Source organism: Perognathus longimembris, chromosome 13 (genome assembly GCF_023159225.1).
Source record: "Perognathus longimembris pacificus isolate PPM17 chromosome 13, ASM2315922v1, whole genome shotgun sequence".
Taxonomy (NCBI): Eukaryota; Metazoa; Chordata; class Mammalia; order Rodentia; family Heteromyidae; genus Perognathus; species Perognathus longimembris.
This window is the reverse complement of record NC_063173.1, coordinates 62,646,666-62,907,263: the sequence shown is the minus strand read 5'-3', so window position 1 is coordinate 62,907,263 and position 260,598 is coordinate 62,646,666. Positions and strand designations below refer to the sequence as shown.

Sequence of the window (260,598 nt, the reverse complement as noted above, 5' to 3'; positions counted from 1 at the left end):
CCCGGCGGGGCCTGCCGGGGGAGGGGGACGGAGCCGGCGTCCGTGCGGGTCCCGTGACCCCCTCGCCACACCTCACCCGGCCACAGGCCGACCTCGGGGACGGATGCTGGCCTGTGGCCGGGCGGGGGTGGGGCCTCCCCGTGTGACCCTTGACCCTTGGCGGCGGGCCGGAGGCCCGGCCGATCCTGCAGGTCTGTGCCGGTGCTGGCCGGCCCCACTGGCCTCGCAGCTGCTCCCGGGGGCCCCCCAATGACGGCGCTGCCCCCTGGGGAGGATCGGGTGTCCCCCGGGGCCACCTCTTCCTCTCGGAGTAGGGTGACCCTGAAGTGGCTAATCCCCCGGCCCCGCCCAGGCCCCCAGCCCGCCACCACCCCACATCCCTGCCTGGAACTCGAGGGCTCACTGGCAGGAAGGAACCCGATCGCGGGCCCCGGGCTGGGCGGCCCCCGCCCTGGCCCCGCTGCAACCCCAGCCGGCTTACGCAAGGCGTTGTTTCTGGAAAGAGTCTCCGAGCCGCCTGGCACACGTGCCTCAGGGGTGCAGCCGCTGTCCTCGCAGGGGTCCTGACGCGGGAACGCCAAGGTGACCCGTCCCCCTGAGACACGAGGAGAGGCCTGCCCAGGGCCTGAGACTCCCAGGAAGCCCTCACCTCAGGAACCGCCTTGGGGAGCCACACACTCGAGTTGGGGGTCAAGGCTGGAGTGAGCCCCAGCCAGCCTGAAGCCCCAGGGTTCCTGGAGACGAGAACCACGTGGCGTGTGGGCCCAGGGAGCCCGCGGGTCCGGAGCATGGTGGGGCAGACAGCCTCTTCCTGACCTCTCACCCAGCTTAACCATGTGAGAACCTGCCAGGCGCAGGGAGCGAAGAGCGGGGTGCAGAGGCCCCTGGGGTCGCCCTGGGAGGGCGGGGCGGGGCGAGGCGGGGCAGGGAGGGGCTCCTGTCTGGGTGAGCAGGCAGGAGGAAGGCAGAGAAAAGCTTGGAGGGGAGGAAAAGCTTGGTTGGGTGCCTGGGGTGGGTGAGGGGGTCTCCCTGAAGCCACTGCTGCCAGACTGGAGCAGCCCACGGGGACGGTCAGCTCACGGGGACGCCCAGCCCACGGGGACGGTCAGCCCACGGGGACGCCCAGCCCACGGGGACAGTCAGCTCACGGGGACGGTCAGCCCACGGGGACGCCCAGCCCACGGGGACGGTCAGCCCACGGGGACGCCCAGCCCACGGGGACGGTCAGCCCATGGGGACAGTCAGCCCACGGGGACGGTCAGCCCACGGGGACGGTCAGCCCACGGGGACGGTCAGCTCACGGGGACGCCCAGCCCACGGGGACGGTCAGCCCACGGGGACGCCCAGCCCACGGGGACAGTCAGCTCACGGGGACGGTCAGCCCACGGGGACGCCCAGCCCACGGGGACGGTCAGCCCACGGGGACGCCCAGCCCACGGGGACGGTCAGCCCATGGGGACAGTCAGCCCACGGGGACGGTCAGCCCACGGGGACGGTCAGCCCACGGGGACGCCCAGCCCACGGGGACGGTCAGCCCACGGGGACGGTCAGCCCACGGGGACGCCCAGCCCACGGGGACGGTCAGCCCACGGGGACAGTCAGCCCACGGGGACGCCCAGCCCACGGGGACGGTCAGCCCACGGGGACGGCCAGCCCACGGGAACGCCCAGCCCACGGGGACAGTCAGCCCACGGGGACAGTCAGCCCACGGGGACGGTCAGCTCACGGGGACGGTCAGCCCACGGGGACAGTCAGCCCACGGGGACGCCCAGCCCACGGAGTCGGCCAGCCTACAGGAACAGTCAGCCCATGGGGATGGTCAGCCCACAGGGATGCCCAGCCCAGGGGACAGTCAGCCCACATCCCCAAGCCATGCACGCCGAGTCCTCGGCCCTGGGCTGGGGTGCCGGTGGCAGGCAGACCCAGAAAGGCCCAGAGAGGTCACAGGCGACACGCACTCCCGCCCCTCCTCCCAGGTAAACAGCTTGGGGCCCCAGGGCCGGGGGCCAGGCCGGCCAGCCAGCCCCTCCCCCAGGCCGGGGCCAAGCTTGGCATCGTCTCCTGCAGGAGCAGGCAGGGCCCCCGCCTTTGAGGCCTCCCACCTGTGGGTGGGAGGAAGCCAGGAGGGCCGTCAGGAGAGACCCCTCCACCCATCGCCTGGTCCACCCCACTCTCCCCCAGTCTGTCCCACCCAGCACCCCATCATCCAGCCCCTGTGCCCAGTCCCCCTACCACCCAGCCCCCAGTCCCCCCCACCCCCCCACCCAGCCCCCCTGCTCTCATTCATAGGAGGCCCAGCCGGGCCGAGTGAGCACCTGACTGGGTTTGCTCCAGGAGCCCACAGGGCTGGACACAGGTGGCAGGACCGGGCCTGGGCCCCTGACACCACCCCCTGTGGGCCACCGTGCTCAACCAGGGAGTCCCTGGTAGTTCCCCTGGGACTCAGTCCTAGTCCAGGACACGGAAGGAAGCTGGCCCTGGCTCACTGCCCCCCACGGGGCCTCCACGGGCCCACTGCCCCCCCCCCCATGGGGCCTCCACTGGGGCTCTGCAGCAGCAGCAAGGACCACTTTCCAAAGTCTTCTGCTCACTAGTGTGTGTGTGCGTGCATGTTCATTTGTGTGTGTGTGTGTGTGTGTGTGTGCGTTGCAGCTCCCGGCTTGATGTAAGATATGCACGTGGGCTCTGGCACCAGGCAGGCCCCGCCCTGCAGGAGAGCCCCCTCCCCTAGCTGCCACACTCCTCTTGGGGCCCCGACGGAGGGGACCTGGCAGGGGCTCTGAGCCGAGCACCCTGTGGAGCTCCGCGGTGTCCCCAGAGGCTGGGCCCGAGCAGAGCGGGGTGAGGAATCTCGCCCTTCGCCCTGGGTCCTGCCCCCCGCCCCACCCAGGTCCCTGGCTCTGGGGGAGAGTTCAGCCACCCACCGACCTCTGACCTCAGGCACCGTGCCCCTGTGTCCCCTGGAGTGTGGACTCGTGGCTGTGCTCCCCCCCTCTCTGAGCACTGACGGTCCCCTGGAGTGAGGAGATGCGGAGGACACCTGGGCATGAGCAGGGCGGAAGGGGGTCGCGCCTGGGCCTGTCCTCTGTGAGGGCATCCATGGGAGCTCTGTGCCCTGCCCACAGCACTGGGGTGTGTCCTGGGATGACTCAGTCATCGTGGGGGCCCCCAGGCCAGGGGGGCAGGCTCGGTGGGGGCCAGGCCCCAGGGGCTGGCGGCTGTAGCCCCTCTGCAAACCCTACGCGGGCGCTGAGTCAAGGGCAGTTCCTGGAGGGAAGGGAGGGCCTGTTTGTCCACTGGCCCTTGGCATCCCCACGCTGGGCCAGGACACCGTGGCCCAGCTCCTATTTGCTCTCTCTTGTGCTATCTAATCCTGAGCAAATGTGGCGGCCGGGGCTGCCTTTCCCCCCGGCCCCGGGGCTCCCGCCCTGCGTCCACGCTGGTGCCGAGCCAAGCCCGTACCGCCACTTAGAACGGCTGCACGGCCGCGGGCCTGCGCAGATGCGAGAGCGGGCACCGAGGGGTACCAGTCACCGTGGGGTCCAGGCCCCTGGAGCGCCCCCTCCCTGGGCCCCTTGCCAGCTGTGGCGGCTTGCTTTTCCTCCTGGCCCTTCTCCCCATCTCCCCGCTGGGCGCATCTAGGGGGGCTATGGTGGTGGCCCTCCCTGACCTCCTGCCAGTCCGTTCCTCGAGCCATAGCCAGCAGAGTCCTGAGTAACTGTCTGGAGACGATGCTCCATTTGCGGGGGAGTTGCAGGGATGGAGCAGGGAGTTCCCATGTGCCCTCCGCCAGGATCGCCAGCCCTGATTTTGGTCTGCGTGCGTCACTGCTTGCATTCTCTCTCTTTTCTGAACACTTGCATAGAGGAAACAAGGGCACGTGTCCCTGGAAACAGAGCAGGAATAACACCAGCTCTGTGTGTGTGTGTGAGTGTGTGAGTGTAACACTACAGCCCACTTGCGCGACCTGCCATCATGACCGCGGCTCTCAGAGCTGCTCTGGGCCCACTGGGTTGTTCCAGGACCCGCCATGGGGGAGGATCTCCTGGGTCTCTCCCACCTGCCATCGGTCCTTAGCCTCTCTGTTTCTCCATAGCCATCTTGTAGAGGGGTGCAGGCCGGTTACGGTAAGCAGCACCTCAAACCCAGACTGCCATGTTCACTTGGGGGCACAGACTGGCAGGAGTGTGCAGACAGGTCTGCCCAGAGGCATGTAACGCGAGGGAGCCGGGAGCGTGGACGTGTCGCCAAGGAGAGCCGGGAGCGTGGACGTGACGCCTGTGGAGCCGGGAGCGTGGACGTGACGCCCGTAGAGCCGGGAGCATGGACGGGACGCCCGTGGAGCCGGGAGCGTGGACGGGACCCCTGTGGAGCCGGGAGCGTGGACGTGACCCCTGTGGAGCCGGGAGCGTGGACGTGACGCCCATGGAGCCGGGAGTGTGGATGGGACACCAAGGAGAGCCGGGAGCGTGGACGTGACCCCTGTGGAGCCGGGAGCGTGGACGGGACCCCTGTGGAGCCGGGAGCGTGGACGTGACCCCTGTGGAGCCGGGAGCGTGGACGTGACGCCCGTGGAGCCGGGAGCGTGGACGTGACACCAAGGAGAGCCGGAAGCATGGACGGGACGCCCGTGGAGCCGGGAGCGTGGACGTGACCCCTGTGGAGCCGGGAGCGTGGACGGGACACCCGTGGAGCCGGGAGCGTGGACGTGACACCAAGGAGAGCCGGGAGTGTGGACGGGACGCCCGTGGAGCCGGGAGCGTGGACAGGCCCATGCCTGTGACGCTGGCAGTGCTGCTTTGGGAACACGGCCTCTGTCTCTTGTCCACTAGGAAGCTGCCATTGCCGCCTGGAGCTAGCAATTGTGGAGGGGCACCGGGAAGCCACGTACGTTCCCCTTCCCTCTCCCCCAGGCCTTCCACTGTGGCTGAGCTGCCTGGGTTTCCTCATACTTCCATTTTCCTGCTCTGCATTGAACTCCGTCTGGCAAAAGCTATGTCTCCCTTTCCATTGTCCACGTTGTTTTCTCAGTAGACTTTGTTTTCAGAATGGATCGTCTAAAAGCCAGAAAGCAGTGAGTGGAGTGGCCCACAGAGAGCTCCGCGCTCCTTTCCCCACAGAACCTCGGGGGCCTGGGGGTGGAGGCGGGTTCGCCTACAGGAGAAACGGCGAACGGCTTCGCGGGGCTCTGAGAAGCAGCCACCAAATCAAGGCCTGACCAGACAGCCCAGTGAACTGCCGCACGCGGCCTCCCCTCTGTGGCCCGTGGTCTCGCCCGTGGTGGCACATGGTCTTTCTTTGCGCCCTCTTCCTCAGGGCATCGAAGCATCGGTTCCTCTCCTCCATGGCCTAGAATGCATGGGAAGACCGTACCGGAAAAACGTTGTGTACATGGGTTCAGCTTGCTGGGTGGAAACTTCGTGGGCTGACACAGTCACCCACCTCTTAGGGGGAGTGGCGTGCATGGCTTGGGATTACAGATCCACAGAGTCCTGGGAGGAGAGAGGAGCTGGGGACGTCCAGCTAAAACACAGACCACCCAGGGCACTAGGCAGCCATGCATGGGGACTTAGAGGGCCAAGCCTGCCTGGGCAGGGCTGGCCTCGGGACAAAAGAGCTGCCTCAGAGCACAAGCCTGGGAGGGCTGTGGCGTCTGAGGAGACACTGTTACCTCACTAGTGGGGGACGGAGTCCTCGGTGATCGTATGTGATGAGGAAAAGTCTTTCCAAACGTGGGTTGGAAGCAGCTCAAAAAAAAAATTAGACTGCTATGGTCTCCAATAATGAGAGAGGAAAGGAAAAAGACGAGGAGGCTGGGGAAGCACGAGGAAGAGGACAAGAACGACTCCAACTTCCATAAGAGAGACAAGTCCCTGATTTTTAAGGCCAGTACAAAAGCCAATGTGGCTCATTCAAAGGAACAAAATGGACAGAAATCACCTTGAGCAAGTCCTACTGGACAAGGACTCACCAACAGAAGTCTTCAGCAGGCTCAAGCTTCAGAGCCAAGGAAAACACTGAAGAAAGCAAAAAGAAATCAGTAAAATAAATACATGTCCAAAGTGAGCCAACAAAGAGGGAGAAACCATTAGAAAGAAGAAGAACCAAACAGAGACTCAGAACTAAATAGCACGAAAGCACAATAACTGAGAGGAAAGAGTTAGTAGGGGAGTGCAAATGCATAGGTGAGCAGCAGGAGGAGGAGGACCTTGTGGATTTGAACACAGGACAAGTACAATAATCCAGTCTGACTAGAAGAAAGGAGAAAAGGCAGGGAAAGAGAGTGGCACTCAAAGGTACTAATACCTGGGGGTCGCATATGTACACGGAGAGTCCAAAAGAAGTGAAAGAGAAGGAAAATGGTTCCAAGAAACAAGAACCAAAACATCCTACACTCCATGGAAGGTACGAGCCCACAAATCCAGGAAGCAGGGTACAAATTCTGAGTAGGATAAGCTCAAAGATATCCACATTGCTGGACACATGGTGATCAAACTACTGGGAGACACAAGCCGAGGAGAATCTTGAAGGAAGAGATAGATCGGCTTCTTGTCCTGCTCAGGGGTCCCTGACCATCAGGAGCCTGGAGGCTGCAGAGACAGGCGAGGGTCTACTCAAAACAGAGAAAAGAAGCCTTGTACCCATGGTTGCACACCTGGAAAAACTGCCCTTTAAGAGGTGAGGAGAAGCCAAGACATCCTCCCATAAACAAGGGCTGAGGGTCCATTGTCAGAGACCTGCCCGACAAGAAATGCTGCAGGAAGTCCTCTAGATGGAAGAAAGGCTCACCAGACATGAGCTCAAGCTGGATGGAGAAATAAACATATCCAGTGAAACCAAATATGTGGGCAAATACAAAAGCTGAGATGGTTGTAATTTTGCTTTGTGACTCCACTTTTCTTCTCCACAGGTTTTGAAAGGCAAGTGCATAAATATAATTATAAATCCACCCTATTGGGTACAAGGTTACAAAGACATAATTGGTGAGCAAATTCTTAGGGATATTGATGGATAGACTTGTATGCATTTGAAGTCAAGTTGGTACTAACTCACATTAGACTGCCCTATCTTTAGAATTCATACGTAATCATAAAGAAAACACCTGGTAATTATTCACAAATGGAAAAGGAATCAAAATCTGTCCTTTAGAAAATTTGACTCAACACAAAAGAAGACTGGAAATGAAGGAACGAGGAAAAGAGAGGTTAGAAGACACAGAGAACATGGCAAATCACAGGGGTAAGTCCATTCTGTTGAAGGAATGGATATATTTTGAGATAGAGCCCCGTTATGTAGCACAGACTGACCTCACGGTTATCCCCCCAGGCTGGGAGTGTGGCTCAGCCGTAGAGGGCTCGCCTAGCATGCATGAAGCCCTGGGTTCAATTCCTCAGCACCACATACACAGAAAAAGCCACAAGTGGTGCTGTGGCTCAAGTGGTAGAGAGCTAGCCTTTGTTGGGGATTCATCTTGGCCTTAAGGGGGAAAGGGGAGGAGAGCGCTCCCGAGACGCCGCCCTTCCCCCAGCCCTGGAGCAGTGTGGAAGTGAGCCACACCTATCTCCTTCTGGGTCCGGAACCAGAAGGGGTAGCTTTGAGACCATCCCCCACCTTGCGCCAGCGAGCACACAGGGCGGTACTATGGGAAGTGACCTTAGCCCATGCGGGAGGTCCTTGGGAGCTGCTCTTGGATGGACAAGCTCGCCAGCCTATCGCCAGCTCATGTTCAATCCTTGTCATCACTACTATATTACTGTGAGCCCCTCCCGATTAAATTGGATTGCTCTCCGAAGTGTCTCCGAGATCCGTCTGTGCCTGGCTTCCTTGGTGGGTAAGGAGGGAGGAAAAGGGGATCTCGTTCGGCCGTGTGCACCTTAGGCTAGCCCGTGTCCCTCGCTCCACCTTGGCCGCCTGCTGGTCAGGCGCCCAGGGGAGAGGGTGAAAAGGGGAGCACTGATAAGGGAGTAAGCTTAGCATCCCCGCACAGGGGAGGTAAATCTAGCCCGGCAATTGGCGCCCAACGTGGGGCTCGAGTCCGCGGGAGGGAGTCCGGCAGATACCGGCAAGCCCTAAGGGAATTGGAGCAGAGTCTCCGGGACACATGGTTCTCCCATCAGGTCAGCAAAGACGATGGGACAGATTCAGAGTAGGTGGAATAATTCACCCCTTATTGATTAGGGCGAGAATTGGAAGGCAAGGAAGCAGAGTTGGGAGAGGAACTCCCCCTTGTGACCTTCCAGGCTATCAAGACCCTTAAGGCCTGCTTTTCCTCCGACCCAGGGGAGAGTCCCTAGACTCAGGAGAGGGCAGCAGGGGGGAACTTTGATTTGGAGAGGGCGATGCCCCACTCCGAGGGACCCAGGGAGGAGTGTGAGCCTGATCTCCAGGACCCCGGACTAGCTGCCATGGCCCCGAGGCATGTGGCGGAAGAACAATGTGCTCAGGAGCCACTTCGGCTCGCTACCCCTCCCCTACCAGAGGCCCCGCTCGGCGCCATACATATGCAGATTTAAGGAGCCCGGCTGAGCGGCAGCAGCAGCCCAGTGGCTGCAGCAGCGCACATTCACCGAGCTCAGACGACTCAGCACATCTCAACCTGGTAGCCATCTCAGCCTCGTGGCGGCCCCAGGAGATACAAGATTTCAGAGAATTCAGGAGAATAGTCCTCGAGGGAGGGGGACCAAACACCCGCTGCGGGGAGAGCCTACTCGAGGGCATGGCCCACCGGTTTTCTACCGCTCAGGAGTGGAGAAGCCTGGCCCGGTCACTGCTTGATAGAACAATGTATGAGGAGTGGTGTTCCCTTTTCAGATATGAGTGCTATGCTCAGGCAGAGAGAAATCAGGCCACCGATCTGCCCATCCCCATAACCTTTGGCATGCTGTTTGGATCCACCCGCCCCCAAAGGGCTGCCTTCCCTGCCCCCTCCCGGGAGCAGATACAGGCTGTGGGACTGGCCGCATGGCGAGGCTTGGGAGAGGGGTCCCTAGAGACCCCGGCAGTAAAAGCTACCCAAGGGACCAATGAGAGCCTTGCTGCCTTTGTTGGCCGAGTGAGGGACAATCTCCACCGACAGTTTCCTGGGTCCCAGATAAATCAATTTCTAAGGACCCTGGTGTGGGAAGGGATGACATAAGAATGCAGATTGGCTTGTGCAGGAGTAAAGGAGAGATCTGTGGACAGCTGGATTTACGCTTGTCGGGGCATCAGCGTGAGAGCCCGTCAGGCACAGCCGCTGACCACTCTGCTTACTGAGGAGCCTGCCCCTGCCCCCACCAGTGAGACAGGCAGGGAGCGCTGTTACCAATGTGGTGGCCAGGGCCACTTCAAGAGGGAGTGTCCTTCTGGTCTTGTAAGATCTGATGCCTCAAGAGGACAGCCCTCTGGCTGGACCAGGAGCTACCCACAAAACCTTGCCCCCCCCGCTGCAAAAAGGGATTTCATTGGCAAAAGGATTGTAAGTCCAGATTTGATGCTAAGGGGAGGCCTTTAAACTAGTAGTGGGGCACCCTCCAGCCCCGTCACCCAAAGGAGGCGATCAGTCCAGCCATCAGCCCAGTGACGGGCCTAATGACCAGCCTGAGGCTCTCTGGGAAGTCCCAATAATCCCAGAAATGAGGCCAAAGACAAAAATTATTATAGCTGGAAAGAAGTTCTGAGTCTTAGTTGATACCGGAGCAGATTGGACCGTATTAAAGAAGGAACTAGTGCCTCCATGGTGGGACCTAATCCCCGGCCCCCAGACATCGGGGGTGGGAGGTACAGCTGAGAGTGAAACAACCAGGGACTGGCTTCCCTGGGATGACATGAATGGTGGCAAGGGGGTAGTGCGCCCCTTAATAATGACAAACTCACCAGATAACCTGCTAGGACGGGATATCTTGGGGAAAGTTGAGGCCTCGATCATCACAGACCAGGGCCTGTCAGGTGGCCCTAGTGACTGTCAGAGACTGCCTCCTTCCGAGGCCTCGGGGCAGGAAGCTCCTGTTTCTTCTACAGGGCTTCACACCCAATTCTAAGGGCCACTGTTCCTGGTGTCCCTGCCATTTGATGGCTTCCGCGTCCCCCGGTGTGGGTGGAACAGTGGCCACTTCCCTCAAACAAGCTAGAAAGATTAAAGGAAATAATGTCAGAACAACTGTCCCTCGGGCATATTAGACCTTCACTGAGCCCTTGGAACAGCCCTGTATTTGTTGTACAAAAGGCCTCAGGTAAATGGAGGATGGTACAGGATCTAAGAAAGATTAATGAGCGGATAATCCCCACTGGCACTCCTCTACGGGGGCTGCCATGGATCCCCTCTATTCCTGGGGATCTTAATTTCATTATAATTGACATCAAGGACAGTTTCTTCTCCATTCCCCTTGACCCCCAGGACTGTGAAAAGTTTGCTTTCTCCATACCCCTCAGTTAACTACCAGGGGCCAGACCAGAGGTATGAGTGGGTAGTCTTACCTCAGGGCATGGTTAATAGTCCTGCCTTCTGCCAACATTATGTGTCACAAGTTCTTCAACCTCTTAGGAGCCAGTCAGATATTATTTTATATGTCTAGATGGATGACATTATTATTGGATCAGCAGATGTTCAAGTGCTAGACTTTGCCTATAGCAAGCTACAAACACTCCTACAAGTAGGAGGACTGCATATAGCCAGTGACAAGGTTCAGAAAGTATACCCCTTTAAGATCTTGGGGACAGAACTTAAACTAGACTCTGTGTGCCCCCTTAAACCCCAGTTATCCTTCCAGTCATCTTATACTCTGGTGGAGATGCAAAGACTGTTGGGGGAGATTAACTGGTTAAGACCCTGGCTTCACCTGCCTACAGAGGAGTTGCTTCTGCTCCATGACTCTTTGAAGGGCAAAGCACCCACTGATATTATTACAATAACTCCATCACTTCAAACAGCCTTCCAGAAAATCCAATGGCCTTAAATATGACACGGTTGGCCCGCTAAAAGCCTGAGTGCCCACTTTGTGTTTGCATCCTCCCCGGGTCTGAGCTTTCTTCAGCCGCTATTACCCAGTCAGGCGAGCCTCTTCAATGGGTGCACGCATCAGTGGGAGGAACTCTCAGGGTTTATTCCCAGCTAGACCAGCTAGCTGACTTGATAATCAAGGGCAGGGATACTTCCCTGAGGCATTATGGGAGGGATCCCGATGTGCTAACCATTCCCTACCAGTTGTCAGATTTTGAATGGGTCAGAAGGAATAACGCACGTGTGTCCAGTGCCCTGGAGGGCTTTGTGGGAAAGGTAGATTGCCATTATGGCACCTCGAGGTGGGTGACCTGTTTTTCCAGGCTACAATGGACACCTCATGTACTTTTCTCTACCAGGCCTCTTGTCAAGGCTGCCAATGTGTTTACAGATGGGGGAAGAGCAGGGTCTGCTGTGTCCTGCCAATGGGAAAGGAAACACCCATTACTTTGAGACAGTTACTGGATCTGCACAGTTTAAGGAACTGTACACAGTCGCCCTGGCACTGACACATGTCAAACAGCCGATGAACCTGTTTTCTGACAGTTTGTATGTGGTTAATTTGCTACCAAACCTGGTGTCCTCATAATTAAATTAAATGAAAACCCAATTACCCCTCTGATGATCCAAGTCAGGTCTCTGTTAAAAGAGCGGGCTGAGCCTATATTCTTACAGCACCTTCGCAGACACCAAGGACTGCCTGGGGACCTGGCACAAGGTAATCATATGGCCGACCAGCTGGCCACTAATGGGACTATTGTAGCTATGGTTATTGTACAACCTCAAAACCTTCAAATGGGGGCTGGGGATATAGCCTAGCAGCAAGAGTGCCTGCCTCGGATACACGAGGCCCTAGGTTCGATTCCCCAGCACCACATATACAGAAAACGGCCAGAAGCGGCACTGTGGCTCAAGTGGCAGAGTGCTAGCCTTGAGCGGGAAGAAGCCAGGGACAGTACTCAGGCCCTGAGTCCAAGGCCCAGGACTGGCCAAAAAAAAAACAAAAACAAAAACAAAAAAACCTTCAAATGGCCCAAGGACTCCATGAGTGTACACACTTAAACTGGAGAGGGTTGCATCAGAGATTTCCTTCAATCCCTATAAATGACTTTAAAAAGATTATAAGGACTTGCAAGTCATGTATGCCCTTTCTGCAAGTCCCTCCTCTGCAATCTCCTGGGGTTAACCCCAGAGGCCTAAAGCCTAATGTTATCTGGCAAACTGATGTAACCCACTACGCTCCTTTTGGAAGGCTAAAATATATATTTATGTCCATAGATACCCATTCTCATGCCTGCTGGGCCACAGCCCATTCAGGGGAAAGAGCCCGGCATGCTGAGAGCCACTTTCTACAATGTTTTGCTATCCTAGGGCTCCCATTACAGGTAAAGACAGATAATGGACCTTGTTTCATCAGCAAGCCTTTACAGGCCTTTTTCCAAAAGTGGAATATTAAACATACCACTGGAATACCATACAACCCAAAGGGTCAGGCCATAATTGAGAGGCATAATAAGACCCTGAAGGATCAATTATTAAAACAAAAAGGGGGGAAGCCCCCATGACCAGCTGAGGACAGCGATGTTTACACTGAATATTTTAAACTTCTCTAAGGACCAACCTCTGTCGGCTTTCCAGAGACACTGGACAAACCAAACACCCTACTTAAAGGTGGACGTCCATTGGAAGGACCCCCTCACAGTGCCATAGCGAGGCCCGGACCCACTTAGCAGTGCGGGAAGAGGCTTCGCATGCGTTTTAACAACTGGGAAACCAAATCCAATCTGGATACCAGCTAGAGACTTAAAATATTGTTCATCTGAATGACCACCCAAGGGCACCTGCCCTTGAGAGATGTCTCTCCTTATTTTCTATTCAGGAAAACAAAGACCGTGGTGGATTTTTCCATGGAGAAACGAGAAAGCCTGCCTGTACCGGCGATGGACCCAGTGTCGGCCCTGTTTCTTCCCTGGACCCTGCCTGACGCCCTTTGGAGTAACATTTGCTGTGGCAGCGTGGCCCACAGCGTTGCACAAGAACTAAAGGGAATTTTGCACACTGTTGTTCCTTCCTTTGCTCCTCCCTTTGCTGCTTATCTTAGGGGTCCCCCATTGGAGGGAAATAGGAGCTAAAGGGTTTGGACAACTTAATGTTTTATGATAAGCAAGGGATTTACAATAAGCAAGGGATTGGTACCTTGCTGCAATGTTTTCTATAAAGTGTTTACTAACTTCAATTGTTAAGTTACCAGCACCCTGGCTGCCAAATTTCCAGGACCTGAACCTGCCTTTACCTCACCATCGAGGGAAGGGAGAGCCATCTGCACTACCTTGAGTGACACTGAAATGGACCAGGACTCCTCTATCTCCTATGGACTGAGCCAGATAAGAGACCCTCCATTGCATTGTGGCTGTGTTATAATTGCTCATGTGTTACAGTTGCTCATGTTGCGTTTGCCTTGTGTTACGATTGCTTATGCTCATGTCTGCTTGATGCTTCCATTTGCATTATGTTTGCATTGCTCTGTACTAGACAAATTGGTCTCTTATATTGTGAGCAAAAAGCCAGAGCTGTCCAGACAACAAGTGGCCTTTGGCCTTTAGCCATTTAGGAACCCCATGAGGTTGGGCACACGCCCATTAGGACCCACTGCTCACTGAGGTCTGCTGGCATGAAAAAAAAATTAGCAGGGCTTTCTTTAAAGTGCCAATCCCACTCTCCCTAAGTCCCCTCATCGGGCTGGCCAGCCCGGCAGGCAGGTTGGCCTGAAGTGCTAGTGCGTTAGCCGAAGACGGGTAAGATCCCCCAAGGGGGGGGGGCAACTTAAGACATGGCACGCCCTCAAGTACGGCGCCTCCTGCTGTTCAAAAGAAAAAAAATAAAAGGGGCAGATGTTGGGGATTCATCTTGGCCTTAAGGGAGGAAGGGGAGGAGAGTGCTCCCAAGAAGCCGCCCTTCCCCCAGCCCTGGGGCAGTGTGGAAGTGAGCCACACCTATCTTCTTCTGGGTCCGGAACCAGAAGGGGTAGCTTTGAGACCATCCCCCACCTTGCGCCAGCGAGCACACAGGGCGGTACTATGGGAAGTGACGTTAGCCCATGCGGGAGGTCCTTGGTAGCTGCTCTTGGATGGACAAGCTCGCCAGCCTATCGCCAGCTCCTGCTCAATCCTCGTCATCACTACTATATTACTGTGAGCCCCTCCCGATTAAATTGGATTGCTCTCTGAAGCGTCTCCGAGATCCGTGTGCGCCTGGCTTCCTTGGTGGGTAAGGAGGGAGGAAAAGGGGATCTCGTTCGGCCGCATGCACCTTAGGCTAGCCCGTGTCCCTAGCTCCACCTTGGCCGCCCGCTGGTCGGGTGCCTAGGGGAGAGGGTGAAAAGGGGAGCACTGATAAGGGAGTAAGCTTAGCATCCCCGCACCGGGGGAGGTAAATCTAGCCCGGCAAGCCTTGAGCAAAATTAGCCCAAGGACAGTGTTCAGGCCCTGAGTTCAAGCCCTAGGACTGGCAAAAAGAAAGCAAGCCAGCAAAGTGTGAGTTTCCGGACTGCTGGAGTTATAGGTGTGTACCACTATGCTCGGCTTCCAAGAACGAATCGTGCAAGTGGTACAGCAGTAATGGCTTGTCACTCCGAACAGGTTCTCCAGAGGCCAGCCGCATCCTCACCGGGGGTGGGGAGGCCCGAAGGCGTCCTTGCCCTTCGCTACTCCAAATTCTCCAGTGAGGAGAAAGGGACAAAATGACTGAAAATGACAACAGAAACATGCCCTAACCATGCGGAGTGGGAAAGGAAAGGGCAGTCTGCAAGACTCTCTTTAGGATTAAGGACATAATTGGTTGCAAGTGGCAGAATGGGAGAGCTACGGAGGGAGAACTATAGCCAAAACAGGGCTGAGATGTCTGTGTATCAGACAAAACAACACACACAAAGTAAGTTAGCGAGAGATGGAGAGAGATACTCCGTCTCAACAAATGAGTCGATTCAACAGATACGACAACTGTCAACACCAAACCACGGAGCCCCCAAACGCAGAAAACAAATATTGACAGGATTAAGGCAGATACAGCTAGTTCTCAGATAACAATGGAAGACTTTGATATGACACGTTCACTGGTAGACTAGTGAGACACACCTGAACGACAGACACTCTACGCCGGCTAGGTCTAACGCACATACACCCAACAGCCCACCCAAAACAACACCCGGGGCACATGGTGCATTCTCTAGAACAAATTGTCCCAGAGACGATTCAACTTTGGGAGGCTGGGATCCAAAAGGGAATCTTGATAGATGTTAAAACATTGAAATGTAGTGGTACAGCACCAGACTTGAGCAAAAAAGCTAAAGGACAGCATCCAAGCCCCAAGTTCAAGCCCCAGTACACACACACACACACACACACACACACACACACACACACACACACACACACACACACACCTCTATAGTTTAACTGCTTTAAATGCCACAACCATTACCACCATTCCTCAAGCTCATAATTAACTAGAACTCCGCCCTCCGTTGACCTGCCTTGTCACTTTTGCTGTCTCAGTTCCAACCTCGGCAAGCGCCTTTGGGCCCATCCCTACCCCAGGGCCTTGGCACTGCTGGGCCCTTTCTGGTGTGGTGGTTTCCTGGCTTGCAGAGGGCACCCAGTTGCTCCCCTCCACCCACCCCACCCCCCTCCACCCCGAGCTATCATCTGCTCTTGGGTCCTGGAGCTCCATTTTGTCATAGGCCTTGAAGGCAGGATATCATTGTCCTGGTCCTCGCCAGGCCTCTGCCCAGCGCAGCTCCAGCAAGTTTGCAAGAGAGAGAGACAGCGGCCAGAGGGAGCACTGTGGTCCTCGGGGGGCGGGAGGGATCTCCGGAGTACGGGCGGGCCCCGGCCGCTCTGGGGAGGGTCACCCTGCTGCACCCTGGGTTCAGGTGGGGCTGCCTGGGGGGAGCTGGCGAGCCCCCCTCACAGCTGGGGGACCAAGCTGCTGGGGGCAGGGCGATCTGTCTGCCGGCTCCTGACGGCTGCTCCTGCCAGCAGCTCTGCCAGCTAGGATGTCAGTGGGTGGACCGGCGGGGAGCCTGGAACCGCAGGGCCCAAGGGGTGCTCTGGAGGGCACGGAGCCCCTCACTTCTGCGAGCAAGTCCACTGCAGGCTCTGCTGAGGGCGGGCCGGGTCATTCCCACGTAGCCCCACGCAGTTCCCTTTGTTCTGCCTGGCCCCGATTCAGCGGCCGGATTGAGGGCCCAGGGCCCGCCCGCTGGCCGGGCTCCGTGTGGAAGCCTGGGGCGGGTTCCTGGCACGGAGGCCCCCGCCCCCGGGGAAGCGGCTGGCCAGCCTTTCCCAGCCCTCGCTGGCTTCCCGCTCCCTCAACTGTGAAGAGGCCAGCTCCCCAGCGGGCTGAGCAAACAGGCCGGGCCGCGTGCATCCGGGATGTCACAACAGAGGCCGCCCCTCAGCCCGCGGCCCGGCCCGCGGACACCCAGCCCCAGCTGGAGGCAAGTCCAGGACAAAGGCGGGGGGCGGGGGGGGGCGGGAGGACTCGTGGCGTGTCCCCGCTGCAGGTCTTCCTGGGTGGGGCAGGAGGCAGGCAGTGACCACGGCCACGCGGGTGGACAAGGCAGGAGCGGGCGAGGGACTCTGCGGATGGTCAGCTGGGCGGTGGGCACACGCCGCTGTGGCGTGAGGGGCACTGCTGTCTGCCCAGCCTGTGAAAGCACAGCAGGCCTAGGAGAGGGGTCCACGGCCCTCCCTTTAGACTGTCCCCAGAGGTCCTGAGCTCCTCCACACATGTTGTTCAGCAAGGAGAACTTTGAGGACCCCCCCCCCCAAGCCCCAAACCCGGGACTTCTGACTATGGGAATGCCAGGCTTGGCGAGCCCGCCGCCCCGGCCCCGGCCCCGGGCAGCTTCTGGAGCGAAGGCCGGAGGCTACGCTGAGATCTAGGCCCAGGCCGGGCCCTGGCCAGCCCCTGCGTGGGAACCCAGGGCCCCCCCACACGGGCCAGTGCCACTCAGTTCCACCTGGGACAAGGGTGAGAGGAGGAGTCCAGTCCAGCCTCCCCCCCAGGGAACCCCGGAACCCCAGGCAGTAAGTGGGGCCATCAGTCATGTCGGGTGACCATCAGCCAAATGTGTCAAAAGCCTTTTGAAGCGATTATTGCGGTGGAATCTACGTGAACAAAAGCTAGCCCCTTAATCATGTGTAAGCACCTGGCTCAGGCCAGGAAGTAATCACGCTCACAGGGTTGTGCAACCATCGCCACCCACCGCTTCCAGAACTTTCCTTTTTCCCACACGGAAACTCTCTCCCCATTAAACACTGCGTCCCTCCCCAGCCCCTGGCACCACGCCCTCCCACCCTAGGGGTCTCGCAGGAGGAGAATCACCGAGGGTGGGCCTTGGTGCCGGGCTTGTGCTTGAACTCAGCGCCCTGTGTTAGCATGGATGAGAATCTCCTCCTTTTCGACGTCCCCGGACTGTCCTACCTCTTGCTTCTCCCTGCCTGCGCCCCAGACCCCCCCACCCCCCCGGGGCTGTTTCTATGGTCTGTGCGTGGACAGTCCTCTGGGTTGGGGTGCACTGTGCCTGAGTCTGCGTCCCATTCTCCGGTGCACTGGTCACATGTGGAACTGCGAGGCCATGTAGAAATGCTATTCATAACTTTTTGGGGGATCTTCCCCCTGACAGAACCCGGGTCTCAGGCTCCGTACCCTCCCAGCACTTGCTATTTTCACGGTGGTTTTTGTTGTTGTTGCTGCTGTTAAGTATCAGGCAGCCTACTGAACGGGAAGTGGTTCAAATGCTTTTAGAGCCAGATGCAGGGGCCTATAATTAATGCCTATACTCGGTTAGGCATTAATTACTCAGGAGGCTGGGGGGGGGGGGTAAGGGTTCGGGTCCAGCCAGGCAAAGTTCCCGAGACCCCATCCCAACCCGTGCAAAGCTGGGCGAGGTGGTGTGAGTCTGTCATCTCAGCCAGGAGAGGAAGCGCGAGAAAGAGGTCAGGGCCCAGGCCGCCCAGGCGTACGTGTGAGACCCTAAGTGAAAAACACGGGACGCAGACGGGGCCGGGGAGAGAGAGGGCTCCGTGTCAGAGCGCCCCACGGCGGGGGGCGGGCCTTGAGCCCACGCGGCCACTCTCAAGATGGGTTCCGCCCTGCTCACCGCAGCTCCCCGTCCAGGGTTCTAGGATCCCAGCCCCCGGGAGGGGCTCCCGGTGGGGCCCCGGGAGACGCCTAGATCGGTCCCGCCGGGCTGGCTCAAGCCGCATGGCCCCCAGACCCCCCACCCCGGTGCCTCCTGTACCCCATGGCCCTCTACACCCCAGTGCCTCCGATGCCCATAGTCCCCTATGCCTCAGTGCTCCTCATGCCCCATTGCCTCCCTTTGCCCCTCTATGCCCCATTGCCCCCATGCCCCGTTGCCCTCTATGCCCCGCTGCCCCCCCCCACCCCATCGCGCCCTCCGTCTGGGTGCATCTCAAAGAGTTCTGCACCGCACACGGTCCTGCGTGACCGGAAGGGGGGCCCTCGTCTCCAGTGCTCCCGCGGAGCCTCCCGGGCCTCCCCCCGCCGTTTGTGAAGGCTGCTCGCTCCCTGTGCCTGAGGGGGGGAACGTGGGCTGCGTGGGGTGGCCGAGAGCCCACGGTGTGGCCGGGGGACCCCCCAGGACCCCCATTACCACCACCGGCCTCGGCACGTTGCCACGCGCACGCAGACCCCGGGCAGTGCGCTAGCCTGGGCCTGGGTTTGACCAGCCGGCCCCGGGGGGGGGGGGGGGGTGGAGGCCTAGGGGAGCCGGGCCCAGAAGCCCCTGGCGTTGGCCAGGGTGGCTCTTGGGCCTCGGCTTGCCCTTGAGCTTGAACCTGGCCCCAGGGAGAAGCCCTGAGACCCGCCAGAGTCTGTGGGGAGCTCCGGTTCTCTCCACAGGGGTCTCTGAAGTGGGACCCCCCCCCAGGGCTGCAGGCCCCCACCCTGATACGTGGCTGAGTTGCCCTCCTCGGGGGCAGGGGCCCCGGGTTTCCGGCCCACGCGAGGCCGAGGCCCAGCCTCCTTTGCCGCCCCTGCCTAGGCCCTGGGGAAAAGGGCTGAGCTCCCTGCGGTCTGGGGCTGACGTGGGACGAGGCCCCGTTCCTCCACCTCCCCTGCTCCCCGCCAGGCTCCGGGGGGGCCGGGGGGATGTGGGCAGGTTGGTCTGAGAGGGGCCCAGGTCTTTGAATCCCGCCAGGCCAGCTCCACCTGGCCCGGGCAGCGGGCCCCGCCCCGCCCGCTCCCTCCCAGTTCTCAGAAGCTGCAGGGGGTGGGGGGCGTCCTGTCCTGCGTCGTCGCCACAAATCCTTCCTCGTCCAGGTCTCTTTCCTGCTGCAGCCCCTCCCCGAGAGCAAACACACGTGGCTGCCCGGGGAGTGGACAGTGCCCCTGTGTGGCCTAGGAGCTGGGCACGGGGCCAAGGCGTTCTGCTACATAAGCCCGGGCCCCCAGAGCCGGCGCGCCTTGCCCCGCTCCCTCTTTCCCGACCGCTGCGCCGCCCCCAGGATGGGCGCCAGGAGTGGGAGCCGGGTGCTGCTGTGGGCCCTCACGGCCCTGCTCGTGGTGGGGCCCGCAGGTAAGGCCAAGGCCCCCCCCCATTCCATCTGGGGGGGCGGCGGCGTGCCCTGGGGGCACGTCGAGGCAGGTCCCGTGGCCCCTGGTCCTGCCGTCCCGTGAGCTGTGCCCCATGCAGGGACTGACATAGAGACCAGGCTGGGATGGGGGTGGCACAGAGAAGGTGGGTCCCCCCCTTCAACCTAAGGCCCCTGAGGAGGCCCCAAGAGGCTCTCAACCTTGGGAAGGGATGAGAAAGGGCAACACTGGAGGACCCGAGGGGTTTCTCTGGGTCTGTGACTAGTGCTCACGGTACCCCCACCCTGCCACCCGGGGCCGGGAGCACTGTCCGTGGAGCAGCCCTCCACCCCCCTCCCCTGGGGAGGGGGCCATGGTCTCCAGGCGGGGGGGGGGGTGGGAACTGAGGCGGACAGGTAAGGTGCCCAGTGCTGCAGCTCCAACCCAGAGTGGACGCTGGGGTCGGTCCTGCACCTGCGGGCATCTGACGCCACGCGGCTGCATGGCCCTTCCAGCTGGGTGCGGACTGCCCTGCGGGAGGCAGGGAAAGACAGCCCCCCGGGGCCAGCCGACACCCGGCGGGGCGAACAGCGAGCAGACCGGGCTGGCCCAGACCCCCCAAACCCCGCTCTCCTGGGCTCCAGCTCTGGGCAAGGGGGGTCTCGGCCCCAGGCTCCCTCACCTATGAGATGGGCAAAGATGTCTCCCTAGAGCCCTCCCTTCTTTGGGGGCCAGACTCGGGGGAGGGTTCTGGCAGCACCTCCGAAGGGGGCTGGGGGACCCCCACGGCCCGGCCTGCTCCCAGCGGGCTCTCCCTGCGGCCCGAGGGCCGGCTGCTGAGTGGCGTCACCCTGCTCGCTGCGCATTTGGCTCCGGGACCAAGGCCACACGTGCCAGGACACATCAGATGCGCGGTGGAAAGCCCCACGCCGGCCACGCGTGGTGGGGGTCGCTGCCGGCCAGCGGGGGCTCTGGACAAGCAAGGCTGACCGGGAGGGCCTACGCTGGGCCGGCCCGAGGGATGGGAGGCGCCGTGGGGCCTGGGGGCCTCCCGGACCCTCATCCTCGCTGCTCCCAGGCAGCCTGAACCGAGCGTGGGCCGGGGGAGCGGCCGTGCTCCGGGAACGTCAGTCCCCGGGGCTCCGGGGTGGGGAGGTTCGCGAGTGGGCCAAGCCCGCCGCTCCCGGGCGCGGTGGACAGGGCTGGGGAAGCTCACCAGGACGCGGAGCGGCGGTGGCGCTGCGGTGGGCAGCCGACCTTGTCGAGCTCCGGCCTCCAGGCTGGGCACGGGGTCCCCCGTGAGCCGCCCGCTCTGCCTGAGCCGCCGACGGGGCCTCCGTGGCCGGGCCGGGAGGGAAACCTGTTCTTCTGGTCGTGGACAGTCCCGGCCACCCTGGACGGCCATCCCCCCGCCAAGAGCCACCCCCCGGCACCCTCCTGCCGCGAAGTCACGTCTGGGGCCCTCCACAATGCCCATCTTTGTCCTCCCGGTGACTCCAGGGACCGTGGCTGAGTCCCTTCCCCGAGCCGCTGCGGTCTGGGATCAGCTCCGCTTCCTGATTCCAGGTTCCTCCTTGAGCCAGCGGGGGCATCTGCCCTGCCTCTCCTGGGACGCGGTGCCACCTGGCTGGCAGACGAGCCACGACAGGGTCCCCGAGGGGCTGGCCGAGGCCACCTGGCTTCTAAGGCCCTGGGGTCGGGGGGCTCCAGCGGAGGTGGGGTCACCGGCTCCAGGGTAGTTGGGATCCCCGGGGCCGATGGGAGGGGACTTGACCTTGAACCACAGCCCGTTCCCACGCCTCAGGTAGGCTCTGACGGCTGGGGCGGCGGCCCGGTCCAGGGGGGCCGGTGCTTGTGCCCCCTCCCTCACGCCCTCCCCCTTCTCCACAGGGACCCAGGGCCAGGCAGAGCCGAGTCCGGGGGACCCGGAGCCCACCGCAGACAGCCGGCTAGTGAGCAGCGGTATGACGGACTGGTCCCGGGAGGGCGGACGGAGGCCAAGGCCTTTCACCGAGCCACCCCCCACCCCCCCCCAGCCTCTCCTGCGGGAGACGGTCCTGGGCAGCGGGGGGCTGGGTCTCGTGGGAGAAGGGGGTGCAGAGCAGAGGCCCCGCACCCGTGTGACACCGCGGGCAGCCGGGGCCGGCGGGGGGCCTGGGATGCAGGACGACCCCGGTGGCTCGCCAGCCCCGGCTCCCCGAGGTCCCCAGGGTGGGCGCTGGCGCGGGGGGAGGGGCCCGGAGGGGGCACCCGGCCCCACCCAGGCCGGCCACACGGGGCTCTCCTCCGGCAGCCCACCCCACGTCCTCGCCCGCCCGCCGCCTGAGCTTCATCCCACCCATGAGCATCTTCCCCATGAGCCGTAAGTGGAGGGCGGGGCCGGGGGCCGGGAGGGGGCGCGGTCAAGGCCTCGGGGAGGCCTCAGGGAGGACTCCCCCGGGGGCCGGGAGGGGGCGCGGGGCCGTCACCCGTCGGGGACGCCAGGCCGGTCGGCAGGCGGCTCGCCTCCTGGCTCCGGACGTGGGGCCCGGCCCGCCGGTGGGCAGCCGGCTTAGGGCGGCCGCCCCCCCCCCCCCGCGCTTCCCGCAGCCCTGAACCCCACGCACAACGGGCGGGTGTGCAGCACCTGGGGCGACTTCCACTACAAGACCTTCGACGGCCGCGTCTTCCGCTTCCCCGGCCTCTGCAACTACGTGTTCTCCGCGCACTGCGGCGCCGCCTACGAGGACTTCAACGTCCAGCTGCGCCGCGGCCTGGCGGGGCCCCGGCCGGCCATCGCCCGCGTGGTGCTCAAGGCCCAGGGGCTGGTGCTGGAGCTGTGGAACGACTCCGTCATGGTGGATGGGCACCGGTGAGCGGGACGCCGGCCGGGGAGGGCGCCGCGGGGCGTGGGCCGGGGTCTGTCGGAGCCCGCGGGAGGGCGCTGGGCGCTGGGACACCGGGGACTCTCTGCCTAGGGTGGAGCTGCCCTACAGCCGCGCCGGCCTCCTGGTGGAGCAGAGCAGCAGCTACGTCAAGGTCAACATCCGGCTGACCTTGACCTTTGTGTGGAACGGAGAAGACAGTGCCCTGGTAAGGGTGTCCCCCCCCGCCCCCCGCCGCCTCCCTGGTAGCCCACCGCCCCGCGCAGCCACCAGGCCGTGTCAGAAGGGCCCCACGGGGAGGTGGGCGGGAGAACCCCGGCCCCCGGGGCTGACGCCGCCGCTCTGCCTCCTCCCCAGCTGGAACTGGACCCCAAGTATATGAACCAGACCTGTGGGCTCTGCGGGGACTTCAACGGGCTCCCGGATGCCAATGAGTTCTACGGCCACAGTGAGTGACGCCCCAGGCCGGGGCGGGGTGGGGGTGGGCGGGCAGAGCGTGGGGAGGGGAGCAGGCGACGCCCACCCCGGGGCGTGGGGTCCGGGGCGTGGCGGGTGACGGTGCTTCCCCCACAGACGTCAGACTGACCCCGCTCCAGTTTGGGAACCTACAGAAGATGGATGGTCCCACGGAGCAGTGCCAGGACCCCCTGCCCTCCGCCGCTGACAACTGCACCCACGGGGTGAGCGCCTGCGCCGGCCAGGCCGGGGGGAGGGAGCGCGGGCCCAGGCCCTGCAGACAGGAACGGCCGCGGTGAGGCTCCGGCTAGGCCCAAAGGGGCCAGGCACGGCCAGCACCCCTCGACAGGCAGGATGAGCCCCGAGTGAGGTGAGCCCTGCAGGTGCAGCTCCATCCTAAGGTGTGGGCGCGTGGACCTCAGCCTCCCATGCGCCCACACCCGTGCCGGCCGGGCAACGCAGGCAGAGATGGCAGAGCCAGCGCCCCTCCATGAGCAGGGAGGCCCTTCCCTTTGAGTATGGCCTGGAAGCAGAGGATTCCCCAAACTAGCAGGATCCCCGAGCCCTAAGTTGTGACGGAGAATGCTGGGAAAGCTTGGGAGCCATCACCCCACACAGGCCCATCGATGGGCCCTACGCTGGGAGGACTTGGATCAAAAGGGAACACAGAGCCCACCTGGGCTTCCCAAGAGTAGAGGGCACGTCTGCCTCCCGTCCTCTGAGCCGCTAGCCAGGGACGAGGTCGGCATTCTTCTGGATGCTCGCACCATGGCAGGCACGTTCCGGAGAGCTGAGGGTGGCGTCCAGAGTCATGCGTCACTCCTCTAGCCTGGTAGATCTTTGCATCTAGGAGCAGCAAGTTCAGAGTGGATGGAGAGAAGGCTAGGTGGGTGGAGGGATGAATGATGGATAAATAGATGTGCAGATGGACAACTGAATAGAAGTACATACAGATGGAAAAATGAGTGGATGGATGGATGGATGGATTAATAGGTGGATGGGTAGGTAGATGGATGGGTAGATGGATGGATGGATGAGTGGGTGGGTCGATGGGTGGATGGATGGATGGGTAGGTGGATGGATGGATGAATGGGTGGATGGATGGATGGATGGATGGATAGGTAGGTGGATGGATGGATGGATGGATGGGCAGGTGGGTGGATGGATGGATGGATGGATGGGTGGATGAATGGGTGGGTGACAGTTGGATAAATGGATGGGTGGGTGGATGGGTAGGTGGGTGGGTGGATGGATGAGTAGATGAATGGGTAGATGAATGGATGGAAGGTTGGATGGATGGGTGGATGAATGGGTGGGTGGGCAGATGGATAAATGGATGGGTGGGTGCATGGATGGATGGGTAGGTGGGTGGGTGGGTGGGTAGGTGGGTGGGTGGATGGATGAGTAGGTGAATGGGTAGATGAATGGATGGAAGGTTGGACGGATGGATGGATGGGTGGGTGGGTGGGTGGTCGGAAACTAGAAAGGAAAAAGACGCTTCTCAGCTTGAACTGCCACGATGCTCTGCCTGGAGGAGAGAGGGTGCTCAGCCTCCCTGTGCCCCGCAGAAGGACATCTGCCGCTATACGCTGCTCGGCCCCGCCTTCATGGACTGCAACGCGCGGGTGGACCCCAGCGTGTACGTGAAAGCCTGCATGCAGGACCTGTGCCGCTGCCCCACGTGCCTGTGCGCCACCTTTGCCGAGTACTCCCGCCAGTGCGCCCACGCGGGGGGCCAGCCGCAGAACTGGAGGGAGCCCGACCTCTGCCGTGAGTGTCCTCACCAGGGCCCGGGCCGGGGGCTGGCTTGGGACCAGATAGGGGTGGAAATCAGAGGAAGCCACTCAAGGGTCACCATGAGAAGGTGGGCGGCAGGGGCTGGACGGTGGAGAGGACTGAGAGGAGGACGTGGTGCCTGCGGGTCCTGGGGGCCTGTTGGGCACCGCCGGAGGACTTAGCCCTGGGGACAATGAGAACACATTGCCCCAGAACCCCGGACAGGAGCGGGGTCTCCGGTGGCGCTGGGCTCTGCTTCTGCACTCACGGACATTGGAGGACAGGGAGTCAGGGACAGGTGCGGCTCTGTCCGCCGTGGTTCGAGGGGGTGCTTCTGTGTTTCAGCCCAGACGTGCCCCTTCAACATGCAGCACCAGGAGTGTGGCTCGCCCTGCATGGACACCTGCTCCAACCCCCAGCGCTCCCAGCTCTGCGAGGACCACTGCGTGGATGGCTGCCTCTGCCCTCCAGGTAGGCCCTGTGCCCCTGCCCCACCTTCGCGGCTGCCCGTGGGGTCCCTGTCTCCAGCACTGAGCCCTGGGGCACCCCCCCTGCTCACTCAGGAGTCCCACCAGGGCGGACACTGATCATCGGGGATCTGTGAAGGGAACAGAACCGGTGTCGTGGGCCCTGAGGAGCGGGAAGGGAGCCGGCTCCGCGGAGCTCGGCCCTCATTCCACGCAGCAGCCCCGTGTAGGAATCCCTCCCTGGCCCCGGGTTGGGGTCTCCTCGGAGCCTCCGCGTCCCCGGCCAGGCACCGGCGGGCGGCCGCTCACTGACGTTCTCCGCAGGCACGGTGCTGGACGACGTCACGCACTCGGGCTGCCTGCCCCTGAAGCAGTGTCACTGCACCCACGGGGGCCGCACCTACGCCCCCGGCTCCTCCTTCTCCACCAGCTGCAGATCCTGGTAGGCTAGGGGTCCCGCGCGGTGGCCCGTGGGCCGGGCTCGCCCTCGCCCTGCCCCCTCTGCTCACGGTCTCCCCCCGACAGCACCTGCTCCGGGGGCCTGTGGCAGTGCCAGGACCTGCCGTGCCCGGGCACCTGCTCCGTGCAGGGCGGATCCCACATCTCCACCTTCGACGAGAAGCTCTACGACGTGCACGGCGACTGCAACTACATTCTGTCCAAGGTGCGCCCGCGGGCGGGGCCGCGTCCCCGTACGGCCGCCAGGCCCGGGTGGGGCCGTGGGCCTCGGCCTCGCGGGGGACCCCGGAGTCCAGCGGAGGCCGTCCGTGTGGGCTGAGCCTGAGACAAACCGCCCAGAGGCGGCCGGGCTGCCCGAGGCCGTTCCCCCAAAGAACCACGCTGGCGCCTCCGGGTAGCGTGCGTGCGGGCAAAGCGCGCGTGGGCAGAGTGCCCGTGGAAAGAGCACACACACGCAGGACAGAGCACACACAGGCGGGGTGCCCACGTGGGCAGAGCACACACAGGCGGGCCAGGGCACCCCCGGGCGGGGCGCACGCAGGCAGCCCTGCCCGTGCTCAGCCCCGCACTTGGGGTTCCCCCACAGAAATGTGCCGGCAACACCTTCATCGTGCTGGCCGAGCTGCGCAAGTGCGGCCTGACGGACACGGAGAATTGCCTGAAGACGGTGACGCTGAGCATGCACGGCGGGGACACGGTGAGGCCCGGGCCCCGCCCCTGGTGCCCGCTGGGATGGGAGGAGTGGCCGCGGGGCGGGCGGGGGGGGGGGGGCCTGGGAGCGGAGGCCGCTCAGAGCGGACCTCGGCCCCCTCCCCGCCACCCAGCCCGGAGCGACGGGGCTGAACGGGAGCCCCGAGGGGGTGGCCGGGCCCGGCAGCCGCTGACCGGAGCCCTGTCCTTCCCACCAGGCCATCCAGATCCAGGCCAGTGGGGCCGTGTTCATCAACTCCATCTACACCCAGCTGCCGCTGTCCGCAGGTGCACGGCGGGGCGGGGCTGGGGCATGGGGGGGTTGGAGGGGGCTGTCAACTCCCAGAGGCGGGCGGGGTCTTGTGCGGTCCCGGCAGAGTTCTCAGTGCCCGCAGGCAGCTCCAGGGCGCCCGGTGTGCCCCCTGCACTCATTGTGACCTGCAGAACGGGCGTGGCAAGGGCCGCGCTCCCGGCCGGCCCGCCTCTCGGGGTGCTGGGGCCGCTCACCCCCACGAGCAGGCGGGAGCCCCGCGCCGTCTGGCCGGCCCGGCTCGCACACCTGACCCCTCTTCCCCCACAGCCGACATCACCATCTTCAGCCCCTCGTCCTTCTTCATCCTGGTGCAGACACAGCTCGGGCTGCAGCTGGAGGTGCAGCTTGTGCCCCTCATGCAGGTGTTCCTCAGGCTGGACCCCTCCCACCAAGGCCAGATGTGCGGTGAGGGCCTCCGGCGGGCTTCGGGGAGGCCCCCGGGCCCCGGGCAGGGCAGCCGCGGTCTGACCCGGCGCAGCCCTGCGGACGGCTCCGAAAGCCAGCCCGGGAGCGGCTGTGTGTCCTGTAGGCGGTGCCCGCGGGAGCAGGGGAGAGCCGGGCTCCGGCCCCGCTGACCCCCGTGCCTGCCTCCCAGGCCTGTGCGGGAACTTCAACCTGAACCAGGCCGACGACTTCACGGCCCTCAGCGGGGTGGTGGAGGGCACCGGGGCCGCCTTCGCCAACACCTGGAAGACCCAGGCCACCTGCCCCAACTCCAAGAGCATCTTCGAAGACCCCTGCTCGCTCAGCGTGGAGAATGGTAGCCTCTCTGTGGCCCTTGGCTGCTGGGTCGCCCTGCCTGGCCCTAGTCACGCGGCCCCTGGGGCGGGGAGGGCTCCCCTTAGACAGGGACGCAAGGGGGGGTACGGTGGGGGAGGGGGAGGGCGCCCGAGGGGAGGGGTACAGTGGGAAGGAGGGAGGGCGCAGGCTCCACGAGGCAGGAGAGGGCGGTACCTACACTCCACCCCCCCACCCCCACCCCCAGAAAACTACGCCCAGCACTGGTGCTCGCTGCTGACGGACCCCGCAGGCGTGTTCTCGGCCTGCCACTCCACCGTGAGCCCCGTGCCCTTCCACTCGGTGAGAGGCCGGCGAGAACGGGGGCCCCCCCGCCCCCCCGCCCCCGGGCCCGCTCGCTGCCTGGCCCGGGGTTATTGGTGGCGGCTACTGGAGGATCCTGACCAGGGGGCTAAAAACGAAGCCCGAGAGGCCCCGAGGGGCCCTTGACGGCCCTGGGGCCACTGGCCGGGCCCTCCGTGTCTTGAGCGGAGCCTCCCGGCCTCCCCTCCCTGAAGCCTGCCAGCTCCCCTGTCTCCTGCCGCCGGTGGGAGCGTGGGGGGGTGGGGAGGGGCCCCGAGGGACGGGGGGGGCCCTGACACCCCGAGCTCCACCCCCAGAACTGCGTGTTCGACACGTGCAACTGCGAGAAGAGCGAGGACTGCATGTGCGCGGCCCTGTCCTCCTACGTGCGCGCGTGCGCGGCCCAGGGCGTGCCGCTCAGCGGCTGGCGGGAGGGCGTCTGCAGTGAGTGCGGGCGCTCCGCGGGCAGGGAGGGGGGCGGGGGCCCGGGGGCGGGCCGGGAAGGGCGGGCGGAGCAAGGCCGGGCCGCCCACCCCCGCCCCCCTCCCGCCCCCCCTAGCCAAGTACACGGAGAGCTGCCCCAAGTCCCAGAGCTACGCGTACTGGGTGGACGGCTGCCAGCCCACCTGCCGCGGGCTGAGCGAGGCGGACGTCACCTGCGGCGTCTCCTTCGTGCCCGTGGACGGCTGCGCGTGCCCCGCGGGCACCTTCCTGGACGACGGTGGCTCCTGCGTGCCCGCCCGGGAGTGCCCCTGCTACTTCCAAGGCGCCGCGGTGGCTCCCGGAGAGGTGGTGCGGGACAACGGCGTGGTGTGGTGAGGAGGCCCGCCGGCGGGGGGGGGGGGGGGGCGCGGTTCACACCCGCACCCGGAGGGAGGGCAGCGGGGGGGGGGGGGGGGGGGGAGGCCGTGGTCCACACCCGCACCCGGAGGGAGGGCAGCGGGGGGGGGGGGCCACGGTCCACACCCGCACCCGGAGGGAGGGCACCCAGAAGCTCTACCGCACGCGCGCTCGTACATATGCACGCAGGCACCTACACGCAGGCACACATAAACATACGTACCTGCACACTCATGCAGACCAAAGCACGTATACACACACACCCATGCACATGCACACACGCACACACACACGCACTCGCACACATATCCATACACAGGCACGTGTCCTCCACCCCAGTGAGTGTGTATGTGTGCGTGTGTGCATGCGTGCGTATGTGTCTGTGCGTGTGTGCTCATTTGTGCATGTGCATGCAGGTGTATGGATATAGGCCACACCCCTGCGACCTCACCTCCCCCTTTAGGCCACACCCCTGCGACCTCACCTCCGCCCTTTAGGCCACACCCCTGCGACCTCACCTCCCCCTTTAGGCCACACCCCTGCGACCTCACCTCCGCCCTTTAGGCCACACCCCTGCGACCTCACCTCCCCCTTTAGGCCACACCCCTGCGACCTCACCTCCACCCTTTAGGCCACACCCCTGTGACCTCACCTCCGCCCTTTAGGCCACACCTCCTGAAGGCTTTACCTCCTCCCAGGAGGGGGTGAGCGGGGAACTCGGGGCACCTTGGAGACACAATGCGCAGCAAGGCCTGGGGCCACGCGTGCTGGCGAGCACGGCTGCCTTCCGCCCGTCCTAGCGACCCCGGCCGCAGGCGCTGTGCTGGTCTCGGGAGGGGCGGCCGGGGGGGGGGGGGGGGGCGCCAGGCCTGGCTGGGGCGGGGCGGCCGGGGAGGGGCGTGGGGCTCTGAGCAGGCGGCTTGTCTCGTCTGGCGCAGCTCGTGCACGAGTGGGAAGCTGGTCTGCCTGGGAGCCACACTGCAGAATAACACAGGTACGGCACTCGCCCCGCCCCAGCCGCCGTGCCGCGCCGCCGCGGGGGGGGGGGGGGCAGGCCACTCCGCTCTGTGCGCGCGGCCAGGGCGCCGGGGCGGGTCTGCAGAGCCGCCTCACCCGTGCCCCGCCTCCCCAGGCTGCGTCGCACCCATGGTGTACCTGGACTGCAGCAACGCCTCGGCGGGCACCCCCGGGGCCGAGTGCCTCCGGAGCTGCCACACCCTGGACGTGGGCTGCGTGAGTCCCCCAGGCAGGGCCCGGGCCCCTGGGCGGCCGGCGGGGGGGGGGAGGCCCCCCGCGCCCCCCGCACCCGGCCACCCTGGCACCGCGGGGAGGCCCGTGGCTTCGGCCTTGGCGCTCCACTCCCCACGTGGCCTCTGCCCGGGCGCTGCCGGGGTGGGAGGTGTCCACTTGCTCCGTGTCCCAGGACCCCGGACGGCGCTCCCGACCCTGACCCGGCCGCCTGTGCCCACAGTTCAGCACGCACTGCGTCTCGGGCTGTGTGTGCCCCCCGGGGCTGGTGGCAGATGGGCGTGGGGGCTGCATTGCCGAGGAAGACTGCCCGTGTGTGCACAACGAGGCCACGTACAAACGCGGGGAGGCCATCCGGGTGGACTGCAACACCTGGTACGTGGGCATCCACGCCGGGCGCCCGCGGGGAGACGACGGGGGCAGGCCGCCCCACTCGGGGGGCCTCGGGCCACGGGGGGCAGCCCGGTGAGCAGCTCCCCTCCCCCCCCCACAGCACCTGCAGCGACCGGCGATGGGTGTGCACCAACCGCCCCTGCCTGGGCTCCTGCGTGGCCTACGGGGACGGCCACTTCATCACCTTCGACGGGGAGCGCTACAGCTTCCAGGGCAGCTGCGAGTACGTGCTGGCCCAGGTGCGTGGCTCCGGCCGCTCCCGCGGCACCCAGGCATTCACCCCCCCCCCGCCCCCGTCACCCGCGCCCCCCTCGGCACCCGTGACCTTCGTCTCTTCCCGTCGCAGGACTACTGCGGGGGGGGCAGCGCCAACGGGACCTTCCGCGTGGTCACGGAGAACGTCCCCTGCGGGACCACAGGGACCACCTGCTCCAAAGCCATCAAGGTCTTCCTGGAGGTGAGCCGCGCACGGCAAGCCACACCGAGCCGCATCCACCCCCGAGGCCAGGAGGCCCCTCCCTGCCTTCCCCGGCCGGGCTCCCGGCCGCCCAGCTCCCTGCAGCGGCCGCCCGTGCCGCCCATGCCTCCCCCTGCAGAGCCACGAGCTGCTCCTCCACGAGAAGCGGGTCCAGGTGGTACACAGGGGGCAGGGCCGGACCCCGCCCTACAAGATCCGCTACATGGGCATCTTCCTGGTCATTGAGATGCGCAGCGGGATGGTTGTGTCCTGGGACCGCAAGACCAGCGTGTTCATCCGCCTGCCGCAGCATTACAAGGTAAGCGTGGCCGGCTGGGGCCCCGCACCCAGACCGTGGCAAAGGCTCTACCTAGAAGACGCGAGGCACGGCGTCAGGGCCCGAGGGGGGCGTGCCGAGGCCACACGGAGGTGCCCGGCCGGCCGCCCCGCCGCCGAGCTAACGGGAAGCTAGCTCTACGCGAGCAGGGGCTCTCCAGGGGTCTGCCGCAAGCCCTGCGTGGCACTGCGTCCCCTGCCCAGCAGGCCAGGCCTGTGCCGTCTCACCAGGCGGCCCGGGCTCTGTGCTCTTCCCGGGCTCCGCAGGGCCGGGTCTGCGGCCTGTGCGGGAACTTTGACGCCAACGCCATCAACGACTTCACCACGCGGAGCCGGTCCGTGGTGGGGGACGCTCTGGAGTTTGGCAACAGCTGGAAGTTCTCCCCGTCCTGCCCCGATGCCCTGGTACCCAAGGACCCCTGCACTGCCAACCCTTACCGCAAGTCCTGGGCCCAGAAGCAGTGCAGCATCATCAACAGCGAGACCTTCGCGGCCTGCCACCCCCAGGTGAGACCTGGGCTTGGGCTGGGTGGGTGGGGGCCTGCAGGGGTCAGGGATCTGCAGGGGTCAGGGATCTGCAGGGGTCAGGGGCCTGCAGGGGTCAGGAACCTGCAGGGGGTCAGGGATCTGCAGGGGGTCAGGGGCCTGCAGGGGTCAGGGGCCTGCAGGGGGTCAGGGATCTGCAGGGGTCAGGGGCCTGCAGGGGTCAGGGACCTGCAGGGGGTCAGGGATCTGCAGGGGGTCAGGGATCTGCAGGGGTCAGGGGCCTGCAGGGGTCAGGGACCTGCAGGGGGTCAGGGATCTGCAGGGGTCAGGGGCCTGCAGGGGTCAAGGGCCTGCAGGGGGTCAGGGATCTGCAGGGGGTCAGAGATCTGCAGGGGTCAGGGGCCTGCAGGGGTCAGGGATCTGCAGGGGGTCGGGTGCCTGCAGGGGGTCAGGGGCCTGCAGGGGGTCAGGGATCTGCAGGGGTCAGGGGCCTGCAGGGGTCAAGGGCCTGCAGGGGGTCAGGGATATGCAGGGGGTCAGGGGCCTGCAGGGGTCAGGGATCTGCAGGGGGTCGGGTGCCTGCAGGGGGTCAGGGGCCTGCAGGGGGTCAGGGATCTGCAGGGGTCAGGGGCCTGCAGGGTCAAGGGCCTGCAGGGGGTCAGGGATATGCAGGGGGTCAGGGGCCTGCAGGGGTCAGGGATCTGCAGGGGTCAGGGGCCTGCAGGGGTCAAGGGCCTGCAGGGGTCAGGGATCTGCAGGGGTCAGGGGCCTGCAGGGGTCAGGGATCTGCAGGGGGTCAGGGATCTGCAGGGGTCAGGGGCCTGCAGGGGTCAGGGATCTGCAGGGGGTCAGGGATCTGCAGGGGTCAAGGGCCTGCAGGGGTCAGGGGCCTTCAGGGGTCAGGGATCTGCAGGGGGTCAGGGATATGCAGGGGGTCGGGGGCCTGCAGGGGTCAGGGGCCTTCAGGGGTCAGGGGCCTGCAGGGGTCAGGGGCCTGCAGGGTCTTTGGCTATCTCATTCTGTGGGAGCAGAGCGTGGCCAGGCTCGGCACAACGCAGGCCTTGATCATAGGCTGGATCTTCCACAAGGCCGGTGCTCAGTCTCCGGCCCGGGACCATGGCCGCCGTCTTAGCCTCGGTCAGCGGCTCCCTGTGAGGGGTCCTGGCCGTGCTGTTAACGGCAGCCCCCAGGCCCGCCCAGTTGGTAGCACAGATGGGAAGGCCGGCCGGGCTCCCCTAGAGGGCTTGTAACACCTGTGCAGGTGGTTTTAATCAACACACGAGTGCCCACTTAGGGACACCCATTCCGAACTCGGGGCCCGAGGTGGTGATGAGAGGAGGTGACCGCACAGGGCCCCGGCAGCCGCCACCCGTCCCCTGTTCCGGGTGCCCCGGTCCTCCACAACTCGCCCTCCTGAGTGGGCGGCCACCCCGGACACCACCTTTATAAACACAATGAAGGCAAAAAAAGTAGGCATCCGGCGTGGCCCCGGGTGGGCCTCCTGCTTGGCTTGGGCAGGCCTCCTAGCCTGAGGGGGCTGCCGGCTGCCGGTAGCCGCTGCTGGGACGCGAGGGGGGGCAAGAGCTCGTGCGCTCCGGGTCTGCCCGGAGCAGCGTGAGGACCGGCGCGCCCCTGTGTGCCCAGACAGCACGGCTTGGCGTGGCTCCTGCACCCACCCGCCACCCAGGCCTCCCTCCAGACATGTTCTCTGGGGCTAGGGAGCCTGGAAGGTTCCGGGCTCCAGCTCACCCCGGGTAACAGGGAATAAATAGAGTATTCTTCGGGAGGGCTCTGGGCGGAGCAGCTCGAGCAGGGGCCCACGAAGCATCAGGCTGAGGAAGGGCGTCCGCCATGGAGGCAGAGCAAGGACAGGGCCAGAAGGCCCAACGGGGCAAGCCAGGGCACAAGGGCAGAGCGCCAGGGCCGGGGCCGGATGTCCTGGGTGGGTTTGGAACCCGTGGGCCACCTAACCGTCCTCACATCACAAGACGATCTGAGGAGCATGAGTGCAGGTGCGTGGGAGAGGGGGGTGCCGGGAGCCGCTCCCCCCGCCCCCGGGGACCCCCCGGGAAGCCCCTCGCAGGCCCGGGCCCCCAGGCCCCCGGTGTGGAGGCTGCGGGTGGCCGGCCGGAGGGACTCGTCCGGGCCCGGCCGTCGGCCGACCGGGGCCGCGGTGGGGCTCCTCCTCCCTGAGCGGCACCTCGGCCCTCCCGCCCCAGGTCGACTCCACCAAGTACTATGAGGCCTGCGTGAGCGACACCTGCGCCTGCGACTCGGGGGGCGACTGCGAGTGTTTCTGCACCGCCGTGGCGGCCTACGCCCAGGCCTGCCACGACGTGGGCGTGTGCGTGTCCTGGAGGACGCCCGACGTCTGCCGTGAGTGGGGCTCTGTCCGTGGTGCTGAATGAGGCCGGGGGCCGCGCGCGCCGCGCCTTCCTCCCGGGGCCCGGCTGGCGTGCGTGCGTGCGTGCGTGGTGTGCAGCGATAGGCTGGCCCTGGGCCCTGACGGGAGGGAGGCCCGGTGGGCGCCCGCTTAGCCTCCGCCCCCTTGCCCAGCTCTGTTCTGCGACTACTACAACCCCCACGGGGAATGTGAATGGCACTACCAGCCTGCGGGGCCCCCTGCCTGAAGACCTGCCGGAACCCCAGTGGCCGCTGCCTGGTTGACCTGCCCGGCATGGAAGGTGAGGAGCTCCGCGTGTCCCGGGCGGGGCCGGCGAGGGGAGGGGGAGGGGGCGGGGCGTGTCGGGGAGACGCCCGGGGAACCCGTCGGAGAGGGTGGAGGACCAGCCAGGCCCCCTGCCGCCCCAGGTTGCTACCCCAAGTGCCCGAGAGGCCAGCCCTTCTTCAGCGAGGACCAGATGAAGTGTGTGGTCCAGTGCGGCTGCTACGATGACGTGGGGACGTACTATGACGTCGACGCGCGGGTCCCCACCGCGGAGAACTGTCAGACCCTGGTGAGGGGCCGGGGGCGGGGGGGGGGGGGGGAGGGAGGGGGCGAAGGACGGTGCCGGGCGCAGGGAAGGGGCAGGGCCTGCCGTCCAGGACCTCAGCGCCCTCTGCCTCCCCCTCCCTCTCCCTGCAGCCAGTGCACCTCGGCCGGCCTCCAGTGCGCTTACGATCTCGGGTAAGGAGGGGCCCCCGGGCGGGGGCCGGGGCGCAGCTGGGGGGGCCCGGTGAGTGAGCCGGTGCCCGCTGCCCCCAGCCTGCCGGTGCACCTACGGGAACCGCACCTACGCCTACGAGGCCACCATCTACAACACCACGGACGGCCTCGGCGCCTGCCTGACGGCCACCTGCGGGGAAAACGGGACGATCATCCGGAGGACCGCGGAGTGTCCCGGCACGCTGCCCACCACCCCGTTCGCCTTCACTACCGTCTCAGCCCCTCCCTCCACCACAGGTAAGCGCGCCCGGCTCTCCGGAAGCCCCTCTCCGGGCCGCGGCCGGGCCGGGGGGAGGCTGAGCGGGGCCCTCTCGCGCTCCCCTGCAGGCTCGGCGTGGACTCCGCCGTCCACCGTGTGCGTCCGAAAGGTGTGCCGCTGGTCCAGCTGGCTGGACGGGGGTCGCCCCGGAGGCCGGCACGGTGGGCGGGGGACTTCGAAACCTTGGCGAGCCTGAGGCAGCGCGGGCACGCGGTGTGCCAGGCCCCCGCCGACATCGAGTGCCGCGCGGCGCGGTTCCCCCGACGTGCCGCTGCAGAAGCTGGGTCAGAAGGTGACCTGCGACCCGGCCCGGGGGCTGCTGTGCCTCAACGGCGAGCAGAGCCCCCCCGCTCTGCCCACAACTACGAGCTGCGGGTGCTGTGCTGCGACCCTCGTGCCGTGCGGGCCCTCCCGGCCCCCCTCGAGGTCCGCCCTCACCGCGGGCCCCGGCCGCCCCCACGCCTCCCCGTCCAGGCCCCCGTCGACCACAGCCGTCCCAGAGACCGCGCTCAGCTCCCGGCCACGACCCGCGGTCGGCGGCACCGCGACCTCGGGCGCCGCCGCCTGCCGGCCCCGCTGTCAGTGGACGAGATGGTTTGACACCGATTACCCCAAATCCGAGCTTGCGGGGGGAGACACGGAGACGTTCGACAGGATCCGGGCCACGGGGGCCGAGCTCTGCGAGCAGCCACGGGACGTCCAGTGCGAGGCCCAGAACTACCCCGGCTGGAGCCTGGACAGGCTGGGCCAGCGGGTGCACTGCGACGCCCGCCTCCGGCCTGGTGTGCCGCAACCAGGAGCAGGAGGGCCCCTTCCCCATGTGCTACAACTACATGATCCGCGTGCTGTGCTGCAGTCTCAGCCACTGCCAGGGCCCCGCCCCCACGCCGCCAGCCACGGCGCCCCACACCCCCGCCCCCCAAAGCCGCAGCCCACGAGGGCCCCCGTGGCCAGCACCTCCCCGGGAGCCACCGGCACCTCGCCAACGTCTCCCGGACACCCAGAGGCCACTACCGCCACCCCACAGAGAGTTCCCCAGCTCCTCCGGGTTCCACCAAGACCGCCACCCCCAAGAGCGGGCACATCGGCCCTCCCCACGAGGACGGTCACAGAGAGTTCCCCAGCTCCTCCGGGTTCCACCAAGACCCGCCACCCCAAGAGCGGGCACATCGGCCCTCCCCACGAGGACAGTCACAGAGAGTTCCCCAGCTCCTCCGGGTTCCACCAAGACTGCCACCACACGAGGGGGCACATCGGCCCTCCCCACCAGGACGGTCACAGAGAGTTCCCCAGCTCCTCCGGGTTCCACCAAGACTGCCACCCCCAAGAGCGGGCACATCGGCCCTCCCCACGAGGACGGTCACAGAGAGTTCCCCAGCTCCTCCGGGTTCCACCAAGACTGCCACCCCAAGAGGGGGCACATCGGCCCTCCCCACGAGGACGGTGCTGCCCAAGGCCACGGGGAGCGCCCCGCCGCCATCCACACTGGCCTCCACAACAGCGCCCGTGTCCACGGCCAGCTCCACGAGAGGGGGACACGGCGGCGCCTGGTCAGCGCCAGCTCCACAGGGCCCCTGACCACGAGCCTGCCACCGCGACCCACGTAAGCCAGCCGTCCACTTCCACACAGAGACCAGCAGACCAGGGACACGGAGGCCACCGGGCACCACAGCCCCGGTCACCTCCCGCCAAGGCCACAACCCCCTGCCTGCCCAGGTGCACCTGGACCGAATGGTTTGATGTGGACTTCCCGACCTCCGGGGTGGAGAGCGGGGGACATGGAGACCTACGAAAACATCAGGGCCGCGGGCGGCAAGCTGTGCCCGGCACCACAGGAGATAGAGTGTCGGGCCGAGAACTACCCCGCGGTGAGCATCGACAGCATCGGGCAGGTGCTGAGCTGCAGCCTGCAGGAGGGGCTGGTCTGCAGGAACAAGGACCAGACGGGAGAGTTCAACATGTGCTTCAACTACAACGTGCGCGTGCTGTGCTGCGAGGGACTACAGCCACTGCCCCGGCTCGGCCACCCCCCGCCACCCCCGCCCCCACCACCCCCGCCCCCACCACCCCCGCCACGCCACCCCCCGCCACCCACCCCTCCACCACCCCCGCTACCCCCCACCCCCGCCCCCCACAACCCCCTCCACGCCCACCCCCGCCACCCCCACCACCCCCACCCCCCACCCCCGCCACACCCTCCCCCGCCACCCACCCCTCCACCACCCCCGCCACCCACACCCCCGCCCCCCACCACCCCCCTCCACGCCCAACCCCGCCACCCCCACCACCCGCCACCCCCCACCACCCTCTCCCCCACCACTGTCACACCCCTCCGCCGCCACCCACCCCTCCACCACCCCCGCCACCCCCACCCCCGCCCCCACAACCCCCTCCACACCTACCCCCCGCCACCCCCACCAGCCCCTCCCCCACACCCTGTCACACCCTCCCCCCGCCACCCACCCCCTCCACCACCCCCGCCACCCCCCCCCACCCCCGCCCCCACCACCCCCTCCACGCCCACCCCCCGCCACCCCCCACCACCCCCCGCCTCCACCCCCGCCACACCCCTCCCCCGCCACCCACCCCTCCACCACGCTCATGCCTGCTCCCCACACAGGGACCCTCCCCACCACAGGAAAAAAGCCCACGGCCTGCAAGCCTCGGTGTGCCTGGACAGACTGGCTGGACACAAGCAAGCCCAGCCGGCCGCTTTGGGGGTGACATCGAAACCTACTACCACATCATGTCCTCGGGGGTGCAGCTGTGTAGGAAGCCGGTGGCCATCGAGTGTGAATCCGTGCTCTTCCCCCACACGCCCCCTCCGGCAGCTCGGCCAGGTGGTGCTCTGCAATGCCGACTACGGGCTCATCTGCCGGAACAGCAAGCAGGCGGGAGGCCAGACCTGCCTCAACTACCACATCCGTGTGCTCTGCTGTGAAAACCCCAGGCCCTGCAGCACGCCGCCCACGGCCGGCACCGCCCACGGACCGCGGGGCTTCCACGGTGCCGGGGCCCGCCACCTCAGGGAGGCCAAGCCCCGGGACTCAGACCGCAACCTCCAAGACCGCCCGGCCCAGCACGCCCCCCGACGGCAGGCCAGAGCACCTCCCTCACCCCCCCCCACACGAGGGTCCCCCGCCAGCAGACCCACCTCTCAGACCAGGCTCCCCTCCAGCACCCTGTCTCACAACCTCTGAGTCCACTGCAACCCACTCCTCCACCACAGGATCCACTCACCCACCCCCACCGCTGAACACCAGGACCACGTTACCCACATATACTGGATCCACTGCAACCCACTCCTCCACCACAGGATCCACTCACCCACCCCCCACCGCTGAACACCAGGACCACCTCACCCACAGACACTGGATCCACTGCAACCCACTCCTCCACCACAGGATCCACTCACCCACCCCCACCGCTGAACACCAGGACCACCTCACCCACAGACACTGGATCCACTGCAACCCACCTCCTCCACAACAGGATCCACTCACCCACCCCCACCACTGACCACCAGGACCACCTCACCCACAGACACTGGATCCACTGCAACCCACTCCTCCACAACAGGATCCACTCACCCACCCCCACCGCTGAACACCAGGACCACCTCACCCACATATACTGGATCCACTGCAACCCACTCCTCCACAACAGGATCCACTCACCCACCCCCACCGCTGACCACCAGGGCCACCTCACCCACATATACTGGATCCACTGCAACCCACTCCTCCACAACAGCAACCACTCACCCACCCCCAAAGCTTGACACCAGGACCACGTTACCCACAGACACTGGATCCACTGCAACCCACTCCTCCACAACAGGATCCACTCACCCACCCCCACCGCTGACCACCAGGACCCACCTCACCCACAGACACTGGATCCACTGCAACCCACTCCTCCACCACAGGATCCACTCACCCACCCCCACCGCTGACCACCAGGACCACCTCACCCACAGGCACTGGATCCACTGCAACCCACTCCTCACCACAGGATCCACTCACCCACCCCCACCGCTGACCACCAGGACCACGTTACCCACATATACTGGATCCACTGCAACCCACTCCTCCACAACAGCAACCACTCACCCACCCCACCGCTGACCACCAGGACCACCTCACCCACATATACTGGATCTACTGCAACCCAATCTTCCACAACAGGATCCACTCACCCACCCCCAAAGCTTGACACCAGGACCACGTTACCCACAGACACTGGATCCACTGCAACCCACTCCTCCACAACAGCAACCACTCACCCACCCCCAAAGCTTGACACCAGGACCACGTTACCCACATATACTGGATCCACTGCAACCCACTCATCCACAACAGGATCCACTCACCCACCCCCACCGCTGACCACCAGGACCACCTCACCCACATATACTGGATCTACTGCAACCCAATCTTCCACAACAGGATCCACTCACCCACCCCCAAAGCTTGACACCAGGACCACGTTACCCACAGACACTGGATCCACTGCAACCCACTCCTCCACAACAGCAACCACTCACCCACCCCCAAAGCTTGACACCAGGACCACGTTACCCACATATACTGGATCCACTGCAAACCCACTCATCCACAACAGGATCCACTCACCCACCCCCACCACTGACCACCAGGACCACGTTACCCACAGACACTGGATCCACTGCAACCCACTCCTCCACAACAGGATCCACTCACCCACCCCCACCGCTGACCACCAGGACCACGTTACCCACATATACTGGATCCACTGCAACCCACTCCTCCACAACAGGATCCACTCACCCACCCCCACCGCTGACCACCAGGACCACCTCACCCACATATACTAGATCCACTGCAACCCACTCCTCCACAACAACAACCCACTCACCCACCCCCACCGCTGAACACCAGGACCACCTCACCCACATATACTGGATCCACAATCCACTCCTCTACAACAGGATCCACTCACCCACCCCCACCGCTGACCACCAGGACCACCTCCCAAAGGATCTCACTGTCTACCCCCAATCCCCACTCTGGACCCAGTACCCAACATCCCTCAGCCATAGTCACCAGCACTACCCAGGTCACAAGACCACCCATGTCCACTTCTCAGGCCACATCCAAGCCCTCCAGCAGCACCACCGTCACAGTGTGGGCCACGTACAGTCCCCTCTGCTAGCACCAGGGCCAGTGAGCCAGTCCCCACCCATGAGAGCACCACCGTGAACCTCACCGCAGGACGCCTAGATTCGCCTTGGACATTGTCCATGCTGTCCATTGGCTCCACACTGACCCCCGGGCCCTCAGCAGCCAGGACCACCGCGTGCAGGCCCCGGTGTACCTGGACGGACTGGCTAGATGAGGACTACCCCCACTCCTGGTGCGAATGGGGGAGACTTTGAGACATTCCCAGTGCTCCGCATGGCTGGCCACGACTTCTGTGAACACCCGCAGGACATCCAGTGTCGCTCTGAGCAGGAGCCGGACCGACCCCTGCAGGCCCTGGACCAGGTGGTGACGTGCGACGTGCGCCTGGGGCTGGTGTGCAGAAACCTGGACCAGCCGGGGGCCCCTGAAGTACTGCCACAACTACCACGTGCGCGTGCTGTGCTGTGCTAACCGCAGCCAGTGTGACACTGTGGCCACTACCACGCCACCCACGGTGCTTTCCTCCCTCCACACCCAGGGTCCACCCACACGGCCCCAGGGCCGGGCCACCAGGACCGCCTCGCCTCCATCCACCGGCTCAGCTGTCAGCCCCCCGTTGACTCTGAGGACCACACACGCCCCGGGGGCTTCTCCCCAGAGCCCGCTGACCTTCAGTGTGTCTACCGCCGCTCCCCTCGGGCATCAGCACCCCTCAAGTCCACCGCAGTTTCCAATCTACCTTGTTTCTGCCATATATTTGGACAGCTGTTCTCGCCCGGTGAGTCTCTACTTCTCTCCTCACCAACCCGAGCTGTCCCGCTTCCCCTGCTGCCCGCTCTCTGTCCCTCTTGTTCCTAGCCAACCTCTCTCTACCTCACGGCTCCCCCCTCCATCCTGGCTTTTCCCTGGGCCCCGTGTTGTGCGTGGGCAGCTGAGGCGCGACCGTCCTCATCCGGTCTCCGTTTCTCAGGGGACATCATCTACAATAAGACGGACGGAGCCGGCTGCCGCTTCTATGCGGTCTGCAACCAGCGCTGCGCCATCGACCGCTACCAGGACGCCTGCCCCTCCTCCTCACCACCGGCGTCCATCAAGCCCACGCTCCCGCTCAACTCCTTCCCGGGCTGCGACAATGCCGTCCCTCCTCGGCAGGTAGCCTCCCTCCCCTCACCGCTCCCAGGTGTGACACGCCCGAGGACCCCCCCCCCCCGCCAGGGGGCCTCCGGCCGGGACCGCCATCTGGACTGAGCTAGGACCCACACCAGAGCCAGCACCCGAGCCCCCTTCCCTGCCGGCCGGCACAGGGAATCTGCATCCCACTCACCGCAGACTGGCTGCTCGGGGGCTCAGGGACGTGGAGGCCTCAGGCAGAGGGGGGGGCTGGGTCCCCACAAGCCCCCGGCCAGCACCTCGCACGATCCTCTGCCCCAGGTGAACGAGACCTGGACCCTGGACAACTGCACAGTGGCCAAGTGCGAGGGCCACAACCAGGTCATCCTCCTGAAACCAGAGCCGGTGGCCAACGTCAGCTGTGTGAATGAGCACCTGCCCGTCAAAGTGTGGGACCAGGACCAGCCCTGCCGCTTCCACTATGAATGCGAGTGTGAGCAGACACGGGGGCACACAGGGGGGACGGGCTGGACGCGGGGGGTGGGGACGGGCCGGACGCGGGGGGGGTGGGGACGGGCCGGACGCGGGGGGCGGGGGGAGGTGCAGGCAGGACAGTGTGGAGGGAGCTGGGGGGCGGTGCACCTGGAGACCCGTGGCTCCGGTGGCCTTGGGCAGCAACTGTACCTGCTCTCCTGGCCTGCGGGCCCCATGTCCGTGGGGAGGGCCGGACAATGGGCACTGCATGGGTGGGCAAGAGCCCGCCAAGGGTCATTTCCTGGGGTTCGGTGTCTGCTTTCCGGTACTGAGTGCCAAGGATGCTGCCGTGACCCAAAGCAGGCTTTGAAACACAGACACGGTCTCCCATCCCAGAGGCTGAAGTCCGCCACGGAAGCCATCTGGGGTCGAGGGGGGCCCTCCCTGCTTCCCCCAGCCCAGGGCTCCCCTCTCTGCGCCTGTCTCCGCGCGGCCTCTCCTTTGTCTTAAAAGGGCACGGTCCCACTTTAGCCCACTCAGGTCCCGGTGCGCACAGGGTCCGTGCGCGCCTCAATCCACCGCGCCCCTTTCCGAGCTGGGGCGGTGGGGCCCCGGGGTCCGCGCCGCCCGCCACGGAGGCCGCAGCCCGCTGTGCTCCGCAGGCTCCTGCAGCGGCTGGGGGCAGTCCCACTACAGGACCTTCGACGGCACCACCTACTCCTTCCGGGACAACTGCACCTACGTCCTCATGCGAGAGATCCGCCCGCGGCAGGGCAACCTCAGCGTCCTCATCCACAACCGCTACTGCGGGGCGGCCGCCAACGGCAGCTGCGCCCGGGCCCTGCAGGTGAACCTGGCCTCCGTGGAGATCATCCTCACCACCACCGCCGCCGCCGGCGGGAAGGAGGAGAGCCTGGTGAGTGGGCGGCGCGGAGGCCCCCGGGCCGAGCCGCAAACCCAGGGCAGGTGCGGTGCGGCCGGGGGCCGGGGCCGGGGCAGCCCCCGGGGCAGCCGAGGAAGAGCGGCCCCCGGCCGGGCCTCTGACGGCGCGTCTCCACGGCCCAGATCCTGTTCGACCGAGTGAAGCTGAGCGGCAGCTTCAGCAAGGACGGCGTGAGCGTGTCGCTGACCGGGGGCCACCACGATGGGCGTGGACATTCCCGCCATCGGCGCCGCCATCACCTTTGACGGCCGCATCTTCCACATCCGGCTGGCCTACGGCCGCTTCCACCACAACACCGAGGGCCAGTGCGGTGAGCGGGCCGGGCCCCGGGCTCCCGCCACCCTCCGCCCCGGGCCTCCACGGATGGCGAGGAGAGCGGGCAGGGGGAGGACACCGGGGACTGACGGGCCTCTCCCCCCCCCCCCCGCAGGAACCTGCACCAATGACCGGAGGGACGACTGCCGCCGCCCGGACGGCACCATGGCCGCCACCTGCCGGGACATGGCCCCGACCTGGCAGCTGCCCGGAGGCAGTCTCGACTGCCCCAGCGGCGGCCCCACGCCCGCCCCGTCCGGCGCGGTCACCTCCACCCAGTGCCCCCTCAAGCCCCTCTGCGAGGTGCTGCAGAGCCGGTGAGCGCCGGCCTGGGGGGTGGGGGGGCGGCGGGCGCGGCGGGCCTCGGGCTCCCCGGGGGCGCTGACCCCCCCCCGGCCCCCCCCGCCCCCGCAGGGTCTTCGCCGAGTGCCACGGCCTCATCCCACCCAGCGTCTTCCTTAACTTCTGCGTGCGTGAGATCTGCCGGGCCCGGGGCCGCGAGGTGCTCTGCCAGAGCCTGGAGGCCTACGCGGGGCTCTGCCGCGCCCGGGGGGTGTGCGTGGACTGGCGCAACGCCACCGGCGGGCAGTGCGGTGAGTCAGGTGGCCCCGGGACTCCAGCCTCGGGGACCCCTCGAGCACCTGGTGATCGCCGTCCCTGTGCCCACAGACTTGTCCTGCCCTCCCTCCAAGGTGTACAAGCCATGCGGCTCCTTGCAGCCCAAGTCCTGCAACTCCAGGTAGGCACCGGGGGGGGGGGGGGCACCGCTCGCCTCCCTGAAGGGCTGAGCGTGAGCCGAAGCCCTGTAGACGCCTGCACCCCGAGACTTCCTGCGCCCCGCTCCCAACCCTGCCTCCAAGCTCCGAGGGAGGCCCCTTCCGGGCCGAGCCCAGGAAAGACAGGACGCCTGCTCGCCCCAGCCTCAGGCTGCGGCTTGGCCCTGGGCTCAGGGTCCTCTCCCTTCCTGTCCTTCAGGATCCAGAGCCCTGTGAGCCAGGGGCTGGCTGAAGGCTGCTTCTGCCCCGAGGGCCAGGTCCTCTTCAGCTCCGGCATGGACATCTGCGTGCCCGAGTGCCGTAAGCGCCGCCCTCCCCCGGCTGGACACGGCCCCCTGGCCCCTTACAAGCCCGCCACACCCACGTGGCCAGGTTCCCCCCACCCCCCCCCCCGGCTGTCATGGGGCAGTCACAGCAAGGCCTCGGACCCCAGGCTCTGGAAACCTACTTTTGCTGTGGTTTGGCGCTGGCCAACGGGGCTCCTGGAACACTGGATTCTCCGTGTTCCCGCCCCAGCCCCGTCTCACTGGCCCAATGAACCAAAACTCCCAGGGGGTCTGCCAGGCGGGTGGGAGGACGGGGACCCCTCCTGGGGAGTCTGTGCCAGGCAGGAGGGAGGACAGGGACTCTTGCCTGGGGTATCGGGCAGCACAGCCTGGGGCACGGTCCCCTTGGCCTGTAGCCCTCTTTGCCAGGCCCGGCCTTTGACATCGTCAGCAACTCTTGTTTTTCTTCCAGCCTGCGTGGGTCCCGATGGGCTCCCCAGACACGTGAGTGGCTCTCTCTCCGCCATCTATCTGAGCAAAGGGAGGGAGGCAGGGAAGGGTGGCCGGCTCTGTCTGGTCCTTCTTGCCGCTGTCACCCTGGGCAGCAGAGGGCTTGAGCTCAAGAGGCCAAGGAAGGACTGTGTCCTGAGCCTGGTCCTGGCTCCTTGGGGGCCCTGCCTTGCTCTGTGCTGAGCCTGGTCCTGGCTCCTTGGGGGCCCTGCCCTGCTCTGTGCTGAGCCTGGTCCTGGCTCCTTGGGGGCCCTGCCCTGCTCTGTGCTGAGCCTGGTCCTGGCTCCTTGGGGGCCCTGCCCTGCTCTGTGCTGAGCCTGGTCCTGGCTCCTTGGGGGCCCTGTCCTGCTCTGTGCTGAGCCTGGTCCTGGCTCCTTGGGGGCCCTGCCCTGCTCTGTGCTGAGCCTGGTCCTGGCTCCTTGGGGGCCCTGCCTTGCTCTGTTCCAGCCGGGAGAGCAGTGGGTCAGCAACTGTCAGGTCTGCAAGTGCGAGGCGAGCTCGGTGTCGGTGCAGTGCAAGCCGCTGCCCTGTGAAGCCAAGGACCTCCCGGTGCAGTGTAGGCAGGCTGGCTTTGTGGCCTTGACCAGGCACGAGGCCAACGACTCGTGCTGCCCCGAGACACTGTGTGGTAAGCCCCATGGCAGGGGTCAGGGAGGGACAGGGCAGGGCCAGCACCTGCTAGCGGACGGAGGAGGCTGTGTCTGAGCCCAACCTGGGCTGGCCACCCCCGTGGAAAGGCCTCGAGGCCTTCCTACCTAAAACGGCCGGCCTCAGGGCCGGCCCGGGAGTTGGGGAGAAGGTCGGGGCGTGGTGGCGAGGGGCCTGCAGGGGAAACCAGAGGGGACGCGAGGCCCATCGGCCGCTGAGAAAATCCAGCAGGGCAGGAAAGACCCAGGGCGGCCGCGGGTGGACAGGCAGGCCCCTGACAAGGCACGTTCCCCACAGTGTGCAACACGACCACCTGTCCCCAGAGCCCACTTCAGTGTGGGCCTGACCAGGAGCTGATCAGAGTCCAGGAGGAGGGCAACTGCTGCCCCAGCTTCACCTGCAGTGAGCGGACGGGGGCGGGGCCCGGGCGGGCGGGGAGGGCGGGGCCGGGCACTACAGGCCCCTTGGATCGGACCTGGCTGGCTTCGAGTCTGAGGAGCACAGGGCCACCCTCAGCCCCACTTTTCTTCCAGAACCTAAGCTGTGTGAATACAATGGCACGGTCTATGGGGTGAGTAAGGGCTCATCCCGGGCCGTGGGGGTGGGGAGAGGGGGGCAGGAGGGAAGCCAGCACCCCTCTGAGAGGGGCCTCTCGTCCCAGCATTGCGGCGGGGGACGGGGGGGGGTGGGGCGGGTAGGGCGGGTCGGCGGATGGTTGGGGTGCAGGACAGCCGTCTGCCAGAGCCGGGCAGTGTGGGCCGTGAACCTGCCGCGTCGAGGGCCTCCTGGGGGGGCGGGGGGGTGAGGCCCTGCTCCCCCCGCCCGGCCCCTGCCAGCCCGCAGCCTGCTCGACCTGGGGCGTCTCGAGGCCCCGGGGGTGGGAAGCCCTGGCTCCGCGCCCGGCCCGGCTCCAGGAGGGGTCCCGGCCCTTCCCCAGCCGCTGGGGCTCAGCGCCGCCCTCCGCCCCAGGTCGGGGCCCGGTTCCCGGCCGTCGCTCCCTGCCACACCTGCACCTGCGTCTCCCGGGACGGCGCGGGCCCCGCCGTGCAGTGCGAGGAGGTGGCCTGCACCACCAGCTGCCCTGAGGTGAGCCCGGCCCGCGTCCCCCCCGGCACCGCCGCGGGCGGCTCCAGCCCGGCCTCGGGGGGCCCTGGGCCTTTAAGTCAGCAGGACGGGAAGAAGGCTGGGGTGGGGGCGGGGGGCCCGGCGAGGACCGGGCAGGGCGGCGGCTGACCGGCTCCCGTCCCCACAGGGCTTCAATTACTCCAGGGAGGCAGGGAAGTGCTGCGGGGTGTGCGTGCAAGCCGCCTGCCTCACCCCCAAGGGCCAGCCCGTGCAGGTAACCGGAGGGGGCTGGGGGTGGCCTCGGTCCCCCCACCCCGCTTCCTGGGGAGAACCTCCCTCCCCCCCGGAGCTCGGCCCTGGACTAATGCCCTCCGGGGCCCCGCCCTCCACCTTGCTTCGCAGCCCAACCAGACCTGGGTCCACAGACAGGTGAACAACTGCACCAAGTACCGCTGCCAGGAGGAGGGCGGTGTCTACATGCTCATCCCGCAGCCCATGCACTGCCCCGACGTGTCCAGCTGCAGGGTGCGTGGGGGGGAGCCCGCCCCCTGCCAGCCCGCCCCCGCCCTCCCCCGCCCGGCATCCTAACCGGGCCCCACTCCCACCCGTCCTCCACCCTGCAGGGGGTCCTCAGGAAAAGAGACTGCTGCTACTTCTGTGAGGAAGACCGTAAGTGGAGGCCCACTCCCCCCGGGGCCCCCAGCCCGCCACCACCCAGACTTCTCCCACGGGGGGTCAGCGGGGGGCGGGGGGCGTGCGGGCCGGGGTCCCTGCATCTGCCTCCTCTTCCCAGATTCATGTCACATCCACACCAACACGACCATCCTGCGGCACCGGGGCTGTGCGAGCGAGGCCACCATCAGCGTCACCTTCTGCGAGGGCTTCTGTCCGGGGCTGTCCAAGTGAGTGGGGCTGCCCCCGCCACCAGGGCCCCAGGCCAGGAGAGGGGCAGGGCTTCGGCGGGCCCCTCTCTCCGTGTCCACCCGCATGAACGCGGAGGGCCGGCCTCCCGGCCAGGCCAGAGGCAAGCCGGGCTCCGCCACACGGACAGGGTCGGTGGACCCGAGCCGAGGGCCCTTGGGTGCTGTGTCCACCCACAAAGCGCAGGCGGCCTGGGAGCCCTCCGCGGACCTGCAGGTGGCCCCAGGGCCTTGCCCACCGTGAGCCAGAGCGGCAGGAAGGCTGGAGCCCTGGGCCAGAAGAGGCAGGAGGCGGAGGCAGGCCCGCCCAAGCGCTCAGGAAGGTTCTGGGAGGAGAGGCTGCTCAGAGCCGGCGAGATAAAGGAGCGCGAGGGTCAGAGGGGAGGCAGGGCGGGTCCACGGCGGCTCCGAGTGCCCCGAGAGCCCGGGGAGGGGCGCCGTGTGCTCAGGGGGCGGACAGCGCGGGTGGCTGGGGTAGCCCAGGAACGGCCTCGGGCTGAGGGGCTGCCCTGCCCGCCCTGCTCCGTCCGCAGGTACTCGGCGGAGGCCCAGGGCATCCAGCACGTTTGTCCCTGCTGCCAAGAAAGCAGGTCCCACCAGGAGACGGTGGCCTTGCGCTGCCCGGACGGCTCCACCTTCTCCTACACCTACGACCACGTGGACGAGTGTAGCTGCTCCGTGGACTGCAGCTCTCAGCCCGGGGCCCCCGGGGCCACCTACACTTAGGGGCCGCTGCCCCGGCCCTCGTGCCCCTCCCGGAGCCAGGACACGCAGCGCGGACCCCGGAAACCTTCCGCGGGCTTGCTGCGCCTCCGTGGCTCCCACCGCCTCTGCCCCACCTTCGGCCCGCCCCTCGGTACAACCGCGCCCCGGTGGTGGCGGCCCGGAGAGATCTCGTGGGGACGGCCCCTCGGCCGCCCGCCCTGGGGGAGCCTGCGGCCTGTCTCCGTCACCTGCCGCCAGGACTCCTTAGAACAAAGCCCGGCTTCCCGCCGCAGGCCCCACGGAGCGCACGTCTGCCACACGGGCCAGCAAGGCCCTGTCCCCGCCGGGCCAGCTGCCAGAGAGCCGTGTCTGGCAGTGGCGGCCTACCACATCTGCTCCCCCCCACCCCTCCCCCACCCCACCCCCGCAGCCTGCTAGAGGAATCTGGGACTGGACTAGCTCGAGGGAGGGGCCAGCCCTCAGCACCCACCGCTCCCCCGGCCCCAAGCTGCAATAAACCCTAGCACTGTGTGCATCTCATCCTGGTGTCTCTTCCTGCCAATGCGGCCGCAGGTACCAGCGGCCAAGGATGGGGCTGGACACACAAGGCGGACGGCGGGTAGGAGGGCTCGGCCATCTGCAGGCCCTGGGCGCCTCGGGGGACAGGTCTCGGGCTGCGGGCCCCGCGCCCCCGCTCAGCCGTCCGTGAACATGGGCAGCGTAAGGAGGCTGGCTCCCACGCGCAGCCCAGGCCCGCCCGGGGGGCAGGTCCGTGCAGAGCTGCTGCCCTGGGCGGCGACAGGCGGGGAGACGCAGTGTGGCCCGGCACACAGCCCTGGCGTGTTTCCTGAGCACACCTGACCTGTCACGGTCGGCTCGCTGCACACACGGCCACCCTCGTCTCTGCCATTTCTCTCTATTCCTGAGAGTTCTCCACGGACGTGGCAGGGAGCCACAGAGGCTGAGGGACACGTGGGGCTCACTGGTTAGCGCTAGCGGTAGGTAGCAGGCACACAGAGACCCACTCACGCAGGACACAGAAGGTGCCCACACTTGGGTGTGGCTGTGCAGAAAGGGTGGGAAGGGAGCTCCGGGTGGGCAGGGAACGGCTGTGGGTGGCACGCAGACCCACGCCGACCACCCGCCGGGGGAGCGTCTGCGGGGAGGCGGGGGAGCTGGGAGGGCAGGGCTGCGGTGGGACCCTGCTCTCGGGGAGTGGGGACAAGGGTCTGACTCCCCCTCCTGGCCATGGTCAGTGCTCGGGCCTGTCTTTCCTGCCTGCCCAGTGAGGTCTGGCAGGCTACCTGGACGGGGGTGGACACGGTCCCAGGGCACAGGGTGCAGGGAGGGTGTGGGCTAGCAGCGGGCTCCAGGCCACCCCCCTGCCTGGGCCTTCCTTAAGCCACAAGCAAAGCATCTCCTTGACCTTGGTCACTCTCGGGGCGCCGTTGCTGAGGACGCAGGAATGGACCACTGGCTCATGGGCCGGGATCTCCCGTGTGCCATGGCCTTGCGCAGTGCGCTTCCACTGTGGGGCACAAGGCGCTCAGGATCTGCTCATGGAGGAGGCAAGGTGGGCTGCAGCCAGGCCAGTGGGCTCCGGCATGCTCCCAGCCGCCCGCGAAGCTCAGCCGCTGACCCCGGGGAGAGGCGGGGAAAACCAGACCGTATTACTTGACTCTCAGGATGCTTTAAGGACTTGTGTGCTGGGCACCGGCCAATCACACCTGGAACCCTAGCTACTCAGGAGGCCCAGATCTAAGGATCACAGTTTGAAGCCCGCCTAGGCAGAAAAGTCCCCATGAGACTTTTTTTTCCCTGCCTCAAACTGTGATACATGACATTTATTTCTGGTTATGTAAGCTCCATTAGTATTTGTTGTTCACTTTAGTTATCATTAGTTGATGGATCAGGGGCACAAAATATAATCTTATTTCCTTGGCCCCAAAAGACTAAAAATATACAGGCCCAACCCATCACAGGTATTCCACAAAATTAGTTCTTTCCTTCTAATAATCAGTATCAAAATCATCCTCACAACCATTTCCAGTGTATTATTGAGATAACAACTTTACCAACTTAAGGCTGATTGTTGAATATAACATGATTTCTAAACTTGGTATTATGTATAATGAACTCTTTCCTGCTGTAATATATCTAATAGTCTGTCATTCTGGGAGTAAATGCAAGATTTGCTTTTAACATTCCACCCTCTTTCTATATTTGTTCCCAAGTCTTGTTGAAATATAGCGGAAACACATTCGGAAGGTTTAAAACTATAGTGCTTCGTGACTAACCCATGAGACTCTGATCTCCAATGAACTTTCAAAAAGCCACAAGTAGAGCTGTGGCACAATTAGTAGAGTGCTAGCCTTGAGCAAAAAAAGCTCAGGGACAGTGCCCAGGCCCTGAGTTCAAGCCCCAGGCCAGGAAAAAAGAATGAAAGAATGAAAGAAGGAAGGAAGGAAGGAAGGAAGGAAAGAAAAAGAGAGAGAGAAGGAGGGAGGGAGGGAGGGAAGGAAGGAAGGAAGGAAGGAAGGAAGGAAGGAAGGAAGGAAGGAAGGAAGGAAGGAAGGAAGGAAGGGGGAGGGAGGGAAGGGAGGGAGGGAGGAAAAGAAAGTAAAAAAGGATTCTGGTTTCTACATGGAAAAGTCAGTGTCTCTTCCACAGACATCTGATAAAAGACAGTGACAAAACCACTGAAATTGCAGCTAAACAAACGACAGTATCATAAAAGCACATAGATGCCCTTTTTGAAAATGAAGCAACCGCAAACTAACGTGGAGACAGGAAGGCCCTGGGGAGGAGAGCCGGAGGCCCAGAGCCCTTCCTGACAGAAAACATGCAGGGCACGCAGCCCCCAATTGCCAAGTCCTCCAGGATCCCGAGCCAGCGCCTGGTAAACCAGAAGGTGGTAAAAGACCACACATCCAGACTCGCTGTACAACAGGATGGTCTTTCCTCTTTCCCTAAGATTTAGAGTTAAGATAGATCTGAAGTTTTAAATTAAAAAAATAATAAACAGTTCCAAAAGGCAGGCAAAAGCAGAATGAGAGCAAGAGCAAGAGGGGGGGGAGGGAGAGGGAGAGAGGAAGAGGAGAGGGAGAGTGCAAGCATGGGGGGCGGGCATTACCTGGGTTGATCGCCATACTCTCACAAAACGAAGGAGTGATGAGAGAGGAAAACCAGTACATCCATCCCAGGTGCTCAGGAAGGAGGCAGGCAGAGGTCAAGTCACAGCTGCAGCCCTGTCCTGGGGCAAGGAATGCGGTCACCGGGGGTATTTCCTGCAGCTCTGCCGCGTTTAACGTTCTGGATCCGCCAGAAGGGCAGCGCGTGGTATGACGCGGGATTCTGACCCTTGTGCTTCTTACGTGCGGGGAGAGCTGTCTTCTACCTGGAAGGACCTGGCCCTCGAGGCAGAGGTCAGCAAGGACACACCCGCTGACCCGGGCTGAGGCCCAGGCTCTATTCATCCCCACTGTGGAGTTGGTGCCACCTGCTGGCCACTCTATCTGTGGAGGCTGGCGCAGGAGGATCATGAGTTGGAGGCCAGGCTGTGGGCTACACAGTGAGACCATGTCCCAAACAGCAGCCAATAAAAAGGAGGAGCCTGCCTTGGGCTGTCCTCCATAAGCCTGCGGCCACTGCCTGCCAGACGCTGGCCAGACACCGGGCTGCTCAGGTCATCCACCTCAGCCAATGTCAGTGTGGAGGCCACGGGGAGCCAGCTCAGGGTCGCTGAGGAGAGAGGCTTTCCCACACACCTGCTTCCATGCTGGTACCCTTCGGCGTTTCAAGAAACCCTGGCTGCGGGCCCTGCTTCTACAAATATTGCTGGAAAGGTACCATTCACAGATGCTGTGAGTTATTGGTAAAAATACGAATTGCAGCAGGTGCCGGTGGTTCACACCTGCATCCAAGCAAAACTGAGATCTGAGGATCATGGTTCAAAGCCAGCCTGGGCAGAAAGTTTGTGAGCGTCTTACCTCCAATTAACCACCAAAAAGCTGCACGTGGAACTGTGGCTCAAGTAGTAGAGTGCTGGCCTTGAGCACAAAAGCTCTGGGATAGCGCCCAGGACTATAGTTCTGAGATCTGAGGATCATAGTTCAAAGTGAACCAGGGCAAGAAAGCCTGTGAGACTCCTATCTCCAATTAACCACTAAAAAGAAGCCAGAGTGGCACTGTGGCACTTTTGTGGTAAAACGCTAGCCCTGAGCAAAAAGAGCTCAGGGACAGCACCCAAACCCTCAGTTCAAGCTCTAGGACCCACATAAAACCAACCAACCAAATAAAAACCCTGCACGAAACAGGACCAACAGGGGTGGGTGCCGGTGGCCCACGCTGTTCAAGGCTTGGGGCTCAGGTGCTGGGGCTGCTTCTGCTGAGCCCCGCGAGGCTGCTTTGCTGTGGGCCCGTGTCAGGCAGGGCTGAGGGCAGGGGAATCCCGGGGCACTGTGGCTTGTGAGGAACAGGTGCTTCCGGGACCAAACCCAAAGCCAGGAGGAGGCGGGGCTGTGTGTGTTCTGCAGGCCCCTCTCCTTGTGGGTGGCTTGCCCCCCAGCGGGACCTGACAACACACCGGCTTTCCAGCCCTGCCCCCCCAGGCCTCCTCCCCACCCCCCAGGCCTCCCCCTCACCCACTCACAGATGCTCACACTAGATGTGCCAGTTGACATCCAGTCTGCCCACAACTGTGCCTTCCGGCAGTGTCTTCTCTCACACGACCTTGGAACAGGTTATTAGGGAGTGAGCTTATTATTGACTGTGCCTGCTTTGTCTTTTATAGCTTTTTTGTTTTTTTCCCAGAGCTGAGGACCGAACTCGGGGCCTTGCGCTCGCCAGGCAGGCGCTCTTCCCCTGAGCCAGATCCCCAGCCCCCTGCCTGGTTTGTTACTTCTGCATAGTGTGAGTCACATTTAACAAAAACAACAACTCAGAAACAAAAGTGGTAAACATTTCCTTAGAGGACTTTATTTTTATATGGACCACTTAAATTAGAAGGCTGAAAGGTAAAAATATATTTTACAATCAAGGAAAAATCTGGACATGGCTGCCTCCATGAAACCAGAGACACAAAGTTCTGAGAGTCGGCCCTGTTCCCACCACCCAGCACGCCCAGAGGACACGGCCGCCATGCGCCCCCCAGCCCACGGCCCTCACCAGACTCTTCACTCGGGGCGACAGAAGCCCACAGACATCGGACACCTCAGACTCTAACCAGCCAGCAACTGCCATGGAAACGCACCAGCCCCGACAGTGCAGACCCCTGCCCTCCATGGAAGAGGCTGACGGCGGCTCCCCTCCAACGTCCCACGCAGCTTTGTTAATGACGGCATCTTCCAACGTGGGCAGGAGAGGGCCGGCCCAGGGCGGGGAGCCGTCTGCGCCTGCCCCAGTCTGCTGGGGTCTCTGCCTTCCAGGTGTGACCATCTTTCATCCAAACCAGACACAGGACGGGAGCTGGCAAGCACCTCCCACCTCCCTTCCCAGGCCAGGCCAGGACAACACAAAACAAAGAAGAGTCTCACTGAATTAAAGGCCTTATAAAATGTGATCTTTCTCAATCTTAAAAAAATAAAGTGTTCATGAAAAAGGGAAGAGACTGTGGTAAGTTCCATCTGAAGTCTACCCTAAAGCAATCACTGTCTCATGCGGTGCCCACAGTGCTCCTTGGGGGTGCTCTCTCCGGGATGCTCCTCAGAACCAGGCTGAGACACGCGCAGGCACCCAGCGACATTAAGGCAGAGGCTGGCATTGCAGCCACACCAGGAACCTGGGGCTCCCTGCTGCGTCCGCCGGCGGCACTGCATGGACTGCCTGGAGAGGCCCGCCTCGCCGGACACGTCATCCGCTCCCAGCGGCCGGTGCTCGAGTGAGCACTCCAACTGACTTAACTCACATGGGTGTCTTTCCACTACCCACAGGGAAAGCAAAGCGCTCGGTACCACCACCCACACTCCTTCAGGGTTACAAAAATAAATATTTATGAATAATATATTTGACAAAAAAGCACCTCCACAGGTGGCTGAAAGCAGTATTTTCCAGCTGACATTAAAACCTGCCCTATGTTTTTAGGCGGGGAAAAGACTGGAATTCCAGTACTAACTTCCTCACTCTCATTCTTCCACAAGGTCCACACTGCTGGATTTCCCGGCCTGCTGATCAGTCCGCTTTGTCTCCAAAGGCTGGGATCAAACACTCAGAAGAACAAGAAGCAACTGCAATTTAATGAGGAACTACAACACAAACATGCATCAATGCTTGCCAGATTTTCCCTGGTGTGCGTATGTAATGCATCACTTGAGAAAGCTCTCAAGGTTCTGAGTCTCACAATGAGGTGTCTCCTGCGTTGTCCCTATACCTTGAGTGGGCAGCCAAGACATGGGTCCAAAGGGCTGATGCAGTGGCCAGGGTGTGGTGACCTGCAGTGAACGGGGGTCAGGGCGTGGGCACCTCTAGCCTCTGGAAAGTCTGAAGTGTGAGCCTGTGCTGGTTTCGGTCATCCAGACTGAGCTACATGTACGTGGCGGACAGCATCTCCTTACAGGGTCAGTAGTAGCTACAATGCCTGAACACTTTTAGGAAGCAAGGTGCTGCATCTGTCCCTTTGCCAGACTCCAGGCACTGTACCAAGAAGCCCTCCAGCTAACTCCAGAGAGATGGGAGGAAACAGCAGGAAGACAGGCAGCAGCCAGGTGGGGAAACAGGGGGCTCCTGCCCCAGGCTCCCTTCTCACGGCAGGTCTGGACTCATTCTGCATCATGGAAACTATGGCTGAGGCCTGGCTGACAGGGACAAGGTGAGCTGGGCAGGTAGGCCTGCTAGCCGTGGCTGGAAAGCACAGCTCCCTGGCCCAGAACCCAGTGAGGAAGTAGTCTATGTTCACAGAGAACACTAGGAAGGACATGAGCTCTCCACACAACCCACAAGTCAGTAAACAAACTCTGAGCGCCTTAGCCAGGTCTGTCCCAATTTGTTGAAATAACCCATGCCATTCAACCCAAAAGGACACTCTGTAACTTCTAACACCCTGGCAGAGGAAGCTGCTTTCCAACAGTGTGGAGAGGGGAGACACAGGTCCCCATGCAGCAGGAGCACAGGCCTGCAGTGATATGGCAGTGCCTCCATCACCCACCCAAGACGAGGGGGCCGCCTCACCCCACCAGTGGTCAAGACGAGGGGGGCCGCCTCACCCCACCAGTGGCCAAGACGAGGGGGGCCGCCTCACCCACCAGTGGTCAAGACGAGGGGGGCCGCCTCACCCCACCAGTGGTCAAGAGGAGGGGGGCCGCCTCACCCACCAGTGGTCAAGACGAGGGGGGCCGCCTCACCCACCAGTGGTCAAGACGAGGGGGGCCGCCTCACCCACCAGTGGTCAAGACGAGGGGGGCCGCCTCACCCCACCAGTGGCCAAGAGGACTGCTAGGAAGGGAAAACCCACATGCATCCCAAAACAGGGGAGGGGCGGCACAGATGTCCAAGGAAGGAGTACATAGGTGGTCTTTCATAGGAATCTTGGGGAGCTGACCCGGAGCCCTGGGATGGCAGGTCCAAAGGGCCGGTGGTGGGAGGCGTAGACAGAGGCAGGCCTAGGACTCCTCGCCCATCTGTAGCAGGGAGTTGATAGCAGCGCCCTTGTTCCCTCTCTGGGCTTCCAGCACAGAGCGGATCACCTCCTTGTCCATGTTGGGAAACATGTCCTGGATGGCCTTCAGGTCCTCCTCGTTACAGCGGGGCTGGGCGGTCACTGCTGGCGGGGGCATGGCCACGGGCACCATGCCAGGGCTGCACACCGCAGGCATTCCTGGAAACCCAAGATTGATTGTAAAAACAGCAGCGGGGGTGGTAACTCTGACGAAGGGAGGAGCACACCACCTGGCCGCCTGGAGAACACCCATCGTGTAGGCGCACCACGAAGCCAGGTGCTGGGAGGCCGCTGCAGGGGGTCGGGCCTCCTCCTGACACCATTCTCCAGGCACCCTTTCCAGCTCTTTCCAACCTCACCCCACGCAACTACCTGGTACAGGCCCTGGGATGAGAACGCAGTGACCACAGCTGATCCCTCAGAGCCGGGGACACACCCTGGACCTGAGCTGTCTCTGAAACTGGCCAGCCAGCGCAGGCTCATTCATCCCACACTTCAAAGCTAGAGTCTAACATCTTCAGACATTCCAGAACATACTGCCGCAGCAAAGCAAGGGTGCCACTACCACTATGGGCACACACACTGGTAAGAAGAAACCACAGCAAGGGCTCAGGCGGGCTGCACACTGACCTGCACAATAAATACAATACACATAGAAATAAATAAATAAATAGATAGATAAATACCACAACAAACTGCTCACAAAATCGCCAACAAGCCAGGCAGCACCAGTCTCCTTGGTGGGTCAAGAGCCACATGAGCGTGAATGGCCACAGGGCCCACAGGCCCAGCACGCGGGCCAGTGCAACAGGAACTCCCAGCAGAGCTCTGCACCGTGGGAGATGGGGACACACAGAGAGACACAGAACACACAAGCGACCAAGGAGGATTCTGACCACGCATGCACACACCCCTCAGCACCCAGAGAGAGCACAGGAAGTAAACCGTGAGCAACCAATAATCACACAATTCCTACTTAAATTCCTCCCTAAAAACATTCAGACACTACTTCCTGAAATTCATAAAGAGCACTCCAAATAAATGCGGCTCGGAGGGTTTCTCTCCTAAATCCAAGGGACACCATCGTCAAGGCCAGCCTAAAGTGAAATGGGAAAAAAAGGACCCAAAAGCCACTGGCACGGGGCGGATGGGTTGCAGCCAGCACCTCCCGTCCAGCTGCCTCCCTATGGGGAAGGGCTCACAAAAGCCACCAGCGCACAGTCCTCCTCCTCTGGCACCCATGCGCCCTGGCTGCCCTGAATCAGCTGTCACCGCACAGGAAGGGCACGTCACCACACTCCATGAGGCTAGGTCTTTCAGCAATGAAGAGAGGGACCACACTGTGGCCATGTGGTGTGGCTTCCTTTCACAGAGGACCACAGATAACATGCCGCTGGCCTAGGTCCTCAGAGCAGCAGCCTGTCCCCAGGTGGACATAGCGCCCACACACGAAAGCATCTACCCCAGCAGCTACTGCGTGAGGAGTGTTCACCTGTAGCCAGCCTATGCAGGTCCCTACAACCTGCCACACTCAGACTGCTTGCACAAACAAGGGCAGAGTGATGTGGCCCCCACTGCTTGGATTTACAATGACCTCACAGCAACTGCCCAGCACACACTCACATACACACAATGTGTGACTCTAACAGCTGAAGACCACGAAGCTGTTCCTGCACAGGAGACATGGCGCAGAGCAAAGTCCCGACACAGAACAAAGTCCACAAAGCATGCACGGGGCCACCCGGTGCTTCCTGAGCCCGGACTGTGTGGAGCTGAAAGGAATAAAGCTCATGATCATGTTACATTTCAGAGCTTTCAATCCAGTGGACTCACACACAGAGGAGCAAAAAGGAACGAGTGGGGCTGAGAATGTGGCTTAGCAATAGAGCGCCTGCCTAGCATGCACGAAGCCCTGGGTTCGATTCCTTAGCACCACATAAAACAGAAAAAGCTGGAAGTGACACTGTGGCTCAAGTAGTAGAGTGCTAGCCTTGAGCAAAAAGAAGCCAGGGGCAGTGCTCAGGCCCTGAGTTCAAGCCCCAGGACTGGCAAAAAAAAAAAGGAATGAGTTCTAAGCAAAGTTTGGAAAGTTAATTTAAAAAAAAAAAAAGCTTAAGAGACTAATAAAAACCTAGTGTTGCTTTCAATTATACCACTTCCATAGTTTAAAAGAGTGACATTTAGCCAGACGTGCCAATGGCTATCCATGCAGACCTCCTCCCCATGGATGCTGGTCACAGTGTAGAGGTCAGGGATGAAGGACTGGCCCTACTTTCCGCCTGTGAAAACATGACAGTTTGAGAGCCATCAGCCACAGGACATGAGCAACTGACTTCTGGGCAGAGGACAGCAGCTCTGTCCACTTGCCTAGCACAGATCACTGTACAAAGGCCTGTGGGTGGATGTTGTCCTGGGAAGTGGTCGAGTCCTCACATAGAAAACCCGCACCAGGAGCCGGGGGCAAGGGGAGATGGGGAGGAAAGGGGAGACTGGGCACCAGAGCCACAATCTTCAAAGGTTCTAGCAAATTCTCCTTTTCTCTCTTTGGAAATTTTTCTGTAAGTAGAGACTATTTCAAAACTTAATAATGTATGTCAAAAGAAAAGTTCAAAGTCTCCGTTTTTAAAGAAATCTTTCCTAAGACTCATATTCTAGGACAAACTTTAAAAGCATTTAGAAAATTAAGGACAGCAACCAGAAACAGGTCACAAGCTCTGTCTCTATGTGGAAGCTGACTATTAACCAAATTTTTTTGGTGTTCACAACTGAAGTGAACAGAACTGCGTACCCCAACAGGATAGGCTCAAATCCTGACCTCAGAGCCAGATCTGGGGGGGGGGGGGTGAGGGTGAGGGTGTGTGTGTGTGTGTATGTGTGTGTGTGTGTGTGTGTATGTGCGCGTGCCAAAACTGGGGCTTGAACTCAGGGCCTGGGCTCTATCCCTTAGCTTTTTCACTCACGGTTAGTCTTCTACCTGTTAGCCACAGCACCGCTTCCAGATGCCTTTACAGAAGCTGGGTGTTTGTGGAGACACTTATGCTAGGACAAGGCCATGCTGGAGCAGGGTGGGCCCTTGTCTCAGGACAGGAGAGGACAAAGACACACAAAAAAGGGGGATGACCCTATGGAAACAGAAACAAAGACTGGGGCAGTGTGGCCACAAGCCAAGAAATGCTAAAGGCTCCAGAATCAGAAGAGGCAAGAAGGATCACAACCCAGAGTTTCTGGAGGAACCACAGCATGGACACTTAATTTGGGCTTGGTCTCAGCAACCGAAGAATGCATTTCTGCTGATGTAAGCACCTGTCTATGGTCTTTTGTTCCGGCACTGCTGAGATACCATGATGCCGCTTCTTCCTTCAGGCCTCCACCTCAGGATAACCTACCAAACACCACATGACATGCTGAACACTGGCACTCTCAAGAGGACAACAAGGCTGTCCCAGAAGAAAACCCAGAAAACCACAGAGCTGTTCTCCAGGGACCCAGCCCCATCTGAATTCAAGAGCCTATCACTCCACCTGACAGGTCATAAACTTCTACTGGGGCATCAGGAGAGCACTATGCCCCTACTGGGGCCTCTCTCCACTGAGTAAGATCTTCTCCGGCACTCTGGATGGTCACACTGCTTTATGGTTCATAGGTCACCATGCCCTTCTCCATGAACTGGCCTTTTCTTGACCACAGACCACAGGGTCCAGACCCCAGGGGTCTGGTGATTTCCCAGTACTTCCCTCAGTGTAGTGCTACCATTGATGGCAGGCAGCTCCACAGACAGAAGACTACACATGGTAGGGCCTGAAGCAAGCTCCACTCACTCCAGTCCAGATCCTGACTTGCAGGCAGGGCCTCAGGGTGGAGGCACCAGATGATGAGCCTCCCCACTCCAAGCACCCATATTGGTAGGCCACCCAAAGTATCTGCCCTTCCCAGGCCTGGGAGGCACCAACACTCAGCAACTGTAGCCGGGGGGGCCACCGCTTATGACCACATACAACCCCTGCCCCCCAGATCTGCCCTCCCCAAGCCTGGGAGGCACCGACACTCAGCAACTGTAGCCGGGGGGGAGGGGGCACCGCTTATGACCACATACAACCCCTGCCCCCCAGATCTGCCCTCCCCAAGCCTGGGAGGCACCGACACTCAGCAACTGTAGCCGGGGGGGGGGGCACCGCTTATGACCACATACAACCCCTGCCCCCCAGATCTGCCCTCCCCAAGCCTGGGAGGCACCGACACTCAGCAACTGTAGCCGGGGGGGCCACCGCTTATGACCACATACAACCCCTGCTCCACAGATCTGGTCACTGCCCTGGCCTTTCTCCCCTTGGGGCATCAGAACCACCATGCTGAGGGGGACTCCAAGCTCCCTAGACCATGACAGAGAACTGTGGGTGACTGTAGACCTGCCCTGGCATCTACAGTCAAGGCCAATTTTCAGCTGGCTAATGCCTGAAAATACAACTACTTCAACCCATCTTATATGTGCCAACAATTAGGTATATGCATGAAAAACCAAAATGCAACAACTCTGCTTTTAGAAGAACCTTCCTGGGGGGTCAGATCCTTACAATTCTGCACTAGCCCAAGCCCCACAAGAATGCTGCATCCCCCTGCCGCCTTGGCGGGGCAGCACGCACCTGCGATGGGCACATAGCCGACGCCCTGCTGGTACACGGTTGGCATCAGGACCACAGGCTGGGGCGGCATCATCATGGCAGCTGGCAGGGACTGAAACACACAGAAGACAAGGACCCGCCACACGTCACAACCACATGACTCCTCGTCTCACCACACTGCCCCGGCCCGAGCCCAGACCCGAGGCAGTCCCCGGCACGGATCTGGTGGCTGCACCATCACACCACCCATATAGCCCCATACACCACCACCCCTCAGCTGGAAAACCCGAGTTGAAAGGTGGTGCGGAGAGGACCACAGCGACTGAAACGTGAGCACGAGCATGGAACTTAAGAACAGCGGCTCACGCCGAGAACCTCAGCTACAGGGGTGGGCCCTAACCATGAGGAGGAGGGAATCACTGTGAGAGGCCAATATTGGTAGGCAAAAAGTCAGTGAGATCCCATCTTAACAAGGAAGCCAGGGGTGGGGGTTTCTGCTCATTAATTCCAGCTACACAAAAGGCACAAGTAAGAGGATCCTAGCTCCAGGCTGGCCCTAGGAAAACATATGAGCCTCTTACCTGAAAAATAACTACGTAAAAAAGATGTACATTTAAAGTATACACTCTAAGGTCTATTCTAGGAGAAAATTGACTGGACATCGATGTTTCTTATAATAGTTTTAGATTTTAGTTCAAAGAATTTTTATTTGCAGACAAAGTAGCTGAGTCTGACAGCAGTTCTGGCTGCGCAGGAATGTCTGTCTGTTAAGGACAGGCAGTAATCCTTGGGGTGAAAACACAGATGCCCAGGACTTGCTCTGAACACTCGGCACAGAGAACAGGGAGGGATGGACTTGCAAAGGGCTCACCCCAAGAGGGGCTCAGCACACGCCCTCCATGCCCAGAGGATGACTTTTTTTTCTTTTTGCATACATTAGAGGATTTCATTGTGACATTTCTGCTCATGTTTACAATGTATTTCAAGTCAATCTCATCCTTTCACTCTCTTATCCTCTTCTCCACTTCATAAACCAATTTTAACACATTTCATGCTTCTATTTTTATACCTGCAAACAATCTACTTCAACCATAATCATCAGAGGCTTACATTCTTTAGTACTACAAGAAAAATCCCTGGCTACATAGAAAGATGATAGGAGTCCTGTCCCCAGTTGTGCCTCCCAATGACCTCCCCAAGAGCCCCAGAGCTGCAAGCCGCTCTGAAGACGGGTGGGTGGGAAGCAGACACCTGACACTAGGGCCCACTGCCTGGTGCAGCCAGGCTAATGTCAACAACCTTGAAGGCAGTAGGCCCCAAAGTTATGACCAGTGTCACCTCATGTCCAATCACTGCCTCAGGGGGCCCCAGAGCTTGGGTCACACAGTAACTGCTCTGCCTGCATCCCAGGCCCTGGCCAGCTGCCGGGTCACTGCCCTTTCCCAGCTCAAGCCCAAGGGCAGAGCCTGACAGTAGAGGAGCACCTTCCATGGAGGCCGGTGCCAGGGCAGGGCCTGCCCACCTTCCAGACAAATGGCAAGGGCTGGCACTCACCGTGTAGGACATGACCAGGTTGATCATGCCCTCCTTGTCATCACCCTGCCTCCCACTCAGGCTGTACCACTCATCCTCCACCTGGCCCTGCTTCAGAGACTCAGGGATGGTGATGTGGGTCCAGGCGATACGGTCGTCCATGGAGAAGGCTCGCTGGGAGGAAGAGGAAAGGAACAGTCACAGCCTGCAGTGTCCTGTCACAGTGATGTGCTCTGTGTCCCACCACCGCCTCAGCAGTACAGGTGCTCTCCTGTACTACTGCCAGCCTCCCTCAAGGAGCTCCCATGAAACCAAGGCCCCGGAGCATGTTGGTAGTCTACAAGAAACGGCCTCCTCCCACTGCGAACCCTCTGCAGTCACCACCGGAGACTGGTGGGCTGGGCCTGAGCACAGGAAAGAGAGAACTTCTGATGCTGCTGTCCTCACTTGCCCCTGCTCCAGCAATGTCCGCTTGCCCGCTGCTCCCTCCAGTCCTCACAGACACACTCCCGAGCCACCAGACTCCATCTCCTCAAGTACTAAGCACAGAAGGCACAAGATGAGAAGGAAGGAAACACAGGGAGCAGAGCCACCACAGCCCCAACATCCTCCTGTATGCTCCTATTCTCCCCCAAGGGCCACAGAAGGAAAGGGGAAGGGGGACAGCAAGAGGGAAATGGTGAGAAAGAGGCAAGGGAATGAGGGTAAGGCAAAGTTGTGTCCTCCTGGCCAGGGTGCTTAAGATCCTATCTGGCCCTGATGACCTTCTTCCTCCCAGCTCGCACTCAGGCCTCAAAAGACATGCGATGCCCAAACCCAGCTTCCCAAGAGCCTCCTAGCCTCCTGACCATCCAACAGCCCCTCAGAAATGCTTCCCAGCCACTGCTGATAAGCAGGGCACTGCTGGTAGGCCTGTGGCTCATGCTAGCAAGAACACTGTTCTCACCAATCCGACTTGCTTGAAATTGAACCTATCCATGAACAGCAGCCAGGGGCACATCCATTCTCTAGGCACAGAGTTCTCAGATTTTGTGTCACCTGTGATGCTTCCAAATGGAGGCTGTCAGAACTGAGAGCAAGGGGGGAGTGGCCCTGGATCACACAACCAGAACTAAACAAGGTGGGGGGAGGGGCGCTCACATAACCAGTACCATGCAAAGCACAAGCAGGTCCAAGCCCAGCAAGCGGCCTCCTACTACTGTCTACTACTGTCAGGTGGGGTCCGCTGAGCTCACACACAGCCTCCAAGACACTGAAGTGTCCCTCACCTCATCAAAGATCTCAAGGTAGAAGGAGTCCACGCCAGGGGGCACTGTGCACTGGATGACTTTGTTCCAGCGAGGGTTCTTGGCACCATTGTGGGCTGTGGGCGTCTCGTACACTGCGTAACCTAGGCGCAGGCGGCAATAGGGGTCCATACGAGTCATGCCATAATTCTTCGCCAACTTTGCCTGAAATAAAGAGACCAACGAGGTGCCTACCACCAGAGGGAAGGCCGAGCACTCACCAAAGCTGCCTGTCTCCTTGAGCCATTCACTGCCATTTCCCAGGGCGTGAATCAGTCACTGTGCTCCAGGACGAGGGAACCAGAATCACTGGTAGACCACACAGCTCTGGGAGGCAGTGCCAGACCCACCTTGACAGTGCACAGCTGAGACAAAGCACTTCAGTGTGGCAGTGCACTTCGTTTTCACACAGTTGTCAGCATGAAGTTGTTGGGGTATGCGAGTGGGTAGGACCACGGCCCACCTGGCCAGTGCTGCGCACTTGGCCCTGGGCAGTGCCAGTATCCTCAGCAGCCACAAGAGCCACGGAACCCATCCTTACGTAGGAACAAGGCCCAGCATGGAGTTCACGCCCACCAACACTCATTGCAATTATTTTAGGCAGATCCCTGGGAAATCAGGACTATATTTCACACATTCCTTTTTAGCATGAGACATTCTGGGCAAAACTAGAATCATTCGGGCTGGGAATATGGCCTAGTGGCAAGAGTGCTTGCCTCGTATACATGAAGCCCTGGGTTCGATTCCCCAGCACCACGTATATAGAAAATGGCCAGAGGTGGCACTGTGACTCAAGTGGCAGAGTGCTAGCCTTGAGCAAAAAGAAGCCAGGGACAGTGCTCAGGCTCCGAGTTCAGCCCCAGGACTGGCCCAAAAAAAAAAAAAAAACCTGGAATCATTCATCCGCATGGGGAAACTTGCTGTACTAGATGAAATGCACACTCGCTGCCTGAGCAAAGGCTGCCTCCGCTCCTCCCAGCCATGCCCACCCCCACAGGAAAGGGAGTCTGACCCTCACCTGCACCACAGTGATGCTGAGGCGGCCCACAGTCCCCACTGCCCCTCCGTACTGCAGCTGCTGGGCTGCCTGGGCATCCAGCTGGATCTGCTGCTGCTGCTGTGTGGGAGTGATGCGGAGAAAGTCCTGGGGGAGCTCGCCGATGTACACCTTCAGGCAGGGAGCGGAGACAGGGTAAGTGCCAGAGCAGAGACTCGGCAAGAGCTAAGTAACCCATGGCACCCCCAGCACACCTAAGACCAGTGCCTGCCAGAGCCCAGTCACCCTTCCCTCCTTCCACCCCACCCCCAGGTCCTCACCAGGACCAGACCAGTCTGCCTCTCCAAAAATCAGAAAGGCCAGGAGACACGGAATTCTGTCCCCACATAGGAACTTTCTCACTCGCGGTGTTCAAAGGCAAACCAGAGTCCTGGAAAGCTTAGCACACTAAAACCCATGACCATCCCTCAGAAAGGCTTGCTACGGTGGTTTGTCAGGGCCCATCATCCATCCATGTTTCTTTGGACCACAACTGTGAACTGCAAATCACTGGGTCAAATGGGTAAATGAGACCAGAACCCTGAATCTAAAGTTATCGGTATGAAACTGTAACCCCTCTGTACAGCACTTTGACAATAAAGAAATGAAAAAAAACTTATCTGGCAAGTACTCTGTCCTGGTAATCTTCAAAATGCAGCTCAAGCCCAAGAGTGCCTCAGAAGAATGTAAGAAGCAAACAGATTCAAAGAACTTCATTGGTCCTTTTTTGCCTCCCACCTAACCCAGCCTGTCCAACCTTGAGGGAGTACAGAGGGACACCTAAAAGGCTGGGCCCAGAACTGGAGACAGACAGTCCTCAGAGCAAGCCCCAGAGCAGGAATCTTGTGAGATTCCTCAAAGATTCTGAGAAAAGCTTAAAAAAAAAAAAACAGAAAGTGACCAAAGCCAAGGGTATGCCAAGACTCCTAGTGGTGACTCTAGCCAAAGCTCCTGTCCCAGACCAGCAGCACACACCAGGGAGTGTGACCACACAGACGGGCAGAGCCCACACCAGGGAGTGTGACCACACAGACGGACAGAGCCCACACCAGGGAGTGTGACCACACAGACGGGCAGAGCCCACACCAGGGAGTGTGACCACACAGATGGGCAGAGCCCACACCAGGGAGTGTGACCACACAGACAGACAGAGCCCACACAAGGGAGTGTGACCACACAGACGGGCAGAGCCCACACCAGGGAGTGTGACCACACAGACGGGCAGAGCCCACACCAGGGAGTGTGACCACACAGATGGGCAGAGCCCACACCAGGGAGTGTGACCACACAGACAGACAGAGCCCACACCAGGGAGTGTGACCACACAGACGGACAGAGCCCACACCAGGGAGTGTGACCACACAGACGGGCAGAGCCCACACCAGGGAGTGTGACCACACAGACAGAGCCCACACCAGGGAGTGTGACCACACAGACGGGCAGAGCCCACACCAGGGAGTGTGACCACACAGACAGACAGCCCACACCAGGGAGTGTGACCACACAGACGGACAGAGCCCACACCAGGGAGTGTGACCACACAGACGGGCAGAGCCCACACCAGGGAGTGTGACCACACAGACAGAGCCCACACCAGGGAGTGTGACCACACAGACGGGCAGAGCCCACACCAGGGAGTGTGACCACACAGACAGGCAGAGCCCACACCAGGGAGTGTGACCACACAGATGGGCAGAGCCCACACCAGGGAGTGTGACCACACAGACAGACAGCCCACACCAGGGAGTGTGACCACACAGACGGGCAGAGCCCACACCAGGGAGTGTGACCACACAGATGGGCACAGCCCACACCAGGGAGTGTGACTACACAGACAGGCAGAGCCCACACCAGGGAGACAGGCAGAGCCCACACCAGGGAGTGTGACCACACAGGCGGGCAGAGCCCACACCAGGGAGTGTGACCACACAGACAGACAGAGCCCACACCAGGGAGTGTGACCACACAGATGGGCACAGCCCACACCAGGGAGTGTGACTACACAGACAGGCAGAGCCCACACCAGGGAGACAGGCAGAGCCCACACCAGGGAGTGTGACCACACAGACGGGCAGAGCCCACACCAGGGAGTGTGACCACACAGACGGGCAGAGCCCACACCAGGGAGTGTGACCACACAGATGGGCAGAGCCCAACAGGGAGTGCACTTACACATACAGGTGCCAAATCATGGTACCCAATAGCTTTGGGGCAAAGCAGCCCTACTGGAAACAGCACACTTGTCTGGGAACCAAGGCTGGAGGGCCAAGGACTCAAGGGTCAATTAAGGACTCCCTGAGAATGAGCAACTGCCTGCAGCTCCCAGGAGGCTGGCCCAAAAGGAGGTACCTGGAGGGCTGCTCTTTGTGTCAAGTACAGGACTAGGAGATCATGTATAGGACAGGACATGTTCACACCAGAAACAGCTGATTAACTCTGCCTGTCCAAAACACCCCAGCAGGAGTGTCTGGCTGCTGCAGGCCTGGCCACGCCACCTGCAGCATGTTCACGCGTACCTACCTTTACACCTTGAGGGAAACTCGGCGGCATGGATGTGAGCTGTGGAAGGGCCCTGACTGAAAGCTGCGGCAGGAACACGCAAGTGCCTAGGTGCTGTGATCCCTAGCCGCCTCCACTTACTCCCCTAGGCTTCTGATGGAAGCCAGGCAGGCTTCCAGAAAGCTCTACAGGTTGTTTGGCTCCCAACATGCCTAGGAGGCTCCTGTCCCCAGGCACTACTCAGTCGTGCTTTCAAGGCTCCTCTCCATCTTGCCACCTGTGCATCTGGTTCTGAGAACATTCACACCCCTCACACCTCTGAGGCGTCTCACAGGCAGAAGCTGGGAGGGGTCCAGCCCTCACTTACAGATGCCTCTGGGAAAAGTGCAGCTGTGAGGCTGCAGTTGCCAGGCTAGGGCCCAGCAGCCTCGGGGCAAGTACCTCCTCAGCGGTGTCACACAGGCTGCCTGTCCACGTGAGGAGCCTTGGGAAGGGGCTGACACAAGATGCCAAATGCCAGCTCCTGCATCACATGAGAAAACACCGGGATCCCTCCTAACGGGTACTGGCCTCACATGGGCCTCACATGGGTCTGCAGTGCTCACACACCACCAGAGACATTCTCATGTCAACAAGGTCTTAGGGTTAACACACAAATCACATTCTCACTCATTTAACCAAGAAACAAATACCTGCACCCGACATGCCACGCACGACAGCTCTGGGGGTACAGAGGAGAACCTCCTAGGGCACACTCAGCGGTTTCTCAGTGAGGGTTCAGAGGCTGCTGTAGCTGTGGGCTCAGGAAAGACTGATGGAGGAAGCCATGGCTGATCTTTGCCCCTGTGAGAATACAGCCTCTAGGCAACAGGCTTACAGTTCAGAGAATGGACGCCACTTTTTAATGGGGGCAAATTCTATCAGAAGATCAAACGTGTTATATATCAACAAGAATTTAGCCATAAGGCTACAAATAGGAAAGTCTAACAATGTGAGCTAAAGAATGACTAAGGAGGAAACCACACAACTGTGGAGAAGGCCAGCTCACACTTCCTTGGACATATGACAGGCCCGCACCCAAGCCAGGGATACGCTACAACACCCAACCCGTGTGCTGTCACATCCCTCAAAAGGACACCTGGGAGATGGCCCCAGGTGGGAGGAGCAAATGCAAGGGAGGAGGGTGAAACAGGAGGAACAAGCAAAAATCTGGAGCTAGCAGCCAGCTGTGACAAAATGAGAGATACGGGGGAAAGGAGTTCTTTGGCAGCTTTTTCTTAAATATAGAATTATTCTCAGATCAGTAGGAGAAAAAATTTCACTCTAACTTAAAGGGCAGAGGAAGCCGATACAGCCAGAAGCAAACCATAACAAACTTGTTATGCAACCAACACACAGTTTCAGCAGGAGGAAAAAGACAAGTCTGCCTGCTGTTGCAAGTCCCAGAAGATTTCTCAACTTGAGACTCAATTTGTCCAAATGAGGACACGTTTCTACACTTCAAAAGCAAACACTGTTAACAAAATAAAATAATGCCTCACAAGCCACAGCAGAATACCGGTTAGGACGCCTTCCTATGATGTCAGTGACAGCATCTGAAAAGGTCACTGATGATCAACAGGTATTTTTAAAATTCAATGCTAATTCTAAAATATTTGTTTTTGTCATAATGAAAGAAATGTTGGGCTCTGTGAAGAAAACATTCTTTATCATGGATCAAAAACAGGAACCAGGGGCTGGGAATATGGCCTAGTGGCAAGAGTGCTTGCCTTATATACATGAAGCCCTGGGTTTGATTCCCCAGCACCACATATATAGAAAACGGTCAGAAATGGCGCTGTGGCTCAAGTGGCAGAGTGCTAGCCTTGAGCAAAAAGAAGCCAGGGACAGTGCTCAGGCCCTGAGTCCAAAAAAAAAAAAAAACCAGGAACCTAGCTGGGCACCAGTAGCTCACACCTGTAATTCTAGCTATTCAAGAGGCTGAGATCTAAGGATCGTAGCTCAGTCATCCTGGGCAGGAAGGTCCATGAGGGTCTTATCCCCAACTTACTACCCAAAAGCCAGAAGTGGAGCTATGGCTCAAGTGGTAGAATGCTAACTTTGAGCACAAAAGTTCAGGGTCAGTGTCCAGGCCCTGAGTTCAAGCCCAAAGACACTTACACACACATACAAAACCAGGTGAATAAAAAGAAAATAAAAATCTTGATAAGAGATACATAGGAATGTTTCTTAAGAGTTCTGCTTGAAGATGAACTTGGCCAATACCAGCAAAAGATTTATGCACTTGTTAAAGCCCAACAATTCCATTTCCAGGCACCACCACTCTTGTAGAAACACCCAGAAGTAGCCAAGCACAGTGGCTCCTATCTATAATCCCAGCTACTTCAGAAGACTCCATCTCAATTAATAAAAAGTTGGGCAAGGTTGCATGTGCCATCATTCCAGCTATGCAGGAATCTTAAGAGGATCTCAGTCCAGGCTGGCCACAGGCAAAAAGTGAGGCCCTATCCGGATCTCAGTCCAGGCTGGCCACAGGCAAAAAGTGAGGCCCTATCCAGAAAACACCTAAAGCAAAGGGATAGGCAATGTGGTTCAAAGTGGTAGAGTATTTGCCTAGCCAGTACAAGGTCCCCTGAGCTCAAACCCCAAACACACGCGCACACACGCACACACACACACGCACGCACACACGCATGCACGCCAGGCACATATAATCCTAGTTATTCAGGAGGCTGAGATCTGGTTCAGAGCCAGACCAGGAAGCAAAAGTCCAGGAGCCTCTCATTTCCAATTAACCACTAAGAACCCAGATGTGGAGCTGTGGTGATAGAATGCTATCCTTAAGGGAAAAAACTAAGGGACTATGCCCAGTCAGTCCGTGAGCACTGGCACTCAAAGGTATGTGAGGTAAGAATACTTGTGGCCTCACTGCCTGGGAAGAGGAACAGCCACCAAGCAGCTCCTGCTCCCCCAGGCAGGTACAACTGCATGACACAGACCCATGAAGCCCTGAAAAGGATAAGACACAAGGATGCTCCCAGGACCCTCAACCAGGGCAAGGGCCAAGGAGGCAGGGGACTCAGCCTGGCACTGGACTACACCTAAGAGCAAGCACAGGAGGGAGAGATATCGCAGGATCCCAATCTTGGACATGCTTAGAAGGCAGAGTCTGCAGGACTTCCTAATGGGGGTGAGGGACCAACATGGTCATCAGAAGGCTTTTGGCCTGTGAAACATGAAGGAAGGACTTGTCTGTGTGTCTGGAACATTCCACAGAAAGGGAAGGTGCTGCTGGATGAGTCTAGAACAAAGAAAAGAGATAGGAGGGGATGGTCACTATTGCTGTGGCAATGTAAAGCTGTGGCACCAATGACAGTCCAGAGGGGAAAAGAGAGAAGCCAGCGGAGCAGCAGCAGGTGGCTGAGCAGAGACAGGGCCTGCTGCATGGGTGCCAGGGCCAGAGCTCACCGGCATCACTGCAGAGTTGCTGCTACCTCCACAACAACCCTTCCCTGCCTCCAGGGGTTCCCGGCATACATGTATCTTCCCTGCACACAGCAACACTGCACAGCTGTCATCAAAGCCAAAACTGGTACAGAAACCTAGCCATAGGGACAGCCACAATCTGTGAGAAATGAAAATAATTCATAAAGACCCAGAAGCACAACCGGTTCATGGTATTTTCCATGGGCCAGGCCTGGGGCAATCACTTTCTACACATAAATTTAGCCCATCCTCAACGTGAGCCCCAAGGATGGCTTTACGAACTGTGACAGCCCCAAAACTAGAGAGCTATCACTACACTTGAAGTCTCACATAATGTACACCAGAAACTGAAGTGGAAGCAAAGTAATGACATTGGAGACACGCCAGAAAAGGGTTCCAAAGGCAGGAGGAAAATGGCAGGGCAGACCTTCAGTGGACAGAGAAACAGATGCCAAACAAAATTCCATACACGGCCCCGACAGCCCTCAGGAGCTTCAGTAAGGCATGTGCAATGAAGAACTGAGTGTGTGAAGCACCAAGAGTCTTAACAGAAGAACTTAAGTGGACCTGAGACATGGAAGAGTAACACAGGAAAGCAAATCCAAGCAAGCACTGACTGCACAGAAACAACACTGATCCTTGTAGAAGCCTCCAAAGGAGGCAGGAGCTCCCATACCCGGTGATACCCAGCAGGAAGATGTGACCCAAAGGTCTCCAGGCTTGCATTACCCAGCGAGACAAGTCCAGTGACTTCCTTCAGATCTTCATAATGCCAAATTTAAACAAAAGAAAAAGAATACACCAAGCATTTCCCAAACCAGTAGAAAATACTCTAACACAAACTGAGTTTCTTAAATCTATGTTTAATAAATTCAAAAGGCAAGAGAAAAAAAATAGGAAAATAAAAGCACACAAATGATAAACACATATATGTGACTATAACTACAAAAAGGGGCAAACTAACGTTTCAGTAGTAAAAGAACAAAAACTAGAACTTCTTAGATTTTTTTTTTTTTTTGCCAGTTCTGGGGCTTGGACTCAGGGCCTGAGCACTGCCCCTGGCTTCTTTTTGCTCAAGGCTAGCACTCTACCTCGAGCCACTTCTGGCTTTTTCTGTTTATGTGGTGCTGAGGAATCGAACCCAGGGCTAGGATCCTGCATGCTAGGCAAGCATTCTAACACTAAGCCACATTCTCAGCCCCTTGACTTTTTTTTTTTTAATGTAGTTACAAGCTGTTGATGATGGATCTTAAACACAAATGTTAAGCAAAATGTAAAGAGAAATCACCACCAGATAAACACTCTAAAAGGAAGATAGAGAAACGATAATAGTATCTGACAAAGTAAAAAGTGGGAGGCCCATGAGGTAACCATTTGGTGGCCAGTCTTATTTACAGGAAGGTGCAGCAATGCTAAGCTTGTATGCACAACACACAAGTAGCGTGGCCTCAGAATCCAGCACAGACCTTCACAGACTGACTCCAGCCCAGGGGCCAGCTGGTGGGCAACCCATCTGCCTGTGAACATATCAGCAGGCCCAGGGCTGAGATGGGGCTGACTCACATGGAAGGTCCACAAGGGCACTCCAAAAGAGAAAGCCAACAACAAAAGAAAATCAACTCTTACTGTTTAGTAAAGAGCATGTATGTTACTCTACCTTACAAAGTGTGAGTCAGGACCAGCAAACAGCTCTGCTGATGGCAGGAAAGCCTATCTTCACCCACGGTCTCAGCAAATTACCCTTTGCCATCCCACCTGCCCAACTCCACAGAACACACATTTATGAAGGAGGCCAGCTGGAAAAGCTGCCCTGCCCTTGACACAGACTTTAGCCACAGGACAATCTCCTGCATGTGTCTATTTCCAAGTTTCCCCAGAGAAGCAGGGGCTCTGAGTCACGTACCATAGGAATCCAATAGGTGCTTTTTTTTTTTTTTTTTTTTGGCCAGTCTTGGGCCTTGGACTCAGGGCCTGAGCACTGTCCCTGGCTTCTTCCCGCTCAAGGCTAGCACTCTGCCACTTGAGCCACAGCGCCGCTTCTGGCCGTTTTCTGTATATGTGGTGCTGGGGAATCGAACCTAGGGCCTCGTGTATCCGAGGCAGGCACTCTTGCCACTAGGCTATATCCCCAGCCCCCAATAGGTGCTTTTTAAAAAAAAATCAGTGAACTAGATAGGAAAGGGTGGTACTGTTTATCTCAGTGCTGCCACAGTCCCATGAATGGAACAGAAAAAGCAAGAATACAGTACTTCTTATCACACTCTAGCAAAATTAAGAGTTCTACTATACCCTAACAAATTGGCCAAAAAAAGTTTTTGCAAGTTTTGGTGAGCTTAGAGGGCTATGGGCGGATCCATCTGGGTGAAGCAGCTAGTGGAATAACTAGAAACTGAAGTGGGTGTGCAAAAAACATCAAAACCTGTCCTGACCACAGAAAGCCAAGGGCCATAAGAAATGTATGCATTGCCTTATGTATGAAACTGTAACCCCTCTTCTGTACATCACTTTGACAAATAAATAAATAATCTTTAAAAAAGAAAGCCCAAGACGAGATCCAGCTGCACAAAGCCCGAGGCCCTTCTATCTGTAAGACACACCCACCGCAGCCCAAGGAGTCTTCCTTCCTCTCCGCCTCACCGCCCATCCCACATTCTCATTCCCTTCCAAGTCTGTTTGAATGCTCTGCCTCAACGAGATTTAGCCAACCCAGGCAACACTCCCACAGCACCCAATCCTTGAATGAAGACCACAGACCTGATAGTGACTGTCACTGTGAGCACATCTGAGTTGTCACGTGCAGCCCTTGGTACCCTGTGCTATACACCTGTGGTTTACTGTGTCACAGCTGCTGACCTATCATGGTCATTCACCCTCATGAACGGCCACGTCACACAGAGCCCAAGCAGAACTGGAGGTCTGGTCCCTGATGACACAGCCTTAGAGCCCAGGCCCAAGGCTACTGTACTGAGCATACTCCTGAAAACCCTTGTCTGCCTAGAATGTAGGTGGGCGACTATGTGATCCCTACACCTCAGATCCTACCAGTCCGAATATCACCTGACACTCCCAATAACTCATCGCAGCGGGAAGGTTATTCCGGCTCTGCATAGGCACAGCACCAGTTTCTCTCAGCAACAGGAAAGGCTTAGCTTAGTGGATTGCTCAATTCACGCCAAACACTTAGCTCACTATGGTGTGAGTTTAAACTCGGTCTCATACCACAGTGGTTCCAGATTAGAAAGGCGGGGGACAGGTAGGGGGATGAATTCCTAGGCCACCCAGCTGGGTGGGAGGGGGCTATCCTGCCTGGGCACTGCTTTGTGGAGGACATGTCACAGGAAAGTGGTCTCCCTGTTCTCTGGGGTGGAGTGGAGATGGAGAGGGGCACCCCAGGCGCTGGAGGCAGCATAGGCTCTGGGGAGCCCACACCGAGTGTATCCGGACGCGGCCGTGTGGGCTTCACATTCAGGGTAGGTCTACGCGGAGGGGTCCTGTCGGGTGGGGGGAGGTGTGGAGTGAGGGGCCCGGCCCAGCCGACGAGTTCTCGGCTCCCACCCCCGGCTACGAGGCCAACGGGCTGTGGCGAGCGAGGCGGGGGGGGGGGGGCGGCTAACCGGGCGGCGTCGGGAGGGAGAGGGAGGGAGTCTCATCTCGGGGCCGAGTTTGGGGTCCACTCGGGGCCTCGCCGCCGCTCCGCCGGGGGAGCCTCGGCCTGCGGGACCCGACGCTGGGCGCCCCGACCTTCCGCGCCGCCCGGGGCCAAGTGGGTCCCGCCTCCCCGCAGCCCCGCCCCGGCCCCGGCCCCCGCCGCGGACGCCCGGCCCCCGCCGCGGACGCTCAACCCGGCCCCGGCCCCCGCCGCGGACGCCCAACCCGGCCCCGGCCCCGGCCCCGGCCCCGGCCCCGGCCCCCGCCGCGGACGCCCAACCCGGCCCCGGCCCCCGCCGCGGACGCCCAACCCGGCCCCGGCCCCCGCCGCGGACGCCCAACCCGGCCCCGGCCCCCGCCGCGGACGCCCAACCCGGCCCCGGCCCCCGCCGCGGACGCTCAACCCGGCCCCGGCCCCGGCCCCGGCCCCGGCCCCCGCCGCGGACGCCCAACCCGGCCCCGGCCCCCGCCGCGGACGCTCAACCCGGCCCCGGCCCCCGCCGCGGACGCTCAACCCGGCCCCGGCCCCGGCCCCGGCCCCGGCCCCCGCCGCGGACGCCCGGGCGCGGCCCGCAGGGCTGAGGGGTCGGCGCCGGCCGGCCCGCCCGCCCCGAAGGCCTCACCGGGCCGCGCTGCGTGCTGACGGTGGTCGCCATGGTGCCGCGGCGGCTCCCGGGCCTCGCCGACCCCTCCGCGCCCCGCCGGAAGAGCTCTTCCGCCCCCGCCGGAGCTGCCGCGCCGACGTCGGTCTCCGGGAAGCTGCGCCGCCTCGGTCAGCTGACAGCCGCCCCGGTCCGCCCCGGCGCATGCGCGCCACCCGCCTCCGCCCGTCTCGCGCACGCGCGCTCCGGGCTCCCGGGGCGGGGCCAGGACCCTCGGCGGGCGCCTGCGCCGTCGCACTCTTCAGGACCCGGGCGTTTCGGCGAGGCGGCGCCGGGCCCGGTGTCTGCGCGTGCGCAGACGCGCCGCGGCCAGGAGCCCGGGCTGGGCCGCGGAGCCCGGCCGGCCGGAGCGCTGCAGCCCCGCGGGCAGCGCAGCGGGAGGCGGGAGGCGGCGGCGCGGCGGCGGGCTCGGCCAGCACGCCCCCAGCCCTGGGTTCGACTCCTCAGCCTCATCCACAGAAGGAGCGCGAGTGGCGCCCAGACGGGGCCCAGGGCCGCCCTGGAGCAGAAGAAGGAAGCCGGGGGACGGCGCCCCGGGCCGGAGCTCGAGCCCCAGCACCGGCGGGAAGGAGACAGGTGGGGGCGGGCCGGAGCTCCCCGCGGCCCCGAGGCCTGGGGTTCGGACTGAAGGCCGGGGGAGCTGGACGGCACCCCGTGCCCCTGCCCCGTCCCCTCCCCTATCCATCCCCGTCCCTCCCACCCCGCCCTCTGCCCCCTTCCCTGCCCCTCCCCATCCCCCGTCCCCTCCCCTACTCCTGTCCCTCCCCTGCCCCGCCCCTGCCTCACCCCCTGTTCCCCCCCCACCCTGCCCCTCTCCTGCCCCACCCTCTGCCCCCTCCACTGCCCCATCCCCTGCCCCTCTCCTCCCCTGTCCCTCCCCGGCCCCTGCCCCTCCCGCCTCCCCAGAAGAAGTGTAAGAGAAAGGAGGGGGTGGTTTTTTTCCTTTTGCTTTTTTTGCCAGTCCTGGGCGCTACCCTGCACGGTTTTCTGTTTTTTTTTTTTTTTTTTTTTTGCTTTTTTGTTTGTTTGTTTTTGCTCAAGGCCAGCACTCTACCACTGGAGCCACAAAGCCACTTCTGGCTTTTTCTGTGTATGTGGTGCTGAGGAATCGAACCCAGGGCCTCATGCATGCTAGGCAAGCACTCTACCAGGAAGCCACCTTCCTGCCCCGAGAAACTGTGTTTACTCCAAGTCCTGACTTCAGCCGGCTCTGCAAATCCTCTGCCTCCATTTTGCATCTGCCACCCAGGCTGTCAGACCTCAGTCTTCTGGATTCCATCTGAGACAGCACTTACAGCTAAACATCCGCGACAAGTGTCTGGAGGTTTTCCAACCCACTCAAATGCTGTGCCTTCCAGAGGACTTGAAACTAAACCAAGAGCTGACCAATCCTGAGATAATAAGCAACCAGAAGATGCTTGGCCACAGCTCTGACCAGACTGTTTACCTGTACCTCTTGCCCTCTGCCCCTGGGCTTCCTCTGGTTAAGCAAAGGCGCCTGTCTAACTGGAACATGGGCTGAACTGCTTACCTGTCTTCACATGTCTTTCCCTGCCCTTCACACACTGCGTGTCTCTCTGGCATCTTGGGGCAAGTGGCTGGACTTGACATGCCCTAGAAGTCCAGTTATGGGAGGTCCTCCTGCCAATCAGACCACTTAGCCCCAGCCACCGTCCACTGAAAACTCATGTCTAGAGGTCAGCAGCTCTCTCTGTGTTGGTCAATTCTCAGTTTCCCTCTTAGTATGCTGCAGTACACCTGACCCCTTGGACATTCCTCCTAGAACTGTTCTTCACAACCACTTGCAATGTCACAGTCTCTCATTTCCTTCTCTGTTACCACTCCACTCCTGGGTGTCCTTGGTGGAAATGCAGCAGGGTTCCCCAGACTCCTGTCCACCCCCGTTCTCAGTGATCTCCAGATCTGCTGCATCGAGGGCCGTCTGTGTGCCGACCACCTCTCCTGCCAGGACCTCTTCGGAACACCAGATGCTGTACCTGCCCTGCGGGGGTCTTCGCCCCCACCTTCTGGTGTCCAAGTCCTTTTGCAGTCCTTTCTTCAGGAGTGTGGACAGGACCTGTTGCTTGCTTCTAAATACCAGAATGTGGCAGATGTGGCCGGATGTCACTCAGATGATTACCGTAGATTGTGTAAAGTCCCATCTGGCTGGAGTGTCTCACAATTGACTACTTTGAAGAAACAAGCTGCCAGATGGGCTATGATATCAAGGAAGGCAAGTCTGCCGGTAATCAGAGGCTGAGTCCTACCACAGCCAAACCTCCAGGGGGGACTTACTTCTAAGAACCTGCCGAGACAAATGCCACCAAACATCTGTCCTACAGAAACTGGGTGCTGTTTTAAGCCACTAAACTTACAGTAGCATTAGGGGGTGTAAATAATGTACCCCTACGTAGCCATGTGGCCCAGCCCGATGCCAACCATTTTTCCTCAGTGAGGACTTAGCTGAGCACCCTACTTAAAAACCACAGTCTCCCCTTGGCCCTCATGAGTGCTCTCTGCCTTGCTGCTTCGCGCCAGGTGGCAAGAAGCACTTCCCCACAGAACCGATATCTTCTAGCAGAATTTTTTACATTTCTGTGTCGGTCAATTTTCTGTTCTCCTGACAAGTGCCTGAGGCTACCCACTTCTATGAAGGAAAGGTTTGTTTAGCGCACGGTGGGGCGGTTCTGCCCGGGACTGTTAGCCCCATCACCGGAGCCTGTGGTGAGGCAGTACATCATGGCAGGGAGCATGTGGCAGGGCGAAAGAGAAGCAAGGGGATAGAGTGGGCCTCCGCCTCCCCTTTCGAGGCCAGGCCTGCTCGGTGTCCACTCCATACAGGCCATTCCAGTACCCAGCCGTCCTCACTCCGTGGGCCTTCGGGGGACAGCCATATCAAACCTGTAGCGGTCACCTAAGATCCCACCAGCCTTCCTCACGCCAGCACGTACTTTACCAAAAACCCAACCACCTGTGTACTTAGATCTGTGCACTTCGATATACACAGACTTTCTGTCCATAAGAATGAGGTAGTGCCTGGCACAGTGGCCCAAACCTTTCATCCATAGGAGGCAGAGAACATGGGATCGTGGCTTGAGGTCAGCCTAGGCAGGAAGAAAGGTTTTTGTTGTTGTTGTTGCTGTTTTATCAGTTGTGGGGCTTGAACTCACGGCCGAGGCATTGTCCCCGAGCTCTTCCGCGCAAGGCTAGCACCCTACCACTTTGAGCCACAACGCCACTTCTGGTTTTCTGAGTAGTTTATTGGAGACAAGAGTCTGGTGGGGACTTTTCTGCTCTGGCTGGCTTCAAACTGTGATCCTCAGATCTCAGCCTCCTGAGTAGCTAAGAATACAGGAGTGAGCCACTGTGCCCAAGCAAAAAGAAGTTTCTGAGACTCCATCTCAGCCAATGGCTGGGTGAGAAGGAGCAGGCCTCTTGTTCCAGCTTCCACAGAAGCACGTACAGGAACATCACATCCAGGTCAGCCTAGTCGTCAAGCAAGACCTTGCCTTGGAAATAACCAGTGCAAAAGTGGGACTAGAGGCTCAGCTCAAGTAGTAGAGCACCTACCTAGCAAGTGCAAGGCCCTGAATTCAATCCCCAGTAACATCAAAAAAGAGGCCAACAGAAAACGTCTTCAATTTACATGACAAAATAGCTAGAGACAATTTGCTAAAATGTCTCACAAATTTATAGGGAAAAGACCCCACCAAAACAGTAGGGCAAAGGAAGAAACGACTTGTAATTCATGTGATTGTCCACTTAGAAGACCCCTGCAAAAAAAAAAAAAAAAAAAACATCAGAAGTAAGAATTCAGAGTTGAGACAGAGATGTCACACTTTGAAGAGCAGTTAAAAGTATTTCAATGGACTTATGTAACTGTAACCCCTCAGTACATCATCTTTATAAGAACAATTTTAAGAAAAGAAAAAAAAAGGTATTTTAATGATTGTTTAGAAGGACATATGTGGAATTAAAAGCACTTGAAAGAGGCAAGCACTTCCATCCTGAGCCCAAGGGAGCTAGGCCAGAAGGTTGCTAGCAGAACCCAAGGAACGCCGGGTCTGGGGCACGAAGACACCGCCGCTGGCCGACTGCAGATTCAGCAGGCAAGGGGAAGGAACGAATCTCTCTGGGCAACGCCCTCCCGTCCCTTGTCAGTGGAGCCCATTGGCTGAGCACCACGGGATGCGGAGAGTAGAGGAATCCCAGTGGTGTAGCCTGTGAGGACGTCCCAGCTCAGATCAGCATGGAAAAGGGGGTGGGAGGATATCATTTTATATCATTTCCCTTTTTTTCTTTTCTGGCCATAGGGCTTGAACTCGGGGCCTCCGTACTGTCCCTCAGCTCTTTTGCTCAAGGCTAGCACTCTGCCACTTTAAACCACAGCCCCGTTTCTGGTTTTCTGGTAGTTAATTGGAGATAAGAGTCTCTCAGACTTTCTTGCCCAGGCTGGCTTTGAACCACGATCCTCTTGAGTAGCTAGAATTGCAGGCTTGAGCCACTGGAGTCTAGCTAGTGGTATCATTTTCTTTTCTTTGTAGCAAGCCGCCTCAAATTTGGTAGTTTAAAGCAACAGGCATCCATGTGGTTTGCCATTCTGCTGGGCAGTTCTGGTTTGGTATGGGTTGGGTTCTTTTCAGGGTCTCATCTGCATATTCAGTTTGTTTGATGGACTCGGCGGAGTCTGGATACTCCCCGAGAGCCTGGGCTGTGGTCAAGAGCGCATGGCCCGGGTGTCCCGCGCCCTCCAGCGGCCCAGCCTGTTCCCAAGGGCAGCGGGACATGGCGTCCCAGGGTGCCAGCATTTGGGCCTCCTCCTGTGGCACAGCTGCTCGTGTCACATGGCCGAAACACCTCACCTAGCCGGCTGGGTTCAAGGGGTGATCCAGCCAGGCCGGCTGCTCCTGGTGGGGAAAATGGCCAGACATTGTGCAACCTACTGCAGTTGGGGAGTGCAAGTGGAAAACAGCTCGCACTCTTCCCTCCTCCCCTCGCCTCTCATTCTCCATCCAGGTCAACAAGCCTTGTCTGGGCTCCCAGCAGAGAACACGTCCGAGCTGCAACCCACCGCTATCTTCCTGAACGAGGCGGTGGCCGGCTGCAGCAGGACTGGGCGCACTGGCTGCCAGCGGTGCTTTGTCAGGAGAAAGAACCATGAACAGCCGGTGGCGTTCTCCACTCTTGCACCTGCAACGAGACCTAGCGATCTTCACAGCTTCCTCATGCCATGATCCCCTTGTCCTCTGCCACGCTCCTGGGCTGTGTCTGCCCCGGTGCTAGTGGGGAGAGGAGATCCCTGCAAAGTCCTCTCTGGGCTTGCTCACTTTCTACCCGAGGAAGAGGTAGAAATCCTGACTTGCTGCTAGGCTGTGGTGTTCTCCTGAGCATTACCAATTCAGCCGAACCATAACATCCAGCACTGTGTCCGGCGCCGGTGGGGTGCTTGGCCACAAGGCATGAGGGAGCTCAACCGCTGTGTGATCAGTGTGAATCCTGTCCAGGCCACGTGACCAAGCGGCTCCCACCCAGTTGGTTACTGACTCAGCATCAGACTAGTCTTCCTCCTCCTAGATAAGACTTATCTGGGCTTCTCATTAGCGCCAAACCCAGAGCAAAGGCCCATCATCATGCACAGAAGCCGGGATCGAATGCCCTTTTACTAACCTGCCCTGCGGCTCCCCACACGGCCCTTCGCTTTGACGAGCCGTCCCCTAATGTGCTGGACTGCAAGTGTGTTCCCGGTGGGCGTTGGCTGGAGGATGGGGCGGCCCTGTCTCCTGCAGACACTGTCGGAGGACATCCGAAGGAAGTAGCCAGCACACTCCTTAGGCTTCTTGTCACAGCAACCAAGCGTCAGCTGTTTGCTTGTGTAGTGCCACGTGCCACCATTGGGAAAGCACAGTCTCTGCGTGACAGGGACTCCCAGAGTTCCACTTGCCCTTGGCAAGGAACGGGTCCGCGTGCTCACCAACAGTGTGAGAGATACCACCCCATGACCCCACCGAAGGGTCAGCCTGCTAGGACCCCTTCTGGTTCCAATTATTATGGTGGCATTCGGGATCCCAATAGGGAGCAGATGACACTTGGCAAAGATAATTCATGGAGACACTCTGTCCTAACAGCAAGTAAAAAGCAGAAAGCAAAACAGAAGTGTCAGTAATTAATTCTTAGACCTATCCGAGAAGCGAGGCTGTGGGCAAGCTGGCCCAGCACTACAGGAACGGACAGGTGCAGACAGACTCACGACTCACTGGAGCAGAAACCCACCTCACAGACCTCCGGCAGGACCCATCCTGAGAGCCCAGTGCTGGTGACGTTGGCCTCCAGACGCTCTGCCCCATTCTCCCAGCGAAGACCCACTTGGGCATCCGGCCGGGGCAGGAGAAGGGGCTACTGTGGGCTATGCTATACCGTTCTATTCTGTTTGGTGTTTTGAGACAGGGTTTTCTTATCGAGGCCAAGCTGGCTTTGAACTTGTGAACCTCCTGCCTCACTCTCTCACTGCTGTGGAGCTATAGGTTTGTAGCACCACACCTGTTCAGAGTATGATTTAAAAGCACTGTTAAGAAGGCCCATCTTCAAGAGAAAATAACTTACTGGCACTTGCCCGGCAGGAGTCTAGCAGAGCCCACAGGCCTGAGGGAACAGCACTGTCTGAACCCAGCTCTCTCTTGCTTCCTGAGGGAAGCTCCAGCCTCTTTTATCCATTCCATGCACTGGTGGTGAACACCTTTGGGGACGGTCACAGCCCAGACTCACTGCGGTCCAAACCTGAGACACTGTCTAGAAGGATGCCCCTCTTTCCCACACCTGAGCACGCACCGCCAAAGGCCTCCTCCTGACGGGTCCTTTCACCTCCCACGTCAGACCTTCCAACAAAACCACCTTCCCACAAAACATGACAGGCCATACAAAATGGCAGAAAACCAACGAATACCTCAGCAAGGCCCAGATTCACTAGGAATGCTGGGTGGGAACAAGAGGACTATGGTTAATAGGCTCAAGAATCCAGTGGAAAAAGCAGAAAACACAGGAAAATGCACAAGATGAGAAAAAAATCGAAAGGAAATGCTGGAGGTAAAAGTAGTGCTATGGGGCCAGGTGCCACACCTGTAATCCTAACTACTTAGGAGGCTGAGATCTGTGTGTGGTGGTTCAAAATCAGCCCAGACAGACAGGTTTCTGAGGCTCTTATCTCCAATTAACTACCAAAAAGCAAGAGCTAGAGCTATGGCTCAAGTGCTGGAGTGCCAGCCTTGAGTGAAAAAGCTCAGGGACAACACCCTGTCCTTGAATTAAAGCCCCTAGACCAGCACACACACACACACACACACACACACACACACACACACACACTGTACTATTATAAAGACTGTCTTGAGTGGACTCAAGAAATGGCGGAAGAGCTGGGTGCTGGTGGCTCATGCCTGTTATCTTAGCTATTCAGGGGACTGAAATCTGAGGATCATGACTTGAAGCCAGCCCAGGCAGGAAAATTCCTAAGACTCTTGTCTCCAATTAACCAGCAAAAAGCTGGAAGTGGGGTTGTGGCTCAAGTGGTGGTAGAGTGCTAGCCTTGAGCACAAAATCTCAGGGACAGCACCCAGGCACTGAGTTCAAGGGACTGAGTTCACCCCAGAGCTGGTGGCATGCCCCACCCCCCACATACAGAAGGAAATTCCAAATGCTTGACAGATCTATCAAAGGGCTCTGATACATACAAATAAATGAAACAATATTGAGATACCACTTTATACTTGTCTGAATAAAAAGAATTAGAGAAAGAGGATGCCAAGTCTGGGCGGCTCAGCAGAGGACTCTGAAGCACAATGAAAGGCATGTTTAGTGATGCTAACAATGCCCATGAGCCCTCTCCAAGAGTCTGTTCTGTAAACACATTCATGTGAACTCACAAGGGAGCACACTCAAGGTTGTTTGTTGCAGTTGTTTATGTAGCAGAAGTGGGTAGCCTAATTATTCCTCTTTAGAGGAATGAATAAGTAAAACGTGATGGATATTCACCATGGAATACTATGCAGTAGGGAGAAGCAACAAAGTAGATATTTATAGAACAACTTCCATCCCTCTTCTGAATCCAGGAAACACAATATGAAGCAGCAGTTTTCAGAACGTAGCACATCAGGCAATGAAGGTCAGCTGTCACTGAGAGATGAGAAATAAACGAAGGGATTGTCTCTGTTCACGCTGAGGATGGGGCGGGGGGAACAGAGGTGAAGATCAGATCTCTCTGAGCTCAGGAGGCCAGGAAAACTTGAGTTGTAAGGACCAGGGAGGAAACCACAGAAGCTCTCCTGAGTCTCCACCAGAGGATGCACAAGAAACACCCAAAAGACCTGTGAAATCATGCCGTGAGCTCACACAACCTCCTACCCCACCCAACAGAGCAACCGATCACACATCTGATAGGGAAGAGCGGAGTACCCCACAGGGCTTTGCCTTTCACTGTCAGATAAATGGGTCCTTTTTATAATGAGATAACTATAATAACAAGGCATAAAAGTCCTGGAAGTTACACCCAGTTACAGAGCTTCAAAATACTTGGAGCAAAAAGAGAGAACCATAGAAAACAACAGACAAATCTATAGCTAGAGTTGAAGAATTCAACACCTCTAAAAACATTGAATAGAATAAACAGAGGCTGGGAATGTGGCTTAGTGGTAGAGTGCTTGCCTAGCATGCATGATACCCTGAGTTCAATTCCTCAGCACCACATAAACAGAAAAAGCCAGAAATGGTGCTGTGGCTCAATGAGCAAAAGAAGCTCAGGGACAGTGCCCAGGCCCCGAGTTCAAGCCCCAGGACTGGCACACACACACACACACACACACACACACACACACACACACAGAATAAACAGAAACATAGTAAGGGATCCAAGCACTAAAAGAGTCCCATCTAATATCTGGTTGATATTTATAGAAAATGTCCATTTGTGGATAACTACCCAACAACAGAAGAATAAAGTACATAGTGAACATTTACCAAGACAGACCACTTTCTAGACCAGAAAACAAGTCTAAAATGATTTAGTTAATGAAAAGTATGTTCATTGATTAAAATGGAATCAAATTAGAAATCAGTAATAAAAAGATAGTTGGGACCTCCTCACAATGTTGGAAAATTAAATAACATATAATTAAATAACCCAGGCTCCAAAGAAGAAGTAAAAAAAAAAAAGAAGACTACACCGAACACTGTACTGAATAAAGATTAAAACATAATCTGCTTTGTAGAATGCAGGTAAAGCGGTGTTTTGAGAGAAGTTCACAGCACAAACTGGCTACACAGATAGAAAGATACTAAGAATAGCAAATTAATTACTAATTGAGCAATCTAACAATACATTAAAAAGGCCATACACCATGGTCAACTTTGTTTCATGCCAGGGATACAAGGGTGTTTCAACGTACACAAATCAATAAATGTAACACGCCTCTTAAACAGAATCAAGAACCCAAACCATATGATCATCTCAATAGACGTAGGAAGTGTGTTTGGCAAAATTCGACATCCTTCCACGATAAAAGCGCTGAAGAAACTAGGAATAGAAAGGCCATATCTCAACATAGTAAAGGATATATATCTCAAGTCTATAGCTAATGTCATTCAAAATGGGAAATACCAAAAATCATTTCCTCTATCGTCAGAAATGCACAAAGGTGTCTGTTCTCCCCACTCTTATTCAATATAGAACAGGAATTCCTAGCCAGAACAATAAGGCAAAAGAGCATTCAAATAGGGATGTAAAAAGTCAACCTATCCTTATTTTCAGGTGATCTTTTTCTAAAGACCCTAAAAATTCCACGGACACAAACCTCTTAGATCTCATAAACACTCTCAGTAAAGTGGCAAGATAAAAAAAAAAAAATCAATGCACAAAAACCAGCACCCATGGGGCTGGGGAGGTGGCTTAGCGGTAGAGTGCTTGCCTAGCACGCCTGAAGTCCTGGGTTCCATTCATTCCCCAGCACCACATACACAGAAAAAGCCACAGTGGTGCTGTGGCTCAAGTGGTAGGGCGCTCGCCTTGAGTAAAAGACGCTCAAGGACAGCACCCAGTTCCTGAGTTCAAGTCCTAGGACTGGCCAAACAACAACAACAAAACTGTATCCAATATACAGTAGTGTCAGTATACAATATATAAAAATCCGGTGCAGTTTGAGTTGAGAAAGACACCAGGGAAACAGACTCATTCGCAGTAGTAATTTAACTAAGGAAGTGAAAGACCTCTACAATGACAACTGCAAATCACTGGAGAAAGGGAAGAAGACGAGAAGATGGAAAGACCTGTCGTGGTTATGGATGGGCAGGGTCAACACTGCAAAAACGGCCACTCTGCAGAATGCAGCCTATATTTCCCACGCAATCCCCCCTAAAAGTCCAATGGGACCCTTCAGAGAGACAGAAAAGTCTCCATCCCCACCCCACCCCAGGCCCCGCCCAAGCCCCGCCCCCAGGCCCCAGAGCCTGCCAACCAGGCCACCAGGCCCCGCCCAAGCCCGCCCCCAGAACCCAGAGCCTGCCAACCAGGCCGCCAGGCCCCGCCCAAGACCCGCCCCCCGCCCCCAGAGGCCGCCAGGCCCCGCCCAAGCCCCGCCCCCGGGCCCCAGAGCCTGCCAACCAGGCCACCAGGCCCCGCCCAAAGCTCCATCCCGGGCCACTGAATCCGACCACTAGGGTTCCTTGCTCCGCCCTCTGGCTCCGCCCCAGGCCCCGCCCCCGGGCGGCAGGGCTCGCCCTCCAGGGCTCCAGGCCCCGCCCGCCCAGGCTCCGCCTCCGGCCGCCCCTGCCTGGAAGGAAGCGGGAGGCAGCCGGGAACCGCCCCGCGCCTTCCTCCGCCGCGGAGCCTCGGCCGCCCCCTGCCGGCCGCTCGCCGGACGGGAGGAGGAGGGCGGTGGCTCCGGACCCGCGTGCAGACCGAGGGCCGACCCGGGCCTTCGCCCGCTGATCGCCGCGGTCCCACTCGCGTGGGGGATGCGCCTCGATTTCCAGCTCTGTGGGGCTCCGTGTCCCCCTCCCTCCGTCCTCCCCGGGCCCTGTCCCCCTCCCTCCATGCCCTGTCCTCCCTGCAGGCCCTGTCCCGTCCCTCCACCCTCCCCGTGCCCTGTCCCTCCCTCCAGGCCCTGTCCCCCCTCCAGGCCCTGTCTCCCATCCATGTCCTGTCCCCCCTCCATGCCCTGTCTCCCATCCATGCCCTGTCTCCCATCCATGCCCTGTCCCCCCTCCAGGCCCTGACCCCCCTCCCTCTGCCCCCTCCCTCCACCCTCCTCATGCCCTGTCCCCCCTCCATGCCCTGTCCTCCCTCCTGGAGTCTCTCAGCCCCTTTCCATCTCCCTGTCTCCCCCTCCTGAGTTTCTTACCTCTCGGCCCATGCTGCTGGTCCTCCTGGCCTCCTCTGCCCCTGGCTTCACCACCACAGCGAGAGGCAGCCATCTCCTGCTCTCGCCGCCCTGGCCAGCATCTCGTCCCACGGCCCCGCCTCGCGTGGCCAGCAGGTTCCCGTCACTGAGACTCCCTCAGTGCCCACTGGCCACGTCAGCTCCCGTGGCTTTGGATGGCCACCTGGCCCTGGCACCTCCAGGCTTGAGGGACAGGACACAGGCAGAACAGGGGGCTGTGCCCCGTAGTGCAGGCTGACCGAGTGTGTGTGCATCCAAAGGGCTCATGGTTATGTGTGTGTGTCTGCACTGTGCATGCGTGTGCAAGTGTGTTGAGGTGTGTGGTAGAGCGTGGTAGAGCGTACGCTGTGTTAGTGTGCACTTGCTTGCAGGGTCAGGCGGGCATTGTGTGGACAGGTGCAGGTGCACACATGTGTAGGTGGCATCTACATAGGAATTTCAAACCTAGCACAAGGGGGCCTGTTATTCTGGAGACAACCCAGGCGGATGCCACGGTGGTGGGCCTTCCCCGGGTGCAGAAGAGGGTTCAGAGCGTAATGCGTGGGCCGCGCGGGTCTTATCACATGCCACGCCTGTTCTAAGTGGTGTCGATGGTAAACGGAGCCCAGGATGGCCCCACTTCGGAGGTGAACGGAGGTGGAAGTGGGCCCCAGCCTCCGCGGGCATCTTTCAGGAAGGTGCTCTTCTTACAGGGCATATGAAGACTTAAGCCGGGCACCAATGGTTCACACCTATAGTCCTAGCTACTCAGGAGGCCGAGATCTGAAGAGTATAGTGTGCAGTCAGCCTAGCCAGGAAAATGCATGAGGTTCTTATCTTCAATTAACCAGCAAAAAGCCAGAAATGGAGCTGTGGCTCAAGTGGTAGAGCAGTACTCTTCAGTGAAAAGGTTAAGGGACAGTGCCCAGGCCCTGAATTCAACCCTCAGTACTGGCACATAATTTTAAAGGCGCTTAAGAGAGGCTACCAGAAAAATAGAAGTAGGATATAGATCTTCCAACCCACCATTTAGACCAAAAGCAAAACAAAGACAACTCTGCCAATACAGTGAAAGGGGGAAAGAGAGACAAAGCCCAGGTAGGCAGGAAGCAGGAGACGTGGGGACAGGTGCAAAGCCTTCATCAGTGAGTGCAGGGGAGAGCACAAGGCCCAGTTCCCACTGAGAAGCTTCTGGATTTGAAGTGGGAAGGACCATTAGCCAAGATGCCAATCAAAACGGGCACAAAAGGAGCAGGGTGCCAAAGACTCCTTCACGTAGGGGAATAAATGACGGAGATCTGGCAGCCAGGCAGCAAATAGAAAACGCCACGGTAAACAGCACGTGAGTACGCGCTCATTAAGGCAGAACTCAGATGGGCAGGAGTCAAGAGACGCAGCAGTCATGATGCGCACGGCCCAACGCTTCTGAAACTTAGAAGGCAAAACCCCCAGGCGTGGGCCCACAATCCCTCAGAGACCAGCGGAGTAGACAAAAACAAGCACGCATGCACCCGAGGACTGAGTTAGCCACTCCGCACACGTGAAATACCTGAACACAGCCAGCTTGCACGGAGGAAAAGGTGTATTGTGGTTCCACGCCATGGTCTCATTGCTCAGGCCTGTGGTGGCACTTTAGGGTGTGGCATGTGGGGCACTCCTGTTGCTCCCTTCCAGGGCACACACACACACACACACACACACACACACACACACACACACACACACACCAGTGACCTAACTTCTTCCCATTAGACCCAGACTCTAAGCCTCATCATCTCCCAACAGCACCAGAGCGGACACCAGTCCCTGAGCACCTGGGCCATCCTGGAGAGGGCGTCCAAGGTCCACACGTCAGATGGAGCCTGAGGGTGGCTATGTCAAAGGAGGGGGGGGGGGAATCCACACAGCACCCAGTCTCCTCTGGCAGGAAACTCGGTGCCCCCGTTGAGGCTCATCAAAAACCTTCATGAGAGCTGCCAAGCAGAAGACACCCAAAGGCCTCGGCACACGTGCGGTAAACCTGAAATCAGCATTGTTGACGTTTGAGAGACACCTCTGCCTTCCCAGCGAGGTGTGCGCGTGAGCACCCAACGGGGCTGCAAGCTGTCTGGTGGGTTCTGGGTGCGAGACCGGCGAGCTGGCCGGGAGGGAGCCGGGGAGGCTCGAGGCAGGCCAGAAACAGCACTGAGGCCAGGACAAGGGTCCAGCGGACACTCCAGCGAAGGAGAGGGATGGAATGACAACAGGCAGGACAGACAGCCAAAACAGAAGATTTAAAAAGCAGATTCACCCAATGAAGCCTAAAGATGGACTTGGAATTGAGTTAATCAAAATAAATAGAAAAGGCAATGCATGGACAGGCGGCTTTTTGCCTTTATCTCAGCTACTCCGGGGGCAGAGATCAAGAGGAGAATTGTTTTGGGCTAGCCTGGGTAAAAAGTCAGAGAGATCCCATCTTAACAAGACAGCTGGGTGCACTGGCACATCTCCTCAGAGGTGTGGGAAATGTGAGAGGATTGTGGTCCCAAGGCTGGTGTGGGGCAAATGCAAGACCATGTCTGAAAAATAAATCAAAAAGATCTGGGCGTGTGACTAGCAAGCTCCAGTCTCAGAGAGAGAGAGAGAGAGAAAACCAGCCAGGTGTGAGACACATGTCTATAATTCCAGCACTCCAGAGGCAGGAGAGGAGGGTCTAAAGTTCAGGGTTAGCCTGGGCTGCAAAGCAAGAAAAAGACAAAAGGAAGAGGAGAGGAAATTATGGAAGAAAATATTTTGCACCACGAGTTTATACCAATACATTTGAAATTATTGATGAAATGGACTTCTCTCTTCCCCCCACCCCCCATTAAACTTGTATCACGTCAATGAAATGGCCCACTTCTAAGGCAATACAGGATAAAATGGATCCGGTCACTAACTCATTCGTTCTACCCATATTTGAGGGCCCCTTCCGGGAGCCAGACTGGCATGAGAGCTGGGGCCCCACCCTGGGTGCCAACGTTCTAACAGCACCCAGAGAGACAGAAAACCAGGACAGAGCATGACCGGGACAAGGTGACCGTTACCTGTCCCTGACTCTGTGGGGGATCTGACGTGGACACAAAGACACTCCACGTGGTTACCCACAAACAAAAGGACACGTAGTAATCCACAGGCACATTCCCACGGCGGCACACAGCCCCCATGCTACCTAGGCATGAAGGAATAACAGGAAAGAATCACAGGACAGGACAAAAGGACACAGAGGCAATGCCTGCTCAAGTTCATTTCAGTTACGTGAACCATCCGTACACGAAGCACACAGAGCATGCTCCCGGCTCCCCTGTTCACCGAGTGTGGAACTTTGCAGAGCTGCTTCTGTGCTTCCTAAATAAAGCCCCGGCGAGCCCGCTTCGGCAGCAGATGAAAATAGCAGGTCCTCGAGGCGGGAAGCGGGTGGGTCTCAGCACGGGGGCGCTCCACGTCAAAGTCTATTCGTGCTCCAACATGCCCAGGCGCGAGGTGGGGAGGCCTAGCCAGGAACCCGAGACAGCAGCCTTCCGGCACCAGGCGACGATCAGAACTCCTGCCCGTGTGCGTCCCGTCTCCCGTGTCACCGGGGGCTCCGTCCTACAGGATGGGGGCCACCCAGGGGGTCTCCCTGTCACCTCCTGGTAAGGAGACCCGTCTCTCTGTGAGTACATGTCACAGGGGAAGCTGTCACTGTGACTCAGCACCAGCACTGAGCGCAAGCCCGTCCCAGGCCCAGCCTTGCCCCCGACGCCAAGGGCAGCTCACTGGGATAGTGACGCGAAGCTTCTCTCCAGCCCTTGCTGGCAAGGGCTTTTTATTAAATCGCGAGGCAAGGTGAGGCCTTACGCAAGCCTTTTCTGCATCTACTGAGGACGCCATGCCTTTTCTTCTCCGTGCGCACGGGTTGCCACGGGGGTGAGACACTGAGGTCCTTTGTGCCTTGGTGCTCCTAGCCCTGCTTGGCTGCGACACCCGGGGTGGGGGGGGGGCGGTGGAGGGGCCGGGGCTCTGCCGTGGTCGTGACTGGAGCTACAGCACAGCCCATAGAACATGATCGCAGGACGGTGTGGAGGAGGACTTGGCTCCTGGCTCGGGGCTCCGCCTTCCAGGGAGAACCTTCTGGTACGCCCGGGGCCGTGCACGCAGGTGGGTGTCGGTCACTTAGATGCACGGCTTGGCGCTGCCAGAGGCCACCGTCATGAGCCCAAGGTCACCTTCAGGCACCCCAAAGCCACCAGAGCCGTTTGGGCAAATGGGGAGGACTAAACTTGCCCTACAGTCATTTACAAGTAAGTGTAGAGCAGACCCGGAAACCTTCACACACCAAGTCCGAGAGTCGGCTGCGCTGACGCGGTGGTTCTCACAGCAAAGCACCTGCGTAAGAATAGCTGCGGCAAAAATAACCAAACCCCAACAACCGACCACCTACAAGGGGCCCCCACCGTGCAGGCAGGCGTGGGATGGCCTGGACAGCTCTGTGTGTCGCAGGTGCCGGGGAATGCACACCCCACGCGGCCGTGCCTGGTAAGGGCTCTCATGAGTCGCAGGGCAAAGATGGGCGTCTAGCCGGCAGTGGTGGGTAAGTCCTAGCGATGTGGAAAGAGAAGATGCAGACCTGCTCGGGGCGGGGTGGGGGCTGGGGCTGGGGTCTGGGGCTGGGGCTGGGGGCTGGGGCGGGGCTGGGGGCTGGGGACCGGCCCGGGGTGGGGTCTGCATCAGCAGGTGCTGCACAGACACAGACCTGAGATCTGTGAGGTGGAAGGCATCCTGGATCTGAGGCGGACTTTTCCAGGAACAGGGATGGGGGGGTCGAATGGACACGTATGGGGTCACACGCCTGCCACCAGCTCCGCCTGTCTCTCCAAGGTTGACCTGCTCACGTTTTTAAAACGAGGTCTTGCCTCGTACAGTTGCCTTCTGTGTCCGTGGAGGACTGGTCCAGGAACCCCGAAGATGCCGGAACTTCTGCCTGGGTTTTTGGCACGGATCTGCGGTTTATAAAGCATCATGGTGGCTGTCCACACACAGGGAAACCTGTCGTGGCTCCTGATCTCTGAAGTGTGAGGTTTTGTGCCGCGGAACTGTGCTCAGGATTGATGAGGCCACGCAGGCGTGCCAGGGGTAGGGCTGGCGTGTAACTGTCCTCGCGACGTGAGCTCTTACCAGCCTTATGACAGTTACTAATAAGTGCCATTAACTTCCGACGGGGGTCTCTGGCTGAGCGTGCCCCGGGCCCCAGGTAACCCTCCCTGCAGGAGCATCCTGAAGAGCGCTAAGGACGGCTGTGACGTCTCCTCCCTCCCGCATCACATCCGGTGAGCGTCTGGGGCCCCGCGGGGCCACATGGCACCCGGTCTATTCCTGCTGATGAGGCCTTGTGTGCTCTTGTGGCCAACAATCCCAGGTCACCCCAGGGCCTAGAGGAAGCTTCCTCCCAGCCCGGCGCCCTCCCTCCTCATCCAGGGCCCGCCCTGCTCAGCCAGCGGCCTTCCCAGCACCGCAGTCCTACGGTGCTCCCGGAGGAAAGGCCAGTCCCGGTGCCCCTCCTCCCCACCCCACGGAAGCAGGCACACGGGTCCTGAGTGAGTAGCTGCCCTACAGGACACAGACACAGCCCAGCCGCACCCTAGGGTGGGGTCGCTGCACCCACCACCAGCTACAAGGCACCTGAAACTCACCAGCACACAGGCCGGCAGAGGAAGGGCTTATGAGATGCAGCAGCCTCTGTACTGGGAGTGAGCCCCGAAGACAGCCGGTCCCCACAGGAAAGCCTTCGCTCCGTGTCTACACTGGGAGTGAGCCCCGAAGACAGCCGGTCCCCACAGGAAAGCCTTGGTTCCCTGTCTGAAAGTATACGGGCAGTTTGAGGATTTCCTGTGGCAGGCTGCCAATTCAATCCATGAAGGCTCCCGAGAGCTTCCCTGAGCTTTCTTGGGAAGATGGCCTCCCGGAGCCCAGTTCTGTGGGCCTGGGATCCTGGCTGAATGGAGGCCCCAGGAAAGCCCCCGCCCCAGCCCCCTTCCTTATTAGAATTCAAATGAGGGCTCTTCCGTGTGATGGATGATTTGTGGCAGACCCCGGGCTGGCGGCACAAAGCCCCGTCCCCGAGGGCCTCCCCGCTCCATCTGGCCTGATGCGGGGAGGCGGGCTGCCCCCCGTGGGGCCCGGCCCGCTGCCCAGCTGCCGCCCCAGTCCCTTTGTCCCTCCCGCCCCTGCCCCCGGCTGTGGGCTTCCCCTCCGCGGGCCCGTAGGAGCCCCGCAATGACCTCGAGAGCTGGCTGGTGGGATGGGTCACCTGCCCAAATCTCCGGGGCCTGTGCAAGCCCCGGCGAGGGCTTTGTCCCCTGCCCGCCCTCTCCCGCCTGTCCCTGGCCTCCCACGCAGGACAAAGCTGCTGTCCCCTTGTCGGGTCCGCTGATTAGTCAGCTCAGGGGGGTGGGTGTCACCTGAGGGGCTGGCAGGACCACTCTAGGGTGGCCATGGCAGGGTCCCCATGCCAGGAGGCGGGGGACGGGTCCTGCCCAGACCCTGGCTCGGGAAGCGTGGAGCTGGAGCTGGCTCGTCTGCCCTCCGGCCCCACCCGCCATCAGTGAGCAAGCCTCAGCCTCCTTCCACCCTGGAAGGAAGAGAGGAAGACAGGCGGAGCTTTGAAGCCAGAGCTCGGCGTGGGGTCTGGACGTGAAGTCACCCCAGATCGAGGCCCCCCTACATCCAATGGTAGCACCCTTCCCACACCGAGGAGGCCACAAGCACGAGAGCAGCCACGAGGCAGGGACCCCAGGAGCCCACGGAGCTGGGCGTGGGGTGGGCGGGACATCCCCTCCTCGGACCTCCTGGGGGAAGCCTGGCCCGGTCGCACCTTTTGAATTTCTTACTTTAAACCGACAGCTTCGGAGCGCCTCCCCGCCTCGAGGCTCTAGGGGTGTCCTGGGCCCCTCTACCCTTGCGCAGGCATCTTCTCAGAGACCGGGATGAGGACATTTCCTGGGCTCCGAGGAGGAGCCCGGAGCCGGTGGCCACCTGGTGGCTGGGCAGTGCAAGGGCTCTGGGTTGACGCCCTGGGTGCCCTGTGTTGGCAGAACCGGGGGGGGGGGGGGGGCGGCGATCTGCAATCTGCAGATGGGTTATAATCAGCCTCCGCAAGGAAAGCCACCGCCAAGTGCCTTGGGGCTCACGCCTGTCATCCTAGCTACGCGGGAGGCGGAGATCTGGAGATCTCGCTCTGAAGTCAGCCTGGACAGACAAGTCCGAGAGACGCTTATCCACCAGCTACCAGCAAAAAGCCAGAAGCGCTATGGCTCAAGTGGCAGGACACCAACCTTGAGCGAAATCTAAGTGAGAGTGCAGGACCCTGAGGCTAAGCCCCTGTACTAGTGTCTGCGCACACACGCATGCACACACGTGGAAACTCTGACACAAGCAACAGCTACCGCAGAGTAAGCCAGACGAGACAGGCGGCATCTTGCGTGCTTAGGAGGCCCTGGGGTTGTCAACTCCAGACAGAAGCTAGGACAGGGTGCCAGGCCCAGGGGAAGAGGCTGGGCAGCCCGTGTCTAACCGGGGCAGGATTCGGACTTGGGAAGGTGGGAACCTTCTGGAGAAGAATGATAGTGATAGGTCTTAATCGTGAGTGTATTTGGCTGCGATTTTAAACATCAGGTTTACTGGGGAAGGGGAGTCATGCCTGTGTGGGCCTATCACCCATCCGGACTTCGGTCAGACTTCCGGAAAGCTCTGACACAGCTGTGAGGATGCCCAGAGCCTTGTCACCTGGGGGAGGAAAGCCAGTCACCGGAGCATGTGCCGTTTGATTTCGTTCTGGGGACTTTAAGAGCAGGCACACTGGGTCAGCTGTGACAGAAATGACCAAAGCGCCTGTCTATGCAGTGGGCGCCCAGGAGCCCTGAGTGGGCTTCCGGCTGGACCTGGAGACATTTTTTTTTAATCTCCCCTGAGACAAGGAACCGGCTCCAAAGCCTGGAGCCTTTGGTGCCTTTACCAAAAACCCACTCAACTGCCCTCTCTCTCTGTGATTCTTGCCTCCCAGTTTAAAAGCAAACTCCAACCCACTAAATGGACAAGAGGACAAACCCTTCTCTACGGTTGGAGATCTAGGTCCTCTTCCCTCGGGAAATCATCCAGCCGAACGAGAACTTGGTGGCGATAGAAGTTTGAGTCTCATCATAAACACTCCCTCCCAGAAATGTCATTGCCAGAGGCCCCTTTCCATTAAGTAGCTGGTTCAGAAAGATGCCCCAGCCGGACGAGATGTCGTATGGCTGTAATCCCAGCTACTCGGGAGGTGAAGGCAGGACGATCAAGGTTGGAGGCTAATCTAAGCCATTGTGACACAGCCTATCTGAAAACGAATAAAGCAAAGAGACGGAGGCAGGGCTCAAGGGCTAAGAGCTAAGTGCTCTTAGAGCCAGAAGGAAAGTGGGGGGCGGGGGGTGCCTGGTACTGGGAGCCACAGGTGAGACAGAAGTCTGTGTGGTCAGAAGAGTCGCCTGGGCATTGTTAGAGCACAGGAGATGGATGACTAGGAAGCGTGGCCACAGGCCTAGAGAGCGTGAGGGACAGGAGGAAGCTGGCCGTGCTGGGGACCTGGGGGCCGGGGGGCCCGTGGTGAGGAGAGGGGAGGGGAAGGGGGAGGGGGTCCCCACTCCCAAGAGACTGTGGCTGGCGTGGCACAGCACGTCCTCCATCGGTAGCTCGTGCCTGGAATCCCGGCCACTGGAAGGCCGAGGCTGGAAGGCCGGCGGGCGTAGAACATTCCTGAGCCCCTCCCCTTCTCAACCGAGAGCCGCCGGTGTTTCACCGGCTCAGCGCCCCTGGTGGCCTCCCACCGGCTGACCTGTGTTAGGAGGGGCTCTGGGCCGGGGCGGAGCCCTTCTCTCCCTGCCTCCCCCAGGGTCTGGGGCCTCCTCGGTTCCGTCCCGTCCCGTGCCGGGACAGTGGCAGACAGCAGCGGCCGAGGACCTAGCTGGGGCTCCACAGGCCACGGGCCTCCCTGGCCCCCCAGCTCTGGTCCCCGAGGGGGGCTAGAACCCAGGCCCTGAGTCAGCGTCATCTGGGTCACGGGGCCGTCGTGGAAACTGGATTCTGATCTTAAGGGAGATGGTGCTTGAAGATGAATGAGGGCTCCGTCGGCCCCGTGACTCGCCACACACGGAGGCTGGGCCTCCCCATCCGCTGCCCGCTGCCCGGCCACGCCACACGCCAGGCCTCAGCCCCCTGCGGTCCTGGACACGGAGGCGCCGCCCCACGGCGGACGGGGGAGCGGGCAGCGAAGCGGCTCCCAGACCCCCACGCAGGAAGGGCCGGGGCGTCTGGGCCCCGGGGAGCCGCGGGCAACGCCGGGGCTTCCGGGGTCAACCGCGGGGCGGGGGCGCCTGCCTCCTCCACACCGGCCCCGCGGCCGGAAGAGGCACCCTGGCTGCAAGCCTGAGCACCGGGCGTCCTTGATTAGGGAAGCACAGCCTTGGACTTTGTATTTGAGGCATTCTAGCAAAGGTAAAATGCTCTCGCTCTCCCTCTCCCTCTCTCTGGCCCACTTTTCGTCTCTGCCTTGGGCAGGCTAGATACTTTTTGCTACTTGTAGCTGTGGGGGCTGGCAGTGGACCAGAACGGAGCGGTGCTGGAGCCTTTGCGGCGATGGTGTCTTGCCAGTGTCCTGGCGCAGTGGAGGGCAGGAGCCCCGCTCATTGGGGGGGGGGGGCAGGAGTGGATAAGGGGACTGGAGCTGCGGCTAGCCCCTCGGGCTCCAGGGCGGTGGTGCCCTGGGAGCCTGTATGTGCGCCTGGGGCCTCGGGGCGGAGGCCCAGCCTGCAGCTCAGTCACCGTGCACCTGTTACCCCTGGGGGCCGCCCGAGACCTGGCTCCTGGCTGCCTCTCGGTGGCCGGCTCTCGCCCCTCCACGCGTGCGGCATCGGCAGAGGGTCCTTGGGCCACCTCCAGCCCCGGTGCGGGGTGGGGCCCGTCGTAGAACCGGGTCCCGCCCTCGGCCCTCTGCTGGACCTGAGGTGTGCGGGGACTGGACGCGGCCGCCCAGGCGGCTCTGCAGACCCCTGTGGGAGGACCGGGGCAGAGGTCTGGGGAAAGGCTCGGCTCATGAGAGAGGGAGAGGGCCGGGGCAGGGACCCCAGGCTGCGGGGGTGAGGGGGTAGGGGCGACCTTGGCAGTGAGCGGCTCTCGGGCTCAGCTCTCCAGGTCAGGCTGGTGGGACTGGACCCCAGAGGGCGTCAGGGTCCTTCAACGGCCCTGCCACGGCGTCATACACTGGGGAGGAGAGGGGCTGTGTCTAGGGCCCCTCTGACAAGCCCTCGGGGAGGGGCGGGACTGGATCCAAGGACTAGGTCTCCCTCGTCCCCCCCCCCCCCCCGCACCCGAGCCTGTGGGAGCACGTGATGGAGTGGTGTGAAGAGCTCCCGGTAACCATGACAACTGCCGACAGCCCCCCACCCACGAGGGAAATGGTGGGGTCCATACCAAGTGAAGGAGTCCTATGAAGACGGGGGCGGGGAGGAGTGGAGGAGAGGGGAGCCCCGTGCACGACACACAGGAGCTCTGCGGAAAGGGAGGCCTTCCGGTGGTGTGGGAGGAGGACTCTGCACCGAGGGCTACCTGGTATGGGGCAGGCACATCGCAGGAGGCACGGACTCCACCACTGAGCTGCGATGCCTTTAATTATTAACATTTGCCGTCCTCGGGCTGGGGATATGGCCTAGTGGCAAGAGCGCTTGCCTCGTATACATGAGGCCCTGGGTTCAATTCCCCAGCACCACATATACAGAAAACGGCCAGAAGTGGCGCTGTGGCTCAAGTGGCAGAGTGCTAGCCTTGAGCAAAAAGAAGCCAGGGACAGTGCTCAGGCCCTGAGTCCAGGCCCTAGGACTGGCAAAAACAAAACAAAACAAAACATTTGCCGTCCTCTGGCATCCGCAGAACGCCGCGGAGTGGGGTGGGGGTGGGAGAGTGCTTGATGCACATCTCCCAGTTCTGAAAAGCAAACAGTAATAATAATAAACACCAAATGGAAGCCATACATCAACGGTCTCATTACAAGCAGGAGCAAACGGGCCGGAAGGCCGGGCAGGGCATTCTCCCCTGGCCGGGCAGCAGGTCCCTTCCAGAGACGGAGTCACCGTCGTAAAAGTCATCCCATTAAGCAAGTAAATACAAAGACAGTCGTGCTAAAAGTCCAGCGTCAAGGCACCACTCACGGGTGAGCGGATACCGTTCCGTCGCGATCCGCGGCCCCCTCGTGGCGGGGGGGGGGGGGGGTGTGCGGCGCCTATTCCGCTCAGTTGCCTGGAACACAGCTTCTCTCTGCGTCAATTCTTTGTGGCTGGCTCCAGACGGAGCCGGAGGAGCGGGAAACGCGCGTGCCGCCGGCGCTGACTGCGTTTGCTCACCACGGAGCCTCCTGCTTTTCTCCGGCGCCGGGAGGTGGGGGCCTGTCCTCAGCCTGCCTTTCACCTCTGGGTCCCCCGCAGATGGGGAGGCAGGGGAGAGCCGGGAGAGGGGGCCGTGGGGCCTCCTGGGAGTGGATGACGGTCCAAAAATGACCAGGGAGCCGCCAGTCCTGGGCTCCCGGTGGGTCTCCTGGCCCAGCAAGCAGAGGAGGAGAGGAACCTGTGAGTGGGAGGCGCAGAGGAAGTGCTGCCGGGACCCCAGGCCAAGGGCTCTGGAGACCCCAGGCGGAGCCCTGAAGCCGGCGTTGGCCCCACCCGGACACCTGGATGGCAGAGGGCTGGGGTGTCAGCCCCCAGATCCAAGCCTCCCTCCGGCAACCGTGCTCAGGGAGCAGGACTAGCAACCCCCCCGGGAAGCAAACGGCAGGCCTGAGCTGGCCCAGGGGTTGCCCCGCGGCCTGCTGGGGTGACACGGGCAGGCAGCTGGTTTGTCCACTTCCTGAAGGACGGCCTGGGAGGCTGCCAGACAGCTCTGGGGACCGAGCTCCCGCGTGTGAGCTTTCAGCCTCAGTCTTTTCTTTCAAAGTACAGCCCGCAGGAAGACCACTCTGGCCCCCGCAGGGTGAGGCTGCGGACGTTTCTGAGATAACCGGGAATGAAGACATCCCTTTGTCTCTTGCACTCATGGGTGGCCTGTGGCTCCCGATGGCACCCAGGAGCAAAGCAGGGCTCCACCTGGGGCTGTGAGCCCCGGGGTGAGATAATAAAAGGGAAGGGCAGAAGCTGGCGCTGAGATGGGGGCTGGCTGCTGTCTAAGAAAGGAGGCTGCGGCCTTGCTGAGAAACAATGGTGAGCCGAAGCATGTGCTCCAGAGTTCAGACGCTGACACCCCAAGCCCCCAAACCTCAGGCCGTCTTCAAGGAGGTGACAGAGGTAGAGTAAGAGCGCTACGGTGGCTCTGATCACGGCTGGCTGCGAAGAGAGGAGGACGCGGACGTGGCCGGCTGAAGCCACCGGAGAGGACGCCAGCCACAAGCCCCAGGGGAGGCCCCAGAGAAGCTGGCCCTGCCACACCTCCTCCTCAGGCTTCAGCCTCCGGAGGGCATGGCTGTGGCTGGTCCTTGGCTCTGGGGTCTGAGCAAATGAGCGTGCAGACCACAGAGTCAAAGCGTGCAGGCTGCGAGGGAGCCGGCGAGGTGTGTCTCTACGGGAGTGCCCGGCAGGCCCAGATCAGCAGTGGCGGGGCCTCGGGCAGGAGCGTGGCCAGCACTCGGGACCCTGCCGAGGGAACCTGGACAGCTGGAGTGAGGCCAGCAAGCGGGGTGTGTGTGTGCGTGTGTGTGTGTGTGTGTGCGCACGCGCGCGCGTGCGTGGGTTTGCTGTGAGTGAGGTCTGAGAGAGAGGGCCCGGGACCCCATGTCGGCCTCCACTCTGAGTGGAGAGGGACCCACCGGGTGTCAGAGAAGGGACAGGATCTGATTTGCATCTCAGAAGAGCCCTTGGCCTGTTGTGTTGACCTTGAAAGAGGCCAATGTCAAAGGCTGTAGAATTCTCTTGTAGCTACGAATATAAATGGTACAGCATTTAGATTAGCAACAAAATCGATTACTTAGTTGAAATGGACAAATTCCTAGAAAGACACAGGCCAACAAAATAGACTCAAGAAGAAACAGAAACAAACAAAAACACTTCAATGGATAACAAGAGATTCTGAGTAGGAAATTGTAAAGCCTCCTTAGTGCTGGCCCTAATGACTTCGTTGGTGAAATCTACTAAGAATTAAAGAAAAACGAATGACAATAGTTCACAAACGCTACCGAGAAACAAATGAAAAAGCAGAGACTACTTCCCAACCCATCCCTAGCCACGCTGACACCAAAACCAGACGAAAGCAAGACAAGAAAATAAACCCACAGACCCATGTCCTTTATGAATATAGGCACAAACCCCTCAACAAGCTGGGCACGGGGCCACATCTACAATCCCCGCGCTCAGGAGGCCGAGGCAGGAGGAGCGCCAGCCTGGGATAAACAATGAAATTCTGCCTCACAAAGGAAACAGGGAAGCAGCCTCCGAACCAAGACCTGGGGATGTAGCTCAGTGGTGGAGTGTTTGTTCCTCTGCTTGTACAAAGCCTTGCTTTTGATCCCCAGTAACGTGCATGCATTCACACACACATGCACACTCATGCTCACACACATACACAATCATGCACATGTGCATACATATGCATATACACACATCGATGAACTATTAGCAAACTGAGTCTGGGAACATCAACAGGATTATGCGCCACGACCAAATAGGATTTATCTCAGTCATGCAAGGTTGGCTTAATAAAAAAAAAAAAATCCATTAGGGCAAGCAGTTTGTCCTAATGGTAGAGTGCTTGCCTAGCATGCCTGAAGCCCTGGGTTCAATTCCTTGGTACCACATACACGGGAAAAAAAAAAGCCGGAAGTGACTCAGGTGGCAGAGTGCTATGAGCAAAAAGAGCTCAAGGACAGTGCTCAGGCCCTGAGTTCAGGCCCCAGGACTGGCAACAACAACAAAAAGAATAAGTTTAATAAAAGAAGTGCAAAACTTGACTGAAAACTATAAAACATTACTGAAAGACATTAAAGGAGCCTAAATAACTTGCAAGTACTGTAAGGATTAACACGGTGACGATTCTGGGTCCTAACACCCTAAATTGATCTGGGAATACAACAAACCTTTGCTCCAAAACCTCAGCTGCCTTTTGCAGAAATCAACAAGCGCATCCTCAAATTCATATAGACTTGAAAGGAACCCAAAGCGGCCAAAATAGCCATGACAAACAACAAGATTCACACGTCCCAACTTTAAAATGTATGTCATAGGCACTTACGGACTGCTTCTCCTTGGGGTATACCGGCTGGGCCAGGGCTAGGACAGTCTTTCATTCCCAGAGCCCGGTGACCCTCAGACAACTCCGAGGAATGAATGAATGATGTTCAGCGTCCACTCTCATGCCCCAGCCAGGAGCTGTTTGTTGACTCTGAGTCTTGGGTGTCGTCTGAGGTTAGAGATTGGCGAGGGGGTTTGCCGAGCAAGTGACCGATTTAGTAGCAGGCACAGCCCTGACGGTGCGTGACATCGGTACTCCTCTCAACCTGAGCTGTGTCGTTGCCCCCGACCTCTGACCACATGTTTTCCTGAGGGGCTGTGCTTGGTGCGGTGGGCATCAGAAATCAGACACGCCTCGGCTGGCAGCAGAGGGGGGCATCCTGGTGACGTCCCAGACTTTCCCCTTCCCTTGTCCTTTCTGAGGCTGTGCACGATGGACCAGTTACTGTCTACTCCCTGCCACGTCCTCAAGTGGCCTCGGGCTGCCCTCTGCGGGGAGCCTTCCCCACCTTCCCTACCCAAACCTCTGCCCCACTGGGATGTGGGGGGCCTTGTCATCGATGCTGCTCTGTGGGTCGCACACATCATGAAGAAAACGGATGGTCCCTGTCTGGACCCCTCAAGGTAGAACTCATGTTTTGCTAGTCATCTCTATTCAAGTAATATTTACGTGCAACAGAATGCACAGTATTAGGCCCAGGACTTGATGGATTTGGCAGGTGCTACCGTTGCGCAACCACTACAATCACGACACAGTGGGTGTGTGTCACGCCGGGAAGGGCCTTCATGCCCTCCCCCACGCTAGAACCACCACTACCTTCTGGGAGCCTAGCTCTCGTTCCTAAGATACCAGTGTTGCCTACAACGTTTTCCTTCCCGATTGTCGGGGCTTAGGTTTCCCTCGCCTGTTCCATGGGCTTGTCCTTCTGCACGCAGCTCAGATAGCAGCATGGACGGCCCTGCTTGCCCCGGCCTTAAGAAACTCACACCTCGGCCTGTGACGTCAGTGACTTTGGGGGGGGGGCCCTTTACAGGGCTGGCAGGGCTCCCTCTAGCTCTTATTTGCTAAGGTGTTGTGTATGAATCATGAATGAAAGCTGAATTTCGCCAAATAACTTCTTTCTTTTTTTGTTTCCCTCAGAATGATCAAGTGGCTTTTCTGTTCTGCCGATAGGGTAAATTGATTTAGAAACATGAACTAAGTTGGCCTTTCTGGAGCACACCCCGTCGGGTGTTATGCATTCTTCTTTTCATACCTCGCTAGACTCTGTTTTCTGGGTTCTGTGAAGGGCTTTTGTGTCTAGGCTCGTGAGAAACAGTGGGCTTCAACCTTCTTTTCTTGTCCTGTCCCTATCTGGTTTGGGTGCCAGGGAGAGGAAAGGATGGTTTCAGGAGAACCAGGAAGGCGCTGCCTGGGTGGGAGGGAGGGGCGTAGCATAGCGTGCTAACCCACTAGCAGGGCCTCTCCACCTGGACTCCCTTCTTCCTAGCAGCACTGCCTCCTCTGGGCTGCCATCCCCACTGTGTGGCCGTCCCGGGCCTCCACGGCCCGGAGTACTCCTCTGCTAGGCGCTCTTCTAAACACTGCGCGGTGGCGGGCCTCTGAGCCCCGCAGAAGGACGCCCGGCCCCGAGGGACAGTGTCTGTAACACAAGGAGGGACGGAGGAGACAGGGCATCTCCCACGAAGGCGCTGAGAGTTCGCGACAGGCACAGCAGTACAGGAACCACATTTGGGATCTAGCCCTGGGCTGGTGCTGGCAGCGGCCGGTCACAGATGCGCCCCCAAATCAAGGCTGAAGGCTCAGGAGAGACATGGCTGCCCTGGGAGAATACAGAAGGGCAGGAAGAGGGTCCCTGCCAGAGAGCAGGCAATGGCTCATGGGCGTGGGCTGCGCAGGCCGTGGGTACCAGAGAGGGAAGAGAGACCAAGGGCGGCGCGAGTGGGCATGGGCGCAGCCGACGGGGGAAGCGGGGTCCTGAAGGCACAAGCTCTGGTCAACAGTCCACGGGACAAAACCTGCTGAGGTCTCCAGGAAGGCCGGTGGGGGGCTGGGGAGGCCAGGTGACCAGAACAGTAAGCGCGGCTGTGGAGAGACTGCTTGGCAGTCCCTAGCGGGTCCCGTCCCTCTCCACGGCCCTCCTCCCGCTTCCCTTCGGTGCTCCCTGTCCACCTCGAGCCAGAACTCCAAGCCTAGGGACTCGGCTCACCCAAGATCCCCAGACTCTGCACGTTCAGCTCAAGTGCACCTCTGCCCCGGTGGCACCAGCAGGAGCCTTGGGCTGACCCTCTTTCTGTAGTCATCTGAGAAGCTCCTACCCACAGGTCCTTGGCTGGTATTGGCTTATCCCTGAGCCCCCCAGACTTAACATCTGAGGATACTAAACCCTCCACCTGTAGAGACGCAAGGGGCGTGGGCAGTTGCTTTGCGGGCTGCCTCCCCTCCCCTTCCTGGACGAGAAACACAACACACTCAAAACACATTCTCCACGGGCCAGGCTGCTCTGGGATGAAATGGCCCTTGGCAACGTTCACCCCACAACTGCCAGGGGTGAAGTTTCAGTATCCATCCGCTTGCCGGTCCCCGGGGAGTCCAGACGCCCCTTCCCAGACCTGCAGGGCTCTGGGCCAGGCCTGGCCATTTCCACACGTTTCAGACGCTTCTCTGGGCCTCGCACCCAGGGAGGAAGGGCCCCAGGAAAGGCCTGGAAGCGCTGCCCTGAGCGGCGGTGGAGGAGGACGGCAGCCGGGCACTGCCGGGGAGGGCAAGGGTGGGCCGGGCACTGAAGGGGAGGGCAAGGGTGGGCCGGGCACTGAAGGGGAGGGCAAGGGTGGGCCGGGCACTGAAGGGGAGGGCAAGAGTGGGCTGGGCACTGAAGGGGAGGGCAAGGGTGGGCTGGGCACTGAAGGGGAGGGCAAGGGTGGGCTGGGCACTGAAGGGGAGGGCAAGGGTGGGCTGGGCACTGAAGGGGAGGGCAAGGGTGGGCCGGGCACTGAAGGGGAGGGCAAGGGTGGGCTGGGCACTGAAGGGGAGGGCAAGAGTGGGCTGGGCACTGAAGGGGAGGGCAAGGGTGGGCTGGGCACTGAAGGGGAGGGCAAGGGTGGGCTGGGCACTGAAGGGGAGGGCAAGGGCGCGCCGGGCACTGCCGAGGAGGGCAAAGGTGGGCTGGGCACTGCAGGGGAGGGCAAGGGAGCTCCAGGCACTGCTGGGGAGGGCAAGGGCGTGCCGGGCACTGCAGGGGAGGGCAAGGGTGGACTGGGCACTGCAGGGGAGGGCAAGGGAGCTCCAGGCACTGCTGGGGAGGGCAAGGGCGGGCCAGGTACTGCCGGGGAGGGCAAGGGAGCACCGGGCACTTCAGGGGAGGGCAAGGGGGTGCCGGCCACTGCAGGGGAGGGCAAGGGAGCACGCACTTCAGGGGAGGGCAAGGGTGCGCTGGGCACTGCAGGGGAGGGCAAGGGCGCGCCGGGCACTGCAGGGGGGGAGGGCAGGAGGGCGCCGGACACTGCAGGGGGGAGGGCAGGAGGGCGCCGGGCACTGCCGGGGAGGACAGGGGAGAGCCGGGCCCTGCAGTGTGCACACCCTCCATGCACCACCCCGCAGAACCCTCGCCCACCGCACCCGGCCGGCGTGCAGAACCCCGGCCCGCATGCAGCACCCTACTCGGTGCACAACCCCCCCCCCCCCCAGAGTGCAAGCGTGCAGCCTCCCGCCGGCGTGACCGCCCCACCCTGCGCGAAGCACCTGAGCCCGCGTGCGGCGCCCCCGGGAAAGACGGAAAAGCCCTTCCGAACCCCGGCGGCCTCCGGTGCCCTCGCCCACAGCCCGCGGCCCGCGCGGTCCCGGCACCGGGCCCCAGGGCAGGTCGCGGGCCCGGCGAGCACCGCGGCGGGGCGGCCGGCGGGAGCCGCCCGGAGCCGCCCGGCCTCCGCCCGAGCCGCGCCCCGCCCCGCCCGGCCCGGCCCTCCGGGGGCGTTCGGGGCGGGGCGGGCGGGGGCGGGCGGCGCTGATTGGGCGGCGCCTGTGATTGGCGGGGGCGGGAGCCACTGGCCGCGGCCGCCGGCGCCGGCGGCGCTCGCCCCGGCTCGGCTCGGCTCGGCGCCCCTCGGCTGGGCTCGGCTGCGCGGCCGCGGACCGGCGTGCGCGACGCGGGGAGCGCGGGGGGCGCGGGGCGCGGGCCTCGGCGGCGGCGGCGGCGGCGGCGGCGGCGGCGGAGGAAGCCGAGGGCCCCCGCCCGCCCGGTGCTCTCGACGAGGCGGGGACGTCGCCGCGGCGGGGCCTCGGACGGGCGGCTCGCGGGGCGGCGGGGCGCGGCGGGGGCGCGGCGCGGCGCGGCCCGCCCGGGGGCGCTTCGGGCCCGGCCAGCGCGGGCGGCGCTCGGTGGACGCGGACGCGGACGCGGACGCACGGCTGGCCGGCCCCTCCCTGCCCGCGCGCCCGGGCGCCCACTCGCCGGCGCGGGGCCCGGGAGCGATGACATCGACGGGGAAGGACGGCGGCGGGGCGCAGCACGCGCAGTATGTGGGGCCCTACCGGCTGGAGAAGACGCTGGGCAAGGGGCAGACAGGTGCGTGCGCGCCGCGGGGCCGGGGCGCGGGGCGCGGGGCCGGGGCGCGGGCCGGGCTCGGCGGCGCCGGGGGGAGCCGGGGGCGGCCGCCGAGCCGCGGCGCCGCGGGCCGGGCCGGGCCGGGCCGGACGGCCGGGAACAATGGGCGGCCGGGCCGCGCCGTGCCGCCCGCGCCGCCGTGCGCGCCCGGGTCCCGCCGCGGAGCCCCGCAGGCCGCGCGGCTGCGGTCGGCCCGGGCGCGGCCCAAGGGCACGCGGCGCGGTCCGGGCCCCGCCGCAGGTGCGCCGCCGGCCGCATTGTGCGCCGCCGGGGCGTCGGGCCCATTGTGCCCCGGGAGGCGGGGGCCCAGCGGCCCCATCTGCCGTCTGCCGCGGCCGCGCTAATAGGCGAGCCGCCCGAGCAGCTGCGCCCCGGCCGCGCGACCCCCACCCCCGGGCGGCGGCCGCCTTCGCCCTCGCGCCGGCCCTGCCTCCCGGTGGGGGCGCGGGCGCCGGCCGGGCTGGCCGGCGGGCTGGACAGCGCCTGCCTTCCCCGGCGTGCGGCTCGGGTCTCAGTGTCCGCGACGCTGCCCTCCCCCGGGGAGGGAGAGGGGGACGGCCACCGGGCCGGCACGGCACCTCGGATGCCCGCCTGGCTCGGGGAACGGACTCGGGGCCTACAGAAGGACGGGCCTTCCTTCCCAGGGGGACTCGGCTGCCTTTCCCTGGACGGCTTAGGTCCTCCGGGGCCCATTCTGACGCCGGCGGCGAGCACCGGTAGATCTTGCATTTGGCCAACTTTCCCGGGGTCTGGCCAGCCCCCTCATCTGGTCAGCCAGGCGCATTCACACAGCCGTCTTTGTCGGAGGCTGAGCCTCAGCCATTTTCTTTCTTCTCCCAAGACTGGCCCGTCTCCCGGCTGCCTAGAGGTCCGATCGGCACCGGCTGCGTCTCCTTTCCCGTGGGGGAAGTTCCCCGGGACCGGGGCTTGCTGGGGAGTGGGGACCACCGGAGCCGGCCTGGGGGTGGGGGCCGGGAGCCCCCTCCGAAAAGGAGGCAGCGCTGGGAGGTGGTGGTGCTCGGAAAGAAAATGGGCCAAGACCGGCTCCTGGGGAGGCCGCCTCTGTGATGTAACCGAGAAGGAGGCAGGCGGCGTCTGGGCCGGGAGCTGAGTCTTCCCTCCCTGGAGGTGACCCCGGAGCCCCGGCGGGCAGCACCAGGCACAGGGCAGGGGACCCCGGCCGTACCTAGGGCCTCCGCCTGAGGGGAGTCTCAGACGCTGGTGCTGGTTGGGCTTGGGATGGGCAGGCTACCTGGGAAGGACTGTGGTTTGTGAGATTCTAGGCGGAGGGCGAAGGGCAGCCGGATGCAGGAGGCATTGAAATAATCTAATTATTGGACCAATAAAATGTTAGTAAAGGAACCCTCGGTGTGGAAGTGATGACAGCCCTGAGTTAGTGCAGGGCCGCAGGGGCTCCATGGCAGGGACTGGTCTCCCTTACACTGTTGTGCAGTTAATTACAGGAGGTTTCTACTGTGTGTGTGTGTGTGTGTGTACATGGCGTGCAGCGATGCGTGTGTGTCAACACTGCGTGCACTACAAGGTTTATTAAATCCTGGGCCTTCCTGAAGCCGCCCCTCTCCTGCATTGTGATGGTCACCGTGTGGAGGTGCAGTGTAGGGAGGTGACCCGTGGACCAGGCTCCTTCTCAGGCCCCCTTGGGCCCGAGACAGGTGCTGGGTCCTGCACCGAACGCCCAGCTGCCAAGGCCCGAGCCTGCGCTTTGGGAGGGCACACTTCCTGCAAGAGTCCGTGTGGGCGAGTGTGGTCCGGGCTTGCCCACCACCGCTGCCCCGTGTGTGGCTCCAGGCTGCCTTCTGCCGGGGTCTGGCTGTGGCGTGGCCACGGGGCAGCTGTGAAGGCCACCTGGATGGGCCCCTTGGCTTGGCCCTCAGCTCTTGCCCACTCCTTGTGCGTGGTCAGGAGACCGGCTCGGGCCGAGCCTCCTTTGTTCACCTCTGCTCAGGTCCTTCCCTGGGGAAGTTGCTCCTCGGGAGGTCTGGTGGCCCTGAGACTCTTGGAGCCCACCCCCCCCACCCCGGGGGGCACGATGGGCTTGCTGGGCCGCTGGCTTGGACGCTGCCTCGGGAGTGGGAGTTGGACGCGGGTGGGGTGCAGCCTCCCTCCACCTTTCAGGACTGCGGGGTCCAGCCTGCCCCTCCCTGGACCTTCCCGTGGGCTGCGGCTCCCAGCCCTGCCCGCGTGGCACAGGCTCCGTGAGTCACTCCTGTCACTTTGTGATGGTATTTGGCCCCCCACGGGGCTGATGTGGCGACTGTACGTGTCCTTTCGTGGCCTGGGGTGTCTCTTCTCCTGGCTAGACCACCTGAGCCAGGTGCCAACAAAGCCAGAGTGCTCAGCTGCCCCCCCCCACCCCGAGACTGCGGGAGAGAGGGGGGCCTTGCGGCAGGCGTTCCTGTGCCCGGGCTGGGTATCCCTAGGCAAGGGCTCTACCGAACCATTCTTCCGGTTCCAGACATGCTCATTCAGGCCCTTCCTGGGCTGGTGCCTGCAGAGACATAGGGGGTTTCTGCCATCGAGGGCCCCCATTGAGCCCCCCACCCCCCCGCCTCTGACTGGACTGGGAGGAAGAGTGGAAGACACTTCAAATCCAGGTGGTGCCTGCCAGCAGGGGTCCGGGAGGATGTGTGGCGTGGGCTGGGTGAGCTGTGCCCCTCTACCTGCTGGAGGACACAGCAGGACACCTTCCCACCAAGGCCAGAGCTCTGTGGACCCCAGCAACCCCCCACCATGACAACAAGGACAACAACAATGCAGACCCCTTGGCTTCCCTAGAGCTGGGTTCCTCCGAGACGAGGGCGTCCCTGGAAGGCCTCTCGTCTGACTGTGGGTCAGGAAGGAGGCTGGGGTCTACAAAACAGCCAGGCCAAAGAGCGGCGATGGCGTGCGTGGCTGGTGGGGGCCGCCGGGCAGCTCACCCGGCTAGGGACAGAGGCCGGTGGATGCGATGCCCGTCCAGGGGGCCTGGGTCCTCTCTTCCATGCTCCCGGGTGGGGCCGGTGAGCAGAGGGAAAGACAAGCAAAGGAAGAGACAGGTAGAGAAAGGGGGCGCCTGAGAGTGGGGCACCGATGGGAGGGGGGACGGGTGAGGGGGGAAAGACAAGTGGGGCACAGGCCCGGCAGACCCTGCGGTGACCCAGGTCCAGGGGCTGTAGGTGCCGCAGAGCGAGCCAAGGCGCACGCAGAGGCAGGTTACTTTTTGTACATCCGTTAGGAGCCAATAAACCATCAAGGGCACTGGGAGTGAGCCGGGCAGGAGTTGAGCCGAGCACAGGTGCCGTGCAGGGCAGACAGGGCCCCGGAGCCCCAGAGTGCTTGAGGTGGCGGCACGGTGTGTCCGCGGTCCCCCGCCCTGGCCGGTCCCCCTAGCCACCGGCCGGGAGCCCCTTTCCCCCAGCATCTTCTGGACAGCTGACCCAGTTGTATAACAAGGAAAAGCGAGGCTCAGACCCGGAGCTCTGCCGAGGACCGTGCTCCTGGAGGAGAGGGGAAAGTCCCTGCCTCCCCGTCTCCCCTCACGGAGTGGACTTCGGGGCTCGGGTGTCCAGCGGCGCGCAGCTGTAGGGGACGTGCCCGTCGGCCCGCCCACTTCCACCAGGGGCCCCTCAGCGCCCTGTGGGTGGGGAGCCGCACAGTGCGGACCCTGCTGAGAGCCGGCTTGTGGGGATTGTCCCGCACGGAGCCTTTGCACGGGGGCCCCTTGATCTGCCGGCGGCGTGCTGGGCAGCGGGGCCCGGCGTGGGGTCGTGCGGTGGTGGGATGTGTCCCGGGCAGAGCCTGCCCTGTGTGCTGGCGGACTCCCTGTGCACCGGGCTCTGCTCGAGGCCCGGCTCTGCCCCCGGACACGGGCACGGGGTGCCTGTGCAGGGCAGGCTTCCCGTGCCAGCAGCGGCCGCATCCCTGCCTGGCGGCACCCGTGCTGTCCGGTGGTTCTAGATAGTCCCCAGGGGCATTGAGCTCCATGTTGTCCCTCGGGCTGCACGTGGAGGCAGGGCCAGGCCTGGCCTCTGGTCCCCGGCTCGAAGGGGAATCTGCCGCGGCTGACGCAGGCTCAGGGGTATGATACCCCTGGAGCCAGCGGTCTGCGGCTCCGAGGGGCTCGCCCAGGGTGGGCAGGTACCCCGGGGGTAGCCGGGTACTCAGCGGTGTGGACTTCCTCAGTCCTCCTCCTGTGCCCACCCCTTCTCACTGGCCAGCCCCCTGTAGGACACTGTGAGGCTGGCGGGGACTGCCCGGAGGGGCTTCAGGACCACGGCTGCCCGCTCCAGCCACAGTGTCGGCCTGGGAGCCCTGTTCAGTGAGCACGCCCAGGGCCTGGCCCCGAAGTCTGTTTCTTTCCTGGTGTCTGGAGTTACCCCAGAGTGCTTCTCCATCCTCACCTCTGCCCCGGCACTCAGCTGGCAAGCGGCAAGCCCTCCCCCAGCCAGCCTGCCCCCGATGCTGAAGGTGGCCGCCTTGTCCGAGAGGCCTCTCGCCCGGGCTCCTGCGGCAGGAGGGAGAGCACTGGCATGGAGACTCGGTGGCTCTTTTTGAGGGCCCCAGGGAAGCTTCAGGCTGCCTCTGAAGTCAGCCCCCCCGTGGGCTGGATGGAGGACCAGGCCTGGGCCTGTGGGCCCATGTGGGCAGTTCCGTGGGGGCAGTTCCGTGTCGCTGGCCACGTGGTAGCAGAAAGACTGAGCTTCGAGCGCGATCTATAGAGTGAGGTGTCTCTGAGCTTTCGTGAAGCTCCAGGGCAGACCTGTCAGGGTTGGGGGGGGCGGTTCCAGTGGGGGGCCAGGAGCCCTCCTGCCCCCTTTGTACCTGGGGGGAGGGTCCTTGTGCTACCGTTCATTCTGCAAGAGCGAGTGGTGCCGCAGGAACGTCTCGGTGCTAGGAAAGACCCGGGCTCGGCTGCGGAGCTGGCTGGTGTGTCCGGCCGCACAGCAGCGGGTAGTGGACCTGGTCTCCAGCCTGGGGCCCGGCCTCGGCTGACCGGGCGACCGCAGGCTCCTCCACGGCCTCACCCGGGAAGGCCACTGAGCCCGCCTGCTCTGGGCTCTGGACAGCACAGAGGCCGGGCAGGGCCCGGGGCCGCGGGGACAAAGCAGAGATTGTGTGAGGCCGGCCACCGCCCGGGGCCCAGCCCGCCTGGCCCAGGCCTTGTTCTGCCGCCTCTGAGGGCCAGTGTTCTGGAGCCCAGCAGCTGGGAGCTGGCTCTGCCTGCAGGACAGTGTCCTGGAAGTCCAGCTGTTCAGGAGAAGCCTCCCCTTCCCCCGAGGCCACCCTGGCGTCCTGGCCTAGGGCTCCTCACGGAACCCAGGGTGCAGCTGCAGTCGGGAGAGTGTGAGAAGCAAGTGGGCTGTGATCAGGCCCTCACGGCCCTGGGGTCCCGGCCTGGGAGGACAGAGCTACCTTCCCGCTGTGGCCACCGCGGTCCGGGTTGGGCAGGTAGTGAGTGGCCTGGGTGGCTCTGGGCTGGCAGGGTCGAGTTTGGGGCTCCTCCTGAGGGCCGCCGGAGGCGGGAGCCCCTGGCCTGCCCGGGGATGGGGCCCCCTGGGGCGCTGCCCACCGTGGGCTGAGGGTCCCGGAGGGTGGAGGCGGGCGGGCGGCTCAGAGCTGCGGGCGGCTTGCGCGGGGGGCCTCTGAACGTGGCCTCCGAGGGGTGGCTTAGCCTGAGAGTGCTGGCTCGGCCAGATGCCGGGCAGCGGCGCGCCGTGGGGGTGGGTCCTCGGCGAGGAGCGAGGGCGGCTCCGGGGCTTGGGGTCAGAGCAGGGCTGCGTGGCGGGAGCCCACCTGGGTCCCGGGCGTCTGGTCTCAGCGCCCTGTGTCTGAGAGTTCTCCAGTTGGTTAGAAGTGACATCCTGCACCCTGCACACCGGGTCCTTGGCTACTGCTGGCCTGGTGGTGCTCGGATGGGGAGGCAGACCAGGCTACGGTGGGGTGTGTGTGTACGTGTGTGTGCGTGCGTGTGTGCATGTGTGTGCACGTGTGTGTGCATGCGTGTGTGCATGTGTGTGCACGTGTGTGCGTGTGTGTGCATGTGTGTGTGCGTGTACGTGTGTGTGTGTGTGTGTGTCTGGTGTCTGGTGTCTGGGATTGGAACTCAAGGCCTCGAGCCCGGTACTCTACCACTTGAGCCACGTCTCCTGTCCTTGTTCCTTTAGTTGTTGTTGGTTTTTTTTTTGCAAAGGATTTCCCGGTTTCACCTGGGGTTGGCATCAGAGTCCAGTCTCTGTACCTCTGCCCTGCACGCGTTTAGATTACAGGCACACACCACGCCTGGCTGGTTGGTTGAGAGCCGGTCCTGCCACCTGGACTCCTCCTAATCCCCACCTTCCGGGTCGCTGGGATTGCAGATCTGCTGTGCCCGGCTGGAAGCTGAGTTCTTAATGTTCTTCCTGTTCAGCATCCTCCCGCGCTGCGGACGCCCCCACCCTCACGCGCCCCTCTGTGGGTCCCGGCACCTGGGCCTCCAGCCACGAGCAAGGGGCCGGCCTAGCTGGGCACGGAGTGCCCTCTGCGCCCCGGCTATTTCTGGCTGTATCCTGAGCCTGCTAGCCGGCGAGCCGGTGGGTCCTTCCCCCAAGGCTAGTGGCGCCTGCTCTCCTCCCCTGGCACAAAGGCACCAGCGAGGAGCTGGGTGGGCCCCATTCCGAGTCGCCCCTGGGCTCTGCTGATCCAGCTTGCGGGTGGACCCCAATGCAGGGTTATTCCCACTCCGCCGTCAGGGGCTTCTCGTCTCCCTGCCCGCACAGTGACCTGTGGTGTGATAGTGAGAAGATGCTACTGAGCACAGGGCTGAGCTGGAGCCTGCGCCGGCTTCAGTAGCCCGTGGTACCCTGGGGGTGGGCAGTGTGCAGGACAAGGACCTGAGATACAGCGGGAGAAACGGGACAGATGAGCCCTTCTGCCCGCCCGCCCGCCCGCCCCCTCCGCTGGTGGATTTCCCTTTAGCCCTCATTCGGGAGAGATGATGGGATTGTGGCAAAGCTGCTGGCCAGCTGTGCCGCCGAAGGGAATCTGGGCCTGCTCAGCCCCTCGGGGGCTCTGACGGGCAGCTGCCCTACCTGCAGGCCCTGGGCTGGGCAGGGGCTTATTCTTCCCCTGCCCCTTTGTTACGTCCTGCCACCGCAATGCACGCCCACTGTGGCGTGGCGGGCGCAGGGAGCTGGAGGGCTGTGAGCCCTCCACTTGCAGCTGCCGTTGTATGCAGTGCCCACCCTGGCCTCAGACCTGTGCTTTCCCGAATTTCCATGGATCGAAGCTACGGGGGAACCATGCCCAGACCTGGCGTGGATTAGGTGTGGATTTCCAGACACCATGTTGGGGGGAGAGTCTCTGAGACCTTCGGACCCCAGCCTCAGCAGCATGAGGCCAGTTTAGCTTTAGCCCTCTCCCCCCCCCCCCTCCTCATTACAGCAAATCCTAAGCTGCTTTTGTCTGTAAATGTTCTGGTGTCTGCGTGAAAGGATAGAGACGGAGTCAGAGTCGCATCTCCCCGCGGGTCCACCCTGATTCCTAAGCAGCAGCGGAAACCCACTGTGGGCCGGCACCCCCACGCAATGCTCCCCAGGAGCTGGGGCTCTGGTGCCCTCCAGGCTCGGGACTGGGGGGGGGTCCCCAGGGGTCCTCAGCCCCTGCCCCACAGCTTGGGGTTGGGGGTGGGTTCAGAGGCCTGATTTCCTCCCCCCGAGTGGATGTTGGTGCCGATGGCAGGAGCGGGGGCGGGGGGAGGGAACTCACCTCTCTCCCGCCCCCTCTTACTTGACCTCTGACCCTGCCACTTGGAGTCTCTGCCTCGTCCTGTACGGGTGCCTGACATCGGGAGGCTGGGAAGGGGGGCATAGCATGCACCGCCCTGACCAGGGTTCTTAGCTCGCCTTCCGGAATGTTCACTGTGTGCCATGGATGCACGTGCTCTCTGGGTGGGATTGGTACCGTGCAGAAGGAGTGGAACCTGCTTTAGCCCTATTGTGGGGGAGGGGAGGGTGGGCCTGCTGCCCCAGAAAACCCAGAGGGCGAGGGCCCCGGCGAGCATGTGCTTAAGTGGCCGCTCACCGGCCGCCTCGCTCTGCCTCCTGTTCTGAGTCACTGTCCCCGGGCCTGTGGGTGGGGCCTCTGGGGAACTGCTCCCAGCTCTCCCCTCCCCTCCCCTCAGGCTGCAGGTGAGGACAGCGGGGGGGGGGGGGGGCTGAGAGGATTCCCTCCCGTCCGTCTGGCTGCCCTCTGACCCCTCGTGGTCTGGCTGCCCTCTGACCCCTCGTGGCCCGGCTGCCCTTTGACCCCTCGTGGCCTGGCTGCCCTCTGACCCCTCGTGGCCTGGCTGCCCTCTGACCCCTCGTGGCCTGGCTGCCCTCTGACCCCTCCCATCTGGCTGCCCTCTGACCCCTCGTGGCCTGGCTGCCCTCTGACCTCTCGTGGCCTGGCTGCCCTCTGACCCCTCCCGTCTGGCTGCCCTCTGACCCCTCGTGGCCTGGCTGCCCTCTGACCCCTCCCATCTGGCTGCCCTCTGACCCCTCGTGGCCCGGCTGCCCTCTGACCCCTCGTGGCCTGGCTGCCCTCTGACCCCTCGTGGCCTGGCTGCCCTCTGACCCCTCCCGTCTGGCTGCCCTCTGACCCCTCGTGGCCTGGCTGCCCTCTGACCCCTCGTGGCCCGGCTTGGACAGCCTCAGCCTCCGGATTGTGGGGCTTCCATCCAGTCCAAGTATAAGGGGATCTCTGGGTGGGACACAGCATTACGGCACCCACCAGACAGCTTGTGGGCACAAAACGCCGGGCTTTCCAGGCTGCCCAGTCCAGGCCCCGCATCCCAGCTCCCGTCTGTGGAGCGCCTGTGCCAACACACCTGGCTCGTGTCCTGGCTGCGAGTTCTCCCCTGTACACGCATCTGGGAGTAGGTGGCTCAGGCGGGCCGGAGGGTGCCTTCTGGGGCTGTGCTTGCTGACAGGAGTGTGGCACCCCCTGGAAAGAGCCACACACCCACAACCAAGCAGGTGGGCAGACACTTGGCACTCGGTGGCCCCAGACCTCCACGCCCATCTCTGCCGAGTCCTCCAGGGGTGGGGTGTCCTCAGACCCCGTGCCTGGCCGCAGAGGCGGCGCTGTGGCCAGCCGGGAGCTGTCCAGCAGGACCGTGCTGAAGTCTCCAGTGTCGGGCCTCCTCAGCTCTTGGTCTTCGGACCCTGGCTTCAGGTGGAAAGAGCCCTATGAAGGACTCAGAGTCTGGGGTGAATTTCCAAGCCTATGTCTAGCTGTGGACCTCAGGTTCTGCATGGACTCTGACGGGCACTGACGGGCACTGGCGGGTCCCGGGCACAGGCCTCGTGGTCCCTGGTGGATGGCGGCACTGTGGGTGCTGATTCTGACCACCGAGCTCTCCCCTCGAATGGTTCTGCGTCAGGGGCGTGTGGCTCCACACACAGGTGCCCTGGGGGAGGGGTGGCCCGCCCCCTGACACTCACTCCCGGGCACCCTTATTCCCTGGCTCCTGTGGCCTGAGAGTGGCCGACATGCAGGACTCGGACGGCCTTGGGGTGGTCTCTGGGCGGATGGACTTGAGCTGCGTGTGGAGAGCCCTGCCGCAGCCTGCTGGCGCTCCCCTCGGGTACCCCAGCCTGGGCTCACCTGCAGGCTGCCCGGGCCCCAGAGCTCCCTCACCCAGACCCGCCGTCCCGGGCTGGCTGGGCGCCGGCGATGCCCGGAAAGGGGAACGGCCTTGGGGGCCTCGGGAAGGCCTCTGAGTTGGCGGATCAGCCGGATCAGCGAGGGGCAGGTGGCCAGGTCATCTGAAGGACTGAGAGCGCACCTCATGTTGGACGTTTGTGGGCGCTAAACCCCAAATCCTGAGGGATTTGCACCTGCTCATAAAGCAGCACAGACGACACCCAGCAGACGCCATGCTGTGGTGGGGTGTCTGCGGATAGTTCAGTAGGTGGACTTGCACGCAAGCTGGAGATTGTGCTGTGCCCGAGGCCTGGTGGGGACCTTCCCCGGCGGCGTCTGGGGGCTGGGAGGAAGAAGACAGAGCTGCAGGCTCTGGCGGAGGCACTGGGGGACCTCAGCCCCCCCTCCCCCCAGAGCTCAGCCTGCTGTCCTGGACCCACTGGCCCATGGTGCCCACGAGGGCCCATCAGTCCTTGCCCACACCCCCCTTTCCAGAGTGTCTGGCACTAGTGGGCCACTCTCCCATTACCGCTTCAGGCTCTTTGGCTCAGTGACCCGCTGGGGTTTCTTGCTGGGTTCTGGTAAGGTGGTGCTCTTAGACGTCTGTCCTCTCCACGCCGGGGGTGGCCATGGCCCCAGAGCTGCCTCAGTGTGCAGGAATGGCACCGTGAAGCACACAGGGCCTTGGACTCCATCTCCCTTGTCCCCATTCCTGAATCCTGCTCCCTCCTGACCCCAGTGCCCCGGCACATCCCCCCTCAGAGGCTCCTACCCCAGGGCGTGCCCCTGGGGTACGTGCTAGCCAGGGTCCCCATCCTGCTGCCCCCAGGGGACCTGTGAGACTGAAACCCTCCCCCTGCCCAGTGCCCCTGCTCCGGGTGCGGGGTGGAGTGAGGAAAAGCAGAGCTCATAAAACAAGAGACGACAGGCAGCCCTGAGCTCCAGCCTAGAGAGGAACGGGCAGCCCAGGCTCCTCGCGGGGCCACCGGCCCGGTGACTCGGGGGGGGACAGAGCCCGATGTTTGGGAGGCTAAGGGGTGTGGGCCGGCGGGCTCTGCTGTCTCCTCTCCTGCCCTTCCTGCCTGCTGCCCACTAAGCAGATTCTATTATTACCCCAGGCTGGAGATTACCTGGAGGCCGGCTCCTCCACTGTGGGGTGGGGCTGACGTCTCCAGCCCTGACCCAGTGGGCGGCTGCAGGGCCCGGGGGGGATTTCACCACCTGCCACCCGGTGGGATTGCAGCTGGGCATGTGCACGCCCGTCTGTCCGTCTGTCTGTGTGGGCTGCAGGCCTGTGGGCAGTGTCCACACTCTACCAGGGATCTTGCCGCCCTGCAGGGGGTAGGGGTGAGGGGTAGAGTGCACTGCGCTGCCCCGTTCTCCGGCCTGCCTAGTCCAGAGCAGGTCAGCTGCACACCCTGGTGCTCCCTGGGCAGGCATGGAATCACACTGGCTAAGTGACCGCTTAGGTGACCAGAAGCGGGTAGATATGCCCCCGCACAGAGTGGCAGATGTGGGGTGGAGCGCCTTTGGGGCTCTTCCCAGGCAAAGGATGCTAGGCCTGGCTGAGCCCCTGGGGCTCGTTCCTGGTCTCCTCAACGTGGGCAGAGATGTCCCTGGAAGAAAGAAGGGGAGGGGGGCTTCCGGAAAGACTCAGAGTAACCCCGAGGACCCCGCATGCCAAGGAGGATGCCACCTAGAGGCACTGAGCTCAGTGTGGTCCAGATAGGTGCAGGAGCGCGGGGAGGGGCGGCGGGGGTAGCTCAAGTCGTGCCCTCTGCTGCCTGTGCTTCTGGGAGAGCATGGGGTGGGTCTGAGATGGGGAGGCCGGCCTCGGGAGGCTGTGCCACGTCTGGGTGTATGCATGAGCAGGGGAGATGTACACTCGCAGGCCTGTGTGTACAGGTCTGTTTGTGTGAGCATGCATGTGTGTGTACGCAGGCCTGAGTGGTGCATGTGTGTTTGCAAGTGTGTACATGTGCAGGTCTGGCTCTCCAGATGCTTGTGTGTGCACATCTGTGTACATCTGTGTGTGCATGTGCATAGCCCTATGTGTGTGTGCAGGCCTGTGCCTGCCTGTGCATATACGCATGCAAACCTGTGTGTACATGCCTACATGCACGTACGCGGGACTTGTATATATGTGTGTGCGGGTCTGAGTCTGCATGTGCACACGCAGGTCCCTGTGCACATGCCTGTGTGTATACATGTGCTTATGCAGTCCTGTATCTTTGTGCCTAGGTCTGTGGTTGTGTGTTCATGGGTGTTTATGATGTACAGGTGTGTGTCTGCATGTGTCCATGTGTGTGCACAGGTCTGTATGCGCAGGCGTGTCTACGTGTGCGTATGTCTGTGTGCGTTGGCCTGTGTTTGCCTGAGTGGGGGATGACGGGTGGAAGCTCCCTGGGGCTTCCCGGAAGGCCTCCCCAACCTCATCCCCATGGCAACACCACCGCCCATCCCTGGGGCCCAGGAGGGGCAGGGCCTGGCAGGCGCGGAGCAGAGGGAGTGGCGTAGGATCTGTGGCCTGTGGGAGCGGTGTCTGTCTGGACCCCTGAAGGCAGGTCTCCTCGGCAGCAGCTTCCCCCCGCCCCTGCCTTCTCGGAGCTGACCACCTCCACCCGGTGACAGCAGAGCACCTCTGCCATCCCTCCATGTCCCACGCACCCCTGGGAGCCGCACAGCTACCGGCCAGGACCTCCTGCCCAGCTAGGCTTCCTCTGGTTACCCTTGCGTCCATGCAGACGGCGGAGCCTGGCTCCCCCAGAGAGCCCAGGGGGCTCCTCCTATCCTACTGGGTCCCAGCAGGGGTGTGACGCTCCTCTTCCCTCCATGGCCCCAGGGCCTAGGCTGACCTCCTGCCTACCCCCCACCCAGCGCCCCTGTCCTCCAGCCGGACCCCAGGCTCGGCCCCTGCCTGGGGCTCGGCCAGTGGCCCCGTCACTTGACCCAGCCCACGCTGCCGGAGAGCTGGCTTCCTAAGTAGGACGCTGGCTCAGACAGAGGATCCTGCAGACGGAGCCACTGGAGGATGCGCCTGACTATTTCACCAGGCTGATTTCACAGAATCGGGCTGCAGAAAGCAGTGCGTTGAAATGTCTGAAGTGATCGCCGGGCCCTGGGGACTGGAGTCCGGGCACAGCCCACTTCCGGGAGGGTGTGCCCCCGCCAGCCCGGTGGACCCCACCGAGGGCCCGCCAGTCACCGCGGGGCATCCTCCTGGGCACCTCCTGCCCACACGGGCGTGCGGCCCCGTGCTCTGTGCCCTGAGGAGCTGTGGTACCCACCCGTCCCGAGCCCCTGCCGCGCCCAGGCGCCTGGGTCAGGCTCTGGAGCAGGGGCGTCGGAGGGGTCGCGAGGCGGGGGAGCACCCCGTCCTCCTCCTGGCTGTGGGCCTCCTGCCCGGGACGCCTGAGTGCCCCGTCTCGGCAGGCGTGGGGCAGAGGGGCTCTCGGGGGGCCTGGCAGGCAGGGCGACCTGCGCGTGGACCTCCCCCACCTCTCCACCTACCTCTACCCACCCAGCTCCGCCTGGTGGAGGAGCCGCCGGGCAGTCCCGCCCCGGGAGGCGGCCTCGTGGAGGCCCCCGGCTGGCTCCCCCGCCCCAGGCCCTGCAGGGCCGGCCTCCCGCCGGCCTGGCGCCCTGGAGCTCGGCGGCGGCGGCTCGGTCGCGGCCCGTCGGCGGGCACCTCTGTCTTGGGAGACTCGCCTGCGCCATCTCCCATCGGGTGGGCAGGACTCCGTGTAGGAAGCGCCCCGCGGGGGCGGGCTCGGGCCGTGCGTGGGCTTGGGGTCCCCGCGGCGTCGGCGGGATTCCATTCCCGGCGTGGACAGCACCTGCGGCCGTGAGAAGCGGGGGGGGGGGGGGGGGGGAGGACGCAAGCCCTTTCTTTGGCTGACAGGTGGGTGAGTTCTGACTGCGGGGGGGGGGGGTGTCACGCATGCGTAAATTCTGGCTGGAGGGCGGCATCATTCATGCGTGCCTAAGTTCCGAGTGGAGGGGGGCATGGCGTGCGCGTCCCTGGTGGAGGCGGCGTGCGTCACGCGGGCGAGCGTCAGCTCTGACGGGACGGTGGCGTGGCGTGCGCGCGCGTCCCTGGTGGAGGCGGCGTCACGCGGGCGAGCGTCAGCTCTGCCGGGACGGTGGCGTGGCGTGCGTGCGCGCGCGTCCCTGGTGGAGGCGGCGTGCGTCACGCGGGCGAGCGTGAGCTCTGCCGGGACGGTGGCGTGGCGTGCGTGCGCGCACGTCCCTGGTGGAGGCGGCGTGCGTCACGCGGGCGAGCGTCAGCCCTGACGGGACGGTGGCGTGGCGTGCGTGCGCGCGCGTCCCTGGTGGAGGCGGCGTGCGTCACGCGGGCGAGCGTCAGCTCTGACGGGACGGTGGCGTGGCGTGCGCGCGCGTCCCTGGTGGAGGCGGCGTGCGTCACGCGGGCGAGCGTCAGCTCTGCCGGGACCGTGGCGTGGCGTGCGCGCGCGTCCCTGGTGGAGGCGGCGTCACGCGGGCGAGCGTCAGCCCTGACGGGACGGTGGCGTGCGTGCGCGCGCGTCCCTGGTGGAAGCGGCGTGCGTCACGCGGGCGAGCGTCAGCCCTGGCGGGACGGTGGCGTGCGTGCGCGCGCGTCCCTGGTGGAAGCGGCGTGCGTCACGCGGGCGAGCGTCAGCTCTGACGGGACGGTGGCGTGCGTGCGCGCGCGTCCCTGGTGGAGGCGGCGTGCGTCACGCGGGCGAGCGTGAGCTCTGGCTGGAAGGGCTGGAGGAGCCTGCGCGCGTCGAGCAGCGGCTGTGCGTCGGCTGTATCTGAGAAGCCGGGGGACGTAGCGGGAGGGAGGCCGCAGGTCTTCGGGACGGCAGGCTGCGGGCGGGCCCGGGGCCGCGCCCCGCCGTCAGCCCCGCCCCTCCGAGCGGGGGCGGAGGCGCGCTGGGGTCCTCGGGCCTGGGCCCCGGGCTTGCGTGGGTGGGCCACGCTCCGAAGGAGCCGCGTGCAGTGCCTCAGCGGACCGGTCACCCGTGGACCCCGGCCCAGACACCACCTGCCCTTGGGGCCCGCGGTAGGAGGGGGCGCGCTGTCACTGAGGCGCGGGGGGGGGGGTGTGGGGCCGGTGGGGGGGCGGGAGCTTGGCGCCCACAGGTCCCAGAGGCCACGCATCTCGTGGCGCAGCCACGGCAGGGCCAGAACTAGGTCCCTGTGGAAGGGGGCAGGAAGAAGAGGTGGGAGGGGGAGCCGAGGGGGCTCGGGCTGGCTCAGCTCTCGTCGCCATGGCACAGAGGGCGGCGTGAGGAGAGGGAGGGAGGGGGCCGAGTGTACTCTGACGGCGATTTGGAGGCGCCGCGGGTCCGGTCCCGGGAAGCAAGCCTCTCCTCTAGGGCGGGAGGGGGGCCTCTCCACGGGGCCGCCTGAGCCAGAGCTCCAGGTTGGGGCGAGGCCCGTGTCCCCAGCTGGACGGTCGGTGAGCTGGGGCCGGCCGCCGGGTGAGGAGCCGGACGGGGGGCCCAGCCGCTCCGTGCTGGCTGTGCCTGGGGGCCCAGCGCTCCGTGGGGCTCAGAGCGAGAGCTGGGCCCCCCTCACCCCCGTAGGATCTCCGGTCACAGGGGTCCCTCCCTGGGGGGAGAGGGTCGCCCCCACTGGTGGCCAGGCCCTCGCCAGCCTCGAGCCCTGGCTCCTTACGGCCCTGATCCCCAGAGAGCCCCCGACTCCTTCTCAGGTTCCCTGCTGGGCCCCACCCGGCTGCTGGCCCAGGTCCACCCTCGCTCAGCTGCACTGACCTCTTCAGGGCCGAGCGGGCACTGCCTGCCTGGTGTTGGCGCTGTGCAACCGTGCTAGTGCACAAGGCATGGGCATGTTCCCCTGTGAGAGAGGGGCGCGGCCTGCGGGCAGGGGCCTGAGGGACAGTGGGTGGGGGGCCAGGCAGGGGCCTGAGGGGCAGTGGGTGGGGGGCCAGGCAGGGGCCTGAGGGGCAGTGGGTAGGGGGGGCCAGGCAGGGGACGGAGGGGCAGTGGGTAGGGGGGCTCAGGCAGGGCCTGAGGGGCAGTGGGTAGGGGGGCCCAGGCAGGGGCCTGAGGGGCAGTGGGTAGGGGGGCCAGGCAGGGGACGGAGGGGCAGTGGGTAGGGGGGCTCAGGCAGGGCCTGAGGGGCAGTGGGTAGGGGGGCCCAGGCAGGGGCCTGAGGGGCAGTGGGTAGGGGGGCCCAGGCAGGGGCCTGAGGGGCAGTGGGTAGGGGGGCCCAGGCAGGGGCCTGAGGGGCAGTGGGTAGGGGCCCAGGCAGGGGCCTGAGGGGCAGTGGGTGGGGGGGCCCAGGCAGGGGCCTGAGGGGCAGTGGGTGGGGGGCCAGGCAGGGGCCTGAGGGGCAGTGGGCACATGCACTCGCTTTGCCAGGACAGGGAGGGGGTGGGGCAGCCCGGGGAGCCCAGCAGTGGGGTCCACCACTGTGGGAGCCTGGCCCCCGAGCCCGGGCCTTGGACCTGGCACCACCCACCATGGGAGGTCGCCGCTGGCCCCCAGCCCAGCCACAGGACCCAGGGGCAGTTCACACCCTGGCCCAGCATTCAAGACTCTACCGGTCACCTCACAAGAGTCCAGTGGGAGGGGCCTGCGCTCCTCAGGTGGGGCCCAGCCCCAGGGGGATAGAAAATGCGGAAACGCTGGCCCAGGAGGGACCCTCCCCCCCCCACTTTGGAAGAGTCAGCATCCAGTGACCTCTGGAGATGTTGAAGGCAGGAGGGCAGCCTCAGAGAAACACAGTTTCCTGGCTGGCTTGCTAGGATGCTGCCATTTCCCACGGCAGACTTCATGCCACGGTTTTCTACCTCCCAGAAGGCAGGCAGAGGGGCGGGTGTCGTGAGGACAGGCTTTCGTGGAGTGGGGAGGGTCTGCGGCGGCAAAGCTCCTCTCCCGACATCTTTGTTTTTGTTTTTTTTTTTTTTTTGGCCAGTCCTGGGCCTTGGACTCAGGGCCTGAGCACTGTCCCTGGCTTCTTCCCGCTCAAGGCTAGCACTCTGCCACTTGAGCCACAGCGCCGCTTCTGGCCGTTTTCTGTATATGTGGTGCTGGGGAATCGAACCTAGGGCCTCGTGTATCCGAGGCAGGCACTCTTGCCACTAGGCTATATCCCCAGCCCCCGACATCTTTGGCTTGTTGACGTTGGTGATGCAGCCCATTTGCTGATATCACTGTAAAGTTCTTGAGTCCTCTGCGTTTCCTGGGGCTCCACATTGCCTTTCTTTTTCTCTGGCTGGTAGGACACATTCACCTCATTATCAGAAACCACTGAACCCCCCCCCCCCCCCCTTCAGGACAGCGGAGGCTGCTCTGCGTACGGCATCCCAGCTTGGCCCCACGAGAGGCTGTGTCCCTCCAGGCTGGCTGCTTGGGACTCGGGAAGGAAAGGTCTAGCCTGGGTGGTTCCTTCAGAGGGCTTTTCTTCACTTTGGTCACTTACGTGAGCCCCTGCTGTGGACACTCTTTTCTGTCCATTTCCTGTCATGTTTGGCGTACCTGTCAACCGGGGAACTCAGGGTTGAGCAAAGTGATTGAAGTTTCTGGAACCCCCTTTCAGGCCAATTCATTTCCAAGTGTAGGACCTCTGTGTTCTTGAGCCTGGGCCTCCTCCGTGTCCACCCAGCCCGGGCCTGGAGCCTGGGCCTCCTCCGCGTCCACCCGGCCCGGGCCTGGAGCCTGGGCCTCCTCCGCGTCCACCCGGCCCGGGCCTGGAGCCTGGGCCTCCTCCGCGTCCACCCGGCCCGGGCCTGGAGACTGGGCCTCCTCCGCGTCCACCCGGCCTGGGCCTGGAGCCTGGACCTCCTCCGTGTCCACCCGGCCCGGGCCTGGAGCCTGGGCCTCCGTGTCCACCCGGCCAGGGCCTGGTCCTTCTGTGCCCACCAGACTTGGGTCACCGTTTCCTGCGCAGCGTCCTGTTTCCCGCCACTCTCAGCCTCCCCTGTTAGTCAGGCTGAGCCCTCCCTTTTGGTCTTGTTGGTTTGCTTTCCTTTCTGTCTTCTTGCCCTGCCTCACTGGCACTTTTTCATATTCTGAAGTCCTTCAGCAGTCTCTTGTTCCTGTAGACACAGATTGTTTTCTTGCTTTTCATTTTTTCTTCCAGATTTGGACATGAAAGCCAGGGTCGTGTGCATGGGAGGCAAGCTTTCTACCGTGGGCTTCTCCCCGGCTTTCAGTGTTTCCGGAGGGCCCGTTCCTGCCTTCCGGGCCAGGGGCTCCTCCCACGTGGTCCTCACTCAGAAGGGGGCTGGGTGGGTGCTGTGGTCTCGGGAAGATAGGCAGGGGTGGGCTCTGCCTGGGTCTCAGAGGAATAGGACCTCTGCCTGGAGCTCACGTGTGCATGCGTGTGTGTGCGTGTGTGTGTGTGTGTGTGTGTATGTATGCCTGCACCGATGGGCAGGGAGGGGGACAACACGACAAAAGGAGGCAGACTTGCTCGGGGCAGCCCCTGGTCCCCTGCTTGGCTGGATTTTGTCCCTGGCTGTCTTCCCTGGGTGGAGGGAAGTGCCCATCAGCCATTCTGGGTCACAGCCATTCGTTGGCCGGCGCCACCCCCCTTGAGTGACAGGATGCCTGTAGCCCCACCCCTGCCCCAGGCCCCCCTTCCACGCTTTGGGGTTCTCGTTGCTGCTGGCTCCCTGGTTTTCTGCATGGAGGAGGGGGTTCCTAGGGAGAGCCAGCCCGCCTGCCTGTTGGCAGGGCCCCGTGGGCACTCCACATGGCCCAGCCTGGACCTCCTCCCTCTGCCCCTGGAACTCCAGTTCCATCCTCTGCGGCCCGTGTCTGTGAGGCTCCTGGGGCCACCCTAGCCCCCTCCAGCCTCTCCCTGCCTCTCCATCCCTCCCGTGAGGTGACCTGCTTGGTGAGCGCCCTGGGGCTGCTCCTGGTCAGAACTGTCGCCTGTCTGTGTTCCTCTCCCTGACCATAGGCCCGAGGAGGAGCCGGTGCCGGCGGGGCGGGGCCCCTGGGTGCCCTGAGGGCGCCACACCGCTCCGCCTTGCCTCAGGAGCGTAGGTAGCCTGGGTGTCTGGGAAGGGGGGTGCATCCCGGTGCCCCCTCCTCAGCGTGGGCCCTCGGTGGCTCCCGCCTTCCACGTGCATGTGGAGCAGAGGAGTTGTGAGGTGAGGGGCGAGCCTTGGGTTTTCGGGGGGCTCTGTGTTGGAAGCGTTCAGGGCCTGACTGGTACTAGGTGAGACCCCAGCGACCTTTGGGCACAGGAGGGAGCTGCGCTCGGTGGCTGGGCCCTCCGATGCGGAGAGGCTCCTCGCCCAGCGTCTGCTGCCCCCGCCCTGCTGCCCCTCCCTGGGCTGCAGTGTGGCTCTGCTCTGCTGGGAAGGGGCCTGGCTTCCAGAAAGCAGACCCGTGTGTGGGCACCTCCCCTCCCCTCCCCAATTCACGCACCCTGAGTGAGGGGACTCCCTTGGCTGGCTCTGACTGGGGTGCACTCGGCAGGGAGCAGCCATCCGCCCTGGCGCCCACGCCTTTGAGCATTAGGCACGGGAGGTCAGGGGTGCGGGGGGGGGGGGGGTGGAGCTAGGGCTGCAGGTAGAGGTCAGGGGTGCGGCGGGGGGGGTGGAGCTAGGGCTGCAGGTAGAGGTCAGGGGTGCGGCGGGGGGGGGGGGGTGGAGCTAGGGCTGCAGGTATGCGTAGGATTGCCGGGCTTAATTAACTTAATTTGCAAGTTCCTTTTGAGAGTGTGCGTCGTCTCCCCGTGCACCGGTGGGCGGCCACATGACCTGTGCGGGGCTCCCTCTGCCTCCTCCTTCCCCATCTCCTCCTCTTCCTTCCGCTCTCCCCCTGCCCCACCCCTCTTCCTCCTGTCTCCTGCTCCCCCCTCTCCGCTTTGTCTTCCTCCCCCTCCTGCACGCGGTTGCTGCCCCCGGGGTGTGTGTGGCCGAGGAGCAGCCAGCGCTGTAGCCCTGGCTCTGGGGGTTTTGAGGGTCCGGGCGGGAGCCAGGGCGGGAGGCAGGACCCCTGGGCTGTGGAGGGCGGGGGGCAGGACCCCTGGGCTGTGGAGGGTGGGGGGCAGGGCCCCTGGGCTGTGGAGGCTGGTGCGTGGGCAGTGCGCCCAGGACACGTCTCTTTGGGCACCGAGCTGCGCGGCGGCTGCGGAATCGGTGCTTTGATGTCTGTGGCTTCAAAGGCCCAGCCCGTCAGCTGCCCACAGCCCGGGGAAGGGCTACCGCTCTGTGCCAGGCCGTATTTGAGGTGAGCCCATTGGGCCTGGCACCTCCAACCCAGGAGCCAAACCCACATTCTACATTTGCCTCCCACCCCCTTCCCGGGGAGCTGGGCGTCCAGCGCCTGTCAGGTGGAGGGAGGGGCAGCTTCAGAAGGGCTGCAGTAGTTCTCCCCGCCCCCCCCCCCAGGGATGCTCGCTGGTGCAGGCACGGTAATAGTGGGTCAGCTCGCTGGAGAGCTGGGGGCTCTGACGCCAGCCTCCAGGAACACCTGCCCTTCGGGGGCCCTGCCACTTGGCATCGTGATGCTCAGCTGAGTCCATCTTAAGGCTGCATGGCACCTGTTCGTGGTGACCCAGGACCCTTCCGTCCCCACTTGCTCTGGCTGTTGACGCCAGCTCCCCAGCCCGTGTGCCCATGGAAAAATGCCCTACTTTTCTGGTTTCCCTCGGTCTGACCACCTCTGCCCACTGCCTGATGGGAGCTCCGAACCTAGACCAAGGGGACCAGGGTGGCCAATCTTGTGCCAGCACGGCTGGAGGGACACTGTCCTTCTGGAAGTCCACTGGTGGTGCAGTGGCCTTGAGTCACACAAATCTAGACCCCCGAGCAAGTGACTCGAGGCTGGGAGCCTCAGTTTCCCCTCCTGAGGGAGGGAGCAGAGCTCAGTGAGGATTGGGGGAGCTGAGGGAAGAAGATACATGGAGCCTCGTTCTGGCCACACGAGTGCTGCTGCTAGAACAAGCGGTCAGGCCTGCCCCATGTCTATGGCCCGTTACATGGAGCAATGATGTCATCATGGGACAAACCAGAAATCCTCAGAGATGCAAGAGCCTTGTAATTAAAGGGAGAAGACAAATTTGTTTGGGGAGGTAGGGTCTTCATTCTGTGCTGTCTGTGCTGGGGTGGCTCGGCTGGTCTTCCTGTGGCTGGGGTCAGGTCTGTTGCCAGCATCTCCAGATTTAGGACTTGGGTGGCTTCCGCAGCCCTGAACCCATTGATCTTACATTGACATCTGTACCCTTAGGACCTGCGCAAAGGCCCCTTTCAGGTCAGGTTCTGTCTGTGGGCCCTGGGCATTGGGATGAGGACACCCTTGGGGGCCCCCATTCTGCCTGCCTCGTTTCTACACATGGCATGGGGCTCACGGCAACTGCCAGAGACCCGCGGCTCCGCATGGTACCTCCTGCCCACAGGCTCAGGAGCTGCTCACCTGTTGCCTGGGCAGCACGGAGGCTCCCTGGAGCCAGGGCAGTGCTGCAGGGAAGGAAGAGGGCCTCAGGGCAAGCAGAGGGCCAGGGGAAGACAAGGTGCTTGGTAGCCTCCAGCCTGCCCTGTGGTTGCCTACCCCTCCAGACAGACACCGGAGAGCTGGTATACAGTGTGGAGTTTACTAGTGTGGGTTTAGTGGTGTGGTAAACCAGCATGGGCTATGCCAGCGTGTGGTTAACCGGTGCGGGATATACCGACATGGAATATACTGCCATGAGGATATACCAGTATGAGACTTAATGGTATGGGGTAGACTGGTATGGGATATAGCAGGGGTTAACCAGCGTGGGATATACCCGTGTGGGGCTTAGTGGTGTGGGGTATGCCAGCGAAGGATGTGCCAGAATGGCTTAACCGGTGTGGGATATACTGACATGGGATATATTGGCGTGGGATACACCAGTGTGGGATATACCAGCGCGGGGTTTACCGGCGTGGGATACACCAGTGTGGGATATACCAGCGCGGGGTTTACCGGCGTGGGATATACCAGCGCGGGGTTTACCGGCATGGGATACACCAGTGTGGGATATGCCAGCGTGGGGTTTACCGGCATGGGATACACCAGTGTGGGATATGCCAGTGTGGGGTTTACCGGCGTGGGATACACCAGTGTGGGATATACCAGCACGGGGTTTACCGGCATGGGATATACCAGTGTGGGATATGCCAGCATGGGGTTTACCGGCGTGTGATACACCAGTGTGGGATATGCCAGCGCGGGGTTTACCGGCATGGGATACACCAGTGTGGGATATACCAGCGCGGGGTTTACCGGCGTGGGATACACCAGTGTGGGATATACCAGCGCGGGGTTTACCGGCGTGGGATACACCAGTGTGGGATATACCAGCGCGGGGTTTACCGGCGTGGGATACACCAGTGTGGGATATACCAGCGCGGGGTTTACCGGCATGGGATGTGGGGCTGTCATAGGTGCCAGTCCCTTTACTGGCATGGGGAGCCAGCAGCAGGAACTTGCCCAGCACTTAAGAGGGGAGAGGGATACAGGACTTCCACTGCCAAAGCCCAGGCTACTTTTTGTCCAGCTGTCCTTCCTCCTTTAGCATCTGTTCTGTCTGCTGGTGCCCCTCCCACAGTCCCCCGGGGGAGGGATACCTACCAGGATGGGGGCATAAGTCCTGCTGCCCACACCCAGTGCCCCCCACTTCCAGTCCAGTGGGGTGGGTGGGGATGTTGATGGGGGTGGCTCTGGACCTGGGGCTCGCCCCAGGGGCTTCCTGGGGTGGGCTGGCCGCAGCGTGGATGGAAGGGCACTGAGCGGATCGAAGCTCGGTGTCACTTGGCTGTGCACCGGGATGGCTGGGAGCCATGTGCTCCTGACAGACATAAAAGACCTCGTGCTCTGGTGCACAGCAAGGGTGCTCAGGCTCGGGAAGTCAGTCAGACCTTGCTGGAGGCCTGGACCGGAGCTGGCCAAGGCACTGCTGCGGTGCTGAAGGTGACCCTGTGTGTGAAGGGTTGTCCTCCCAGAGGCTCCCGCAGACTCGCGCCTGTGGTCTGCTGGCCTGGTGTGGGGTTGCGTGTGGATGTCGGTGCCAGAGACCACTACGAAGTGGCTGCCAAGCTGGTCTTTGGGCGAAGTTCTGTCAGGCTGCTGCGGGGCAGCTGGATGTGGGCTCTGGCAGAACCCTGCCGTGCCGGCTCTCCGCTGGGTGCCCTGCCCGCGCGGGGACCCCACCTCCTTGCTCCCCGCCAGATCCGCTCTCCAGGCCTGCCCCTGCTGCAGGCCGGGCTCAGTGCTGCGGACCCACTTCTCCAGCGAGCCAGCAGGGCGCTGCCCCCACCCACCAGGAGAGAGCCTCTCCCTCCGGGAGCGGGCAGCTGCTGCCACTTGGCCACACTCTTGAGCGCGGCCCCCGCAGAAGCACAGGAAAGTGGGTCACCGTGGGCTGTGGCTGCTGCTCTCTCTGGAGCCAAGCCGCGAGCGCCCAGCCCAGGCTGACCTCCTCGGTCCAGGGGCAGCTGGTCAGAGTGGGAGGCACCGAGGGCCCTTGGAGCGCTCTGGGGGCACTTGTCTCCCGAGCCCCAAGGTTGGGGCTGGTGCGTGGCGGGCGGAGGTACTGCTCGTCAGCTGACTCAGGGCTGGTGAGCCTCGCCTCCCTCCGCCCCTCCCCTACCGCCGCCCCGGCTGCTGACTCTGCAGCCGGGCGGTGCGGGAAGGCTGCCTGCGGGGCCGGGCCTCGTTCAGCACCGCGGACAGCGTCCCCGCCGGCCTAGGCCCGTCTCCTGCCAGTGCTGATGCTGCTCCCGTACCTGCGGAAGAGGCCGGGCCCCTGGGCCGTGTCCCCTTCCTGACTGGCCAGGCCTGCCCAGTGGGGCTGACCCCTGCCCACCTTCCGGACCTCTTTGCCCCCCCCCCAGCCAGAGGGGAATGACCAAAGCTGAGGGAGTCCCCTGTGGCTTCCAGGCAGGTGGCTCAGTGACCCCCCCCCCCCGGTAGCAGGGGCAGGCGGCGGCAGGGAGAGGAGGAGGCCAGGTGCCTGCCTCCCAGGGGAGGGGGGGAGTGCGGGTACCTCGGCCGGATTCAGGAGCCCAGGCTCCTTCCTCGCACCGCGCCCGCCGCCCCCCCCCCAGCTGCGCACAGTGGGGAGCTGCTGGCTCCTTGGCCCTGATCAGGCCCCTCCCTGGCAGGGCACCATGCCATTATCTGTGACACGGTATATTTTCCCTCTCTGGATGGGAGCCTGTGTTTGTATAAGGACAATAATTAGCGATAAAGTCACAATTGGAAAATAACCTCCCATGAGTTGGAGGGCTGGGTAATGAGGGGTGATCGTGGGATTTACACCCGAAGCAGCCTTCGCATCCGTTCCAGCCGCAGGCCAGATAGGGACTTCTGAAGGCACGTGCCCCGCTCTTGCTTCCGAGGGCACACACTGCCCCTCCCCCCCACCATCTGAGGGCACACTCCCCACCCCCACCTCCACATGGGGCAGAGCTGCTCAAGAACCCAGCCCGGAGGACTCTGCGTCCTCTGTTCCTGAGGCGGAGCACACTATCCTGTGGATCCCGGGGAAGGGCCTAGGGTATCAGGGAAGGTTAACTGCGTGTGTGTGTGTGTGTGCGTGCACGCATGCATGTGCGTGTGCAAGCACGGGAGCACACCAGCTGGGCTTTGTGGGCAGTAACTCTGCGCAGAGGGGAAGCAAGTGGAGGAAAGGTGGAAATGGAGGTGGGGGGGGGTAGTGGCCGAGCTCAGGACCTCGCTGGGGACAGCTCCTCGCACCCTGCCACGTCTCCTTTGCCACCGTGGTACTCGCTCAGCTGTGGGCTGGGGGTGCTTGTTGCCACCGGAGAGGCCCATGGCCTTCCTCACGCGGGAGCCTCCTGACAAGGCCTTGAGCCCCTGTTGCACACTGGGTATGGGGGCGCAGGTGCGTGCTGGGTGGGTGACCATGGGAGCAGAGGGTGATGGAGGAGCCCTTGCCGGTGGCACCTTTGGTTACTCGTCACCCTGGCTTGTGGCTTCCCGTCAGAGCCTTCAGCTTTGTCTGGGAGGGCCTTTCACTGGCCGGGTCCTGCAAAAGGGGCCTCCTGACCCGACGCAGGCCTTCTGTCTGTCCTGGGTGTCCTGGGGCCTGGATGCCAGGAGCAGGTCAGCACCGGTGGGTTCGGCCGCAGCGCCCCAGATGGCTGAACTACGGACGGCAGAGGCTGTCGGTACCCAAGTGCTCCTGGCTCTCCCCCGTCTGAGCGAGAATCACAGGCTCTCGTGCCAGATCAAAGGCAGCCAGCAAGAGGCCCCAGGAGCTTGCTCTGGGCCTCAGAAGTGGCCTTCCTCCCCCAGCATGCCCCACGGAGGCCACCGGAAGGCCTGGGCTCCCCCATGAGCCAGTCCCCCCGCCGTGGCTCCGGGGAGGCCCAGCTCCCACGCACCATCTCTCAGGAGCCCCAGCCCGGCTCTGCGGGGAGGTCTGGCCAGGGAGGAGTGAGTCCATCTGTGGCTGGCCAGTGCTCTGTCCAGCCCGGTGCAGGGGGGAGCTGGGCCCGGAGGCAGCGTGGTGGCGAAACCCTCTGCTGAACCTGGGACTTTGGCACCCAGACACGGCACAATCTGAGAGACGGCCGCGGCAGCCTTCCCTGACGCCATGCTGGCGGGCGGCCGAGAGGCACCGGGCACCCCTGCCGGGGCTCCCCGGGCGAGGAGGAGCGGGGCGCGAGCCCCGACGGCCACGGGGCCCCTGCTGGCGGGGCAGGTGACCGGCCCCTCTCTCTCACAGGCCTTGTGAAGCTGGGGATTCACTGCGTCACGTGCCAGAAGGTGGCCATCAAGATCGTCAACCGGGAGAAGCTCAGTGAGTCGGTGCTGATGAAGGTGAGCCGCGGCAGCCCGGGCGGGCGGGGTGGGGGGCCCCGAGGCCGAGCCCCGGGGGGCAGAGGCAGGTGGCTCCCAGGCTGCCCGACCCCCTCCCCTCTGCCCTCACCTGGGGGATGGGTCTGCAGCAGGCAGGCAGTGAAGGTGCTGCGCCCACCTGCTGGGCAAGCTCTCTGGGCCTCAGTTTCCCCAATTAGAATGGAAAGGCGGTCGCCCCAGCCCCTGCCAGGACCGGGCTGTTGTGAGGAGGGCGGGCGGGTCTGCTGGGTGGGTTGGGGAAGGCCAGGGGCAGGGGCAGCTCTAAGGGAGGACCGCCCCGGGGTGGACGGGGTCTTGGGAGCCGTCCTGGGGGTGAGGCGGAGGCGTGGGGGGGGGACGTGTGAGTGGAAAGAGGGTCCGCTGTGTGGTGTGGCGTTGCCCTCGCAGACCCATGTGGAAGGAGACAGGGCCCCGGCGGGTGCCCACCCCTCTGACAGCCCCTGAGGGGCCAGGACGGCTGCGGGGCAGCTCTGAACACTTAGAGTAGAGGTTCTGTCTTCAGTCCAGAAGCAGGCCGGGGGTCTCCTCTCAGCACGTGTACCCCTCCCCCACCCCGGGGTCCTGGGACGGCCTCTGCCCTCCCCCCTGGGGTCCTGGGATGGCCTCTGCCCTCCCCCCCTCCCCCGGGGTCCTGAGATGGCCTCTGCCCTCCCCCCTGGGGCCCTGGGACGGCCTCTGCCCTCCCCCCTGGGGTCCTGGGATGGCCTCTGCCCTCCCCCCTGGGGTCCTGGGATGGCCTCTGCCCTCCCCCCTGGGGTCCTGGGATGGCCTCTGCCCTCCCCCCTGGGGTCCTGGGATGGCCTCTACCCTCTCCCCTGGGATCCTGGGATGGCCTCTGCCCTCCCCCCTGGGGTCCTGGGATGGCCTCGCCCCTCTCCCCTGGGGTCCTGGGATGGCCTCAGTCCTCCCCAGATCCTGGACACCGCATGCATGTGTGCTCCCTGCAGAGCCTGCCACACCCTGCACGTGTGCCTCACCCCGCCCTCCCACAAGTGCACACCGCAGCCCTTCCCTGGGCCCTCCCCCAGGGAGGGCCTGCCCGGTGCCCCCCTCCGGCCCGGGTGGGGAGGGCCTGCCCGGTGCCCCCCTCCGGCCCCGGTGGGGAGGGCCTGCCCGGCTCCAGGCCCAGCTGCAGCAGGGCTGACTCCTCTTCCCGGGCAGGTGGAGCGGGAGATTGCCATCCTGAAGCTCATCGAGCACCCACACGTCCTGAAGCTGCATGACGTCTACGAAAACAAAAAATATTTGTAGGTATTGCTGGGCCTGAAGAGCGGGGTGAGGAGCGGGGCGGGGGGCAGGGGCCGGCGCCGCGGGGGGGCGGGGACGGCAGGGAGGGGCAGGTCCTCTCCCAGGGCTGGGGCTGCGGGTCGCCGGCAGGGACGGGAGCACCGCGGCCTGAGCCGCCGACCTTCCCGCTGGCTTCGGCCAGGCCGCGGGGGTCGCCGCCCCGGGGGGTGGGGCGGGGCCGGCGTCCGTCGGAGGCCGCACGGGGACCGGCTTCCCAGACGGGAGTGCTGGTGCCCGGGCTGGCCCCACACAGGCTCGCCACGCCTTGGCCAGGGCCGCCTGGACGCTCCCGGTGTACCCCGCCTCCCGGCTCCCCCGCGGGTCGCCGATGGCCCTTCCCCAGGCCCCCCTCCCAGCCCGGGTCCCTGCCCTGCGGACCTGGGTGGGGGCCCCAGCTCCTCGGGGAGTGCCGCCCCCAGAGCCCTCAGGGCGAGGGAGGACCTTGCACGTGACGGCGTCTAAGCGCTCCCCGGAGGGACGGGTGGGCCGCTTGGGGACGGGCGCCGCGGGGGCAGCCTGGGTGGCCCTCACCGCAGCCCTGCCTGCTGGCTGCCCGGCCACCGGCCCGCGGGGGGGGGCAGCCTGGACCAGGCCCCCGTGGGCAGTGGGCGGCTTCCGGGGGCAGTCGCATTGCACACAAGTGTCTGGAGAGGAGAGACCGCTCCTCTTGGCGCAGACGGTGGGGTGTCGGGGCTCGCGGCAGAGGCCCCGGGCCTTTCTCTGATGCTGGGGAAGTGGGGGCCCCCCCCATCCACCCGAGAGGGTGCGGGCAGGTGGGCACACGGCTGTGCCCAGCTCATGGCACCCACCAGTGCCCGCCTGGACGGAAGGCACAGGGTGAGGGAGTGGCCAGCTCAGGGGCCGTTCCAGACCAGAACTGAGGAGCCGGCGTGAGTGACAGGCGCGGGGATGGCTGGTCAGACTGGAGACAAGGCCTGCCCGCTCTGGGGAGGCAGGATTCTGGGCAGAAGGGGCCGCTTTGGCTCACCTGGGCCATGCTCGGAGAGGCGTCCCCCTACTCTCCCACTCGCCCCGATAGTTCGCTGCCGGTGCCGCCCTGCCGGGCCGCACCTTCAGGCTCCCCTGAGCCCCATGTGGCCGCTCCCCTGAGATCTCCAGGCACCTAGTGACCACCTGCTGCTCCCTCTTCCTCCTTCCTGGCCAAGACCTGGGGCAGGGGGCTGGGGGGGACGGAGACCCAGGAGGGGAGGGAGGAGGTGGGCACTGCCAGTCCAGAGAAGTCCCTTCCTCCCCGCCACGCTCAGAGGGACTTGGGGGGAGCACCGCTCACCTGTGACAGGGCTGCAGGCCAGGTGTCCCCCTTGCCAAAGCTGACTCCTCACCACATTTTGTGGCCCTCTGCCCAGGAGCCAGAGGGGCCGTGGGTCCCTCAGCCACGTGGGTGGGCAGCCTGCCCTGCAAGGTGTAGGAGCCGTAATGTTGCGGCGTGTGACGGGGCCAGGCCGCAGGGGGCTGACCACACTCGGGACCTGCCGGCCCGGGCCGTGAGGTCTGTTCTGGGGTGTCCGCCTTCCCCGGGGGGGGCTGAGCCTGTTGGCAATGGGGGCAGTGCCCGTGGCCCCCGTGGGGCACTGCGCTTCGCCAGGCAGGAGGCGGGCAGGAGGCGCCGTTGTGGGCGCTGACACCCCGCGGTCTTGCAGATACTTGGTGCTAGAGCATGTGTCTGGCGGGGAGCTGTTTGACTACTTGGTGAAGAAGGGGAGGCTGACCCCCAAGGAGGCCCGCAAGTTCTTCCGGCAGATCATCTCGGCTCTGGACTTCTGCCACAGTCACTCCATATGGTGGGTGCCTGGCCCAGGGCGGGCTGTGTCCCCCCCGCCGCCCCCCCCCCAGTCCTCCAGGCCAGTGGGAAGACCAAGCTCCCAGGGGTATCACAGGGCTCAGCTCCACCCCGGATGATCCGGCCCTCCCTCCCTCTCCCCCTGCCGGCTTCAACCTAGATCCTGCCGCCCCTGCTCCGTCCCCCCCGTGGGAGGACACCCTGACTCTCCCACCTAGGACAGGCAGGCCACTTCCTGTCGGCTACCTGTGACGTCAGAGCTGGGCTGCCACCCCCTCTACCCCGCCCTACTTGACAGGAGTTTGGGGAGGGGAGCAGCCCTCCATGAAGGGGTCGGGGTGTAGCGGAGGGTTCAGGACCCAGGTCAGCCTTGCCGGGGCCTTCCGCAGCCACAGGGACCTGAAGCCGGAAAACCTGCTGCTGGACGAGAAGAACAACATCCGCATCGCGGACTTCGGCATGGCGTCCCTGCAGGTGGGGGACAGTCTGCTGGAAACCAGCTGTGGGTAAGTGGCACCCCCACTCGCCCCAGGGCAGCCCCGGGGCTGGGCACCACACCCCTGGACCGCCGAGGGGGGCCTGTGGCCTTCGGCCAAGTCAGCTTGAGTTGCGGGGGGAGGGGACAGGACCCGGCCCTGCCCTGGCAGCCGGTGCCCACACGGCGGAAGGGGACCGACTGCCTGCCCTCAGCGTCTGCGCTGGGGAGGAGGAGGCCCTGGGGCCTTCCCTCCGCCGGCTGGGTACCCGTTCTAGACCCCGCTCCCCACGGGAGCAGACGGGGGTGCGGATGGGGGGTCCTTACTGCCAAATCCCAAGGGTCCTTGCACCAGCCCAGCCTCAGTCCTCCAGAGCTGGGTCAGGACCCTCACCTCGGCTTTTGTCCCCTGACCTACGCTTTTGCTTTCAGGTCACCACACTACGCCTGCCCAGAAGTCATCCGGGTAAGTAGCCACCTGGTCCCTGCTGTGGGAGGGGCCTCCTGTCCTGACCCTGCAGGGAGCCAGGAACCCCCAGCCCCCCAGCCCCCAAGCCCAGACCTGGGCCTCCTGTCCTGACCCTGCAAGGAGCCAGGACCCCCAAGCCCAGACCTGGGCCTCCTGTCCTGACACTGCAAGGAGCCAGGACCCCCAGCCCCCCAAGCCCAGACCAGGGCCTCCTGTCCTGACCCTGCAAAGAGCCAGGACCCCCAAGCCCAGACCTGGGCCTCCTGTCCTGACCCTGCAAGGAGCCAGGACCCCCAAGCCCAGACCTGGGCCTCCTGTCCTGACCCTGCAAGGAGCCAGGACCCCCAAGCCCAGACCTGGGCCTCCTGTCCTGACACTGCAAGGAGCCAGGACCCCCAAGCCCAGACCTGGGCCTCCTGTCCTGACACTGCAAGGAGCCAGGACCCCCAAGCCCAGACCTGGGCCTCCTGTCCTGACACTGCAAGGAGCCAGGACCCCCAAGCCCAGACCTGGGCCTCCTGTCCTGACACTGCAAGGAGCCAGGAACCCCCAGTCCCCCAGCCCAGTCCTGGGCCTCCTGTCCTGACACTGCAAGGAGCCAGGACCCCCAGCCCCCCAGCCCAGTCCTGGGCCTCCTGTCCTGACACTGCAAGGAGCCAGGACCCCCAGCCCCCCAAGCCCAGACCTGGGCCTCTGGCCTTGCACCGGGCAGATAGCTGAGGCTGCCTTTGCCCACAGGGAGAGAAGTATGATGGCCGCAAGGCAGATGTGTGGAGCTGTGGAGTTATCCTGTTTGCCTTGCTGGTGGTGAGGCCCCGCCCTCCTCCACCTTCCCCCTCCCTCCTCAAGCCCCACCTTTCCTGACTTCCCACCCCCTGCCCCTCACCTGCCCCCCTCACAGCCTCTCCCACCCTCCCTGCCCCCTCCCCACCCCTCCCCATCCTCCATGTGCCTCCCTCCAGGCCCCTCCCCATCCTCCATGTGCCTCCCTCCCTCCCTCCAGGCCCCTCCCCATCCTCCATGACCCCCTCCCTCCCTCCCCTCCCTGTCCCCCTCCTGGCCCCTCCCCATCCTCCATGACCCCCCTTCCTCCCCACCCCTCCCCATCCTCCATGACCTCCCCTCCCTGCCCCCTTCCCTGCCCCTCCCCATCCTCCATGACCCCCCTTCCTCCCTCCCCACCCCTCCCCATCCTCCATGGCCTCCCCTCCCTGCCCCCCTCCCGGCTCCTCCCCATCCTCCATGACCCTCCTCCCTCCCTCCCTGCCCCTCCCCATCCTCCATGACCCCCCTCCCTCCCTCCCCGCCCCTCCCCATCCTCCATGACCCCCCTCCCTCCCTCCCTGCCCCTCCCCATCCTCCATGACCCTCCTCCCTCCCTCCCCGCCCCTCCCCATCCTCCATGAGCCCCCTCCCTCCCTCCTCGCCCCTCCCCATCCTCCATGACCTCCCCTCCCTGCCCCCCTCCCTGTCCCCCTCCCCGCCCCTCCCCATCCTCCATGACCGCCCCCTCCCCCAGGAACCGCCCCCGGTCCCCCCCTCCCCCTGACGGCCCCTGTCCGCAGGGGGCGCTGCCATTCGATGACGACAACCTGCGGCAGCTGCTGGAGAAGGTCAAGCGCGGCGTGTTCCACATGCCCCACTTCATCCCGCCCGACTGCCAGAGCCTGCTGCGCGGCATGATCGAGGTGGACGCGGCGCGGCGCCTCACGGTGCGTCCCGCCCCCGGGGCCCCACCCCCTCGCCAGACAGGCCTCCCACGGGAGCCACACCCCTGTCCCTGAGGGGCCGCCCTCTCCCCACGCCGCCCAGGGTGCTGCCAGAGAGTGGTACACGGGTGGCAGTGTGGGCCAGGTGAGGGGGCCCAGGTGTGTGCACAGGCGGTGTTCGCGCGCCTTAGCGCGCCTGAGCCAGGGTGTGTACACACAGGTGTGTGTACAGGCGGTGCTAGCTTGCCTGAGCCAGGGTGTGTACACACGGGTGTGTGCAAGGCGGTGTTAACATGCCTGAGCCAGGGTGTGTACACACAGGTGTGTGTACAGGCGGTGTTAGCCTGCCTGAATCAGTGTGTATACACACAGGATCTGTGCAAGGCAGTGTTAGCACGCCTGAGCCAGGGTGTGTACACACAGGTGTGTGCACAGGCGGTGCTAGCTTGCCTGAGCCAGGGTGTGTACACACAGGTGTGTGCACAGGCGGTGCTAGCTTGCCTGAGCCAGGGTGTGTACACACAGGTGTGTGCACAGGCGGTGCTAGCTTGCCTGAGCCAGGGTGTGTACACACAGGTGTGTGCACAGGCGGTGTTAGCGTGCCTGAGCCAGGGTGTGTACACACAGGATCTGTGAAAGGCAGTGTTAGCACGCCTGAGCCAGGGTGTGTACACACAGGTGTGTGCACAGGCGGTGCTAGCTTGCCTGAGCCAGGGTGTGTACACACAGGTGTGTGCACAGGCGGTGCTAGCTTGCCTGAGCCAGGGTGTGTACACACGGGTGTGTGCACAGGCGGTGCTAGCTTGCCTGAGCCAGGGTGTGTACACACAGGTGTGTGCAAGGCGGTGTTAACATGCCTGAGCCAGGGTGTGTACACACAGGTGTGTGCACAGGCGGTGTTAGTGCGCCTGAGCCAGGGTGTGTAAACACAGGTGTGTGCACAGGCGGTGTTAGCGTGCCTGAGCCAGGGTGTGCACACACAGGTGTGTGCACAGGCAGTGTTAGCGTGCCTGAGCCAGGGTGTGTACACACAGGTGTGTGCACAGGCAGGGTTAGCACGCCTGAGCCAGGGTGTGTACACACAGGATCTTTGCAAGGCGGTGTTAGCACGCCTGAGCCAGGGTGTGTACACACAGGTGTGTGCACAGGCAGGGTTAGCACGCCTGAGCCAAGGTGTGTACACACAGGATCTGTGCAAGGCGGTGTTAGCGCACCTGAGCCAGGGTGTGTACACACAGAATCTGTGCAAGGTGGTGTTAGCGTGCCTGAGCCAGGGTGTGTACACACAGGATCTGTGCAAGGTGGTGTTAGCGTGCCTGAGCCAGGGTGTGTAAACACAGGTGTGTGCACAGGCGGTGTTAGCGTGCCTGAGCCAGGGTGTGTACACACAGGTGTGTGCACAGGCAGTGTTAGCGTGCCTGAGCCAGGGTGTGTACACACAGGTGTGTGCACAGGCAGGGTTAGCACGCCTGAGCCAGGGTGTGTACACACAGGATCTTTGCAAGGCGGTGTTAGCACGCCTGAGCCAGGGTGTGTACACACAGGTGTGTGCACAGGCAGGGTTAGCACGCCTGAGCCAAGGTGTGTACACACAGGATCTGTGCAAGGCGGTGTTAGCGCACCTGAGCCAGGGTGTGTACACACAGAATCTGTGCAAGGTGGTGTTAGCGTGCCTGAGCCAGGGTGTGTACACACAGGATCTGTGCAAGGTGGTGTTAGCGTGCCTGAGCCAGGGTGTGTACACACAGGTGTGTGCACAGGCGGTGTTAGCGCACCTGAGCCAGTGTGTGTACACACAGGATCTGTGCAAGGCGGTGTTAGCGTGCCTGAGCCAGGGTGTGTACACACAGGTCTGTGCACAGGCAGTGTTAGCGTGCCTGAGCCAGGGTGTGTACACACAGGTATGTGCACAGGATGAGTGAGGTTCTAGGAGTGTGTGTGCAAACATGAGCTGCTTGTGTCAGGGCCTCAATACCTGTCTTACACACTTGCCCTCAGAGCCTGAGGACAGGCCAAGGCACGCTTGCCAGGTGAGTCTTCGTAGGAGTGCCAGGCTCAGGGTGACTGTGTGTCAGGGCCTGAGTTTTCAGTTGTGTGGACATGGGCCAGCATAGGCGAGAATGTTGTAGGGTGTCTGTGTGCAGGTGTGGGTGGGAGCCTGTGTGTGTGTGCCTCAGGGTAGGTGCATCTGGGCTTGAGTACATGCCCCAGTGTTTCAGCCTGAGCCTAGCGAGGTGAGGGGCATGTGCCAAGGCACAGTCTGAGCCCAGGTGTGTACCCAGTATTTCAGCCTGTACTGGGCATGGGCCCAGGTGTGTGTGGAGCCTGTGCCCAGGTGTGTGAGTGTGCACCCAGGTATGTGGGGTGTGCCCCGATGTGTGGGGGCATATGTTCAGGTCGGGGGTCCAAGTGCATGTGAGGATTGTCCAGGTATATGTAGGGACATGTGTCCAGGTGTACGTGAGGATGTGTGTGTGTGAAGGTGTGTACAAGGGGCCCTGTGTGCATGTGAGGGTGTCCAGGTATATGTGGGGATGTGTGTGTCCAGGTGTGTCCATGGGGCCCTGTGTACATGTGAGGGGTGTCCAGGTATATGTGGGGATGGGTGTGTACAGGTGTGTACAGGGAGCCCTGTGTACATGTGAGGGTGTCCAGGTATACATGGGGATGTGTGTGTCCAGGTGTGTCCAGGGGGCCCTGTGTACATGTGAGGGTGTCCAGGTGTACATGAGGATGGGTGTGTACAGGTGTGTACAGGGGGCCCTGTGTACATGTGAGGGTGTCCAGGTGTACATGGGGATGTCTGTGCAGGTGTGTACACGGGCCCTGTGTACATGTGAGGGTGTCCAGGTGTATGTGGGGATGTGTGTGCATGTGTGTACAGGGGCCCTGTGTACATCTGAGGGGTGTCCAGGTGTATGTGGGGATGTGTGTGTGCAGGTGTGTACCGGGGGCCGTGTTCATGTGAGGGTGTCCAGGTGTACATGAGGATGTGTGTGCCCAGGTGTGTACAGGGGCCCTGTGTACATGTGAGGGTGTCCAGGTGTACGTGAGGATGGGTGTGTCCAGGTGTGTCCAGGGGGCCCTGTGTGCATGTGAGGGTGTCCAGGTGTACGTGAGGATGTGTGTGTCCAGGTGTGTCCAGGGGGCCCTGTGTACATCTGAGGGTGTCCAGGTGTACGTGAGGATGTGTGTGCCCAGGTGTGTACAGGGGCCCTGTGTACATCTGAGGGTGTCCAGGTATACGTGAGGATGTGTGTGCCCAGGTGTGTACAGGGGCCCTGTGTACATCTGAGGGTGTCCAGGTGTACGTGAGGATGGGTGTCTCTGCCAGGGTTTTGTGCAGGGATGTGGGGTTTGCACCCAGGTGAGCGCAGGCTGTGTGCTCAGGTGTGTGTGAGGTGGGCACAGGTCTGGGAGGGTCTGAGTATGTGTGTAGGCTTTCCCAGTCCACGTGAGCGGCACCTAGGTATGTGTGTGCAGGGCTTTGCCCAGCCGCGGGGTGTTTATGTGTAGGCCCTGTGTCCTGGTGCTCGGGCCCCTGTGTTTTGAGGGGCGTGGGCCTGGTGGGGGCAGGCTCTTGCCTGTCAGCGGCCCGTCCCCGTTCCTGACGTTCTGGCCTCTGGGTGAACTCGCTGGCGGCGTGAGCAGGGTGAGGCACAGGGCCGAAGCCCCCGCTGCAGTCTTGTGGCGGGACAGTGTGCAGCTGCTGCCCGTTGGGCCAGCCCTTCTAGGAGGCTGCTGCCCCTGCCCAGGCCTGCTGTCCCTCAGTCAGGGTGGAGGAAGCTGGCGCGAGGCTGCCCCTCGCCTCCCGCCCACCCACACCCCCCGCAGCCTCCGGGCCTCCCCGGCTCTGCCTCCTTCTGGGCTGCTTCCCCGCTCTGCTCTCCGCTCCGAGAGGGCCCTGCCCGGGCAGCACAGGCCTGAAGGGCCCTGCTTGTCTCCCTGCCTCTCCTCCCCGCACTCCCTGGCTCCTCCCCAGTCCTGGCTGGCTGCATTTCCCCTGGGCCTGGGGGGTGGGCAGGGGCTCTGGTCTGGGGCTTCTGGGAGCACAGCCCTCCCCTCCTGTCTCACCTCCGACCTCCTAACGTGGGCTCCCCCTCGTACTAACTCCCTGTTTCTCTTTCCTTGTAGCTAGAACACATTCAGAAACACATATGGTATATGTAAGTAGCTCCTATGCCCACTAACGCCTGCTTTGCCCACCGCTGTGGCCTGGAGGGCCTGCTAGGAAGGGGGGAGGAAGCCGGCCGGTGTGGGGCCGCCCAGCCTCGCTCTCCACCGCCTACAGGGGCCGGGTGCAGGGACAGCAGCAGGACTGGGGTCCAGGCCAGGACGGGCCTCCCACCCTCCTGGCCGCCTCAGGGTTGGGTGGAGGAGCCTCAGAGCGGGCTGATGGTGAGTGACCGCAGGTGCCATGTCGTCCGCAGAGGAGGCAAGAACGAGCCCGAGCCCGAGCAGCCCATCCCCCGCAAGGTGCAGATCCGCTCGCTGCCCAGCCTAGAGGACATCGACCCCGATGTGCTGGACAGCATGCACTCGCTGGGCTGCTTCCGAGACCGCAACAAGCTGCTCCAGGACCTGCTTTCCGAGGAGTAGGTCCTGGGTGGTGGGCAGGGCTGGTTTGGGCCACCGGGCGTGGCGGCTGGGGCGCGGCCTCCCGGGCGGGTGGTCAGAGCCGGGGTCCTGGAAGAGCCGTGGGTGGGCACCGTGTGCCAGCTCGCGCCGTGTGTCCCGCCTGCTGCAGGGAGAACCAGGAGAAGATGATCTATTTCCTCCTCCTGGACCGGAAAGAGAGGTACCCCAGCCACGAGGACGAGGACCTCCCCCCCCGGAACGAGATAGGTACGACGTGTGCAGGCCACCCCGTGCCCACGAGGCCTGGCTGGCCGCCTAGCCTGACCTCTGTCTGCACACAGACCCCCCCCGGAAGCGCGTGGACTCCCCGATGCTGAACCGGCACGGCAAGAGGAGACCGGAGCGCAAGTCCATGGAGGTGCTCAGCGTGACAGATGGGGGCTCCCCGGTACCCGCTCGGAGGGCCATCGAGATGGCCCAGCACGGCCAGAGGTGCGTGCCTGTCCAGGCTGCCCTGCGTGGGCAGCACTGGGCACCCTCCCTGGCCGCCCTGGGTAGGACCCCACTCATTTCTGCCACCTGGTCCCGATCCAAGGACACTGGCTGGATTGAACTGTACTGCGCTAGGGGTACTGGTGGGGTTGCATGGGCTGAGCTGGGCTGAGCTGGGCTGAGCTGGCTGCCTTGGGCTGGCCTGGGTTAGGCTTGACTAAACTGAGCTGAACTAGACTGGACTAGACTGGGGCTGGACTGGACTTGGCTCAGTGGTGCTTGGCCGAGCTGAACTTGGCCGAGCTAGTTGGATGGGCCTGGGCAAGGCTGAACTGAGCTTGACCAGACTGAGCCAGACTCGACTGGGATGAGCTCAGTAAGCTGCTGGACTGGGCTGGACTGGGCTGAGTAAGATGGACTGTGATAACTAGCTGAACTGGACTGGACTGCTGAGCTGAGCTGGACTCGACAGGATTGATCTGGGCTGGACTGGGTTGCGCTGGACTGGGCTGAGCTGAACAGGACTGAGTTAGACTGGACTGGATTGGACTGATCTGGGCTGGATTAGACTGGTTGGGACTGGATTGAACTGAGCTGGGCTGTGCTGAGCTGCACTGGAGTGGGCTGAGCTAGACTGGCCTGTGCTAAGTAAACTGGGCTGGACTGCCCTGAACTGGACTGGATTGGACTGGGTTGGACTGGATTACGTTAGGCTGGACGGACCTCAGCTAGACTGGGCTGAACTGGATTAGGTTAAACTAGACTGGATTGAGCTGGGTTGGACTGAGCTGAGCTGAGCTGAGCTGGAGTGGGCTGAGCCAGACTGCACTGTGGTTATAAACTGGGCTGGGCCGGACTGAACTGGCGTAGCCTGAACTGGACTGGATTAGTTTGAACTGGACTGGACTGAGCAGAACTGGATTGCCCTGGACTAGGCTGTGATCCGGTCCAGCTGTGAACAGAGCCACCGCCCGGTTGCTCCCCCACTGCCCATCTGCTGCCTCCTAGCGGCCCACAGCCATGATTTAGGCAGGAATGGTGAGCAGGCCCAGGCTGTCCCAGCAGGACCCCTGGAGAGGGAAGGGCACTCCCGGGGGGCAGGAGGGCTGTGGGTGGCCTTCTCAGATCGTGCTGCTGAATTCAGCCTTTGAGGGAGCCCCGTCTTTTCCCCGGGGGCTGGGTGTCTCGGCCGTCTGGGACCGGCCTGGAGCCTGGCAAGTTCCGGCAGCCCCAGCTACCGATGATCTCATCCCAGCGCCCCCTGCCCCGTCCTGCTGGGAGCTGGGTGCGGGTGCCTGACCCCGAGGAATTAGCCAGAAACTGGGAGCCACAGGCGGCTGGGTGTCCATCAAGGTGATGCTGCCCAGGCCTGGCCTGGCCTGCTCGTGGCCCCGGCCCGCTGGCTCCCGGCCCTGTGCGGAGAGCGAGGCTGGCCCGGCTTCCGCCCTGGGCTCCCAGCCCTTGGGCCTCTTCTCATTCACTAGCCCCGGTTGCTCACTTGGTCCCGGCGCGGGGCGGGGCAGCAAGGGCCCCCGATGGCTGTCCTATCACCCAGACCCTGCTCCGATGCCTTCTTCCTGGTGACTGCGCCTTGCCTCGGCAGGGCTGCCCTCCCCCGGCCCACACGCCTGCCTCCAGCCTCACCTCCCTCTACCCGCCCCACAGGGCGGGCTGAGGCCTGCAGGGGGCCATGCCCTCTCTTCCTGCCCACGTGGCCTGCGTGGGCCGGTGCACCCCCTTCGTGCCCACGTGGCCTGTGAGCCAGTGCTCTCGCTTCCTGCTCACGTGGCCTAGGTGGGCTGGTGTTCCACTTTCCCATCCACGTGGCCTGTGTGAGCCAGGGCTCCCCCTTCCCACCCACGTGGCCTGTGTGGGCCCTAGCTCTCCCTTCCTGCCCACGTGGCCTGTGTGAGCCAGTGCTCCCCCTTCCCGCCCACGTGGCCTGTGTGGGTCAGTGCTCTTGCTTCCTGCCCACGTGGCCTGCGTGAGCCTGTGCTCTCGCTTCCTGCTCACGTGGCCTCGGTGGGCTGGTGTTCCACTTTCCTACCCACGTGGCCTGTGTGGGCCAGTGCTCTTGCTTCCCTCCCACATGGCCTGTGTGGGCCCATGCTCCCCCTTCCTGCCCACGTGGCCTGTGTGTTCCTTTGCCCCCCTTCCTGCCCACATGGCCTCTGTGGGCCCTAGCTCTCCCTCCCGCCCATGTGGCCTGCGTGTTCCCGTGCTCCCCCTTCCTGCCCATGTGGCCTGTGTGTTCCCGTGCTCCCCCTTCCCGCCCACGTGGCCTGTGTGGGCCAGTGCTTCCCTTCCCGCCCACGTGGCCTGTGTGTTCCCGTGCTCCCCTTTCTCGCCCACGTGGCCTGTGTGGGCCAGTGCTCCCCCTCCCTGGCCACGTGGCCTGCGTGTTCCTGTGCTCCCCCTCCCTGGCCACGTGGCCTGTGTGGGCCAGTGCTCCCCTTTCTCGCCCATGTGGCCTGTGTGGGCCAGTGCTCCCCTTTCTTGCCCACATGGCCTGTGTGGGCCAGTGCTCCCCCTCCCTGGCCACGTGGCCTGTGTGTTCCCGTGCTCCCCCTTCCCGCCCACGTGGCCTGTGTGTTCCCGTGCTCCCCCTTCCCGCCTACGTGGCCTGTGTGGGCCAGTGCTCCCCCTCCCTGGCCACGTGGCCTGTGTGGGCCAGTGCTCCCCTTTCTCGCCCACGTGGCCTGTGTGGGATCCCCAGCTTCTGCCCTGCTTGCTGCTGTGGGGCAGCCCCCCCCCCCCGGGCCGCTGGAAAGCCCCCTGTCTCGGCACATCCCAGCCTGCTTCCGCCTCCGCTTCCGCTTCCGCTTCCGGCTTGGCCCCTTCTTCCCCGGCCCTCGCTGGGCCTGGCGGGCCTGCAGGTGGGGTTGGCGCCCCCCGGGCCCGGCCGGCCGCCTCGCCCGCAGAGCCCCAGTGCAGGGCCCGCCGCGCCCTCGCCCCGTCCCCGCGCAGGGTCCCCGCGCGGGCCTGTGGGCCGCGCTGGCGGAGCCGGGGAGGCCCTGCCGGTGAGGCTGGGGGGCAGCGGGCCCGGCGGCTGACCCGTGCGCGTGGGCCACGGCAGTAACTCTGTTTTCTCGCTTTGTTCCTGCTGTAGTAAAGCAGTGTTCAGTAAAAGCCTGGATATCGCTGAAGCCCATCCCCAATTCAGCAAAGAAGACAGGTATACACCTTGCCCGTCGCCCTGCCCCCCCAGCCCCAGCCTGAGCCAGGCGGGCCAAAGCGGGCCTGGCAGGCAGAGGCCGGCCCGGCAGCCGGGCCGGGCTGCGGGGGCTGCCGCCCCTCCTCCCAGGGCATGGAACCACCCGCAGGGCAGAGGAGCTGGGCCGCGGCTAGAGCCTGCTCCCACGGGCCCGGCACGGGCCTCGCCATCCTTGCTTACGTAACAGACACCCAGCCGTGGCTGCGGGCCTCCTGCCCCCTGCTGGCCCCTCTGAGCGGTGGGCAGTGCTGGTCCAGGCTAGGGCTAGTTAGCCAGAGTCGGAGTGGATCTGTGTCTTGTGCCCCACGCAGGGGCAGCAGGTGGCAGCAGGGCCCGGGGGGGGGGGATGGGCGGGGCTGCTCCCCCTCCCCCGGGAGCACTGGCTGGCTGATGCTCAGTCCCCCGCTCGGAGGAGCCCCGTGCTGCCCGGAGCCTCCGCTGCCACCGCCCCGCCTTCCCCATCCCGCCCTGGTGGTGCCCGGGGCTGGCGCTGTCTTTCCCCTGGTGCACACCGTGAGCTCGGGGTGAGCTCGAAGCCAGAGGAGCCGCCGGGCGCGGCGCCTTGCTCCCCCGCTGCTTCTCCCTGCTTCCCCCGTGCCCAGACACGTGCCGTGGCCGCACCGTGGGCCCCGGGCCCCGGGTCTTGCTCGTCTGTGTCTGCCGCCGCCAGCATGGCTGCCCCCACCCCCGATCCTAGCCCTGGTTCTGCCCTGGGTGCCTCCCTAGTCAGGCTGCTCTGTGCTGGGCACGGGGGTCGCTGCGTCCAGGGGCCTTCGCAGCCAGATGGGAAGACGCAGAGCCCATTGCTACGTGGCCCCACCTACGAGTGCCCGGGGTCCAGCCAGGGGCCACGCCGGGGCCTCCCCGCCCCAGGAGCCAGGCTGTGTGCGTGCCAGGGAGCTGACAGCCGGCAGCCGGGGGCGGAACGGGGTGGCCTTTGATCCTTTCCTGTCCCCTTTGCTCCTGTGGCACCCTGGGGTGCCGCCCCTGAGCAGGGTGGGCTCTGCTGCCCGCGGGTGGGCAGGCAGCTGTGTCCACTCCTGTGGCTCAGGGAAGGCGTGGCCCCGCCCCGCAGGGCAGCACCTCCCGGGTCCTGGCGGGCACCCCAAGCCAGTGGCTGTCCCCAGGATTGGTCGGGAGGCGGGCCGAGGGCAGCCCCGACGCTCTCTGTGGACGTGGAGGGGTCGGGCGGGTGCCCGGCCGTGGCCCACGGGCACTGTGGTGGCTCCGCCGCGGGCACGAGGGGCAGGAAGTGGAGCCAGCCCGGGGCTCGGCGGGGGGGTGGGGGGGCCGGGTCCAGCCACAGACCGCCCGCCCGCCCGGCCCTCACCCGCCCATCTGCCCGCGCACCCTCGGGCCTTCGCCAGGGCCCCTTGGTACCTGGTGCGGGGCGAGTCCAAGGGGCAGGCGGCGGCTCCTGGGGGGGAGGCGGGGCCCGCCCAGCCCAGCGGCACGTGGGCGCGGGCGGACGAGGTCACGGCGTGACCCCTGCACCGCCGTGCCTCTCGGGGCCCTCCCGGGCGTGGTGGACAGATCACAGGCTCCGCGAGCCCAGGCGCCGGTCAGACACAGAGGTCTCGAGGGCCGCGTGGGGCGCCCGGGACCCCCGCCCACCCACACGCCACCCCTCTGCTCTGCACCCCAGGTCCCGGTCCATCAGCGGCGCCTCCTCCGGCCTCTCCACGAGCCCTCTCAGCAGCCCTCGGGTGAGTGACGCCCCCTCCCCGTCCAGCCCACGGGGGGCCCACGCGACGGCGTGCGCAGGTCGGGAGGGGCGGGGCCCCCGTGAACCCCAGACGCAGGCTCCGGCCGCCGCTCCGCCGCTCAGGCTGCTCTCGCTAACTGCACTTCTGTTCTGTGTTTGTTTTCTTGTGTGTCCCCCGTTTTCTTTTGTGGCATCCCCGCCCTCTGGCCGCCCCCCGCCCTCGGGTCCCGCCTGGGGCCCTGCTCCTGTGCCTTCCCGCCCCCGGCTTCCGTGTGTGCATGCGGGGGGGGGGGGGGCTGCACGGTCACTCCGCTCGCTTGCTCGTTCTCTGCATCCCCGTAGCCTGTTAGAAAGTTTGTCCTGCCCCCTCTGCCCCCCGCCCCCCCTCGCGTGGCCTGCCCCCCGGCCGCCTCCGTGGAGCCCGAAGCTTGTCGGAGCGCCCCGCGGCCCGGACGCCTCCTCCCTCCGCAGGCCGCCCCGCGGCCCGACCCCAAGACCCAGACTTTGCCGTGCAAGGCCAAGCTGACCGACAGGCCGCTCCAGGGCGCCAGGTCCCACCCGCCGCCGGCCTGCCCCCAGGCCCGGCCTCCTGGCGCCGGCCCGGGCTCCCAGCCGGCCCCGGTCCCCGGCCCCCCGACCCTGCCAGCCACCACCCGGCTCCCGCTCGCCGGGGCCGAACCAAACGCCAAATCTGTCCCCGCCATACAGGTGACCCCTCACCCCTCACCCAGGGGTAGCCCCCTCCCTACCCCCAAGGGGACGCCCGTCCACACGCCAAAGGAGAGCCCGGCGGGCACGCCCAACCCCACGCCGCCGTCCAGCCCCAGCGTCGGAGGGGTGCCCTGGCGGACCCGGCTCAACTCCATCAAGAACAGCTTCCTGGGCTCGCCTCGTTTCCACCGCCGGAAACTGCAAGGTCAGCACCAGCGCGGGGCACGGCACGGGCCCTGCCGCGCCCCAGGCCGCGGGGCCCGCCGGCCCCCCGCCCGGAGCCAGCCACCCTCCTCGGACGCTCGGGCGGCGGCCACGTCTGGCCAGGCCTGTGAGACGGCCGGGCGGGCCCCGGCACTCGGCCTGCGCGGGGCGGCCTGGCCGCAGCGGCCACGTCTGGCCAGGCCTGTGAGACGGCCGCGGGCCCCGGGACTCGGCCTGCGCGGGGCGGCCTGGCCCGCAGCACCCAGGGTGCGTCTCTGCCCGGCCGGGTCTGGGCTAGCCGAGCTTCAGCACTAGCAACCGGACGACGCTCCCTGCCCGGGTGGGGCTGGGGGACCCCGAAGCTCTGCCCGGTGGGAGGACGGAGCCGTCCCCGGGCCCCTGACTTCCCTCCCGCCTCTCTCCCACAGTTCCAACGCCCGAGGAAATGTCCAACCTGACCCCCGAGTCCTCTCCAGAGTAAGTAGCTCTGCTCAGGTGCCTGCTGTCTGGGCTGGGGGGGGGGGGGGGCTTGAGGACCCTTGCCGTGACCGGAAGCCACCACCTGAGGCCTTGGCTTGTGGCCATCGGTCCCCCCTCTAAGCAGCCTCGCCTGGTCTACAGGGGTGCCCGGCTACATGGCCGGGGGGGCTCCGCCTCGCTCGGAGCCACGGAGCCAGGGAGGGCTGAGGCCCACTAAAGGCAACGGGGGTGCGCTGCACTTCTGAGGGCCCCCGAGGACGGTAGGGAAGTTGGAGTCTCAAGGAGAAACTGGAACAGAGCAGCTGTGAGACCCAGGGCCCAGAAGGAACTCCGGCGCAGGGGGGCGGTGTGGGCAGAGGTGGGTCTGACGGCAGCAGGCCCAGCCCCGGGCCTCCTGAGCGCTCAGCTCACGGGCTGGGCGGGTAGCGCCGCACCCGCCTGCAGACCCTGGCTCCCGGGGTAGGGGGTGTCCAGGGGTGGGAATGCCCTGTGGGTCCCAGCCCCTGGGCCCTCGGCTGCGGCCTCTGTTGTGGGTGTCTGCGTTTGCACCTAAGAAAACACGGAAGCCTTGCAGACCTGCAGAGAGCCGAGGCCCGGCTGCAGCCACGTGGCCTCCTGCGAAGAGCGTAGGGCCGGTCGCAGGCCGAGCAAGGTGAAAGGCCATGATGGTGCCACCTGCTCTCAGCCAGGGTCCCCCGGGGGACAGCTAGACCCCGCCCAGGCCACAGCCTCCGCCCCCCCTGGGTTTCACACTAGCTCATCCTGAGGTTCTGGGCCCAGGAAACACGGTTGTTTCGCTGGTGATCCCGGGGTTTGAACCTGGTGCTTCATGCACACAAGGCAGGTGCGTCAGGAGCGTGCAGACAGACAGAGCCTGGTGCGTCACCGGGCTGGCCTCGGCCCCCACTCCCTCCCCTTGGGCCTCCCGCGGGGCTCCCGCCATGGCCAGGTCTGCCGTGCGGGTTGAGATGAGAGCGTGTTCCCTTGCTGCCTAGGCTGGCCTCATGCTATAGACGGGCAGGCTCCCCTCCCAGACGCTCGGCTTGTGGGCGTCACCCACCTTGGCCGACCAGGCTCCTTTCTCCTTCCACCACGTTGTGCACACAGACGTGTAACTACCCTACTTTTGTTTCGAAAAGTAGAAAAAGAGGCCAAGTTACTTGAGGGAGCTGGATAAGACCCTTTGAGGGCCTGTCCCCACCAAGGGCCTGCACCCCACCAAGGGGCTGCACCCCACCAAGGGCCTGCACCCCACCAAGGGCCCTGTCCCCACCAAGGGGCTACACCCCACCAAGGGCCTGCACCCCACCAAGGGCCCTGTCCCCACCAAGGGCCTGCACCCACCAAGGGGCTGCACCCCACCAAGGGCCTGCACCCCACCAAGGGCCTGCACCCACCAAGGGGCTGCACCCCACCAAGGGGCTGCACCCCACCAAGGGGCTGTACCCCACCAAGGGGCTGCACCCCACCAAGGGCCTGCACCCACCAAGGGCCTGCACCCCACCAAGGCCTGTACCCCACCAAGGGGCTGCACCCCACCAAGGGCCTGTCCCCACCAAGGGCCTGCACCCCACCAAGGGCCTGCACCCACCAAGGGGCTGCACCCCACCAAGGGGCTGCACCCCACCAAGGGCCCTGTCCCCACCAAGGGGCTGCACCCCACCAAGGGCCTGCACCCCACCAAGGGGCTGCACCCCACCAAGGCCCTGTCCCCACCAAGGGCCTGCACCCCACCAAGGGGCTGCACCCCACCAAGGGCCCTGTCCCCACCAAGGGGCTGTACCCCACCAAGGGCCTGCACCCCAACAAGGGGCTGCACTCCACCAAGGGCCCTGTCCCCACCAAGGGCCTGCACCCCACCAAGGGGCTGCACCCCACCAAGGGCCTGCACCCCACCAAGGGGCTGTACCCCACCAAGGGCCCTGTCCCCACTAAGGGGCTGCACCCCACCAAGGGCCCTGTCCCCACCAAGGGGCTGCACCCCACCAAGGGCCTGCACCCACCAAGGGCCCTGTCCCCACCAAGGCCTGTACCCCACCAAGGCCTGTACCACACCAAGGGGCTGCACCCCACCAAGGGCCTGTCCCCACCAAGGGCCTGCACCCCACCAAGGGCCTGCACCCCACCAAGGGGCTGCACCCCACCAAGGGTCTGCCCCACCAAGGGGCTGCACCCCACCAAGGGCCCTGTCCCCACCAAGGGGCTGCACCCTACCAAGGGCCTGCACCCCACCAAGGGGCTGCACCCCACCAAGGCCCTGTCCCCTCCAAGGGGCTGCACCCCACCATGGGCCCTGTCCCCACCAAGGGCCTGCACCCCACCAAGGGGCTGCACCCCACCAAGGGCCCTGTCCCCACCAAGGGCCTGCACCCCACCAAGGGGCTGCACCCCACCAAGGCCCTGTCCCCTCCAAGGGCCTGCACCCCACCAAGGGGCTGTACCCCATCAAGGGCCCTGTCCCCACCAAGGGGCTGCACCCCACCAAGGGCCTGCACGCCACCAAGGGCCCTGTCCCCACCAAGGGCCTGCACCCCACCAAGGGGCTGTACCCCACCAAGGGCCCTGTCCCCACCAAGGGGCTGCACCCCACCAAGGCCCTGCACCCCACCAAGGGCCTGCACCCCACCAAGGGGCTGCACCCCACCAAGGGTCTGTCTCCACCAAAGGCCCTGTCCCCACCAAGGGGCTGCACCCCACCAAGGGCCTGCACCCCACCAAGGGCCCTGTCCCCACCAAGGGCCTGTCCCCACCAAGGGGCTGCACCCCACCAAGGGCCTGCACCCCACCAAGGGGCTGCACCCCACCAAAGGCCTGCACCCCACCAAGGGCCTGTCCCCACCAAGGGCCTGCACCCCACCAAGGGGCTGCACCCCACCAAGGGCCCTGTCCCCACCAAGGGGCTGCACCCCACCAAGGGCCCTGTCCCCACCAAGGGCCTGCACCCCACCAAGGGCCTGCACCCCACCAAGGGGCTGCACCCCACCAAAGGCCCTGTCCCCACCAAGGCCTGCATGTACACAGTGGCCCAGAACCTCGGCAGCATCACCTTCAAGCCTGCTGCCCTGGGTGGAGGGTGGAGGACCTCCTGCTGCCCGCACCCCTAGACTGTGGTCCCAGCGGGAGGGTGGACGGGGTCTCGTCAGGACCCACGTGCCTGTCGCGTGCGGTGTCAGGGTGGCCTCCGGGCTGGTGTGTGCTGCTCCCAGGCCTTCAGCGGATTGGCAGGGCTCCCTAAGGGCCATCGCCCCCTCAGTGCTCATCCATCCACACCCCCACAGCTCCGGCCAGGCCCGGGGTCCCGCCACGTGGACACTGGCGCCCCGCCAAGGGCCACATTGCCACTTATGGGCGACCAGGCTTTCTGGGGGCACGCGGGGTCCCAAAGTGCAGGAAGCCCGGGGGGTCTGATAGGAAATCGTCCCTGGTTTCCAGAACTGCCCAGTGTGTCACTGGGCAGGGACCTGACGTGAGCATGGGGGGCAGGGGTGACGGCCTCCAGCCAGGAGCTTCGCACAGCTTTGGCGCTGGGCAGCAGAAGCCCGGGACCCCGCTAGGAGCCGAGTGCACAAGCCGGCCACGGGGACCCAGTGGCTCCAGAAAGAGACATGGAAAAGGCAATTGCCCAGCCCGGAAAATTCCTCGCCAAGCCTTGGGTCCGAGTGGGCACTGCCCGGCACAGAGCCTTGCGCCCACCCCGGGCCTAAGCTGCCATCTCTGACCCCAGAAGGCACCGACAAGGAGCATGGGGCCACTCCCTCCTGTGCCGGGCCTCTCTCTGTGCATCTCTGGCTCTGAACCATGTGGATGAGTGATTGGTGGATCCTGATTGTGTGCACACACTGCACTGCACCTGGATCCTGACTGTGCACACTGCGGCTTCACCTGGATCCTGATTGTGTGCACACACTGCACGACACCTGGATTCCAATTGTGTGCACACTGCACTGCACCTGGATCCTGATTGTGTGTACACACTGTGCTTCACCTGCACCCTGATTGCACACACTGCACTGCACCTGGATCCTGATTGTGTACACACACTACACTGCACCTGGATCCTGATTGTGTGCACACACTGCACTGCACCTGGATCCCGATTGTGTGTGCACACTGCAGCTGCACCTGGATCCTGACTGTGTGCACATACTGCAGCTGCACCTGGATCCTGACTGTGTGCACACACTGCAGCTGCACCTGGATCCTGACTGTGCACACACTGCGCTGCACCTGGATCCTGACTGTGCACACACTGCACGACACCTGGATCCCAATTGTGTGCACACACTGCAGCTTCACCTGGCTCCTGATTGTGTGCACACACTGCAGCTTCACCTGGATCCTGATTGTGTGTACACATTGCACTGCACCTGGATCCTGATTGTGTGCACACACTGCAGCTTCACCTGGCTCCTGATTGTGTGCACACACTGCAGCTTCACCTGGATCCTGATTGTGTGCACACACTGCGGCTTCACCTGGATCCTGACTGTGCACACACTGCGGCTTCACCTGGATCCTGATTGTGTGTACACATTGCACTGCACCTGGATCCTGATTGTGTGCACACACTGCAGCTTCACCTGGCTCCTGATTGTGTGCACACACTGCAGCTTCACCTGGATCCTGATTGTGTGCACACACTGCGGCTTCACCTGGATCCTGACTGTGCACACAGTGCGGCTTCACCTGGATCCCGATTGTGTGTGCACACTGCACTGCACCTGGGTCCTGATTGTGTGTGCACACTGTAGCTGCACCTGGATCCTGATTGTGTGCACACTGCAGCTGCACCTGGATCCTGATTGTGTGCACACACTGTGGCTTCACCTGGATCCTGACTGTGCACACACTGCGGCTTCACTTGGCTCCTGATTGTGTGCACACACTGTGGCTTCACCTGGCTCCTGATTGTGTGCACACACTGCGGCTTCACCTGGATCCTGATTGTGTGCACACACTGCAGCTTCACCTGGATCCTGATTGTGTGCACACACTGCGGCTTCACCTGGATCCTGATTGTGTGCACACACTGCGGCTTCACCTGGATCCTGATTATGTGCGCACACTGCGCTGCACCTGGATCCCGATTGTGTATACACACTGCACTGCACCTGGATCCCGATTGTGTGTGCACACTGCACTGCACCCGGGTCCTGATTGTGTGTGCACACTGTAGCTGCACCTGGATCCTGATTGTGTGCACACTGCAGCTGCACCTGGATCCCGATTGTGTGCACACACTGCACTGCACCTGGGTCCTGATTGTGTGTGCACTCTGTAGCTGCACCTGGATCCTGATTGTGTGCACACACTGCGCTGCACCTGGATCCTGATTGTGTACACACACTGCGCTGCACCTGGATCCCGATTGTGTGGACACAATGCGCTGCACCTGGATCCTGACTGTGCACACACTGCGCTGCACCTGGATCCTGACTGTGCACACACTGCGCTGCACCTGGATCTTGACTCTGCACACACTGCGCTGCACCTGGATCCTGACTGTGCACACACTGCACTGCACCTGGATCCCGATTGTGTATACACACTGCACTGCACCTGGATCCTGATTGTGTGCACACACTGCGCTGCACCTGGATCCTGACTGTGCACACACTGCGCTGCACCTGGATCATGATTGTGTGCACACACTGTGGCTGCGGCTGATTGCTGGGCCTCTGCTGGCATCGATGCTGTGGCTGTTGGGGGCAGCAAGGAGGCTGCTTGGCTGGGTGACAGCACCCGCCAAGCGCAGTGTCGTTTTGTCTCCGGAGCGGCCCTGACAGTGACGGTGGCCTCCCTGGGCTTTCTGCTTCCAGGTGTAAAGGCTACCAGCCGAGCCCACCGGGCTGTGGGGGTCTCGGGTTGGGCTGGGCGTGAACTCCTTTCCAAAATCCCAGATTGAGGTTTCAGTGGATGCCGTTCGCACCCTCAGCGAGCGGCAGCACCCGCCCCTCCGCCCTGTGGCGTAGGAGAGGAGGGCGGGCTGCACCCCTCCCGGGACGGGCGGGCCTCGCGCTGGCTCCGCGGCGGCATCTGCTGTGCGCGGCTGGCTGGCAGGCGGCGTTTCCGGCCTCTGCAGGGGCTGGGCTCCAGCAAGCCCAAGGGCACAGACTGAGGAGACAGCGCAGGGCCCTGTGTGCCAGGGGCCTCCACCTCGTGGGCAGCAGGGGGCAGTGGCAGACTGGCTCTAGCCATGTTCTGTCGAGCTGAGAACATGTTGTCAACCTAGGAAAGCAAATCCCGTATCAGGGCTGGGGTTACACGGTGTCCGGTTCCCTTTGGGGCTGGGAGGGGCTCCGGGGAGGCCCTTCCTCGCTGACCCTGGGGGTCTGTGAGGGTCCTCCGTTTCACAGGGTGGGGCTCCACCAGCTTGGGGGGGAGGGACACATGGCCTCGTTCTCTACATCTATCTCGTCTATGCTCATAAACGAGGCTCGGGTCACTTCTACCAAGAAAGGGCAGAGCAGGCAACTCTAAAATTTAGGAACCTAAAACAGATGGACAGTGCCGGGGCCTTCCCTTCCCCCTAGCCGGGCGTTGGGGGGCAGAGGCCAGTCTGGACAGCGGGAAGGGCTGGGACAATGAGCGGGCTAGGGTTGGGGCTGGGGTGGGGTGAGGGTTTGGAGTTAGTGTTGTTAGGGTTGTGGTGAGTTAGGGCTAGAGTTAGGGTCGTGTGGCTAGGTCAGGGTGCAGGAGAGCCAGCCTGTCCTAGAGCAAGTCCTGGAAGGTGGCCGGAGTGGCCAGACAAGGCACCCAGGTCCTTACATTCTCTGCCCTGCCCAGGCTGGCCAAGAAGTCCTGGTTTGGGAACTTCATCAACCTGGAGAAGGAAGAGCAGATCTTTGCAGTCATCAAGGACAAGCCCCTGAGCTCCATCAAGGCTGACATCGTGCACGCCTTTCTATCGGTGAGGCCACGGGGGAGGGAGCCGGGGGGGGTCCCCCCGCGTGGCCCCTGCACACCACGAGGACAGCGGGTACTGGAGTTCAGCACGGGGCCTTTGCCTGCAGGCTGCAGTGCCGCCCACAGATGGGCGGCGTGGTAGACTGGGTCCAGCAGGGGCATCACCTGTGACCAAAGGGGAGTGGGGCTCGGCCATGGTCCTAAGGACCTGGGGAGGGTCTGCTGACCCTCAGTGGACATCCTGATGGCAGACTTTATGTCCTGTGTGCTGCTGCTGCTGTGTGGACATCCTGAGTCTTGAACTCAGGGCCTGGGCACTGTGTCTGAGCTTTATTGCTCAAGACTAGGGCTCTACCGCATGAGCCACGGAAGAGAAGGGACAGGCTAAGGTCAGCCGTGGCCCCTTAAAGGTGCAGCTGACCCCAACAAGCCACAATTCCACTTTGGGCTTTTTACTAGGTAACTGGAGGTAAGGGTCTCATGGACTTTCCTTCCTGGGCTGCCATTGAAGAGTGATCCTCAAATCTCAGCCTCTTACGTAGCTACAATTACAGGCGCGACCCCCAGTGCTCCTGTTGGTTCCTTTATCTCATGGCTGGCCGCCCCCCACCCCACATGCCTGGGGAGGCCAGTGGCCTGTGAGGGGCCAGGCCTAGGGCTTGGGGGGATTTCATGTTTTGGGTTCTGAAGAGCAGTAAGACCCTCAGAGACGAGGGCCAAGGGACTTGCCAGCATATGAGTTCCCTGAGACCCTAGGGGCCAGTCCCCCTGTGAGCCCCACTCTGCCCTGTGCTGGCCCCGGCCCCCCCAGCCTTGCTCCCCACCCCCCCAGGACCTCAATATGCTGACATGTGGTACAGCGCTAGCTGGTTACCCCTGGGCCACCTCCCAAAACAGGGTGCCTGTGTCCTGTTGTACACACCGGGGCCCGTGTCCTGTTGTACACACAGGGGCCCGTGTCCTGTTGTACACACCGGGGCCCGTGTCCTGTTGTACACACCGGGGCCCGTGTCCTGTTGTACACACAGGGGCCCGTGTCCTGTTGTACACACCGGGGCCCGTGTCCTGTTGTACACACCGGGGCCCGTGTCCTGTTGTACACACCGGGGCCTTTGTTCTGTTGTACACACCGGGGCCCGTGTCCTGTTGTACACACCGGGGCCTTTGTTCTGTTGTACACACCGGGGCCCGTGTCCTGTTGTACACACCGGGGCCCGTGTCCTGTTGTACCCACAGGGGTCTTTGTCCTGTTATACACACAGGGGCCCGTGTCCTGGTGTACCCACAGGGGCCCGTGTCCTGTTGTACACACAGGGGCCCCAATTCTGTTGTACACCCAGGGGCCCGTGTCCTGTTGTACACCCAGGGGCCCGTGTCCTGTTGTACACCCAGGGGCCCGTGTCCTGTTGTACACCCAGGGGCCCGTGGCCTGTTGTACCCACAGCTGTGCCTGCCCTGTTGTACACAGGTGCCCCTGTTCTGTTGTATCCTCAGGCACCCTGTCCTATTGTGCCCACGGGCTCCCCCGTCCTGTTGTACACAAGCTCCCTGTCCTGCTGTACCCACTGGGGCCCCTTTCTTTTGTACCCCCAGGCCTCGCTGTCCTGTGGTAACCACAGCCTCTCTGTTATACACAAGCACCCTGTCCTGTTGGACCACAGGTTTCCCTGCCCTGCTGTACACAGCTCCCTATCTTGTTGCACACAAGCACTCTCGACCTGTTGTACCCACAGGGGCCCGTGTCCTGTTGGGCCTTCTGCCCTGGGGCCTCTCAAACCACTGCCCGGGGCACAGAGGAGGAGCGCCCTGAGGTTGAGCACAGCTGCGAAGCCTGCCGGGGCCCGGGGGGGGGGGGGGGGGGAGCACCGGGCGCCGTCAGTGCTTGGGTTAGCCACAGACACCCGGCCCCGCCGGGCCTCCTGGCATCGCTCGCCCTCGCTCTGAGTCGCCAGGCCAGCCTGGGGTCAGCCCGGGCCTCGTTTGTCCTCCATGCTGGGTGAGCGCCTCTGCTGCCAGGCCGCTCCCAGCCCGGGCCTGGCGCCGCAGACCTGCCCCCTGGGCAGTCGCGGGACTCGGGTGTGCCGGCCTCGCGTCCCGCACCCCGAGGGAGGCCTCGCCCACTGCCCCAGCTTGGTGCTCCCGGCCCTCCTGCCGCCTCTGCCGGGAGCCCCGCGCCCCCGCGCTGGCGCCGCCCATCTGAGGAGGGCGGGAGGACCGGGGCCGGGGCTGGGTGCCTCCGGGCTGACACGGCCTCACCCTGCAGATCCCCAGCCTCAGCCACAGTGTCATCTCCCAGACGAGCTTCCGGGCCGAGTACAAGGCCACCGGGGGCCCGGCCGTGTTCCAGAAGCCAGTCAAGTTCCAGGTGGACATCACCTACACTGAGGGCGGCGAGGCCCAGAAGGAGAATGGCATCTACTCCGTCACCTTCACGCTGCTCTCCGGTGAGCCATGGCCCGGAGCCCCCAGCCCCGCCCTAGGCCCCAGCCCCGCCCCGGAGCCCTCAGCCCCGCCCCGGGCCCCAGACCCGCCCTCAGGCCCCAGCCCCGCCCTCATACCACAGCCCTGCCCTCAGCCCCGCCCCAGGCCCCAGCCCCGCCCTCATACCACAGCCCTGCCCTCAGCCCCGCCCCAGGCCCCAGACCCGCCCTCAGCCCCCAGACCCGCCCTCAGCCCCGCCCCAGGCCCCAGCCCGTCCTCAAGCCCCAGCCCCGCCCTCATACCACAGCCCTGCCCTCATACCACAGCCCCGCCCTCAGCCCCACCCCAGGCCCCAGACCCGCCCTCAGCCCCACCCCAGGCCCCAGCCCACCCTCAGTCCTCAGCCCCGCCCTCAGTCCTCAGCCCCGCCCTCAGGCCCCAGCCCTGCCCTCAGCCCCGCCCCAGGCCCCAGCCCGTCCTCAAGCCCCAGCCCCGCCCTCATACCACAGCCCTGCCCTCATACCACAGCCCCGCCCTCAGCCCCACCCCAGGCCCCAGCCCACCCTCAGTCCTCAGCCCCGCCCCAGGCCCCAGACCCGCCCTCAGCCCCACCCCAGGCCCCAGCCCACCCTCAGTCCTCAGCCCCGCCCTCAGTCCTCAGCCCCGCCCTCAGGCCCCAGCCCTGCCCTCAGCCCCACCCCAGGCCCCAGCCCTGCCCTCAGGCCCCAGCCCTGCCCTCAACCCCGCCCTCAGCCCCGCCCTCAGCCCCGCCCCAGGCCCCAGCCCACCCATACCTCAGCCCCGCCCCAGGCCCCAGCCCACCCTCAGTCCCAGCCCTGAGCCATCAGCCCCGCCCTCATCCCCACCCTCAGACCCGCCCCCAGCCCCGCCCTCATACCTCAGCCCCGCCCCCAACCCCACCCTCAGTCCTCAGCCCCGCCCCCAGCCCTGAGCCCTCAGCCCCGCCCTCAGCCTCAGCCCCGCCCTGAGCCTCAGCCCCGCCCCCATCCCTCAGCCCCGCCCCCAGGCCCCCCCTGGCCCCTGACGCCCCTTTCTCCGACAGGCCCCAGCCGCCGCTTCAAGAGGGTGGTGGAGACCATCCAGGCCCAGCTGCTGAGCACCCACGACCAGCCCTCCGCCCAGCACTTGTCAGGTGAGGTGCGGGGTGCGCCGTGAGGCCTGTGGCTCGCGAGTGGGGTCCGGCGGCGCTGCGCGGACGGGCGGTGCGAGGACCGAGCGCGGCTCCCAGCGCCTCGGCTGGGTGCCGCCCGCAGGGAGCAGGGTTCTTCCCCGGTGCCGCGGGCGGCAGCACACTGAAAGGCACCTCTTGTCCACCGTAGAACCTCCCCCGCCAGCGCCAGGACTAAGCTGGGGCGCTGGGCTTAAGGGCCAGAAGGTGGCCACCAGCTACGAGAGTAGCCTCTGACGCTGGCAGGTAAGGCGCCCGGCCCGCCGCCGGGGCGGGAGGGGCCGTGGGCAGGGCCTCCGGCGAGAGCCGGGCTGGCCCGGAGGGGGGCGCCGCCTGCCCCACTGTCCTGGTCCCGGACAGCCCGGCGGGCCCGGCACCGAGGCGGCCGGACGCGGGGGCCGCCTGGGCAGGCTAGGGAGTAGGAACCAAGGCCCGCCCCTCAGGCCTCCCCTGCGGCACCCCACGAGGGCCGGGGCTCCCCCCTTCCCTGTGGTTCCCGACCACCCTCGGCCTTCCCCCAGCCTAGAAACGGCCCGAGCCGGGGCGCTCGGGACGCTGCCGGGGCCCGCGGGGAGCCCGCGCCCGGGGGTGCGCCGGCGGCAGGTGTGCCTGGGGCTGAGGCGTCTGGGGGACGCCGAGGGCGGCCGGAGGGCCCGCCAGGTGGCCCGTGCGTGCGCAGGGTCCGGGAGGCCCCGTCCACTCATCCCCATCCTCATTCCATCCTCATCCCATCGCCCGCGGCGGCGCCCTGGGCGCCCGGGGGCGGGGCGGGCGGGGGGCGGAGGCGGGGCCGCGGGGCCTCCTGCGCCCTCTGGCCGGCCCGGGCCTCCGGCTTAGAGCCGAGGAGAGCGGAGGCCGAGGAGCCGCCGCAGCGCTGTGGCGGGCGCGCAGGCGGGAGCCCCGGCGGTGCCCCGAGCTGCAGCCCCGCCCCCGGGGGCTCCCGCGGGGCCGGGGCCCGCGTGCCCTGCCCGCCAGGGGTTCCGCCGCACCAGACCCGTGCCGGGTCCCGGGGGTGGCGTCGGCCCAGCGCGGCCCGGGAAGGCCCCGTGGTGCCTCCGCCCTGCGGGCCTGGCCCGCCGGGTGCCCACTCGCAGCCCTGTCCGTTCCCCGGGGGACCCCCGGTCCCGCAGGGCTCCCTGAGGTCGAGCCCCCGTGGGCCTCCTCACCCGCGGGACACGGGTCGGGTGCAGGTGCCTCGCCCCCCGCAGCGCCTCAGAACGCGGGCCCAGCCCGCCCCCAGGCGGGGCCTCTGCCAGCCCCGACACGCCGACGTCCAGCAGGCGTGGGGCCAGGAAGGGGCCGGCGGGGGCCGGCGGGCGGCCGCGGTCTCCACGGCCAAGCCCACTAGGGGCGCCGGCCGCGTGCGCGGGCCCGCGGGCCTGTCTGCGCTGGCGGACGCCGGGCGTGGGTCGCAGCCCGGGGCGGCGCCCCAGCCTCGGGACCGGGCCTCACCCGGGCCTCCGGCCCGACCCCGCCCCTCCTGGGGCCTGTGCCAAGCCCCGCCCCCGGCCGGCTCCGCCTTCCCGGCTCGCCGGGCGTCCTGAGCATGGAGGGGGCCGCCTTTTTCACTCTCTCCCTCCCTCCTCTCTCCACTCTGTGCTCCAGACACCACTAACTGTATGGAGATGATGACGGGGCGGCTTTCCAAATGTGGTAAGAATCCCCGCGCTCACCTGGCACCTGGGCCTGCACCGCCTGCCGTCCCCGCAGCCTCCCCTGGCCGGCTGCCCCGGTCCCCTGTGTGCGCACAGGCGCCTGGCCACCCGCCACCCCCATCTGCTGCCCAGGGCAGCCTCCATCGTCCCCCCTTCCTGGCAGTCTCTGCCTAGCCCACAGCCAGGACCTGCTCCGGAGGGAGCCCCGGCGTAGGGCAGGAAGGGCCAGCGAGGGCTACAGGAAGGCACTGCCCAGGTCCCTGGCAGGGAGAGGAGGCGCTTCGGGACGGGGAGGGGCTGCCGCGCTCTGGCGTAGGTGGAGGCCATAGTGAGAAGTGGAGGCTTCTGTCCGGAGGTTTTCTTTTCCGGTACTGGGGTTTGGACTGGGAGTGGAGTTGAAGCGGGCACCTGCCCCACGAGGGTTGGTCATTCCAGTTTTGCCCCATTCTTCCTGCCTTCCAGGACCAGGAACCCAGACCTGGCTACCTGTCCCCAGTCCCCCCACCTGCCCGCCATGCCTGTCCATCTATCCATCCGCCCACCCCTCCATCTGCGCACCTGTCCCTCCATCCATCCGTCCGCTGCCGCCGTCCATGCGGGCCCGGGGCTGAGCTCTGGCTGTCCCGGAGGCGTGGCAGGCGCGCCTCGTCTGTGGTCCGCGGGGCGTGGCTCCGGCCGTCCCTCCCCGAGCGGGCGTGGGGAGCCCGCGGCAGCCCCACGTCGGCCCTGGGGGCCTCGGGAGTCTTGGTCCGTGGCTGCCGCCTCCAGGACTGGAGTGAGCCGGCCCGCGGCGGGGGCCTGGCGGGGAGGCACAGCCGCCGGGGGCAGGCCTGTGGAGGGAGGAGGGCGTCTCCGCCTGCCCCGGGTCCCCATGACAGCCGAGTGGGGGGGGCCCAGCGTCGGTGCTGCCCTGGCACGAGGACGCCCCCCTGCCGCCTGCCGCCTGCCCGTCCCGCTTGCTGCCTGCCGCTCCCGCTCTGCACCCATCTCAAACCTCATCTGGATTTCTTTCTCTCGTCGAGGCCCCCTCCGTTCATTTGTTTGTTTGTTCTCTCTCCTCTTCCTCCCCCTCTTCCTTCTCTCTCTTTGTCTTCTGTTCTGTGTACCCAGGCAGCCCATTGAGTAACTTCTTTGACGTAATTAAACAACTTTTTTCAGACGAGAAGAACGGGCAGGCGGCCCAGGCCCCCAGCGCACCGGCCAAGCGGAGTGCCCACGGCCCCTCGGGCGACTCCGCGGCCGCCGGCCCCGGACGGGACACCGAGGGCCCGGGGGGCAAGGACGTGGCCGGGACGGGGCCGCCCGCCGCCCGCCGCGAGCAGCCTTAGCCCCTAGTCCCTCCCGGGCGCAGCCCCGACCGTGGCCACCGCCGCCCAGCGCGCTCCGGCCACAGCCGCCGCTCGGACACGGCCTCCAGCCGGGGGAAAGGAGAGCGCGCGCTGGGCGCGGCCCGGGCGGCCCGGCTCTCTTTTCTCTCTCTCGGTTTCTGTCTCTGCCTGTCTCTGACGACGTCGCTTGTTTCCGCTCTGATACCAGGAATTATCCCGAAAAGTTAACATGTCACCTCCACGAGGCCATCCTCTGCTCCGTGCGGACACTGGCTGACCGGCCGCTGCTGCGGACCCGCCCTCCATCCTGCTGCCGCCGCTGGGCACAGCAGCCGGCCCGCCGCCTCCGCCTCCGCCTCCGCCCGCCCTGGGCAGCTCCGCATGGCCCGGGGGAGGGGCGCCCGGCTCCCAGAGAAGCCTCCTCCGGCCCAGCTGACCCGGACTCCCAGAGACCCTCGGCCCCGTGGCGGGAGGAGGGGGAAGACGGGGCCCCGCCGCACCGGCGCACCCGGACGCCTCCTCGCCGCCTCCCCCTGCGCCCGGGCCTCCCGACGCGTCCGCCTCCGTCGCCGCACTGCCTGGTGGGGCAGTGGGCGCTCCTGGCTCTCGCCCGGCCACCCGGGCCCAGCCTGGACCCAGCCCAGCTGCCCGGACGGGCCGGGCCCACATCAGTATTATTTATTTGCTGTTTTAATTTATTGAGTCTATTTCTCTGTTCTCTGTTCAGGGAAGGGTCAGAAACAGCAGTGCCCTCCGTCTGCCCGTCTGTCCGTCCGTCCGTCCGTCCGTCTGTGTCGGGCAAGGGTGGGTCCAGAGCCAAGGCGCCCGTGGAGGATGAGCGCCGTCAGGGGCTGGGGAAGCGGGGGGCCGGCCGGTGGCTGCAGCACCGGCGCGCTACTGTAAACTTAAAGAATTCCTGCAAGCTATTTTTATAAATGTTTTTTCTTGGTTGTTTTTGGAGGGGTGGGGCTGCTGGGGCAGGGCTGGGTTTGTGTTTGGTTCCTCGCTCCCGGTTATTTCTATATACATATACATACAGACAGATAGAGAGATATATATATTTAAAGATCCACGCGCTTAGCCCCACCCAGGTTCTGTTTTGTGATTGCCTGGCTGCAGCTCCGCTCCACGTGGGGCGGGGCCGGGGCGGGGCGGGGCCGGGGCGGGGCGGGGGCGGGGCGGGGGCGGGGGCGGGGCCGGGCGTCCTGCTGTCCAGTGGCTCAGCCTGCGGCCCCCGCCGGTCAGCTGCGCTGGGGGAGGGGTCTCCGTCTTGTGTCTCTGGGAACGAAGGGTGCAGAGAAGCCCCGGGCTGGCGCCCCCTCCCCAGGATGGCAGGGGCACCTTGGGGCTTTTTTTTTTTTAATTAAAATGAAAAATGTTAAAAAAAAAAATAGCGCGAGAGTCGGCAGCGCGCTCCGCGGCGGGGCCGGCGCGGGCGCGGGGGGGGGGGGGGGGGGAGGGGGGAGCGGCCCGGCGCCCGCCCGTCTCCGGCTTCCTCGGCCCGGCGCCCGCCCCTGTCCGGCTTCCTCTGTGTTCGTTCTGTTCTGCCCGGGCCGGGGCCCGGCCGCCGCGGGCCGGGCGGCAGGCCCGATGCATGCGTCTGCTTTGGGTGTCCCCCCCTCCTGTACAGACCCGAACACGTGTGTGCATTAAACCTCTACCACAGGCGGGGGTGGCTCTGCATACACCACAGCCCAGCGCCTGCGGGGGGGGGCGCTCGGCCAGCCTCCTCCCTCGTCCTGGGACGCGCAGGGGGCCCCCCGGGCGACACGGGAACCGACAAGCCCCACCCGGTGTACCCCTGCCCCAAAGCTGTGAGCCACGTCACTTCTGGAACAATAAATTCCTCCACAAAAGCACCTGACCCGGAGTCTCCATCCGGGCAAGGCAGGCGCGGCAGGGGCCCGGACGCCGGAGCACCGCCTGTCCTGCGCGGACCGTGGCCCCCGCGCCCCGCCCGACCTCACTCAGGGCTTCCCTCTGTCCGGGCGGCCGTCTAAGGCTTCCCTCTGTCCCGGCCGGCCGAGGCGAGAGCACGCTCTCCCCGTGGAGCCCCACACCTCCCCGAGGCTCGCGAAGTCCTCAGGCGGCCACAGCCGGGTCCCGCCCCCCCAAGGGCCTTGCCGCCACTCTGCCGCTGAGGTGTGGGTGAGTCCAGCTCCATGTGGGAGGGGCAGCCCTCAGAAGGGGTCTGAGCAGATGGCCAGGCCCCCGGAGCTGCCCACGCGTGGCACAGGCATGTCCACAGAGGGGCCGCCTGTGCCCCGAGGGCGTCCACCAGCTCTTCTGCCGGGAGGTCATGGGCTGTCCTTCATCCTCCGGAGGTCACGGGCTGTCCTTCATCCTCTGGAGGGGGGTCACGAGCTGTCCTTCATCCTCTAGGTCACGGGCTGTCCTTCATCCTCTGGAGGGAGGTCACGGGCTGTCCTTCATCCTCTAGGTCACGGGCTGTCCTTCATCCTCCGGAGGGGGGTCACGGGCTGTCCTTCATCCTCCGGAGGGGGGTCACGGGCTGTCCTTCATCCTCCGGAGGGGGGTCACGGGCTGTCCTTCATCCTCTGGAGGGGGGTGACGGGCTTTCCGTCATCCTCTGGAGGGGGGTCACGGGCTGTCCTTCATCCTCTGGAGGGGGGTCACGGGCTTTCCGTCATCCTCTGGAGGGGGATCACGGGCTGTCCTTCAGTCCTCTGGTGACAACCAAGCATCCCCGGCACTGACCCGTCTCCTGGGGCAGAATGGAGACCCTGTACCAGGTAAGAGTGTGCACCATCTTGCCGGACGGCCAAGAGGCTGCGAGCCCTGTGGTAAGCCTGGGATGAGGAAACGCCAAGGTGGACAGGGCCTCTCAAGCCTGGGAGGGCAGGTGGTGCCCATGGCCACCTGACCAGGGGCCGGAGACAGGGAAAGAATGGCGGCTAAGTGAAGAGTCTGGCTCCGCGGCCCAGGCTGCTTGCTGGGCCTGCGTGCATCATCCCGACGCGAGGCCCTGTGCCGGCCTGGCTGAGAGCTGTTGACGGCGCGGACCCCGCCCCCCTCCGGCCGGCGCCCTGGGACCCCGCCCCCCTCCGCTCGGGCCCCGCCCCCCTCCGGCCGGACCCCGCCCCCCTCCGGCCGGCGCCCTGGGACCCCCGCCCCCCTCCGCTCGGACCCCGCCCCCCTCCGGCCGGCGCCCTGGGACCCCGCCCCCCTCCGCTCGGACCCCGCCCCCCTCCGGCCGGCGCCCTGGGACCCCGCCCCCCTCCGGCCGGACCCCGCCCCCCTCCGCTCGGGCCCCGCCCCCCTCCGGCCGGACCCCGCCCCCCTCCGGCCGGCGCCCTGGGACCACGCCCCCCTCCGCTCGGACCCCGCCCCCCTCCTGCCGGACCCCGCCCCCCTCCGGCCAGCCTCTGGTTTAAACACGGTGGATTCGGGTCGGGGGAAGCCCGGTGCGCAGCAGGCCTGCTGGCCCCATCGCCGCCGCCCTCTGCAGCTGGGGACCGCGCGTGCAGCACCGCAGACACCACGCTCCCCTGGTCCTCACGAAAGCCAACCACGTGCAGCCTGACTTACCTGTGTATGAAACAAAAGCAAATGCGGGACTCGATTCCTGCCACTCGGTCCTCGCACTGCAGGGCTTCGTGGTCTCGACGCCTTGTGACGCACACGGCGCGCGCGGCCGGTCCCCAGTCCGTAGCTAGCTTGGTGGGCGCGCTTTGGGCGTGTGCCTGCCCCGCCAGCCTGGCAGGTCTTGACAGTGGACATGCAAGCGGGTGGCGGGGAGTTCTGCAGCACCCCGGAAGGAGCAGGAGACGGCCAGGTCTCCCAGCTCCTGCAGCCTGAGCCCCTGTCCACGCCGTCCCCATGGGAGCCGCCCCCCCCCCCCCCGTCCATGGAGTGATGAGGCCCCAGGATCACCAAGGTCCTGCGGGCTAGTGAGGGGAGGGAGGGCACCGCGACAACAGCCCTGCCCACCCCCGTGCCAGGAGGTCGCCCTCTGAGGGGCCCAGGCCTCTCTGGAGGCTCAGCCTCACCCTGCGTCCCCTCTCCCTGTGGTCAGCGCCTCATTACCGCTTCCAAGACCCCCCTTCTCCATGGCCCCCCAGGTCTGCTGTGATTTAGCAAAGGGTAGAGGTCGGCGGGAGCCGGAAGGGGCAGCGATGCCGGGGGAGAGCAAGGCAGCCGTGACTTGAGGAAAGGCAGCAGATCCGGGGGGGGGGGGGGGGGAGACCCTACTGTAGAAACCGACACACGGCCAAGGGCCTCAGAGGGCAGCAGAGTCGGAGCCGCTGCGGGCCACGCCCTGCTCCCCAGGGTCGGGAGATGCGTTCGAATGGCGCACATTTTCACAAAGACCTTAGGAGGGTCTGCGGCCCATTTTACAAATTAGTAACTTCCTGTCGCTGCTGTAACAAGTGGTCAACTTCGTGATCTGAACCACACACTTCTTACCCTATAATCCTGGGGTCAAGAACCCGCACAAGCCAGATGCTGGTGGCTCACATCTGTAATCCAGCTACTCAGGAGGCTGAGATCTGAGGATGGCGGTTCAAAGCCAGCCCGGGCAGGAAAATCCATGAGACTCTTATCTTCAATAAACTACCCAGAAGAGGCCTGGAGTGGCACTGTGGCTTAGGGACAGTGACCAGGCCCCGAGTGCGAGTCCCTAGACAAAAAAGAAGCAAAACCAAAAACCCCACAGCACACGTGAAGGAAAGCAGGGCTCCCTGCAGCGGGACGGGGCCCCGCGAGGCCCCGGGGAGGGCGGCGCTTCCTGGGCTGGCAGCCCCGGCGCCCCGCCTTCGGTGCTGACGGCCTCCAGAGCAGGGCGGCTCCCGCGACGCCGCCGGTCCGCCCTAGTCTCTTGTCCGTCTCCTCTTCTGAAGACTTGGTGTTTCTTCAGGACCCAAGCTGTCCCCACACCAGTCCGCTGCTGTCGCCCTCCCTTCCTTCCTTCTGCAACTCGTGTCCTCCGGGTGTACTGGGTGGCACGGGTTCCAGGAGTTTACTGAGGGCACTGCTCTCCCCACCCGTCTGTCCCGGCCACCAGTGCCGTCCATCTCCTATGCAAAATGCACGCATCCCCTTCCCCAAACCCACGAGCGCCCGGGCTTGAGGGCGTCGGGCAGACCCCGCGTGAGCCCCGTCGGCTCGGAAGCCCCGGGCCTGGCCCGTGCAAGGGTAATCCCGCTAGGCCACGGGACCGAGCCAGAAGCGGAGCAGACGGGAGGCCAGCGCGGAGGGCGCGTACAAGCCTGCTCCCCACCCCCCCAACAGAACTTGGGGCCCAGCCTCCCGTGTCCAGGCGCGCCTGAGTGACCGCTGCCCACGGCGCTCTCCGGAACCGTGCGCTCTGCTGCTCGCGCGGCGGGCTCCGGCCGGGGCCACCTCGTCTCTAATTTGTCAGCACTGCTCAGGTGGCTGAAGATGTCACCAAGTCACTTCCTCTATGCACACGCGCGCCTGGCCTCTCTAGGGGACACACACCCCCCGGCCTGTCAGCCTGCCACGTGGCTGGATTTCAACGCCTTTGGAGATGCAGGTGGGCTGAGAACCGTCCGGTTCTCTGAATGGCTCTCGCTTCGCGGCCTTTCCTAATCGCCGACGGCGGCGAGGCGGAAGCGGGGCCTCCGGCGGCCGGGAGACCGCCCAGCGCCGAGCTGGCCGCGGGGCCGCAGGGGCCTCGGCTTCCCGAGGGCGGCCGGTCCTGGGCCCGTGCAGCGCCCGGGGGCCGCGGCAGCGCCGCGTGTTGTCAGGGGAATGGGGCGGTGCCGCCCCCCTTCCTTCCCGTGGGCGGCCCTCGAGCAGCTGTGCTCGCTGCCCTTCCCGGGCTCCCTCCGCTCCGCCGTCTCTGCCCGCAGCGCCATCTCCACGCGCTCCCGCAGCTGCACGCAGCTGGCAGGCCTGGGCTCCACCGCACCGTCTCACCAGGCCGTCCACACGCTGGGGCTTTCCGCACGTTCAAGAATCCATCTTCTGGTCAGGCACTGCCGCTCACGCCTGCAATCCCAGCCGCTCACGAGGCTGGGATCTGAGGATCTCGGTCGGAAAAAGAATCCATCTCTTTCCAGCGTCCAGGGCCCCCGCCTCTCCCCGCCAGCCCCTCCCCCACCGGCCGGCCGCGTCCTCCCCTGGCCGCCGCGTCTCTGCCGTCCCCACGTCCCTCCCCCACGGCGGTGCCCCACGCGCCAGGCCGCCGTGTCCCCACGTCCCTCCCCCACGCGCCGGGCCCCATGTTGGTGCTCAGCCCCCCCCCCGGAGCGAACGTCTTCAGCTGGGCTGATGGAAGCCCACGTCCCCTGCACCTTCCGCTCCACCATGAGGCAGCTACGTCCCGTTAGGGCAGGGAAAGGGGCCCAGGGTTGGAGGAGGCCGAGGGCACGCCCGGCAGCGCCCCCCTCCACGAAGCAACGATGGGGCCCGGCGGCCTCCCTGCGCAGGGCTCCCGTGAGGCCGGGCGGGCTGGGACCTCGTGGGCCCCGCAAGTCAAGGCGGCATCGCGCTGGCCAGGCCGCGCTCCCTTCGCCAGCCCTGCCCTGCCGCCGCCTCCTCCCCGATGGCCGCCACCGCTCCGGACACCCCGAGCGCTCTTGCTCCCGCTCAGCCCGCGGGATGCTCCCAGCCCTGCTGCTGGCCACGCAGAGCCCGCGCTGCCCCACCGCACGCCCCGCCCGGCCAGCCTCCTCCAGCCCCGGCCTCTTCCAGTCCCGGGGGCCCCGGGGAGTAGGTCAGGCATATTCCCGGCGGGCCAGCCCCCACCTGCCCTTGCTGCCCCCTCCCCGGCGCCCACCCTCCAGCTTCCGCGCAGCCAGGGATGGCATCCAACGGTCTTTTTTGGGTTTTTTCTTTTGCCAGTCCTGGGGCTTGAACTCGGGGCCTGAGCACCGTCCCTGAGCGTCTTTTGCTCAAGGCTGACACTCTACCACTTGAGACTGCACCATTTCTGGATTTTTCTGTTTATATGGTACCAAGGACTCGAACCCAGGGCTTCATTCATGCTAGGCAAGCACTCTACAGCTAAGCCACCTTCCCAGCCCCATCCAATGGCCGGGCCTAGGATCCTTGCTGGGACAAGACGCCTCAGCCTCCAAGGGGAGGGGACGCGCAGCCCGGAGGGCCCCGGGTCGAGACGGAACCGGGCTTAGCTTCGGGGGTGGTCGGGGAGGTCTCATCGTGCAGAGCGGGCTGGCTTCAAGTTCAAGACCCTCCTTTTCCAGACCCCAGTGCTGGAATGACAGGCATGTCCCCCATACCGCCCAGCAAGGAGACGGAGAGCGGTCCCGCGAGGCTCAGGCCGAGGCCGCGCGTGGGAGGCGGGGTCGGGCAGGGAAGGCCCTGGTGGCCCTGACTTCTGCGGAGACAGAGGCAGCAGTTGGGGGGGCGGGGTTCCCCAGCAGGCAGAGGGAAAACTGTGGAGGCCCGGGCAGCTGGTCCGGGTGGCCCCAGGAACGCGGGAAATGCCACTGAAAGCGGGGGAGGGGGGTCCCGCTGGGCCCCCTAGAGCCGGTGAGGGCGCCGAGAGGGCTGCGCCCGGGCGGGCCCTGCAGTCTGAGCGGAACTGCCACCGGAGCAGCGGGCGCCGCAGGCGGCCATCCGGGCCCGGGCCTCCGCACTCTGCACTCGGGGCCGGCTCTTCCCCGTCCCCGTCCCTCTAGCCCTCGGGGGCCTGGGGCGCGCTGGGGTCCACCCCCGGGGTCACACGGCCCGAGGGCACTCGAGCGAACCTGCAGCCGAGCCCCGTGGCGGGCTGGCCAGGAGCCCCTCCGAGGGCTCTGGAGACGCGCGGCGGAGGAAAGCGGCAGGCGGGCGGGGCCCGGCGGCCCGGAGGCGGCGCGGGGCAGCAGGAGCAGCAGGCTGAGGACGCACACGGGCTCTGACCTGAGAGAATTCTTTTTATTACGACTGAACAGATGAACTAAAGCAGAGCTCGGCCTTCTGCTGACAGCTGCACCTCCACACGGGGCGCGGGCCGGGCCCCGCCCCGGCCCCTCGCACGGCGGGCCCTCCCCGGGCCCCGCAGCGGCCGCAGGGAGGGGTGGCGGGCGTGAACAACAGGTGTGGGCCTTCTAGGGCGATCCCAGGCCTCCCCACCCCAGACTCGGGGCCACCGACGGCGAGAATGAAGGCAAAGTGGAGGCAGGGCTGGAAGAGGGGCCTCGGTGAGGGGCCCCCGCCCCAAAGCAGAGTGGAACCTGGATCTACAGCCCCCCCACACCCCGTGTTTCTTTCAAAGCGGCAGAGCACCCGAGGGAGGGGCCGGGAAGGAGGGCCACACGGAAGACCCGACAGGAAAACCCCACAGGAGGAAACTCGGTCCGATACATGGGCGTTGAATGAATGAATGACTCCCAAGGCTCTCCGCTACACACCGCACTCATCCATCCAACAGGGAAGGCAGGAAGCGCCACGGCCGCCGTGCGTCCGCGGGCCGCGCTCAGCGCCGCTCGGGCCCGCGGCCTCGCCCCCGGCATGCCCGGCGTGCGCGTGCGCACACGCAGACGCGGCTGTCTCTTCGCACACGTGCACCTGTCCGGCCCCGGGGCCTCATCTCTCCTTGACGTGGTTCTGTGCCCCGGGGGCCCCGCTGCCCTCGCCGGCCCTGGCACCGCCCCCTCCGGAGACGCTGCACAGCACCTCGGTGAGGTCGTCCATGATGGCGGTCTCTTTGGGGTCGAGCAGGCTGAACTCCCGGGCGAAGAGGATGAAGTGGACGTACAGAGTGTTCAAGTGTCCGTGCAGGTCCAGGGCCAGCGTCTCCTTGAAGTGGGCCCAGTAGATGTGGCCCAGCACGTGGAACAGGTACTTGCAGATCTTCTTCACCAGCGACTCGAAGGAGCTGGGGAATTCTCTGCCTGGGGGGAGGCGGGGGTCACACGTCTGCGGGGCCGCATTCCTGCGCCCGGGCATCGCCATTCGGCCTGCCTCCCACCTGCACCCCAGCCCCGCGGGCCCTCGGGGGGCCGGGGAGCCGCAGCGGCCCCGGCCAAGCGGGCGCTCGAGCGACACTCACCCCGGGGGGCGCCCCGCCGCGCACCCCGCAGCAGGCCCGGGCGGCTCTCAACCCCCCCGTGCTGCTTGAGGGGCCGCACGGGGCTCTGTGGCCGAGAGTGGGGACCCCTGCTGGTGGGTGTGGTCACTTGGCAGCTCAGGGCCCCACCAGCCCCCGGGGCCCTAGCAGCGGACTCTGGTGGCCTCATCAAGCAGGACCCTGTCGTGGCTCCACGGTCGGCCTGAGCTGAGCCCCTCACGGGGTGCCCCCTCCTTCACAGCCCAGGTCCTACATGCCGAGCCCGGGCGCCGTGCGGCCGCTGCCCCTCCCGCACCTGCAGCCCTTCCCTGGGCGCCGGAGCCTGGCAGGTGAGCGCATGCTGGCCAGCGAGGGCCCCGCTCGCAGACGCACCGTATTTTGTGGGAAACACGTCCTCGTCAGTCACCAACTTCTGTACAGAGCTCATGACGAAGTCCACGTACTGGGGAGCCGTGCACTTGACCTTCTTGCCCCGCTCGTCATACCAGTAGTACTGTCTGTAGGGACAGAGAGCAAGGTGAGGTCCTGGCCGCCCGCCAGCCCCCCAGCACAGCACAGGGCGAGGCAGCGCAGACGGGCCGACTCCCGACAGCCACCCCGGAACACATGGGGCGCCTCGGCCACGGAGAGAAAACGTGGTCAGCTGCCTTTCCGTGACTGGCACGTGGCTTCAGCTTTTATTCTTTCCTATGAATGGGCCCGGAATTGTGCCTGGGAGGCAGCCTGGGGCCTTGAGGCCCGCGCTCCCTCCACTGGAAGCCATGCCACCCTTGGGTGCTGCAGGCTGGGCCCCCGGAGGCTCACCCCGAACTCCCCGGCCTGTGCGCAGGCAGCCATGGCCCCCGGGACCCGGGTCGGGCTGCGGGGAGGACGAGCCTGGCCCATCCAGACTCACACGACCGCTCTGCTCGCAGAGGAGCGGGCCCGCCGGCGGCCTCAGCGAGGGGTCACGCGGCCGCGGTCTGGCCGTGCAGAGGGGCGCAGCCTCCGCCCCCCGCCCCCGCTGAGGCCGCCCGCCCTTCCTCCAGTTGCGGGGAGGCGGCGACTGCGGACCGAGCTGTGCTGCGCGCTCCTGAGTGGGCTTCCGCGCCGCCCGAGTGGCCGTTTCTGCAGAGCGGACCCTCAGGCGGGGTGCGCTGCACCTCAGGAGGCTCTGCCAAACCCTCACAGGACAGGGCGCCGCAGCCTCCGTACCCACCAGGAAGCCATGCCGCACACCCTCCCCCCCCCCCCCCGCGCGAGGCGGGGCTCCTCGCGGGCTCGCTGTCACGCACACAGCACCGGGGCGACCCTTCGTCCCGGGCCCTTGGCTCTGTAAGCTGGCCGTCTTCCCGTCGGTGCACTGTGAGTTCTTCATGCACTCGGAACACTCGTCCTTCGCGTCGTGAAGAATCCACAGCACGCGCGGTCTCGCATTCGAGTGCCTTCTCTTTTCATCAGTGGGTTGCACTTAGGTACCAGGCCCAGGGCTCTTTGAGTAATGGCAGCTCCTGAAGCGCTCCTTCCGTTTTCCTGTAAACGTCTGAAGTTTCACGTTCTTCTGCACAAGACATGAGCTTTAGGGAAACACTCTTTTCCCTTCTCCTGAACAATGGTGGCTGGTTTTCATAACAGTATTTGTTGAAGACTTTCCTTTCTCCATTGAATTTCTTTGGCTATTTTGTCAGAAACCAAAGAGCCATCTTGTAAGTTTCCTTCTGGACTCTGCCCTGACCACTGACCTGTTGGCCATTCCCTCGCCAACACCACACTGTCTTGTTATTGTGGTTTTGTAGTAAATCTTAAAATTGTGGGACTCCTCCAGGTTCAAAATTAGAAATGATTACTGTTACAGAGACTATTACTTCACTTAAATCAATTGGCTAAAATCTCTGTTGGGCTTTTAATGGGGTTACATTAAACCCAACAGACAAGTTTGGGGAAGAACTGACATTTTTGGTAAGTTGCACCCTCTGATCAGTGTTTCTCTGGTTACACAGGGCTACTCATTCCCTGAACTCACGTTTCCAGGGTACGGGACCCTGTGGATGCTAAAGGTTATACCTAAACTAAGTAGCTCATGGTTTCTTGAGCTACTATATATACTGATGAATTAATTCAGGGTTCGCTTCACACTGTCATTATGTAGAACTATGACTGGCTTGTGCACGTGTGCGTGAATGTGTGTGTGTTGTCCTTGTTAAATCTGTTGACTGAATCCTTGAGGCCTGCACAATCATGGAGGGAAATTTTATTCCTTCTTTTCCAATTTAGATGCTTTTCATTTCATAGCCTTGCCTTACCGCACTTCTTACTGTGGGTAAGTTATAGAATTTTGTTTTCCACACTATCATCTGTTTGATCCAAGTTGTGTGATATATGTGCGTGGAGGGAATCTTTGCAGCGTGCCTCACATCAGCTGGCTTTATGAGGCTACTGTCTCGTCCTTATCTGATAACTTCTATCTTCTCCTTTTTAATCTTTACATCTACTAAAGCTTTACCAGTTTTGATCTTTCACAGCATTTGTATTTTGGTTTCCTTAACTTAGCCTATTTTTTTCAGAAGTCAATTTTAGTGATTTCTAGCTTGGCGTTATTATTCCCTTCCTTCCGATCAATTTGGGCTAATTTTGCTCTTTTTTCTAGTTTCTTAAGACTCAAACTTAGGATATCAATTTGATTTTTTTTGGGGGGGGGCAGGAAGGCATTTTGTGTATGAGGCTTCCTTGTCCAAGCCTTGCTTTAGCTGTATCCCACACATTTTGATAGTATTTTCATTTGTGTGTTGTTCAAAATAGTTTCTGAACTTGAGCCTTCTTTTCCGACCCACGGGATCAACTCTTGAGGAGTGGAGATTTTCCTCTCTTTCTGTTACTGGTGTCCAGCTTTCCTCCATAACATAACGTGGCATGTTTTGATTCCTATGTCACTGGTGTATGCTCGCGCTCTTGGCACAGCTTCCGCTCTTCTTCCCACAGCCAGCGGCTTGCTCTGCGCAAAGTCCTGCTGTCTGAGGCACGGGCACCGAGAACCAGCTTTGCCCGAGGAGACCTTCCCTAGCATAGGGTGTCTTCTTCCCGTGGGCCTCCGTGAACATGAACAGAGCAGTTTTAGCTGTCTCCTCCTCAGGGTCCTTGTGGCCTATCTGTACCAACCCCTTCCTGTGAGCCTCCGCAAAACACTGCATTTCAAGGAGTGCGAGGACTGGGTATGGTGGTTTATGCCTGAAATCCCAGCTACTCAGAGGCAGGACTGAGGTCAAGGCCAACCTGGGTAACTCAGCAACATCTTATCTCAAAATAAACAAAATTTTTAAGTGCTGGGATGTGGCACAGTGGCAAAGTGTGTGTCTAGCATGTGTAAGTCCCTGGGTTTAATCCCCAGCACCAAAATGAATGAGCTATTTTCAAAAAGTGGTCCTGGTGGGGATACCCAGGCCGTGGGCCTCAGGCCCGTGGTACTGCTTGGTGCACGATGGGGCTACTGACCTGTATCGACGGTTCTGCATGTCCCTCAAACCACGTTGTAAGTAACCAAGCGGCCTTGGCAGGGGAAAAGTTTCCAGCCCCAGGGTCCTGTGATTTGTACTTAGAAAAGATGAGGCTTTATGTTCTGCTTAAATTCTGTCTTTTTTTTTTTTTTCTTCATTCTTTTTTTTTTTTTGGCCAGTCCTGGGCCTTGGACTCAGGGCCTGAGCACTGTCCCTGGCTTCTTCCCGCTCAAGGCTAGCACTCTGCCACTTGAGCCACAGCGCCGCTTCTGGCCGTTTTTTCTGTATATGTGGTGCTGGGGAATCGAACCTAGGGCCTCGTGTATCCGAGGCAAGCACTCTTGCCACTAGGCCATATCCCCAGCCCAAATTCTGTCTTTTATAGTTACATTTTCTTGCTTTAAAAACAACACTATGAGTCATATTTTTGTAATGTCATTCATGTAATTCCCGTATGTGTTAATGGCGTTTCATTTTATAAAAGTGATCAGGTTCACTAAAAAGCAGTGATATTTTCTAAAATTTGCATTTGTCCTGTTTCCTCATTCGTTTCTAGCTCTTAAATATGTACACTGTTAAGAGTTAAAGGAAAAACAAGAACAAAAATCCAAGGCGCAAGTGTACCTTGTGAGCTTGCCATCCATGAACCAGCAAACTCTCACTACACTGCCTTGTGATCTGCTCCCAGCCGCTCAACTGTGAGAAACGAACTTCTGCTGTTCAGAGCCATCAGTTATAGCAGTTCAAACAGACTGAGCCTAGTGAATTTCTTGTAGAGACCACGTCGTTAGTTCTCTGAAGAATCCATTCTTCAGACTCCATGCAGCTCCATGCACACACACACACACACACACACACACACACACACACACACACACACACACACTGGACGTGTGCTGTGTGATCCTGCGTACACAGTTCTCATGCACTGCTGGGTCGGGCTCACATCATCAGCTTTCTGTTCGTTCCTTTTGCTTTCTCTTCCCTTAAATCTCCTCTTTCTTGCATTCCATTGAGCTAAATTATCTTCTCTCTCTCTTTTTGGTGCTGGTAATGGGACCTGAATTCAGGGCCTCATGCACTTGCTAATAATAAATAAGCTTTATCTGCTCATTGCTGGCATTATTCCACTTGAGCCACCGTGCCACGTGAGCTACACTGTTTTAAATATTCCACTGTAACCTGCCCATGATGATTCTAACTGTATCTCTGGCTGTAGTTTTATTAAGAGTTGCCCACAGAATTCAAAGACTACCTTGAGCTTTTCATGCTCACCTGGGCATCTAAGCACACCAGCTGCAGCCCTAGGCACACTTGCCGGAATCGAGGAGGGACCTTCCTTTCCCTCCCTGCCATGGCGTCTAACACAGTTTGTTTCTCCACAACCTTGAGACCTGGTCCGACTGTGCTCCCGAGTGGCTCTGCCTGTCCGACATGGCACGTGAGTCCAGAGGAGGCCCTGCACTTCTGTTCCTGCAGCACGCGCCACCCAGCCACCCGGGCAGCAATGCCAAGACAAGCCTCCCTCCCGTGGCAGGACGCAGGCACAATGCCCTGGCCTTCTTCTGAAGGGCACGCGTTCCAGAGGCGGAGCTCGTGTCTATGGGGCGTGTGCTAGCGTGGCTTCCGGTCCGTCCTTCCATGGGGAATCCGCATCCGTGGAGCATGTGCCCTGACGTCTTCCGCTCCTTCCCTCCCGAGTCCGTGTCGATGGACACACGCCGTCTCGGCTCCCGCCCCTCCATCCGCAGTCCGTGGCTATGGAGCGGTGCCATCATGACTGAGCATCGTGACCCACCGCTCTCTCCACTCCTAGATCCCGGTGTCGGTCTTTCTGAGTTATCCAGGCACTGGAGGGGCAGAGTCGTGCCCTAGCTTGGTCCCAGTGCTGCCTGGACCCTAGCAGGTTCCCACAGCTATAGCTTTGGGGGCAGTAGAAAGCTCTGTAGATTTCTAACCAATGTCCTCACTATTTGTGAGCCCCCATCCCTTGGTCTCAAAAGATTCCTAGGAAGGGGTGACATGAATGTTGAATGTTTAAATCGTCTTAAATGATTCAGGTCAGAGCCAAGAACCGAGAGCAGAGTTTAGGCTGCCCTGGTTCTCCAGCGGCCACTGGAAATGACAGACAGCATGTCTACGTGCAACTCTGCCTAACATCCAACGCAAGGCTTTCGAGGAGGCTTTCTCTAACCAACCCAATACTGAAGATTTTGTGGGTGTGGAGAAGCTGGGGAGAGGGCTGGGCCGGCACACAGGGCATTCAGACGACACTCCCTGGCAGCCACCCCCTTAGCTCTCAAGAGCTGCTCTCCGGCCGCTGGGCAGTCCTGTCACGGGGCCTTTCACCTCTGTCCCAGGTGTGTGAAGCCTGCTCTTGGCTCGGCTACACAGCCCCGTCCTCCCTACAGTGCCTGGCAGTGATACTCGCCCCTCTGGGGAGTGGGGCGCTGGCTGCAGAACAGACTCAGCTCATGTCATCAAGAACAAAGCTGCGACCACCATGGCCATGCGAGCAGGCCATCTGGCTAGGGCCAGGGGGATGCCTGCCGCCTGCCGTGAGGCTTCAGGTGGGCTCCTGACAGCGTCTCTGTGCCAGGACTCACTAGGGAGAGAAACACCTCTGGACAGGATGGCATGTGCAAACACAACGTGCACACCAGCCTTTGACCTGCAGCCACACGGATGTTCGTGTAACCGCATGTGCTGCTGGCCTAGACCTTCCTAGCCATGTCCACCTCCACCTAAGCCTTCTGCCAGCACCAGCCCTGCTCACCCCTACCACCCGCACAGTGCTGCCAGCCCAGTCACCCTTTGGATTGCCTACTCAACTGCGCAAAGTGACCTGAGGCCCTTTGGGGCACCCACCCGTGTGGAAGAGAACGTGCACACGCTTCCAGAAGGCACCAGGTCCTTTCTGGAGTCTTTGAGAAGGCACCCAGACCCAAGAACCTGCTCGTGCCAGCCCCTGCCACCCCCCGCCCCCCAGCACGCTGAGCACAGAAGTCAGTTCTCCACCATGTCCACGGGCAGTTCCATGATGACCTCCCTGCCTGGCAGCCTCTGCTGGTGCCTGACAGGGCCGCGCCCCAGGCGGGACGTCTGAGCCGAGCCACTAGTCCTGCAAGGACAGGAGGGCACGGTGGAGGCGGGCTGAGCCTGGGACTCTACAAGCCTGTCAGGTGAGAATGGACCCCGAGAAGCAGGGCAGCAGGGCCCACCACAGCCCGCCCGGGGCTCTCAGCAGGGGCTATGGCTAGGCTGCTACTCACGTGTTACGCACAGCCATCGTCTGACACGTCTCTCCTGTGCAAAATTCTGAGATTGTGCTATACTGCAGGTTGATGTGGTGGAAAAACGTTGTCGCTGGAAAAGAAGGAGGAAAGGGCCAGGTGAGAAAACATGCCTGCTTCCGGCCGCCATGCTCGTGCGCTCAGGCGAGGAGCCCGGGCCGTCCGTGGCCACACCCTCCCCAGACGGCGGGGGAGCTGCTGAGCACCAGCTCCGGGTGTCCTTGGAGATGGAGGAGGGGGAGGGGGGGAGAGGGAGGCTCTCCCTGACCAACGCACTGTTGCTGGCCAGCCACTCATTGAGGTCGATCTCCCGGGGCAGCACCACCAGCTCCTTGAACTCGAAGTCGGTGATCCTGGACTTGGTATGCTCCGGTTCCAGGTACATCTTCTTCTCCTCTGCAGCAGGCTTCTTGCCATTTGGCTTTGCTTTAGACTTCCTGTCCAGAGAGAACGGACAGCGTGGTCACCACATGGCCTTCTGGAGCCAGACCACACCAGGCCTCGAAGAGGGCCACCTGAGCCCTTGAGGTCATCTGTCTTCTGTACTCAGGGCCGAGCAGGATGCTGAGGGACAGAATGATCCAGGCAGAACGTTGCCCAGAGACATCACACCTTCAGGGGGCAGGAGCCCCGACAGAAGAGCAGCCGCAGTCCACACTAGCATGGTTAAAACAGAAGGGCGGACCAGCCAGGACACTTTGTGGAATGAAGGCTGGGCTAAAGGAAAGACCACTAAGGCCATGAGTGTTTCCCAACCAGAAAGGGTAGGAAGCCAGGAGCTCAGTCCAGTCTGTGCCCACTCCAGGAAAGGAGACACAAACCTCATCCTGACCCCTTCGAGGAGGTAGCTGGTCAGTCACTGCCTCTGGGTGTCCAGATAAAGCTACAATGTAGGCCTCGGGACAGGACATGGGATAGTGAGGCCAGCCAAGATTCCTGGAGCGGGGAGGCAGCCTAGTCTGGCTCTGTCCTCCAGCCTGAGAGGCCACATGGGGTACGGTGAAAGGTCTCTGTAGCTCTCCGTGTCCTATTTTTTCCTTTCTTGTGTTTTGAAAGGTTGCTGATGGTTTATTTAAGAGAAAGAAGAAAGAAAAATGCTCCCTGAATGCCAGGGAAATGTTTTCCTCTTGGCTTCTCATGGCAAATCTTTGCCTTAAAAGGTGACATGTGTTTGGCCTCTGGGGAGGGACAGGGAGTGCCAGAACTGGAAGTGGCCAGAGCCAGGCATGGGACAGGGCAAGGGCCAGCCCAGCGGTGGGACTCCTGACAGCGCACAAGCAGGGTCGAGTGCAGGTATGGGCACAACACACACAGTGGGGGCCCTTCAAGGCCCTGGCATGAGCATCTGGGCCCTGCACAGTACGGCGCCAGCCTTTTCTGGAGCCATGGACAGAGAAAAGCCCCAAGAAGGACTTTTCCAGCATCCTCGGACTGGCCATTCCCTGCCCCTGACATTTCCCTGCCCCTTAGTTTTTCACTTCTAAGGTGTCCTGAGTTCGTGTGCAGTCGGAAAGCTGAAACCAGCTTGGAATTGAATGTTGGGCATGTTATACAAGCGCAGCAGGGGCTGAGCCCTATACAAACCCCATGGGGCCATGCCCCATCCTTGCATCCTTGCGAGACAAGGTCTCTTTGAGACCCTGGGCCTAGCCCTCCACCCATCCACCCTACAGATGAACTCTACCGGGGCCAGCCGAACCACCCTGTGCCTGGCTTCCTATTATAGACCAGGAAGGGGGTTTTACAGTGCGGTCAGGAAGCCAACCGTGCTCACCTCCTTCTACGCTTTGTAACTTAAGATGATGTCGCCTGCAGGCTACAGGGAGCAGGGACAGCCTTCCCTCTGGTTCTCAGAAGGGCCAGGAAAGGACAGTGCCTGGAAGGTCTGGGTTCCTCTGCCTGTGACTCATCACAAAGACTGGGGCTGCAAGCAGCCACAAGATCACTGGCACCTAGTCTCCTCCTGTGGTTCCTGCCCTTCTACAATAAACAGGAGGTGCACAGAGCTCCCCAAGCTCTCCCCACAAGTTCTGTTTCACTGTCCCAGTCACTCCAGACCAGCCAAGGACCCCCAGTTCACAGTCTTTTGGGACACTCTCATGCCAGCCCCAACTTCTCAGGCTCCCCGTCATGGCCTTATCTTACTCCCATGGAGCAAGAGTGAGCCGAGGTGGGGGTCCAGTCTGCACAAGGGTGGATCTGGCAGGCACTGGTGCCACAGTCTCTGAGGGAAGACCACCACTATGAACTTCAGTTCCTCTCCCTTTCCCTGTGGCTAAAGCGCCAGCCTCCTCTAGAACACCACCTCCAGCTTCTCTGCCTCGTGTGCACATCCTCATTGTCACTCAAATCTGAGCCTTGCAGAGAGCAGAGACTGCCCACCCCACAGTCTCTTGGGACCTGAAACAGGCTTTTGTTCAGCCCGAATCCAGAGGCCACAGGGCTGTTATGTCTGCTTGAGACCAGAGAGCGACTGCGCGTCGGCCATTCCTGCACTGCTCACTGTGCCCCCAGCGTACAGGGAAGTCCTCAGATGTAGAGGGAGTCTACGAGGGCAGACCTAAGCACGGCAGGACAGAGGCTGCACGAAGGGGCCAGGAAGCGGGCACCTAGCCTAAGCTACAATCTCCTGGCTGAAAGAACACTGCCCCTGAGAAGTGAGCGGAGGCTGGACGCCATGGGGCAGGTGCCACCTTCTGGGTGTGTCCAGCCCTACCAAGATCACCTTCTCCCTGCCTCACCCATGCCACCTGACCCCATCCCTCATTTCCCTGCTTCAGACATCTTTGTCCTGGGGCAGTTTGTACACCACACTCATGGTAGCCCACGTGGCAAACTTCCCCTGGTCCTCTGAGACCCCACAGAACACTGTACCCTTACCCTCTAGTCTAGCAAACTGCACTCCCATGACACTATACAAATGGACAACCCTGGCAATAGGCACAAATCAATCCTTACCACCACATCACACCCCCACCCCCACCCCCGCCACCCGGCTGAAGAGCCCAACCTCCAAGGAGCCAAACACACTTGAATTTAAAACATAACAAATCTCTATGATGTCTGCGGTGCCACAGGGGGCTAAGGGCTCCTAGACACAGCCAGGGAAGCTGTACTCAGCAGGATGGCACCGGTGCTGAAGTAGGGGTCGAGCCAGTAGCACCCTTCTGGGCCCAGGATCTCAAAAGGGAGTGGCAGGCGCCCATGCCCTCTGCCCTCGAGTCGGGCTGGCCCTGTGCCCTCTGAGTTCTGTCCCTCTGGGCTTCCCCAGCAGAGGAGTACTGGCCGATTGCGAAGTACACGAGGTGAGTAGAGAGAGAATGGAGACCCTGAGGTAGTGGGCAGGACCCAGGAGGTGAGAAGCCTGGGGGATGACAGGGAGCCGTTTAAAGAGGACCGTGGTAGAGCTCAGTACTCTAGCGGACAGCCAAGGGCAAGGGCCTCAAGAGGAAATACAGCAGGCCTTTGGCCTTCCCAAACCTGCTGCCCAGCCCAGCCCAGACAGACAAACATTGTGGAAGTGGGGCTGGGGGGTGGACATGGGGGGAGGGGGGATGCACAAACCCGAGGCCTGAGAGACACCAACTATTCAAGTGGAGATGCAGAAGCTAAGACAGGCATGTGGAGTGGGCCACCTTTGCGGCGCTCGTCCAGCCTTTACGCCAGTGTCCATGCCGGTCAGCCTGCGCATCCTAGGGCAAGGCTTGTAGTGGCCTATTTTCCCATCCAGAGCCAGACGGGACCCCGTGGCACCAGGGTGCTCAACGGCAGCATGGGAAGCCTGACAGCACTGTCACACCGGGACTGGGCAGGTGAGGAGGGGGCTCACCCCCTCACCCCAGCTTCTGATAGGGTCTGGCCCCGTGTCTAGGTGGGGCCCTAAAACTGCATTTTTAACACTGGAACACCCCCTCCCCCACTCTGTACTGTGTCCTGGCCAGGTTTGAGTCACTCACCTTAGAGGCTGAGGTGGGAGAGACAGACACAGACACACACACACGCGCGCGCGTGCGCACGCGCCTCATCCTTCCACACAGCTGCCCTGCCCGTGCGGGGCCAGCCAGAGTTTCAGGGACCCACGAGCTCTCCTCTGGTGTAACTGTGGCATCTCACACAGGTCAACCGTGACTCTCAAACAAGAGGCATTTTCACCAGCTGACTGTGTTTCTGACTCAGTAGGAGATCCACTCATCTGGACACCGCCAAGATAGCAGAGAAAGGGCACATGCCCAGAGGAGCAAGTGCCCCTTCACCCCACATGGCCACTGTGCTCAGAGCAGGCTGTGACACACCCCTCCTTGCCCACTCCTAGGCAGGCCCCTCAGCAACTAGCTGCCAGCACACACTCTCTGCACTACTGGTCATCGCTGATCCGGTTGCTGCCAACTTTTCCAGATCAACACTGGACAGGCAGACTCGCTGGTTCCCACTGGCACAAGCTGTGGGGGTGCTCCCCGTGGAGGTGCAGACAGTCATGCTGCAGGCGAGAAAGACGGAGCTAGGGGTGCCCAGAGACAGGTGGGTGCATGGGGGGGTCACTGGCCCCCTCCTGAGGGGCACTATGCTAGTTAGCTAGTTACTTGCACTTTAAATGGCAACCCACAGAGACAACACGCAAACACAGGAATTCTGCACTGAAGGAAAACTGGTGGTGCCGCCTCCCTCACACCTGAGAAGCAGGCCCCAGGGCGTCTCAAAACCACTGCCCCATCAGAGACTCTCACACACAGTCCTACAGGCCCCCTTACAGAGCTGCATGACACGTCCCATCTCTCAATCTCTCTCTCTCTCTCTCTCTCACACACACACACGCACACTTGGGGACAGACCACCACCACCACTGCACATCAGCCAATGGTCAGAACCAGCTCCTGGCAGCACCTCTGCAGCTGACCGTAACCGACAGCTGCCACTTCTCTCTTGACTCGGACACTCAAGGACAGGCTCCAGCTTACCCGTCTCAAACAGCCAAAACTGCCCCCGTCAGCCACCAGCTGGAACAATGGGGCAGTCATACCTGCTGCTAAAGCACGCCCACTGCTCCGCAGGCAGGAAAGGCCGGGGCAGGATCCTGTGAGCCAGCCCCTGGGGGTCCCTTCTGGGCAGCGCTTTGGATGGCAGCAGGAAGTCAGACAGTTAAGAGAACTCACTCAGCAAAGTTCCAGATCAGACCTATCTGCCCCAGACAGTATGCTGCTCTGACTGCTCTGGGCAGTGTGCTCCGCAAGCTGAGCTTCCAGGTCGGCCCTGGACGGCCTGGGTCACCCCAGCCCCCAGGGCAGCCCACCCGCCCAATCTGCCTGCCCAGCCCCTTCACTAAGGAAGACAGTCCTGGCCATGCCTTCCAGACTGGCCCACGGTTACCTGAGCACTCTGCTGACAGCCTGAAGCACCATTTTGCAGCGGAACCCAGTTTTGGGGGGCTGACTGAGTAGAGCTCGGTCTGTGGGGAGACTGCAGTGATCTCCAAGCATGATGTGAGAGCAGCAGAGAGCTGGGAAAGGAAAGTGGAGGCCAGGCAGGGCAGGCGCCCAGTCTCCCTCCCTCAGGAGCACTCTCCACCCTCGGTCTAGACCAATGAGGACGTCTGCAGAGACAAACAGCTGCTCCCTCTACAGCACAAGGCCCGCCCAGACTGGAGAAATACTGGAGTGCCTGAACCAACTGCCTGTTCAAAGTGGAGTAGAGCTGTCTGGGCAGAGTGAGGCCAGGGTGGGGACGGGGTGGTCCCACTAGTGGGAAGGGAAGGGCCAGTCTGAGAGGCCCAGTTCCTACTCTGAGGCCCTCCCTCCGCTGCCCAGACTTCCTTACGGTCCCGGGCTAAACCCTAGCCCAGCTGTGTGGAGCCAGGGAAGCAGCGAGCAAAAGGTGCCGCGCCGACACACGCACTCAGGGACGGACAGGACAGTGAGGCGTCTGCAGGGTTCGCGGGGGCTTCTGCCACATCCACAAGGGTCTCTAATCAAACAAGCCTTACAACAGGGTCAACACAAACCCAGCAGGAGGGCACTGAGCTGGCTCGGTGCAACGCGGCTTCTACAGAAGAAAGCCTACTAACTGGAACCACAAACACCAAGGGTTACAGTTGGCAGAAGCATCTTTTCATGGACATCTAATAAGCTGTGTGGTCAAGGCCTTTTTTTTTTTTTCTTTCTTTTCTTGGTGAGGAGAGGAAGGGGTTTCAATCCTGGGGCTTGAACTCAGGTCCTGGGCACTGTACCTGAGCTTCCTTTGCTCAAGGTAGTGTTCTACCACTTGTACCATAGCTCCATGTCTGGCTTTTTGGTGACTTTCCTGCCGGGGCTGGCTCCAATCTCAATTGTCAGGTCTCAGCCTCCTGAGTAGCTAGGGTTATAGGAGTGACCCACTGTCACCTGGCTGGTCAAGGCCTTCTTAATGGCTGTTCTGTCCTAGGAGGGTAGGTGATGCTGCAACCCCATCTCAGTGTGGTCCCACTGCAGCAACAGCGGAGTTACCTGTGTGTGTTACCTGTGCGTGTGTTTCTCCTGTGCGGAGTTACCTGAAGGCTGGCCTTTCTCTGCTGCTCAGGCAGGGCAGTACAGGGAGCAGACAAACCTGGCTATCCAAGTCAGAGCAGCTAGAAGCCTGGGAGCGGGAACCACAGGGTCCATTCAGGAAGAGAAGGACATCTGGCTAGGGCTCTTCAGACTGGGGCTGGGATGGGGCTGGGACAGGCCTGGAGCAGGCCCAGGAAACAGTCCAACCTTTCACTCTGGAAAAGGAGCCACCCAGAACCCTTCAGGGCAACTGGCCAGGGAACATGCTGGGAGATGAAAGAACAGGGAAGGGAAAAGAGTAGGTTGGACAAGAATAGGTGGGGCAGGACCCAGGGCCATGAGTTCGTATATGATATCTTATTTGTAATAAGCTTTTAGTGTCAGAACGGGCTTAGATGTCAGGAAATTTGCAAACATAAGACAGAATCCCCACAGAACCCACACCCAGCTTCCCTGGATTTGTGGGTACTAGGGTTTTAACTCAGGACTTGAGCTCATTCACAGGTATTCTACCACTTGAGCCATAACCCTCAGTCCTTTTTTTTTGGGGGGGGGGGTGTCTCATTTTTGCCTGATCTGGCCTAGACCACAATCCTATTGTTGCCACAAGGCCAGGACACTGACCCAGCCTTTTCTGATTCAGATGTCATCTTGCTAACTTTTTGCATGGGTTCATCTTAAACTTCAACCCTCCAGATCTCAGTCTAGGCAGCTAGGCTTCTAGGTGTGTGCCACAAAGTCATCCCCCAACTACCATTGTTAATGCCTTACACATCAGTATGCATTTGTTATAATGGATGAGTCAGTATGGACACATGTTAGGTTTTGTGCTGGAACTGGGGCTTGAATTCAGCATGCTCTTCGTTGGGTTTTTTTGCTCACAGCTGATACTCTGACCCACTGTACCATATCTACAGTGCCAGCTTTTTGCTGGTTTGAAATGAGTTTCTTGGATTTGTCTGTCCCAGGTAGCTTCTAACTTCAATCCTCAGATCTTAGTCTACTGGATTGCTAACATTGTAGGTGTGAGCCACTGGCACCCAGATGAAACCCATACAGTTTTATTAACTAGAATTCCCTTCCTCAGATTTCCTGCATGTCCTGTCCTGCTCCTGTCCCAGGGTGTGCCCAGAATCCCTCTGACCTCAGTCCTGCCTCCCAAAGTTCTTCGTGGCTGTGAAAGTCTCCCTTCTCCTGGCTCTGGAAGCCTGGATGGTTCTGGAGAGGCCTGGTCAGAGCATAGCAGGGGCCCTGCGCTGGGAGGTATCTGGCACTCTTCTTGGGGCTACAGGGATTGCGAGTTTGTGGGGTGAGGAGACCCCCAAGGTAAAAGCACCCTGCTCATCAGCTCTGATGAGGGGCGCTCACTACTGGGACGGTCCCCAGACCTCCTGGCTGCCAGGTCCCTGTAAGGTTCACCAGAAAGGAAACCCACCACATGGTTCAGGCAGAGAAGAGCTTATGGGGGGGGAGGGGGGAGAGAGCAAACTGCCAGCCCATACAAGATGGAGGCATGGGGAGACAGAGAGGAAGAAGACAGAAAGAGAAAGAAAAGGACGTAGCGCGAGGACTGTGTTGAGCGGGTTATGTAGGAAAAGGTGGGAGGTATGGCCAGGTGGATTGGATGTGAGCTCAGAGGAGGAGGAGCTAACTGCCTTCAGGTGTGCCAGTTACCTAGCCAACTCAGGTACTGGGTGCAAACTTAAACAGGTGGGGGTCATCTGCACGGAGCCCTCCCGGGGGTGGACCTTAGAGTCCCCACTGTACAGAGACTGTCATTTACTCAGGAAGGAGTGGCCAGCACGGGCACTGAGATGGACAAAGGAGACCTGTCTCTCCTCCTAGAGAGCACAGTTATTTCCCTGATTCACATGGAGTCCGTTCCCTATTTGTTAACTGACGCAAACTCTGTATCCACGAAGCCTCCTTAGTCAAGCTGGCCAGTGCTGACCGTGGGGAGCTCTTGCTCTGACTCCTGGGTCCCCATGATTACATGAGCACACGTTTAACACTCTTCACTCTCTAAGCTCTAGGCTCACCGTGGGCAACGGCCTGCCTGACTCCCGGAATGAGCCATTTCTCCAACGAGTCCTGACTCCTTCACTGAAGAATATTAAAAAATAACACCTAGGCACTGGGTGTGACCGTCACTTCCAGGTATCTCAGCTGCCAAGCACTAAGCCTGACAGACACAGACACACAAATACCTGTATGTTTAATCTCGTATCTGTAAATTACCTTCTGCATGACTGTGCGCTAAACCTGAGCTCACCCCGCCATCTCCACCTCTAAACCATCACCATGAGCCAGGGCCACTCAACCTGCTTGCCTGTAATCCCTCCTCCAAGGAGGAGGCACCCAAAGGCATTCCACCTGCTGACTTTGTCTACCAGAATCGTGCATTAAAGGCCTAAACCCAACAGTCAGACTGTCTACCCTCTAGTAACTCACAGTGGAGATTAAGCTTCAACCTGAGCGTCCTTGAGAGGACACAGCTGTGTCTAAACCGTAGAACACCTGTCAGATGGATGCTACTTGGCAATAAAGGAAATCAACTAGCCAGGTGCCAGTGGCACATGCCAGGCTAAAACCTAGAGGATCGTGGCAGAAAAGTCTTTGATACTCCATCATTAATTAATCAACAAAATGCTTGACTGGATGTGTGGCTCAAGAGGTAGATCACCAGCTGTAAGTGATCAAATCGAGCAAGAGCGCAAGGTTCTGAGTTCAAGCCCCAGTACAAGAGCAACAACAATAAAAAAAATCAGGAAATATACTATTGATACAATAACTAAGACGAATCTTACAGGCACTCTACTGAATGACAGAAGCCAGTCCAAAGGGCTACAAAGTCTATGACTGCACTTACATGACTTCTTGAGGGGACAGATCCATGGTTACACCTGGCTAGTCATGAGGGGAAGATGGGTCTGCATTTTTGTTTTGTTGGTGTTGCTATTTGGGTTTCATGGGCCAGCCCCGACCTGGGAATCCTCCTGCCTCAGCCTCCTGAGTATCCGTGAGAGCAAGCATGCAGCTTCCGCGCCGAGCTGTGAGTGTTCTTTACATGGGTTGTGGTAGTGGTTTCAGTAATCTGTGTGTATGGCAATATTCTCAGAACCATGTACTCCTTCCTGAAAAAGTTCATTTTATTGTATAAGAAATTCTTTTGTTAATAAACCCTAAGAACATAAACAAAATGTCAGAAGTAACAAAGACTTTAAAAACAACCACAGGCCATGCATGGTGGTTCACACCTGTCATCCTAGCTACTCAAGAGGCTAAGATCTAGAGACTGCAGTTCAAAGCCAGGCCCAGGCAGGAAAGTCCTGAGACTCATCTCCACTTAACCACCAGAAAACTAGACGTGGCCTGTGGCTCAAGCATTAGCTTTGAGCTGAAGAGCTCAGGGACAGCACCCAGGCCCAGAGAAAAACAAAAACCAAAAAAAAAATTAAAATTAAAAAACAATGATCACAATAAACACATTTAAAGATTTGGAGGAAGGGATGGGCACATGGGCAAAAAGACTAGGGATCACCAAATAAGAATGGAAATTATTTCTAGATCTAAAAAACACAACAAAAAACAAATAAAAATTTGAGATAGGATTAACAGCAGATTAAGCAATGCTGAAGGTAAGATTAAAATAAAAACATCAACTTATTAGAACTTGTAGTGTTCATGTTTGGAGATAAGGCTTAAAAATCCATGTACAGGTCTATGGCCCATACCATAGACCCTAGTTATCTTATCCTCGGGCCCCATACGCATGAGTAGGGGTGAGGATGTGATTATCAGAAGGAGGAAGACTTGGTGGTCAGCTCTGATAGTCCCAGGGTGAGGAACTAGCCTTGCAAAGGTCTTCAGACCTCCTCAAGACAGAGTGTACTGACAGCTGCTACGCCTTTGCCCTCCCACCCCCAGCCCAATTCCCACCTGGGCTTCCCACACATCTGACCTTCAGAATAGCACCAGAGCTATCCTCTGTCTCAGTTCATCCAAAAGTGCCTCATGTCCCGGTACCATATGGAAGCTGCTCTGGCTCACCATCCTCTGGGCCTGGCATATGCCCTTCCCACACCAAGAGCCTCAGGACATGGTGAATGGCAGCCCCACCAGGTGGTGGCAAAAGGCAGCAAGTAGAACCTGGGATGAGAGACTCTGGAGGCCAAGGAAGAAGAGGGAATCTGGAGGAGTGGAAGAGGAAGTGTACAAGACAGCAGGAAACTAGAATACTGGAGAGAGGTGTACATGGGCAGGTGAGATTTAGATTGTGGACTAGGAAAGCAGGATTTACACAGGACAGCGGAGATCACACTGGTCTGGTGGGGGCAAGAAAGACGATACTGGAGGGCACTAGAGGGCTGGCAGTAGCTCAGGGGCAGTGGCCAGAGAGGCAAATAGATGCAGAGATATCTGGACATGAGCAAGATGGGGCTGGGGTCAACCCCAGGGCTCCTCCTCAGATGTCTCAGATGACTACACTGTGGAGACTGCCACTTAAGGTGACAGCTGCTCATCTTTCTGTGGAAACATGGAGCCTTGGCCTCAAATATCCTCCTCTTGGAAACGGCAACAGGCAGTACTTTGGAAATCAGTGAACCATGCAGCGGTACCCCAGACTTCAGTTAGGGCTTGGCTCCCCAGGAAATCACACTGCATATACCGATGCAATGCCCAGAAAGCAAATGTCAACACAAAGAATGTCCCAGGACAAACTCACAATGTGCACAACAGCCCTGCCTGGAGTACAGCCAGCTGGCTGGTGTTGGCATCGACATGCAGCCCACACTCCCAGTCAACTTCACAACTGGTGACTGACCACCTAGTCAGGGAGCCAGGCTATGTAAGAGTGGCTGCCCCCACTCCCTGCTGTCCCCAACACAAAGCTGACCTGCCCTCCAGGGATGCACTGGACAGGCTATGTCCAAGCACTACACCAGGAGCCCTGCAGCTCCTAGTCGGCACTGAAAGAAGAGTGGGAACCGCATGCCTAGAGGGAACACGCTCAGAAGAAATCCAGAGTGACTGCAGTGCCCCCTGCTCACTTGCTCGGTGGCAGCTACAGTCTTCTGCCCCTTCCTGAGCTACCAGGAGCCTGCAGGAGAAGAGGTGCCTCCCAGGTAGAATAAGTCTAGGTAGAGAGGAGCCCCACCAGCTCCTGGAGGAAGAGCTGGCTTTGGAGTGCTTCGGGCTCCCTCCTGGAGCCCAGGGGACAGGGGACAAAGGGGGAGATGGGGAGGTCTTTCTTCTACTTGCCTCCAGACAGCCCCCACAGCCCATTAGGTTAAAGGTCACCAAGACTGGCTGTGACCCTTCTGTTAGAAGAGGGAGGTCTCCGAAGCCTCCCACTGCACCTGCACAGGAAGTGCCCCTACCATCAGCTTTACTACTGCTCACTTCACTCAGCTGCTCTGGGGGCCAAGACTGTTGGATATACGACACTAAAGGTCCCTGAGTGGCAGGAGACCACTGGTGAACTCTACCCCCAGTGGCTCCCTTCAGGAGAGCCCAAGAATACAGAAGGGGGAGGTGCCAAGGAACTGGCCCAAGGTGGCCATAGCAGCATGTTCTGGACCCCAGAAGACTCCCCCAAACGAGAAGGCTCTGCCAACATCCAATCCAAGCCAGACTCTCAGGAGGGAGTGCGGCCTCACTGTGGTTGAGGGTGTTTTTGGACTCAAGGGAGAGCCAATAAACACTGGAAAGCAGAGCTGGAGGGATCCAGATTCTCGAGGTTCTGAAATGCAAACTCTAGAACATAAAGAGTTCGTCTCTTTAAAATTAGTAGCAGCTGGAATAGTGCTGGCACCTAGGAAGAACCCAAAGTAGGAAGCATCTGTACATCAGAAGTGCATGCACAGCTAATCTTTGTTTACTGAGATAATAAACAAATTCTAACCCTGCAACGTAATCAAGAGAGATGTTTCCATACCATTTTACAGCCAGAGCCTGTGATAAGAAAGGATCCCCACCCCCATCCCCAACTCCCAAGTTCCTACTTAGCACAGCCCAGGAGTTACCACACAGAGATAAACAAACCTCCCAGCCAGTGGGAAGGAAGCTTCCCAGCACATAATCAACCTACCTAATGAGGCTGCCCAGCCTCCAAGAGCCCTGAATGGGCTCATATCTCAAGGCTGACTGTGTCATCTGTGTGTGTGTGTGTGTGAGAGAGAGAGAGACAGAGACAGAGACAGAGACAGACAGAGACAGAGACAGACGGGGGGGGGAGAGACAGGCCTGTGCATCTGTGTACGTCCTCCCTTCCTTACTCCGTCATCAAGGATGGTGCACAGGTTCCTTCCCTGTCTTCCCTGCCCCCAGGCACTTCCTGGCAGGCAGGTGTCTTCCCTAGTCTTGAACCCTCCCTCCTCACTCTCCTCACAGCATAGCTTCCCCACTACCCCACCAGAAAGCCCAGGAAATGGCTTTGTTTGCCTTTTTCCTGGCGGCCCCAGCACCTTCATCTCACCACAACAGCGAATACAGTAACATCACACTGTACTTTCCACCATCCTCTGCCCTACAAGCATGTCAGGATTATACACTTCTGGTTCTCTGAACATAATCTTAACTTCAGCTCTTTATCAGAATGGCTTAGGTAGAGGCCACTGGCAGTGTTCCCGCAACTGCCAGTCTCAGTGTCCACTTGTTGGTTTGCTCACCTCTCATCTGTGCAAAACGGGTCCAAGAAGCCCAGTTTCCAACCACAGGCTGAGCCTGTTCTGCACACGCAGAGGAGAGCCCCTAGCACAGCTCCTGGCAGCAGATGCACCGGTTCCAACAAGCATGCAAAAAAGCCCCTTAGAGAACAGAGGCAGGGGACCCCCAAGCATGGCCAGTGCAATCACTGGACGCACAGAAGTCCTCTCGGAGAACAGAAGCAGAGAGCCCCAAAGCCCGGGCAGTGCACTGTCAGGACGCCCCAAATGCCAAGAGCGAGGGAAGTGGGTGATGGAAGAATGCTTCTCGCAGATCCTCCCGGCTTTACCTTTCATGTTTGTTCGCCTCAATAAAAAGACAAAAATAAACTCAAGCATTCCTTGTTCCCCAACCTCAAGAGCCAGTTGTGAGGAACTAAAGGGTGCCCATGGGGAAGTGGAGGCTCAGCTCAGGAATAGCAGGACTCCGGCCTCTACCTGAAAAGCAGCCACCAAAGCATGAACCACATAGGAACAAAATGAGTGAGTTAGGCTTCATCAAAATAAAGAGCAGGTAGCCAGGCTGGGCGGGGGGGGGGGGGGGGGGGATGTTCACACGTGTAAGCCTAATCAGAAGGCTGAGATCTGAGGATCAGAGAGAAGAAGCATTCCTAGCATTGTGCTAGCTGAGCACAATGCCACAACTTCTGAAACCCCAGCACTTGGGAGGCTGAGGCAGGAAGGTGGAATGTGCCACCAAGCAAGGCACAATGCTTCTTAAATGCTTAAATCTAGGCCTGGTGCCATCATGCTTGTAGTCCTAGCTACTCAGGTGGCTGAGATCTGAGGATTGTGGTCTGAAGCTAGTTAGGGCAGGAAAGTCTGTGAGACTCATCTCCAATTAACGATCAGAAAACTAGAAGTGGTGCTGTGGCTCAAAGTGGTAGAAGACTAGCCTTCAGTGAAAGAGCTCAGGGACGGTGCCCAGGCCCTGAGTTCAAGCTCCACAACTAACAACAAGAACAAAAATTCTTAAATATGCTGACCAGACATACACACAGATTACCTTTCTGGGAGAGAGAGCAGCATCTGGGTCATAACCAGTGGAGGATGGCAGCGGATCTGTTCACACAAAGAGCACAACAGACAAAGAATCCATGGTAATGGACTCAGAGCCAGCTGCTCAGGACACTGAGAAGGGTCATGGGCGCAAGTGCTGCTAGTGTGCTAGGTGCTGTGTGAGACCCATGGACAGGAACACTGGAAACTGCACACATGCACGTGCTATGTCCCACAGAACCTAACATCACCAACAGGATGTTTACAAACAGTAAGAAATGGGGGCTAGGAATATGGCTTAGTGGTAGAGTGGTTTGCCTAGCATGCATGAAGTCCTGGGTTCGATTCCTCAGCACCACAATCATAGAGAAGGCCAGAAGTGGATCTGTGGCTCAAGTGGTAGAGTGCTAGCCTTGAGCAAAAGAAGCTCAGGGACAGTGCTCAGGCCCTGAGGTTAAGTCCCAGGTCTAACCAAAAAGAAAAAAGAAAGAAAAACATGACAACGAATAACAACTGTTGACACTAGATGGTGGTTAGTGTTTATCACATTCTTCTTTTTATGAGAACTACTTTACAATAACAAATACTTTTTTGCCTAAGTCTTCAAAGATATAAGGAAGCAAAGAAAGTTGTTAGGGACAGCAGGGCCTCCCTATGCAAACACTTCTGTCCAGAGCCACACCCAAAGGCTCAGTCCCTGTGTGAAAACTCACCATCCACGGATGAGAGGGCAGGTGGCAAGCTGAGGAAAGCCCCTTCCTTCCAGCTCCACAGCAGCCACAGGCAGCAGAGCTACCATGCAGGTGACAATGGCTGGGACACCAGAGAAAACAGGACCCACTCATCCGCCAACACCACGAACCCTAAGGAGGCCAGGCATGGAAGGGGAAGCATGTCCACAGTAGGGGCGGGGGTTGGGAACGAATTCTCCCCTGCACCAGGGGCTTTCCAGCCCTTACACACCAAACCCTTGTGCTGGCAGCCTGGCACCATAGACTTAGCCTCTGGTTAGTCCTGAGGGGACAGGTGCATACCAAGGGGAGGCAAAGGTATTTCCAGCCACACAGCCAGAGCAATGCCCTTGAGCCCGGCATCCCTTTACGGCCAGCCTGGGTTAGGTTCAGGAGGCAAGTTCACTCCATTCAAGGGAGGTGTCTTCTTCCCTTCTACACCAGGACCACAGAGGCAGGAACTGCTGTGAGCTTTACCCCTAAATTTACCAATACCCCTGCAAGCCAACCACTAATACCTGCAATGTGGCAACTGCCTCCCTCACACATACAGACCCCAAGTCGGAGACAGTGTACTCTCCCTTACAAGCCATCTACCTGGAGCCCCGCAGTCAGTGCAGACACAGAGATGTGAAAGAAGTACGCAGCAGGCCAGAGCACTCCAGCCCAGCAGCAGGCCCAACGGAGGCCCTGTGTGCCCACAGGACCCCCAGCCCGGCAGCAGGCCCAGTGAGGCCAGCACTCCTGGACAACATCCACAGGCAACTCGGCCAGGGCAACAAGCAGAGGCCAGACAGAAGGCCAACACGCTCCTGATTCTGACTACAGAATATGAGGAAATGGCAGCAAGGGGAGGCCAGGCAGGATCTAGAGTTAGGCTACAGCTCACTCCAGGGCCAGGACTTCAGTTCAGATTTAGAAGGCAGAGAAATGTACCACCGTACTACCAAAATCCTCCTGGTTTAAGTTCATGTCGAGCCTATCCCCAGCCACCTAAACCACAAGAGGCAGGGAAACCCAAGGGCCTCAGTCGCTCTTCCTTCCTGACAAGGTCCCAGCCTGGAGATTGGTGAGAGGCCCTGGGATGGGTAGGAGGGCTCATTTCCATGTCCAAGACACACATGGCACGAAGAGTGTCCCTCCATCCCACAGGCTGAAGTGGTATAGGAACAGCTCAACATCGAGAGCCCTGGGTGAGCCACACACCCGGAAGCAAGAAGCACGCTGCTCACTAGTCCTAGGAGCTCAGAGGCTCCAAAGCCAGGGCCACTCGAGACGGGGGAGGATGGTGAGATGGCCCATCCTCCTCTCCCAGTTTCACCAAGCCACGTGGGACCTGTGTAGAGGCAGCCAAGAAAGGGTAATGGTAGGCCTGCCAATCTGCCCTCCCCTGCCCTGCCCTGCCCTGCCCAGCTGGTATAAAAACCTCAGCTGCAAAATTTAGCCCAGGCTCAGTCCCACAGGAAAGAGGAGGGAGAAACAGCAGCTGTGAAGACTTAGTCAGCCAGCCAGCTCCCTGAAGCGGAGCAGGTCGGAGCATGCCTGTGCCACGGAGTGCCTAGGTTAGGAATCCACTCCGGTCCTGCCCCACAGTGCTACCTCCAGACAAGGGCTCCCACAGCAGCCTTATCAAGGTCTTCTAACGGAATCTAGGTGGAAAGAGCCAGAGAGAAATGCAAGGACATCTTGTATTGAAGGACAAAAAGGGGACTCTTGACGGTAAGCAGAGAGGCTCCCACCCCATGTCTACCAATGAGAGGTGACCACCATGCACCAGCCACAGGGGAACACCATCTGCTGCGAGTCCAGGGAGGCCGAGGGCTACTCCTGCAGAAACACAGAGGGCACTGCACTGGCAGGGCTGCTTTCCACAAGCATACACAGCAGGTGGCCTGCCCTGCTACTGGAGCTCTGTGCCTGGGCAAAGGCACTAACCAAGCACGAGTCACAAACTACCACAAGGGCTGCAGGCCTGAGAGCTCCACACTAACCAACTGCCAGTAAGTGCCTAAGCGTGTCCTCCTCCTGCTAGGGATGCTGAAAGAGGGACAAGGGGCTGCCCTCAGCCTGGTCAGGGCTCTGTGGGCTTCTGATTGTTCTACAAAGAGGAAGGTGGGTGAAAATAGCAGGCAGGAGGCAGGACACTCTGAGAAGACATAAAGGCCCTAGTCCTCCTGTGGCTGCCTGTTCCCACGGCTGGAAGGGCGAGCTGGTAGGCAGGCAGGCGCCCCGTCCCAGGAACACTCTCTCGAATGGGAAATACTCTATTTGCCTTTGAAGCTGGAGGAGGGATGTAGGAGGACCCTGCATTCCAGGGAAGAGCAGAACAGATCCATCAAGGGGAGCTAGCAACTATGAAGACAGCTCCCAGAAGGTGAAACCAACATTAATCACCTATACAGAGGTCCCAACAAAGCAGCACCTGCCTTCTCACCCCAAGACAAACCCTGACCCTGCACCCTAGTCAGTGCACGGCAAGTTACCTGCACGGACACTCAGCTGACCCTAGCCCGGCCTCATCCTAGGGGCTCCTTCTTTTTTTTTTTTTTGGCCAGTCCCGGGCCTTGGACTCAAGGCCTGAGCACTGTCCCTGGCTTCCTTTTTGCTCAAGGCTAGCACTCTGCCACTTGAGCCACAGCGCCACTTCTGGCCGTTTTCTGTATATGTGGTGCTGGGGAATCGAACCCAGGGCCTCATGTATATGAGGCAAGCTCTCTTGCCACTAGGCCATATCCCCAGCCCCTGGGGGCTCCTTCTTAAACCCCAGCTTGCTCAGGTATTTAGACTCAAAGCCCATTTGGTCTGTTTACTGCTGCTACAACAGAATACTTTGAGCTGGGCAATGCATAATGAACAGATTCATTCAGCTTACAGATCTGGAGTCACAAGGCTGACACCTGGAGAGGGTCTCTACGCTGTGGCATCCATGGCAAAAGGCTAAAGTGCAAGAGGGGATGCGAGTGCACAGGACAGGGCTCCCACTCCTGAAGTAACTGGCACTCTCAAATCCCTTCCTCTGCTTTCAAGCGTTCCTCCAAGTCCTACTTCTCAGCTGGATGTCAGTGGCTCACATTTATAATTTTAGCTACACAGAAGGCTGAGATCCAGAGGCTCATGGTTCAAAGCCAGCCTGGAAGAACAGTTCATGAGACCCTATCTCTTGAATAACAAGCAAAAAAGTCAGAGGCCTAGGCAACAAGCTAGGTGCAATGTATTTGAATGAATGAATTCTTCATGTACAACATTTGCAAATCAACACCAAGGAGGACCACTGTATCTAAAGAAAAGGCAAGGGAAAAAAAGGCTATAAGAAGAAAACCTACCAATGTCCAACAAACACAAGATCAACATCCATAACTGAGAAATGACTAAAGGTAACAGCTATTATTTGTCTTTAACATACCAAGTCATGCATTCCCTGCCCAAAGACTGCCTTACAGAATGCTCCAGGATGCAAGATCTTAACAAAGTCTAATTTTAACAATTTCTCACAAACCGTAACAACGTGGTTCTGAGGTGGTGGCCAGCAGCGTAGCACTGCTTACACGTGATGGCATCAAGGGGAGCCCGGCACACTGCGGGGGGGGGGGGGGGGGCAGGTCCGTGGCACAGGGCTGTGGTGGCTCTGAGGACACTGGAAAGGGCAGCCTTGAGACCTTTCTTAGAGGTGAGACTGGCGGTGGATTTTATTTCCTTATATGTCTACAAATTACTGGAATTTTCCACGTGAAAATGCATTTCAACAGTGGACACTGGGAACTGACGTGCTATGAACTTGGCTTTCTTTACATATGAATGAATTATTGGAACTTCTGCAATAAGAAGTACATTTTCACAACCAGCTATGGTGATGTGCCCTAAATTCCAGAGGCTGAGGCAGTTCAAGGCCAGGCTATTTTAATTTGGGGGAGAGATGTACATGAAAAGGCCTAGAAAGTAAACTCTAATAGAAGACATTTTTTCTAGTTTCACAATTTCATAAGCCAGGCACTGGTGGCTCACACCTGTGATCACAGCTTCTCAGGAGGCTAAGATCTCAGGAGTGCAGTTCAAAGTCAGCCTGGGCAGCAAAGTCTGTGGGGCTCTTATCTCTAAATAACAACCAAAGAAACAGAAGTGGAGCTATGGCAAAGAGTGGTAGTTAGCCTTGAGCAGAAATGCTCAGGGACAGCGCCCAGGCCCTGAGTTCAAGCATGTAGAAGGTAGAAGGGAGCCACGGGCACACATCTGTCTTGTCAATGGCCATCATCAGGCCTGGTGCACTAACTGGGGAGTAGAGTTTAACACCGTCTTTCTGAAACCTTACCAAATCAAAACTGACAACAGATCCGGTCAAGACATGTGAGGGTTGGGTGCCGGTGACTCATTCCAGCTACTCAAGAAGCTGAGATTTGTGGATCACAGTTTGATGCCAGCCCAGGCGGGAAAGTCTATGATTTCATCTGCAACTAACCACCAAAAATCTGGGGCAGTGCTCAGGTCTTGAGTTCAAGCCTGCGCCTGCACACACGCACACGTGTTATGAGATGAGTCCTCCTCTCTGCAGTGAGCCTCAACTAACCCTCAGCATTGTCTAAATGGTTTTTCACAGTGACCTGAAATGAAAGTCCCATCTGAGTCTTCACAGCTGCTGTCGGGATTTAGACGAGACATTCCAGCAGAGCTGACCCCACAGAACTTGACTGGCTGGCCTGTTTTGATACCCCACAGTCTACTGCCCACACCCTTAGATCCCTCATCTCTGCACTGAGCTTCCAGTCTTCCAGAACAAAGGCTCTGTGGTTCTTTGCATTTCCAGGACTTGCAAGAAAGTATTATTTCACACTCATAAATGACTGACGGATTGGCTGATGCTAGTCTACATTGGAGATTCTTTTTTTTTTTTTTTGCCAGTCCTGGGCCTTGAACTCAGGACCTGAGCAATGTCTTTGGCTTCTTTTTGCTCAAGGCCAGCACTCTGCCACTTGAGCCACAGTGCCCCTTCTGGCCATTTTCTATATAGGTGGTGCTGGGGAATCGAACCCAGGAGCTTCATCTATACGGGGCGAGCACTCTTGCCACTAGGCCATATTCCCAGCCCTTGGAGATTCTTTTTGAGCATTGTTTTGAAGACTATGTTTTAGTTTTGAATTCTGAGTCTTGTATACTGGAGATGATCTGGTTTTTTGTTTCTTTTTCTCTGTGGAAATTTTTCAAATCCCTTTTTCACTCCTAGTGACCTGAAGCATCACGGGTACAGGTCTCTCTTTTCAGTTTGGGATGCTGGGTGACCTCTGCAATCTGAGAATCATTTCCCATGACTCAGCCCCCTCCCTCTGCCTCCTTCTCTTTGGAAGGCCCTCTAGCCTTCTGGAGGAGCTACCTGCCCAACTTAACGGCCAGTCTCCATGCCTGCCATCGTGGCTGCTGTGCAGTCTGAGGCTCTGAGCAGAATAAAGACACAGCTCTGTTTTGTTCTAGTGTTTGGAGGAAGCTTTCTCCTTGTCTGTCTCAGTCTGACACATAGGTATTCCTCAAAACACCCACGTGACCCAGGGATACCAAAGAACAGGCAGCTTTGCACACAGGGATATCACTGGAGGCCATCAGAAGAGAGACGGCTGCGTCTCCTCCTCCTCCTCCTCACTGTCAGAAAATGGAGAGTTCTTCTTTTGCCTTGGTAGACCTCTTGTTCTGCCAGGAGGGCAGGTGCAAGATCATGTGTGGGAGGGGATTGTCTACAGAGAAACCCCCCCATTGTGGATGTAGAGCAGCCTCCAGATTTAATTTGCATGATCGTGTTCCCCTACTATTGTCTCTGGTGCCCCACCCTTGGATCCACCAGATGCACACTTCGCACCTGGGTCTGACGGGAAAAGCTCCGGGGCCACGCAGTGGATGCAGCCCTGGGTGGCTCAGGCCCAGCTACGCCAGCATTTCATCCACTGGATCGCTGACTCTCCAACCTCTAGGTTTACTGGCTGCTGCCTCCTCCTCCTCCTCCTTCACTCCCGTGGGTCCTAGTGGGGCTCGAGCAGGTTCTGAACACAAGATGCAGTCTACTCTTCAGCTGGAATAGGAAGGGCTTATACACTGAATAAGGCCCACACTCCTAACTGCCCCCCAAGACTGACAGCCAATGCTCGCACGAGTTCTCCACTCACATGGAAGCTAGTAAGAGGCCGCATTACACAGAAGGTCATCTGTGGCAGTCCTATGTCAGTACCTTCACCGTAGCCCACAAAGCACAGACCAAAGCCTGCTGCTATCAGGACACTCCTTCCCAGCTCAGGCAGATTCACGGCCTCTCCTGGAAGTGGGTGAGCTCTACACCTGCCCCACTTCCCTGGCAGCACGCAAAGCCCAGGCAGAGCCCTCCCTCCATGCCTATCCCATGGCAAATGCTCATATCTAACCCTCAGGTTTAGTCACTCTACCCTGTCAAAGGCCATGGGCCATGCCTGAGCCCTGACTCAAGGTTTCAATCCCAAAGCACTTGAGCTAGGGATGCAGCCCGGAGTCTGAGGGCTAACCTGGCATACACAAGGTTCAATCTCTCTCCAGTACCACAAAACAAAACGACACCAAAAAACACCACCAAACTGTTCCCATGGAGACTTACTGGGAGACCAACGACCAAAAGTGCTGATCTGTCATCCAGCTGTGCTCTTAATCCAGAGCCCTGGGCCTGACTGCCAACTCAGTGTCATCCCTACATACTTGGGGGGAGGGCAAGTGCAAGGCACGATGCACACATGCCTGCCGGTCCCGTGGCACCAACCCACCTTGTACAACAAACCACAACAGCTTTCTGGCAGGCTTCAAGTTCAGAAAACTACTGCCCATTCTGATGCAGAGTCACAGGGGTCCACGGGGTCCCTAACCTTGGCAACGACTTGATGCTAAGCCAAGAGACATCCTGTGAATGGGAAATAGTGCACAGTAAATTCTAACCAAGGTTGTCCTCTTCAAGGTCAGTCACAGGCAAAAATGCAGAACCCTCCTCTGGGTGTCCCTTCAGAAAAGGGACCTCAATGCTAACTGAAACTCTGAGTTCAAGATTCCGAGCCCTATCTCAAAACCAGACACGGACACAGAGTGGACACATTCCCCAGAGCCATCCTGACATTGCCTAGGACCCTCCAAACAAAACTCCCCTTCCTAGCAAGTGCAAAGAATTCACTCTACCACTGCTTTAAAGTCTGGGGCTGGGAATATGGCCTAGTGGTAGAGTGCTTGCCTCACATACATGAAGCCCTGGGTTCGATTCCTCAGCACCCACATATATGAAAAAAAAAAGCCAGAAGTGGCACTGTTGCTCAAGTGGTAGAGTGCTAGCCTTGAGCAAAAAGGAGCCAGAGACAGTGCTCAGGCCCTGAGTTCAAGCCCCAGGACTGGCCAAAAAAATGTCCAAAAAAGACAAAGATTTTTTTTTTTAAAGAAAGAAAGAAGGGGGAAAAAGTCAAAACCTCTAGCATTGGGGTTAGGAGTCAAAATAAATGAAACCAGAACTGGCCCAATTAAGATCTTTTTTTCATATGCTGGACTATCAGGAGATGAAAATGTAGGTTAGCACTGGCACAGGAGAGCACTCAGACCCTCCTGCTGCTGCTGGGACAAAGGCACAGGCCTTGGGGTCTGGGTCCTAGGTCACAGGTAACACCTATGTGCAGACTTGTCCAATAGTGTCGGCCACAAGGCACTAGCATCTACCCCAGTGCTGCATTAGGCATCGGATGTGTTCTGGCTGTGCTGAGGCTCTTCAGCCTTCTCTCACTGACCCAATAGCAACACACGGGGTGACCAATCTACACAGGATGGATTATACTAAACAGTCCACCTGTATAACTGTCTGCGGGCCTATTGCGGTTGCTAGTCTGAGAAGCAGGAGACCTGGGTGGTCAACAGTGCCCCCTGCTGGAGAAAGGATCCAGTTTCTGTCTGCATCACTGGAGGGCAGAAAAGAAGTAATGGTTTATCCTCAGTTCTGGTGGGTTCCCCTGGGGCAGCCCTGGTCTGGGCGCATGTGATCCATGCTCTAACTCCTGCAAGGGGAAGCCCTAAAGGGAGTGTCGTGTTGGGCTGACCACATCTTGAACATCTCTCAGAGGCCTTTACCATAGAGACAGGGGAGACTTTAGAGTAGTGCAGATGCCCTTGGAGCAAGATGGCCTGGATTCCTCCCCCTCCCCAAGCTTCTTCATCTTCCCATGTAGGAAGTATGTCTGAATGAGCGTGGTACAGCACTTCTCAGGAGCCCGACACAAGCCCCAGTTACCCTGGTTGCTCCAGACACGCAAAGGCCAGCCATGTCGCCTCTCAGCTACCTGAGAGTGTCTGGTTTGTGGGAAATCGGTACTTGGAGAGCTTCTGGACACAATGAGGTAGTGTTTTCAAGGCTGAGAGGACCCAGGTGAAGGAGCTTTGTCTGGGCAGCTCACTCTGAGTAGCCACAGGGAAGAGGAATCTTCCAGCTGGAAACGATGCCAAGCACTGACTGCACTGACAGGGCTTCCTCATCCAGTGAACCTGCCAAGGCCAAACCCAACGAGCTCACTTCCTACGCCAGGAGCTGGTTCATCTGCCCTGCAGAGCTTCGCTTCGGTGAAGAGGCTGCCTTCCCTTGCTGGCTTCCTCCTCATCCTGTGTCCCTGCAGGCCCACTCTGATCACACAGGCCTCCTGTTCTCCCACCTCATCCGTGCTCTTCTCACTCTTCTGGCTTGGCTCAACCAGACCTCTGCCTGAGGCCGCCGGGCAGCATTCACTGGCCACCTGACAACTGCCTGCCTATGAGTCTCAGGTCCTGTCAAGCACACTGGGCCCTAAAATTCAGTCAGGACCCTTAGCCGGCAGCTCACAGACAATCCCGGCCCACTTGCTCTTGCTGACCCCCTGGGTCACCGTCTCCCTCACCTCCTTCCCCAAGGGAAGGCTGCCATTCTCTATTGTGTCTCAAATCTAACCATAGCCCCTAGACGAGGGGAGCATGGCTGGACAGACTGACTCTTGACCCCTCACCTTGAGATGCTCCAGGCAGGTTCCTGCCTTTCTTCTACCTTCTGGTCACAGAAAGCTGGTCACAGTGTGCCATGAGCTGCTGCCTCAGGGCACAGCAATAAAGGGAATGGCAGGCATGGGGAGATGGTCAGAGCTCCAAAGAGCCATGCTGCTGTTGGGGGACCCCCCCCCTCGCTCCCAGCACTGCAGTAGTCATGAGGAAATGCCCATCTGGTCATGCCAAGCCCCTGAATGCTGCTCCTCCCTCTTCCCGAGGTGTCCGAGCCCCTCCAGCCAGGCACAATGGCTCCCCTGACTGTGGCCCCTGCTCATCGGGACCCGGTCTCATTCCACCACCTCCCAAGCTTCCCAGGTTCAGAAGCACTTGCTCTGCCAAACTACACCACCCATCTCCCAAGGTTAAATGATGAGCCTTAGGCCTTACCCCTTCCTTCTGATGCACTGCCCCATGAGAGCACAGGGGACAGCAGGAAGGCACTGGAGCTGAGCTGGTGACCCTCCAACCCAGCAGTGGTCATGAACCTCAACCAGTCTTGGTACCAAGCCGCCCAGAGCCCTGTCTCCAGGACACTGGACAGAGACATGGAGACAACTAAGACTTGCAGAGAAGAAACATAACTAAACATCCAGTCAATATGCAATGTCATAAAGAGAAATCCTCAAAAATGACCCCAGAGAGACATGTCCCAAGACCATGGGGAACTCCATCCTGCATGGCTTGCAGTGATCACACTGTTGGAGGATGGCACTGCGCTCAGAGCCTGTCCATGGGTGTAAAATCAAACAAACAAAAGTACATAATTGAAAGGAAAGGAAGGAGTGACACAGTCTCTCCAAACAGACTCATTACCTAACTTATGAAATGGTAGCCCCTCTGTACAACATCCCAACAGTAACAATAACAATATTTTAAGTATATAATTAAGAACCCAAATTTGTGCAGTGAGCAGTGAACATAAAATAGATCCTGCTAAGGGAGAAGTCTCCCTGCCGCTCTGTTTGCCTAATAGGTCTAGAAACAGTAACTGACTCCAGGAAGCCAGCACCTGCAACACAGACTCTAAGACCATTTCCTATATGCAAGGTTCCACCATTCCAGATTCGCCTGGATCACAGTGTCATGACAGAGACCAAGACTGTGCCACAGAGTCCCCCAAGGCCCAAGACAAGACAACATGTTCATTGGTACTGAGATGGGTGACAAAGATGGCTTCAATCCATGAGTGCTTAAAGATAGAAGCACTGCATCCCACATTCTCAGAATCCTAAAAATAAGTCAGGTCCTAGGGGTTGATGTGCATAATTCTAAAAATTTAGAGGGCTGAGAAGGGGAGGATCTGGTACTAGGCCAGTCTGAGCAGAAAAGTTCTTAAGACCTTCTCAAACCCACAGCTGGGGGCAGTGGCACAGCTATAATAGGAAACCTCAAATAGGTGGACCACGGTCCAGGAACAAGCCCAGGCAGGCAAAGTCCTAAAAATAACCAGCACAAAAAAGGAGCTGGGTATGTAGCTCAGTGTACAGTGCCTACCTGGTAAGTGTTGTGAGGCCATGACATCAAACTCTACTACACACACACACACACACACACACACCCCTGTCCTGAGGCCATGACATCAAACTCTACTACTACTAACACACACACACACACACACACACCCCTGTCCTGAGGCCATGACATCAAACTCTACTACTACTAACACACACACACACACACACCTGTCCTGAGGCCATGACATCAAACTCTACTATACACACACACACACACACACACACCCCTGTCCTGAGGCCATGACATCAAACTCTACTACACACACACACACACACACACCTGTCCTGAGACCATGACATCAAACTCTAACACACACACACACACACACACACACACACACACACACCTGTCCTGAGTCAGACACCTGAAAGCTTAGGGGAAGTGCAGGTGGGAGTAGGTCTCTGGGACTGAGAAGATGGAACAGGTCATGACCTTTACCCTGGGAAAAGAAGGAACCTAGAACAGAGTACACCCAGGACTGTCTTCACGTTCCCTCTGGGCCAGTCCCAGAACACACACACCAGATGGCAGCACCAGTGGCCTCCCAGGACTCCAGGCTGAGATCCCCCAGAAAGGCCAAGGACTCACCAGCATGTGTCTAACTATGAGATGAGTGTGACCTTATGAATGCTGGGCAAATGGAGAAGTGTTCAGATGAAGCTGCCCTCCAACCATGGCCACCACCAGGTCCTAGTATAACCTGTCAAATTACCCAGTGCAGGCAACTTGGAATCTAGCCCTGCTGAAATGGTAGAGGAAATGAGAGGCCAGGCTGGACTGGCTTGCATTAATGAAGGCTGCTTCAGAAACCTTCCAGTAAGATTCCTTAATGAATATGTGTGTAGGGGAGCCTCCCACCGTGTCTGCATCATTCTCTGCACTGACCCAGGGTCAGCCTCCAAGCTCCTCAAGCATCCTGTCTTTCTCTTCCCTTCTGTTCCATTCTCTCTTCCTCTTGCCAAGGAAGGGGCTGGGCCCATGATCTCAGACACCCCTCACCTTTAGTGGGGTATCCCTGGCCCTCAGGCAGGGCCTGTGTGGGGCCCCAAGATGCAGGACTAAGAGCTGGGTGCCCTCTTGCTCCCTCTATTCCCACAATTCATGCCATGCCATGGCCATCCCCACAAAGGTTGTTCCCTACAGTGAGCATAGACATGTTGAGCCATTCCTATGTAGCTTGACAGCCCCTCCACCAGCCCCACTGAGTTTTCACTGTCTTCCATCCTGTATAGAGTGACTTCAGGGCCTGTTTCAAAGTTTACAAAGCTGGGCTTGGTGGCACATGCCTGTGGCACTAGGAGGCTGGCGCAGAACTGGGAGTTCAAAGCAATGCTGTGTGTGTGACCAATAAAAAGCTGCAAATGATGGTGCCTCTTGTCAAGCCAGCCACATGGGAAATATAGAGAGGACTGAGGTCCAAGCCGGCCAAGGCATAAAGGCAAGACCTCACCTTAAAAAAAAATTTTTTTAAGGGTTGAGGCATAGCTAGGCAAAGCATCTGCCTAGCAAGCATAAGGCCTTGAGTTCAAATCTCAGCACTACCAAACAAACAGAACCGATTGGACTGAACATGGGTCACTGGAGATACTGAAGGCTCCCTGTGGCAGAGGGACCTGGTCACGGAAGGGAGACGGAAGCGACATAAATACCAGATGACCCCATGCTAAGCGTGGGGCTGCAAATGTATGGGGTTTTAACACATCAACACATCTACGTAACTCATGGTAGCGTCTAGGGTGCAAGGAGTATCCACAGGGAGGTGGATGGCACTGTTAGCTAAAATCAATTTTGGTGGGCTGGGTACCGTTAGCCATGAAAAGACAGGCAAGTACACAAAATACCCCAAAGTGATGAGGCTTAGGAAGAAGCATGATTATTTTTCAGACGAAAAAGTTCAAAGGGACAAGAGAGTAGCAGCATGGAAGCAGAGCAGGAAGACAGACAAGATGGAAGAATTTCACCTGAACTACCAGCAACCAATTCAGACATGAGACTAGTGACAAAACAGTCGCCAGACATTCAGTCACCCCATTGAGAATGGGGTCCTTCCTGAGCCTCAAGGATCTCTGGCTCACCCTACAATGCAGTCAGGGTTCTATGGTCTGGGCCCTCTGTACCTCCTTGTGGAAGTGAGACCACTGCTTTATCCCTTCCCCCTCTCCCGGAGGCTAGCTGTCTGCCTCTGCCTGCTGTCGGAGCCCGGAGGAACATCCATTCTCCTGGGGCCCCGTTCTAGTGGTGGCGCCCTTCACTTTGAAGGGTATCTCTCCATGAGCAGAGCTGCTTAACATTGATGCAAGCCAAATTATCCATCTTTCCTTTTATAGTTAGCACTTTCTGGACCTGTGTAAGAAAATTATTCTAATACAAGGGTCAAGATTACAACAGTACCATCCAAGAAAAGTGGGATACAAGCCCTAATATAAGCCATGGATGTAATTTTACACTTTCAACAGCCACATTAATAAAGTGAAATGTCTTGATATATTTAAACCAAGAAATATTTTTTTCAAAGTCCAGTGTCCTTTCTACAGCACACCTCTAACACTCCACAGCAGACATGGCCAGGGCCACTCTGGAATATCTGAGCCCTGGTGCTACCCAGCTCAGATATTTTTTTCCATGGTAGGAGGGATGGGTCTCACTTTGTTTTGTGCTGGCATGGGGCTTGAATTCAGGGCCTGTACTCTTGCCTGGTTTTCTTTTTTGCTCAAGGCTGATGTTCTACCACCTGAGCCACACCTGCATTTCTGGCTTTTTGCTGGTTAATTGGCCATAAAAGTGTAATGGATGTGTCTGCCTGGGCTGACTTTAAACCATAATCCTCAGATCTCAGCCTCTTAAGTAGGCAGGATTACAAATGAGCCTGGCTGGGTCTTCTTAAGTAGGAACATCAATTGGCTCCTCAGATCACTAGAAAGACTGGCGGGCTGACCAAGGACTTAATTTTATTCCACTTTCAAAGACCTGGCCCCTGGCTTTGTGATTCTCCTCTTACTGAGGACTTACTTGTGTCTTGCTCACTGGGACCTTGTCCTACTTCCTTCTCCATCTTCTCTGTATGGCACTGCCACTCGACCTGTGAGTCCGAATCGCTGCTTTCCGGCTCGCACAAGGAAGGTTCGGAGCCACTCTATAGCCTGTCCATATTGCACAAACCTTGTAATATTTGTGTTACCTTTCCGCTAAAGACATTTCTAATTCCCATTAAGAGCTTTCCTTTGTGCCACTGGTTACTCCAAAGTGTGCTTTTTCGTTTCTAAACATAAGGGGTTATCTCTGTCAACATCTGGTTTAATGAAGCCTTGGTCAGGAACATGCTCCAAATGATCTTGGATAACTGAGGTTGCTGAGGTCTCTGGGTCAGACCTGCGCAGGCCGGTGCGTACACAAAGAGGTGTGTGGCCCGTACATGGTGGACTTGATGGCCTCTGAGTCGGCTCACGTGTAACTGTGGTGCCAAAACATCATGCTGGCTTTGGAGTAGTGAGTTGAGTGGATGGATGGAGCCCCCTCCCTGTACTTACGTCCCTCCTGACTCAAGTTACCAAAGAGCTCTCCAAGAACTTCCTGCAGCCCAGGCTCTCAAACTTCTCCAGGAACCCCGGGAAGAAGAAAATGTACAAGGCAGAGCCAATGTTCTTTCAGGTAACCCCATCCATCTCACCCTTGAAGCTCCCGGCACATGGGCACAGGAATTAAAGCACTTGAAAAACAGGGTCAGCAACAACAACAAACCCACACAGGGGTCTTCACATAAAAGCCAGGTGGGCAGATGGAGCCTCAAGCTGAGGACACAAGAGTAAAGGCCAGGCACCTTGACAGTGAAAGGGATACCAGAGGCCCAGTCAGAGTACAGTCTGACAGGCCTAAGGGTGGGTGGCTGGGGGACTTCCTCCGTAAGCAATGGGTGGCACCAAAAAGTCTTTTAAGCAGGAGGAGGATGTTCTTAGTCCTCTCTTTAGTGGTTTTCTAGAGGGCTGGAATCAAAGATCTTTCCACTCTGGGTACCTATAAAAGCCTGGGGCCATTATGTCAACCCAGGAACATGGGAGCCATGGGTCCAATGAGCCTTAGACCACTACAAGTGTTATTTCAAGGGGGTTTTGTTATTGTCATCATTGAAGACAAGAAACAGAGCTGTAGGGCTAGGAATGTGGCTTAGTGGCAGAGTGCTTGCTAACAGGCAGCAAACCCTGGGCTCAATTCCTCAGTACCACATAAACAGAAAAGGCCAGGAGTGGCACTGTGGCCCAAGTGGTAGAGTGCTAGTCTTGAGCAGTGCCCAGGCCATGAGTTCAAGCCCCAGGATTGGCATCAAAAATAGAGTTGTAGGGGCTGGGGATATAGCCTAGTGGCAAGAGTGCCTGCCTCGGATACACGAGGCCCTAGGTTCGATTCCCCAGCACCACATATACAGAAAACGGCCAGAAGTGGCGCTGTGGCTCAAGTGGCAGAGTGCTAGCCTTGAGCGGGAAGAAGCCAGGGACAGTGCTCAGGCCCTGAGTCCAAGGCCCAGGACTAGCCAAAAATAAAAATAAAAAAAATAGAGTTGTAGTTGGCTCAGATGTGATTCAGTGATAGAGCACTTGCTTAATGTTCAAGAAGCCCTAGGTTATAACTCAAGGGAAGAGAGGGAGAAAGAAAGGGAGGGAGGGAGGAAGGAAGGAAGGGAGGAAGGAAGAGAGGGAGGGAGGGAGGAAAGAAGGAAGGAAGGAAGGAAGGAAGGAAGGAAGGAAGGAAGGAAGGAAGAAAGGAAGAAAGGAAGAAAGGAAGAAAGGAAGAAAGGAAGAAAGGAAGGAAGGAAGGAAGAAAGGAAGGGAAGGAGAGCGGAAGTGAGGGGGGGGATGGAAATCTACCATTTTCGTGCCTGCCAGCCAACCTGGCAAGTGCACCAGCTTCAGTGAAGGTGAAAGGGTTATTGTCTGCCCCACAGAGGCAGACCTTGTGACCCCGATGACAACAAAGCCAGCAGTAAACACCAGCAGATGCCTAGGGACAGGGAGGTGCAGCATGATGCCTCCTCTGAGTCACTGGCTGAAAACAAAGCACCAGAAGCAATGCAGAAGCCAGGCTGTGGGCAAGGCTGCCTGACTTGGAAATCAGCAGATTAGAGGCCTTCCTCTGAAGGACAGCTCCTCCACCCAGGAGGAAGAAGGTGACAGCATGACTGAGTGGCCCAGCACCACACCCGCCACACCTGTGGCCACACCAGTGGCCTGAGCCCAGCACCTCCATTATCGATAGGCCTGTTCAATGCTTGAATGTCCCTCCTTCTCAAGCACTGTGGATACCCCAGAAACTGAGGCCTTCCCAGAGGCACTTGTCCTTCAACAGGACCCCCACTACAATCACAGCATGGACAGCTACCAAGCATACACAACAGGTACACTGACAGATTCAGATGCAACAACAGTACGGTTCCTGGCAGATGAAGGATTGCAGCCTGCTTGATAAGGCAGACGAGGTAGTCCTCTGACAGTCATGTCTAGCCTGGGCCAGCCCCATCCCAACATGTCCTTGCTGTGTAAAATGAGGCAGATACAGATGAGCTGCCATTGACGTAAGACCTCCCTACCATCCTCTCTGCCTGTGTGTCACTCCAACGACATGCCCAGCAACATATGTGGACTGGACCACCCATTGGGCTGCAACACGACTGCTCAGCACACAGCTGCTGTAGTCTGGGCAGGTGGGGTCAGGTGGACAGCAGTCAGGGCCCTGCTGTAGTCTGAGCAGATGTGGTCAGGCGGACACAGTCAGGGCCCTGCTGTAGTCAAGGCAGGTATGGTCAGATGGACAGCAGTCAGGGTCCAGCTGTAGTCAAGGCAGATATGTTCAGGTAGAAAGAAGACCTGCAGTCCAGGGCTGTCGGGAATGGCTATACCTTTAAGACCTGGGGTTGCTTGGCTGTTAGCCACTCCTACCTTCTCCCAGGGTCTGGAACCTCCCCCAGAAGAGGGAGCTAAGTAAGCCCCGCCCTCTGTCTGCCACCATGGTGCCAGCCTGAGCCCAGGGGGCCGGTCCTGGGGGGACTATGATCTCCGCCTCTGCGGGAAGTTCCGTGACATCACCATGATGGACAGTTAATCAGCCAATCGTTAATACCCAGTTAGTCCCTCCCCTTCTTGCTGCCATTACTGTTATATAAACCCCTCCCCTGAATAAAACTTTGGGAAGTTCCAGAAACTTACCCCAAGACAGCCCACGTGACTCCCGTGTCGTTCTTTAAGTGTGCGAGGGGAGAAGGGGCATCTCCCAAGTACGCACCGCCAAGGTTTGCATTGGGCTGCACTCCAGCTTTCCCACGCTAGAGTGAAAGGGGTCCTGACACAGGGCTAAGGAGCCAACAAACCAAGAACCCTATTGACCTGAGTGTCTAGTGACACAACACTGACCCAGCAAGCGCAACACTCCAAGAGGGGCACAGCTACACCCTTACCTTGCTGCTTCCTCTCACTGTGTAGATCATTCTCATGGGAAAGTGGGAATAAAAGCCCGGTGGGCCAGAGACCCAGGCCTCTTGGCAAAAAGCAGTATTTGGAGGCCTTGGAGGAAGCTCACGCCAGCAGTGCAGCACAACAGGGCATTTGATCCCTGTGAACCGTGCCTGAAGCAGAACTTAGCATGCCCTACACTGCTCCAGTCAAGACAGGAAGGCTTCCCGCGAACACAGCAGAATGCGCTGGAAAATAAGATTTTAATCATGTGGGTTTCTGACCATCTGGCTGACAGTGCCATCTCAAGAAAGAGCCTCAGCCTCCCTTCAGCCTCCTGTGATCCAGGACTCAAGAGGAAACAGGTCTCTACAGCTCAGCATCAGAAGCCAGGCAGGCAGAGCCAGGGGTGGGACCCACCAAGGACAGCAGAGGTGATGTGGAGGTCCTAGGAAATGAAGAATCCCACCCAGAAACAGAAGCCTGCAGAAGACATTTCATCCAGGGAAGGGAGGACAGGGATGCTGGTCACAGTGCACTGCTGTCAGTGGGGAAGATACTGCCCTTGCGACAACAGAGGTGCTGGCAGAGGTGGGAGTTCTCAGCCAGCAGCCCCAGGCAGCCTCAGCTACATACTCACAAAAGCCCTCTGAGCCTAGCCACCAAACCAGCATGCAGGATGCAGAAACAAAATCACTGGAGCGATAAATGCCTGCCAGAAAGGCTGGGGGGGGGGGGGGAAGACAAGCACACACTTGTGGAGCACCGCCAGGCAGATACACAGGCTGACATCTTTGTCAGTGCCCAATAAACACCGGGGATTAGACAGCAGGGAGCCTGTGCACCCATCTGAGCCCCTAAGTGATCTCTGACCAGTCTTATTGCCCAATCACCAATCACCTCAACAGTTAAGCAGAGGACCAGGGCAGGAGACTGGAAAGAAGTGGCCTTGCTCCCCAGTGTGGGTGTTGGGAGTGTTGGGTGGGCATAGCAGGTGTTAGAGGGCAGGGAGTGGGAGCCACTGTTACACTTCAACTTCAGTTGTCATACTCAGAACCCCTAATAGCACTATCCAAGATCTTAGGAGAGGACCCTGGACTTCATCCAGCGTTTCCCTAACTCACCAGGGTCCTCTTAGAGGGAAGGTGATCTTTAGGAGGCGGTCTACACTACCTGAAGCCCGCTTCCTTCTGGACATTCTGCAGCCTCAGCACAGATGACACGGAGGCTCAGTCCTGAATTTCTTCCTGGCACAGGAGCTAACTAAACAGTATTCACATTCACTAACTAGTGTGTAAGGTGGAAAGCTGTCAAGGGAAGTAAATGACGAGAGTACCAGCTGGCACTGTGGAGGGGCCACAGCCTCTGCTCACTCCAACTTCCTCTAGCCACCACCGTGGAGCCCCAGGCACCCCCGCCCTCTGGTCTAGATTCCAGTATCCTTTCACTCAGCCTGCTGTAATCCAGAGTGGCAACCAGGCTGCTTGGGCCCCACCCACCCCACAGGGCCCGCCTGCCTTTCCCTTATCTCCAAGAACACACTTGGGCTAAAGTCCTCATACTCAGGACCAGTCGTCACCTTGAACACAGAGAACTCACAGCCGTTTTCAGAAGACTGGGCAAATGAAGGCAAAGGAAGCAAAGACCAAGCAGATGATCTCAAAGAAAACTGCACAGTCCCCAGTGCGGGAACACTGATGCATCCGCCCTCACAGAGAAACGGACTGACTCGGTGCTCTGCTTGTCAGGGCCGTGAAGGAGTAGGGAAGCAAGCACCAGTAGGCTGTTGGAATATGAGCAACTCTTCCACAATCTCACCCAGGGAAATACCGTGGCAGTGTGGATTTAAAAAACATTGCTCAGCCTGGAAACATCCCAAATGCTCAGTGACAGAGCAAGAAGTTCATTTGGACATACCCAGAGGTAGCTCTAAACATCTCACTTTCTTCAACTGCTTACTGGGATAGGAAAGTGGACACAGTGGGACACAGCTTTAACTTGAAATACAAAACAATTTCCTCTGAGAAAGATGGCGCCGAGACAATAGGGAGGCACCCCGACTCGCACCAACTGAATAGCGAGCTGGGAACTCCAACACCCAACACTCCACCAAGAACCCAGCAAAACCAGCATCCAGAAGCAGTGGAGAAACGCAGGAAAACAAAAAGGAGCAAAAAAGAAGAACTGAAAACCTACACGGAGCCGGAGATTAATCGGGGCACCCTCCCCCCACCAGCCGGCCCTGGCCCAAACAGGGTCAGGCTGGGAAAGGGAAACCCGGCGATCGGCAGACAGGTTGCCAGGAGCGCAGAATCCATATAGCGGGAGACCCCACGGACACAAAGCAGGGTGCGGACCAAGACACACCCAGCAGCGACGAGAAGTTCGGGTCCACACCGGATTCGGACAAGGGAACCCAGCGCGGCAGAAAGAGGGAACGGGGGAGCCACCACGACACTTCGCCAACCCCTGAAGGGCCAACGGCGGTGCGGGACACGCACACAAAGCAGCAAAAGTGAGTCCCCCATAATCCCTTCCCCCAACGGGAGACCCAAGCCCGACAAAGACGATATATCTCCCTCCCTCCCCCTCCCCACTCCCGTGGGAACAAAGATTCCCCAAATCAGGCGGGAAGCTCCCAGCAGGCACTGGGAAGCCAGTCTAGCAGGGGAAGGGCGGAACAGCCCCAAGCCCCCAAAGGTTCCTGAACTGGCAGAACCGGCCCCGTCCCCTTCCCAACAGGGGCCAGGGACGGCCGGCAGGGCAAGCCCCACCCGAGGCGCCTAGACCTTGCGGACTCTTACAACTAAAATCACAGGCGCTGGTGGGCAATACCAGCCCAGCAGGGTCACCTGAGCCTGATCTCGTTCCCCCTCCTCGAAGCGGAGGCGAGGTCTGAGGGTGCCAAGCCACACCCGGACAGTCGATCCCACTGGGCCCCACACATACTGCTTCCCCCCCCCAACGGACTCGCGGGAGGGCGCAAGCACAACCCAACAACCCAGGGCTCGCTCTGGGAGGCAGACCCCACTTAAGTGCCTGTTGTAGGGGACTCACAGTGCACAGGAGGGCGGGGCCCCGGCGAAAGCGCCCGCTCTGATAGGCGTGCCCTGCACTGGTGGGCGGGGCCACAGCGACAGCACCTGCTGACGCAGACACGCCTACACAGAAGGGAGGGAAGAACTACACAGACTTCCAGATGCGCAAATCACAAAGAAACATAACTCAGTTCATCAAAGGACAAGCCAACTCGCCAGCTCCAAAAAGCAGCACGACTGGAGAGGAGATGGAGAATAAAAAAGCAAATGAGGACATGTTAACAGGAATGATCGAAACCGTCAGAAATGAAATCAGAAAACAATTCCAGGAGTTTAGAGCGGAAATCTGGAAGGACACCCAGGAAGCCAAGAAAGAAATGGAAGCAAAACTGGATACAATGCAAGCCTCGTTTAAAGAAATGGAAGCAAAAATGGATACAATGCAAGCCGCCTTTAAAGAAAATCTCCACACCCTGAGAATTGAAATGCATGAAAAAATAGATTTAAAATACAACTCTTTAAAGGAAGAAATTTCCACGATCAGAGCTGATATGACAACCATGAATAGCTCTCTGACATCCATAAACTCCGCAATTGAAACCATAACACAAAGAGTGGACCATATGGAATCCAGAATCTCTCGCCTGGACGATGAAGCAGCTGACAACAACCAGAAAATGACCACACTCCAAGAAAAGGTGAAGCTTCAGGGAAGATTACTCCAGGAACTAATGGACAAAGACAAGAGATATAATCTGCGTATAATTGGAATAGAAGAAGGAGCCGAATATCAGAGCAGAGGGCTTAATCATGTTCTCAATAAAGTTATTGCAGAAAACTTCCCCAATCTCACAGGGGACCCCATCCAGGTAACCGAAGCCTATAGGACACCTGGCAGGCCAGACCCCAGGAAAACCACCCCAAGGCACATAATATTCAAGACTACAGACCTCAAGATTAAAGAGCAAATTCTGAATTCAGCCAAAGCGAAGAAGGAAACTTTTTTCAATGGGAAGAGGATTCGAATAACATCCGACTTATCCACACAAACTTACCAAGCTCGAAGTGAGTGGAAGAACACCATCCAAGTACTTCAGAATAACAATCTACAACCTCGGATCAAATATCCAGCGAAACTGGAGTTCACATTCGAAGGGAGAACCAGATCTTTCCACACCAAAGAGGAGCTAAAGGAGTATGTGAATAAAAAACCAGCCCTACAGCGAATATTAAGAGGGGAAGCCCACCCAACAGAGATCGTAAAAGACACACAGACAGATTCAGAAAGAAACTTCAATAGCCAAAGTCCAGCAGAAACACAAGCTCACTAAAGACAAGAAGAAAAAAAAAAAACAACAGGAAAAAACAGCCCAACAAGAAAATGGAAGGAGAAAAAACACCCTTATCCTTGATCTCTTTAAATATAAATGGCTTAAACTCCCCGATCAAGAGGAGCAGACTGGCAGAATGGATCCGCAAGCAAAAAGTTGACATCTGTTGTCTACAAGAGACCCACCTTACAGCAAGGGACAAAAACAGGCTTCGAATGAAAGGATGGAGCAAGATCTACCAAGCAAATGCACCCACCAAAACGGCAGGTGTAGCCATCCTGATCTCAGACAAGCTGGATTTCTCTTTAAAGTCCACTCAAAAAGACAAAGAAGGACACTACATATTGATACAAGGAAAAATCCAGAATCAAGACATCACGGTGATAAATGTATACTCACCGAACAAAAGAGGCCCGACATATGTCAAGCAAATTCTCACAGAATTACAGAGCAAGATAGATGCAAACACAATCATAGTGGGTGACTTTAATACTCCTCTCTCTCCAAGAGATAGATCCAACACCCAGAGGATTAGTAAGGGAGCTGAGGACCTAAATAACACCATTGCCCAAATGGATCTAACAGACCTATATAGAACCTTCCACCCTACAGAGACCCAATACACCTTCTTTTCAGCAGCCCATGGATCATATTCCAAAATAGACCACGTCATAGCCCACACAAAGAACCTCAGCAAATACAAAAGAATTGACATCATCCCATGTATTATATCTGATCACAGTGGATTAAAGGTAACCCTCAACAACAAAGGATACCACAGAGCCTATACACACTCTTGGAGGCTAAACCCCACGCTGCTATCCAACACTTGGGCCACAGATCAAATTAAAGATGAAATCAACGAATTCATAAGCCACAATGACAAAGAAAACACATCACAAAGAAACCTATGGGACACAGCTAAGGCAGTACTGAGGGGCAAGATCATTGCACTCAGTACCCACATTAAAAGAATGGAAGCAGAGCAGGTGAATACCCTCACGATGAAACTAAAACAACTGGAGAAACAAGAAATGACAGAATCTAAAACAACTAGGAGGGGAGAGATTACAAAGATTAAAGAAGAGATAAATCTGATTGAAAATAGAAAGACCATTCAACAAATAAATAAGACTAAAAGCTGGTTCTTTGAGAAAATAAACAAAATTGACAGACCCCTTGCAAGACTCACAAAAAAAAGAAGAGAAGAGACTCATATACGTAAAATCAGGGACTCCACAGGAAAAATTACAACAAATACACACGATATTCAAACAATCATAAGGAGCTATTTCCAAAACCTCTACTCAACAAAAAACAATAATTTTACAGAAATGGATCAATTCTTAGAGAAGTACAAACTGCCCAAACTGAACCAGGAAGAAATAAATCAACTAAATAAACCAATAACTTACGGTGAGATACAGGAGGTAATCAAGAACCTCCCTACTAAGAAAAGCCCAGGCCCAGATGGATTCACCAATGAATTCTACAAAACCTTTAGTGAGGAGCTAATTCCAATACTCCTCAAACTCTTCCGCGAAATAGAAACGGAGGGAAAAATCCCGAACTCATTCTACGAAGCTAATATCATACTCATCCCCAAACCAGGCAAAGATCCAACAAAAAAAGAGAACTACAGACCAATATCACTAATGAACACAGATGCAAAGCTCCTCAATAAAATATTAGCTAACAGGATCCAGAAAGTGATCAAGAATATCATACATCATGACCAAGTAGGCTTCATCCCTCAGTCACAAGGATGGTTCAACATCCGTAAATCAATCAACGTAATTCACCACATAAACAGAACTAAAATCAAGAATCACATTGTTATCTCAGTCGATGCCCAAAAAGCCTTTGACAAAATACAACATCCATACCTATTAAAAGCTTTGGAGAGAACAGGAATAGATGGAACATTCCTCAAAACAATAAAAGCCATATACAACAGACCAACTGCTAATATCATATTAAATGGAGAGAAACTTAAATCATTCCCCCTAAACACAGGAACAAGACAAGGATGCCCACTCTCCCCACTTCTGTTCAACATAGTACTGGAATCCCTAGCCATAGCAATAAGGCAAGAGGAGGACATCAAAGGGATCCACATCGGCAAGGAAGAAATCAAGTTATCCCTATTCGCAGACGACATGATCTTATATCTCAAGGACCCAAAAAACTCAGTACCCAAACTCCTACATCTAATAAACCAATTTGGCAAAGTAGCAGGATACAAAATCAATCCACAAAAGTCAGCAGCTTTTCTGTACACCAGCAATAGACAAACAGAAAAGGAAATTATGGAAACGATTCCATTTACAGTAGCCAAAAAAAGAATAAAGTACCTAGGGATCAACTTAACCAAGGACGTGACGGACCTATTCAATGAAAACTACAAAAATCTAATAAGGGAAATCAAAGAAGACACAAGGAGATGGAAAGACCTCCCATGCTCATGGGTAGGCAGAATCAATATAGTGAAAATGGCCATACTGCCCAAATTGTTATACAAATTCAATGCAATACCTATCAAAATCCCAGCCACATTCTTCACTGAAATAGAGAAACCAATCCATAAGTTCATATGGAACAGCAAAAAACCTAGAATAGCCAAAGCAATTCTAGGCAAAAAACATAGTGCAGGAGGTATCACCATACCAGACTTCAAGCTCTACTACAAGGCCATCATAACAAAAACAGCATGGTATTGGTATAAAAACAGATCGGAAGACCAGTGGATTAGAATTGAAGACCCAGAAATAAAACCGCACTCTTACAGCCAACTGATATTCGACAAAGGAGCTAAAGACATACAATGGAATAAACATAGCCTCTTCAACTACTGGTGCTGGGAGAACTGGGCAGCCATATGCAGAAAACTCAAAGTAGACCCAAGCCTATCACCATGCACCAAGATCAACTCAAAATGGATCAAGGACCTCAACATCAGACCTGAATCCTTGAAACTACTGAAGGACAGAGTAGGAAAGACACTAGAACTTATAGGCACAGGAAGGAACTTCCTGAATAGAGTCCCAGGCGCACAACAAATAGGGGAAAGACTCAACAAATGGGACTACTACAAATTAAAAAGTTTCTGCACAGCTAAGGTCATAGCCACCAAAATAGAAAGACAGCCAACGATATGGGAAAGGATATTTACCAGCACAGCAACAGACAAAGGCCTGATATCTGTCATCTACAGAGAACTCAAAAAACTAAGCCCCTCCAAGCCCAATAAACCTATTAGGAAATGGGCAAAAGAGCTAAAGAGAGACTTCACAAGAGAAGATATAAAAATGGCAAAGAAACACATGAGGAAATGCTCAACATCCCTGCTAGTAAAGGAAATGCAAATAAAAACAACCCTGAGATACCACCTCACCCCAGTTAGAATGGCCTATACTCTGAACTCAGGAAACAACAAATGCTGGAGGGGCTGTGGGGAAAGAGGAACCCTTCTCCATTGTTGGTGGGAGTGCAAATTAGTACAGCCACTTTGGAGAACAGTATGGAGGTTTCTCAAAAAGCTCAATATAGACCTACCCTATGACCCAGCCATACCACTCCTAGGCATCTATCCTAAACAGCAAAACCCAAGATATCAAAAGGACATTTGTACTTCCATGTTTATCGCAGCACAATTCACAATAGCCAAAATTTGGAAACAACCCAGATGCCCCTCCACAGATGAATGGATCCAAAAAATATGGTACTTATACACAATGGAATACTACATAGCGATTAGGAATGGTGAAATATTGTTATTTGCAGGGAAATGGTCAGAACTCGAACAAATAATGTTGAGTGAGACAAGCCTAGAACACAGAAAACAAAGGGGCATGATCTCCCTGATATATGACTGTTAACAAAGGGAGATGGAGAGACAGTAGAGACCAAGTCTGTGAACACTGTATATGTGCTTGATACATTGTATACTGCATATGGGTCTACCTGACCTAGACAAGGGATGGGAAAACAGGTTGTAAGATATCACAAGAAATGTACACACTGCCCTACTATGTAACTGCACCCTCTTTGCACAGCACCTTGTAAAAAAAAAAAAAAAAATTTATGTTCAATTGATAATAAAAAAAAAAAAAAAAAAAAAACAATTTCCTCTGAGTGATGAGGTGATCTATTTTTTGTTTTGATTTTTCTGTGCTTTATATTTCTACAATGGACACGGAACACCAAGTTTCACAAGAGCAGAGGCTTGTACCCCTACTGTCACCCAGAACAAGACACGAAGCACACCCACCAGCATTTGCCAAGCACTGAGAAAACAGGGAGGCAGCGTCTGTCAGCGGGTCCTGAGGAATGAAGCGGGCACGAGCCAGGGCGTACCCTTCAGAAGTGCACAGTCAAGTAGGCAAAGAAACCACCACAGCACCAAGAGGCACACCTCCAGGCACGTCCTCTCTCACAACAGTAACACTGAACACCAGAAAACAGCTTGTCGAAACAAAGAACCTCAAACTCCTAAGGAAACTAGTGCCTCAAACTCTCTTTCCCGGCAGGCCAGAAAAGACTCCAGGACTCTAGGACTGACAGCGCCCTCTGAGCTTCTAGAGCAGGTCCCCCTCCCTCGTGGGGAACCCAAGCTGCTCATGTCAAACACACTTGCCTCTTGGTCCAAACCATCAACAATGCAACACCTCAGCATAGTAAAAAAAAAAAAAAAAAAAAAAAAAAAAAAAGGGGGGCTGGGGATATGGCCTAGTGGCAAGAGTGCCTGCCTCATATACATGAAGCCCTGGGTTCGATTCCTCAGCACCACATATACAGAAAATGGCCAGAAGTGGCGCTGTGGCTCAAGTGGCAGAGTGCTAGCCTTGAGCAAAAAGAAGCCAGGGACAGTGCTCAGGCCGAGTCCAAGCCCCAGGACTGGCCAAAAAAAAAATAAAAAAAGGTCCTACTTTCCCAGGTGCCAGCTACAGTGTAAAGCACCTCTGCAGAGCCAGTCTGTCCCACCCCTTCACGAGACCAGGAAAACTGTTCACTCCCACTTGACAGGAAGAAAGTAAAACGGGGTCTTACACAGACCACATGCTGAGGTCAGAGCTAGGCTTACCGTCCAGACCCTCCCTCCTATTAGCTCACACGCTAGCAGTGGTTAATGAGGTGCACATCCAGTGTCCCAGCGTGCCAGGAGTGTGTCAGGCAGCCAGCCACCTGTGGTGTTCTCCGTCCTGCTGTGCCAGGGGCCCAGCTCAACGACATAGACTCCTACGCACCCCCTCCCTCCCTGTGGGACCACTAGTCTCTTGCAGAGCTCTGCCCTCTGATGAAGCCCTTAGGGGATCTGCTAATCTTAGGCAGACAAGCAACCCAAGGGGTCTAGCAAATCAGCTGGTGGTAGTACAGGATGTGTAGGGGTGAGCAGCCCTAGAGAAACACACAGCAAAGATCTAAGCCACAAAATGGGAGCTTCTTAAAACAGGTGTGCACCACTACTCAGGTGTAGGCTGCCTCCCATGCCTGCTTTAGGAGGGTCTTCTTCCTTTACTAGCACAACCTGGATGCTTGCTAAGCACTAGGCAGCATAGCACCACAGGTAATTCCAGGCTGTGTAGGAAGCACTAACCAACAGTGTCCCTTGACCCAGGACCAGGCTAGGAAACTGCTACTACAGAAGAGAGGAGCCACCCTGCCAGCAGCAGTCTCTGGAAGTATCTCCTGGCCTCACCAAAGCCCTGGTAAGGTGACATTAACCCACACCCCCTGAAAGTCACAAACCTGTCAGATCAAGACCTGGATAAAGTACAGTCAACTAGGCACAGAGGGTACCTAGCAGTGGCACCAGGCTGCTTGACTATACCCACAACACATGACAAGTGCACAATGGCAGTACTGTCACTGGTGCAAGAGGCCTGGGCACCCTGAAGCCATAGGAATAGGGACCTTGTATCCCCTCACCCAGTATAACCTAGCACAAGACAAAAAGCACACCCATCTACAATTGGCAAGCACTGGGCAAACAGGAATGTGGAGTCTGACAAGTGAAGGTCCTGAGTGTGCCCACCCCAGGGTCTGGGGAGTAAAGTGGGCACACTTCTGGGGAGTCACAGCCTGGTACTTGGTAGCCCTGAATCACACAGCCCCTCAGCTCCTCGGGCTGGGAACCAAGCAGGTGTCTACCCATCTTGCCTGGGAAACATATCTGCTTTGGAAGCTTCTAGTTCATGAGTAGCTGCAGCTGGGTGGTAATTATGGGTTCTTCTTTCCTTCTGGACCGGTCATTTTCTCTGCTGGCTCTCCTTGAGTCGTAGCTCCCAGGGATCCTGAGGACCGCTCAAGGGCACTTAGTAAGCCAGTTACCCTCAAAGCCAAAAACCATCTGATATGCTGGCTGGTCCCAACAGCCCTTCACTCCTGAGGGCTGCAGAGGACAGTGTGCAGCCTGCAGGCTGAAGCCAGACCTCTGTCCACTCAGTCTCCCTCAGAAGCCCATGGGTGTCATGAAATACCTAGTTAGGAGTTAAAGCTTCTCATTAAGGCAACTGCCTCACCCACCAGGTCCAACTCCGGCCAGTGTCCTCCACACTTCCTGCCTAGCGGGTCTGGCTACTACTGGCTACAGGTGCACACCTGCTCCTAAGAGGACTATACACTCACTTCTCACAAAAGTGCAAAACTATGAGAAAATCAGCACAAATGATCTCAGGGTCCAGCTCCGGAGACTGGCAAAAAGTAATGCCAGGGTTGGGAATGTGGTTAAGCGGTAGAGTACTTGCCTAGCATGCATGAAGCCCTGGGTTCGATTCCTCAGCACCACAAACACAGAAAAAGTCGGAAGTGGGGCTGGGGATATGGCCTAGTGGCAAGAGGGCTTGCTTTGAATACATGAAGCCCTGGGTTCAATTTCCCAGCACCACATATACAGAAAATGGCCAGAAGTGGTGCTGTGGCTCAAGTGGCAGAGTGCTAGCCTTGAGCAAAAAGAAGCCAGGGACAGTGCTCAGGCCCTGAGTCCAAGCCCCAGGACTGGCAAAATAAAAAAAGGCAGAAGTGGTGCTGTGGCGATCAAGTGGTAGCGTGCGAGCCTTAAGCAAAAGGCAGCCAGGGCCAGTGTTCAGGCCCTGATTGGCAAAAAAAAAAAAAAAAGTAATGCCATTCTTCTCACTATTTTTCCCCACTGGGAGATGGTTTAATTTCAAAAATTTTATTTATAGCTGAGTGCTGGTGGCTCATGTCTGTAATCCTAGCCACTCAGGAGGCTGAGACCTGAGGATGAGGTTCAAAGGCAGCCTGAGCAGGAAAGTCTGTGAGACTCATCTCTAGTCAGCAACCAGAAAACCAGAAGTGGAGCTGTGGCTCCAAGTGGTAAGAGCACTAGCCTTGAGCAAATCCTGGCCCTGAGTTCAAGCCTCACGACTGACCAAAAGAAAAAAAAAAAGTCATTCATATTAATATATGCCAAAGTTATCCTTTCTAAATGATTTCTTTTCAGTTTCAACTTCTAAAATGATAAATACTGGTAACTAGCGACAGCCAACAAAAATGCAGTGATTTTTAGAGTTTAAAGGGGTCCTGAGAGCAAACAGTTGGAAAACCTTGCCCTAGACTGAGGATAAGACTCCATGTGAAGAGAAGCCCCCTTAGGGAAATTGAGGCACTCCAGTAAACTGCCAGTGACAAGACAGCCTGAGAGCCAGACCTTCTCAGACGTCCCAGCCCAGCCCGGCTCAGAGGCAACACAGCAGTGGTGGGGGAAGGCGAGGGGGGTCCAGTGATAGGAGGTAAGGAATCTCATCTGTGCCATGAAGCTCCAGGGTGGCCAGCAGCCAAAGGGCAAGACCTAGGATCACCCTAGTCCCACTGTCAGAGACACCGTTTCCAATAAGTGGAGCCACAACCTGATACTTTCCCTGAACTGCCCATGGGACACACACCTGTAGCCTTGCTGAGCTTTCCCATCAGCTGTCTATAGATGGAGCAGAAGCAGTGAACGCAGTGATCAGAAACACATGAGCTCTGCCAAAAACAACCATTACTTTAAAAGGACATGGCCAGAGCTTCAATGACAGGAGGGCTCTTGAGGAGGGCTTGCCTGGACTAACAGTTATGGCAGAACACAAGCAGTACTGAGGCCAACCAATGATGCTCTACACATACAGGCAAAAAGTGTAAAAACAGCCAGGAGCTACATAAAAGCCGTCAGTTCTCTGTGTCTATGGGATCTACCTGGATTCAACCTGAGGATAAAAAATATTCAAAAAGCACACATGCACTGAACAGGTAACAGATTTCTTTCTTATTCCCTCAACAATATAGAACATCAACTATTTTCATAATATTTACACTGTATTAGGTATTCCAAGAAATCTAGAAATGATTGAAAGTATACAGGAGGATATGCCCAAGTCCTATGCAAATATATACCTGTTCTATAAGGAACTTTAGAATCCAAGACTTTGGTATCTGAGGAGATGAACACAAAATAGCAAATCAATACATTTCCAATGTAGCAATACACTTTTTATTGTTGGTATGCTTTATTTTATACTATATTTAAGATTAAAAATAGTTAGAAAGCTAGTGGTGGTGTTACACATCTATAATCCCAGCACTTTGGAAGCTTAAAGCAGAAGGATTTCAAGTTCAAGGTCAGCCTAGGCAAACAAGCTGGTGGCTCACACCTCTAATCCTAGCTACTCAGGAGACTGAGCTCTAGAGGTTCTTGGTTCAAAGCCAGTCTGGGCAGAAACGTTCATTAGATTCCATCTTCACAATAACTAGCAAAAAGCCAAGCTGGAGGTGTGGCTCAAGTGATAGAAGACCAGGCTACCAGAAAAAAAGGAGGGAGGGAGGGAAGGAGGGAGGGAGGGAGGGAGGGAGGGAGGGAGGGAGGGAGCCAGGCAGTCAGGCAGGCAGGCAGGCAGGCAGGCAGGCAATAAAACCAAAAAATTTGCCTACAGAAGACAATGTCATTTGTTTCAGTCCACAATATTCATGAGGCCAGTAGGACCTTGGTGATAACCCCCCTCCCAGGGCAATACATCCTCAGGCCACTTCTCCCACTGTGACCAGATGCAGAAAGTGCATCAGAATGGTGGTTTCCTCCCTCTTCAGGCTCCCACTCCGTTTCCTATTCAACTGACAGAAGAACTAATTCAAATATACTCCCACTGGCTAAATTTGGGGTGACTCATTCATCAAAATCAATGAAGACTAAAATGATAAACAATAAACACTATACTTGACAACAGAATATGAAATAAAAACAGGCCCACAAGTCCATGGTGGCTTGGGACTAGGCAGCAGAGACAGTCCTTTCTATACCGAGGTCTCATTACTCCTGCTCATGCCTAGGAGGCCAGGTGCTAACTAACACACTAGTCTGAACTTCATGGTATTTTCTAAGGGCCTCCCCAGGTGCTCTATGTAAGCATGGCCTCCTGGCCCCTGCCCCACACACCACAGCCCTCCAGGCAGCAGCAAAGCGGCCTAAAGCACGCCCTTGCCTCTCTGTTCAGCATAGTACAGCAGCTACTTGACTAGACCACAATACCTGGCTTATACTCTTTGCCCCTCACAACACCACAATGGAAAACAAACTGTCAATCAGGGCATCAAAAGAACAAGTTTTGTTTTGTTGTGTTTTTTTTTTTGGGGGGGGGGGAGGAGGAAGGTGTTCCAGGAGGAAGAGACTAAAGCAACCTACAGTAGCCCCAGAGGCAGGGCCCTACCTCCCTAGACCCTAGGTGGCCATGCCAAGTGTCATCACCACACCAGAGCTGACTTTTCTCCAGGTTTGCTTCTATAGCTAGCCCTGGGCTTGGGCATCCAGTTCCTCATGGCCCTTGGAACTGTCAGGCCTTTTCTCAGACTGAAGCTCCCGCCAGCAAGACGGAGGCTAGGAGCTTCAATAGGTGCAGATACCAGGGTCCTAAGACTCCTCAGGTTGTTCCCCTGTGCTAGCTAGCTAAGGCAGGAAAGGGCACTTCAAAAGTGAGCCGAGAGAAAACTACAGCCAGAACTAGGGGCCAGATTTTCCTCTCCTGCTCATCAACTTCATAGGCTCTATTTGGGGAAAAGCCTATGCCTTTGAGGGTGGTTTCCTGCCTCCCTGCCACCCCAAGGCATCAGCAGCAACGTTCTGAACACAGAACACAAAAACACCACACATAGACTTAGTCACATCACCCTGTCACCCCAGGGAAGCAGCCACCAAGGATCATGGGATGACCTACACAAACACTTCAGGCCAGTGGCAATCTAAGGAAGGAAAGTGGGAGGTAGCCATGTGAGTGGGGACAAGACCCACAACGGAGACACTGGCCATGGCTAACAGGACCCCAGGTCATCCGTGCCAACCGCCTCCCGTTCCTCTCTTTAACCTTCCACATTTTGTTTTCATTTCAATTGTTTCTACTTCCGTGTTCCCAGGCTTGTCCCAAGGAGCTGCAGTGAACACCAGCGGGCGTGCCCCAGCCACAGAAATCCTGTGCAGAAGGAAAAACAAACACAAGGCAGGCAAAGAATGGGAGGTGCTCCTGCCAAGACAGGCAGATCACCTTCTCTCCCAGATTAGCCTGCTGGAAGCGGGAAGCACAAAAATACCCAGTGAAGAACAGGCATTCCCACACCTCACCCCCACACCCCAACCACATACATCCCCCCCACACCCGGGCAGCGAGGGAGCGGAGCAGGGTCTAGGCCTGCCCACTCCTGCCAGTGCCTTAGACTAAGCCTCGCTGAGTACTGCACATCACTTCTACACAAACACAGGAAGCAGGGCTTGGGTGTTGCTCTTTCCATGGCCACTACAGAGACAGCACAGGAAATAAGGGGTCAACAGGATCAGCAAGACAGGTATCCCCAATGAGGTGGCCTCCAACACCCACCTTCCCATACCAGATGACCACGGCAGAGACCACAACTCCTCCTGAGAAGGAGTTTTATATTTTATAGGTAAGCACAGCTTTATCCACAGTCTCAAGCATCCACTTAAAAGCAAGATCTGGCAGGCAGCCCCTGTGTGCAGTGGCTTCCCAGAGCCCTGACTTGCTGGGCAGATACCAGCAGGGGGCCAACACCAGGCACCGAGAAGGGTGAACTGTGACCCCCGTGCTCTCAGATGTACCTACACAGCCCTGCCACCCAGTGTCCGCTGGCCAGCAGAGCTCTTCTGCAGAGCTCTGGAGCAGGCTTCTCTGCCAGTCACCTACTACTTTAAACACACTTGGTACAAGGACTTCTAGGAGAAGTCCACGTAGGACAACAGAGAAGTAAAGTGTATGCGTGTATCTGACACTATGACAACTACTTTCTTTGAAGGAAATCTAAGGCACCTCTTCAATCCTAACCCAGAAGACCACCTGGGAAGTCACAGTAGAAATGGGCTGTTATCACAGCTTGTCGAAGGGCTTCCCACCAGAGAATTTGTAAGAGACAGCTTTGGCACCTCACCTCTGCCTCCTTCACAGACCCTTCCTGCTTCCTGTGCCATACTGCTGCTTTCTCCTTGGACAGCTGCTCAGTACACATACCACTCACTCAACTACACTGAAGCCTCCTCTGCCAGCTAGCCTGGGAGTGTGAGGAAAGCACTGACCTTGGAACCTTTGAATCTCAGCTCAGGGCAGGTTGGAAGCATCTGTGGTCTAGGGTCCTGGGGACCCCTAGATGGGGAAGAGGTCCAGCTCACTGCTGTAAAGTTTGAGTTGTGGCCGAAGCAGTCACAACTGCAAAGAGTAGAAACAGCAAATGTCCACTCACAGGTACATGGAAAGTGGATGTGCGTGTCTCACACAACCATCTCACATGGCAGCAAAAAGGACAGAGTGCATGCAACACAGACCTTAAAAATGGAACACTGCTGAATCTGTCCCTCAAGACCATATTTGCACAAGAACTGCAAATCTACAGGGACAGCGCATCAGGATCCGTTGCCTCCGGTAAGGTCAGAAGACTGCAACAGACCTGAGGGTTCTGCTGGGGGTGACGGCAACATTCTAAACTTAAACCGTGTCGAGCTGGGATAGCCCAGTGGTAGAGCACTTGTCTAGTGTGCACAAGGTACTAGGTTTCAACACTAGCACTATAAAAGAAAAAAACCTTCTTAAATTAAACTATACCATGTGAAAGTTAGAAAAGGTTATGATTTTACTAAAAATTGCTTAATTGTATACTTACTACAAGCAAACCTTGCGGTATGTAAATGATACCTCATAGCCCTGCTTAAACAAAGTCTACAGACTCCAACAAGTCCAGTCTGGTGTCACAACCAGAAACGCCCTCCCAAGAGGCCAAGCCAAGCCATCCACCCAGAAGCCATCCTCACAGCTACTGGCACTAGGCTAGCTTTAACAGCAAGGGCTTCACACTCAGAGCAGAAGGTTGCTTGCTGGAGGCAGCTCCAAACAGGCTAGAAAGCCCCCAGGGCCATGTAACAAACCTGTCAGCTGAGTAGGAGTCATCAGTTGTACTCTACTTTAAAAGACCAACAACAAGCTATAATCCTAGTTACTCAGGAGGCTGAGATCTTAGGGCCAGCCCAAGCAATAAAATCCTTGAGACTCTAATTTCCAATTAGCCACACAAAGCCAGAAGTGAAGCTGTGGCTCAAGTGATAGAGCACTAGCCTTAAACATAAAAGCTTGACAACAGTGCCCGGGCCTAGAGTTCAAGCCCCAGGATCAGGAAAAAAAAAAGATCAACACCAGGTCCCACCTTCTTCTGCTGGCACCAGAGCTGTAAAGGCCACCTGCCCACTCTGCCTGGGCTTGGAGAGTGATCGAAGAGCACTTATGAGAAGGCACCTGCAGCTCTGAAAGAAGAGCCCAGAGCACCCAAGGAGGGCAACCCTAGGGGCCAGGCTAGAGAGGCACTGCTACGTCGAAGGACGGGAGGGCTGCTTGCTCCCATCGGCAGGAAAGAAAGGAAGTGTGTTTCTTTTTTCAAATGTAAGTCCTGGAAGCTTCTGGATCCTGCTTTCTGATGAGTGAAAGTTAAGCTGCACACATGCATGTGGCTGCCAGTATGAGTGCAGATAAGACAAAAATGTCTCCTGGAATACCACAAGACTTCCTAAAGCTTCCCATATGTGATGACTTGTTCTGAGCTGTGCAGAAAGTAATCTAACTCGTAGACTACTCTTTGCAAGACAGAAAGAAGAGAGACAAAGGGAAAAAGCAGAGGAGAGAGGTCAATCATGCAGGCGGTCAGGCTGTCAGTCGAGCTACACATCACTTCAACAGCAAGTTCAAAACAACACCAAGCAGAGGAAATGTACAAGACAAGAGGCAACCAAGAGCCACACCTAAAACACTCTCCAGAGAAGTCCCAGCAAGGTCGGCCACCAAGTCCTAACATGCTCAGCTCTGTTCTGGCTTTCCCCAGCATGTTTTCCTGCAGGGCTCAGGAGCAGCTCAAGAAAGGAAGACAAAGCTACTGAAGGCTCAGCAAGCCTCAATGGCTCCAAGGGAAGATATGATTTCAACTGCACACCTGTAGACCAATCTTCTGCTTCTAAGGATGACTGAAAGAGAAGAGAGTGAGCTCTGCTTCCTTCTATCCTTAAGTCCATACCTTGATCCACCATGGAGAAAATCAACAAAACTTTTTCTTTAAAAACAAAAAGCTGTTTAAAACATAAGAAAACCGCATTTTTATGACTCTGAATGATGTGAATTAACATCAAGGAAGAGGAAAAAACAACACTCCCCAATTCTTCCAGACCAAAACCTTATTGAAGGATTAATGGCAAGATGAAAGCCCCTGCACTTGAGCACACAAAGGACGCTGGGCCAAGAGGAAACTTCCTTGCTTAATATTGACCTCTCCCCCCACACCCCTTGCTGGCTCTCCTCTGCTTCCCTAAACAGCAGAGAAGGAGAGGTGAGAAAGGAGTCTCTGATGCTCAGTGGATACCCTTCACATCTTCCTGTTCTCATAGTAATGCCCAGTAAACATGTGAAGTGAACAGGGGAGCAGGAACAGAGAATATCTGAGCCTTCTTGGCTCCATCACTGTAGGACAGCAGCTGGAAGGAAGAACCGTACCTGACAACTAAAATGAACAACTTTAAAGATGTTCTTACTTAAACAATTGGGTTTGTTTTTTTAAAGTCATGATCCCCAATGTCCGATCTGTAATCCAAACTACATTTAAAAATGTAACTTGAACAGGGAAGCAGGGCTGGGAGGAGGAAAATGAGGAAAGGGGTGACACTGACCAAGATGCATTGTACTCATAACCTGACTTATGGGATTGAAATCTCCTTGTGTAACTACTTAATAAAACACACAAAAAGTTAACCATACTGCATGCCAATTCCTCTTTGAAAATCTCCATTGTTCTTTCAGAACTGCATCTGTAATTTTACAGCTGCTTCCCTGACCAGGGGCCTTAGAAACAGCAACATCTCTCTGGTCAGCCCAGCCCAGCCCAGCCCCTAGCCTGGGACAAGTGCTCAGCTGTCATTTCCAGGAGGGCTACTTGTTACCAAGGTCTTGGCACCCAAGCACCAGTGCCTCAGAAGGCTGACTGTGGTTAACATCTAGACATGCATAATGATGACAGTGAAGTCAGACCGCAGTAAGTTTAAAGGCTGGCTGCTGGTCGGTCTCAGAACACGAGAGCACCTGCTACTTAGGCACACAAATATGCAATAATCAAACACACACACACACACACACACACCCCCCACAATGGGCGGCTTCCTCAAAGGCCCCGTTGAGGGACCAGGTCCTGTGAATCCAACTACTTCTCCAGGCACACTCACGTGGAAGCCGGGTTCCCTCCAGTGCTGTCCCTCTCCAGAAATGCAGAAATGAAGTGTGTGGTTCCGAATACAGTGACACAGCTCCGAGCCCATGGGCTCCGGAGGCCTAGCACAGGATGTCTCTGTAGGGACAGCTGCCAAATTTTGCCACAAGCAGGGCTGGCCCTTACCCAGTTAGTTTACCATTCCACGACCCTGAACTCCCAGCGTCACAGTCTCCACAGGACGGTTCTGAAGAGCAGGTCTGGATGGGGGGGGGGGGGCTCACCGCGAGCCAAGCAGCCGGGCTAGCACGTTGGTGCGGCCTCTTCCAGAGAAGCCAGACCGGTCTCCCCGCCCCAAGCCGGGTACCCGGTGTCACGCACACGCTGCCCCGAGTCCTGCACTCGGGCTCGGGGCCTCCTGGGCCTCCCGATTCCCCCTGGGGCTGCCGGGTCCCCGGATCTGCGCGCTCGCTGGAGCCCGGGCAGTGGGGGGCAAGGACCGGTGTCCGCCGCCGCGGTCACCCCGTCAGTGCCACCCCGCCCGCGGGCCGAGGGTCTGCTAGACAGGGTCCGCCGCGGCCCTCCGCCCGAGAGAGAGACCCCGGCGGCGACGGCCCCGCGGCGGGCGGCGGGCGGCGGGCGCGGCCCCGGCCCGGCCCGGCGGGGCGCGGACCCAGCGGCCGGGGACGGCGCCCGCCGCGCGCTCTCCTGAAAAGTGAATCCAAAGTCACTTGGGGCAGAGAACTTTGCGAGCCCGGCGGAGGCGGCCGGCCCGCCGCGCCCGGCGCCCGCCCGGCCCGCGGCGGGCGGCCCCGCGGCGAGCGGACGCAGCCTCGCGGGACGGGGCCTCGCGCCCGCCGCCCGCCCGGCGCCCGCGCCCGCCGCCCTCCTCGGGAGCCGCCCGGCCGCGGGCCGCCCGCCCGCCCGAGCGCGCCCCGCCGCCCGCCGGCCCGCGCCCGCCGCCCCGCGGCGCCTCCCCCGCCGCCGCGCCCGCCCGCCCGCCCGCGCCCGCGGCCCCTCGCCGCGCGCGGCTCACCCCATGAGCCAGTCCATGGCTGCGCGGAGCCCGCGCCTCGCTCGGCCTCAGCCCCGCCGGCGGCCGGAAGTAAACACTCGCTCGCTCCCGCCCGCTGCCGGAAGTGACGCACGCGCGCTGGTCTGCCGGGAGGCGTAGTCCCGGCGGCCCCGGCGCGGGCGCAGACGGGGGCGCGGGCGCCTGCGGGCGCGGGGCTCCGGGTCCTCCGAGCGCGTGTGGCCGCCGGAGTCCCGCGTCCTGTGGGCGCCTGCGGGCGCTGGGCTCCGGGTCCTGGGGGGCGGGTGGATGTGGGCGCTGGGCTCCGGGTCCTGGGGGGCGGGTGGATGTGGGCTCTGGGCTCCGGGTCCTGGGGGGGTGGACGTGGGCTCTGGGCTCCGGGTCCTGGGGGGCGGGTGGATGTGGGCGCTGGGCGCTGGGCTCCGGGTCCTGGGGGGCGGGTGGAGGTGGGCGCTGGGCTCCGGGTCCTGGGGGCGGGTGGATGTGGGCGCTGGGCGCTGGGCTCCGGGTCCTGGGGGCGGGTGGATGTGGGCGCTGGGCGCTGGGCTCCGGGTCCTGGGGGGCGGGTGGAGGTGGGCGCTGGGCGCTGGGCTCCGGGTCCTGGGGGGCGGGTGGATGTGGGCGCTGGGCGCTGGGCTCCGGGTCCTGGGGGGCGGGTGGATGTGGGCTCTGGGCTCCGGGTCCTGGGGGGCGGGTGGATGTGGGCGCTGGGCGCTGGGCTCCGGGTCCTGGGGGGCGGGTGGATGTGGGCTCTGGGCTCCGGGTCCTGGGGGGGTGGACGTGGGCTCTGGGCTCCGGGTCCTGGGGGGCGGGTGGATGTGGGCGCTAGGCTCTGGGCTCCGGGTCCTGGGGGGCGGGTGGATGTGGGCGCTAGGCTCTGGGCTCCGGGTCCTGGGGGGCGGGTGGATGTGGGCGCTGGGCGCTGGGCTCCGGGTCCTGGGGGGCGGGTGGAGGTGGGCGCTGGGCTCCGGGTCCTGGGGGGCGGGTGGATGTGGGCGCTGGGCTCCGGGTCCTGGGGGGCGGGTGGATGTGGGCTCTGGGCTCCGGGTCCTGGGGGGGTGGACGTGGGCTCTGGGCTCCGGGTCCTGGGGGGCGGGTGGATGTGGGCGCTGGGCGCTGGGCTCCGGGTCCTGGGGGGGTGGACGTGGGCTCTGGGCTCCGGGTCCTGGGGGGCGGGTGGATGTGGGCGCTGGGCGCTGGGCTCCGGGTCCTGGGGGGCGGGTGGAGGTGGGCGCTGGGCTCCGGGTCCTGGGGGCGGGTGGAGGTGGGCGCTGGGCGCTGGGCTCCGGGTCCTGGGGGCGGGTGGATGTGGGCGCTGGGCGCTGGGCTCCGGGTCCTGGGGGGCGGGTGGAGGTGGGCGCTGGGCGCTGGGCTCCGGGTCCTGGGGGGCGGGTGGAGGTGGGCGCTGGGCGCTGGGCTCCGGGTCCTGGGGGGCGGGTGGATGTGGGCGCTGGGCGCTGGGCTCCGGGTCCTGGGGGGCGGGTGGATGTGGGCTCTGGGCTCCGGGTCCTGGGGGGGTGGACGTGGGCTCTGGGCTCCGGGTCCTGGGGGGCGGGTGGATGTGGGCGCTAGGCTCTGGGCTCCGGGTCCTGGGGGGCGGGTGGATGTGGGCGCTAGGCTCTGGGCTCCGGGTCCTGGGGGGCGGGTGGATGTGGGCGCTGGGCGCTGGGCTCCGGGTCCTGGGGGGCGGGTGGATGTGGGCTCTGGGCTCCGGGTCCTGGGGGGGTGGACGTGGGCTCTGGGCTCCGGGTCCTGGGGGGCGGGTGGATGTGGGCGCTAGGCTCTGGGCTCCGGGTCCTGGGGGGCGGGTGGATGTGGGCGCTGGGCGCTGGGCTCCGGGTCCTGGGGGGCGGGTGGATGTGGGCGCTGGGCTCCGGGTCCTGGGGGGCGGGTGGATGTGGGCTCTGGGCTCCGGGTCCTGGGGGGGTGGACGTGGGCTCTGGGCTCCGGGTCCTGGGGGGCGGGTGGATGTGGGCGCTGGGCTCTGGGCTCCGGGTCCTGGGGGGCGGGTGGATGTGGGCGCTGGGCTCCGGGTCCTGGGGGCGGGTGGAGGTGGGCGCTGGGCGCTGGGCTCCGGGTCCTGGGGGCGGGTGGATGTGGGCGCTGGGCGCTGGGCTCCGGGTCCTGGGGGGCGGGTGGAGGTGGGCGCTGGGCGCTGGGCTCCGGGTCCTGGGGGGCGGGTGGAGGTGGGCGCTGGGCGCTGGGCTCCGGGTCCTGGGGGGCGGGTGGATGTGGGCGCTGGGCGCTGGGCTCCGGGTCCTGGGGGGCGGGTGGATGTGGGCTCTGGGCTCCGGGTCCTGGGGGGCGGGTGGATGTGGGCGCTGGGCGCTGGGCTCCGGGTCCTGGGGGGCGGGTGGATGTGGGCTCTGGGCTCCGGGTCCTGGGGGGGTGGACGTGGGCTCTGGGCTCCGGGTCCTGGGGGGCGGGTGGATGTGGGCGCTAGGCTCTGGGCTCCGGGTCCTGGGGGGCGGGTGGATGTGGGCGCTAGGCTCTGGGCTCCGGGTCCTGGGGGGCGGGTGGATGTGGGCGCTGGGCGCTGGGCTCCGGGTCCTGGGGGGCGGGTGGATGTGGGCTCTGGGCTCCGGGTCCTGGGGGGGTGGACGTGGGCTCTGGGCTCCGGGTCCTGGGGGGCGGGTGGATGTGGGCGCTAGGCTCTGGGCTCCGGGTCCTGGGGGGCGGGTGGATGTGGGCGCTGGGCGCTGGGCTCCGGGTCCTGGGGGGCGGGTGGATGTGGGCGCTGGGCTCCGGGTCCTGGGGGGCGGGTGGATGTGGGCTCTGGGCTCCGGGTCCTGGGGGGGTGGACGTGGGCTCTGGGCTCCGGGTCCTGGGGGGCGGGTGGATGTGGGCGCTGGGCTCTGGGCTCCGGGTCCTGGGGGGCGGGTGGATGTGGGCGCTGGGCTCCGGGTCCTGGGGGGCGGGTGGATGTGGGCGCTGGGCGCTGGGCTCCGGGTCCTGGGGGGCGGGTGGATGTGGGCGCTGGGCTCCGGGTCCTGGGGGGCGGGTGGATGTGGGCGCTGGGCGCTGGGCTCCGGGTCCTGGGGGGCGGGTGGATGTGGGCTCTGGGCTCCGGGTCCTGGGGGGCGGGTGGATGTGGGCGCTGGGCGCTGGGCTCCGGGTCCTGGGGGGCGGGTGGATGTGGGCGCTGGGCGCTGGGCTCCGGGTCCTGGGGGGCGGGTGGATGTGGGCTCTGGGCTCCGGGTCCTGGGGGGCGGGTGGATGTGGGCGCTGGGCGCTGGGCTCCGGGTCCTGGGGGGCGGGTGGATGTGGGCTCTGGGCTCCGGGTCCTGGGGGGGTGGACGTGGGCTCTGGACTCCGGGTCCTGGGGGGCGGGTGGATGTGGGCGCTAGGCTCTGGGCCCCGGGTCCTGGGGGGCGGGTGGATGTGGGCGCTGGGCGCTGGGCTCCGGGTCCTGGGGGGCGGGTGGATGTGGGCTCTGGGCTCCGGGTCCTGGGGGGGTGGACGTGGGCTCTGGGCTCCGGGTCCTGGGGGGCGGGTGGATGTGGGCGCTAGGCTCTGGGCTCCGGGTCCTGGGGGGCGGGTGGATCTGGGCGCTGGGCGCTGGGCTCCGGGTCCTGGGGGGCGGGTGGATGTGGGCGCTGGGCTCCGGGTCCTGGGGGGCGGGTGGATGTGGGCTCTGGGCTCCGGGTCCTGGGGGGGTGGACGTGGGCTCTGGGCTCCGGGTCCTGGGGGGCGGGTGGATGTGGGCGCTGGGCTCTGGGCTCTGGGTCCTGGGGGGCGGGTGGATGTGGGCGCTGGGCTCCGGGTCCTGGGGGGCGGGGGGATGTGGGCGCTGGGCGCTGGGCTCCGGGTCCTGGGGGGCGGGTGGATGTGGGCTCTGGGCTCCGGGTCCTGGGGGGGTGGACGTGGGCTCTGGGCTCCGGGTCCTGGGGGGCGGGTGGATGTGGGCGCTAGGCTCTGGGCTCCGGGTCCTGGGGGGCGGGTGGATGTGGGCGCTGGGCGCTGGGCTCCGGGTCCTGGGGGGCGGGTGGATGTGGGCGCTGGGCTCCGGGTCCTGGGGGGCGGGTGGATGTGGGCGCTGGGCTCCGGGTCCTGGGGGGCGGGTGGATGTGGGCGCTGGGCTCCGGGTCCTGGGGGGCGGGTGGATGTGGGCGCTGGGCTCCGGGTCCTGGGGGACAGGTGGAGCTGGGCGCTGGGCGCTGGGCTCCGGGTCCTGGGGGGCAGGTGGATGTGGGCGCTGGGCTCCGGGTCCTGGGGGGCGGGTGGATGTGGGCGCTGGGCTCCGGGTCCTGGGGGGCGGGTGGATGTGGGCGCTGGGCTCCGGGACCTGGGGGGCGGGTGGAGGTGGGCGCTGGGCGCTGGGCTCCGGGTCCTGGGGGGCGGGTGGATGTGGGCGCTGGGCTCTGGGCTCCGGGTCCTGGGGGGCGGGTGGATGTGGGCGCTGGGCTCTGGGCTCCGGGTCCTGGGGGGCGGGTGGTTGTGGGCTCTGGGCTCCGGGTCCTGGGGGGGTGGACGTGGGCTCTGGGCTCCGGGTCCTGGGGGGCGGGTGGATGTGGGCGCTGGGCTCCGGGTCCTGGGGGGCGGGTGGATGTGGGCGCTGGGCTCCGGGTCCTGGGGGGCAGGTGGATGTGGGCTCTGGGCTCCGGGTCCTGGGGGGCGGGTGGATGTGGGCGCTGGGCGCTGGGCTCCGGGTCCTGGGGGGCAGGTGGATGTGGGCGCTGGGCTCCGGGTCCTGGGGGGCGGGTGGATGTGGGCGCTGGGCTCTGGGCTCCGGGTCCTGGGGGGCGGGTGGATGTGGGCTCTGGGCTCCGGGTCCTGGGGGGGTGGACGTGGGCTCTGGGCTCCGGGTCCTGGGGGGCGGGTGGATGTGGGCGCTGGGCGCTGGGCTCCGGGTCCTGGGGGGCGGGTGGATGTGGGCGCTGGGCTCCGGGTCCTGGGGGGGGCGGGTGGATGTGGGCGCTGGGCTCCGGGTCCTGGGGGGCGGGTGGATGTGGGCTCTGGGCTCCGGGTCCTGGGGGGCGGGTGGATGTGGGCGCTGGGCTCCGGGTCCTGGGGGGCGGGTGGATGTGGGCGCTGGGCTCCGGGTCCTGGGGGGCGGGTAGAGGTGGGCGCTGGGCGCTGGGCTCCGGGTCCTGGGGGGGTGGAGGATGTGGGAGCTGAGCTTCGGGGGGGGGGGCGGGTGGATGTGGGCACTGGGCTCCGGGCCCTGGGTGGGGATGGGTGGATGTGGGCGCTGGGCTCCAGGTCCTTGTGGCGCCTGCACCTTGGCCTGCCTCAATCCTCCATAGTGTGCCTCTTCCAGAGTGCCCAACAGTGCGTGTCTGTCCCTGGTGTGCCAAAGCCCCACTGCCCTCCGACCCCAGCGCGCACCAATACCAGCAAGCCCTAGACATCTAGAAAGTGCTCCAGACGGGACGCCCCACTCACCTCTGTGCGCTGGACATGAGCATGCCCCAGGCCCCCAGAATGGGGTCCCCATGCACCCTAGGCCTGGGCCCGTGCGGACCCTCATGCTCCCAGATCCCAGGTGCCCGACCGCCAGAATGCGGCCTGAGCTCGCTGTGCCTCCGCTGGGCTATGTCCGGCCCAGCGCTGTGTCCCATCATGCCCCAGGTAGTAGTGCGCTCCCGCGGAGTGCCTTAACCCTAGCGTGTCGCAGGTTCCAAGGATGTGATGCAACCCCAGTGGCTGCTGCCCCAAGGGGCCCCTCCAGCCCAGGGGGCCTTGGACCTGGCCTGTGTCCCAGGTGCCTGTGCTCTGGGATGCTCAGGACCACAGCTGGGTCCCAGGCCTTCAGCTGTGCCTGGGGCCGTCGGACATCGCTCCTCCCATCTAGTGCCTGTCTCGGGACTGTCTGAAATCACAGCCACTGCCCCTTGCTGGGTGGGCTGTCCCTTTGTCCCCAAGCTGTCCCCCTACCCACCTGCTCCTCCCACAGGGCGTGCCTGTGTTCCACGGGCTGAGCTCAGGGACGGAGCTGTACAGGGCTGGCTTCCCCATCCTCCTCCTCGCGGAGGAGCTTCTGAGAACACACACCCAAGCGAAAGCGAGTTGAGCAGCGGCCCCACGGGGCTATCCCACAGTGGGAGGCACAGGCCTTGTTAGGCCATTGTACAAACACCCCGAAGTGTACTCACACAGATGGCCTAGGCGTAGATTCTTACAAACCTGGGTGCCAAGGTCTAGCCTGTAACTCCTAGCTACGAACCTGCACCATTCATAACTGCGCCAAGGTCTAGCCTGTAACTCCTAGGCTACGAACCTGCACAATTCATAACTGCGCCAAGGTCTAGCCTGTAACTCCTAGCTACGAACCTGCACAATTCATAACTGCGCCGAATACCGCAGGCCGCTACAACGCAGTAGCGTATGTGTATCCAAACAGGTTTGTTTGTGCCAGCATCACCACAAACAAGTGAGTGGTTTTAAGGTCCCATGACCCCTCCAGTGCGGCTAGCAACGGGGATTTCCCAGGGCCATCCTAACCTCGTGGACGTGGCATGGTATGTGTAGTTCATTCTTGACCCAAACTGGCATCCTAGTGTCTACCGCGCCTGGCACAAGGAAGCCTTCCTCCAGGTTAGTAGTGTAGGTAGCGGTGAGGGAGCCTGAGTGGCGGGCGGGCTGGGAGTGCCGTCCTCGGGCCCAGGCCGGAGGCTCCAGGCCTAAGCCCAGCCTGCTTCCGTCTGGACACCAGTGCCTGGGGAACGTATCCACAGGGCTTCCTGTTGCCTGCTCCAGGATAAAGTCCAGATGGCTTATGTGACACCCACGGGCTCAGGGGTGGTCTGACTCGCGGTCCAGTGTCCTCGCGGTAGATACGCTCGCATCACAACCCAGTGCTCGCTCGCTCTGTGTGTGTGTGTGTATCTGTCTCTCCCTGTCTCTGTCTTTCTGTCTCTCGTTTTCTCTCTGGTGCCAGTACTGTGGCTTGAACCCAGGGACCGGAGAGCTGCCCCTGAGCTTTTTCTCTCAAGGCTGGTGCTCCCCGTCACTTGCGCCACAGCTCTACTTTTGTAGCTCTGGGCTGGTTAATTGGAGATTAAAGCCTCTCGGCGTTTTCTGCCCTGGCTGACCTTGACCCTGCACCCTCAGCCCTCAAGCTCCCGAGTAGATAGGTTTACGGGCCTGATCCACCTGCACTGGGGTTACCCTTTCTTTCCTTTTGAAGTGATGTGCTGACGTTGCCAGAGTGCCAAGTTCCTGATGTCCGCGGGGCGCATGTGCTCCCCTCTAGCAAGCACGTTTGTTTTTGTATCTTGCCCGTTAGCAGGCCCTCAGCCTATCAGCGGGGCACTGCTCGGGGGAGCAAATGGAAACAACGCTGAGGGCACCGAAGATGTCGATGCTCTGGGATCCGGAGATGGAAGAACGCATCCTCACCCTTTCCGGTCGCAGGGCTGGTGATACTTTACGACCCACGCAGCCTTGGGAACCAGCAGCCCCATGAGCCGGAGCGTACCGGATGGCAAAGCGCCTTCCTTCTGCCCGCTTCCCGAACCAGGAAGGTTTTGTTTCCCCCAGCTCTCCCTCACTCCAGGCTAGGGAGCCCTGGAGAGCAGGGCCCACCCCACGGCCAGGCACGCATCCCCACGGGATGGTGGGCTAAGGCCTGTAGGATGTGGTCAACCAGATGGCCAGGTTTCCCAGGCGAAAAGTGGCTCTTCTGGTCAAGCCCCGACTCGTAGACACTGGCCAAGCCCCGCCAGGTCTTCCCTTGCCTCTCTCTCTCTCTCCCACAGTTCTGGGCTGAGCCCTCTGCCATTCCCTGAGGTCTGCGAGCTGCCCTCCTGCAGGCCCCCGGCCCACGCTGACGGCCAGTCAGGGGCGCGGTCAGCGGGTGGGCGCACACATCCCGTCCTTGTCCCTGCCGGCCTGATGGGAGGGCTTGGCATGCAGTGAGCCTCGTGACACACACGCTCTTCCCCTGGGGAGGCTGGGAACAATGGCTGCCTCTCACCTCGGGCTGGCTCGTAGGCTTGGGCCTGTCCCAGATGAGGCCAAGGGCACCCACAGCTGCTACCGCCCGCCAGGCAGCGCTCAGGCCCTCCACCCTCACCCCACAGGGGCGGTGTTTGTGTCATCTCCTACAAGCCCCAGGGTCTGATCTGAGGAACAGGCGGTGGAAAGCCTCTGGGGACAGTGGGGGTCTGTGGCCTGCTCCGTCCCCCATCCTCCTGGGCCTTGGCCCCCTAAGCCTTCAGCCAGCACCCCAAATGCCCTCCTGCAGCCCACCCTGCACCTTCATCTCATCCTCACAGTTAAAGCGGTGACTGTCCCACGTGGAGACAAAAGGCTTGCGGGGGGGGGGGGGGGCAGGGGCGGCAGGGACTTCATCCACGCCTGGGTGGTCACCCACAGAGCAGGCTGCTGGCTGCCCTTCCTGTTGGGCATCGGGAGCCCCCAGACTTCCATGTCCCACTGTGGGAAGTGCCAGAAGACCTTGGTGGTGGTGCACTTGGCCGAGCACCCTGCCCCTGGCATGACCAGAGCTCAGGGAGACCCAACACAGTACCACCTGGGATCTTTCCCAAGGCACGACCTTGAGTCAAGCACTGGCTAATCCGTGGACTACAGCCAACTCCCAGCCCCCTCAGCAGCCCCATGCTACACAGAGACCCACCTTACCTGACCAAAGGTCAAAGGTCAAAGGCTGTGTCACCTTAGGGCTGTCAGAAGTAGACACCCGAACCCCAAGCGGGCCCTCATTTCCCCTTCTAGGCCACTCTGCTGGTGACCCTTTCACGTTGGGTCCTCCCAGCCACTTCCTCCTCCAGAACCTTCAGGTGACTCTGACTCGCTCATAAAGCCCCCGCCAGCCAGTTAACAGCCAGCATCTTGGAGATCCCACCTCGGATGAACCAGCAAAATGCTTGGCTGGAGGTGTGGCTCAGGTGGTGAGGTGCCAACTGTGAGCCCCAAATCTGAGGGGAGAGCACGGGGCCCTGAGTTTAAGCCCCGGTACTGATACACAAAAGGGAAAGACAGCTTGAAAGATTCCAGCGCAACCCAAAGCTGAGCATGGCAGGGTGCTGTTGTTACCCCAAGTATAGGGGGGTGTAGTGACTGGGTGCAGTGGCATGGGCCCCATGGCCAGGTAAACGGGGACGCACAGACAGCAGGGCACTGCCCAGGCAGAAAAAGTAAGACCTTGCCTCAAAAACAGCACACAAAGGCACTGGGGACGAGACCCAAGTGTTGGAGCACTGGCCTGCCAAGCATGAGGTCCTGAGTTCAATCTCCAGTACTGCCCGAAGAGAAAAGAGGAAGCCCGGAGCAGGGGCCCACCTGCTTGCTCGTGCTTGGATGACCTTGCCCCATTCTTGTGCTTTCCGTCCGACGGGGACCACCAGGCGACGAGGCCCTCCCCAAATGCTAGGGAGGGGTGGGGGGGACTCCCTAGAGAGTCCGGCTGTGTAGATTTGAGCGGGAGGAGGGGAGAAGCTGAGAATCTGCATTTGAGGACACTCCGGGAAGTGCTGAAGGCCGGCTGGATGAGACCCCCTGGGGCCTCTCCTAACTGACCTCCCCTGGGAGGGGCTTCTCGACGGCACTCCAGGAAGCGCAGGCCGTCCCCTCCTCGGCTGGGCTGGGCTGTGTCCCCACACACCTCGGATTCCTACGATTCATTTATCCAAGTCCGGATTCTCCGGAACCACACCCTGTAGCCGGGCTCGTGGAACTAGTGCCATGGCTGCTGTCGCTAAAGAGGAGGTCCGTCACCCAACGTGACCGGTGCTTAGTAAGAAAGGTGCCAACCACAGCAACGGGTACAGGAGGGACTCGCTCTGCCGGCTCATCAGTCTGATCTTTGACTCCCCGGAATCCTGAGAGAAATGCCAGTTGCTTAAGCCACTCTGTTTGCCACAGCAGCCTCGGGAAGCACACGGTGCCCTAGGACCCGGCTCGCAATGCCGGGCCTGGCTGGGCCCAGGTGACAGAGACAGACAGCAGCTCCAGACACTTAAGGGCGATGGGAGTGGGGTTCCCCTCCCGCCCCCCGCCGCCGGGAGGTCGGGCTGGCCTGGAGGGTGGCCAGGCTGCAGGCCCGGGAAGGAAACGGCTTCAGAGGGGAAGAGCTTCGTGGGGACGGAGCGGGTGGAGGGTGGGTGAGGCTGGCGGGTGGGCGGGGATGGCGGGGGGCCGTGGGTAGAACCGTGCGGGGCCGCGGGTCCAGGTCTGAAGGTGAAGGACGCGGCACCGAGCGGCCGGCTGATGCCAGGGTGTGGCTGATCTTCCTGAGCGTCGGGTCGTTCCGGGGCAGGTGAAGGTCGCGGGCACCGAGGAGGCTTCCGGGGAGGCAGAAGGAAGTGTCGGGCCGAGCTCGTCAGCCTCTGGCCCTCTGGGGAGTCGGCCCCAGCCCTGGCGGGCGGCAGGTGGCGCTGCCCGGCCGCTCCCGGCGCTCGGGGCCGCGGGCAGCCGCGGGTCTGGAGTCAGAGCGGGGACCCCAGACCGAGCGCACCGGCTGGGGGAGGGCAGGACCCTGGGCTTCGGGCTAGGCAGGTGTTTGCCCACCAAGGGCACCTAGCTTGGGAGCCGGCAGGTCCCCACCGCCCCGGCGCCCCACTCCAGCCCCCGCGGTCCCCGCGGATGAAGGGTGCCGGGGGCGGGGGGTGGGGGTGACGCAGCGCTGCCAGCCCGGGGCCGTCCCGTCCAGGCCCAGCCTCCCGGCCCTGGGAGCCGGCTGGCCCTGGGGTTACCAGGCAGGAGCCCCCCAGGCAGGCTGTGAAGGAGCACTGAAGGAGGGCCCGGGCACTCACTGCGGGGATCACCCCGCATCGGGCTGCCGTCTCTGCTCAGCATGGAGCCACGGGCCTGGGTGTGCGTGTCTCTCATCTCCTCACCGCCGGCAAAGGCCTCCCCGGCTCCGCCTCGGCCTCGGGAAGGGGCAGGTGTGCCAGCAGCAGACTAGGAGCAGGACGGGACCCGAATACCCCCCGCCCCCCCTCCACCCGTCCTGCTGCACTAGTATCCACTGGTCAGGGCTGACACGTGAAGAAGGGTCTTAGGAGGCTGCCGTGCCTGTCTGCCCGAAGTGTCTGTCTGCAGGCGCGTCGCTGGGTCTGCATGCTTTTGGGGGGCAGGTAGACAAGATCTTCCCAGTGCCACTTCCGACCTGAGTCGGGAGCAGGTTAGACCATGGAGGTGAGAGGCCCTGGGCTGCAGCCTCACTCGTGCCCAGCTCTAAGCAGGCCAGGTGTCCTCTGGTGCGTGAAGGGCTGTTGGAGGGGTCTCCTGGTTCCAGGTCACTTGTCCGGGGGACGTCAGGAGCGGCTCCTTCTCCACAGAGACCCGAGGGGGGAAGCTAGGGTGGAAGCAGTCCCCGCCCCTTCCGACCCTGGTAGCTGGAAGGTCAGCTGTGAGTCCGAGTTCTGCCACAGCAGGGCAGAGTTCCTGACTTCAGGCCTTTCAGGTGCAAACACCTACTGGCCTGGGGTGGGTTGGGGACCGCGACAGGGCTTCACTTCCTCCTCAGGCAGGCAGTCTCCTCCCCACCCTACTCTGGAACTCCAGCCCCCATCCCGTCCGCACTTCTATTTCAGGCTCCCCTTGGCTATTTATAGTTGTGTCCAACAATTGCGCCAGCCCGAGGCTGGCCTCTGCCACCCATGCCAACCCTGCGGCCGACCCCAGGCTGATGTGCGGTTCGTTGGTGGTGGGAAAGGGGTGAGAGGCATTTTCCCTTTGTGATCCCCGCGCTGGGCTTTACAGGGGAGGCCCGGCCCTAGGGTCTCCAGCGATGCCCCCGCTGCCCGAGTCCAGATAAAGGCCCTAGGGCCTGCCTGCCCCGGCCCCTTCGCACTCTGCAGAGCTCCCTTCCTCTGCCCTTCCCTCCAGGAATCTGCCCTTTCCCAGCCTTCTCTCTCAGGCCTGTCTCTCCCCGAGACCACCTGGAGCAGCACAGCAGAGGCTGAAGGGAGCTAGCCAGATGCTGCCTGGCTTTGGCAAGGACCTGCCCTGGCACCCTTCCTGCTTTGTTGCAGGGAGGAGGCAGTCTCAGAGGAGGAAACCCATTCTTGCTCCTTAGCACCTCAGGACACAGCCCTAGGACCTGGCTCATGTCTCCATCTCCCTCCCTCTTGCCTGGCTAGGGCTGCCCCTCTCCCTTTCCCCCCCTCCACGCCCCACTCCCCCCCCCCCCGCCTTCACAGGGCCCACGGCACTGCGTCTGTCCTCACGGAGCCTGCTTCTCCTTCCAGAATCTCACGACGTGTGGAAACTCCCAGCCTTCATGGGCCAGCGGGGGAACTGGGACTGTGCACCGCCTTCCTGTGATTTTACTGGGGAGTTGGCTCCCCTGAGCCCAGGCTGACCCAGGAAGACAATTCTACTTCCCCAGTGCCCATCCCAGCTCCGCAAGAGAGCCATTGCCTGTGTGCATGGTTCAGACTCTCAAAAGCGTCATGGCTTCCCCTTAATGGTAGGGCCTCCCATTCTCAAGATGAACCAGGTCCTCAACAGAATACCACCCAATACCGCCCGTCCCTTCTATGCTTGAGAGTCCGGGCAGGAGTCATCCACCACGACGGGCCTCTGGTAGCTCTGTGAGTTGTCCTCTGCCGTTTCTACCACTGAGTGGCCCTCTGCGATATCCCTTCTGTATGTATAACCCTAGCTTTTCAAATACAACGTAGCCTTCAGCGGCCACAGCTGCCCTCTTCCACATGCCGTGCCGGGAAGTGGCCTCCTGTGCTCCCCTGCCCCAGCCCCTCTACTTCAGAGCCTTCAAAGCGCCTTGAGGAGCCTGCCCTAGGACCTGCGCTGGAGGGGCCACTGAGAACAACCCCTCCACTCTTCCAAGAGTCCTCCATGGAATGCTCACAGGGCAAGGAACAGCGTTGGAGAGACTGGGGAGCCCAGTCTAGCCTTAGCCATTTAGCCTTCCAGCTTCTAGGCATACCTACCTTAACGGCCTCCAAACAATCCATCTTCCCTTCCATCCACCCAGCCAGCCACCTCTGTCCCTTGTCCTTCCACCCCAAGCCCATTCATTAGGTAGCAAGATGGTGGCCATGCCTGGAACTCAAGATCACTCTTGAGTTAAAAGGATCGCAAATTCCAGGCCAGCCGGGGCTACATAGCAAGTCCCCCTCTCAAAGGAAGCACACAACAACCATTAAGTGCCTTCAGTTTGGGGCCTGGGGGCTAGGGAGACAGTGGATGCTAGGGGTCAAGACTTTGTGGGGTGAGGGGAGGCCTGAGTAGCCACAGTGAAGACGTCTGGAATACCTGGAGGTGCATTCAGTTCTTGCGCAGCCCTAGGCAAGATTGACCTCCGGGAGCCTGGTTGAGCTGGTGACACCTCCTTGGCTCTCCTGTGGAGTCCGACCCTGCACCCAGGGTCCTGAGGCCCTAGAGCCGCAGCTAATCCTCCCAGGAGAGACCCGAGTGCACTCTCTGCAGCTAGAGGAGCAGCTGACCCCCCCCCAGGAGAGGCCCTGGTCCTCCCCCTGCAGCTGCAGTGCTCCTATGCCTCGCTGGGGGGTAGGGGGAGCAGCTGATCCTCCCAGGAGAGGCCCTGGTCCACCTCCTGCAGCTGATCCCCTCAGGAGAGGCCCTGGTCCACTTCTTGCAGCTGGGGGGCGGGGAAGCGGCTGATCCCCCAGGAGAGGCCCTGGTCCTTCCCCTGCAGCTACAGTGCTCCTGTGCCTCTCTGGGGGGCAGGGGGAGCATCCCCCAGGAGAGGCCCTGGTCCACCTCCTGCAGCTGGGGGGAGGAGCTGACCCCCCAGGAGAGGCCCTGGTCCACCTCCTGCAGCTGGGGGGAGCAGCTGACCCCCCAGGAGAGGCCCTGGTCCACCTCCTGCAGCTGGGGGGAGCAGCTGACCCCCCCCCCCAGAGGCCCTGGCCCACCTCCTGCAGCTGCAGTGCTCCTGTGCCTCGCTGGGGGGCGGAGCAGCCAGTGTACTTCAGACAAGCACGCTTCTCCAGTCCTTGGTTTTATTGACTCCTAGGGGCTGCCAGGGTTATAAATAGATGTTCTTGAGCTAAAAATAGCCATGCTAGAGGCAGACTGTGCTTCTAGCTTTCCTCCTTTCTGAGGACGCTTGGGGATGCAGGATTCAGGAGCCCTACCTTCTCCCCCCAGAGGGCCAGCCTCACCCTTCCTGTCCTGGAACACACACTCACGCTTGGACTCACGTGAGGGTGGCTAGCATCTGGGTTTGAACTTCCATCACCCGGGAGAGGGGAAGGGTGCTGGGATGGGGACCTGGAGGACACTGGGGGGGGGGGGTTGTGCTCAGGGCAGCTGGGGTGGGGACCTGGAGGACACTGGCGGGGGGGCTGTGCTCAGGGCCCAGGGCAGCTGGGATGGGGACCTGGAGGACCCTGGGGGGGGGGGCTGTGCTCAGGGCAGCAGGGATGGGGACCTGGGGGACACTGGGGGGGGGAGCTGTGCTCAGGGCCCAGGGCAGCTGGGATGGGGACCTGGGGGACACTGGGGGGTTGGGGGACTGTGCTCAGGGCCCAGGGCAGCAGGGATGGGGACCTGGGGGACACTGGGGGGTTGGGGGACTGTGCTCAGGGCCCAGGGCAGCAGGGATGGGGACCTGGGGGACACTGGGGGGTTGGGGGGCTGTGCTCAGGGCCCAGGGCAGCTGGGATGGCCTCTGGAAATGTCCACGGGGCACCTGCAGCTGTGGCTAGCACACAGGGTGCTCAGCATGGGGGAGCCATTCTAGAGCTGTTTGGGGTGATCTGTCTGTCCTGTTGGGACGCCCACAGGTTCTCATGGGCACATGGTATGTGGCAGGGGGGTGGATGAGCTGGGCTGGGGCAAAGCTCAGGGCTGCCGCGGGCCAGTGGCTGGGAGACGGGAGTCGCGCGGCAGGTTCCCGCCAGATACCCCGGTTTGCTCTTGATCCTGTGCTGCGTGCACGCATCACCCTGCAGGCGTGTTTCTGTGGGAAGCCATGGCCGGCCTGTGTGCCCGCACCCCACGCTCTGGACAGGCATCCAGCCTCCATTCGGCCATGCGGCCCGCTGTGCCCAGGGGCGGGGGGAGCTGGGGAATGAGTTGGCCTCTGTTGTTGTTGTTTGCTGGTCTTGGGGCTTGAACTCGGGGCCTGGGTGCTGTCCCCGATCTTCTTCTGCTCAAGGGAAGCACTCTACCATTTCTGGCTTTTTTGAGTCGTTTCTATTGAAGAGTCTCAAGGACCTTCCTGCCAGGGCTGGCTTTGAACCCCGCTCCTCAGATGTCAGTTGCCTGAGTAGCTGGGATCACGGGCGTGAGCCACCGGTGCCCAGCTTCAAGCCGAGTTTTTTAAGTTAGAGTTTTGTCGTGTCAGACTTACGCTAGCAGGTCGGGTGTTTGTTTTTTAAGTTACATTCCCTCCCATGGATGTACTCCACGCTCCGGCATCTTCTCTGTGCCCACCTGGGACAAGCCTCGGGCTCCGCCCCTCGCCCTCTGCTGACGTGGCGAGTAGGTGTTGCAGAGCCAACCAACCACCCGGCTCCTGGCTTTGGGGGCCTCTGTGCGGCCCACCGCCCTGTCACAAGAAAGAGGCAGCGGAGACCTGGGGAAAACATCTGTCTGAGGATTTATTACAACACGTTGTTTCCAAATACAAAAGGAGGGAACAGGAAAGTGCAGCTGGGCTCACGGGGGGCAGGGCTCTGAGGGGGGCGGGTGGGCCGGCACCCCGGTCCTCAGGGACCAGGAGCCCGGGGCAGGGGACCAGCCACTTCTCCTCCGCTGGACTTTCCAGCAATAACAGGAGGGGCCAGGTCCATTCTGGGCAACCCCCACGCCAGGCAGTGGCCCGGCGGAGGGGGGGAGGGGAGGAGGGGCTGGAAAGGCTTGGGGAGGGCTTGCCCGGCCCTCCCCCCGATTAGGAGAGTGGGCGGAAAGCCACCAGGGAGATGGTGTGCCTCACCCCCCCCCCCCCGGCACACAGGAGGTGGTGGCAGCTGAGACTGGACGTCCTCTCCCGTCTTGGCTGTTCATTTTGGGGTGACCGGTGTGGAAAGGGCAGAGACAGGTTGAGGCTGCAGAGCCCACTGTGCTCAGGACAGCAGTCAGCCTCCACCAGGAAGGGGAGGGGCCGCAGGACCCGCCCCAGAGATTTGGGGCCCAACCAGTGGTCCCCGGGCACTGTCTCCTGGACAGCAGAGGGGTGAAGGGTGAGGAGGGGGGAAGCCAGTGCGTCCTCCACACCCCAGGTCACCTCAGAAACCCAACGTAGAGACAGGAGGCAAGTTTACATAATTAATAATAATAATAATAATTAACCCATAATAATAAATACTTAAACCTCTAATCCATAGATTGCAAATACAACAATGATAGCTTATTTTCTCAAAGAACAGGGGGTAGGACGAAGAGAGTGGGAACGGGACTTTGCTTAAGAAGGGGTGACGGGAACACAAGGCTGTGGGTCAAAAGAAGAACAAATCAAAGGACACAGTGGGAAGGCAGTGGGGTGCAGGGCGGCCCCACCCCAGCCCGGCTTATGGACCCAGTCCCGCCACGGCACCCCAGCTTCTTCCCAACGTGACGGCCCCATCCCTAGACTCTAAGACATCTGAGGAGCAGGGACCTCCACCCCAGCCCACAAAGCCCTGGGTCCCAAGCCACGCAGGCTCCGGGACCCTTCTCGCCCGGAAAGCACGGTGGCTCGGGCTTCTCTCCCGCCTGCACTCCCAGGTTGGTCCTCCGGGGCCAGCAATGCCACGTGGACTAGGGGCTGGCAGATCCCCGTGAAGATCTGGGCGTTCGCTCCGGGAAAGGGCACACAGAGGGGCCCGTGAAGAGCAGGCAGACGAAGGGGCGTTCTAGCACACGCAGGCTTCCACAGTCCTCCTCTGCTAACCGGGCTCTCCTCAGCCAGGCAGGCTTGCCCAGGGAGACCCCAACCTCCTGACGTGCCCCTGGACTCCAAGTCCTGCCTGGGCCTGGCACTGGTTGGGGCAGAGCCTAGGCCAGGCCCTGGCTCCATGCCCCCCCGCCCCCCGTTCCTGGGCCTGGGGAGCTGGCACGAGCTGGCCTTGCTCTGCCTGCCTGGCGCTCTGGCCGAGCAAGCTTTCCCTGTGCTTCATGCGGGCAGGGGGCTGCGGGGGACGCCTGCCAAGGAACGAGAAGAAGGACGCGGCCTCCTCCGAACGGCCCCCCCGGGGCCCTTCTGAGGGACTGGACCCTGCTTCGGGCAGGAGCAAGGGGCCTTTCCACCCATCCTGTCCTGCGGTCCATGCCACCTGACTCTCAGGAGCCCCCTTCACTACATTCCCTGGCCCCATGGGGCCACTGTGCGTCAACATCTGCCAGGGCACAGCTCTGGGGTAGAGGACAGCAAGGGCGCCCCCCCCCCCCCCAGGCTGGGCCCCTGAGCTCAGGGGAGGGGCGGCAGTGGGGACTCAGGCAGCTCGGCAGGGCCACCTTACCCCTCCCTATGGCTTTGGTGCAGAGCCAGAGACAGGCGAGAAGGAAGCGGGAGAAGACGAGGGGGGACGGAGAGGAAGGGAGGTTCTGCGGCTCAGTTGTGGCAAAGGTTTTCTTTCTCTCGGTTTCAATTCCCCTTCCCCCCTTTATCTTACGTGAAAAGTGCAGGAAAGCTGGGTAGCTCTTCACAAGGTCAGTCACGCTCCCCGGGGGGCGGGGAGGGAGGAAGCAAGCAGGGGCCCGGGTCCGGCACCCCAGCTCGGGACGGAGGGTGGCCTCCTATTGCTTAGACACGTGTAGTTCAGCTTAAATACCAGACAGTAAAAATAGAGCTGGAGGACTGCCCCGCACAGCCGTCAGATCACAGCCAGGATGAACAGCTTAAATAAATTTAAAAAATCGCAGTGTGGACTTCTCCGCGGAAACTCCGGTGACGCCGTTTACCTCTTGGCGTGGCGTGGCGTGGCGTGGCGCCCACGGTGGCCCGGCGCGGTCACGACACCTCGATGACCTCCACGCTGCCCGAGAAGCTGGCCTGCTTGCCCAGGGCGGCCAGCTCCTCGCCGCGCGCGCGGCCCTCGGCCATGCCTTCCTCGAACTCCATCTGGCAGCTGCGGCGCTTGAACGGCGCCTCGGGGCCCGGCTCCTCGGCCCAGCCGGTCCGCACGTCCCGGGGCTCGGCCCGCCCCTCCCGCCGCCGCGGGTCGCCCCCGCCTCCGCCTCCGCTCCCGGGCCCGGGCCCCGGCGCGCCCGCCCGGCCGAAGGCCGAGAACCGGGCGCCCCCGACGCCCTGCGCGCCCTCGGGGCTGAAGCACCAGGGCCCGTCGGGGGACGGCGTGCCCGGGGAGTCCAGGGGCGGCGCCCAGGCCCCGGGGCCGGACGGCTGGCCGGGGCCCGGCAGCCCGGGCGCCGACAGGGCCGAGAGGCCGTGGCGCGGCGTCTGCCGGGCCGCGTCCCCGAAGTTCAGGCCGTGCGCCCCGGCGGGGGAGCGCGCGGGAGAGCCGGCCGGGGGCCGCGGACGCCGGCGGGGCCGGGGCCGGGTCTCCGGGGCGCCGTCCGGGCTGGGGCTTGGGCTGTCCGCCGGGCTCGGGGAGGGCAGGCCCGCCGCGCCCCCCGACGGGCTGTCCAACTTGCAGAGCTTCGGGGCCTCGCCGGGGTCGGGCGGCCCCGGGCAGTCGGGCTGGCCGCGCGGGGCGTAGGCCGACTTGATGTCCAGGGAGAAGGAGCGCTTGAGGCGGTTGGTGTCCTGCAGGCGGTCGGCGGAGAGGTGCAGGCCGCGCAGACCCTGCTGCAGCGCGCTGGTGGCCGGGGGGCCCGCGGCCGCCTCCCCGCCGCCCTCCTGGGCCGCCCCGGCCGCGGCGCTCCCGGTGGCGGCTCTCTCTGAGGTAGATGGGGGCGGCCGGGGCGGGGGGGACCCCGGCAGCGGGGCCCGGGAGGGGCTCGGGGTCCCCCTGCAGGACCGCCAGCAGCTTCAGGCTCCGCTCGTACTCCAGCAGCTGACCCAGGAAGTTGAAGTTGGGGGAAATGGAGGGGCGCCGGTCCTTCACAAACCTGGGCAGGAGAGGTGCGGCCGTCGGTCAGCCCGCTCGGCCACCCTCCAGCACGCACGCGTGCGCGCGCACACGCACACACACACACACACACACACACACGCAGAGCCCCGCCTGGGGCCGCGCCCAGGGGACCCTCCTCCCCGCCAGGGTGCCAGGCTGGGGCCTTCTGGCGCAGGTGGGTCGGGGGAGGGAGGGAGGAGGCCCAGGGTTTCGGAGGGTACCTGTAGGCGTCATCTGAGGACATGCCCATGGTCTTCATGATGTAGGCGATGGCGATGGTGGCAGAGCGGGAGATGCCAGCCAGACAGTGGACGATGACTTGGCAGCTGGACAGCTTGGCTTTATCTGCGGGCCACCAGGGCGCAGGGTGAGGGCTGAGACTACGCCGTCCCCCCCCCCCGCCCGCCCGCACCCCAGGAAGAAGCCCCGCCCTCGCTCCTGCCAGCACTCCCTGCTACTTCTCGGGGCTCCGCCGGCGCCTGAGCAAGGCAAGGCCCGGGTGCCCTCTGGGCCTCAGGCCCGCCCCCCTCGTCCTCACCGATGAACTCGATGGACTTGTCCAGCCAGGGCAGCAGCTTTTCACAGTAGTTGTCGTTGATGGGAATGCGCATGAAGCGGCTCTCGCAGATGAAGTCCGGCTTGGGGCAGGAGTTGCTGGCATTGAGGACATAGCTTATTCCATTCTGGGTCATCAGATCCTGGAGGGATGGGAGGACAGGTTGGGAGTGGGTGGCAGGAAAGGAAGGGAGAATGGGGGTTTCCGTTCTGCAGCCTGAAGAGGCTCAGAATCTTGGGGTGCTCTGGAGTCTATGAGGGGGGATGGACTGAGGCCAGCAGCCCCCTCCCCTCCTAGCCTCGGAACCCAGGACGGAGCCGTGGGCTGGCCTTCTCTGCACCCGTAGCCCGGGGTGGCCTCCCTGGGCGGTGGTTTTCCCTCGTCACCATTTTTAAGACCCAGGATTCTTTCCTAGCTGGCCAGGGGCCTAGTGACAGCAGCAGTTTGGCATGCAGGCCCAGCCTACTGCGGAAGGCGCCGGAAGCCTGCTGCTCTATGCGTCCTCCTGGCCCCTCCCCCAAGTCCGGCGTGCAGGCTGGCCTACTGTGGAAGGCCCCGGAAGCCTGCTGTTCTACCAGCCCACCTGGGCCTCTCCTCCAAGTCTGGCTGCGGTCCTGCTGGAGGGGGCTCCTGGATCTTCCTGTGCTCCCCCCTCCCCCCTCAGAAGCCAGGTCCTGAGCCCGTGCCCTTGTGTTTCCCGGGAATCCGCTGTGCCCCCCGCCCCGGCCCCTCAGGCACGCACCTTGTTCAGCACATCTTTCTGAGAGCCCAGGTAGAGGTGAGGCAGGATTCGGGTCAAGCCCACACTGGGGACGGGCAGGCAGGGCTGGGAGAGGCTCATGGAGGGCAGAGCGGCAGGCTTGCCTTCACAGAGGCTGGGGAAGCAGGAGGAGAAGGTGGCGAAGCCCCCTGTGGGAGAGGCAGCGGCAGGTCACCCAGCTGGCCGGCTGAGGGAGGAGAGAGGCCGGGCACCCAGCTCCACCGTGGCTCAGCTGCGCCCTGCTGACCCTGAGCCCGGCGGGCAGCGAGCCTCCGGCAGGGCACCTGGACTGCTCTTGGCGGGCCATGGCACACCAGGGGCACGTGCCGTTGCCCGTTCTAGCCTGTGCCTATGCCCACGTTCTTCCTCCCGTGGATGAGGGGCGGGTCTGGGGGACGCTGCGGTGATGCCCATAAACGCGGGGTCGAGGTGGCCAGCGGACACGGCCCACGAAGCTCCAGGGGAGGCAGACTCAGACCTCAGCCGGGCCTCCTGCGGGGCCGGGGGCCCCCAGCACAGGGCGGACGCCCCTCTCCGGCCCCCGCGCTCTCTGGCCTTGGGCCAGGAAGGATTTCTGCACCCCCCCCCGTGCTGACGCAATGGCTCCCTGCCCTGGGTTGGCAGGGCGTCCCAGGCTTGGTGTCCAGTGCCAGGCCTGGGAGGGCAGGACGTCTGGGGGGCCCTCCCCTCCCCCAGGCCTGACATCACCCACTGGAATTGGCATGGCCCATTGGCATGGGTATTTGTGGTCCAGTCATGGCTCCGTTCCGGCCAGCAAGAGATGACAGAATGGGAAGGACACCGAGCACGGAGGCCGCACGCCGGCTCCACCGGGCAGACATGTGCTGTCACCCCCGCACACCCAAGCCCTGAGCCCCGTCACCCCCCACACCCAAGCCATGAGCCCCGTCACCCCCCACACCCAAGCCCTGAGCCCCGTCACCCCCCCCACCCAAGCCCTGAGCCCCGTCACCCCCCCACCCAAGCCCTGAGCCCCGTCACCCCCCCACCCAAGCCCTGAGCCCCGTCATCCCCCCGCACACCCAAGCCCTGAGCCCCGTCACCCCCCCACCCAAGCCCTGAGCCCCGTCACCCCCCCACCCAAGCCCTGAGCCCCGTCACCCCCCCACCCAAACCCTGAGCCCCGTCACCCCCCCACCCAAGCCCTGAGCCCCGTCACCCCCCCACACCCAAGCCCTGAGCCCGGTCACCCCCCCACCCAAGCCCTGAGCCCCGTCACCCCCCCACCCAAACCCTGAGCCCCGTCATCCCCCCCCGCACACCCAAGCCCTGAGCCCCGTCACCCCCCCACCAAAGCCCTGAGGCCCGTCACCCCCCCACCCAAGCCCTGAGCCCCGTCACCCCCCCACCCAAGCCCTGAGCCCCGTCGCCCCCCACACACCCAAGCCCTGAGCCCAGTCACCCCCCCACACCCAAGCCCTGAGCCCCGTCACCCCCCCCACACCCAAGCCCTGAGCCCCGTCACCCCCCCACCCAAGCCCTGAGCCCCGTCATCCCCCCCGCACACCCAAGCCCTGAGCCCCGTCACCCCCCACACCCAAACCCTGAGCCCCGTCACCCCCCCCCACCCAAGCCCTGAGCCCCGTCATCCCCCCCGCACACCCAAGCCCTGAGCCCCGTCACCCCCCACACCCAAACCCTGAGCCCCGTCACCCCCCCCACCCAAGCCCTGAGCCCAGTCACCCCCCGCACACCCAAGCCCTGAGCCCCGTCATCCCCCCCGCACACCCAAGCCCTGAGCCCCGTCATCCCCCCCGCACACCCAAGCCCTGAGCCCTGTCACCCCCCCACCCAAGCCCTGAGGCCCGTCACCCCCCCACCCAAACCCTGAGCCCTGTCATCCCCCCACCCAAGCCCTGAGCCCCGTCACCCCCCCACCCAAGCCCTGAGGCCCGTCACCCCCCCACCCAAACCCTGAGCCCTGTCATCCCCCCACCCAAGCCCTGAGGCCCGTCACCCCCCCCCACCCAAGCCCAGAGCCCCGTCACCCCACCCCGCACACCCAAGCCCTGAGCCCCGTCACCCCCCCACCCAAGCCCTGAGCCCCATCACCCCCCCACCCAAACCCTGAGCCCCATCATCCCCCCCCCCGCACACCCAAGCCCTGAGCCCCGTCACCCCCCCACCCAAGCCCTGAGGCCCGTCACCCCCCCCCACACCCAAGCCCTGAGCCCCATCACCCCCCGCACACCCAAGCCCTGAGCCCCGTCACCCCCCCACCCAAGCCCTGAGCCCCGTCACCCCCCCCCACCCAAGCCCTGAGCCCCGTCACCCCCCCACACCCAAGCCCTGAGCCCCGTCACCCCCCCACACCCAAGCCCTGAGCCCTGTCACCCCCCCCACCCAAGCCCTGAGCCCCGTCACCCCCCCCCACCCAAACCCTGCGCCCAGGCTGGTGAAGGAGCCCTTCTAAGAGCTGAGAAGACCGGTTCCAGTCCGTGTGTGTGTGTGTGTGTGTGTGTGTGTGTGTGTGTGTGCATGTCCAGTCCAGTATGTCTGTGTCATAGGCCGGGCACATCCCCAGCTGCCACACTGCACGGTTGGGAGGCACAGAGAGGGCAATGGACACGGAAACGGGAGAAGGAACCAGGCCCTAGCTGGCCCAGCTGGGGTACTGCTGAGTCTGACCTGAAACTGGGTAGCCCCCAGCCCGCGGTCACCAGCTCCTCGAGGTAAGGAGGTAAGGTGAACTGCTCAGCTATAGGAGGGCTGCCCATACTTCCGGGTGACAAGCCCTCCCCCCTCCCCCCCCCCCCCCCCCCCCCCGCCGACACACAGGTTCTAGACTCAGAGCAGCAGCATGAGACAATGCCAAACTGGAGCTCACCCTGTCTCCCAGGAGTGGGGGTGAAGGCAGGGCCTTGGGCCCTGGCCAGCCCCATGCTCTTTCCTGTCCTGGTCTGTTACAGAAGAGGTGTCAGGGACGTGGATAATTTCTGAGGACACCTTCATGCCCAGCCCAGATCACAGATGGTTGACAGAAACCACCCCTAACTGGTGTACCTGCTGAGTGGGTTCCCATGACCTCAGAGAAAGCTCGGCTGGGGGGGCTGTGGGGTGGGAGAAAATGGGGAAGTTCAGGCTCAACCTGGGAAGAAAAGGGGCCCCGTCCTTGGGAAGCTGCAGGCCGGGCAGGAGAAGCAGGTAAGAGCGGCACCAGTGATGGCAGGTCTCTGTGGCTCCAGGAGAGGAGGCCGAGACCCCTGTGTAACCTGCCCGGGGGGGGGGCAGCACCCTCTCCCACAGCCCCCCATCGTGGGGGCCACCCACACCTGGCATTCTGCTGAGGAAAGGCCACCTGTGGCCTGGCTATGAGATCCTGGAAACCCCCCCTCCAGAATGGGCTTCCTTCTCCCCTACTCCAAGTCTTCCTTCTTCCTCACAGGTGGAGGCGGGGACAGCTCAGAGCAGGGGCCGTGCCCGCCCCATGGGCAAGGCTGTCCCGGGCAATCCGCTGGACGGAGGGGGACGCCGCCTTCGGGGCTGCACACCGCCTGCCCGCCTGCCACGGCCTGTGGTTGGCAGAGGCTGGGCGGCAGGAGCGTGCACAGATGCCCTTCCCGGGGCCAGGATGGCAGGCTTGCCTGGAGCACGCAGCCGCCTCGGGTGCCCCACCCCGGGGCCGCCCCCCCAGAAGCCGGGTCTCCGGAAGGCCGCGCGGCCGCTGCCTGTGGGCGGGGCGTGCTCACGTGGTGAGTGTGCGGCGTGAGTCAGTGTGAGTGTGTGGCTGAGAGGAGGCTTTCCGGCCTCCCCTCCGAGGCCGGCTGGGGAGGCCGCTCGTGGAGCACAGGTGTCCCCGGAGGGCCCTGGGTGGCCCCTCAGGAAGAAGTCAGGATCTGACAGGCTGTTGCTAGCTGAAGCCTTCTGGGGACCCCGCAGTTTGGGGCTCCTGGGCAGTGGACTCGGCCGCTGCACCCTTATGGAGGCTGCGGTAGAGGCGCAGGGGCTCTCCCGGCACGGCGGCGCGGCTGCCTGAGTCTCTCGCTCCCTCTCTGCCACGAGCCGGCTGTGGGAGCCCCCTCCTGCCCACCCCTTCACCCGCTGGGGGTGGGCGTGGGCCCATACCGCTGAGCTCTGGGGTGGGCAGGCAGCTGGGGGCACCAAGGCCCCCCACACCGCCCCAGCCGAGGCCAGCCTCCCGAGGCCCCCGCCCTGAGCGAGCAGACAGAGGAGAGAGGGCACCGCGGCGGCCCGGCGGGGCCCCGGAGCTCACCTGTGAGGATGGCCACGCTGTCGAAGCAGCCGTCCAGCTTGCTGAGCAGGATGGACAGGAAGCTGTCTGCCGCCAGCACGCTGGCGTCCCGGGTGCTCTGGTCGTAGACCACCACGTCCTGAGGCTCGGCGCTCTCCACCTGAAGGCCGGTGGGGGGGGGGGGGAACCGAGCTCAGAGCCCCGGAGGCACGGGGGGGGGGCCGAGCTCAGAGCCCCGGAGGCACGGGGGGGGGGGGCGAGCTCAGAGCCCCGGAGGCACGGGGGGGGGGCCGAGCTCAGAGCCCCGGAGGCACGGGGGGGGGGGGGCGAGCTCAGAGCCCCGGAGGCACGGGGGGGGGGCCGAGCTCAGAGCCCCGGAGGCACGGGGGGGGGGGGGCCGAGCTCAGAGCCCCGGAGGCACCTGCCACGGCCCGCCTGCCGCCTCGGGCCCATGGGAGGGCGGGAGGGAGGAGCCGCCGTCCCCCAGCCGGCCGGGAGGGAGCGCAGGTGCCCTGACACATGCCCTGCACATTCCACCTGCCCAGGTGCGCTGGTATGCTCACCTGAGCAGGTACGACCAAAACAACCCACTCGGGCAGACGGGGGCCAGGAGGGGGGCAGGTGTTCTAGGCACTCACGCCCCCCCCCCCACGTGCACGCACACGGATGAGAGCCGTGTCCACTGTGACGGGCCTGTTGGTCACGAGGACCCTGGGTGCCCCCCCACCCCACCCCCGCCACACTGCCTTTGTTTGGGTCTGGGCTCCGTGGAGCTGACTGCTGAGCCAGCTTGCCCGTCCTCTCTCTGCTCCCCCCAACCCCTGACAGAGAAACGAAGGCTGCAGGATCCCCCGCAACACACCCTACCCCACACCCCCCTGCCAAGTGAGGACACAGCGGCTGGAAGCTGGGGTTCCCCTTACCCTTCTCCCTCACTGTGCCAGCCTCCGGGCCAGATGTGGAGAGGTTTTTGCTCAGACGGGCTGACGTCCCCGCCCCCAAGCACACTCAGCCTTTAAGCCAGCTGAGCTGCCAACCCTAGGCTGGATGATGTCACCGGCAGCCAATAGGATCACAGCCTGGCCGGAGCCTCCCTGGGGGTGATTAATCACTGGATTCCCCTTCCTTATTGGGCTGGCTCTGTCCTTGGAGTGGGGGATTCCTGACCAGTGGCCGGCCCACCTGGGTCCTCTCCGGCCTCAGCTTGGGTGGCGTGCAGGGCTGTGCCTGAACCCCTCCCCAAACCTCCTGCTACTGATTGGCAGGCTCCTCCTCCCCAACGGGGTTGAGGAAAAGAAGCTCTGACCCAGGGCCCCTGCACAGGTCACAGCCTAGGTCTCTGCACAGGTAACTGGCCCTGGGTCTCCTGCACAGGTAACTGGTCCCAGGTTCCCTGCACAGGTAATGCCCTAGGTCTCTGCACAGGTAACTGGCCCTGGGTCTCTTGCACAGGTAACTGGCCCCAGGTCTCTGTCCAGTAACTAATCCTGGGTGCCATGCACCAGTAACTGGCCCCAGGTCCCTGCACTGGTAACTGACCCCTCAACGGATCCTGCATGTTGTCTTTGCCTCTCCTCACCCTCTCAGTATTCCTCCCTCTGGGCCGGGGTGCGCTACCGTGGCCCCATTCGCGGTGCTCAAGGGACAAAGGGCTGGCTCGGCGGCACGGCACAGAGGGTCCCTCCAGCCTTCCTGGAGGCCTCCCCCAGCCCAGTAGCTCAGCCGCTGGCTCCCCGGAGGACCGGGTGTGCTGGGGAGGCGGCCAGGCCCAGGGGCCGCGTGCACAGGGCGTGTGGGGCGGGTACCTGGCTGCGCACAGCTGGCTGGATGAGCTCTGCGATGCTCACTTTGCCCTGCTGCAGCCGCCGCTTCACCAGCTTGGAGCAGCAGATGTTGACGGAGCTCAGCACGTGCCAGCTGTTGTACTCCACGAAGGAACGGCTGTCGATGACCAGAGGACCCCCGGGCCCGCCGCGCAGCAGGCTAGCCAGCTTCCTGGCGTCCATCACCTTCCGTGGGAGCCGGTCCCCCCGCCATGGTGGGGCAGAGGGCGGCGTGACTCCCGGAGCGAGGAGGGTGCAGCTCCGCGGCGTGGGGGGGTGCCCTAGCGCATGGCACCAGACCTGAGGGAGAGGCGGGTGGTCAGGGGCGCTGCGGGCCCCCCCCCCCGGCCCCACGTGAGGACCTGACACGCACTCCTGGGCCCTCCCTCCAGGGCAAATCGAGGGCGCATCCTAGCAGGCACAGGTGGCCCAGACGGGTGAGATCTGAGGATTTCAGTCTGAAGCCAGCCCAGCCGGGACATCCATGAAGCTCATCTCCGGTTAACCCCCCAAACCCAGAAGGGGAGCTGTGTGTGGTCTCGTGGTCGAGTGCCAGCCCTGAGTGAAAAAGCTAAAGGACAATGCCCAGGCCCTGACTTCCAGCCTCAGAATTTGTGTATGCAAACACACACACACACACACCCAGAGAAAAGACCGGTCCTGTGGAACAGTGCCCAGGAGGGACCCCTCCAGCCTCTGCATGGTCTGGGTTCTGGTCTAGGCACTGTACAGGGCAGCCTCAGGCTGGCCCAAGTCCTTTCTCTGGACCCCGAGGAGCATCTATTCTCGTGCTGCCAGACCTTCTGCCCGGCTGGCCTTCGCATCTTTCCCACCCCAGCCCCTGGTGAGGGTTCAGAGCTTGCCCTCCGCCAGCCCTCTTCCCAGCCAGTTGCTCTGAGACCTGCCCCTCTGCTCTTGGAACAGTGCTGTGCGGCCAGTCCCCAGAACCTCATCTGCAGGGGCGGCTCCCTAAACCCAGAATCTGGACCCTGGCAGAGGAGGGGGGGGGGGCTGGAGCTGCTAGTGGGCTCTCGGAGGTGCCACAGGGGCTTGGGGGGGGGGGCTCCTCAGCGACGACAGCCATGTATCCGTGCTACCAGCCCTTCAGCAGCCCCAAGGGAAGCTGGAGGAGAAGCCCAGTCGGGAGACACCCACCCGATCAATCACGTGGGAAGCTGCAGAGTGCAGGGAAGGGCTCAAGACCCACAGGGAGGGACGGGGAGGGCAGCGGGGCTGAAGGGTGTGAGCAGGGCTCGCGGGCTTGGTACCTGGTCCCCATCCTGCCTGCCAGGGAACCCTGGAGCAGTCACTGGGTCCTATTAACCACAGTCGTATTGTTATTTGCAGCCGAGGGGACTCATTAGCAAGTTAGCACCTCCACCGTTGCCATAGCAACAGCAGAGGTGCCAGGCAACGGGCGGCTGCTCCTGCGGCAGCCGCCACTGCACCGGCTGCTGGGCAGGGCGGGCAGGTGGGCCCTCCTCCACGGCTCCCGCTCCCGCTCTAGCGGCTCGCTTCATCCCCAGGTGGGGCTGAAGTCTCTCCCCGTCCACAGCCCCGGCCTACCTGGCCTGCCTTCCTGGCACCCCCTCGGGCAGGAAGCGGCGGGAGGCTGAGCTCAGGCCTCTGGGGGTACACCCTCCCCCACAGCACCGCAGCCCGGGACCTCGGGCTTAGGGAGGCCTGCCCGCTCTGCTCTCGCCAGGGCACCGTGGGTGGCCCTGGGCTGGGGCTGGGGCACAGAGGTGTCGGGGCAGCATCAAACAGGCCAGCGGGGCTCCAAGAAGCCATGTGGGATCTGAGTGGCGGCGACCCTGAGGTGGGCGGGAGGGAGTCCGCGTGGGGAGGGCCGTCCAGGCGGAGCAAGACGGTCCTGGGCCCTCAGCAAAGGCCTTGGAGCCCAGGAGGTGGCAGTTCTCAAGTCCAAAGTGGGGAAGAGGCCCCGCTCAGGCCGGGCCCCTGGGGAGGTCAGGGCCGCCCCGCTGCCGAGTGTCACCTCGCCACAGCCGCGCGGCTGGGCTGACAGCTGCTCCCTGCGTGTGCAGGCACACGTGGCTCTGCACACTGACAGGCGCTCCCTCCTCCCCAAACTACCGTGCCGGGTGTGCGGCGACTCACGCGCAAGTGTGTCGCACATACGTGCAGCACAGGAGGGCTCCGCAGTGACACGCATAAACTCGTGCGATCACGGGTTCTTACAATCAGCGCGTGGCATGTCCCGAGGTCTGCACGCTCGTACCACGGCCGCCAGCCCACACTGAACGGCCTCCTCCCACACTGAACATCTGTATCCCTGGACACACATGTGGCCAGCAGCAGTCCGAGTCCTGAGTAGCCTTCCCACTGAGCAAGAGCCTGCTTGGCTCCGAGTGACAGGAACCCACTCCCTCCACACACGGCCTTCGCGGTCATCAGCCAGGGAGGACACAGGACTGTGTCCCTCGTCACAGTGCCCCGACCCCTGCTTGTACTCAGGAGGCTCTCGGGAGAGCTGGCAGGGGGGAGCCGAGGCGCCCAGATGCCAGCGCACTGCCACGCGGCAGCTCCTCTGGAGGCCAGGAACGGGACGTGCTGGAGGTGCCTCTGCACGGCAGGGCCCCGGCGCTAGCCCAGGCCGTCCCTTCTCACCTAGACCTCACGCAGGCTGTCCATTCTCACCAGGCTTCCCTGTGCCCTTGCCTCTGGACGAGGGGGTGCGGAACACCATTGGCCTTAGCTGGGCCCATGGTAGGGCCGAGCGGAGCTGACCTAATTGGAGGAGGAAGGGACGGGTTCCCAGGAATGGATGTGGACCAGGCCTGGGTGGAGGGCACTCGTGGGTCCGGGAGAGCAGAGGCCACAGGCCTCCCTCCATCCCCACCAGCCTGGTCTGGGTCCCAAACTGGGTTTGGAGCAGCTCTGTGGAGCTTCTGCGGGACACGGTGCCGCAGCGTGGCACTGGCCAGCCTAGGGCTTCGGCCGGCCCTGCCCCACACAACGCCCTGGCCAGCCCAGGACCCCCCAGGACCCCGCTGCCCCGAGAGGTACAGGCAGAGGTGCTCCTGGCCCATGCCATCCGGGGGCGGGGGAGGTGGGGGGGGGCTGGAGGTTAGCCACCTCTTTTTGTGCTGTAGGCTTGACCTCATTCCCTGCTTTTTCTGAGAGCTGCACATTTAGGCCCCTGCAGACCTGCCCCACTGAGACATGGGTCCAGCTGAAACGTCTAGGCCAGGACATCAGCATCAGCCCAAGAGGAGTCCTGAACAGGCTGACTTGAAGCACCTTTCTGATCTCCCTTCCCGGAGGCAGCCTCTGGGGTCTGGGAATCTCCCCGGCGGCTGAGGGCAGAGGGGGTATTTCAGTTAGGCTCAGAGACCCACACACAGCTTCTGGTCGTGGGGTCTACCTATCTGAGGTGCTCTTTAACCGGGCCGGCGCGTGGGGATGCGTCCTCCGGGTGCGCGGCCGGGCACTGCAGGCTCCGCTCACCCCACCCGCCGCCCGGGGCGCAGGCAGGTCTCGGGGTGTCTCGGGGCAGCGGGAGGGCTGTCCCCGGCGCCGGCACCCCCCCCCCCCGCGGCACGGGGAGCACGGCGGAGGCACTGCCCGCCGGCCTCCGCCCCCTCCTCCGCGGGGCCGCCGCGGCCGTCCGCGCTCCACCGGGGTCCCCGTTCCGCAGACCGGCGCCCCGCCGCAGGAGAGGAAATGGTCCCCGACGGGGTCCGGGGCGCGGGCCGCGGCCCCGGCCCATTCCCGACCCCACCCACCGCGCGGCGGGGTCGGGAGCCGGCGGCGAGCCGAGCCTCCTCCCCGGCCGAGCGGATAGGCCGAGGGGCCCGGCCCCTCCCCCGGCCCCGCGGCGCCCGCACGGACCGGCGCGTGCCGCAGAGGCCGAGCGCGCGCCCCGGGGTGCGGGCCGGGCGGCCGGGCGGGAGCGGCGCCCCCCGGCCCACCCCGCGGGCCGCGGCCGGAGCCCACTCCGCCCCCCGTGGGGGCGCCGCGCGGCCCCGAGGCGGGCGAGGGCGCGTGCGGGCTCCGGCAGGTCCCGGGGCCCCGAGGCCGGCGCCCAGCCCGGCGTCCCCGCGCCCCCCCCCCCCGCCCGGCGCCCCGCTCACCTGGCTGTCGGCCGCCGCAGGGGCGCGCCGGGGACGCGCGCCGGGCTCAAGGCGCCCGCTCGGCCGCGCCGCCCATGGGCCCGCCGGGGGCCCGCGCAGCCGGGGCAGGGGCCGGGGGCGCGCTCGGGCCGGGTCGCCTGCGCCGCCGCCGCCGCCGCCGCCGCCGCCGCCGCGGGGAGCGCTCGCTCGGGCCCGGGAGCGCGCACGGCGGTCGGGCACGCGCGCTCGCGGCGCGCATCCCAGCCCCGCGGCTCGGCGGGCGCGGCCGGCGGCTCCGGCCCGACTCCGGCTCGGCGTCCGGCGTCCGGCGTCCGGGCGGGGCGGGAACCGCGGAGCCGGCTCGGCCACCGCGGGCGCCCGGAGTGACGGGCCGGGGCGGCGGGCGGGGCCGCCGGCGGGGATGAGGTCATGCCCGGCGAAAAAGCCCCTGACGTCACCTGCAGCCAATCAGCGCGCGCGGCTCGGGGCGGGTGACGTCAGCGGCTCGGGGCCCGGGTGCGGATCCCAGGCGCCGGCCGCGACGGCCACCGCCGGCCGCCCGCCGCCCTCCGCCCTCCGCCCTCCGCCCTCCGCCCCCGCCCCCGCCCCCGCCGACACCGGCTCTTAAAGGGGCCCCGCGGCGTCCGACCCGGGGCCCGGCGGCGCTGCCGGCCTCCCCCCCCCCGCCCCGCCGCCCTCCCCGCTGGGAAGCCTCCGCGGGCCCCGGAGCCCTCGCGCCCCCGCGCCGCCGCGCCGCGCCCCGCGCCCGGTCCCTCGGGCGGGTCCCGCGTCCTCCGCGGCCGGCCTGCGCGGGAGCCGGGCGGGCGCCCGCGTCCCCCCCCCCCCCGCCGCCCGCCCGCCGCCGCTGCCTTTGTTCGCGCGGGCTCGGGGCGGGGGGAGCGAGCGCCCCGTGCGCCCCACCTGCCGCGCCCGCCTTTCCCCGGGACCCGCGGGGCTTGCGGAGCTCCCGGGCCGCGCCTCGCGGGAACCCAGGCTGGTGTGCGTGTGTGCACGCGAGTGTGCAAGGACTCACAGCGCGACCCCCCGAGGGAGGCTCCGGCCCCAGCCCCCCATGACGCGCAGCCCTGGCGCTTCCGTGCCGGGCCAGCCCCGGAGCGCAGCGCCGCCCGTGCCGCCCATGCCGCCCGGCCGCGGCCCCGGCCCCGGCCCCGGCCCCGGCCCCGGCCCCGGCCCCCGGCCCCCGGCCCCCGGCCCCCGGCCCCCGGCCCCGGCCCCGGCCCGTGCGGGCTGCGGAGCGGGGGGAACGCGGCTGCCACACCGCGCCCCAGCCCAGGGGCCCCGTCCGCAGGGCCCGGAGCAGGGCGAAGCGAGGGCCGCGAGCTAAGGCCCTAGGGGCCCTGGGACAGGGGACTCGAGAGGCCCCCGAGGGCAGGGGCATCGCCGGCACGCAGCCCGGGAAGGAGACGGAAGCCCTGCCCGGGAGCCGGTGGAGGGAAACAGGTTGAGGCTGCGCCCGCACGCGCACCCCCGCACTTGGCTCCCCCTCGGCGGGCCGCAGGGGGCATGCATCCCAGGACCTGACACCGACCCGCCTGGAGCCCCACCCCCAGCCCCTTTTCTTCATATTTTATTATGTTTAATTTTCTTTTTTCTGTATTGGCACTGGAGCTTGAATTCGGAGCCTGGGCATTGTCCCCGAAACTTACTGCTGAAGGCTAGCACACTGCCACTCCAGTACAGCCCGTCTAGCTTTTTGGCGGCTGTGTAGAGATAAGTATCTTCGGACTTTTCTGCCTGGGCTGGCTTTGAACCAGGATCCTTCAATCTCAGCCTATCGAAAAGCTAGGATTATAGGCATGAACCCCCGGTGCCCAGCTTATATTTTATTTTAT

General features: G+C 61.3%; 5 protein-coding genes across 11 annotated transcripts; 2 read left to right on the top strand and 3 right to left on the bottom strand.

Moving 5' to 3' along the window:
- The first annotated feature begins 19,513 nt into the window (after window positions 1-19,513).
- Muc5b (mucin 5B, oligomeric mucus/gel-forming) lies at window positions 19,514-47,806 on the top strand. Its single transcript, XM_048361471.1, is given in 69 exon segments — window positions 19,514-19,583; window positions 21,470-21,538; window positions 21,873-21,941; window positions 22,169-22,430; window positions 22,537-22,651; window positions 22,801-22,891; window positions 23,017-23,123; window positions 24,468-24,669; window positions 25,021-25,146; window positions 25,467-25,584; window positions 25,668-25,806; window positions 26,188-26,298; window positions 26,510-26,579; window positions 26,872-27,009; window positions 27,200-27,364; window positions 27,590-27,684; window positions 28,002-28,128; window positions 28,244-28,499; window positions 29,463-29,518; window positions 29,657-29,757; window positions 29,996-30,147; window positions 30,266-30,404; window positions 30,512-30,622; window positions 30,762-30,941; window positions 31,226-31,465; window positions 33,664-33,820; window positions 34,001-34,051; window positions 34,054-34,128; window positions 34,256-34,401; window positions 34,534-34,571; window positions 34,630-34,847; window positions 34,938-35,035; window positions 35,038-35,127; window positions 35,129-35,221; window positions 35,224-35,259; window positions 35,261-35,638; window positions 35,640-36,419; window positions 36,500-36,634; window positions 36,636-36,866; window positions 36,868-36,910; window positions 37,490-37,574; window positions 37,576-37,687; window positions 37,689-37,967; window positions 38,186-38,621; window positions 38,710-38,923; window positions 39,527-40,032; window positions 40,122-40,258; window positions 40,260-40,445; window positions 40,447-40,513; window positions 40,570-40,809; window positions 41,002-41,183; window positions 41,463-41,634; window positions 42,278-42,531; window positions 42,681-42,746; window positions 42,748-42,868; window positions 42,989-43,190; window positions 43,288-43,466; window positions 43,543-43,612; window positions 43,849-43,949; window positions 44,388-44,419; window positions 44,873-45,053; window positions 45,371-45,475; window positions 45,607-45,644; window positions 46,043-46,159; window positions 46,326-46,412; window positions 46,541-46,663; window positions 46,762-46,807; window positions 46,932-47,040; window positions 47,592-47,806. Coding segments are annotated over 69 exon segments (10,518 nt in total). The 3' UTR covers window positions 47,785-47,806.
- A 4,909-nt stretch (window positions 47,807-52,715) lies between these two features.
- Window positions 52,716-74,295, bottom strand: LOC125361370 (toll interacting protein). Its single transcript, XM_048359804.1, has 6 exons — window positions 74,145-74,295; window positions 63,871-64,020; window positions 62,835-63,017; window positions 61,588-61,740; window positions 60,055-60,145; window positions 52,716-55,573 (listed from the first exon to the last, which is right to left on the bottom strand). Exons 1-6 carry the CDS (start codon window positions 74,175-74,177, stop codon window positions 55,359-55,361), a joined length of 825 nt encoding a protein of 274 aa, XP_048215761.1. The 5' UTR covers window positions 74,178-74,295; the 3' UTR covers window positions 52,716-55,358.
- A 30,055-nt stretch (window positions 74,296-104,350) lies between these two features.
- Brsk2 (BR serine/threonine kinase 2) lies at window positions 104,351-160,942 on the top strand. 5 transcript variants are annotated; one of them, XM_048359340.1, is made up of 20 exons: window positions 104,351-104,444; window positions 129,834-129,928; window positions 131,129-131,214; window positions 132,916-133,056; window positions 133,445-133,561; window positions 133,963-133,996; window positions 134,738-134,806; window positions 135,565-135,711; window positions 139,843-139,874; window positions 140,139-140,303; window positions 140,456-140,553; window positions 140,628-140,778; window positions 145,638-145,698; window positions 146,406-146,613; window positions 147,041-147,089; window positions 153,879-154,002; window positions 156,262-156,442; window positions 157,483-157,572; window positions 159,214-159,261; window positions 160,800-160,942. In XM_048359340.1, exons 1-20 carry the CDS (start codon window positions 104,351-104,353, stop codon window positions 160,817-160,819), a joined length of 2,010 nt encoding a protein of 669 aa, XP_048215297.1. In that variant the 3' UTR covers window positions 160,820-160,942. The 5 variants fall into 5 exon arrangements, with proteins under 5 accessions (XP_048215297.1, XP_048215296.1, XP_048215295.1 ...); XM_048359339.1 differs by lacking the exon at window positions 159,214-159,261 and adding an exon at window positions 143,888-143,953; XM_048359338.1 differs by lacking the exon at window positions 160,800-160,942 and adding an exon at window positions 160,422-160,591.
- Window positions 160,943-168,439: 7,497 nt separating this feature from the next.
- Mob2 (MOB kinase activator 2) lies at window positions 168,440-228,510 on the bottom strand. Of its 3 annotated transcripts, none has more exons than XM_048359344.1 (5): window positions 228,431-228,510; window positions 176,635-176,795; window positions 176,338-176,431; window positions 169,968-170,092; window positions 168,440-169,419 (listed from the first exon to the last, which is right to left on the bottom strand). In XM_048359344.1, exons 1-5 carry the CDS (start codon window positions 228,445-228,447, stop codon window positions 169,112-169,114), a joined length of 705 nt encoding a protein of 234 aa, XP_048215301.1. In that variant the 5' UTR covers window positions 228,448-228,510; the 3' UTR covers window positions 168,440-169,111. The 3 variants fall into 3 exon arrangements, with proteins under 3 accessions (XP_048215301.1, XP_048215300.1, XP_048215302.1); XM_048359343.1 differs by lacking the exon at window positions 228,431-228,510 and adding an exon at window positions 181,723-182,298; XM_048359345.1 differs by lacking the exon at window positions 228,431-228,510 and adding an exon at window positions 181,723-182,297 and having other exon boundaries at window positions 169,249-169,415.
- A 15,381-nt stretch (window positions 228,511-243,891) lies between these two features.
- Window positions 243,892-256,192, bottom strand: Dusp8 (dual specificity phosphatase 8). The gene is given in 9 exon segments (XM_048361470.1): window positions 243,892-247,178; window positions 247,180-247,318; window positions 247,542-247,665; window positions 247,859-248,018; window positions 248,619-248,785; window positions 252,871-253,009; window positions 254,655-255,083; window positions 255,828-255,847; window positions 256,048-256,192. Coding segments are annotated over 9 exon segments (2,241 nt in total). The 3' UTR covers window positions 243,892-246,260.
- Between the last annotated feature and the right edge of the window lie 4,406 nt (window positions 256,193-260,598).

Coding starts and splice junctions, on each gene's coding strand:
- LOC125361370 (XM_048359804.1), bottom strand. CDS start 74,177: ATGGCGACCACCGTCAGCACGCAGCGCGGCCCG. Junction 63,018..63,870: donor TCAGCATCACTGTGGTGCAG/GTGAGGGTCAGA, acceptor TCTTTATTTCAG/GCAAAGTTGGCGAAGAATTA. Junction 61,741..62,834: donor ACCTTGAGATCTTTGATGAG/GTGAGGGACACT, acceptor TCTTCCTCCCAG/CGAGCCTTCTCCATGGACGA.
- Brsk2 (XM_048359337.1), top strand. CDS start 104,351: ATGACATCGACGGGGAAGGACGGCGGCGGGGCGCAGCACGCGCAGTAT. Junction 104,445..129,833: donor GCTGGGCAAGGGGCAGACAG/GTGCGTGCGCGC, acceptor TCTCTCTCACAG/GCCTTGTGAAGCTGGGGATT. Junction 129,929..131,128: donor GTGAGTCGGTGCTGATGAAG/GTGAGCCGCGGC, acceptor CTTCCCGGGCAG/GTGGAGCGGGAGATTGCCAT.
- Mob2 (XM_048359343.1), bottom strand. CDS start 181,832: ATGCTTGGAGATCACTGCAGTCTCCCCACAGACCGAGCTCTACTCAGT. Junction 176,432..176,634: donor TGAGTGGCTGGCCAGCAACA/GTGCGTTGGTCA, acceptor CTTCTTTTCCAG/CGACAACGTTTTTCCACCAC. Junction 169,420..169,967: donor CGTGTTTCCCACAAAATACG/GTGCGTCTGCGA, acceptor GCCTCCCCCCAG/GCAGAGAATTCCCCAGCTCC.